We start from the raw sequence: 288,358 nt of genomic DNA, 5'->3' as shown, positions 1-288,358 counted from the left end.
ACATATTGGCAGATCTGAGAAGGAAAACCTGTGTTATGAAAATGATTTTAATCTTTTATACATGATTGCATTTGAGCTTATTAAAGAGCTGTGGCTCCTGGTCAAGTGAAGGTCAGAAACTCTTGGCGGGCGTTATGATCTGCCAATACACGGTGAGGAGGACAGGAGCTCTGAAAGGAATTGCAACACACCTGCTTACATGACATATGCCTGGAGTTATATCCTTATATCCTTATATTCTTTAGAGCTAAGAGTTAAGTTTGTATCATTTATCACTTATATCCTTTTGAGTAAGTCTTAAGTTTCATTTATGTTCAGTTTGAGTAAGTTTCCTTCATGGTTTGAGTATCATCATTTGAGTGTGACATTGAGCCTAGAAATCACACACAGTTCAGCTGTGCACGAGCACAGGCCTTATGTCTGGCTAGGACGAGGGGTGTGAGGTGAGCCGGAGTGCAGACGAGGTCATGACACATACATAGCATACACTGCAGACACACACATACACACCATAATAGATCTATTCTGGTAAGTAAGAAGTGAAGATGGGTTTTTGCTGCAATTGCAGAATTGTGCCGAAGTACTTAGAGGAAGTGCACCAGATCTCCCACAGGGAAGCGACAGCGAAGGCGAGCTGAGGGGAAGCACCGACCCGAAGACAATGTTCTTTAAAACTATGTTAAAGGTTGTTGACAGAACATTTGTGGTTTTGAGTTGACGTATGCTTTGTTTAAATCTGCCTAGCAACAGAAAAGGGGGCTGTACTATCTTAACCCTATAAAACCGTTGTCTGAATATGGTAAAGCAGTTCAATACTGATTGGGTTGTTGGACTCACACATGTGTTCATTAAAATGTCGTCTAATTGCACACCGGACCGGGTCTGTGGTTATTTATGGATTCCTCTCTCAACATTGAACCCTTAACAACTCACACAGCTCTTTTTGATGGTGTTTAGGTTTACTGATGCTAAAACCAAGCTAAGAAAGTGTTAGAGTCTGCGTGTGGAGAGAGAAGAGCGGACCAAAATGCAGACAAAATGAAGCGTGGAACATAACTAGATTTTAACGAAAAGGGAGCTGTTCATTGTGGCTGTTAAAAAGGTGCAAAACAAACCTAAAGTGGAAAAACTAAACATAAACATGAAAACCTGGCGTGGATGTGTGGATACCAGGTGTGAACACAACAGACAACCTGACAGCGGGGACATGAGAGAGCGAGGGAACGAGAGTGATACGAAGAGAGACAAAGGCTGTGTCCAAATTCAGGGGCAGCATTCTTCGGAGGCCGCATTTGTAGGCCAATTATGTCACAGCGACGCAACAAAGGCTGCCTCCTCCAAATGCGGCCGGCAAATGCGTCCTCCTTTTCCCCAGATTTGAAGGACGAGTCGAGTGTATCCTTCGTGGCCCTCTATATCCCAGGATTCTTTGCAAGTCAAAGGTTGAAGGAAATTTTTTGGGAAAAAATGGCGGACGGTCAAAGTGAAGTGGTCCAGAAATAAACTTTTAAAAGTAAGTACTGAGTTTTCATCTCAATAAATATATTGAGCGGAACAAACGTTAGCGTCTTAAAAAGTTAAATTTAGTTAACCTTCAGCTAAGTTACGTGACGTTAGTGATATCGCCACTTAAAGTGGCTCGGATGCTGTGGTTAGTTTTTGGAAGAAGCTGAGAATGGATTTTATAAGAATGTCATGTTTCTGTATCATCTCTCTCCTGTTACAGCCTCTTACCCAAACATCAGCCTGTTTAATATTCTGATATCTTCAACATCTTAAGTAACTTATACTGCACAGTTTTCTCTCCAATAAAAGAATATTTACTGCATCAGTTTGACTTCCATTTTATCTGAAACGTACAAGGATCTAATCTTTTCAGTTTATTTTTGGGATATTGCCCATAAATATAACTAAAGTTTTCAGCCAGTGGTCACTGTATATTAATATTTGTCTGCTCGACAGTCACAAGTTATAAATGATATGAAATAAAGTATATACCTTGAATTTTGACTGAAATGTAATATTTGAGACAACTGAGTTAAATTTTACCACTGAGAATTTTTTTTTTCAAAAACTGTTACACTTGTACCTTTATTTTGCTGCACTGCAGTTTTCTAAACAAAACAACCTCTTCAATGAACTTTTAACTTGGTATTCATTTCATGCCTGATTATTGAAAGACATTCCTTAAAATCCAACATAATTGGCCATTATGATTTTGCTCTCATATGTTGTAAATAGATAACGTTTTTATATCGTTCAATGTCACAGCTGTATCAAATTAAAAAAAAAATCTATTTTCTAGAAAACTATTAAAAATATCAGGTCACTAAACTGAGGCAATACTGTTATCAAAACAGAGTACACACTGAGGCAGACAACAATGCACAAACAGTTTTATAGAACTTTGCCCAGTTTTTATATCTTTCACGTTGTCATACCTGGCAGCTTGGTTTTCCTCCCTCTGTATTTCCAGCACATATTTCGTGGTCTGCAACTATATCACTGTCGCGATTACAGATTTTGTTGTCGATCACAGGGAAACCAGTTTCTTCCAGGATACGTCCACCTCCAATACCTGTCAACACACCCCTCTGCAATTATTCTCCTCATCATCTTGATAAAATGTGTTGTGATATCTTTACTGTGGGGATTGTTTGCGTAATGAATAATGCTGTTATCAGCTCTTTGTGTTTTATATTGTTGGGAACGAAGTGTTGTTTTTGTCATTTTTACTATTTCCATTTATTATTTTGTTATTACTGTCAGTACTGTTGCATCATAATCATATAGCAAGCATATGTATACAAGAAGTATTGATACAAGAGGTATTGATATTGCATTCAGATGTTCAAATATATTGGTATTATATTAGTCTTTATTACAGGAGCAGTTATAACCACTTTAAGCTGTTGAGTTGAATTTATAATCTTAAATGTTTGTATGCAGACTGCATGGTGAAAGAAAAGGCCCCACGTAGAGTAACTCCAAAATGAGACAGGAAGTTATAGGCTTTTGAAGTTGCAGGCTTTTGCAGAAGTGAAACTGAAAGCAGACTCTGAATGCAAGTACTGTGAGTAGGATATGAAACTGTATGAAGCTTTTAGTAGAGGCTTTTGATTAAAACATTTATTCAGTAGATTACATATATAGTTCCAGTTAGGTTATTATATGTAAGGATGAGCCTCTGTTCTGGTGAAAGGTCAGAAGTGCAGCGGGTGAGAGGTGAGAGCATTTAAGGGCGAGACACACATACAGACACATATAGTGAGAGAGGTCATGACACGTACGCAGTACACAGCACGCACGCGCCCCCGCACGTGCACGCACACACATATTAGATAGACTCATTTAGGTAAGAGTTTATAACTGCAAAGTTTGGGTGCGTACGTGGTAGTCTGTTCCAGGAAGTACACCAGATGTCCCAGAAGATAAGCGACAGCGAAGACAGCTGAGAGGAAGCACCTGGCTTCGACCCGAAGAAGATGTTCTGTTTTAGACTATGTTAAAAGTCATTGTGGTTTTGGAGTGACGTATGCTTTGTTTGAGTCTGCCTGGTAACAGGAAGACTGCCAACCCTATAAAGTCTTTGTTCTGACTAAAGTAGTTAGTTCGATGCTGAAATCTGCACAGCGTTCGGACTCACACATGTGTTCATTAAAATGCCATCTAATTTGCACCCGGCTGGATCTGTGGTAATTTTTGAATTCCCCCTCAATATTTTGAACCTTAACAATATCTAATGCATACTGGTCTTTTTTGATCCTCTCAAAAGTGCATTTTGTGGGGAAAAAAAGGCCTGTTTAACAAAAAATGTTCTGCAAATGATTAAACTGATTAAACTGCTGAAATGTTAAGTGTTAGCTTAACAATGGTACAGGTACAGGGTTACTATCATAAATAAATGTGCTCTAACTGGTGTATGTTCTGAATAAGAAAAAAATTGTCTCTGCTATTCTATTATTTGGCTTTTTGTGATAACTAATAGAGTACAGCCTTTTTAAAAAAAAAAAAAAAACAGGCATAGAAACATTAGTTACAACAGTCTTGTGATCAAAAATACTCTGGGACAAATTTAGTAGAGCTACATCTACAACTGGAGCTACAACTAACCAACCAATGGGACTGCACCATGAAATGATGCCATAATCAAAATGCAAAATACAAAATGAAATAGAATGGCATAGATCATAATGTAAAACAAAGAGAATGCACAGTGGAGGAATTTTAGTAGTGTATCTTGTACCGACCAAATAGTTTTTATCAATTTTACAGTCAACAAGAATTAAGATTGACATCCTACCCAACTTCATTAAACCTATGTTGCCAATTGTGGTTTGAAATTGGTTCAAATCAATGTGTAAGTGCCGTCAATCAGTACAGTACAGTCAGGGAAAAAATTATTTAAACCCTAGTTGATTTTGTGAGTTTGGCCACTAACAAAGAATCGATCAGTCTATAATTTTAATTGTAGGTAGGCTTATTTAATTAAACAATGACAGAACAATAACCAGCAAGATTTCTTCATTACCTGTATCAAAGACAGCTGTCCATAGTAGCAATCAATCTATCCACATTCCAAACTCTGCACCATGGCCAAGACCAAAGAGCTTTTCAAGGATGTCAGGGAAAAGATTGTGGACCTACACAAGGTCGCATTGAGCTACAAGACCATTGCCAAGCAGCTGAATGAGAAGGCGACAACAGTTGGTGCCATTATTCGCAAATGGAAGAACCATAAAATAACTGCCAATCTCCCCCGGTCTGGATCTCCAGGCAAGATCTCACCTCATGGAGTTTCAGTAATAATGAGAATGGTGTGGAACCAGTCCAGTCCAAATAGGCTGGGGTTCAAATAATTTTTTCCCTGACTGTATATCTAAAAAGTCAGATTTTTTTATTCTCACTCTGAAATGTAAATTATTTTCACAAAGATGCACAAGAGCACACACAAATGTACCTTGAGTCCTACCCCATCCAGTAACATAACACATTGTTCCACCAGTAACTATATAGTCCTTTTTTGGCAGACAAGCCGGCTGCACTTGGTTGTTTATCACCGCAGGTCTGAAAACACACACAAAATCAATGTTGTGTGTGTGTAATCTGATTTCACCTAGGATAATTAGGCCCATACAGACGTTGCTAGTTTGAGCAGAGCAATATTTGATCCATCTGGTCCAGTCACGATTTTCTCAAGCATCCTCACTTGTCTTGATGGCTCAGTGGCTCTAAGTGAGTGCATACCCAGCACTACCCTCACAGCTGAAGGCTGACTGGAGCTGCAGTGCATAATATGTAGAAACAAAGGGAGTAATTAATCAATTTTTGAGTAATTGCAGAATTTGATTTTCAGGTGTTAACAATGGCTTTATACTAACCTCAAGCACAAATCAGAAGTTAGGACCCACTGAGGGTGGATCAGAGTTCCTCCACAGTCTATTCTTTCACTGGTAGAAAGAGAAACAGAGATTTATACGTTTTTTGCACGAACTGGATCTGAGGAATATGTGAGTGTGAATGGTTGTCTGTCCCTGTGTGTTGGCCCTGCGACAGACTGGCGACCTGTCCAGGGTGTACCCCGCCTCTCGCCCTATGACAGCTGGGATAGGCTCCAGCGCCCCCCGCGACCCTGAAAAGGATAAGCGGAAGCGAATGGATGGATGGATGGATGGATCTGAGGTGATTCTGAGGATCATCACGAGCATGAATGGAGATTGCAAGGACATTATGAAGCTACCAAAAATGCAAAAAATTGACATGCTATCGCCCAATAATAACAAAGATCTTAACTCAATCTCAGAGAGGAGGGTTAATTAGGGGTGTGTGTGCATGTGTTTATATATTTATATTATATAGGACCTCACTGGGGTATTCTGTAATTGATACATAATTATGTTTGCATATCCTGGTATGTAGCCCACATGTATTATCACAGCAGGCATGCTGTACATCTGTCAGGTCTTGTGTGTGGAGGCGTGGAAGAGATGACCCAAACGCTGGACTCACGGTGCAGAAATGATGGGGGTTTATTGGGAGCAGGTGAACGAACAAAGCAGGAACGGTAGGAGTGACTGGCTGACTGAATAACTGAGAACTAACGGGAACAACAACATAACATCAACATCAATGACACGACAGTGAATGAGTGGAAACAGAGGACTTAAATACACAGACTGATGAGGATGATAATGAGAGACCGGTGAGTACACAGCTGAACATAATCTGGCTAATGACACGAGACAAGCTGACACAGGAAAAGAAGGAAGTGAGAACATGGAAGTGGCAAAATAAACTGAACATGAACAAAACTGAAAGCACTGGGTCAACGACCCAGGAACCCTGACAGTACCCCCCCTTCAAAGGCCGGCACCCGACGGCCAAAAGAAAGAAAAACCAGAACAGGGCGGGCGGAGGGGGCCCAGGACGGAGGGACGGAGTCCAACACAAAAACAGTTCAGGTGGGCGGCCACGCGGCCGGTGGCCGAGACGAGACAGTTCCGGTGGGCGGCCGTGAGGAAGACGGCGGCGGCCACTGAGCAGTTCCGGTGGCTGGAGACAGGCTGGGCCAGTAGGCACGGAGGCCTCTGGCTGGAGACAGGCTGGGCCAGTAGGCGCGGAAACCCCCGGCTGAGGAGCGGCCGGGCCAGCGGGTGCGGAAACCCCTGGCTGAGGAGCGGCCGGGCCAGCGGGTGCGGAAACCCCTGGCTGAGGAGCGGGAGAGCTCACAGTTGGCTCTGAATGCTGTGGCTTCGGGTCCGGGAACTGAAATGGATGGTGAATGAGTGACTGGACTACAGAAGGTGAGAGAACGGGTGACTGAACTACAGGGTGCTGGATGACAGACTGAACTGACTGGACTGGCTGGAGGACGGGCGACTGGATGACAGACTGGACTGGCTGGAGGACGGGCGACTGGATGACACACTGGACAGGCTGGAGAGGACAAGACTGGAGGACAGGAGACTGAGCTATAGGGGCCTGAGGAACAGGAGGGGACTGGACTACGGGGGCCTGGAGGACAGGAGCAGACTGGACTACAGGTGACTGGACAGGAACAGACTGGGGAGCAGGCGAGTGAACTGACTGAACTGGAAGCTGAACAGCAGGCAAGTGAACTGACTGGAGTGGAGGCTGAACAGCAGGCAAGTGAACTGACTGAAGTGGAGGCTGAACAGCAGGCAAGTGAACTGACTGAAGTGGAGGCTGAACAGCAGGCAAGTGAACTGACTGGAGTGGAGGCTGAACAGCAGGCAAGTGAACTGACTGAAGTGGAGGCTGAACAGCAGGCGAGTGAACTGACTGGAGTGGAGGCTGAACAGCAGGCGAGTGAACTGACTGGAGTGGAGGCTGAACAGCAGGCGAGTGAACTGACTGGAGTGGAGGCTGAACAGCAGGCGAGTGAACTGACTGGAGTGGAGATGCTAAGGGACGAACAGGGGGGGTGTGGCTGACGACGGAGCTGAGGCGAGTGTGGCTAATGGCTGAGCTACAGACTGAGCTAGTGACGGAGATAAAGCTACAGCCTGGGCTAGTAAAGCTGGTGCCTGAGCAGGAGAAACCTCAGCTAGCCTAACCAGGGATAGTGCAAGGGCGTGAAAGGCTGGATCAGGAGGTGGATGAAGTGGTGGACTGACGGGCGGAGAGGCTAACTCTTCTGAGCCCTTGGGGAGGTCAGGCTGAGTTCTGGCTGCCCTCAGCCTGGGCGCTGGGACAGGCACGGGAGGTGGCTGGACACCAGTCACCCCCACCCGAGAAACAGGAGCGGGTGTGGAGGTAGACTGAGTCGCAGCTGCCCTCCTCCTGGTAGCTGGCACTGGTGTGGGTGTAGGCTGGGCCCTAGTCATCTGAGGAGGTGAAACGGCTGAAGAGGAAGGCCGAATCTGGGCCACCGTGCTGGTAGGAAATGGCTGAGTGATGGGTGTGGAAATAGTGACTGGGTGTGTGATGCTGGCGGGTTTATCAGGGATTGTTCTGGTCTTTCTGCCACCACTATTTACAGTCTTTGAGGATGCAGAGCAGAAAAAATCTTCCCAGTCCACAGAATCCTCCAGGAGGGAAACATCCCATGAATCAGAGATGGGTTTATTAATGGTTTTAAGTGGAGGATCAAATGAGGAGGGTGGAAAACAGTCACTGGAGCTCACCAGCGGGAGTTGCTGAAAACAGTCCATTTTAGGGCGGCGTGTGCGCCGCTTTCTCCGTGAAGAGGAAGCGGCCGGGGTAAACAACGAAGCCTCTGGCGCGGTCGCCTCTGTTGAGCCGAGGTGGGAGGCGTAGCCGCTGTGCCATGGCGAGGTTGGAGGTTCGGCGAATGAGGCGGCGGGTGTGTGAGCGAGGAGCGGAGAGGCGAGAGAGGAAGCGGCCGCAGCGCAGCGTGAAACGTCCACTCTCCGCGGCGAATGATCCGGTGCAGGTGAGGCAGCAGGTGGACGAACGCGGCGTCTCCGAGGCCCGCCCAAAGCCAGGCGAGTTCCCTCGAAGATGTGCTCTCGCTCCGCGAAGAGCCGCTGTTTCTCCTTGAGCTTCTCCGTCCAAATGGAGAGCGCTGCCTCCTGCTGCTCAAAAAGGTCCGAGTCCGCTGGGTCAAAAGCGGGTCGTGTCATTCTGTCAGGTCTTGTGTGTGGAGGCGTGGAAGAGATGACCCAAACGCTGGACTCACGGTGCAGAAATGATGGGGGTTTATTGGGAGCAGGTGAACGAACAAAGCAGGAACGGTAGGAGTGACTGGCTGACTGAATAACTGAGAACTAACGGGAACAACAACATAACATCAACATCAATGACACGACAGTGAATGAGTGGAAACAGAGGACTTAAATACACAGACTGATGAGGATGATAATGAGAGACCGGTGAGTACACAGCTGAACATAATCTGGCTAATGACACGAGACAAGCTGACACAGGAAAAGAAGGAAGTGAGAACATGGAAGTGGCAAAATAAACTGAACATGAACAAAACTGAAAGCACTGGGTCAACGACCCAGGAACCCTGACAACATCGAATGACCAGCAGATGACATTACTTCCAAATGAGCTGTCAAACAGGGCATCGTGTGATCTGCCTTTTGGGGAAGCAATTTGCCGGAAAGATTCAACACATTCATGGAGCTTCATCACACCATCATTATTGAGGACCATATTCTGCACCTCCATTGCTGAGGGTGCTCTAAGGAGCTTTGGCTACAATATGGTTGGTGCTTGTCGTGGTGGTAGTCCCCGATTGGACATCGGAGAGGAATGGAGCCATAAAGTTGAGTCCTATCACGGTTGGTTAGTCTGTGGGCTGAGTGGAGCACAGCTCTGGGGGGAGCTTAAGCAAAATCTTGGGTGTAAGTTTGGTGAGACAATGGAAAAAGACTTTCAGTCTGTCTCGTAGTGATCCTGGCAAACGGTCAAGCAAAGCAACTCAGGCAGGGAGAGTGTCTATTTATAAGGTGTATAGTGCAGGTAAGGTGCTGGCTGACTTCATCTGAGAATATAATCAGGTCCTGGAAGGAATACTTCAAGTACCTTCGGAATCCCACTGACAAGCTTTCTCTAGAGGAAGCAGAGTCTGGAAACAAGGGTGATGACTCGCTCATCACCTGGAGCAAGATAACTGGGATAATTAACCTGTTAAAACCCCATTACATCGTTTGTCAGTCAAACTTCTAGGTCAAATTACCATAACTCTTAAACCATTGGCGCAATCAAAAAATTCTGTTCCTGAAAGCAATAACACAAATAACATAGAATAACACAGCAAATAACACAGAAAACAACAAAGTAAATAGCCAAAACAAAACAAAAAAACAGTACAAGAACCCAAATGCCTGATAAAATGTCTGTTTTCTGTAGAGCTGCTGCTTTCAGGAACTGAAACTAACCAACTACAGGGAGATCCCACTCCTGGGCCTCCCAGACCAAATCTATGCCAGGGTACTGGAAAGGGGAATTCATCCATTTGTCAAACATCAGATGCAGAAGGAACAATGCAATATTCGTCCTTTTGTGGAACAGCTATTCATTCTCTTAAGAATGTTTGATGGTGCGACTGGACTTCTTTTAAGTTTTTCTTGTAGATGTTTCACCTTTCATCTCAGTAACTTCTTTAGTTCTATCACCCCAACAGACCACTTCACTCTCAGACTGCTTACTTGTGGTTCCTAGGATATTTAAAAAGCAGAATGGGATCATGGAATCAGGGAATCATTAGTGGCTATTACTCTAAGGTTGCCTTCTAGTATGTTTTTTTGTCCTGTTTCTCTGCCCTGCCCCCCAACCAGTTGTGGCAGATGGCTACCCCTCCGTCGACAACTGTCGGCAAGTTGTCAAGTCGCCAACTGTCACCCAGTCCTGGCTCAAATGGGATTGTTTGATTGTTGGGATTTTCTCTGTATTATTGTAGAGTCTCTATCTTACAATGTAAAACACCTTGAGGCGAATGCTGTTGTGATTTGGTGCTACATAAATAAAACAGAATTGAATTGAATTGAATGAGGGCAGAGTCAGGGATCAATAAATGGACTTAGGCCGTGGCTGCTGTGATATGGACACTGTGCTGTGAAGAGAGCAGAACGTAAATGTGAAGCTGTTGATTTCCTGGCTGATCTATGCCCCTACCCTCACCTTTAGTCACGAGCTTTGGGTAGTGACTGACTACAGATATAAACAGCAGAAATCAGCTTTCTCTGAAGAGTGGCTGGCCTGTTCATTAGAGATAGAGTTCTGCCATTCGAAAGGGGCTCAGAGTACAGATGCTAGTCCCCCATATCAAAAAGAGACAACTAAGGTTGTTTGGGAAGCTGGTTGGCTGCCAGGATATGTGTGGATGAATAAAAAAAAAATAAAAATAAAAATAAAGCATGCTTAATTTTGATTTCATCACAAACAATGTTCATGTACCACAGTCAGGGATCTTGCAGTAGTCCCATTTCTTGTTGCTGTCAGTGGTGTAGCACCACGGTCCATTCGCATCACTATCTGGGTTTCTGCAGCTCTGACAATAGACAGAGGAGGAGCACTCAAAAAAACATTGTTTTACCCTCATAAACATGAAGCAAAGATGTTGACTAAAATCCAACTGAATATGCAAAGTCAAAGGTTCATTTATTCAAATAATTTATAGTGAAATTAAATTTACTTCACATGAACTAAATGTATATCAATCAACTACATTTTACTTGACTAGATTCTATTCAATGTAATCTTTTATATTGTACTTCTGTCCTTGCCCCAAAGAGTTTATATAGCAACACCTACACACTTACATTGCCTTCCAAACCTTTGTTTGGATGCGTCTCTGGGGTGAAGCTGTAATGTCTATGAGGAGTCTGAGAACTCCACGCCTGGCATGTCACACCATTCGCAGTAAGAGAAGTTGGACCTCGGTATGTTTCTCCATTTCCAATCTTGCAGTCTAAAACTGAAGCAAAGAATCAGGAAGACAGAACGAAGGATAAAAAACAAACAAAGTGATAAGTACGCAAAATGTGACGAAATCACAAATGCAAATTTATATAGTTGATTCACTTTGTGATTGAGTCTGGGTGTCAGTAGGACTGATTGCTGAAGGTCTGACAGAGCATCTCTTCAAGTTGCAGTACTCCCAACGGACACCGGGGTCTGTAGTGAAGCACCAGGGAGCTTGGTCGTCATCAGGGTTCCTGCACAGATTCCCTCTGAGGTCCCTGTTGCAAAAAAGACTTGATACTTCAGAACATCCACCTACTAAACAGGTTTTTTTATGTAATATTAATTTCTGGTATAAGAAGTTAAGATGTACATCAGTACTAGAACAGATAACTGCTGTTTTTGGTTTAAACAGTCCTAATACTTGGAGAGGAAATAAATATTTTTATTGAAATTAGTGTGAGATCAACCTCATCTGGAGATATCGTGCTCAGTCGTTCATGTTTTCATTCTGTGGAGATATCATCTGAATTTCAGGAGCGGGACCACTCCTCCTTCACGCCCCTTCCGACCTCAGACTATAAATGCCCCCTTCTCCAATACCCGCTGTTCTCATTTTCATACCCCACCCTTCCCCCCCATTTTCCCTCTCTTCTCCTCTTCTCCTCCTCCCTTCCTTCATTCACTTCTCGCTAGTACATGGGGATCTGCCCGACCCAGGAGCCGTCGCCAGTCCCCTTCGAGGCCTTCCCCAAACCGCAGCACCAGTTCATACTTCCTCATCCCTCATCACTCATCATTCTGAAGTTGTGGTCCCAGCTAGTGAAGCACAAAGTTTCTCAAAAGTGACAGCCCATCTAGTGGGTACAACCTGTCTCATCTTTAAAACTACTAAGCTCTTGTAGTTGTATATGAGCCTGCTGTATCTTAAACATGTGATGCTTACGCATTAGGATAGACCACTGGAGTTCTGCTATGTCTGTGAGGAACCATGGAGCGCCATCTTTGACATTTTTTCCCACTGATGGTCTCTGATGTTATACCCCGATAACTGGAACCGTTCCCCTCATAGCAATCTTCCTCATCTGCAGGGGTCACTGGAGGATCCACAGCTAGAGATAAGGAAAGACAAAAAATTCCTGGATGCGTTTTTGTGTGAAAAAGAAAGAGGAGATAAGCTGACTAATATTATACCTGATGTAGGTGCTTCCCCACACAGTGGCACGTTGCAGAACTCCCAATCAGTGTCAGGGTCAGTTGTGTAGCACCAGGGGAACAACTTATTGTCAGGGTTACGACAGTAATTAGCATCCAGACCTCTGAAAAAGATGAGCACGGAAAAACACAGCAATGAGGCCATGAAAACAAACTTAATGCAGGCATGTTAATGAAGTTTTAGTAATCTACAGCAACTTGATGGATTATTTAAATTGAAAATAAGTTGTACAAATTACTTCCCCAAAATGATGACTACATGGTGAAAGGGGGCTTTACAAATGTATATCAGGCTGGTAGAGGACACCACTGCTGATGAAGTCACTCCTCATAACCTTAAAGGTACTGACTCAATTTTTACATCTTCTCTTGTATAAACTGGATAGACCCTGAAATAACAACTCATGGATTATTTTAGCTCTACTATTTAACAAGAGATAACTCTTAGCAATTCTCTATATTGCTGAAGTCAAACTCTTACAGGGATTTTGCTTTGACATTGCTTTCTAATGGCTTAAACACTATAGACAGAGTTCATTATGGACAAAAAGTTTCTAAATCTTGTAGTTTATTCTCATATCTTTGTTTTTCTCCTGTGATTCCCATGTTGCAGCTGAAAACTATTAATCAAACCTACAAATTGAAAAGTCCCACTAATATTTTCTGCACAACATTAATATCACAGAGAGTGGACACTGATTTCTGGTTACGACTCTTACTTGTAAGGGCAGTTTTCTGGGATTTGGTGGTGTTTATGTGGCGTCTGAGCTGACCATCTCTGGCACGTTTTGCCAGTCACAGTTACAGCAATCGTTCCCCGGTACGCTACACCTATATCAGTGATGCAGTCCATCTCTGGGATGAGGGTGGGAGGCTCAGTAGCTGAGGACATAAGATATGATAGAAAATAGAAAAAACAAGTCAAACATATATATTATATTATGTAAAACATATAAGCATGTATATTTATGAAGCATTAAACCCTATTGCAAACATTTTGTTCAATTCAATTCAATTCAATTCACTTTTATTTATATTGCACCAAATCACAACAACAGTCGCCTCAAGGCGCTTCATATTGTAAGGTAGACCCTACAATAATACATACAGAGAAGAACCCAAATGACCCCCTATGAGCAAGCACTTCTTTGGTGACAGTGGGAAGGAAAAACTCCCTTTTAACAGGAAGAAACCTCCGGCAGAATCAGGCTCAGGGAGGGGCGACCATCTGCTGCGACCGGTTGGGGTGAGAGAAGGAAGAAAGGATAGGATTTTGTAAACTTTGTTTCAAAGCTGCTATAAAATATATTGCTTATTGTTACACTTCCTTTTACTTATGCCTTTCAAAGGTAGCAGGTGCTGGAAGATGGTGATATTCATTTAACTTGGTTCTTGTATTTTGGCTACAAGCTGCAGATTTTACCATTACCATTTTACCAGGTTTTACCATAAAAAGGAATTAAATATATATATTAACTATATTCAGTTGAATTTAATTGACCTTTAATATAATAAATATTAAAATGTTTTTAGTACAATAATTTGGCATTTGATATCTAAAATAATGTTTTGAAATTGAAATTAATATTTTTAGGAAAAAAGTCTTGTCAATTCCACAGATTGTGATGCAGGGACAGCTTTTATTGATTCTGTAGAGATAAAGGGAAGTCCCCTAAAACTGCAACTGTTAAATAGTTGAAATTTGGATTCTCAACATAAGAAACTTAACCAAAGATTTATGGGTAAAAAAACAAAAGCAAACGGATATATACTGTATAGGGTAGGCCTGTTCGACCGTTCATTAAGACAAAAAGCTAATCAGATGAGCAAATCACATGGCAGCAACTCAGCTCATTTAGGCATGTACACATGGACTAGACAACCTTGTAATGCTCATACCAAGCATCAGAATGAAGAACAAAGTGACTTACTGCAGCGTGGTATGGAGCAGTACTCCCATCGTTTGGATGGGCTGGTGGTGTAGCACCATGGTCGGGGTTCTCTATCTGAGTTTCTGCAGTAGTTCTCCTCAAGATAATTAAAACTGTAAACAACCATAAACAGAAGCGTAATAGAGTAAATTGCTGCCCCCCAGTGATAAAAATACAGAAGTGCCTGTTACAGGGCTAGTTCATGGTTGACCAGCCTATAACAAGAAAACATGTACACAAATAAGGGGAAAAGAGTTTGAGGTTTTTATGTTCTGCTGTTTACAGTTAAACACGTATCCATGTCCTTCCTTCCTGATCATTTCTAAGAGTCTAACCAAGAATATCACAAGAAGTATTTACACTTTAGCTTAACTTCTGGAAAATGTCTTGAAGATCCAGAACAGGCTCAATATATCTCATAAAGATTCTGCACTTACCTGCTGGGATGGTAGCCATGGCTGTGAGGTTCCTGGGAGTCCCAGCGTTGGCAGGTGAAGCCGTTTTCAGTAGTGGAGATGTTTCCTCTGTAGTCCTCACCATTGCAGTACATACAGTCCTCTATGAAAAGACACTGATGTCTCTGATATGTCATGACATGCATAATATCTAATGTTGTTCCAGAACCAAAACATTTTCAGAATACTGTATAGTGTCTACATTTCACTGATTAGCCACTTTAAATGTTTTAGACAGCAAATGAGGATGGTGGAAAGTGAAAGAGTTGCCAGAGGATAATTAGACATGCATTTAGGACTAAATAAAAATGAAATAAAACAAAATGAAGTAAAGGATAAAGGATTTATGTATGTTACCAGTGCAGCTGGGTATGTCACAGTACTCCCAGCGGGTGTTGGGGTCAGTGGTGTAACACCAGGGTCCATCACTTAACTCATCAGGGTTTCTGCAGAAGTTGGACTCCAGATCTTGGTTGTTTTCTGGTGCAAATCTGCAGCAGAAAAATTCAGAAAAATTTAAAAAAGATTATAAAGATATGAAGGAATGATATAAAATCAAACAAAAGCATGTGATTACATACAATACATCATGTGGGTAGTCTGAATTCCATCTCTGACAGACCTTTCCTGATCTTGTAATGGACTTTGTTCCTCTGTAATCTATTCCTTTCCCATTTACACACTCCAGAAGGTATTCTAGAAATGAAAAGAAAAAAAAGAAACAAAATATAGAGCAATGATAAGCAACTTCTTTCTAACATATTTGACCTGATCCCATTACTGTGATGTTGTATTCAACCAAACTGAACCACAGCACCAGTGTTTAACTTGCTGTCTGTCTTTACTTTGTTTGCAAAACCACTCAAGACGTCATCATTATGCATTAAAGTTGGAGTTAAAGTTGGAGTTAAAGTTAACTCCAAAGCAGAATATTCACTTTAGACAAAGAAAAGGACATTATGAAAAAAGAGGCTTTAATTTTATAATGTTTCTTCAGGGAAACTTAGGTTCATTACCATTTCTTTCATATAAAGCTGTGCTGCTTCTGCGCATGATACTCCCTGTTTTAGAGTTTGCACCTGCTGTCCAACACTCTTGGTCCTTTTGAGCATACATAAAAGACCTGTGGAAACAAACAAGTATGTGTTTCTGAGTGTGATATAAGTTCTGATGCCCAGAATGAAAATAGTTAGTGTCAGATGTGAACTTACTTGCAACTGAAGGATGTTTCATTCTTACATTTGGTGGCACATTCAGCCAAAGTGTTAACTGAATACTGTTTCCTGTTCTGTGAGGAGATCCATGCCCCGTCAGTTTTTAAGTACCCCTTCACCTCAGCACCACCAACTGCAATCGCATGCAAAAAAAACTTTCTTTTCACTCACTGTGGGAAATAGCTAAGTTAAAAAAAAGTAATGAAATGAAAACGTTATCAGAATATCAGTATCAGAGTAACCATAGCAGAGTCTCAGCATGATAAAGAACACAGTTACTAACAGGACATTCAAAATTTAAAAATACAAGTGAGGGCCCAGAAGGTCTCTCCTGAGGTTATAACATATAAAGAGCTGTCAGGGTGAACACTGAAAAGTGACCACTGCAGTCAGAATCTCTGTTTCTCATGATGTGTTTTTAATTTATCTTTGATGTTTTTCATACTTTGTGGTGAATCAAATCAATTTTATTTATACAGCACCAAATCACAACAACAGTCTCCTCAATGGGCTTTAAATTGTAAGGTAGACCCTACAATAATGCATACATGTAATAATACATACATACAGGCAGCTGTTGTTCCACTCCCCTTTCCCAGAGTACTTTTCAACAAATTATCATTGAAGACATGCATAAGGTCAACCACGTGGAGTTCAAAACCACTCTCCTTAGGCTATGCATAAGCAAACACCTGACTTTTTCTTTTTAAGTGCCCTTTCTAACGGTCCCTTTCCCCCTCTGTTTTTCTTTTCCTTCCTCTCTTTCTTTCTCTCTTTCCTATCCCCCAGCCATGTCTGTCCCGTCTGTAACAACTGAAAATAAAATAGAATAAAATAAACAAATAATAACAACAAAGGCCGATCAAATGGACCAATACGGCAAGGCCGTGATGATCCACTCGGTAAAGTAAATCCATTGGGTATCTTTGTGTTCCTTCAGACAACAATTTTGATGGCTAAAGAACCTAACAGGACAGGCAAAAAAAAAAAAAAGCAAACAAACACCCGACTCAGCCACTGTTCCATAAATTAAGCATTCAGCAGTCATTGTGCATTGATTTAGCTCTTGTATGTTTCACCTGTTTCATATATTTAACATTTAAAAATTCTGAAAAGAACAGCACAAAATATCTAAATCAAGACTAAGTTGCAATTCAGTGAGCCACAAGAAGATGGTAGTCACAGATGACCACAAATTTTCCATGTTCCATTTGTTAAAACCAGCTGAAGGTCAGTGGTTCAATCCCAGGCTGCTCCAGGCTGCATGCCAAATATCCTGGGGCAAGATACTAACCCCATGTTTGCCTACTGGTACCAGTGTCCGGCAGCCTTGCCTCTGTCAGTGCGCCCCAGGGTAGCTGTGGCTACAATGTAGCTTGCCATCACCAGTGTGTGAATGACTGAATGTAGTGTGAAGCGCTTTGGGGTCCTTAGAGACTAAGTAAAGTGCTATACAAATGCAGGTCATTTACCATATGTACTAGCCAGAACAAATAAAGAAAAACCAACAAACATTAAACCAAAACAAAAGCAGTCACAATTGCCTTGGCATGAGAGATCACATTTAAAGCTAAAACTTTAGCCTTTTTTAAAATTTTTGACCTGTTTTGACAACAGACAGTTGTTTCTCTTTGGCTGATTCCTTGTTATCTAAAAGAGAGGAACCGGTGCTGATCAGTCATTATCTTGTGCTGTAAGAGGTTTGTCAGTGTTCATCTTTTAAATACAACAAAACAAAAATAAAACCATTTATGTAGGGGAAAAAAGCATGGAAAATCAACAGATTTAAGCCTGACTTTGCTTCTGCTTTCAGTCTGTGTCTCAATAGCAAAATGAACAAAAACTGTTTTTGGTGCATGCATACTTTTCTCTTGCATGAATCAATAGCAAAATAGCTTTGAAAGAATTTGAAAGTTGGCAAGGTGCTGTCACAATGAAGCTAACCATTGCCACTTATTACCACTCAGGCAAGTACACATTTATTCATAATTATTATTTACAGATGCAAGTGTAACTTACCTGTGCCTATCAAGGCTCCCAGGATTAAAGCTGCTGAGTACAGGCCCATGGTAAGAGACTATTACGAGCAGTTCATCATCGAGATAGCTCCTAGTATGTCGTTGGGCTCCTTTTAACATGGCAGGAACACAAATAGGGCAAGGAAAGTGTTAGTTAATTATTTTCATTACAAGGACAGTAAAAGAACAACAGCTCAAAATCCATGTTTATGAAGTCAATGAAAATTGTTGCATCAGAAAAATCACAGTACATCATTCTCAGTTATGTGTTGCATATCTTAAGATATTTTTGTCTGCACAATGTGTTGTTTAATTCTGAAATATTTTCCAGCTATATAGCAATGCAAATAGGAGAGTAAGGAGAGAACCCCAGAACGACTGGCTTCTTGACCTACTTAATCGTCATGCCAATCACATTGAGTGTAGGAAAGAACTCCGAAACTCTGACCTCTTTAGACATCATGTGAGTTTTTGTATTTTCCTTTTGCTTTCCAGTACTTAGTACTTAGTAATAAACTTTTAATTAGCTAAGAGCTGAATCAGAGCAATACCAGTTTTATACTTTTAATTTTTTTTCTTTGTATTTTCTTTTCAGTTCAGTGTAGTTTCATTACTTCATAGAGTTGGTTTGCTCATATTATGTCTTTTTACTTTTAGTTTAATTATTATCAGTTTGAGTTATTTTGCATTTTTTTAGAATGTTAATTTCAATTAAATTAAACACCTTCTGAAAGCTTGTGACTCCATGTTAAACGTTAAATCCCAGTTTAAATGAAGCATCAGTACCTCCTTATTCTTAATGTGTTATCAGTTCAAAGGAACAAAACATTCATTCTAGTTTTACAAGTAAACAATATTGTTTGAGTTGTTATTTTTAATGTAAATTTTGAATTTTGAATTCAGTCAATACTTCATTTTCAAGCCTTCTTTAAGTTTCACAATTTGACTTTCTACAATAACTTTTATTAGAATAAATAAAGTCATCTATCTTCTTACTATAATGATAAATGTATGTATATATGTCTGTACCCTGTGAATGAAAAATTGTGCAACCATCATCACACATGCAGAAATTATTGGCATGTTTTTAAAAAAGATTTATTGTGAATACCAGTTCTTTTGATTTTCACATTCATCATCACCCCCTTAAAAATGTGATGTTATGCTCTCCATTTGCATTTGTTTGGATCTTATTCAGTGTAGATAACTTCATGGTCACCAAAATTTAGGTCACCATTAAATATGTAATGAAGAACTGGAAAAACGCCAAAGTACTGAAAACCCCCCAAAACAACAACACACGTAGGGCAGCAAAAACACGCCCCATAACTGAGTTTTGCCAGTAATGATAATGACTGTGTTACTGGAACACCATCATCAGTCTTCCGATAACTGCTACATGACCTAAAATTAAATCAACATCAATAGTTAATCTTCAGCTGGAAGCGGCCAGTGCCCCTCCACCGCAAACATAGGATTACCAAACAACCTGGAACAAGTAATTAGCGTTTCACTGCACCAGTCTTCCTCCAAAAATCTTCTCAGTAATGTACCTCAACCTAATATCTCATCATCTACAGTATATACAGTTGAGGAAATAATTATTCGATCCTCTGCTGAATTTGTAAATGTATTCACTTACTAGGAAATGCACAGTCTCTAATTTGTATTCATTTGTATTTTAGTGAAACACTTATTTGATCCTCCAAGTAAAACATGACTTAACCCTTTAAGACCTACCATACAGCCAAGTTCGCCAGAGCTTATCTTTATATTTTTACATGCTGTACTGCCATTTTTTGGGAGCATTTCAAGTTCCTATACATCAATACAACCGTTATATCCCAAATTTTAATAATATGTATGCATTAAGTCCATAGTAACTACATAAATTGCTACAAAGTGCAATAAACTACAAAAAAATTGAAAATCGTTTTAGTTCTTTTTTTCATATATTTCTAGTTAGAGGAGTTTAAGAGGTTTACCCCTCAAAACTGTAAATACAAAAAAGTTGCACAAACTAGTTTCCCACCACAGGAAATGTATTTTGAGTGTCTTCATAGCTTTATTTTTGAGATACACCAATTTTTATCTACTGCAGAAAAACCGAAAATAAATATTATAATCCAAATTTGCAAAAAAATCCAGCATGTGCATCAAAATAAACTGTTTCCAGCAGTGCAATTTGAGTTCTAAGCATCCCAGAAACTAAATAAAAGCATAAAGTCAAACATGACTTTTAAAAACACCAGTACAGGCTTATGAGGCCCTGAAGGTAAAAAAAACCCTACATTTTCTGCGAAAGTGACATCACTTCCTGTTTCGGGCAGGTAATGGCGGAAATGTGATAGTTTGCACTGACGTCTATTCAAACGTAGTAAGTGTTATGAACAGCTGATCAGATCGGCAAAGCGTGTTTCTGGAAAATTATGTTTTTGTTGCTGCAAATGCTTTTTGTGCAATTTTTGCATGGCCATATGTGGAAGGAAACCATGACTTAGGACAAGCTGATGGCATAAAATATAAGTACAGCTCCTCCGGTTTCATATGCAAAAAAAGTTATTGTGCTAGCTTATGTGGTTGCAGTTCTACAGGGATTTAAAAATAGTTACGGAAAACGGAGCATGCCCGCTCCGACCGGTCTTAATTAATACTTTGTGCAGAAACCCCTGTTGGCAAGCACAATGGTAAGACTTTTCTTGTAGTTGATCCCCAGGTTTGCACACAGTACAGCTTACAGAGGTGCAAATGGTGGCAGAGCTGACTGTCATGCACACGGAGCAGGCAGTGGTGAGCTGGCGACAGATGGGCCAGCTACAGGATCAAGGCGCACACCAGACTAGAATCTTGGAGAATCTGGTCATTCGGTCTGGCTCCTCCCAGGTGTCGCTGCTACTCCCCATGGCCTTAATGGTGACGTGAGACCAGATGGTGGAGGGAGAAGACCCCGAGGCATTCCTCGAGATCTTCCATGTGGAGATGTGTCAGTGCCTGCCTCCCAAAGACTGGGCCTGCTCTCAGTGCTGTCTGAGGAAGCTCAGACCATGGCCCTTAGCTAGATGCTGTTTCGCAGATGTCCGCCAGACAGTCGTGGATCGTTTGGGCACCTCAGGATCATTGCACCCACTTCCAGGAGGGCTAGATGGGGCCAGACGACTGGACTTTCGCCTTCGCTATTTTGGTGTATGATGCAGCAGCTCGGTGGCTGCAACCTGGCCTCATAAAAGAAGACGCTTAGCTGGCCGAGTTAGTCATGCCGGAACAGTTCATGGAGGGGCTTCTGGGGGTCACAGCCGAGTGGGTCCACTGCCACCAACTAGTCAGTCTAGACACAGCAATGACCCTGGCTGAGGACCATATAGCGGCGTGGCTGAAGGAGATGGTGAGGCTGCAATGACCAGCAACACACAGCCGGGCCTGTCCAGCTGTTTGTCTCCAAGTCCTGGCGGCTATGGACTTTGCATGAGCATCGGGGCAGTAGTGCTAGAGGTGTGGGCAGCTGGGACACATCCACCATGGCCAGGGTTTAATAAGCAAGGACTAAATTCTTAGAACAGATCAATAACACTGGCAAACACTTATCCTCTCTTTCAAATGACACGTATTAGAATTAACCCAGAGAGGAAACATAGAGTGACAATTCACAAACACAGAGTTCAAATTAGGTTGAAACGGGTCATGACAGACCGCATCAGCATGTTCAAAGCTAAAATTGTAGTCTAGACTTGAACAATAAATGGAATTTGATCAATGCTTGATCAACATTTATGTAACTTTGTGTCTGCTCCTCTGGTTGAATTATTTTCAGTCTGCATCTCAGTAGCAAAATGAACAAAAACAGTTTTAGGTGCATGCATGCTTTCCTTCATTGAATAGCAAAATAGCTTTGAAAGAATTTGACGAGTTCCTGTCTCAGTGAAGCTAACCACTGCCTCTTCTCTGGCAATTACGCATTTATGGTTATAACTTAAAGGTCCCACTGTATCTTACCAAGGCCCCCAGTAGGAAATTTGTTGTCTACAGGCTCATGGTGACACACTACTACCAGCAGCTGATCAGTAACTGATTTACAGAGGAGCCTGTTGCAGTTGTTTCCATCCCTGTTTTCATTTGCACAGTTCTGTTTTTAATATTTTTTAATTATTAACAATCTAATAAATGTGGAGTATTTTTTTCATCGTGTTGTAAATTGTTTTTTGAATCGGCATGCTCCATCTGCCTGTCACACTGTACAACTATTGCAGGATGTACTGTGCATTAGATGGAGGACATTTATAGGGACATATCCAAAGGCAGGAATGATTCCCTGTGTCGTTCAGTAGTGCATTTGGGTAATCTCAGTCTCTCACTGAGCGTCCGCCTGTAACTAGCCAGCATGTCATAGAGTGGGTGGGAGTTATTGTACAGCTCTTGGACAACGTCCGCCCTTCTGACATCACCTTAAGAGAGTCCAGCTTCATCCCTACAACATTACTGGCCTTGCGGATCAGTTTATTGAATCTATTGGCATCCGTGCCCTTGAACCTGTTGCCCCAGCATGCAACAGTATAGAGGAAAAAGCACTCAAATCTTGATTAAACAGTGCCTATTAGGTTAAACCACCGTATTAATTTTAGATTTATTAAATGTGTAAATCTATAGGATTACCACTTTGCTGCTTTGACTTAGCAGCCATGTTTCTTTATATTTCTGCTTTTTTGCATTTCAGCAAAATAATTTGTCTTTTCACTCCACCACTGATAAAACAATTGAAAAAACATACTGTAATCTTAATCATTAACATATTCAGTAACGTATAAGTATGGAATACTTGCCTACATTAAAAGCACTAAATGTTCTTACATTATGGGATATATTATACTAAATACATTTTGCAAAGACTTTTAAACTTTATATTTGAATTATTGTACTTTTATTTTTCCATGTGTCCCTTGGTGCTTATTTAATCACTGCCCATCATGTCTTTGTAATGCAGAGCCTGTTTCACGGCATGGATCTTATATCTGGCTGCATTAATTAGTGTTTTCTTTTGTCTGGACTTTAGTTTTCTTGAAGAAAAAACCCACCAAAACAGAGCAATTGACAATCAGTGTAGTACCTATTAATGGCCTGAAGAGAGTGGTATTGATCATCAACCTCGGGGAGCTTTACCCTTAAAACAAACTGCCTCGTCTCTCCAGTTTCACCTGAGCCGACAATGGGAGCGGATATCACAGACAAAGGACGGCGTTTGTGCTGCATGTGAAAAGAAAGTGAGGAGAAATGGATGAAAGGTTGAAGCCAATATGTTCGTGTCAAGGACGGGAACTAAAATAGAGCCCCAGATGATGACATCTACAAACATAATAAACTGCTCAGTGTTCGTGGCTGATTCACATTGAATAGCCCATAGTAATGAATGACCAACACATATCATGATACAATTTGAGTAATTCTGATAGGGCGGATGGTTCATGGGAATGAGGAGTACCTCTACAGTTTTCAATATTACTATTGAGAGAGTAAAGTCATGTTTTTACACTCATATTTGTTTTGCCTTCTTCAAAGGTCAGGTACTAACAATCTATTGAGAAGAAATTATAATTTAATTGAATACACACATGCAAGGAAAATGAAAACAATTTTTTATACATGATAGAGCTTGACATTGGCCTAAAACATTCCAAGTATTTGCATAGTTAGCCTTGATGGGTAATAAAATGATACAACTGAAAACCCCACTCAAACAAGTATAGAATTTATGAGACACTAGCAGGTACTTTGAGACACTTGTACTGCAGAATGAGCTTTTATTCCTCTCATTATGGTCAGTGGTTGCAATTCTATTCTGCACAATGAGTCAGACTGTTTCAAACATGTTTTCATGGAATTTAAATACTTTAAAATTTGAATCATAAAAACACTACATTGTATTTATTGCTGAAATTATTCTAAATTAAGCCTACAATTAAGCCGATCAAACTACATGTCAGTGAAGTATATACTCAACAATTCATTTTGAATAAATGGCCCAATGTGGCCTGCGCTGGCAGTCCAAAGAGTTTGTTGCCTGTCAGAGAAAGGCCCCAAGCTCACTACTCAAGTAGGAATTTCTGGGGTATAAAAAGGACGCACGATCTTATATCGTCGTGTTGGTGTTGTTCCCAGATCAACATAGTAAATGTTGTTCCAGGATCAAGATTGCAAGTGACCAATCAGAATGTTGTGAGGTCATACTTTTGCAACTTCGGGAAAAACCGCCGTAAAACAAAAAACTGTACTTAAGCTGCGAGAAACCGCCTCTGTCCGTCGATCAACGGACCCTGACCCTAACCCTAACCAGCCACTATCCTGGCCCTAACCCCTAGCCCCATCCATGGTGAAGCCCTGACCTTAACCCCAGTGAGAAACAAACCCAAGTAAAATTCAAAATAAAGGCCACAAAGACACAAAGGATAAACAAAAATGAAGGCCATATATGTAATTAGGAAAGGAGGGTATATAAGCCACAGAAAAGGAAGCAGGAATTAGGAGCGAAAGGAAACAGAAGGCAAAGCAAGGGTAGGAAAGGAGAAAGGAAAGGAAAAGGATAGGGTTAAGCCAAAGAAAGCAGAGTAAGAAAACTACAAAGAAAACCAAAAAGGGAAAAACACAAAGCACCATAGGGAGGAGTCAAAAAAGTCTATAAAAGGAGGGGCAGAGAGAAGTCTCCTTTATTTGAATCTGGCCACTGATGCATGAGCACAGCCCGAAGAAGGCACAACACCGCCGAAAGCTAGCGCAAGCCATGCATCATCAATAAAAATGTTTAGTTTGTTATTTTAGTTTGTTATTTTCGGGGGAGGTTTATTTGCTGTTTTTTCATTTTCTTAAAAAACTAATTTAAAACCTAAAATTTGGAATTCATGAAAAACAACACGGAGACTAAAATTCATTGGAAAAATATAAACTTTGTTAAAAGCACAATTAAAAAACAGTTGATTAAAAACTTTAAAAGCAATTTAAAAACAATTTAAAAACCTGTAAGAAAAGCAAAATTAATACAATTTGATTAAAAACAACAACAATAATAAAAACACGGTACTTACCTGGAAGCCTAAATGAGGAAGGTACTTACCTGATTCGGAACCGGAGAGTAACGGACACCGAAGACGGAGTGGCGGTAACGTAGTGGGTCTTGGGAAGGGTCACAGTATGGCCCGTGCACCGCTCCTGCCCTCCTCGTGCAGGGAGGAGCTTCATTTCCCTTACCTAACCCTTTAATAAACTCCAAGCAGAATTGATATTGTCCTTGCAACATTAGAATTTCATAAATGCACGAATGGCTTGGCGCGCCAAAGAATAGCGTCACAACAATGTGGTTGGTCACTTGCAATGTTGAACCTGGAACAACATTTTCATGATGATCTGGGAACAACACCAACACGACAATATCAGATCATCCATAAAAGCAGTGTCTCTCTTATCTATACTTTAATGTATCTGATAAAATTGTGAACTAAACAAAAGTTTGTTTCTCTTACACTTAAATGTTTTGGATCATACAAAATACAAAATGCAGTTTTAAAATTAGGATTTACTTTATTAAGGCAAAATAGCTTTCTAAACCTAACTGGCCCTATGTGAAAATGTAATTGACATCTGTCAGTCTTAAAAGGATTAAAAAACAATTTCTAAGGCTTTGGGACTCCACCAAACCACAGTGAGAGCCATTATCCACAAATGGAGTAAATTTGGAACAGTGGTGAATCTTCCCAGCAGAGGCAAACTTACCAAAATTACTCCAAAGTAATCAACAACTCATCCACTAGGTCACGAAATAACCCAGAACAACGTCCAAAGATCTGTGGGCCTCACTTGTCTCAGGGTCAGTGTTCATGATTCAGCAATAAAAATGACACTGGATAAAAATGGTTTCCATGAGAGAGTTTCAAGGTGAAAACCTCAGCTGACCAAAAAGAACAAAAAGGCTCGTCTTACATTTGGCAAAAAACATATTGTGAACTGATGAGAGTTGAAGTTTTTGAAGGTTTGAGTCCCATTACATCTGGCATACAACTAACACAGCATTTCACAAAAAGAACATAATGCAACAGTAATGATCTGGGGCTGCCTTGCTGTTTCAGGACGACTTGCTGTAGTTGATGAATTGATGAATTGATGAACCATGAATTCGGAGAATCCCAACCATACATTTCTGCTCTGCTCACCTAGGATGTGCAGCAGGACGATGATCAGAAAGACACCAGCAAGTCCAACTCTGAATGACTCAAAAGAAGAAAGTCTTTTGGAGTGGTCTAGTCAAAGTCTGGAGTGAAAGCTGATTGAAATGCTTTGGCATTGCCTTAAACAGGCTGTTCATGCTTGAAAACTCTCTAATGTGGCTGAATTAAAGTGATTCTGCAAAGAAGAGGGAGACAAAATTCCTCCACAGTGAAAGATTCATTGGCAGTTCTCACAAAAACTTCATGGTATTTCTTGCTAACAGGGATTAAGTTATTAATCCCTGTTAGCAAGTTTAGGGGGAAATTACTTATCACAGGTGGGTTTGAATAATATTTTTCCCTTAATAAACGAAATCATCATTTAAAAACTGCATTTTGCTCCCTTGGGGTTTGTGGTGGCTTAGACCTCTTTGTCACCTGATGGGGGCTCCACCAGGTGTCAGGCGGTTCTAAGGGGCCTGTGGTCTGGGGTCCCGTCCTCAGCTCACGCTGGAGTGGCTGTCTGCTGCCTCTGGTCCCCTGGCACTCCTGCCCTTGGCTGTGAGCACTCCTATCTGGCCCTCCCTCTTGCCTCGGCTAGGCTGGACACACAGCTGTGATCGGGATGTGTGACCTCGGGTCTTCAGCACTTTTGGGGCGCCATGGTTGACTGGCTTCTACTGGATCTTTACCCTTCTGCCCTTGGCTCTTGGGAGGGGGCGGGGCATTGTTATTGCAGTCTATCACCCTCATTTTCAAGTACATTTAATGACAAACGCTCATACACAGACACTCACATCCTCTCTCGTGCTTTCTCTCCTACGCACACACACAGAAAAATCGTATCTTTGCTTGTGTACCTCACACTGTTTTGTCTTTCAGGTGCTGTGCATCCTTCTAGTGTGTTTGGTTACAGATGCAGCAGTTGGAGGCCCAGCATGTCTGTTTGCTTCATCGTTGACTTTTTCCCCTCACCCCTCTTCTTTTCTCTCTTTCTTTCTGTCCCTTTTCATTTTCTATTCCTCTGCTTTCTTCTCCCATCTCCCGTTCCTGGCCTTCACCCCCCTGTCCACTCCAGCATAATATCCACACACATGATAACACGAATAATAAAAGAAAAGAAAATAAGATAAATAAATAAAAGAAAAAGATTAACAAGGAGAGCCAACAGAGAGTCTGCAATGCTCAGATTTGAGCATATTCAATGATACTAAAACTAGAATGTGTAAAATGTATCAGTTCATTGCTAACTCACTGAGAATTTCCTGTTTATTTCATGGAATGAAAATTTAGAAAACTTCCGTTAAGCTTCAAGGTTGCAATTCTAGCAAGTGTTTAATAATGATGTCACCCATTAACATACAGGAATAAGGCAATAAATCTACAAATATTAGAAAGCTTTTAAAATAATGCATAATGCAGTCCTGTGCAAACACCTTAGACTATGCCATAAATTATTAAATTTACCTCTTAAGAATTTTTTTCAGGGTCTCATGAACTTAAGAAAAGTCTTCACTTGAATGCTTGATCCTATTTGATAATGGTAGATGTAACATTACTTTTTAGCAAGGCTGATCTCAAAAAGTATTTTATTTAAAACTACAGTATTTGTGTATAAATGCACTTGCTTGCGTCAACCTGTGGCCTGACCTTGGCCACCTGTTTTGAAATGGTCTGTTGAGTTGGTTCATAATGGCTTTTAACTCAGATTAGACCATTATACTCAATGTAAAATCCATCAAATGTACTTTCAATGGACTCTTGTTCTCATTTTTGTGCACAGGAGCAAGGGATACATTCAGGGAAATAATCGGCCCATTTTTCTATGAGGTTCCTACTTTCAGCTATAATAACTCACCATATTGTTTCACTAAGTGCAGTGGTTTTGTTATATGTTTCTGCAAGTTGAAGGTCAGGTTCCTCCATAAAGTGGGATGACAACACTTCAAGCAGAAGATAGCAAGTGAGAGGTGTGGGTACTGCAGTGTCCAAGGTTTGCTGCTCAATCAATATCCAACTGTCAGACCTCAATTTAGAAATGTTCCTCTCTCCTTAAAAAGGGAAGAATGCCTTCCTTCTACAGCTGCACCAATCAGAATATAATTTGTTCTGCTTCTACTTCATTTCTCTCTCTTTTTTTTGTGTGTGTGAATGAATTCAAACTAAACTAAATCTACAAATGCTCATCTTTCTAATACATTTTCCTGTCTTTCGTTTACTCCATTTATGACTGAAAAAGCATTTTTTTCTGTGCTGGCAAAAGTTTCATCTGCATTAATATTTTCTAAAGCCGCTGTGTTTTAAATAGGGAATTCTGTCCAAAATTGTCTTGAAGTGGTTGATTTGTAAAGACAGGTACAACAGTCATAACCCATCATAGACAAAAGGTCACTACATCATTACTACTATATCATTTTCTAGCTTGGTGTGACATTAACCTTTCACCAACAAAAATCTGCTTCATTGTCAAGTCGTTGTGAACAAATCTGAACAAATTGTCTCGAGATGGTCAGCAGGTATCGTGCTCACAGAAATGGGACAAAAAACCTGAAAACATAATGGAGTGTGACCCAGCAGGTACTAAAGCTCTCAAAGTGTGCCAAGAAAATATCCCTTACACGATTATACCGCCACTACCGACCTGAACCGCTGATGCAAAGCTAGATGGAGCCATGCTTTCTTTTTGTTTATGCCAAATTCTGATCCCACCTTCTGATGCAGAAATAAAGACCAGACAAACATTTACCATTCAATTTCAGTGAACCTGTTTGAACTGTAGCTTTAGTTTCTGGTTCTTAGCTGACAAAAGTGGCACCTGGTGTGGTCGTCTGCTGCTTTAGCCGCTGTACTTCAGGGTTTTGCATTCAGATATTATTTTCTGCATACTTTTGAAGTAATAAATCATTATTTGAATTACTGTTGCCTTACTATCAGCTGGAAGCAGTATGGCCATTCTCCAACAAAAACCAGAGAACTGCCACTGTCCTCTTTTTTTGGACAGTTTCTGAAATACTCAGACCAGCACGTCTGGCACTAAAAACTGTGCTGTGTTCAAAATCACTACAAAACCTTTCTTTGCTATTGTGATGCTCAATTTGAACTACAGCAGGTGTATTTGACCAGATTTACATTTTGCAATGCATTAGGCTTCTGTTATATGATCATCTTAGTTAACGAGCAGTATACCTAATAAAGTCCCTGGTGAGTTTAGGCTTCCCATGTCCTATCAAAGTGATGATTATCATCCTCATGTGACTTTTGCTTTTTTTTCTCATGCTGCAATCTGACACCATTATGGATTATATTATGCTTGCCCAAAAACAATAGCTTGCATCTGGATTATCATAATAATCCATGTGATTGCAACGCATAATCAGTTTGAGTTTTTCCTCCTGACTGTAAACCCAATCAAACCCCAGAAACCTATCAGGGTCACTTTGTGTTATGGACATGAAAAATCTCATTCACTGCTCCTTCAAAATATCATCTCTTTGTGTGTTTTCAATTACAACCTCATCGGACAGAAGGTCCCGACAGATGGACACAGAATGATGGTACATTAAAACTGCGTATTTTTTAAAAAATAAAATAAAAACACACACATTGTTCCTTAAATTGAGTGCATTTTTCCTTTGATTAAAGCATTGCTTAAGTGACTTGTCCTTGACTGAACCATTGTAGAGCACTGTGGTTTTGAAGGATGTGGGATTAAACACTCTGCACACCTCACAGTACAGGTATCTTATGCTCTGTGTGCCCATGGATTTTACAACTGTTGTACGTGGACATAAAAAATAGAGTGAAAGCGTGCTTTGGACCCTCCACATTGCACATATGGTTCAAGACTTCACTGCTTTTGTCTGCCAGATACAAAAGTGAAATTGTTGGATAGAAATGCTAAACTGGTTAGCATCATTGTGTCAAACCCTTGTTATTATCAGATGGGAAAGGCAACCCTCTCTCCTCTTGACTGAAAAGGAAAAATATTTCCACTTTGGGTGAGTGCTTGTTATAGAAACCTCTTTGTCTGTGCTGGAGGTTGTCAGTGTTTGCTGTCATGCCAGAGAAATAAGAGATTCTGAGATTAACAGCTTTAGACAGAAACCTTATAACCTTAATTATAGCCAAACCCTATTAATTTTAGGTTTCATCTTAAAATTGCCTGAATTTTAAAAGACATCAGATCACTTTAAATTTAGCTTTTTAAGTGTCTGCACAAAAGTCTCACAGAACATTTAGTCCTGGAAGCTGGTATTTTATCCAGTCTTGGCTTTAATAGCACAGACAAACACAAAAAAACCAATCATCAGCTGCACATCTTATTTTTTACCACCTAATATACATTATTTAATTATCAATTTTATGTGTTTTCAAAGGGTACCCAAATCACTAGGGTAAAGATGCATTTCTTAATTTCATTTTACTAGTTTTCTTTTCTTTTGATTAGTGATAAATACTAGCGCATCTCACAAAAATTGTATTATTGCGAAAGCTCTTTTTTTCTGCAAACTAATTCAAAAAATGTGAAATTTCATATTCAGGGCTATATTCATAACACATAAAGCAAAATAGTTCAAGCTTTATTTCTGTTAATTTTTATTACTGTGAAAATGAGAAACCAAAGATCTATTAATAAAGATTTAAATGCATAAAATGCCCAACTTCTAAAAATGATTAGTTTTAAAGTGCTCATTTTTCTACTCAGAGCTTGGTTGGGCCTCCTGTACCACAAATTATAAATGTGTTAAAGGAGGCATTGATGCAGTAATTTGTCATAAAGTGAATCCCAGGTCGCTTCAGCTCTTCTGTATTGTTGGGTGAGAAGCACAGTAATGGTAGTAGTTGCTGGTTTGTAGTAGTTTTAATACTGTAGGCTGGTGCTAAGTCCTGCTGGAGAAGGAAACCAACGTCTCCATAATGCTTGTCAGCAGATTAAAAGTACCTGATGGTAGACGGCTGTGTTGACTTGGACTTGATGCAACACAGTGGCCCTCATTTACTAATATCTGTGTGGAAACATCCATACTTGTTTGTGCAAAAAACAAATGTGTATTCAGAATCCCTGTCAGATTCATGAAATGTGCACCAAAATTAGAATACATCCAGCAAAGATAAGTAATTTTGAGATAAGAAATATGTTTAAATGAAAGGATTAAAGCTTTTTTCCATTTGTATTCTTTGCATGCAAATTATTATTATTGTTGTTGTTGTTGTTGTTGTCATTGTTATTATTATTATTAGTTAGCATTAGATAAAATGCTTCTGACATTTTCCCTGGTTCAGGATTGGCTTGATATTAGCAATGTGACAACTGTAGCACCTTTTTTTAAGACGTCTTTGTAAAGTAGCTCTTGATGCACTGACATCATTCAGTGAACGCCTTGTGAAGCTCTCCCATCTGAGTTTTCAATGTGCCCTATGGCGAAACCTTCATTGTCAAAACACAGCAGCAATACACCAATCAAAGCAGGTACTAATATATAGAAGGTGGTACTGACATAAAATGAAAACAACTTTTAAATAAAGAATAAGATCTGCAGTGAGGTTAAACTCTCTATTTGAATTCAAGCATCAAGCAGAAAATTTCACACACAGTCCATAGAAACAGGCTAGCCATGTGAATTTAGTTGCATTTAGCTTTTTTTAAATCTTCTTCCTCTCTTTTTTTTATTTTTCACCTCATTTTCCATTATGCCTGGAGCTGTGTGTGATAGGAGAAGGTGATCGAGCTGCATTTCATGTAAGGTGGTAGAAATCTTTCCGCTCATTAGTGTTTGCTGTATTGCTGATCAAAACTACAGCAGGACAAAATGACCCTCAGGCCTCAGGAAATGTCCTTGTGCTCTGAATGGCCAGTCTGTCACTATGTGAGTCTCATAACTGGCTCAAAATTGGGAGAATTTTCCGGTGTAGTTCTAAAGAATTGCCAGTCCATGGGTGTATCAGCTCTAAAACCCTAAGATGATTATGGGACAAAGCAGTGGCCAAAAATAACAAATCTTTTGACAATACAAGGGAATAAAAGGCTATAAGAAAACTATCTTCACATGCTAAATGCTAAAGTTTTCATGTGTTTTCCTTATATATGAAAATTTTATAATGCATGAATGTGTGCCATACAACACTCTTCCAGACAAGCTGGGTTTGTTATCACCCTGATTAGTGATAATAGGACAGCTCAGGAAAAACATCAAATCAAAGGGATTCAATTGATCTGTGTAAAACATTTAAAAAGTCTAATCTTTTTTCTTCTTCTTCTACTTCATGACTACTTCAGTCATGAAAAACATAAAACATGATGGGGTCCTGGTCTTAATGTTTAATGACAGCCCAAAATGTTAACTGATAAGCAATATTTTCCTGCAGCCTCCCAAGCTCCTCGTGGCCTCATCTCTTCTGTTGTTTCAGGAACAATGCAATGCATCTCCACGAAGACAGTCATATATACAGTGCTGCAAAAATATGCACACATGCACACACAGAGCCCAATGTACTGAGGCCAGCTGTCTCCTTCTTTGCCATTACTGTAAGAGAATACCCCCGGCCAGCGCTCTAACCCACTCCATCAATCTCTCTCCATTTGACAGAAACTATGCCCACCTGTTCTCCCACAGTCCACACACAGACACTCAGAGGCTGAAGACAAACGTGTGACTTTGGGCTTCAGGTTTGGCTTGATGGAGACCAGTTTACTGTGTTCAGCCTCAACGTGTCTACTAACTGACATAATATGATGAATGATTAAAGCATCAGCTGCAAGGTTTCAGGGTCTTCTGACACTTACATGCTGGGCTCTATTGTTTTTTTCTAAAACCTCCTGCCTCGTAAAATAGAGTTTAGAAAAGTAAAACAAAATGAAAACAACAAGCTGAAAGACACTACAATGGCCTGGCTGCAGCATTTTGCCTTATTTTTCTCTGGGTCCATCACTTCAAGTGACCCTTTTCACATTACACAGATGTCAGCATGATAAAACTGTCTGAAAGCCGAATATTTTAGTGCTTCTTTCTTACACCACTCCCACACTGGCAGCAGCTGGAAAAAATACATCAAGGTGGAGTTCAGTCTTATTTTTAGGTAGGGGGTCTTTGTTACTGATGGTCTCACTCATTTTTTAACATTCCCAGGGTACTTTACTGGGGAACACATTAACCTGAATCCAACAGTCTAAATATGAGAGAAATAGTCTTTTTTGTGTGCGACAACTATCTGTAACTTATGTTACAAGTTAGGCATCAATCACGTGATGGAAAAATATGTTATTTGAATGCAGTTTACACCTCCTTATAAGATAAATGGTAGCTAAAGATCTGATGTGATAGTATTCATACACTCCTGTATTTCTGCTTGTAAGTGTAATTACAGTTTAATCTTTTAACTGTTATTTCAGCTGCTGCTCTGCCTGCTAATCATTGCAGGGTTTCAGCAGGGATGCATCCATAGATCACCTCATGTCTGTTTCAGCCACATTTTTCATGTGCGCCACATGTTCACTTCTAAACTACAGCCAATAAAAATGTGGGACATTGTTTCAATATGTGGGAAAACAAGCCATAAACAAATTTCCACATAAAGTGGGATGAAAGGTTTGATTGATTTTTGCTATTAAATGCAAATTTCTGCATTGGCATGGAAGTATTTTAAAACAGCATTTATTAAAAATCTATACAAATTAAAGTGTCTGCTATATCTATGTATTTGCTGCTGCACTTCAACTGCTGCAGCGTTTTAAGACAGAAGGTTTCAGGTTACTTCACACAGACTCTCAGTTTGTTTTGTCATGCCTAGGCGGTGCCACACAAACGTTTTTCAGCCCAGCAGCCTGAGGAATGCTAAATGGTTCCAACATTTGCAGTAGATTTACACCAGTTTAATCACTGCTATTTCTTTAATAAGAAACTGATGGACTTTTCCATCAATTTAGAGTTGTCTTCAGACTAAAATGCAAAGGCACTTATTTGTTTATGTTGCACATTTTTTCATATGTTTGATTAGGATCAAAGAAAAACAGTGAAAAGGATTTTGTGAAGTTGTCTCTAAGACTGGCTGTTTGGTGTATGGCTGTCATCACTTGTCCTCTCAGTGTAGAGCTGGAAAGGAGGACCATATTTATGTGTGATTGCGGTGGATGATGGAGATGGAGACCACTTGTGATTTTGATTAAATGTAAATAAGCATGTTGGCCTTTTATTAAACCAGACAAACATTTGCCCCACCATTAACCCCAAATGTTGTGATGGCATGAATATAACATATTGTACTACAAGAGTAGTCAGACTGGAGAAAGAAAATGTCAGAGAACATAGACTAAAGAAACATACTTGATTTAGTTAATTTCTCAGATGGTCAATAACTCGATGAGGAAATGAAAAACCTGGAATTTTCCTTCAAAAAGGAAGTTTTGTTTACTTCTAAAACACAATAGATAGTACAAATTATTTGTATTAAACTTAAAAAAATAAATTAAGACCATTTAGTCATAAGGAAAGTATTTACTGAGAGCAGAGAAGTGTCCCCCTGTTGGCCATTAGGAGCATGACCATTTAAGACAAGTATTTGCTTCACTTTTGAAAACCTGGAACTATTGTATACAGTCTATGAATTTCAGTGCACAAAAAATGTTCAGTCATGGACCACTTTTTTCAGAAATTACATATGGAATCATCCGGAGTCAGTTTATATCTGCACACTTTTAAATCTTCACCTGTCTGCAGCTGACATTTCTTAAAAGATTAAAGTTCTTTAAATCCAAACTCAAACATTCCTTGCAGGCTGTGGGATTTGAACCTGTGATCTAACCTTTAGGCTTCTGCTGCCCCGCATCTCAGTTAAAAATCCTTGACACAATAGAGACCAAATCCTTTTTAACTCCCTCTTTTATTGAACTTTTTTTCCCTTTTCACCATGGTCATAGATCACCTGTCCAACCAGAATTGCTTCTCTTCACACCTCACCAATCACTCTTCATCTCCACCCCTTTCCCACCTTTCCCTGTCCTCCTCTTCTCTACCTGTCTGGTCCCCAGCTCCATTAAACACACACACATACACAAACCCCCGAGGCCTTGTGGTGCTTGCTAATGCTTGTAAGACAGGCAGGAAATGGGGAGGTGTTGGGTTGTTAGTGGGGGTGGAGGTTTAGGGAAGAAGGGGCTCAAGGTGGGTCTCCTCTCAGGTTACCTGTCCAGGTAAGTCTGTTTGTTTAGTGGTACCTCTGTAGTATTCTGGAGGTCCGTGCTGAGACATGGAGTGCTCTCTGTTCAAGTGTGTGCTCCTGGTTTTAGTGTGCAAAGCTATGTTGACATTTGAAAGAGGTGACACCTAATACGACTATTGTGGAAGCCCCTCCTCCTCCTCTCTGACTGCCTGTCAAACACAGACCTCGGCACTTGTCTTACACATCAGCTATCTTCTTAAAAATAAAATTACAGCCACTGATGGGAACCATCTATCGTCCCAGAAAGAACTTGTCAAAGTAACGTTGGCAGAGGTTCAGGTGCAGCCAAGGCTGACCTCTCACTGCCTCAGAGAAATATACAGCCAGCTGAAGCGGGTGATGACGGCCTGGCGAGATGAACTTGGAACGATAATCTTTCTAAGTTCATCCAGCACGAAACCATATCTCTGTTGGGCTGCTTTCTGATAAGCACAGAGAAATACAAGAAGACTTTTATAGCTGTAATGATCTGTTCCCAACTTTTACAGCAGAATCCATCAGGTCTAACTTGGTATAAATTTACTCTTTGCAACAATCAGGAGATTATAGATGCCATCATAAAAATAAAAGCACTTACTGGACCTGGACTGGTTTTTGTTTAAAGACTTTCCTGAAATTCTGTGTGGACGATTAGTGGTGCTGTCAAGCTATATAAATCTCACCCAATGAAAGCCTGAGAGTCAGCTGTTGCAAATAAAATGTGTAAAAATAATTGAGTATGTGATTATTTTTGTTCACAGTAAGAGGTTGAAGTCTTTGGATTTTAGCGACATGCCATGGCATAATTCATCGAGCATGGAAACAAGATGAATTCAACAGATACATATTAAATAGCATCATGTGAAGGGCTGGCATGCTCTACGAATGACTTGATGACAGAGAATTTTTTTCAGTGAAAAAGGGGAGGATAAAAGAAATAATTCTTCTACCACTACCTTTTTTCCATGGCAGTGTTTTTTGTCCTATTGTTCTCAGAAGACAACCTTGAAAACACTGGCTGCAGGGTATTTTGGGAAATCTTGGATGCTGCCATTCATGTGGATGTTACTTTAATAGGTACCACTCATCTAAACAGTGTTGATGGAGGCAGTGACTTCCCACAGAACATGTGCTCTACCATGCTGCAAAATCTGTGCACACACTCCCCAGATCCCAATCCTTTAAGCATATGCTCTAACCCATAGCCCATGACCAGAGGACACCCCTCCATGTCCCACATCCATGCCCCAGTGGGAGAGAGCAGTTTGCCTTCCAAGATTCATTTTACTGTGTCACGCAATATGGACCATCTCCCCACTGTCATCAGAAGCCTAAAGCACGTTTTCTATTACTACCTACTTGGATCGACTCGCCACAGATCGACTGGTTTTCCATTACAATCCAGTACTACCTAACATGCGTCCTGAGACGTAATTAATATGCAACAAAAACATTACAAAAAAAGTGGACGTCAGTGCAGGAATATACCTGCTGATCGGTCTGTGGTTTTTCATCAGATTCAGATATCACGTGTTGTTTTTTGTTCTTTTTTTCCCTCATTGCTGGGTTTCAAAAATGACGGCTTTAATTTTGTTGAACGAGATGCTCTCATGACTTATCGAGTGACGCTACTGATCAGCCAATCAGTGGCATGCAGTCTGGAGCTTATCTCAGCATTGAAGAACTTGATTAACAGAGTGAAATGGCCATAAAGAAGTGTACATTTTTTCTGGCTTTTAGATGAATCAAACAGTGTATGATGTGCTTATTTAGTTTATTATCATAAACATTAAGTGGAACCCAACAGACTCAGGATGCACTATTAATCTGATGCTTCTTAGCACAGGATAATACTGTACCTCACTACTATGTAGGACTTTAATGTGTGGCAACACCGTCGTTTTGGTATAAGTTTGACTTTTGGCATTTGTGCGTCCGTCCACATGGTTACAGTTTCCACTTCTGAATCAATGGAAATCATGCATGTGGGAGGTAAACACCTCAATAAAAGTTAGTCAGCGCGTTTAGCACCAGGATTTGTTTTACCCCACAGCTGACAGCTCTGGCACTTAGACTCTGGGTAACAAGAACTGCAGCTGTGTTTCCACCCAACGTGGCCTTCCACGTTTGCTGCTCATGACAAGCAAATCGACCCTTTAATGTATTCTATAAATGTATCTTGTCACTGGGTTTGTTGATGCAAGTAGGTGTTTGCCATGTCATCTAATTTTCTATGACTAAGAAAGCCTTAATGTTACTGACATTTGGTTATTTATTTCTCCATAATGGAATTTGTACAATCAAAACATATGGATGCCAGTGTCCAACTCACATATTGGATGTGTCAGGAAACCAGTGAAATACTATTTCAAATATAGCCAAATAAAAGTTAAGACAAGAAACTCGCTTGAGGGAAAGTGTGAACATTCCTCTTAAAATAAGTTCACACTAACACAAACACTTTCTTCAAGAGAGTCATGAAAGTCACATCGTCAATAAACACTGGTGACCCTGCTCCATAAATGCCTATGCCATAACCTTGCCACATAACCATTGTATGTATTTGTTCATGTGGTGTTTTTCTTTTCTCTTTTTATTGTTCTGGCAGAAGTTGATCTTGGTTTCATCAATCAGTTGGTCACTCCACATTCTTGCCATCTATTTTACAACTAGTGATCTTTACTCTAATCTTTTGTGTTAAAGGAGAAAACAGGCTTCACTTGGCTTCACCAAAAACTTATGGTCCTAATTGTACAAGACTAGCAGATCGAAATGAATAAAAATACTATTTAGTAGTATGCTGAAAATACTTAGGTTGTTTGTTATGACTGATAAAAGCATCATGGTGTAAATAGTGCTTAGTACTCATCCATTCTCTGTGAATTGTTTGTATCAAAATGTCCATCATCCCTTCTCTCTTTTGCTTGTATCTTTCTTTTTGCACAAAACAACTGTAGCAAACCGTGGTAGAAATGTAGGGAATGCTGCGAAGCAGAGCAGGAGGATTCACTCTGCATTGTTAAAGGGCTGTTCCGCCCCATCTCTCCTGTAAACAGGAGAAGAAATCAGATAGCCTCACTTAGCTGTGCTCTGCTCCAGCTACAGAGATCATACAATGAAACATGGAAGGTTTGGGAAGGGGGCAACAAAAAGAAATATATGCACTGAAAACATGAAAATGCTTTCAATTTATCTTCAAGAAATGTGAACATCAAATGTATCACGTTAAGATGAATGCATAAAGACACATGCCATTGAAGCAGCTGCTTCAAGTATAGAGGTGCTCTGGAACTACTATTTCTAAGGGTATCATTCCTTACAGTTCTTTTCCCCCTATCTACTACCTACTGCATGTTGTTTATTAGTAAATAAGCAAAGGCATCATATCCACAATAAAAAAAATAAACAAATAACCATAACGCAATTACATGAAATGCATTTTTCCTAATTAGCATTTTGTTTATTTACTAGAAAACAATATAATCAATCAGAATCAGAATACTTTATTAATCCCAGAGGAAATTATGTGGTCACAGTTCCAAGACAGTAACTAACTAAACTAGCTATCAATACTACTATTGTTTAGATATGAGCAACGAACAACCCATTTTTGTTTATTTTCTCCCAACACTATACTTTTTTACAGGCATTTTTAATGTTCTGATATTAATTTTGATTGATTTTGAGTACATGCAGATAACTTTTTAATTTGCAACTATTTTTTTTTAAACAATCAATTTGATTTTTGCTGTATCGGCTTTCTCCACCAAAGTGACAGGGGAACACGTTTGAACTTGTCGCCTCGAGCCACTGGTTTTCTGCTGAAAACAACTGCCAGCGGCAGCAGGAAACATGGTTGATGAGAGTGTTGAAGCTGACAAGGTAAAAGAAACTAAAAAAGTAAGAGCTGTAGAGCCAGTGATTAGTCTTTGTCACTCTGTCACTACAAGTGACCGCTTTCATGTTGCTAAAAATCCAATGTTGATTAGGTATGTGGGTGTTCATCAGTAATGCGGGGCTCCTAGCGTAAATAAGATAACCTTAGCAAACAGAGAAATTCTTTTTCCTGATATAAAATCTTGATTACTAGGGCATTAAAGTCCCAGCATCCCAAGTAACATAAATTAAGTCAAACATTTTGCTCATCATCATCATGCTCAAGAAATTCTTATAAATAACTGACTCCCTGTTAAAACTTGTGACCTTTACTATCAAGGTCATCATTTGAAGCCCTAAATCTTTAACGCTGGATGAATTTCAACATTCAGCGTTGGGATTTGAGCCGTATTATAGTCTGGCTGTGTCAGCTCAACACACCCACTTTTTGATATTCCTCCAAATGTGCCACAGACACAGAGAATCCAGTCAATTTTCACAACAAAATACACAGTGCAGATTTTAGCTGTGCTTCTGAAATGCTCATGGTGACGTTTGAAGATGTGTGAAGGACAAAAACCCACTGGAAATTACAGCAAGTCTAATATATTGGCAGACCTGATATATCAGCTGATATTACCTAATTGCCAATATATCAGTATTGGCACTTAAAACAGCCAATAAATGTAATAGTACAGAAGAGATGGGATCAACACCCTTTAACCATGTTATTAGTGTCGATGTTAACTAGACTGTCTACCAAAGGGCACTCCAGAACTTTCCTGCTGACAAGCACAACAAGCAGCCGATTTGAGCAGAGTCATCCATAAATGAGTAATCTATGACTTTATGTGAGAAAATAAGACATCTCAGACATGCACCCAGTGTATTGCCAGAGTCAGAGCTGCTGTCAAAAAATGCATTATAATGAAATATTTTTAGAAGCAAGACTCAGCATTTAGTGATCATCCTGGTAACACATCTGGGGAGCTATTTAAACCAAGCCTCTACTTGAATGAATATCGAAAGCGCCATAACATACACATAAAAACTCATGTATAATCTTTTTTTTTTTTAACATGTCTGCTTCTACTTTGCACGCTCAAGTTTCACAGTGTTACGGCCAATCCAACCATCATCTGCTCATCTGACCTACAGCTTTACTACATTAATGTGGTTCCCCCCTCACCCCAGCTGCACAGGTGAAAGTTATAAATCTACAGTGTGAATGCAATAGTCCAATTGGCTCATATGTTTTCTGGTTCAGCTAATGACTGGCTCTTTGGTGACATGGCAGGGACAACAGAGTATCTACATTTTACAGTGTCCTGGTTTTTGAGTCTGTTGGATTTGTTATTCATTCATGAGATTTTTAGGGCCTTTGAGTTTTGCTTACTTATGTTACTAGTTCGTGGTTCTTGTTTGCTTCATGTCTGTTCCCTTTTTCATGTCCAGTCTGTCTTTGTCTCTTCTGTGTTCTGTCTTCAGCTTCTCCTGTTGCGATCTGCCTGATCTCTCTGTATTTTGTCCTTTTGTCTCTATGATGTTTCATTCCCATGACCCATTGTCAAGTTCAGATGTATTAGTCTGTATTTCAGTGTCTGTTACTTCCTGTTTTATTTTGATAGCCTCTTGTCCAGTGAGATTTTTTTTTTGCTTTCCCTGTCTCGTTAGTTAGATTTAGTTCATCTGCATTTCCTGGTGTGTTCCATTTCCCTAAGTACCTCATATGTATTTAAGTTTTCAGTTTCCCTTTGTTCTTTTCATGTCGTTGTGATATCCCCTCATGTTGTGTATTCTCCTGTCTGCTAGTTTGTTCCATCTCTTCTCTGCCTTATGTTTTGTTTGCCACTTACCAGGTAATAAAGCTGAGTTTTATTACATTGTGGGGCATTGTATATAAGTGTAAAAATATTGTTTACTTTTACAGTTCATTGATTAAAGCAAAAACCAGACTTAACATTCAATGTGCTAAAAAAAATATGTTTTTCACTGTAAAAGCTCATATAGCTTAGAAAGCCTTGTTGCTTTTGCTTTAGTTTCCCCCAAAGCTGAAATGAAATCATCTCCTTTAAAAAAAACATGGACTTGTGGTCGGCATTCGCTCATATTATTTGAGTGTTGGCAATAAATGTGTTGTTAATGTGTAGTAAATGTGGAATGAATGTGGTAGCAAGTGTCTCAGGAGCTCAGAGGAATAAACAGGCTTCGAATTCCTCAACGGGCCATGAAGATTTTAGTGGGGCAGACAGAAGCAGACATATGATAGGGATCTGATGAGAAGAAAACAATTCCACTGATCGCTGTGGTAGAGCTGTACCATGCAGCGGCAAGTAACAGGAAGTGAAATCAACATAAAAATTAGCAACAAATGTGCAACGAGGGCCGACTCCAACCAGTTTCAACCACCAATCATTAAATTCTTTAAATAATTTCTTCTCAATCGTGGATCCACAACTGAACATCTTAATTTTAAAATGGACATTTTGAAATAATACACAGCTGTCATTTTAACACAAGAACATGTCTAATTTAGTTTCTTTGACATCAGAAAAGTACAGTATGGGACAATCTGGCCTCCCAACAGCACTGAAAACATGAGTTCAATCAGAAAGCAACATTGAATTGACTATAAGAGTTTTTCCTATCATGAGCACATAACAAATTTGTGCTGGAGGATTAGGTCAGATTTGGTTTCATTAAATGAATGGCACATTTAAATAACCATGACCAGAGCTAGTTAACGTTTTTTTCACTGAACAAATTAAAAAGTTGTGATTCCAGGATTATGAAAAGTAGATTATCTTTAACTTTACATATAATTGTGAAACAAAAATTTAATAGATCTTGTAAAAAAGGAGGTGGTTGACAGCAGGAAGCTGCTCCATGGATTGGGGATGTTTTTGACTGTATAAGACATCTCACATGGGCTCCTGCTGAGTTTCAGCCTCCACCATCGTATATTGACTGAGGCCCTAAATGACAAAGGACTGTGCAAGTTTTACTTCTTCTTGATAGAGCTTGTTGATTGTAGCTCTGATTCACTCATTTTGACTTGAGTGGCACTAAAATTGTGAAAAACTGTAAAATTGGCTTAGTGACATAATGGTAGGAATATCCATTTTTATAGAGACTGTGGTTAAAATCTGAATATTTTTACCAACATTTGCTTTCATTTCTCGTTGATATTTCACAGATATTTCAAAATTAATATTAAAGATACAATTTAACTTCCTGGAGGCAAGTAACTTTAAAAAAAAAAAAGTGATTTCCCAAGACTTTTCTGTACAAGAAACTATTATATAGTTTTAAAAAACACCTGATGTAAAACAGCAAATTTTAGGTTGATATTAAGAAAACAATTATAGAAAATCAGTCCTTCTCTGCTGTATTTTCTTGTATTAATGCAGAAAAGACACAATTCAAATGTTTCAAATTAAATATAAATATAAATAAATAAATATACACATTTACTATATTTTAGGTATGTTTTTTTTTTTTAAACTGCCAGAAAATAGGCATTTACAAAAGTACAATTACAATCCTATGTTATATCAAAACCACAATGCAGGCAGACGGGGATCAAACTACCAACCTTTTGATTAGTATGTGGTGTGCTCTACCTCCTGAGCCACAGCCACACCATAATATGTACAAAAATGGTGCTTCAACTGACAGACAGAACAGTGTTACCAGATTACTCAAATAAAAACGATGCACTCCATCTTTCTCTGTGCTTTGATTAAAGAGCAGCTCTTGTCCTTAACCTCAGCCCTGTGTCTCATACAATTAGAAGAGCTTTACGCCGTCCCATTCTTCAGGAGGGCTGAATTAACTCTTTGTGGAAAGAAGTGATTTTTTTTTAATGAATCGTGCAAAAGTACAAAAAAATGAAAGAACATAATTTTTTTTGAAACAGGCATGTTTGCGTTAATGACAACACAAGAAACAGACCCTCTCCATCCCTTTTATTTCTGTCGTCACTCAAGTCAGACGCTGACATTAACCTACAGCTGTCTTCCTCACAGTTGAAACAAATTCACACGCATGCCATGAGAAGGAGAACATGTAGCTAAAACTGTCTCCGTCTTTGATTTGACTCTCAAATTTTCTTTACCTTTCCCAGCACCATTTAAAAAAAATTTTTTACATAGCAGTACACAATATAGGCTCTTCATTCCTGAATCACAAATTTCTCTCCATTTGTGTGACTGTTTTTGTCTGAAGCACAATACTCACATATTTTACAAGGACAGTCGTGAAAGGAGCACAGGATACAGCTGGGTATTACAGCCCTATTATTTAGCTGACAGTCCAGCCTAAATATTTTTAGAATGGTTGTTACTGTCTTAGTATTGAAACTAGCAGAATCCTCTAGATGTTATTTAACAGGGAACCATAGGACTGATGTAGCATCTGCAAGGATAAGGATGCTGTATTGAACCACACCCACAAAACCGTTGATTTATTTTCCTAATTTCACCTGTGGCCAAGAGCAACGAAGTGAAGTACTTTCAAAGGGTTTCACTTCAAGATAAGGCAAGCCCAGACTGGACCTTCTTGTTAAAGTCACCCATACACGTGACTAAAAAGCCTCCTGGTCAGTGTTTTCTGGCTATCTTTCCAGGAGGGTCTATGATGAGGCAGGCACAGCAGACATGGGAGAGATCAGGTGTCTTGGTTGGCTTGTGAAGACCTTGCTGTCCTGGAGGATTTGGTAGAAGATAAGGAGAGGTCTCTATTTAGACGGGTGTCCCTGCTCTGACCCATATAAACGGTCTTCCAGCTTTGGATCAGTCCCACTCTCCTGACATCATCTGTATGTGCACCTGTTTATTCATGAGGGGCTCAAAACAGTATGAAAAGGAACGTGGCAGCACTTTGTAATGTCACAGAACTGTAGTATCCTAAACGGGGTTGGACTTTTTGAAAGATAGGGGCAGAGCAGACAATTGGTAATTATCAAACAATCAATATACTTCACTATTTATCAAGCAGCATGATTAACCAAAAATTTAAATTCATTGATTTCACATTAATTCACTTTTTTGTGTGTTGTAGCTGTTTCCAACCTTGTCTCTTTAAAACGTTCAAATGCCTGCAAGCTTCTACTGTGTTTAGCATCCCAGCACTATAAACGTTGTGTAATTACAAAACTGCAGGAGCGACTCGATGTCTGACAGAGGGCCACTTCATCCACTTCACGATTTGACAGTGGGACGGCCTCATGCCTCATGGACTTATCAGGACTGTGCTTCCAACTCCTCGAGTGAGTGTGAACGCCGGAGATTCGATGCGCCTGTGTGCCGACTTAGAGACAAGACCCACAGCAGAAAGAGTTTCAGCCCTTATTGCACAACTTACTGCTGCTTGTTAAGTTGATCAGTTTAAAAAAAGAAACATATTAGGCTAATATATGTTATTTTAATTAACCTTCTCATCATCTGGATTATCATGTGTTATTAATATAGCTGGGACAACTAGGTAACATTTTAATTACCATATATTTTTTTTTAAAGCAGCCTCTGCCTTTCAGTGAGAGGCTTTTTTTTTTATTTGCATATGTGTTACTAAAAACAATTTACAGTCTGTAAGCATCTATTAAAAATCCCAAATGCTGTCACAGGGCAATGTGGTTAAACCAAAAATATGTTCCATGAGTATCATGGTTTCTTAATGGTATAATAATAATAATAATAATAATAATAATAATAATGATGATGATGATGATGATGATGATGATGATAATAATAATAATAATAATAATAATAATAATAATAATAATTCTGCATTATTTAATATTTATATAAATTTACAGTGGCTCATTTGTCTGTCAGCACATAAAATTATTTAATTTCTTAATAAAAAAATAAAAATAAATAAAACATTTGCACCGTTTCTTTCACTTTCTTTAGTGTAATAAATAGTTCATGTTTTGCACATTTATTACAGTGATGTTTGAACAGTGTTAGCTGTGCATTAATAATTGCTAATAGATGTGCTCATATGATAACAACCATGAGTGAGAATGTATGCAGTTAATATTGACAGCCCCCCTTCTCAATATGTTTTTTAGAGCTGTTAGTGGTCAATAATATTATACATATAAGCTGCTTGGTATGCCATAGTAAACGTATCTTTTCACTAGCGTAGTGGCATTTGAAAAATTTAAATCACGCATGAAATTAAGTGACATGCCAGATGTATTGCTGTCGAGTCCTGCAGCCAAGCATCAGCTTCCTGCTGTGTTTTTTTATGACAGCTACTATCTTTGAGGACCCCACACACTTCCTTCAATGTTAAAGTGCAAAAAATCATAAATATATCAAAATTGGCCAACACGATTTTACCCTCCCCCAAACCCTTGTGATGAGAACGTTTAAATCATACATTTGGTAGCTCCTTCCTAAATGGGTACCAACAAACAACTCATACTCATCACTAAACCTTCTGGATGATTGAAAGCTGAGTGAGTGCATTTAGGGAGCATTTTTTTTTAAAATGTGGCTCCACAAAAAGCAAAAGTTTTTTGTATGTATGTATTGTCACAGAGGAAATCATCAGAGCCAGATGGATGACCAGTCATTTAGGCTGCAAGGGCAACTGGAGTTTCAGAAAAGCAACACAAACATTGCTTACTTCACTGAATGGCTTTTATCAACTGAGCGCAATCAGGTCAGTCAGGTTAGGAGCACTGCGAGGAATTTGAATCTGATTTTTTGGTCGACATTCACCACATTAAAAGACGAGCTTTCTCTTAACCGTCCTGAAAAACCAGAAGAGTTGTTTTTTCAGATTTTCAGTTTTAATCACTTTTTAGTCATTTAATCATCCATTACATTGGAAATGGGCTTTTAAGCACTACATCTATCCAAAAGTATCCCCTCCAATTAAATTTCACTAAATTCAATTCCCACTCGGGCTACAGCAATCTAATCGCTGCATCACTGTATCCTGCTCTCAATAAATCCATGATCCCAAGTCAGAGAAAATATTCTAAACATAACAGGGTCCAAAATTAATAGATTTTCTCTTTAGTAAATAAAACTCCCAAGGTTAAATATTTGTAGTAAAATACTCATACTGATGATTTTGCCGACATTTGACACTTATTTCCGTCCTGCCACTCGTTTGTGTTTCCACAATGTTCACCCTTACTCTGACAATGAGTGGCCAACCTTAACACTAACCAGGCAGTGAATGCAAGCCATTCAGAAGCACAGCTGGGAGGGTCTTTGTGGAATATGAGAATCAAAAAAGTAGAGAATAAAAAGGATTAAGTGGATAAAACTAATAAAGCCTCCAATAGGTTTACAAACCTCTCGGTTTTAATTCTAATAGAAAATAATAGTAAAAAAGTAGAATTTTGAGGATTATATTTCTCATATTTAGTGGTGTAAATTTTACTACACTTGCCACTCGTTCACAGTGGAGAACCGTGGCCTCAGACTTGACACTGCTGCAAACCACCCCGGTGCAAGCTGGAGTTTGTCGTTCAATAACTCCAAAAGGAAAGCAAAAGATCTTGTCTCTGCTTTTTGCAACGATGAAAGCAAAGCAAAGCAGAAACCCAGGAAATTCATGTTGTCAGATATTGTCAGTGGAATAACATGAAGGTAAACACGGAGAGTGGGGGAAGTACATAGAGTGGATAGTGGGAATAAAACCCACAGCCTTGAGTACTGGCCAAGGCATTTTGGGGAGTGGGGGCAATTGAAACACAATTTCACACCAGTTTGTAATAAAAAAAGTTGCAAAATGCAATACTTTGCTTATGACACTGATATAGCTAGCTAGCTAGCTAGATAATGTGAGTGTACAGTTAACCACAGACAAGCTTTCTAACGTTGAACAGTGTTTTATTTACTCTGTTCAAACCTTTTTGGCATTTCACTGCTTGCAGAAAATAACAGAGCAGCAGTCACTGAGGAGAGAGCCAATACATCTTTGAACCTGACAGAGCTGTCACTTTACAGTTACAGGCAGAAAGCAAATACAAACAAAGACTTTACACTGGAGCAAGATTGACAGAAACAATACTTCAGGTCATATATCAATATATTCACAGAGAACACTGCTGCATGCTGTTGATTTACAGAATGTACCCGGAAAACGGTATTTTACAAAATGACAGAGTAGCATTTCACAGTTTCACATAAATGGCTGCAGAGGTGGTCACTTCAGACGTACACAGATACACACGATGCAAAATAACGCAGTGCTATCCTTGTAAGGACTTGTTTTAAATGCATTACTGGCCTGACAAATGCTTTATTTTGCTGTTGTTAATAAAAACAAGGTCAAAACAAGGTGTAAAATTGCATCCTTCTTCCAGGAAGTATGACAGCCAAAAACAGTTGGTTAAAAAAAAGCGTGGCACATTCAAGAAAAGTTGTTTTGTGTTTATTAAAAAAACAAAAATCCAAAATAATAAGTGAATTTAGACAAGACCTACAGTACCGAATGTGGCTGGACAGATGAAAAAAAGCTGTGATCTAGCTAAGTATCAGCAGGAACAAACTTTCTCCTACCTTAATAAATATTTACTTTATGTTACTAGTATGTTGTCTGTCAAATTTAACATGATTTTTTTATTTGTTGTGCCCCGTCGTTGTAGATTAGCGATAAAATTTGCAGAGCTGGAGAGAGAAGACTGGGGGAGTGTTTCTTAGCTTTTCAAGGAGGGCATCTCAGAAAAATTTGAGAACCACGCTAAGTCAACAATGCCAAGAGCACATAATGAGGAGGCCGGGGTGGTTTCAAATGGCATGGAGGAATCAGTGAATTCAAGGTGGAAAGTGTCCCGTAAAACTTTCCCAGCTGAACATCTATAACTGTGAAAGAAATTCAGCTGGAAGTCAAGAAGCTAATGAATGAGCCACTGACTGAGAAGCATAAGCGCTCTACTAGAATAGCTTTGTAGTTTAAAACAGTCCTTATTTATGTTATGCTGGCCCTGCTTAAGTCCCTCAGTTGATCCTCTGTCTAAAACAAGCCAATTTGTCCATTTTTACTCTTCGCTGCTTCTTTTAAACATTAAGGTTTAATAGCAGATGGCCACATTAGCGATATCCAATCTTTTTGACCTCATACGGAGCCAGGAGAAGAAAAAAAACTGAAACTGAAGCCTGGGATTTTGGCTAAGGCTTCTTGTTACTTGTTCGTATGCTGACCTCATTATTTCATCCACAGGCCTTGGTGAATGTGAACACTCCTAATTTAAACTGTATGTATATATAACAGAAAATAAGGAAAAACATATGAAATCTTTTTTGAACTATCAAAGAGAAGAATTTTAAAAATGCAGCCTCGCATAGCTTATTTTCAGTGTAATCCCTTTGATGTGGTTACACTGAAATGGTTTATGATTCTTTGGTCAGTTTTAATTTCGGTTAACTATACAAATTTATGCTCTCGACCAACTGCAAACTTCACCTTTTCAGGAGACTGCCACCAGTTTCTGTTAGCTTTTGTTTGAGAGAAGGCCCAAAACAAGTTTTCTGTTCCACTTTCCAGTGTAACCAGATACTTCCTGTGGACCATGCAGGACAGAAACACACTTCACTACCAAAGCCATGTTCACTACATTTAAGCAAATTGTCTCATGTGTAACTTGGACAATGAAAATCAAAGACAGGAGACAGAAGCTATATCAGGCTGTACATTCACACACAGTATTTCTGTAAGCAAATTCACTTAAACCCAGATAAAATAATGCCATTTATCCTCAACCTTTAGTATAATCCTATGCATAATCCTCATCTTACAATTAGCAGAGTGCAAACGACAAAATGATGCCTGAATTGTTGTCAGTTTTTAGGCTGGCTGGATATTGTGACCCTTGTAAGTATAGAAATAGACACACGCCTGTACATACATCCACACTCAAAAATCACTTTTGACAGTTGTGTGTTCGTCCTCTGTTCCCTCCACTTACATCCCACCAGTTGTCCCAGTAGGGCGGGACTCTGCTCACACTAAATGCTCCCTTTATCGAGTCCGTGGGCCTGGCTCGGACACTGCACAGTAGGACAGTGTGCGGCCATGTGTGTGTTCGCTGAGTTGAAGAGCAGTTGTCGATGACAGCTGCATGAGAGGAGGGAGAGAAAGAGTCAAGTGGCCTCAAATAGCCGACGTTCTCCTCATTCATCTGAAAGACCTCGCCACTCTCTCTCTCTCTCTCTCACTCAGCAGCCATTCGTGTGAAGTTCACATTTCTTTTGCTGACACAGCCATACAGGTTCATAAAATGCTCATAACAAAGAGGTAAGCACAGTCCACTCTGCAGTGAAGTTCAGAGGTCAATCTGCCGCCGTCGTAGAAATGTCCCTCCTTTAGTCTATCAGCGCTAGTTAAAAGGCTCTGGTTATGCAGTTTGACCCATCAGGTAGTTTTACATTAAATATTCACCATGGCAACATGCTTTAAACCACTTTGAGTGGTTTTTCAACCTAAAGCAAATGTCTCAGTTAACCTGTAAACGTATCACCATTTTACAGTATATTTTACTGACTGACATGAGTTATCATTGTGTAAAGGGGACCTATCATGCTTATTTACAGCTCAGATCTTTCATTCTTGGACTCTACCAGAGTAGCTTTGCATGAATCACTGTTTTCTTTGGACATTTTCCTGCTTTTTCTTTCATTTTTAGTCCAGTCCTTGTACCTGACCATTTTCAGAGGACCCTTAAATCGTTCAAGTATAAAAAGGCACCTAACTCAAAGCATTAACAACTGTTGTGTCTACAGTAACAACCTAGCAAAGAACCAGTTTTAAATTGTATACCTAACAGTAGGCACTTGCTAGTAGCAAGCTGCTGCAGAAGCACATTCCTATAGCTGCATCTATGAAAAACACCAAAGATTGAAACAGAAACAGTTTAAAAGGAATAAAATCATATTTTTGCACCAACAAGGTGATTCCCAGACCTACTAGCTCAACAATTTAAATCTCCTGCCATGATGTGCACTGTCTTAAACAAAATTGAAGAAACTTGACAAATGAAGGACAAAAGAAGAAGTGGAAGGTCTAAAAAAATATCTATATAGCCAACAGAGTATCAAAAAATCATGTCTTTAAGAAATTTAAGGAAAAAAATCCAGATGAATCTGGCCCTTCAGCTGATCCATCTGTTGTTTGCTGAAGCTTCATTAGAAACTGTCTCAGGGGAAGAGTGGATGTCAAGAAGCCACTCTTATGGAAGGGAAACAGGGAGAAAGGGTTGATGTAATGAACATAGCTGAAAATCACTGGCAACAGTTCTTATGGAGTGATGAATCAAAATGTTAAAGTTTTGGTTCAAATAGTTTTAGTGTCTCCTGCAATCTGAGGAACATGGTGGAGGCTTTGTCATGGTTTGAGGCTCCATATTAACCAGTGGTGTTGGTGATCTTATCGAAATTGATGGAATTATAATCACGGAAAAGTACTATTGGATTTTGACACACCATGCAACACCATCTGGAAAGCATTTGATTGGCAATGGCTTCTATTCAGGTGTGCCAATGCACAGAAAACACACCCGAATAGAGCATCACATCGTTGTTCATCGTGACAAAAGGCACCCAACATCCAAAGAAGAGTTCTGAATATCCTTCAAGAAGCCTGGAGAACTATCCTTAAAGACTACTTCAAGAAATAACAAGAAAACTGCCTAAAAGAGTTCAGTCTATATCGAAGAATAAAGGTGGTCATACCAAATATTGACTTTCAAGCTGTTTCATATTGGACAAACTTTACATTTGTGTCTGCACATGCTCCACTATACTGCTCCTATTTCCAATTTTCCTTGCATAACATAAAGAAACAAATTGTGTGAATTATTGTGAATGACCAAAAATAGTTAAAAAAAAAAAAAAAAGCAATAATAGGTCCCCTTTAATAGTGTATTTTGGGTTATTTGTGTTTGGGTTATGACCAAGAAGAAGCAGTTGGCAGTGTTTTCAAGCAAGCACTGATTTGATGATTTGGTGAAGTTTGAAAGTGTGATGATTATCCTAAAGTGTGATTTAATTTGGACTACAAATAAAATGTTTAGAGACCTGTTGACCTGTTGACATGTTGGTGGAAGAGGTTTTTCTGTCAGGGCCAACAATGTGCTTAATATGCCAAGAAAACAGGAACTTGGGATTTTTAAAAATCACAAGTTCCTGAACCTTGAGATTTTCAGTATAAACACAAATAAAACAGAAAGGCAGCAAAACGGTGCAGTATAATTGGTGTAATAATTTCAGCATGTAATACAACATGTACTGCTCCTGCAGTAACCTTGATGAAAACAGTTTAAATTTTAAACCAAATGCACTTGAGATGTTTTGGAATCACCAAATCTATGCTTACCGAGCTAACAGCCTGTGTATCTGCTGCACTCAAAGGCAACAAAGTCTGCATTCCTATTCCGTTAGTCATTGCCACAGTTATTAACCATAAAAAAATGTAAAGAAAAACAAAATATTTTGTAAAGACATTGATTTGTTTGCCAACATCTTTGTTGTGGTATTGTCATATATATTAAATCCTCAGTCACACAGCCCTAGACGCCAAGCGGTGACATCTGGTTAGCTACGCTGACGTGTGCATTCTGATTGAAAGCTGGTTTCTTGAGGTTGGTAATGTCAAAATGGTTGCATGGAGACATACAGTGCAGCACTAAAACTTCCTTGCGATTGCTTCAGTCAAAAGCAGATTTCCTCAGTCATGCTGACTTGTCTGTTAACACTCGCCGACTACTCAAAAAGCAAAGTGAAACTGTCAAAACTGCGATGCAAATTTGAAATGGAGACCTTTGGCCCTTAAAGTAAAAACTGTGCCATTTGAAATGCGTTGGTTTCAGCAGTAAGGCACTTTTACTTTGAAGGCAGTTCCAGCTTCACACTATTAAGTTTCACAACATCCTGGCGAGTGAATGGCAAGTCTTTGCAGATGAGTCAGCATCTCCGGGCAACCGATTTACCTGGCGGCCACCAACCACAAGCAACCATTCACCAATGGCTCAATGAATCCACATTTGTCCCTCATGACTAGAGGTTGCCGGGGGTTACTGATTGATCTTTAGGTCTGTGTTACTGAGGCCTAACTTTGCACGGTGCCATATGAGACAACAGTTTGCTTCATCTTTAAAAAGTATGAGCATGCTTAAAGGAACCTCAAATATACACATTTTCCCATATTTTCCCAGTTTTGGAGATACTAGCTGCCTTTCTCTTGAAGTCAGTGGAACTACACAGCATTCATCTTGTGGTGTTCAAAGCACCAATAATGTGGATTTTAAAAAAACTGCAATTGTGTCTCCTTCTATAAATCATGACCCAGAAGCCTGTTTTTTTTTTTTTTTTTTCATGCCAAGCTACACCTGCTGGACATAGTTTCCATGTGGCACATGGAGAAAAAAACTAAGAAAAGACAGGGCCTGAATTCAGCAGAGAGGAAATAGTTCTAGATGGTGGATTTAAAAAAAAATATGATGTGCTATTTTTTTCTGGAATGACATACTGCTGCTATGTCTGCCACTTTAAACACCACAAGTGTCACTTAGTGCAATTTTATTCTGGAGAAGGCAGCTGATGTATAAAAAACTGGGCATCTCACATCAAAACAGTTAAGATGGATATTTAGCGCTACAAGCCAGGAAAAATATGTCTCTTTAAATTTCTAAGGTTTGAAGCTGTAATCATGGCTTAAATATCTATTGATATCAGTTGAAATTCATTCATTCAGGTTACATTTAATGTGTACTGTGTTGTGCCGGATGAAACATTACTCCATGTAAACCCAAAAAGTTTGTCCTCCTCCCTTCGCTGTCTGCCAAAATCTTGCTGTGCTGCCTCCTTGACACCAGCGTGGCCTTTCCTCCAGCCATAACACACTCCTAGTGTCTGAGCCCAGTTGCCCCAGTGAGGCAAGTCCTGCCAAGTCCTTTCAGGCGCTAGTCTTTGGAGTCCGACAGCACATGTGTCTCTGTCCGTCTGTCCAAAGACTTTTTCCACTTTAGGAATGTTGTCCCTGCCTGTTACAGAAGCACAAAGAGTCTTGTCTTTGTCCATATCCATCAAGATCATATTTTCTCTCTCTCCCCTCTGCGAGTCCGCTTTTGTTTCCATGTTCGCTGTGTATCCACACTGTTGCCGTTCAGCTCAGCAGGGCTGCACTGCTGCTGCACAGTCCGCCGTAACACAGAGCTGCAAGTAAACCAGAAGCCGTTACAGCAGGAAAAAAAAAACTGCTGCCTCACTGTTTTTGTCTATCTGTCAGTTTTTCTGTCAGTCATCCCATAACAGCAGTAGAGTAGAGCAGGAGTGCAGGAAAGCGGCTACAGCCGAAGTAGTAGACAAGAAGAGGGGGGAGGGGGGTCTCAGTGGTCTCTAAAACCAATACAAATCCTTGCTCTTATCCTGTGCCGGCAGACCTGAGAGAAAAGGAGAGAAAAGCAGGAAAAGAAAAGGCAGAGAAGGAAAAGGCACGAAAAGAAGGTAGATTAGAAAACGAGGCGCAAATGCCCTGTTGATAAAAGCAGAAGGAACTGCCCGAGGCAGAGGGGGATGAAAGCACGACAGCAACAGAAAAGAAAGTTGACAGCTGGTGTTAAGGTGCTGATTGACAGCCAGTTTGTTGGTTTAAACCACTTGTGTAAGTTGATCTCAGGCAGGGAAACAGATCTTTATTTCATTCTGCTTTTCACAGTATGTTACTAAAGCTGTTTTCCCCCCAATTAGATATTGAGAGATACACAGAAAGAGAATGTTATAATGAATGCTCGAGCAGCCTCATTTATTAATTAGTTTTCTAAATGAGTGCGCTTTTTGACAAACCAAGTTCAACATCTGCGCAAACAAGCAGCAAAGGTTTAGCGTGTCAATATAGAGAGCAGAAAATCCATTTAAAAGACTGATATCACTGTGATTTAGACTTTACTGGTTTTCACGGGTGGTTTTCATCGACTCGGAGTCAAAGTGTAAGCTCACATCTTACGCTCAATTGATTGATTTTGTTTTAATTACTTCAGCCCCATAACAAGTTAACCTTGCATCTCATTACACAGTTTTCCCGAGCCTTTCATTCTTCTCAAACACAGTATTTAAAAGAAAAAAATCCAGTAACTGACACTTCACAGATACGTCTGTTCTCGGTGTCTTTCACCAATACTAATTACCAATGAGAATGAATCCAATGAGAAGAATGCGACGCAGCATTTAAATCAATCCAGTCTGCAATTTGTATTAAGACTGTTCTGTTCTAACCCCACAACAACAAATCAATGTAAAACAATTATTCTTATGTTTTTGCTTTGAATCTCTTAGTGTGGGAAAAAATTTTTATCTCAATTTCCAATTAAAGGTCGTGCTCTTTCTGAGATCTTTGATATCCGAGGAGTTCTCAGTCCTATTATTACTCAATACTAGAGTAGTTTTGGATGATTTACACAAGCAGAGTAAGCCAACTTTCTTTTAAGATTTCTTTTGGATATCCACACTCATTGAAGTGACCTAAAACTAGGAAGAACTTTCAAAAATCAAGTGTTTAGAGCAGTATTAAACCTGAACTTTTGCCTCATATACTGACAAAAATATGTATGACAGTAAATAAAGAACAACATAACAGGTCTCTCTTTATTTAAGCTAACTCTTTAAGTAAACAATGACCAGCCGACATTAAAGGAAGTCTTAGCCCTGCAATTTGAGGGCCTCATCATAACTCATCAAAATACTGGCCATCGACCCCTGAGGCAAAGCAAGCAGACTAAACCTTATCCACTGCAGGATTCTGCCATTAATTCGTTTTTCTTCTCTAACCATTCATGAAGTTTGCATTGTTTCATAACAAAAGCTAAGCTAAGAGCATTAATAGAGGAAGGGTAATACATCTTAATCTGAAAGCTAAGGCCTTAAATAGGATTGAAATAACTTTAGATATCTAAAAATGTTAAATTTTGCATGTTAAAGGATTATTTTTAACTTATGCAACGACAAGAAGATATCCAAAAATTAAATTGAGGGGTTTTTTTTATTGCAAAATGTACCTTCCAGTGCTTGGTTTGGAATCATTTTACAAAGAAAGCGGTTCTACTCAAACAAAAATATTTTCGATTTTTGATTAAACTTGGTTGTTGAATTGCTGGGCCTCTCTTCCCCAAGCACAAAGCTCATCATTGTGTTATCACTGTTTTACTAAAAATAGGCTGCTGACTAAAAAGCTGGTGTAAAAGTCATTTTGTCATAACTGTGCAGAAAACTGATGTAAAACAGTTTCTATGTGTGCTGCAGTTCAGCTTATTGTTAGTTCTATTTGTTTAGTGCATATAACAGTTGTTGCAATTCTGATGAGGAGAGATCCTTCTCCTGTTCATCGTCCAGCTGTTTCTTCTTTTTTCTGTCTATTTTAGCTCAAGTGCCCATTTGAGTTGAATTTTCTGTTGCCTGAAGGACAGATGATGCAGTTTTCGATGCAGATCCTAAAATAAATCAACTTAAAAATTGGCAGTACCTGTGTCCATGTTCAGTCCAATCTCTGTTCCTGCCCCCGTGAAGGCACCGCTCCAGGCCGACCCCGTCCCCGATTCCCCTTTACCCCCGAGGTCACAGGGAGAGCCACTGGGCCCCGGTACCGAGCTGCCGGATGTCAGGCGGTGGTGCGACCTCACTGACGGCACCAGCAGCGAGCCGTAACGCGGGTCAAACGCTGTGCCGTACATCTCGTGAACACCTGGACGTGGATAAGCTGAGCTCTGGGTGCTTATAGCACCTCCTAGCGAGTAAGGGTGATGGTGGTGATGGTGGTGGTGGTGGGATGGGTGCCAGGCATCGGGGCTGGGCTGGTGGAGGTGGCTGTGCAGGGAGGCAGAGGAGTAAGGGTCACCTGGAAAGGAGAGCTCTGTGTGGGGAGCCGACAGAGCGCTGCCCAGTGTGGACGAGACTGACGGCTGGTAGGAACTGTTCCAGAAAGACGGAGGGAAACTTCTCTGGCTCATAGGAAAGGATCCATCTGTGACGATAGAAATGCACATTAATAAAAGGAAACTCATTTCATAAATATGTCACACCTACTTATTTAGATTTTTAAAAAGTATGTAGCTTGAATAATGTTAACACATTGTGGTTGAAGGTTCATTCTTGACCTCAGAATGTTTTGAAACAAGGATCATTTTTTGGCCTCATAATTTATGGTATGCGTATTGAATTTATCGCAACTTATCGATCATCTTTTTAAGTCGCTTTTTAAGGCAAAAAAGCATAAAATACAGACTTTTCAGCTCCTTTAATGTGAATTTTACTGCTTTTCTTTCTTTAACATCACTGCAAGTGGAATTGGTTCAGTTTTTTGACAGTTTAAAAATGTAATTTGAAGCTGTGTCCTTGGCAATGTGGTATTTGTGATGGTCATTTCTCACATTTTTCTGATATTTTATGTACAAGATAATCAATTACTACAAAATAGTCAATGCAATTTTAAAGCAAGCGCTGCTGAGTAATAATAATAATAATAATAATTATAGCTGTCGAAATTAACGCGTTAATTGCGATAATTAAATTTTGGAATTAATTACGTTAGAATATTTAACTATTTAGCGCAGGGGTGCTCAATCCCAGTCCTCGAGAGCTACTATCCTGCAGCTTTTAGATGTATCCCTACTCCAACACAGCTGAATCAAATGGTTTGATTACCTCTTTAGCATGCCATCAAGTTTGGCAAAGGCCTGATAACAAGCCATTCATTTGATTCAGGTGTGTCGGAACAAGGATGCGTCTAAAAGCTGCAGGACGGTAGCTCTCGAGGACCGGGATTGGGCACCCCTGATTTAGCGCAACACGCAGAAAAGTCGCTCCCATAATTCCACTTGATTTGTTTACTGCGCCACTGAAAATGGAGAAGCAGGAACAGGATGGCCTTCTGGATGGGGAATTTAAATACAAGAAGAACATAGATGGGACAATAAACAAACGCGTTGTAATTTGCACTCACTGTAGTAAAGAGTTTCAATTTCACCGTTCAAATTCGACCTTAAAATACCACCTTAATGCCAAACACGCGTTTGTCGGGGCAGCAGCTTCACCCGGCCTGCGTCAGACCACTCTTAGTGAACGCAGGCCACTCGGTAAGTCTTCTTTGGACAAACTGACCGACAATATAGCCAAATGGATAGCAAAGGACTGTAGACCGCTAAGCATTGTGGAGGACAAGGGCTTTGCGGATGTTTTAAAGGTTGCATCTCAGGACGCGTCCTACAAGCCCCCAGCGAGAAGCACAATAACAATTCGAATCCACGAACTGTATGAAACGGAGAAAAAGAAAAAAGAAGAGGCTTTAGTTCACACAGAATGCGTGGCTCTGACAGGAGACCACTGGACATCATTGAGTAATGACAATTACCTGGGAGTTACTGCGCATTTAATCACTGAAGCCTGGGGTCTGACATCCTTTGCGCTGACTATAATGAAAACGGAAGAGCGGCACTTTGCGGAGGCTTGTGCAGAGCAGTTCCAGACTGTTGCTCGCAGGTGGAGAATTGAGGAGAAGGTGACAACAGTAGGCACGGACAGTGCGCGCAATATGATCGCCGCGGCTCGCATCATGCCATTCAATCACATGCCGTGTACCGCGCACATTCTACAGAGATGCATCACAGTGAGTCTCGCAGACAGTGGCTTTGTCACTGCGCTGGCCAAATGCCGCAAAATTGTTGGCCATTTTAAGCACAGCCCAGCAAACACAGCAGAGCTGAACGCAGAGCAGGTGTCACTGGGGCGCAAGCAGGAGCCGTTGGCCCAGGACGTGCCTACGCGCTGGAACTCCACGCTGGAGATGGTGAAGCGCTTGATCCGCAACCAAACTGCAGTAACCGCGACTCTGGATAAACAAAAGCATAAACTTGTCCTCCTGACGCCTCCAGAGTGGGACAAACTCCAGAGACTGGAGACACTTCTAGAGCCCTGCAGGTGAGCCTGTCATTGTGACCATAATTGTAGGTTTAGATTAAATGTATCAAACATACATCTTAAATCAGTTTTGTTATTATGAAAATGTCTTATTTAAAAAATAAATGAAATCAAATATTTTATTAATATTACCTAGTATTAAAAAGCTTTTTTTAATTTGCTGTCTTATCTGTGTGTGTGTGTGTGTGTGTGTGTGTGTGTGTGTGTGTATTGCACTGCAGATATGTGACTGAACTGCTGGGAGGAGAGGCCTACGTCTCCTGCTCTGTAGTTCTACCAGCCTTCTGCCACCTGCGCCGTGTCATGGAAGTAACTGATGAGGACCCTGCATATGTGGTGAGGTTTAAAGAGAAGTTTAAGGAAGACCTTGCTTCCCGCCAGGAACATACCAACTATGCATGGCTCCAGATCGCAACTGCACTGGACCCACGTTTTAAAGACCTACGCAGTGTGCCCAAGACTGACAGAGAAGCAGTGTGGACCACACTGGCAGGCATGCTGCATGAAGACTCTCCTAGAAGATCACACACTGCAGAAGAAGGTCCAGCCAAGAAGAGGCTGAGCCTGCTGCAGATGGACTCTGACTCTGAGTCAGAGGAGGAGGTACAGCAGGACAGAGCCATACAGCGCTACAGAGCAGAGCCCTGCACTGCCTTAGAGGACTGTCCCTTACAGTGGTGGGCAGCTCATGCAGGAGCCCACAGCCAGCTGGCCCGCCTTGCTCGCAGATACCTGGCCACTCCTGCCTCCACAGTGCCCTGTGAGAGGCTGTTCTCTGTAGCAGGGCACATTGTGAACAAGAAGAGGTCTGCTCTGCACTCAGAGAACGTGGACAAGTTGGTTTGTCTCAGCAACTGGCTGAAGGATGAGTAGACCAGAGGACCGTGTGTTTAGAGCTTGTTCTATGGTTGAATGTGATTTAAACAATACTTTTCACTGTTGTTCATATTTTTTTGCACTAATCTACCTTACCCAAAAGGATGATTGGAGATTTTTTCTATTTTGCCTGTTGAATTAGGCCTATGTTCTGTGAACTTGAAGATGTATATGGATAAAACAATGTGCTAGATTTAAACGGGTGGAAAACATTCAGTAAAAATCCCTCACAATTATTTGAAGCCCTGTTCTGCTTGTACTGCTTGTACTCACAATTAATAATAAATAAAACAAACAAGTGTGTTAAAAACCACTATCTGTCCCGATTTTTACACATATATACACATATACACATATATTTCGAGTTGCGATTAATCAATTTTTAGGCTGTGATTAATTCGCTTCCAGCACAACACCCAGCCTACGTCAGACCACGCTGAGTGAACGCAGGCCACTCAGCGTGGTCTTAGCATTAAATAACACTAACAAGTGTGTAAAAATCTGCTATCTGTCCGTATGTTTGCACACATTTTGGTCATATTTCGAGTTGCGATTAATCATGATTAATTAATTTTTAGGCTGTGATTAATCTGATTAAAAATTTTAATCATTTGACAGCCCTAATAATAATAATTGTGAGGCTTGACGATAGTAAGTTTTGTTACAAAATGGTACGACAATTTAAATTCCTTCTTCACTCACAATCGGTCATTTTTTTGCTAATAAAACTTACATAAAGGTGCTGGATTTAAAAAATGTTTGCTAAACTGGAAGAAATGAAAAGCAACTCAATTCACCATAGATTTAGAAAATAATAAAGGAATGAATCCTTTTATGTCGGCTTTTATCATCCCTTTATGTTTACACAGCTAAAACTGAATATTAATGGGGATACCAATTCAATTTCTTTTAATTCTTTAGCTGATGGAAAGAATCACCGGTTAACGTGACCCTAAAAAGAATTTCACTTCAGTGAAACCTGTGATAGATGTAATGTCATTAAAAGCGATATACAAAAAACTAAATGAGAAAATTCCTGGCAAATACTTTTAATTGTGCACTGAATTTATATCTTTGGATAAATATGTAGCTCTCACCATCCTTAATCTGACCCTGTAAAGGTATTCCTGTTGTTGCATAAATTTAAATCACTCCAAATTAGATAACTGGCAGCAACACATTGTGGATTTCTTAACATATTGTCATATGTTTTTGTTATCATCTCTTTTTCGTTGACATAGTTTACACGATAAAAAATACAGATTCAGACATGAGTGCTCAGGTGTAGCTGAGTTATTTCATTCTCATATTTCCTTTGGGACTCGTAAAATTCACTGAATTATTTTAGTATTTTTATCTGCATCGTCTTCTTTCTCTTACGGTGTTGGGGAGGCTGCACTTGGGCACCAATTATGGCAACCCCCCCCCAGCCTTGGATTTATTACATCCTGAGATTTCTAGCCTAAACCTGTTAGATCAGGCGTGGGTTGATCATCACAGTTTGCTTCGTGTTTTTGTGCTCTCTGGTCCAATTCCAATCCGGCCCCTTCACACTCCCGCTCCGTCAAGTGTAACTCTACGAAGAGTCACACTTGTGGCTGCTGAAGGATCGCTTAATTAATGGATATGGTAGAATCGTAGCTGCAAGCTCTGGGATGTTCTCGCCTTTCTCAGATCAAAACAGGAACTTGTAATCAGCATCTGGAGTGACTGGGTGTATTAACATCGGGTCCATTACTTATTGGAAAATGCAACTGCTCCGTTTCAATTTCATTTCCTTCACAGAGTGTGGTTAGTAAGCCTCCAATCGTGCAGCTTTGGCTTTGGTGGGTTTATAACCCACTTCCACTCAAGGCTAATTGGTTTGGAATAGCACTTAATGTGGGGGACCGTCCACGCAAAGGCGCAAAGGGACTGAAAGCATGCAGGGAGGGGGGTGTAGCTGCCAGATTGTAATTGGGCCTCTGATTTTGACGAAGTCACGGTAGTGTTGAAGCAGTATTATTCCACTGAATTTTCCTCGGAAAATGCAAAGTCAAGGCTCAATTAAACACTTTTTCCCCCCCTTAGAAGGACACAACATATAATTATGGTGAGCATGATGTTTTGTTTTGTTTTTTTATAAAAAATGATTCTATTTATGTGATTTTACTCTAATAGTCAGTAAAACTTCTGTTTTAATTTTAAGATATATGTACAATGGACCATTATCACACTTGTGGTGCATTTGAAACACTTCTCTCCCTCTAAATAATCTGAAAGCTGTTTCAGAGGCGTTTCTTTATAGACTAAATTCTTCTTTTTATTCACAAGAACAGGCTGAATTACGCCTACTTATTGAATACCTACTTATCGTACTATTTGTATTTATCATATGTATAATGTTTCCTATATTTAATAGATATTATCAGTTATTTCACTTGTGATTTTCTACCACTTAAGTTAAATAGCAGTTTTCATCATCGTTAGTGATGGTTCACAGCAAAACGTGGCATTAAAATCAGTCCTACGATTTTAAAGGCATACACGCGTTTTGGGGACATACATGACACAACACAACTTTCCATTATCCTTTCTATACACATGGACAATTCCTTAAAAAAACACTATAAAAAGTTGGAGGAGCTGACATTACACATTTAAAAATATCACACCAGTGCATGTAAATAGATGCCATAACTGATTCTACTCAATCACTTGAATATTTAAAGACACTGAAAAACAGCATGAAATTCCACAAAAAGAAATAAGTGGCAAATATGCAGGAATATTTAAGTATCATGAGCGAAAAAAGGGACACAACACTGAGTCCACCAATGTCAACATCAGAAAAAAGAACACACACCACACAACCTGAGAGTATTAAGGCATTTCATGAGTAGAAATGTGAAATGTTGAGAAATGTTGCCTATGATTCTCAAAATACTGACAACTCTAAAATAATCCAAAATAATCCACTAATACACACATATGCATATGTATATATATATATATATATATATACAGAAAGAAACACTACCCACCTCTTACGGCCTTGTGGCTGCTCGACGCGGGGTATGCACTCGTCTGGCTGAGAGCTCGGCTGAAGTGTTCATCCACCACCGCGCTGATATCGCCCTGGAAGTAAGTGAAGAGGACACAGCGGGAACTCAGGTACTCGGCACCGGGCGGCAGCTCCTTGTCCTCCTCTTTGATCGCCGGGGGCCAAGCCGGCTGCCGCTGTCCTGGTGGTCTTGCATTTTGGAATACAAGGCCAACTTCTAAAAAGGACACAGATATATTTATTTAATTGTAATAAAACAATATATTCATGCTTCTGATGCATATATAATTGTTTTGTATTGACATGATATTTGACATCAAAAATATATTTCTATAAGGACACAGCAGGTTTTAGAGGAAGATAAAGGAACCCAACTAACGTCTGCTTGTCCGAGACTGCATTGTCTGAAACTTTATAATAACTTACAAATTTGGCATTAATTTTGAAATTTCAAAAATTAAGTTTTTTGCAATGTTTGGTCATTTAAAAAAAAAAAACACCTAAAACTTCACCCAGGTATGAATGAATAAACTGGAACATGCTGATATTATCAACATGTGAAGTGAAATGGTCTTTTTAAAAATATAATAATGCATTAAAGGTGCGCATAGTAACTGATAATTACATATAAAAATATATAAATAATAGTGTTAAAACAATATGTAAATGACTTAAGTAACATCAGGGCATATATAATTACTGTGTTATATGATGAATTCAGTTTAAATGACTAAACAAAATAAAAGATTAGAATTTACTGTCTAGCAAGCACTGAAAATCTAGACTATAATCATGTGGTGTAGCTGGAACAGGCTCATCCTCAGGCTGTTTAGACGACAGACAAAGTGAGTTGTGGCACTATGCGAAATATGTGTGGATGTTGACTGAGAGTTTTTAAGAGTAACAAAAGAAGCTCTTTAACAGGTCTGGAAAGGCCTGTTTAAAACTAGTCATTCTCCAACTTATGACCCTTGCAGGCTTCAGAAGTCCCCTGACAGAAGCAAATATAATGTGAAAAGTTCTGTTAGTAGATGAAGGACATTTAAGCTGAAAACAATCTGAGATATACTTTCAAAAAGTGACAATATTACTTTAAACTTACTTATGTTACTTTAACAACTGCACTTAAAGATAAAACCCGCATAGCAAATAATGTCCGTTGCAATCTGAATAGAACACATAAAATATTTTAAAGCAAGAAAATAAATAAATATATAAATGTAAAAACATGTAAAGAGATAAAAGATTGTAAAGCAAATAAGTCTTCATTAAATCTTTTTCATTATTATTTTAGTTTAGTTGGACTTTTGACCACGTTAAATTAGAATGTTTACCTAATACTGCAGATGACTCTATACCACATATATAACCTAAGAGGTAACTTAACAGTGACATAAATGCAAACAACATAAACTGTTGACGCAAAATTGAGTTTTAAACTTCTTTACACTTTAAGTTTAGTGTAGCGAGTTTGAGCCTTGCAGCAGGTAGCGCAGTGACACAGTCATTTTTATAAGATCCTAAGTGGTGATTAACTGTCTGTTTAACAGATTTTTAAATGCGCGCTGTTCTTAAAAAGTGCTTTTAAGGGCTGTAAGTTTAGGTTGTGCGCTTTAATGGCCTTTATCTTTTGGATTTATGCGTAATAAAGTTTTAATTGACTTTAAATAAAGTTTTTGCATGTGGCTTGCAGCCTAAAGTGAAGACATAAGTCTTATAAAACACTTTATGTCTGTGTGTTCCGTACCTGGTGGTGATAGGGGCTGTAGGAGCTGAAATAAGGCTGAGGACCAAACACTTGGTACATCACATCCAGGCAGCTCATGGCGAAGAAATCACGGATAAGAACCAAGCTTCATTGATAGAGCGTGTCTGGTCGGACGGAGATGAAACAGTAATCCAGGAGGTGGTGGAAAGCGGCACACTCTCAGACTCTTTCCGCTGAGCCTCTCTGCGCTCTTTACGCACTGGACTCACACTGAAAGGAACCCCTACAGCTTCCAACCCTCCTCCTCCTCCCGCCACACACCCATTCTGACGCCTCCTTCCTACCAATCCGAACACAGAGCTCCGCCTCCGCCTTAATGGGCTTCTAATTACTGAACACCAAAGGACACCGCTGAAGCTTGGAGCTCAGGCGTCTGCTGGAAGAAATGAAAAAATCCTCACTTATAGTTTTGATAATTATACTATTAAACGGTGCTCTATGAAAACTCTGTAATTATAGTCGTGGAAATTTTTTACAAAATTGCTTCCTTCATTATTTCCAATTAAGTGGCTTTATTTAAGGACTGCGGTGATTCACATGAACATTAATACAGAACATATAAAAGTTCATTGTTGACCTTGAAAATGATGCTGCCACAAAATACTGTCAAATGTCTATTTAGTTGCTTTATTTAAAATTATTATGAAATTAATTTGGTAAATATTTCACTTGTCAGGACAAACTCATATCTGTAAGGAACTTTTTACATGGTAGTTTAAAAAATTATGACTTTATTCTAAAATTTCTGGATTTGTCTGCATTGTTGGGAGTGTTGGGTGTAAATGCCTTCAAATAATTTAACATAGAGTCAAGTATTAGCATATTGGTCCAAATTAACTACACTGGCACCTATCATTAAAGAAAGGTGACATGAACATCCTGAACCTAGATCGGTCAGAGGTCACTTCCCGTTAAAAGGTCATTCTTCCTCCCTACCATCACCAAGTGGTGCTCAAGTCTAATCTAATTGTTAAGGGAGCTCTTATTAACATTTTACCATACAAAACTGCCTTGAGACAACTGTTGTTTCAACATAGTTCTATATAAATGCCATTTATTTAAATTGATCTGTCTCATTTTACAGTGCCGCATGCCTTCTGCTGAAAACCTTGGGTCATGACATTCTTTTGTTTGTTTGTTTTTAACATATAGACATGCTGAAGTGAGACTTTAAAACACAGGATCCAGAGGACCTGCTGTAACTGTGCCATACACCACAGGATGACCTCAGAGGTCCCGTGTCCCGATGGGCTGACAATGTACGGAGGCATGTGGCTTTTAATGTTGTGTTTGAGTGGTGTATTTTTACTTGTTACCCAGTCACTGGGGGTGGGCCTGTGGGGAACCTATGTGGCACCAGGTTACCTGGTAACTTGTCTTTATTCTAATTTTCATTCTTAACAATAATAATATGCTAATCAATAATCAACGCCATCTCAAGTTGTAAGTTTTTGTTTTTTTTAGTTTTTTCCCTTAAACACGGGAAATTGGGTTTCTGCTTTTGTGTGTTGGATAGTCAATACCATGATTTTTTGAAACTGTTATTTCCCCAAATTAAAAATGAGTGTAATACCCAGTGATACTGGGTTAAACAAAGACTATGCTGACAAGTCGGTTATGTTAACTTCCATCAGTAAGACTTTATGGTGAGTATGATGGTGCAGAGCTGCTGTCATTGCTCCCAGCTGAAGTTTTTCCTTGTGGTTGAAGTCACAGTTGAGAATGTAACAACTGCTGCTTCCTGCTAATTGAATGAGCAAACAACTGAAACCAACCAATGAGTGGAATGTAAAGCTATGAACTCCCACAATCCCTCAACGGCTGCCCAAATTCTGGAGGTCAAAGGTCAGATAGTTTGTTCCCGGTTTGGTGGTAAGTCAGTGTGAGTGTGTATAAATGTGTAGACTTGTGTGTGATCTACATGAAAGAAAATACAAAAAGTCACAATTCATGGACTTACTGTAACACGCAGCTTCACCAAGTTTTAATTTAATCTGGTGTATTTAACATCTACAAAGCCAATGTCAGGACAAAATTAGTAAAGCTACTATATAACACAATAATATACAGCAATTAGCATATTTGTTTCAAGCCCTGCTAACAATATTACTGACAACTATAAAACAACAGCACAAGAATAAACTTATTACAGTGTAATAAAAACAATGTATTATGCTAATAGACATCAGCCCACTTTTAGCTTTTCTTTTGTTTTTTTCTCATTTTTATTTCTATCAGGTGATTCATGTGATTATATTCTTTAATATACTATATGGTATATTATACTGTAAATTACTTTTGTTATTATGTTCTACAGAATTTCAAAGGACGCTTGCAAAAGGTTTGAAGCTGAATCATACTAAAATAATTTAAGATCGTTTTAAGAGACCTGGAGGATAATACTTCATATTACATATTATACTTCAGATAATATTTCAGTCAGCAGATGTTATCTCTGAGCATTACTGCACCTGCTTCCTTGTGTTTGTGATGATTACTGTTCTAATGTTTTAATTTAATTTAGTCTGGATGCTTTCGTATCGCACTCTTACGTATTTGTGTGAACTTCCTTGGTGAATTTTGCAGTGTGTATTTGTGTGTGTGCTGGTGTTATTGTTACGTAACCACATCTTTCTGAACTGCTGCCAATTATATTTTTAATCTCAATAGTATTATTGTCCTAAAAAAGGCTAAAAAGGAAAAAAAAAAAGAATCAGTTTTGCTTCAGGCTATATTAAATTAGATATGTTTACTTCCCACCAGAGTTATTAAAACTTTGTTGTTTATTTATTTGTTTGCCTTTTTATCAGCATTTATTTATATTTCTTTTCTTTTTTTTTGCCAAACCAGTCTTCTTGGTTCACTTTAGTTGTTATTGTTTAAAAATTGTTATTTTGAAGCTGCAAGGTCTAATACGGTCAGAATAGATATTGCATTACACATGCGAATCCCACTGACTCACAGTCAGGAGATCCAAGGCTCAACAACCCATGTGATCCAAAAGTTTCCTCAGGCTTGTTGTGCTGACCAATTTGTCCAAAGGAAAAAAGCATTTCCTATCATTTTGCATTTAGCTTAAAGATTATTGTTTCAACATTACCATAATAACTGACTCACAAATCATGCTGCATGCTAATTAAATGTTAGAAAAGCTTTAAAAACTTGTGTAAAGAGCCAACCTGGGCTATAAATAAACATTACAGATAAAATGGGAGTGCACACTAATGTAACCATTATGTTGAATTTTCCTCCTGTGCAGTAATAATCCTTTGTACTGATTTTGTCATTCTGGCACTCGACTGTCCTTTTAGCTGACCCCCTCCAAACACCAGCACACCTGTTCCCCACCACAAGTGCCCCAGAGAAGCTATTAAAACCCAAAATATCTTCCATTGAAGTGCAGCTCAGCTCATCTCACAGGCACCATTCAATGATCAGCCTGTGTGTGTGTATTATGGAACTGGGACCGCCAAGGTTCAATGAGGAATTTTCAATCAGGAGTGTTATCTGCTGTCACTCACAGGTTTGATAGATTTGAGAGGAGGTTTTTGGAAGAATCTGGAGGTGTTCTTCGTATGAAATTATTTCACCACAGACAAACATTGAAGGAGAAAGAATGCTTTTTTTAAGCTGTTTTGGGGCAGTCCAAGTCAAGGCAGAAGTTGAGCATTAGTTTAACAGATGCTCGAAAACTTTGCCTTTTCTTGTGTCTTTTCTACAGTGACATGATTTTATATGGTCACAACTTGAGATATGAACACGTGCTCTCAAAAACAAAACCCCAGAAGGACAGCAGCAAAGCAGGAAGTCAGCTGGTGATCTTACTGGAGTGGGTTTCTTCCTTTTCATTCTTTAACTTGCCGTATGTGGACATGATGAACATTGCGCTGGTTGATAGCCCCACACATGAACCATGAATATTATGCTACTTCATTAAAATCTTTCCTTGTGGGAAGCATTTTGTAACATGGATTTAGATAAGTGCTCCGTGACCAAAGATAATGAGATGTTGTGAAGTAACTCAGTTTGCATTGGTGCAAAAGCCTCAACGAACACAAAGTAAAAGCAGATGATCTCTTTAACAGGAAGGGAAAATAGTAGATTGAGCCACACTTCATTTCACTCTGGTGACTGGTAAGCTTTCTTTTAAATCCCAACTTTGGAAATTAAGCAATTTTCACCATCTTGTCTACATTAGTATTACTTGTATAAAAGAACTTAGCAAACCATTGGTTACCATGTTTGCTTGGTAAGTGAAAGGTTCGCCTTCTGCAGGTGGTCGGGCATCTGTGGTCAAACTCTGATAACACCTGCTATAGCGATCCCTTGTGGAAGGAAATAGCCAAATCCATTTAAGCTTCAGGTCGTTGCAGTTTCAATCTGACTAACAAAAAAGCTCAATGGCTGTTTTTTCCTTTTCAGAATTCTTGACAAGTTTCCACCAAGATGAGGCAAAAAATCAGTAATCAGAAAAATACATGGGACGTCTTTTTTTTTTTCTTGACTTTAGATTTTAACAGACATTTCTGAACATGCAGGGTTAGCATAATGAAGGGACCATTGATTCCATAAATAATGATCTTTTCCCAAATCTAACAGGTGATTGGAACATTTAACAATAATTCAATTGTAATAATATTGTATATATGCTAGGTTTTCAAAGCTTAAATCATTTAGATTCTTTTGTGGGTCAAATGAGAAATGCATTTTGAACCCAAATTAACCTTTCATGCCTGTGGACTTACAGTACGTGATCCCAAGCACGCTCTATCTTTCCCGGACATGTTTTAGCATTAAAACGCACACATGCACAAAAACATCAGTGCTCTTTAGCACACAATAAACAGCTCTGGAGTTTGAGCTGAAAACTGACTCCGGTGTGCCCGCCTGGGATTGGAAGCTGTGACAAATGTGCAAACACACACACACACACACACACACAAACCTGCACACACACTCCTGGCACTGGCAACTGTGTAGCTGATCCTCATGTTATGTCTACCAAAGACAGAGTACTGTTTCATTTTCCTCTAGAGAGGTGAACACTTCAGTGAATCAATTTTTTTTGTTTTCATTTGTTTTGAAAGTCCCACCATGAGTGTGACCACGTCTCTTCCCTCTGCACAACTTTAAAGCAAATGTCAAACCTTTGATTAGAAAGAGCTTAGATAGACAGGCAGATCAAAATAGTTAGTTAGTTGTCATGATCAGTTTTGTACAATTTGGAAAACTATATTTTATTCGGGCTTAATGCACCATTAGCTGTATTAGTCGGTTACACAACAGCAGCAAAGCTGTAGACACATAAACATAAACAGGGAACAAACTTATAATAGTGAACTGATGATAGAGTTTAAACTGCAGTCGAAAGAAATTACATTTAATAACACACAACAGAATAGAAGAGAAGAGAAGAGAAGAGAAGAGAAGAGAAGAGAAGAGAAGAGAAGAGCACTTCCTTTGCATCTATAGTATTCAATAGTATTCAAGGTTGTGTCTCGCTTTATTGTGTTTATTGCAAGACAACCTTTTGCCATAGTTTCTGATCAGCAGGAGCCGTTTTCATTTGTCCCTAATTTCAGTTTGTAGGTAATTACCTTCTTTTTCATACACTCCATTTAATCAGTTTATCCATTTTTATGTGCTTTTTTCTTTTTTGTCACTAAGACGATATTTCCAAATTAAAGAATGTGTTTTGACTTTATTGGGGTTGTTTTTAAGATATATTAGCAAAGCATTATTTACAGGAGAATGTTGTCTACCCAGAATATTATGTCCTTGGGGCCTGAAGAAAACAAATGTTGTTTTCTTCTGGTTGTTCTTTAATTTGGGGCTGTAATTATTATTTTATTTTTTGTCCTGTGGTATCCATATTTGGATGGTCTTTGACATGGACATGTATGGCCTAGATGGAAGATGGGAACTTGAGACCTCTTGTTTTGTTCAGTCCAGAGCCAAACATATTCAGGTTTTTAGTCTTCACATCAAAAAGCTGGAACACAAAAATGTTGAATCATTTTACATTTTACATGATTCATGTACATGAGAATGAATGTGTGTGTGTGTGTGTGTGTGTGTGTGTGTGTGTGTGTGTGTGTGTGTGTGTGTTTATAAGTGTGGTCGTTACAGTTCATCCTGTTCAACCATCCTAGCTTTTCCTTGATGGCGGAGGAGTGTGCTGGTTTTGTTTGGCCGCAAGATGAGGAAGACCCGACCATGACCCTCCATTTACCAATGGTCTACCAGTACCCCATCAAGGACAGTGTCTGTGTGTGTGTTTCTGTGTGTACTGCTGCTTCACACGTTACTGTCTAACTATAACATATATAACATATATATATATATATATATATATATATATATATATGTGTGTGTGTGTGTGTGTGTATATATGCATGTGTGTGTGTTTTAAATTAATTAATGTATATTCTGCATGTCAGAACAAAATTAATGATATACCTACACTACAAGAGCCTTTTTAAAAACTGCAATATAAGGCAATAATATACAGCAATTATTGATGGAGAAACTGAATGAAGGTATTTTATTTTTTTTGTTGGGTTGTCAAACAAGATGAACAGATAGACGACTTTATTATAATAACGTCTAAAGTGTGTTTTGCTCTTTAATTATTTTATGCGTGGTGGTTTTGTGGTAGCCTGTAAGGAAAATTAGGTATAAAATTTGAACATATTTAATACAGGTTAATGTGAGATGACTCAATAAAGTCAGTTCAAATTAACAGAATATAATACTAATATTTAAGTTTAACCTGTGAATATATTTCATGTTTCATTAACTCCAAAGACCGGGAAGAAAAGTGTAAAATCTGTATGGTATGTTGTAATTCAAAACCCAGGTGAAATGTTTTTGTTTGGCAGAAATTGTTCCCAGGGATGTGTTCGCTGTATCTTTGTTGTTCGTGAAGGCCAGCGTCCTCTTTAAACCCAATAACTCTTTTTTTTTCTTTAAGGCTAAAGCTAATCAATATCTTCAAGACAGCCAATATATTTATACAACTTTAATTTCTTTTCCTTTTCTTTATGGATCTATATTAATGGAAAAATATTCTATCAGCTTCATAGCACCTACGGGGTCATGTGTGGTGAGGGTGATAAAGACTTACTTTGTATGATGCTTAAAATGAGGGGATGATCTGCCGCAGTTAACTGGAGCCATTAAAATATTACATGCTTGATGCAATATTTTGCTGCTTTTCATCTGCATGTCGAAGGTTAATTGTGCCAGCATAAAGGGAATGACCTAACGACCTTAAATGGAATAACTCCAACTGCTTTAAGCATGGTGTTGTAAAATTACAGTCAAAACTGCACAAACTTCAGAAAAGAAAGGAATTCCCCAGCAGCTCTGAAACACACAAAGACATGCCAACATACACACACTTGTGGCTTACATCTACACTGAAAAAAAGGCCATGTTGGATTTACTTGATTCAATAGTGGACATCGGTTGCACACAAATGTTTTGCTTTGGCAGAAACTTAAACAACTGAGTTCAATCAACACAACTTTTTCATATTCAATAAACCTGTGCATTTTGTGTTCATAAAACGTGATTGAAACATGTTTAGATGAAGTAAGTTGAGCTCTTGGAATATTTTAATCCTTCACAATTTTGTCATTTTATTTCAACACTATTCAATAACTTTTACCCCAATACTACTTGGTCACTTAAATACTACATGTTCTCTTCATATTATATAATGTTCAACAAAGTCTAGATCCTGGTTACCATAAAAATTGAATGGATCTAAACAACTACCATCCTCCTCCTATCTTTATCCTGGTTGCAGGAGGGCTGGAAAATAACCCTGAAGTGATAGGTTATAAGGCAGGGTACACCCTGGACAACTCACAAGTCTATCACAAACAACCATTTGCACTTACATTGACAGGTAATTTAGAATCACCAGTTAACCTAACTCTAACAACTGCATGACTTTTAACTGTGGGAAGAAACCAGAATACCCAGAGAGAAACCAGTGCAAACTAGCCAGATTGTGGATTTGAACCCAGGATCTTTTTACTGTGAAGCAACAGCACTAACCACCATGCCACCAATCCAGACTTAACAAAAGTAGGAAAGCTATGATTTCAAGGCTTGATGTAGAATTTTTTTGTACGTTTTTGTCCTTGACAGGTTAAACCACAATAAATAGCAATAGCATACAGGTGGTGTGTGTGTAGTTGTCTGCCTCTTATAACTCCAGTGATTTTCCTGCAGTTTGACATCTCGTGCGATCTTGTGAATTTCATGAGTTCAGCAACTAACCACTCTTACTAGATTGTATCATGTCATCTCAACAAGAACAAATTAAGTTGTTGAATTTCATACAGATCCTTCATGATTTAATTACGTTTATAGAAACATGATATTATTGTGTTTAAAGTACAAGTTAGACTTTTTTAATGTAACAACCACCCAATTTGCTCGATTTGACTGAGATGGATGCCTTCCTGAAACCACGATCCAAAGCGTACGAGACTGAAAGTTATTGACTTACTTCACTCGAACATGATATGAACAATTTAATCTAGCCTCTCTGCATATCATGTAGTTTCTACACTATATTGTTACACTTAACTTTAAAGCATGAGGCACTTATGTTAAATACACACAAGATGTTTACGTAAATCCAAGAGTTGGCCAATCCCTTTTTTTCAGTGTAGAATCAGTAAAGCTGAGTGAGTGTGTTTCTGTGTGTCTTTGTGAGAGACTGAGATAGAGGAAGGAAGACAGAGAAACAGAGCCCAGTCTCACAGCAACACATTATATTTGTCGATAAAAGCTGGTTACATTTTCATGTCAAGAGGCGGGACTTGCCACACTCTGTGGAGAATATTGCAGACAGGTTTATTTGAACCCAAACCATGATCTCTTGCACAGTAGATGCCTTTAAATGACAACAAGAGGTTGAACAATGAATCCCATCAGAAGTGCCAAAAACTGCAGTTCCTCTAATTTCCACTGGTCGCTTTACAGCAGAAATTAGTCTGGTACATTAAAAAGTTTGGTTTTGAAGCTACATTTTGCCTTTATGTCACTTGTAGAAATAGTTGAATTCTATATAATTTACCATTTTAAGTGTAGTATGACTTAAAGTAACGCATTATAAGGGGTGTGGCGATTTTGAGTGAGAAGCAAGTGCTGTATTTTCTGTAAGCTTCCTTTATAGACACTTATTTTATCCTTTGTTTGCTGAGCGCGGGAGATAAAAGAAGAGTTACCTGATAATGCATCCAGTGGTCATAAAATTTAAAATTTGATATAATAAAGTTTATATAAAAACCTATATAAGGTGTGCTTTGTTAGTACTAAAATAAAACAAAACAATGGATCAGAAAAGGCTGATACACACAGAGATTGCCACTGGGTGATTACATGGATACATATATCAGGATCTCCCTGATCCGTGTATCCGTGTAAACCATTTAATGACATGAACTGTTGGAGAAACAGTAAGATAATCTCCACAAATTGATGCCACTTATTAAAATGTCAGTGCAGTTGCAGCATTAGGCTATGATGTTACACAGTCATGACTTTTGTAACTAATTAGGCAGCAAGTCGATAACATATCTGGGAATCAAAAAGAGTATCTTACAGAGGAAGTTTCTCAGAGGTAGAGGTAACCAGAGGCTCACCAGTCGGCAAAAAACTGTGAATCTGAATCCTCATCTTCAGAGTTTCAGAGCATCTGGAGAATTCTCCGTGCAGAAGGGACAAGGTTGAAAAACATATTGGCTGCCCGTGCTCTTCTGGTCCTCGGTCAGCACTGCATTAGCAGGTATGATGAAATCACAGCGAGGGGTCAGGAACACAGTTCACCACCAAGCACAAGCAAAATCTCTGCCATGCAAAGAAGAAGCCATAAGCTCAAAAGTTCATTTTCAAAATGGAGGTAAAGTGGGAAACTGATCTGTGCGCAGATGAATCAAAATTTTGAATTCTTTTATGAAAAGAAAATGAACATCGTGCTTTCCAGACTAAAAAGGACACGGACCATCCAGCTTATTATTAATGCTCCCATCCTGAAGGTGTCTTTTTCAGTGAAGGCCTTGCATTTTCCAATGATAAATTTCATAATCCAGTTATTATGACGCCGTGACTTCATAGGAGAAAAAGCAGGATGCTGAACTGGCCTGCCAGCCATCCAGATCTTTGACCAATTAAAAACATTTGGAACATCATGATTCTTATATCAGACAAAAATGGGACAACATTCCTCTCCTACACTTTTGGCAGCTGCACAGTTTCATATGTTTTCTGTGTTCTTTTGTGAAAAAACAAATTTTACAAACCATTGCATTCTACTTTTATTTACATTTTCCACAGGATCTCAGCATTTGTGGAATTTGATTGTAGATCAAAGGAGCGAGAAGAAACACTCAAAAAGCCAGAACATGAACCAAGACAAGAACTGAAGAACTGAGCAAGAACAAGCGACACAGAATATAAAAACAAAGAAACGGTAATGCTGCATAAAGCATGAGACACGTGCACCTTTTGGAAGCCTCTTAACCTCCACTGCAGTCCCAGTGAACTCTTTCACTTTTGCAGTTTCACGTTTGAAAAAGTAATTTCACTCAATTTCAAAGGCAGTCAGCACATTGAAAAAAAAAGATTCACAAAACCACGTTTTAATCAATGCTGTCAGATAGAAAACTACAATTAAATTTCACACTGATTAAAATAGTTGATTTGCTTCATTTTGACACAAAAATAAAACTGTTGCTGCGTCTCACAAAGAGTCTGTTTTTCATTTCAGGACTACACAAAAGAGCAGACAAAATCAATGTGTAACTTTTTTCACCTTTTCACAATTTATAAGCATTTAATTTCAAATTCATTTAAATGTATTATTACACCAGGTATAGCAAGGGCAGTGTTTTGAAAGAGTGTCTGAATATCCATTTTATTTTATTTTTTAATTCATTATGTGGCGGTTTTGAAAGAATAACTTTGCTGAAGGCCTTCCAAAAGAAAACCTTGAAGGTTCAGGGACTGCTAGTTGGCAGGATCAGACTTTTGTGTGAGTTTGTCATGGGGACAAAAATCCACTGACTGAATATGTACTCAAGGCACTGCTGTGAACAGTGCCCTCACGTCCTAATGGGTTATAAAAGTTTAAAGAACATAACCTCTGGTTTTGCTAAATAAGTTGATAAAAGTAATTACGGCTCACAGGGAACGTAGTACGTCTAATTAATTAAAAGCACACTGAAGCTACAAAGTTTTAAAATGAAAGAATGTTGCCCATTCGTCATCTGTGCTTGATGTTCCTGTTGGTGTAGGACACATTAATGGTTAATGTAGGACTTACAGTTTTGGAAAAGGAGGACAAATTTGTGAAGTGAAAACCTAATACTTTCCTTTTGGACCTTAATTCCAGGGAAATTAGGAAGCTCAGAAACCCATTGCCCATAATGCTAATGTAATGATCCAAAGATGTACCAATACGAAGCAGGAAACCACAGATAGGATCAAAGTAGAGTCCTAGAGTATTGACAAGTAGAGTGGTAGGAAGTGCCTTCAGCTTTCAGGCTGTTTCAGGTGGAAACAGTTTGGATTCGGGAGACAGACACCATCTCTTCTTTTATGATTAGGCTTAAAACTTTCCTTTTAGGGTTGAATCAGGTGCCCCTGAATCCTCCCTTAGTTGTGCTGCAATAGGTTTAAACTGCTAGTTATGATTCATCTCTGGCTCTCTTCCACAGCGTGTCTTTGTCCTGTCTTCATGCACTCATTCCCAGTTGGTCACGTAGGTGGCCACCTCTCCCTGAACCTTGTTCTGCTGGAGGTTTCTTCCAGTTAAAAAGGAGTTTTTCCTTCCCACTGTCGCCACAGCGCTTGCTAATATGGGGTCAAATGGTTGTTGGGGCTTTTTCTGGGGGTTTTTTTGTAATATTGTAGGGTCTTTACCTTACAATCTAAAGCGCCTTGAGGCAATCTGTTGTTTTGAGTTGATGCTATATAAATAAAATTGTTCTGAATTGAAGTAAAGTGATCTGAGTGACTCTGAAAAAGGTCAAGAAGGGACTGTTAGGCAATATACCCAAGCATCAGATACTGGGTGTTCCTAACATAGAGTAGTCAGTGCTACAAAAATGGCCCAGGTGACAACTGGTGAACCAGTAAAGTTCTTAGAAATTCTTGAAATCTCTCATTTTCCTTTGATTTGTTTTTATATACTGCATACATGCCTTTGGTGGGTGTTCATATTAAACATGGACAAAGTGTCAGTGTGTGTGAAAGCAATCCCTGTCTAAACAGTCAGTCAGAAGCAATATATCTCTAAAACAGTTATTTTAAGCATATCACTCTGAGCATTGAGGACTCTTCCACATGCAATTGAAACCTTCTGTTTGTGAGGTGAAGCCAATCAGAAGAAAGTTGGCCTAATGATGGAGAGAGGTTCACCTTGTTTCAGACAGAAGATAAACTGAAGTCCTTCACCAAGGCTCATTATAAGATATGGAGACTATTTTAACCATGAATTATGCAAATCTACTCTATTAATTGACTAATTTTTCATACACAAGTTTAGTGTGTGTAAAACTAGAAAAAATGAAGTGAAAAAATGAGTATTAAAATATCAGGATATTTCTAAAATATGTGAACAAAACATTGGAGAAGTTTCTGATTTAACCCACACACACTCACCACTCTCAACACTATCACCTGCCCAGTGTGTTGCTTATTTCATTTCATCTCATGTTCTCTATGTAAAGCCATTATTAGCCACAACAAAGAGAGGCAATGTAAAGCAGTGAATCGCAGTGAAATTGCATTCTTTCCTCAGTTTTGCCTTTCCTTTATTATTTGTTCCAGCTCCTTTATTCATTCACATTTCCTCCACACGCTCCTGTTTATGTCTGTACATCTCAGCGAAGTTAACACTCAACAAAACTTTAAAAACACTTACGCCGCCACAAGCAGGAAAACAGCTTTTCTGTATGAATGCCTTCACAGAAATCATTACCAGCCCGTGAAAAAGAGAGCTCTCTGACACAAGGCTATGAGGATATTCACATAAAAGACACAATTGCGCATGACTGCACTTCAGAAAGAGTCAATTCAGGTATAGGATCCAGTACGGCTTTTGTCAAAGCTCGGTTTGAGGACCCAAAAGCACGACACACAGGTCAAGACAGCGAAAGCTGAAAACAAAAATCAAGCTTTACACACAAAAGTGCAAGTACAAGGTTGAACAAAACCAGGAAGGGGGAATAAATAGCAAAGAAGCGAGCAGAAATACAAGTTTGGTCCAAAAACCAAGAAATGCACAAGCTGAGCAACAGACTGCTGAAAACAAGCACAGAGACGTATGTATACTGAGGGGGGCTTGTGGACAGAGTGGAAACAGGTATGCAGAGGAGCAGGTAATAATACGTGTCTCCTCATGCTGAGGGTCTCCTCTCACACTGTTGCCTTGCACCCTTGCCTCCTTAGCAGACCCCTGGGTGCCGTTGCTCCTCTTGTGCGTGCTGACAGGCCCAGCTGTCTGCTCTTTTTTGCCCTTGGCTGCAGCTCGTTAATTTCTACCAAAGGCCCCTAAGCGACAGCTCTACTTCATAGTGACCATACTTGGAAAAGAGGAGCTCAGCAAGCAAACACACTTACTTACTTAAGTGTATGGTCACAAACACGTTTAGAGTGAGAGGACAGGTAACTCAGAGGTGAGAACCAAGTCACAAGGTTGTGTTTCAGAGCACAAAGGTAAAACCAGATGAGTAGAGATTCCTCTTCCTCACATATGGGAAACAATATTTTATGATCTGTTAAATTTTATTCTCGTAAATACAAAATGTATGTTATGACTGACCTTGGCTGGTAACTGTGCAGGCTGGGGTTTGCTTCTGTTCATTCCAGCTCTAGTGTTTTGGCTTTCTGATGATTCAGTACTATCTATTTAATCTTAACAGTTACAAACAACCCTGTGGATGTTCACTGGTGTTAATCACAGACCCTCAGCCCAGCCGTGTGCCCCCAGCGCTGTCTCACCAAGCAATGTAAATTAGATCAGTTAATGAATGTTTTCTTTCATCACATACAAGTGCAAAGTAACTATGCTATCTATGCACACCTTGCCTCTCTGTTTACCTCCTCTATGTGCCAAGCATTCAGACTAAATGAAAATATACACGGGCACAACCATGCCTGGCATCCCCTCTTAACAAGCTGCAGAAACGCTGCGAAGCGCGGCTGCTATGCTGCAGGGAATCTTGAGAATCTTCATGCTTAGACCAACGAGCTCTTCCAACTTTCACTGTTATCAGACTGATCACAGAGTTAGAGAGCTGTGTTTTTCACCCAGCAGCAATTTAAGTAAAAACATCAAAAAATCTGAAGAATATGAGGTGCATTTTAGCTTTATGAATATCAAAAGATGCTTGCGAGGTGGAAAAATGCAAAGGATATTCTAATAATTCATTCATGAGGCAAACTATTACCTAAACCGATGTTGACGATGATGGTCAAACAAAGGCAAGAATATTTCAAATACGAAAGATTAGTTGCTCATCTGCAGTCCTCACCATCATATCAACTTTAGTATTATTATTATAAATCTCCCTTTTTCCTATAAAAATTTGACTTTCTTTGAACTTTCTGCTTGGAGGAGAAAGTATTTTTTTTGATAGTTTTTTTTTTAAATGTTATATCCAAGGATTTTCTTTTCCACCACCATTTTAAAATGAGAAAAAAATGCACTGGTGCACCTAAAGCAATGACAGAAACCCAGCTGATTCAAGGTTTACAGTAAGTGAGAAAAGCCCAGCAAAGCAGGTTTTCAAAACAGTTTTTTCTTAATGAAAAATTAATACTCATGACATCAGATATTTCAATTACTTTTCTTTTTTCTACGTTTGTTTTATTTAACTTCTGTCTAATAGGACGGGGCAGATTGTTTCATCCTGGCATTTATATTTTTTGTCTTCTCACACAGAGAGAGGGGCCTGGGTTTGAAACCAGACTAGGCCCTTTTGGTGTGGAGCTTGAACGTTCTCCCTGACTGTGTGGGTTATCTCTGAGTACTCTGGCTAACTCCCACAGTCCAAAGACAAGGAGGTTATAAACTGGTCATTTTGAACTGATCATAGGTGTGAACGCAAGCAAATAGTGTGAATCTGTCTCTATCTGTTAGCCCTGTAACTCCAGCTTCCCCGCAACCCTGAATTGGATAAGCAGAAGAAAGTGGTCAGCTGGATGGATGGTTAGAAAGATTTAAAATAACAAAGCTTACAGTTTTTTGTAAAAAATAATAATAATAAAATAAAATGTAATAATAAGTGTGCTTGTGTGTAAACTTACAACAACAAAAAAACACTAGTCTGTCACGATTTGTGGAGGTAAATCGTGCGGAGAGAAAGATGTGGATCCAAACACAGACATGGATGCAGGGGAACGATTACACAGAAAAAAGCCTTTATTTTGGCTGCAAAGACACTACAAAACAAAAGCAACAAAAAACCGAGAGACGCTAACTAAACCTATACAGGGAAAACTAACCTGAACCTGGAACACTAGAGACAGGGAGGGAATGACACACAGAGGCAACACTGGAGAAAACACAGACGACCTGACGAGGAGCAAGGAGCAGCACACGCTATGAATACACACACACACACACACACACACACACACACACACACACAAGGAAATCAGAAAGAGGCAAACAAGCAGGGAACACAGCTGACACTAATCAAACATGATGAGGCAGGGAGGAAACAGAACAGAGCCAGAAACACGGACCTCCAAAGTAAAACAGGAAATGCACAGAGATGCAGACTGAAGGGGGAGAGAGAGAACATGGAGGAGCACGGGGGAGAGCACAGACATGAGGAGATGGGGAAACACGGAACAAAAGGAGGGAACACAAGGCAAAGGAATTCACATAATTGTATGAACACCACCACAGAGAGGAAGACACCCAGGGCAGCTACACAGGGGGAGACAACTAAATAACCGGGGAACTAAACAGGGAGCACAGGAAACTCAAAACTGGATAACTAGACTCTTATAGGATAAACTAAAGACGAACAAAGTGAACTTAAATTATAGTACAAAATGACCAAAAAACAGGAAAACACAAAACACTAGGTCAAATGACCCAGGACCATGACATAGTCTGACAGCAATGATTGTGTTTAGGCAGAATGTTGAATGGCTGAAAAGTGTCCAATGGCTACTGCGGACAGTTTTCCTTCTTTTTAACACTGAATTTCATTTTACAACAAAATAATCTTTCATCTATTTTGACTTCTGTCTATACAGGTTGCATAATTTTGTCTCTGCCCACTAGTTATTGTACAAAGCTCAAGATTATAGTTAGGAGTGACTTGGGTGACCAGAAAACAATTTCTTAATTATACCAATGCAATACTGGATGCAGCATAATTTTCCTTACATAAAAAAGAAAAAAAGGTTTATTTGCCTGAACCACCTGAGAGCGCTGATTTTCACAGTTTGTTATTAATAATTTTTTAATCTGTCTTGCTGGTTAGATAAACCAAAGTATTCTTATAAGACATTCTTAATTGTACATGTTGCATTAAATGCTTAAATAAAGCTTTAAAATGTACAGGCACTAAGAACTACTTAGTAAGATGAATTAATGCTCCTTCACAACATTACAGTACACCTAATGGTTGAAAATACTGCCTTAAGGTCAGGCTGCTGGCAGATTTCCCATGATACAATGAGCAGTACTATTAATACTCTCTTTTCACTCACAACATGTTTATACATCAGTATTGTATGTCATGTGTCTTCTCTTTCTGATACCAACCAGTCCTGGCAGGTGGCTTCCTTCGACGAGCCCATTTCTGCTACTTCCTGTTGTAATGAGGGAGTTCTTTCTCCCCACTGTCACCAAGAGCTTTCTCACAGGGGTTCATTCGATTTTTTACTTCTGTCCATAATGTTACAATTTTTTTCAATATAAAATGTCTTGAGATGAGGAGCTTTGTATGGGTGTATTTAGGCAGTAAATTATATATTAAACTCTTAATAAAACACAATTTGGTGAATTAGAGCCTATTGTCTGTCATTAGTACTGTATTGCATCAATTTTTCGTACAGATACACAACCCATATAGATGACAAGATAACAGCTTAACAGCAGTTGGTGTAAACTGTGTGTAGCTGTACACAGACGAGCATGGAGGGGTTCAGCCTAGAAACCCTAGCAGCAGCTCCTGGATGAGGTTACCAGTGTTAAAACTGTGCCACATTCATCAAATTGTGTCCTGCGTGACACAGATTCCTTACACAAATCCTCTGTTGGTGTCTCAATAAAAAGTCCGTAAAGGAAGAATTCTGTTCTTGTAGCGAGGGGAGGAATTCACAGCCTGTCACAGTCTATTTCTGCATGAGAATATGAGACGCCTAACCGTCTACAGTCGCTTGTTCCAGATCAGTTTAATGTGTGGAGAGAGGCAGCAACAACCCTTGTGCACATCCAGAAGTTTCCACACATACCAAAACTTAACAAGCATTAAATCTGACACATGAGAAGATTTGGCTAACATCACTATTTTGATACATCTTACTATTAAGTAGGGGGGGCATTGGGGGATGTTTACATATCTACTTTATACTTTTATTGTGCATTGCTCAGTGTTTTTATGCTGTTATAATGTGATTTATTAACTATATTTATAGAACTTGATCTTCTTCAAAATACCCATTGGTAAAAAAATACAGATGATCGCTTTGTGTCCTGTTCCAGCACTTGAGCGAAATAAGCATCTGCAGCGATTCAGCACATCAGTGGTACCGTTTGCTCTTAGTGGTTGTAGTTGCTTCAGTCGTTCACCTGAAAGTTGTGATAAATTTAATTTGTCAGCAGAATACATCCTCTGGAGATCACGAATACTCCTCAGAGATCCATCTGGTAGTTCACTAGTTTCAGTCTGTGTCACAACTGAAATTGTTTTTTTTTTAAAGAGAGAGAGAAGTGGACTTTGAGGATTTTCTTTTAGCTGGTGGTGACTCATTCTCGAACGTGATGGCTACAGGATCTCCACCGCTTCGTCTATTATTACCAACAGCCTGGTTCGTTTGTGTAACCCCACCTCCAGCTCATCAGGACCAACAGCTTATAAATAATCTCCTCAACAACATAATCCCTTTAAATAAACAGAGACATGACCTCTCTGATGATCCTGTTGCGACCACTTATAAAATTAAAGCATAACAATTAGATACTGACATATATTTTTCTCATCTTTTGTTTTTTGTTTTTCACAGTTTTTATATTTTCCAGAGTTCAATGTGATTTTTGTTAAATCTATGCACAGCAGCAAGTATATAGGTATGCTGTAAAGGTTCAATCACTACTGTTTATTCCACACAAAAAAATAGCAAAGGATAGTAAAAGCTATTTTTTTTTTTATAGTAGGCAAATGGTAAGTCATAGCACCTTTGGGTGGTAATGGACCCAGTAATTAAATCATGTTGGAATTAGAGACAAATGTGGCCAAAGAGAGAACTGGCCAACACCACAGTGGAGCCATCTATCACCAAGACAGGCCATAACTTTTAGAATGATACTAAAGCTTTGCCAGCTTGATCCGATTTCAACTCACCCTTCAAAAAAGAAAAAGCTTCCACGTCAGTGTGTATGTGAGCACAAGTCCTGTGACTGGCAACAAGACTCCTCTGCCAGCCATCCGACCACCATCTTGCAGTGTTTAGCGATGAGATCAGTCTCCCTTTTTCTGTTTGTCTGTGCTGGAGAGAGAGACAGAGAGAGACACCTGCCTCCAGTGTGACAGCTCTATGAGCGTCCTCATGAATCATGAGTCATGTGGCTACCCTCATCTCATGCACCCAAGTTAGAAATGGCCCTGAAATCTGGCCCTGTGTGAGTGTGTGTGTGTGTGTGTGTGTGTGTGTGTACATTTGTGTTGTATGTCAGTGGGTGAGGAGATGTTTGTGGTAAGGGAGGAGTGGCCTCACTTTCCCGCAGACCTTCACTCTGAGACTAGCAGTGTTGACCAAGTTATTTAAAAATAGTCAACAAATCAAATGATGCATTGCCTAATTTTTGTTACCGCCACCCATCCCCAAGTTTTGTCAGTTCCTTTCAAACAACTGCAAACCCTGCACATTTACAGTTTGGAAGGACTTTTGGGACCATGCAGCAACAGCTAGCTTACCCTAAATTACTACACTGACCTCAGCTGTGTGGTTCACACACCTCTGAACTTTAAATAAAGCAAGGCAACCCTGGATATGCACTCATCTGTGGCTTATGTTAGTAAGGCAACTAGGAAAACACGACCTTTAAGTTTGAGTTACTATGAGTCATATTGCTTCTTTTTTTGTAGGGATAAACTTCTCACATCCAAAACCCAGACTCCACCCTGCATCAAAAAGAGAGTAATTCAGCTTTATTCAAGAAAAACTTCCATTACATTTTGAATTCTAAATTATAAACTCTCATATTTAAAGACTGTTAGACTTTACAGAAGATGGACACCTAGTTATTTTAGACCTGTTATAAAGGCTCTGGCCCCATCTTTGTGTTTTAACAAGGCTTGATGAAGATACTACAGGTGTGTCATCAACAAGTCATCAGCTAATAAGCATAATCTGGATAGTCCTACTTCTCTGACTCTAATTATGACCATAATTTTAAAAATGTAGTTCATGTCTGGTTTTTAAGTGAGGACGTATGAACCCTGCTTCCGGGTCCAAACTACTATTGGGCTTTTAACATGTTTTAATGCTTTGTATGTTGTTCTATTTAATCTGAACAAGCCCCTAAAAAAAGTCAGTGATCACTGTCGGCCTCTCTCATCGGCATTCATCGGCAGCACGTTTTAAAGGCTTAGTTTTTAAAACCTTAAAATATAACTACAACCCAGCCCATGTATCAGAATATTAATGACTAACCTCGTATTGTGGATGGATTATCTCAGTTGTTCTCCTGGCTGAACGTTGGTCCGTTTACAGCATCCTGCCATGCGATTGCATTTGTCTCTAACCATCAGGAACCCTCTCGTTAACTTTTATCAAGTGGAAAAAAGTTAGCATTCATCCTCCAGCTTCACTGTGTTTATATTATACTAACCATAGCTGTGTAGCTAGCCACCACATAGCACATCGTTTTTTTACCAGCTTGCCCAACTTCAGTAACCCTACAAACATCACTACTGTTTAGTTTTCTGTCTTCATTTATGTCGGAAGTGATAGCAGAGCTGTATGTTTTAATTTTTCAGATTTTTCAGATAATTTTTCAGTCAGAACATGGTATGTCATCTTTAGATGGAAACTAGCAAGCTAACTCCCTGCTAACTTCAAACTCCATTAAACTTCATAAATTCTGTTGTGGTGGATGCCTGGATGTTAAACTTAATTGTTACACCTGTTAGAGCAGCCACCCTGATCATTTTATTACAGATGAAAGAATTTTGACAGTTCTTCAACTCTCAGTGATCCCTCAGTGATCGTTTGACTGGATAGGCCAGGGGTCGGCAACCCGCGGCTCCGGAGCCGCATGCGGCTCTTTAGTCCTTATGTTGCGGCTCCGGGTGGTTTGGGAAAATAGAAGAAGTATTTCGCTGAAGTGCATTTTATTTGTGTTTAGTTCTTTTTTTTAACTTGTAGTTCTAAATTGGAAGATTATTGTGATTTTGAAATATAAATATAAAATTATATCTTATTTTTTTCATCGCTCAAAATAAGCGTCACACTCGCGGAAGCCGGTGTGCCCGCCGAAACGCCGTGCATTTATCGAGACTTTCAACCCCAGATAGGCCAATTATGGATCTTCGGATCCACATTATGTCGGCAGCTGTTCTCCACCGTGAACTATGTTAAAAACAAACACTGCTCACGCCTCACAGATGACAGCTTACAGTCCTGCGTAAAGATGAAAGCCCCGATTTGCAGACGCTGTGCGCCGAGGTTCGGGACCAGAAGTCTCATTGTAAACATATCACGGCGGACCCGATGATGTTTGCATGGACACGCTTTTCACACACGGTTGCTGTATGCATAAAGCCGGCTGTAGCTTTTCAGCTCACAGCCCGACAACACAACAGCAGAGAGAGCACAGGCTTTAAGGCGGCGAGGCGCGATTGCGGGTGCCGCTCAGGTGCGTCAGACTCCCATGCAGCGGCACTGCAGACCACGCCCCGCCACACACATTAACAAGGTAAAAAAATAGATATTTAGGCAGAATTTTGCAAATATCTATTCTAAGGCTCCAAAAGCCTTGACCTGAAAAGGGTGGCGGCTCACAACAGTTTTTGTTTGCTACATGGATCATTTTAGTTCAGCTGGGTGTCTTTCCTTTTGTTATATTTCTTTAAGAGTTCAAAATGTGTTCATTACATAAATAAAATGTAATTTTCTCTGTAGCACTTCATGGATTACATAAGCAACACACCTTAGTTGATCTGTGGATTCTTTTAAAAAGCAGTTAAAAACCTTTCTATTCAAACAAGCCTTTTGTTGATCTACGTATTTTATATTCTTTACATTATTTACATTTGATCTTTTACATTGTGTATAATGTCTATTGATTGTATTGTTTATTTTAATATTTGTGTACAGCGCTTTGTGACTGCCTGTCTGTGAAAAGCGCTTAATAAATAAACTTTACTTACTTACTTTATATGTTCGCACAAAGCACAAAGGTAAAAAACAATATATACAGTGTTATCTTCATTTTAGATTTCAAAAAGTATTTGCGGCTCCCAGTGTTTTCTTTTGCGTGGGAACCGGGTCCAAGTGGCTCTTTGGGTGTTAAAGGTTGCACACCCCTGGGATAGGCTTTTATGAATGAAAGTCATCTAGAAACAACAGGTGTTGCCCCCTGCTGGTCAAGAAAAGAATGCAAGTTTATGGTCTTGATTTTCAGAACCAGAAGCTACATTCATCTTTTAGACCCACTTCCACTTTCTGTTTGTGTTGTTGTTAGGATCAGGGGAGTGACTCGCTGGGAATGATTGCTAACACTTAACATAACTACCACATAACATTTATTTGTACATTGAACATGTTACAACCGCGATGACAATGTGGGATCATGTAGATAGGGCCCCAGTTACACAGGCCTAGAGACCAGTCCGCAACCACCTTTCATGAAGGAAAAATGTGTATTCGCCAACGAGTATTTCAAGCTGCAGTACAGCTCAGCAAGTAGTTAGTGAGTATTTATTTATAACCAGTTTCACCCAGTTAGCCAGAAACATTGCATGTTACCTTAGCAACCAGTGGTTGTATCACGTTTGATGTGTGTATGATGTCACATGAGAAATCTTCATATAGTACATATATAGTACAGTATTTATAGTACAGTACATGTGCCTGACCAGTCAGCCATTCTTCTTAATTGCTGACAAGCTTACTGCATATGTAATTGAATGTGTTGTGAGGTTTGTTTTCAGTGACAAACATTTCATGGCTTTTCACTTCCTCTGTTTTTTCTTCCTGTTAAAAGGGAGTTTGTCCTTCCCGCTGTCAGCAGTGGTTGTTTGAATGTTGGGGATTTCTCTTTGTTATTGTCCTTATCTTACAATATAAAGTGCCTTGCGGCGAATTAAATTGAAATTGAAATTGAATTGATGTCCCTGCGTTTTTCCCCTATGCATTCAGCCTGGTTCATGACAGTTTACTCTAATAGAAACTATAACTTTGTGTTCAGTAATAGGAACTAGCAGCTAAAACCATAAACTCATTAGTTAAGTGTTTGCTGAGGTCCCAAAACAAAGAAGCCAAGGCCATTTTCCAAGAGCCTTCCTTTGTTGGCCATTAGGAAGACTGCAGGTATAAAGCACTTTACCACTGCTAAAACAACTATCGTTGACTGTTGGTAGAAAACAGCTCTCTCCTGTGTTAAAGGCCATGTTTTGTTCACTTACTCACTCTGTAACCACCTCACATAACTTCCTCCTTTGTGCCTGTCATAATTACTACACCCACTAAAGGCTAGTGTTAGCTCAGCCTAAATATATGCTGTTTTGGGCCGCGTGCTGAGAAGACTGATGCTGTCTCACACGACAGCTAGAGGTCACAGAGATGCGCTGCTGCCAAAAACAACCAGTGGAGTCATGTTTCAGTGGAGGACAGGCCTAAAGGGCTACTGGAAGATTACGATTAGGTTTATAGGTGCAGTTTGGTATTTAGTTATAATGCTTATGGTAATGGAACACGGAGGCCATTATGTAAAGGGGGTCCTGACAAAGTTACATGTATAAATTACAGTCACTAAGGCAGCCAACACTTTCTCGTCCCAGTTTAACAAATACTGTGGTTTAGGCAAATGCTACTCGCATCACAACGTTACACACAAGGCGTGTTTTTGAAGATATTTAAAGCTGACCACATTAGCTCACATTAGGAGCAACAGGAGCATGGCTGGGTTATAATGACCAGTGACCCCGGACGCAAACCTGTTATGGGTCCACCTGCTTATGTTCACACACAACACATGTCTCCTTCAAACGTAAGGGCAGAAGCTACATACATAGCACAAAATAAACACATTATGGAGAAAATACTTTAATCCAAACCAAACCACACAGACAAATGTCCTACATAAAGACATATGGTATACTTTGAACACAGTCATGGATTAGTTTGCATCTGTTTTGTGCCTTTGTTTCTCACTTGCTCCACTTTATTTCATTTTCATCCTTTTACTTTCACAAACTGCTCTTTTTTAATATTGGCTCAACAACAGCATGCTTACAAAACCTAGGAACCACACCTGTTTAAAGAGAGGCATTGCATATCTCTACAATAGAGGGGCCAATGACAGAGAGAGCATTTTTGAAAAGCCCAGCAGGTAGAATGTCATTTGCACAAGTGGTGATTTTCATTTTATCCACCAGGAGTGAAAGGTCATGTATGTTCATTGGGTTAAACGCTGACAGTAAATGAGGGGGAGGTGGCCCAGAGACACAAACAGATGATATTGGAGAACGAATGCTCATACGGACATGATCAACTTTATCCACAAAGAAATTCAGAAACTCATCACTCTCATATAGAGTGGTCACGGGTACTGGGTGGACCACGGGGGAAACAATAGAGTTTATGGAGTCAAACAGTACCTTGGAATTTCTCTTACTTGATGAGATTAACTGAGAAAAATATCCTGATCTGGCTGTTTTTATGGTTTCATGTAAGGAAACCCAAAGTTCCCTAAGGTGGAGCCTGTGAACTTCGAGTTTAGTTGATTTCCAAAGGCGTTCTACTTTTCTACAGATTCTATTGACCTTCCTGATGTCATCATTTATCCATGGATGAGCTCTTTTTGAGGCAGCAATGACAGATTTCATAGGTGCCACTAAATTTAAAATCTCCAAGCAATGATTGTTAAAACACTGTGTAGCAGCATCAGCATCAGTGCAGCCACTGATCACATGAGGGTCCAACATATTAGAAAACTTCAAAGCAACATCCTGATTTATGAACCGCTTATGGAACATGAGATTAGAAGGTGGTGTGTACAGAGGGAAGCTAAGACTAAAAGTAACACAGGAATGGTCACTCACTTGTATGTCCTTGACACAGACATTAGTTATGTCTAAGCCAAGGGAAAACACAAGGTCCAAGGTGTGGCCTTTAATATGGGTGGGTCCAGAGACATGTTGAATAAAATTAAATTAATTTTATTAATTAAAAAAATTAGGCCCATGAACTTTTCTCAGTTCATGGGCCTAATTATTAGGCAACTTAACAAAAAACAAATATATACCCATTTCAATTATTTATTTTTACCAGTGAAACCAATATAACATCTCCACATCCACAAATATACATTTCTGACATTCAAAAACAAAACAAAAACAAATCAGCGACCAATATAGCCACCTTTCTTTGCAAGGACACTCAAAAGCCTGCCATCCATGGATTCTGTCAGTGTTTTGATCTGTTCACCATCAACATTGCATGCAGCAGCAACCACAGCCTCCCAGACACTGTTCAGAGAGGTGTACTGTTTTCCCTCCTTGTAAATCTCACATTTGATGATGGACCACAGGTTCTCAATGGGGTTCAGATCAGGTGAACAAGGAGGCCATGTCATTAGTTTTTCTTCTTTTATACCCTTTCTTGCCAGCCACGCTGTGGAGTACTTGGACGCGTGTGATGGAGCATTGTCCTGCATGAAAATCATGTTTTTCTTGAAGGATACAGACTTCTTCCTGTACCACTGCTTGAAGGTGTCTTCCAGAAACTGGCAGTAGGACTGGGAGTTGAGCTTGACTCCATCCTCAACCCGAAAAGGCCCCACAAGCTCATCTTTGATGATACCAGCCCAAACCAGTACTCCACCTCCACCTTGCTGGCGTCTGAGTCGGACTGGAGCTCTCTGCCCTTTACCAATCCAGCCACGGGCCCATCCATCTGGCCCATCAAGACTCACTCTCATTTCATCAGTCCATAAAACCTTAGAAAAATCAGTCTTGAGATATTTCTTGGCCCAGTCTTGACGTTTCAGCTTGTGTGTCTTGTTCAGTGGTGGTCGTCTTTCAGCCTTTCTTACCTTGGCCATGTCTCTGAGTATTGCACACCTTGTGCTTTTGGGCACTCCAGTGATGTTGCAGCTCTGAAATATGGCCAAACTGGTGGCAAGTGGCATCTTGGCAGCTGCACGCTTGACTTTTCTCAGTTCATGGGCAGTTATTTTGCGCCTTGGTTTTTCCACACACTTCTTGCGACCCTGTTGACTATTTTGAATGAAACGCTTGATTGTTCGATGATCACGCTTCAGAAGCTTTGCAATTTTAAGACTGCTGCATCCCTCTGCAAGATATCTCACTATTTTTGACTTTTCTGAGCCTGTCAAGTCCTTCTTTTGACCCATTTTGCCAAAGGAAAGGAAGTTGCCTAATAATTATGCACACCTGATATAGGGTGTTGATGTCATTAGACCACACCCCTTCTCATTACAGAGATGCACATCACCTAATATGCTTAATTGGTAGTAGGCTTTCGAGCCTATACAGCTTGGAGTAAGACAACATGCATGAAGAGGATGATGTGGACAAAATACTCATTTGCCTAATAATTCTGCACTCCCTGTAGGTGTAAACATGAAGAAAAAAATTTGAAGTAGCAGTTTTGAAGTGTTAGGTTTCCTGCTACATCCAATGTTCAGAATTCTATTACTTTTTGGACTGTTACAGACATCTGTCTTCCTGTAACTGTTAGCAGCACTTCAAATGAGCCATTTTGCTCAAAGGAGAACAACTGTTGTTTCTAATTTTCTTTTTGTACTCAGGAAAATTGCTGCTGTGTTCAGACAAAAAATAAAGAGTTTTGCACATCATTACTTACTTGTGACTTTATAGTGGTCTATCGAAATTTAAAACGAATGTCCTAATATGTGGCCATCATTTTTCTCAGAAACTAGATCAGGTAAAAAGATCATTCTTTGTTTTTGCATTCATCAGGTCCCAATCAGCCCAAATAGCAAAAAGAAATTAAAAATGCATGTCATGAAAGAGTTCGGGTCTTAGGAGGTTAAGAAGACCATCAGATTGAAATATGGCAACATTTCAGCCAACCCAGCATGTTCAAATGTAATGCGAAGTTAGACATTTGTGGGTTATAATCTAAATTCTTTCTCTATATGTTTTTTGTTTTAATCTATGTTTGCCAAAACACTTAACTGTGTTGAAATATCTAAAACATATAACCAATTGCAACAAGAGAGAAGACAATCTACAGGGAAAAATATTCACAAAACAGGCTAATTAAGATGCTCTTTTATGGGTTTCTTATTACAGCACTGATCATTTTAATTAACCATCCAGTCTGCATCTGCTCCACCCCTGTCTTTTCTTGCTTTCATGCCTCTCTGTCTAACCTGCTGCTGATTAGCTGAATGAGCCTTGAGGATAAAGGCAGAAGGGGCAGCAGCTACATTCTTGTTACCAGGTGTCAGCCTCCGGGGCTCGGAGAGAGAAAAACGGGCTCAGCACTTGTTGGGAAAATATATTCCATCACCCAGGAGCCTGGCTCAGGAAGTCGGTGCTAAGAAGTCATCCACACTATTCAAACGGCACAAAAGCTGGTAATTATGCAAGGCAAAGCAAAGCATTTGATGAACATTTCTCAGATTTCAGCATTGCTTCTGTCTGCGTTTTTGGATGCTAAACTAAAAACGTTTTGTTTGGTATCCCTCCTCAGTCTTGCTCCGCTGCATCACCTCCTCACCTTGCAGGATCCTCTTAATTAGAACCGTCTTCTCTGCTATATCTTCTCCTTAATTAAGAAGGAGTCATCTTCACCCTCTTTTCTCTTTTGTCCTATGGCAAAGAAAAGAAGTGCTGCCTTTCTTGTCATTTGCCACTCTTTTCTTTCTAAGGAAAGGTTTTCTATGATTTATTTTTTTAGTTTTTCTGTTGAAGGTTTTCTTTGAATTGGCAGATAAATAGGCAGGGGAAAAGAGGGAGCGACTGGATAATGAAAAGACCCACGTCCACCAAGGACCTAGGAGCCACCTGATAAATTGGCTTGTTAAGAGAAGAAAGATCACTATGTGACATATTCCTCCCATTCAGTCCTGGCAACACAGGTGCAAAACAGAGACGCAACAAATGGGAATCAATCAAATTGCGCTATAGCTGGTGCTTGTGTTGGTATACAAATGATGACGGCCACTCAGCTGCGGAGGGTGATCAGTTCCACTCTTAGCCGTATAGACTCACTTTGAGCTGTTGTTATATGTGCATAAATACTTGCAGACACACAAACACTCAAGCAGATGGTAGAAATCAAATGTTTTACAGGGCAAAAAAGGTCTAACATGCATCTATCCCAAGGCCAGTGTCTCGTACCGTGTGAATGAGAGAGTGGGGACAATGAAAAGCTGTGAATAAAGGGTGCACGCGTGTGTGTGTGTGTGTGTGAGAGTCTGAGCACCCTATTACCCAGACATCACCAACATTGTATGGGAGGACGACCTGGTGCTGTGAATACTAGAACACACAGAAAGCGCATTTGATATCTTAAGGAAGCGACAGAAATGAAGGCATGAAGGGGCAAAGGAGTTGAGATATGAATGGGAAAAGGGGATTGATGATGGATAGATGGAAAGATGTGTGGAGGAGGGAAGGGAAGAAAGGATATAAGGGTTTGGACGGCACCTCTTTTCTGTTAGTCTCCAAGCAACTCACAATAGAAGGTCAGAGAAACAGCAGCATAGGGAGACAACAATAAGGAAATACAGAATACTCCTTTATTCAACCATAGACAGACAGGTAGGCCGGCAGACATGCAGGCATGTACAACAAACACACACAGGCACAAGACTCTTCAGAACGGGCAGCGTGGCATTAAACACAATATTAAATTAAATATCTCAGGATCTAAAATTGTAAAGTTTGCATCCCACAAAGTTCACCAGAGTGATTAAAATCTGAATGTGAGGTGTACAAAAGTGAGGTTAAAAAATGAATATGATCAATATAAATTAGACTTGTAGAAATACAAACAATATCCTATAGATGTTTACGAAAAATTAAAATTTCAGATTTTTTTCCTTTAAACTGAATTAAAGCAGTGGGTTTTCAGTAAGAAACAAAATTATTGCTAGTAATGAAAACATATCACATACTGAATCGTTCAAGATTAAAAAAGGCACCTAACTAAAGGGATGAAAAACTTTACACAAAAAAAAGAAGTAGAAGAAGAAGAAAAAGGCGTTTCCCGGGGAGTTGTTGGCTAAAAACTTGGCATATCTTGGATTGGTGTAAGTACGTCTTTAAGAAAATTGAAACTGTACAAGTGGAGGACAAAGGAACAGGTGACAGGCCTAAAACCTATCTGCGGGAGATGAACAGTTTCTGACAGTCATGCCCTTCATAAATAGGTAAAAAAAAATCCCGTAAAGGCCTGAAGCAGGGCCTGAGGGCTGCATCTGGACCTTCACTCACTCGATCTACTGTACTGTTTACTGAAGCCGCATTGGAAAGAGTCTCAGTGGAAGAGTCGCTGTAAAGAAAACATTCTTAAGGAAGCGAAACAGGGAGAAAAGACTGAGGTGTCACAGTCTGGCAGAGGCAGACTGTATGGATTGACGAAAAGGACCCAAAACGCAGACTCCAAGGAACAGGGAACAAAACTTGAATGTTAACAAAAAGCGTGCTGTTTAATGAGGCAGTTAAAAAAGGTACAAACAAAGGGCAAGGCAAACTGAAGTAAAACTAACATTAACCTAAACTGGGAGAACTAAACAAACAACATGAAACCTGGCGTGGAGAACATGACATGAACAACAGACGACCTGACAAAGAATGAACAGAAACACACAGACTAAACACACACAAGGGTAATTCGGGGAAGTGGACACACGTGGGGAAACAGCTGACACTAATGAGACAAAGGAAGCAAAGCTGACTACACTGACGTAGGATGTGGACCTTCAAAATAAAAGAGGAAACATGAGACACAGACGTGACAATACAAACTTGACAAAATAAGACATGCAGCATGAAACACAAAGGGCAAAGGGAGACTAAAACACAGGGGTAGAAGACACAAGGGGAATCTAATAAACAAATGAACTTAGATAACCTAATGAACTTAAACATAAACCATAAACATCGAAAATAAACTAAAACCCAAAACGCTGGGTCAAAAGACCCAGGAACATGACATGAGGTGTGAAAACTGGACTGAAAATCAATGGCAACAGGTTTTATGTACATTTCTGGCTCAAGTCATCATCAGTATACACGGAGTAGGTCAGAAGATCTCAAGAGACACAACAGTGATTGCCTACATCTGTCTGTAAATCATGGTGCTGGGGATCTTGTCAATATTGATGCAATGCCATGAGGGAAGCGGCTGATTGACAACTTTATTTCTCAGAATGGTTTATTGTATTGTTGCTGTAAAATAGTGTACTGCAGAAATAAACTGAGCCGAATAACTGTTGTTAACAAACATCCTACTAAAACTGCATTACCACATTTTTAAAAATTACAATATACAGTATCTCACAAAAGTGCGTACACCCCTCACATTTTTGCAACTATTTTATTGTATCTTTTAATGGGACAACATTGAAGATATGATGCTTTGATACAATGTAAAGTAGTCAGTGTACAGCTTGTATAACAGTGTAAATTTACTGTCACCTCAAAATAACTCAACATACAGCCATTAATGTCTAAAGCACCAGCAACAAAAGTGAGTACACCCCTAAGTGAAAATGTCCAAACTGTGCCCAAAGTGTCGTTTTTGTGTGTGGCAGCCATTATTTTCCAACACTGCTTTAACTCTTTTGGGTGTGGAGTTCACTAGAGCTTCACAGGGTGCCACTGGAATCCTCCTCCACTCCTCCATGATGACATTATGGAGCCCGTGGATGTTAGGGACCTTGTGGTCCTTCACCTTCCATTTGAGAATCCCCTACAGATGCTCAATAGGGTTCAAGTCTGGAAACATGGTTGGGTAGTCAAGTGCTTTTACCAGTACTTGACTACCCACCTACTCTTTGGAGGTGTGTTTGGGGTTGTTATATTGGATCATACTGGAATCATATTATCATATTGGAATACTGTCCTATGGCCCAGTTTCTGAAGGGAGGGGATCCTGCTCTGCTTCAGCATGTCACAGTACATGTTGGCATTCATGGTTACCTCAGTTAACTGTAGTTCCCCAGTGCCAGCAGCACTCATACAGCCCCAAACAATGACATCCCACCACCATGCTTGACTGTAGGCAAGACACACTCGTCTTTGTACTCCTCACCTGGTTGCCGCCACACATCCTTGACACCATCTGAACCAAATAAGTTTATCTTGGTCTCATCAGAACACAGGTAATCCATGTCCTTAGTCTGCTTGTCTTCAGCAAACTGTTTGCCGACTTTCTTGTGCATTATCTGTAGAAGAGGCTTCCTTCTGGGACAACAGCCATGTGATGCAGTGTGTGGTGTATGGTCTGAGCACTGATAGGCGGACCCTCCACACCTCCAACCTCAATGCTGGCAGCAATCATACATCTATTTTCAAAAGACAACCTTTGGATATGAGGCTGAGCATATGCAGGCAACTTGGTCGACCATGGCGAGGTTTGTTCTGACTGGAACCTGTCCTGTTAAACTGCTGTATGGTGGTCTTGGCCACGGTGCTGCAGCTCAGTTTCAGGGTGTTGGCAATATTCTTATACCCTAGGCCACAGGTGTCAAACTCCAGATCTCGAGGGCCGCTTTCCTGCTGGTTTTCCAACTAACCTGCCCTTGTATCTTCTTATTGGCAAAGCACACCTGATCCAGATTATCAGCAGCAGATAGGGCAGGGATATCTCAAAAACAAGCAGGATGCTGGCCCTTGAGGACTGGAGTCTGACACCCCTGCCCTAGGCCATCTTTATGTAGAGTAACAATTGTTTTTTTCAGATCCTCAGAGAATTCTTTGCCATGATGCGCCATGTTAAACCTCCAGTGATCAGTATGAGAGAGTGTGAGAGCAATAACACCAAATTCAACACACCTGTTCCACATTTGAACCTGACTACTAGCAGCAGGGTAGTCAGTATGTCACCATTTACTTTAAGCAGTTTACTACACTGTATAAAAATGCATTTTTTATGCTTTTCAGTGGTATGTAAAGATGATTTCTTGAATACAGAGTTTTCCTGTAGTTTTTGTTAGAAACTCAGGTTTTCAAACAGGAAAACAACACTCCCACTGAATTCACTTCACTTCACTTTTTTTTACTAGATTGCCCTGTAAAAAATCAGCTTTGACTAAAGTTTAAAACATTTTTCCTTCACTCTTGTTAAATCATCAGTAACTACACACTGATCCAGACAATCACAGGAAACATTCAGGCTCCAACAAGATTCAAATAATTCCCCAAACCTAACAATAAATCCAATAAAGAGATTTTTCACAAACAACACCATCTTAGAGAGAAAGCAGCAAATCAATTAAAAGTACTATTGAGGACCCTAACATAATTCATAGTGCTCATAATGCTGTGGTCAAGAGTATGACAGTTTCACAGAAATTAAGATCAGACCGTCCAGCGTGTTTGCAGCAATCAGGAGGTCATTAGTCACCTTGAGTGAAGTGGCCTCAGTGCTGCAGGGAGCCTTGAATTTTCTTCCAAAAGAAGGTGAAATTTATAAATGACAGTCATTAAAAGAAAAAAAAAATCTTCTCAAGGACCTCAGCCAAGAAGTGTACTTTTTAAAAAAAATTTAAAAAGTGCAATTATAAGCATGAAGGAAAATTCAGCTGTAGTAGAAGAGACTGACTAATGTTCTGTATCTGTATGTATTGTGGGTGTATTGTGTAGTTTCTTTAACCCTCAGTTAAAATGACCAATGACATCATTATGTTTCATACAGGAATACTAATTTCAATTATGTTACGTGTATAGTTTCTGAAGTTTCAGAAATTCTAAAATTTATTTAATTGTGTAAATAAAATTAAATAATGACTATCATTGTGTGAAGATTCTTTCTTCATGTCTGTGAAGGTTCTCAGTCATCCACGTCATTGTAGTCTGAGGAGCTTGGAAAGAAAAGCGTCTGGACTTCTTTAAGTTGCTTGAAGATGTTTCACCTCTTATCTGAGAAGCTTCTTCAGTTCTAGGGTCAAATGGTGGAGAGTCCCAGATTTAAGCTCTGTGGGAGTAACCCACCGAGAGGGACAATAGACCCCCTAATGATCCTCTACCTAATCACACGAGCCAAGGTGTGAACATGGGTGTAGGTCACAATCAGCCAAGGTTTCGGGTGAGCTCATTGTGAAACCTGGCCCCACCCTATCATGTGATTTCCTGAGGTCAGATGGCCCAGGATGTGAGTGGGCGTTAAGGCGTCTGGGAAGGGATCTCAGAACTGGATTATAGATGGCAGACAGTTGGTGTCGCAAGCCACCGCCTCTGTTCAAAGATGGTCGCTCACAGTGGACATAGATGACTTGTTTCACTCCTGATTCGAACCATATGTCTGCTCTTTCCAAAATGTGAACATTGGGATCCTCGAAAGAGTGACCTTTGTGACCCTCGGTGGGTTAGATGCAGATGGAGGCTGAGTCTTGTCCCGTGGAGGTGGCTCTTCTATGTTGTGCCATGCGTTTATGAAGTGGCTGTTTGGTCTCTCCGATGTAGAGGTCTAAGCATTCCTCGCTGCACTGTACAGCATACACCACATTGTTAAGTTTGTGTTTAGGAGTTTTGTCTTTGGGATGAACCAGTTTGTGTCTGACTGTGTTGCTACAGCAAGTCCATACTCCTCTGGTTGCCCCTGTTTTATTGACTGTTTTATTTCAATCTGAGTCATGAGTGGGGAAAATAAGTGAACTGAATAGAATTGATACATTTAATGATTTATCCCTTTCCATATTAGGATCTATGCATGACTTCCCTTTCTTTATATTTCAGATTCTTTTTTCTCTTTATCTAATATTCCTTTTTTTGTTCCTGCTATTTTAGTCTGTTCAGGAAAATCATCACTGATCATATCATAACATACCATCACCATCCATCACTGCAGGGAGTGGAGGTAGTGAAAAATTAGTGTGGTATATGTCACTGTGTAGTGGAATGATAAAACAATATCAACTATTATTAATCACCCAAACTCGTATGCTCATAAAGGAAGCAAAACTATAGTGAGAGCACACACACAGCAATGAAATGATAAATCTGTCAAGTATGGTACGTATGCACTTGCATTTATTTCACACTAACAGTTTAAAAGCTGCCACAGTGGGAAAAAAAGACAGGACAACTATAAATACAAGTGTCAAGATTGTTTTAAAAAGGAATTTTTAAATTGAGTGAACAGAAACCAGAATGTAAGTGACGGAGTAGGTCATCCAAATCATGAGCCGTTAGAGCTGTGATGAAGGAGAATGATGTCAGGGAGTCATTAGCCGCTGCTCGTCACTTTTTATCTAATTTCCTAGATGCATTAAATTAATATGATCATTATCCTGAGATTCATAATAAATTGGCCACAATTTAGCCACATATAACCAAAACTTACAACAGGAATGTGTCTGGGCATGCACACAAGTTCATGCCCAACCTTTTGCGTTTTGAAGTTAATTTGTGTGTGTGGAGCTGCTAAACTGATTCATCAAATTATCATCTAATGAGAGAAAGTAAGAAGATTTTTCAGACTGTTGGTTTGATTTTTAATTCGGAGCATAATGGGACTCCATTTGTGGAGATTACATTGTGTTTGGGGAAGGGAAAATGAGGAGTGCAGGGGAGATGGAGAGACAAGTTATTGTTAAAAATTCATCTGTGCATTTTGATTGAAGGCAGAGGTGTCTTTGGGGGGGTTTGTGCAAGTTTAGGCCATACATTGTATGTTACAGAGGATGCAGCACATTGTCATAATCGTAGGCTCCTCTGTAGCAATGCTAACCATCATTGACAAAGTCACAAGAAGGCGATAGCATGACTATGAAACAAATCGCCCAACCCTGTAATCCGTCACAGTTCACATCTTACTATAATACACAAAACATCTATCTGTCTGTGTCTGTCCATAATCAGGTGCTGAGTAACCTAACTTGGCACAAACAAAAACAAACTTGGTTCTTATCTATATCAGATAAAAAGGGCGAGAAAGTCAATTTGACAGGCTTTAAAGAAAGAAAGTAAATTTTGACAGCACTTCTTACACATGTTCAAACTTTCAACACTAAAATTGTTGCAAAACGGAGATAATCGAGCAGAAAATGTTCTAAAAATTGGCTGATTTGAGTTGGAATCAGTTGTTTCTGGGAATGCTGAATAAATAAAATGTCGGTATTTTTACTTTGCTTATTTCATGTTTCTTCACCAGTAGCTGTTGATAAAGCTCTCAGATTAAAATAGAGCAGAATTTAGTTCATCTTATTGGTGCTACCCTCCAAAGCAGTCCCAGTGTGGCCCACCCTGCTCTAGGACCAGTGAACTGTGAATTGTGTGAAACTCATGAATTTACTGTATTTATTTTTCAAAAGACTGAATTTAAATTACAATTTTATTTAAACTAAAGTGCCATCAGTGGAGAGCATCACTTGTAAGCAAGCTGGTGGTTTTAAAATGTTTATTGACTGCAACTAAAAGATGTGGCTTCTTCATCGTAAGTGCTCGCAAAGAGCGTCTTCATCTCAGAGCCTGGAGGGAATCGTGGCTGTTGTTTACTCAAGGGCAAATATTACAAAATAATTTACTTTTTTTCTCCTTGGTGATTGCCTTGTATTAAAAGGGAATCTTTTTTCTTTCTTCTTTGTCTCATTGTTGGTTTTGAAAAAAGTTGCAATTGTTTTGGTATTACCAGTCCACCGGTTCAATGTCCATTAGCAGGGCAGGCAGAAAATTTATTTCTGGTGTATTAAGTGGCATTAAGAAGTAGAAACAGCTTTGCTCCGGGTTCAAGGCAGAAGGTTTCACAAAGCGTTTTGTTGGCCATTCATTTGAAAGCCCAGCAAACAACAGAGCCTGGTGCCCTTGAGCTTAATATTCACTTAACTGAATTTTCTTCAGTTTTTCATTCTTATATTCATATGATCATTTTGTTGTGTAGAAGAAATGTGACATCAGCTCTTGGGTTACTTTTAGCTTTTGAGAGGCTCTAGATTCAAAGAAAAAATTGGAAGTTTCAGAGGTTGACCATGTTATATTTACCTGTTTGGTGTGAACCAGAAAACCCCTACAATGATCCATTCTTCACTGAGGGACTGTTGGATGTTCAGTTTTGCACTAACATTTTTTTTTTTTTTTTTGGAACACCGTCCTTCATAATTTTTCTGCCCTTGAGACTCAGACGCAGTCAGACGCTTGCTGAAAGTCACTTTGTCACAATTTTATATTCTTTTACAGGAGCCAGGAGGATAAATTCAGGTGGATTTTGAAGAGGCCTCAGATTTATTCACTTTGATTTAAATCACAAAAATATTAAGCAGACCTCAAACCCCAGTGTGTCATTCTTGCAAATCACCTGGGACTGCATCACTTTATAAAGAATCTGAAATCCCAGATACAAATACAAGTTCAAAATAATATTCAGTTGTGTAAATGTTCAAACTGTATAGGGTCTACCCTGCCTTTCACCCTGTGTCTGCTGTCAATGGCATAAGCCCATCTGCAACTGTTGGATTAGTAAATGGATGGAAACACAGAAAAATGACTGACTACACATGAAGGCACGTGGAACCCAGGGCAGACATGGTAACAGAAACCTAAAAACTAAGTAACAACACTAAGACTTCCATCCATCCATCCATCCATCCATCCATCCATCCATCCATCTTCATCCGCTTTATCCGAGGCCGGGTCGCGGGGGCAGCAGCCTAAGCAGAGAAGCCCAGACCTCCCTCTCCCCAGCCACCTCCTCCAGCTTATCCGGGGGAATACCAAGGCGTTCCCAGGCCAGCCGAGAGATAAGACTTGAGAATACAAATTTTAAGCACAGAGGGATGACAACTATAATAAGACCCCAAACCTGGAACATAATCTTAACCTTAGAATATTAAATACACAATAATCAAAAGTCCAAACACATAAACACATAGAATCACAGACCCATGACCATGACAAGAAAAGGTCTAGATAAGGCCTAGATGAGTGGCATCAGCTGACCCTCCCATTTGTTGTCCAACAAAGGCATGAACTGGCTTCAGGACAATGAGAAAGGGTGTCACATTACAAAGATTTATACAAGTTTCGTCTTTCACTTTCTGGCTTTAGAGATAGTTCTGTGTTGTTTACAAAAGAAAGTATAGCGTAATGAATGCTACTGCTGAAAATGGCTGATCTACCTAACAGCTTAAAAGAGCCAAAGTAGTACAATTATGCACATGTATCAGTACTTAAATAGTCCAGTAATGTAAGATATGACACTGACACTTTGGCTTTCCTTGCTAGGAGAGACCTAATTTTTAAGTGTTATGATGGTCTGTCTCTCTTCCATTCCATCCTTTTTCTCACCATTTTTGTTACAACACAATACTTTCTGCAGTACAACACTATTCAACTGATGCTCACAAGGGTATGGTAACACAGTGTGTTCCAACACTGCTTTTATGCAGACAGAGGGGGGTTGTAAGTAATCCAGAAAAGTTGAAACGCCTGTAAGAATTACTAGCAACCAGCTTTCAAGACTTGATCAACCTGCATTGCTGCAGAACAGCTTTAAATTGTTCCCTGAAAAGGGGCTTTTTTTATAATTCTGAAATGTACATTATTTTTCAGTTTTAGGTAACCTTACCTTTTTTTTTTTAATCTCTGGCATTTCACCACTTACCTTTGTAACATTGCAAGCTATTCATTGGACTTGAACAACTTGAATTGCAATAAATAAGTGGAAAAAATTGGAGTGTTTTAAAATTTTTGACCAGTAGTGTATTGATGCAGATTCTTTTGGGAAGGATACTGTGGCATGGTACGGTTTGGTTGGTGCGGGTAGAGTAACGGGTTCAGGGTGTGATGCAATGGGAGGCTGGTCGCCACAACTGGCAAACATCTCTGATCATGCCTTCCCTCTTTTAGTAGCTGCCATGGCCAGAGAGGAGAGAGAAGCAGTAACAGGAGCAGCAAGAGGAAGGATATTGCTGAAAAAGCACATGTAAATAAAGACTTCACGATTACACTGCCGAGCCCGGGTCATTCCTGCTACAGATACGTCTTCCTTCACTTTGAGATATTATTACAATAAAAACATTTTAGAGTTTGAAATTCATAGGCATTCGCTGCTTTATATCAATATCACACTCCAGTCATTTCAGAAGTCTTAAAGCAGGTTGGAGCTTTGTGTGTGTAAAAACCATTTCTTATCACCCAACAGTCATTAGCCTTCTGCATGTCCACCGTTTCTCTTCCCATTCAAGGAGAGGCCTAAGCACTCTGACTTCAGCTACATGAATGGCATCAGCTTATAAAAGCTCATTAAAGGACAGACAGTCTTCTTGATGGAGGGCTGAAAGCCAGTTTTACTTTGGAGGAGGTTGAAAATGTGGAGAAAAAAACCTGAAAAGAATGTTTGAACTTGAAAGTTTCGTCTCTCCATCAAGGCTGTTATATACACATTGTGAATGGTTATTTTGATTTGACAGATCTGAAATTCCACTCGCTCTGACTAACCGATGGAGTGCTACTGCAAATTAAAGGACAAACTACATAGAAGTATTAGTGAGAAAGGAGATGAAAAACTCTTTTATTGCTGCAAATCATCGTGTAAGTTGCAAAGGTTCAATGCGCCGTCTACCAAGAGGTAAGACCAAAGACACATTTGCTTTCTCCTGAAAATTCTGTACTAAAGACCCAAAAAACAGAATTTACTGTCTTTTAACTGTAAATTATCTGGGTACAGCTATCTCTGTCACAGAGGCATACAAATAATTGTAACTGTTTGTTGTGGATCCAGCCACCAACCACAATCCATATGCTTTTCTCCCTAAGGCTGGTTGTGCATTTAGCTTTTTTTTTAGCTTTATAACCATGACATTACCACTGGATCTGCAAGAGTCCTCTTTATGCTGAGCAACTCTCAGTCACAAACAATCTTTTCATCATCAAATAACTAATCACTAACTAACCAACCTATAAAAGCGAGTATTTAAGCAAACATCAAGATGGGGTGTGCAAACTGAAGACTTGCCCTTTCAGCCCACTAGATGAGATCAAGGATCCAACCCACAATGATGAGTAATGAGAACAGGACTTCCAGGAAAGCACTACCCAAAGAGACTCTGTTACAGGAGAGATAAGCCTAAAAGAAATCTTTTTTTTTATGACTGAACCTCACACATCAACTCTGGGATATCGTATTTGCCCACTTCCTGGTTTCTTAGTTTGGGGGTCGGGGGTTGCCTTTTATTGGCAAAGACAGTGAAGAGATGACAGGAAAGCAGAGGGAGAGAGAGAGGGGAAGGCATGCAGCAAAGGGCCACAGGTCAGACTCAAACTCAAGCCGGCCACTCTCAGCCATACTACATGTGTTTGCCTGCTCAACACACTGAGCTAAACCAGTGCCCGATTTCTTAGTGTTGTGTTGTTGTTGTGGGGTTTTTTGCATATTTTTCACACCTAAATGTGTCAAATTATAAGACAAATTTTAATACTGGACAAGAATAACCTGAATAATTACAAAATGCACTTTTCAAATGATGATTTAATTTATTAAGGGGGAAAAAGCTATCCAAACCTTCATTGCCCTGTGTGAAAAAATAATTGATCTCCTTGTTAAATTATGAATTAATTGTGAATAATCACAGTTTTTGGAAATCTGAGTTCAATTTTATTAGACACACTTAGGGCTGATTACTGCCAGACCCACTGAATCAAAAAATATAGCACCTGTCTGACAAAGTGAAGTAGCTGAGAAACAAAGTAATTGACATCTATCAGTTTGTGAAGGGTTACAAAGCAATTTCTAAGGCTTGAAGCAGTGCTGAACTTCTGAATGTTTGTCCATCAGTTCAGGACCTGATGCTCACGCTCATTCAGGTTATGCAACAGGACAGTGATCAGAAATCTACCATCGAGTCCACCTCTGAATGGATTTTTTTTTTTTTTAAATGACAATAAAATAATCAAGCTTTTGAGTGGCCTACTCAAAGGTCACTGCACAACTCAAATCAGAATTTGTTGCTTTGGGGTTTCCTTAAACAGGCTGTTCATGCTTTTGGCTAATTTTTAAAAATTCTTTAAAGAAAACTGGGCCAAAATTCCTCCCTTGCAATTCCTGTAACTGCTGGATATCAGTGCTTGCTGCCAAGGGGGGCACAACCAGTTATTAGGTTTAGGGGGTAATTACATTTTCTCATAGGTCCAGGTAGGTTTGGATAACATTTTGAATGAAATAATAATTTAAAGAGTCCATTTTTTATTTACTTGGGTTATCTTTCTTAAATGTTAGAATTTGTTTGATGATCTGAAATTGTAAGTGTGAAAAATGTAAAAAACAAAACAAAACTAAGAAATCAAGATGGTAGCAGGTACTTTTTCACAGCACTGTATGCAGCTGAACTTCCATATATTGGTAACCAGTTCATGCTGTATAGGTGACCTCGAGAAGAACATGAAGCATTCCTGACCAAGCAAACATTACACTGGAAAAAAAAGAAATATATGACTTTCATGCACCAGATAAAAAACATTTTTTTACTTAAATGAAGTAACTTTTATAATAAAAGTTGAGTTTCAGCCTGTCAGTTTTGTTTTGAGTTGTGTTTACAACGCTGGACGCCTTCCATCCAATAACTATACTGATAGAACAAAGTTACGGCACATAAAGCAAAGTCTTTGTGCTTTCATTCAGACGACCAAATAAAGCATGCGGTTAAGTCCACAAAGAACATCCACACTTTTACCTTGGATGCTTTAAGGGCGAAACACACTGGGTGTAAATAGCACATTGCGGTGAAGGAATACTTTTGTCTCATTGTGTAACTTATTTCTCCCTGTCTCAGATGGTGTTGTTTACTTCAAGGTGGTGCTCACGTCCTTACTGTTTTGTGCCATGGAAAAGAATGAAGGCATGAGTCACAAAAGAAACCGTGTTAAACTGCAGCATTAATGTGCTCTTTCTTCTTTCCTGTGCTGCGTGTCTGAATGAGATGTTGTCCACACTGTTTTAAGCCTACAAGACTTTAAAAATCCAAAAGATTAAAAAAAAAATCCACTTGTATTCAGCATTGAGTGATTATGTACGCAGATTATTTTCCTTGCGGTTTAAAAAAGGTATACTTGCACTAAATGCACACTTCAAGGGGCGAAATATGCTTGTAAAAATTAACAAATCCCAAGGCCACAAACGGCGAGACAACAGAGAAATCGGAGATGGCCAATGAAGAGCAGAGTGGAAATTAAATTCAGCTCTGCTGCTGCAGCTACTGAGGTACAGCTAAGAACGTAATTAGAAGTCTTATTAATGTCTGTTGGTGCTGCCAAGGTGACTCAAGTCAGGAAGAGTTTTATAAGAGCAGAAGCCACCAAAGTCTTTTATGTAGTCTTTTCTATGTTCTTTCAATGCAGGACGGGCTTGACTGTATTGAATAGTTTGTCTCTTTTATAGTGGAGGAATGTATTTCTGTGTACGTATGAGAGACATTAATGAAAAAATGTACCTGAACTTGCACTTATACTGAAGTATACTTTCTCCCTCTCAGATGCACTCAAGCGATAATTTCTTCAAATCCACACTATGGAAAAATGTTTGTTTCATGGCACTTTATTAAAATGAGCTCTTTTTAAAAAATAAGGCATTTTTTTCTATACAAATAAAGAAGCAACCTGAAGGTTCATACTTGTAATTTATTGTCCTTCCAGACTATGTGTGTGGCAATATCTAACGAGGCCACTATAATAAGTGAGTCGTAGTATAGTATGAGACATATATCTCTTTTAAGACTGTTTGTATTAAACGTAACATTTAGCATTGGAGGAATTCTTTTCGAATGCAGCAACACAGAACATTACTCTTTCATTTTTTATTTTTTTTTGTTTGTTTGCTTGAAACAGTTGGGTACCAATCCAATCAAAATCACAAGGTTATGCTTCCAGTACAAGTGCATTGTGCAAAAATAAGAACACGTAGACCCAGATATCTGTAAACACATATACTCAAGCGGTATTCACCGTGCCACATTTGAGTCCGTTTACCTTGATCTGTGGCAAACAGAGTGAAGAATTTTGGGTATGCAACCAGTGCTAAAATAAAGACAAAAAACCAGCAGCACATAGTGTAGCACGAAGGCGATGACCCTGTGTAGGTAGATTGCTAATTATCTGAAAAGTTTGTTGAACAGGAAATGGTGTGAGAACTGGAAGATGAGAAGCCCAAATAACACTGCAGTCATGGCTGACAACACTCCCATAATTTACGATCATCTCCTGGGAAATTCCTCCAATTTTGTCCATGCATGAGCAAGCTCTACGTTTTCATAGTGTAAAGGGTAAGTGGACTGGTACTACTGCAAGTCTCATTCACCTAATCACACACACAATGATACGGCATTTCTATTGGTGTCTAAGCACTTTCTCACTCACCTGTACACCAGAGGATGAGTCGGGGAAACGAGGGGTTCGGCATCTTACTGAAGGATACTTTGGCACATACCTGGAGGAACTTCTAATTGGTAGACCACACCGCTTCACAACCTTAATCTTCCTTTACAATCCATACCATAAATACAATTTAACCGACAACCTGATGATTTATATATTGCCTTTCTATTCAGTTGAGCACCCAAAGTACTTTATGCTAAACTCAGGATTCAGTATGAATTTGCTGATATGTTAGTGGTTGTTCGACCATTAGTGTCATCTTATCTACAGAATTTGAGCTATATCTGCAACTCCAGGTCCGTACAACAGACACTGCAGACTTTGATCTGGTTGGAAAAAGATTAATAGTTTAGAGTGAATCATGCATTGTTGAAATGTTGTCAAAACACAAACAATGCCTCTTTCCAACCTAGACAACTATTATTATTTTCGTCTGTTTATCCAAATTAAGTGTTGCAGGGGGCTGGAGTCACTCCTAGCTCCCACTGAGCCAGGGTACACCCTGGACAGGTCATAGTCTCACACAGGTCTAACAGCTACAACCAATGCTTGAATCATCAATTAACCTAACCCCACTAACTACATGCTTTTTGACTGTGGGAGGAAGGTGGAGAGAGGTCGTAGGGAGATGGTGGATTCAAATCCAGCTGTGAGCAACAGTGCTAACTGTGAAGTTGCTGTCTGGTGTCATGGTCAGAGGAGTGTGCAGGCACTGGAAAAATGAAATACTACAACAACAATAAACAAAATATGCAGCAGTGTAGTGTCACTAAGATGAAACATAGCTGTACTCTGATGAATGTGCAGTTAATTAATCAATCAATTAAACTGGAAAATAAAATAAAATCACTGGTTTTAAAACTAAATGACTTCTGTGTTCACAAACAGTGATATGAACAAGAGTCGCACACATTTGTGGTTGTTTAACATGTTTTGGGTTTGTTCCCTGGTGACAGCACCCAACATGTAGACAAAGGCCTGTAAAGCTCTACGTAGGACTGCAACACAAACCTGCCGGCCACCTCACACACATATAGCTGCACTTGACACAGTAGCTTAAGTTGTTTATTAAGTGTTTGCACGGTAACTCTCTGAGATATTCATCACAAGGGAGAGAAATACCTCCAACTCCTGCCAGTGTGGGGTGAACACACACTGCAGCAAACCAGAAATCAGAGGTCAGATTAAAGGTTAAAGATCAAATGACATCATTCCTTCAATGTACTGGAGCACACAGCAGGAAGTTTTATAATAAAGGGTGGCACCTTTGTATACTGTGCAGGAGGTAGGACACATAACTCCCACGTGATCACTGCCAACTCGGAGGAGAATAAGGTGGACTCAATCAGATATTACAGACTTAAAGAGGAATCAGGAGCTGGAAGATTGAAGGGATGAAAGTGCAAGAATTATACACACTCACTTGCCACTTTATGATGAAAAAGAGGAAATATCCAGCATACGGTCAGATTGCCTCAAGCTAATAGTTACTCTGTCGGCTAAAAACAGGAAAACAGGGTTACAGCTCACACAGGCTCATCGTCACAAGACACCGTTTCTGCTGCAACATTCAAAAATTGATGTAAACAAATGAAAGCATAGATAAATCCTACTTTGTATCTGTCTACTACTCAGGCTGCTGATGGTGGTGTAATGGTGTGGGGGATAGTTTCACAGCACACTGTGGGCCCCTTAGTATCAAATGAGCATCATTTAAGCATCACAACACTCACCCTACCAGATTATTGATGCTAATCATGTCCATCCCTTTATGACCACAGTGTACCCATGTGGCTGCTTCCAGCAGATAATCACACAAAGACCAAACTGGTTTATTGAACATGACACCAGAGCTCAATCCAATAGAGCACCTTTGGGATGTTGTGGAACGGGAGATTCGCATCATGGATGTGCAGCAATTGTGTGCTGCTATCATGTCAGTATGGACCAACATCTCACCATGAAGAGTTAAGTCAGTTCTAAAGTCAAAAGAGAGTCCAACACGGTACTAGTAAAGCATATTTAATGAAATATCCAGTGACCAGTCTACATCCGTTAATGTGACACTGGAAGTGTCATTCTTTGGCATTTGGGTGAATCACAATGTCCCCTTAGAAAATGGGCCACTGTTGTGTAACTCTGTTTTTCTTATTACCAGTAAATGCCCTAAAAAGCGAAGGAGAAAAGCCCGTCTGGCCACCTTTAGGCATTTTGCTAACTTTCTACTCTATTTGGGGTACAGAAGTCAAATCCAAAACCTCATAGTTCCTGCAAATGGTCCAATGAGATCATTTAAATATACACGTCAGTCAGCAGAATCACAACCAGAACGTGTATAACCTTTGAAAATTTCATTAAGTATAATAGTAATTATGAATAATATAAACACCATCTTTCAAGTGCCTCTTAATCACCTTTCATGTTTTTTTTAGCGCTGACCTGTTACAAAACATTTACAAGAACAAGTGCTACATGTGACAAAAAAAAATATGAAGCACGGTTTATCTAACAATTCTCGATCGATGCTCAGTTTTAGAAGATTATTATATGAAACCAAACTGCTGCGACTGCATTTCAACACGGGAACACTCACTCCAGGAATCCAAAAACCTTTATCAAATAAGACATTGATCTTTGGCTTAAAATTCCACTTGTAGCTTTTGCCTGATTGTAGAAACAGCAACCTAATGAATGGACTAAAAATAATGCCAACCTCCCTGGTTTTGCTGAAATATCTTCTATGAATATGCAGGTATTCCTCAGGCTATTTATTTTCAACAATGCATCAGTGTCAGAATGTCAAATATGCTTGAATAAACTGAAATTCTAACATTTTTTCTACCAATTCAAGGTATGTAATTAATGAAGGTATGCATTTTTTATTAAATATCCGGGATGAACATTAAACAGTGTAGCCTTGTAAGCTTCCCCACTTTATCCTCATGGTGGCAGAGTTGTTTCACTGTTACTATGCATAAGAACTCAAACACAGTGAGTGGAGTCTGTTGAGTCTGTTGAGATGTTAAACAGAGGTCTAAGTGTAAAAAATAAGGTAGTATATATATATTTTTAAATTACATTATAATTATCATTTATGTGAAAAAAATTATTTTATTGTTTATTAAAATAAATACATACAAATTTGCTTAATAGATTTATAGGAATATTCTGTTGTCATTTTTGGAAAAAAAAAATATCACTATTAAAGTCAGGTTATCTTTGACTAATATTAAAATTTGTTTTGTGATCTGAAACATAAATATGCAAAACACTAGGAAATCAGGAAGGGGTCAAAAACATTTTCACTCCAGCACATAGACACGTTCAAATACACAGTAGGCTCAGGTCAGTGCTCTCCTGCAGCGGGTGGAGCAGGAGGACTTCACCCTGTCTTTGATTTTACAACTTTATAGCAAAAATGTATATAATAATATTCTAAAAACAGAAATCACCTCCTACAACACTTTTAGATAACTCAAATTCAAAAAGAGAATTTGAGTTTTCTAATTGAGTTAGTTTGCCCTCCTTCCATTTTTCTCTCACTGTGATTGATATTTAAATCACTTCTTTTACAATTTTCTTCACCGGAAAAGTCACATAAGAAATTAAAGTTACCTCCTTATTTTTGTTAATGTTCTTTCTGTTACATATGTGTTAACTTTCACATGTAAATACATTATTCAAACTATATCTAAAGATATTAAAGTCTAGAGAGAGTTTGGGGACAATAAGCTAACACAATTAGACATTTTACATGTCACATTATTGATGAGGTTAAATATTTATTCAGAATTTAATAGGTTGAGTTTTAGGGTCTAAATTGAGTGCATTCTGGATCATGGGAATACTTTTAGAGACACATAAACCAATCAGAGCTGTGGTGACACCCTGTGGGAAATGCCTGGTAGCAGTACACACTGTGCACAAACTGGGTTTACAGTTAGTTTGTCCCTCTGCAGACACACGCGAGTGAAATGCGTATTAGTATGACTGGCTTACGATTCTGGACGGGTGTGTGTCATTGCTTTATATATTGCTCGATAAAATAGTTGTAACTGAGGCCGACATGATTAATGTCTACAGTTTATGGTAATTAAACAATCAGGCAAATGAACAGGAATTTAGATTAATTAAAAAAAAACTTTCAGAAATGATGAGAAAAGACAGGGGTTTAAACAAAACCATCCTGCTATAAGAGATTAAAATATTATATACTTAAATATGAATATTGACAATTTTCATTCAGTTTTAGTTTTTTAATTTTTTTCATTTGTTGTTTTGTTTTCAAGTTGGAGACACCTTTGGTTTTTGTTATATATATAAAGAATGTATCAGAATAATCTTCAAAGTATTTGTCTCTCATTTTTAACATGTGGACTTGATGATTTTTTATGTTTGATCTCAGAACGGAGTCAATAGTCTAACATCAGTTTAACAGTCTTTATTGAAAAGGCAGAGTGAGTTAAGCGATTCAGGAAGAGATCTCACAACCAGAACTTTACCTGGAGCTCTGCCAGTTACGAGATGTTAGGAATGACCAAGACAGGTCACATGAGGTTCTGAGACCTTATTTGCTGGTTTCTAAATTAAAACATCTGGAGGGGTTATTTGTTGGCAGGCAGAGTTCCACCGGTGGGGCTAAATCTAAAGGTGACCATCAGGTCGCCTCAGATTTGAAACAACCTGTCTAAGAATCAGTCACTGCCTTTAACTCATTTCTTAAAATGTCTTCGTGTAGTTATGCTATAGTGGTTTCATTTATTATAATTTCATCATTGTTTGTTGTTTGCCTTGTCTGTTGCTTTTATGCACATTTTCCCCCATCATTGTTTTAACTCTTCCTTAAACTCAGCTTCATTTGATCTCATCTTGTTACACTTTAGTGTTTGAATAACAAAAGTTGTTATTTTTAATGCTATTATCATATAATTGTTGCACAAACCAAGTCCAGAGGCTGATACGTTTGGCTGATTGGACCACAGAAATCCATTATTATACCAAACAAGAGCCATAATGTTGCATTAAAGTGACATATGCATTATTTCACTACACTGGCATGTTAAGTTAAATAAGACTATTTTAATTTCTTGCTACAGAGTAACATGAACAAAAGTGCTCCAATCTCAAGTAAAGAGCTTTAAGCACACAGGTCAGAGAGTCATCCTGTTACACCTACCACTACCTTTAAAAACCAGGCGATCCTTCAATATGAACAAATAATAATAGAAAAAAACCCTGAGAGCTTTAAAAAAAAAAAAAGTCAATTGTGCAGATTACTGATTTTAAAGCAGCAAGGTTAGTTTATTTTCATACTTATAACAACTTCAAAAGGTTTTTTAAAAGTCATTTATTGTGCCTAAATATGTAAAATGGAAAGCTTTATATTTCCCGTTATGACCTGGAATACCTGACGCAATCTTTCAGCAGTACAGTATGAGACTGATTCATTAATGATTATAGATTTGGGTGGGGTGATGAAGAGGTCACATACCTTCAGTATTTAATTGATATGTCTCACAAATGAAGGACTTATGAAGGCATTCCTAAGCGAGGTCTTCTTCCTTCAGCCGTGGATCTTTTATCCAACAGTTCATACCAACACTGAATCCTTTATAGGAAATTTGATTATCCCTGTCACACACATGCACTAAAGTCACATAGACAGTGTTGTCATATCAGGGAGGCAGGTCAGAGAAAGCACAAGAATAAAATGAAGAGGAGCCCCAACATTAGGTAATTTAAAAAAAACTAAGTCCAAACACCAAGTAAAGAGGGAATGTTTTTAAAGTTTGTGAACTAATCTTAAGATAATGTCCTTCTTGCTTTCAGTGAGAAGTCATTAAAGGCTTGGAGTTAAGCTTTTAAAGCCCCCTTGTTTGTAGATGAATTCATGAATATGTGTGTTGACTCATATAAATTTAAAAAACATTTAAAAAAAAACATAATTATTTGAAAGTGCACAGTGTCTCATCATTATCAGTCATATTCCTGTAATCTGGTGCTTGCTTTCTGTTTTTGTTTTTGTTTCTCTACACAAAGACATTTCCACCTTAAATTGATGCACAAATCGGTGCACAAATGCATGTAATACTCAGACTTTCCTGTAGGAGGCCCCCCAACTTGCCTTCAACTTAGAGCTCGAGCAAAGCCTACACCAGTTAATGCTTTTCTAACAGCAATTTTGGTCACTCAGTCAATGACACACACACGTCATAACAGAAATAAACATATTAACTTGTCGTGTAGGAAAGGAAGCTACAGTAAGAGTCACGTAAAGTCACAGTGACTTTATTCACACCTGGATTCTCTGCATTTTTTGTTTTATATTTATATTTATATCCTTTTATAAGTACAATAAACTAAACCTGGTTTAAGGCAAGGCAGGCGGTGGTTACAACCAAGAAAACCTGAGGACAGTCTTACCTGCTGCAGTGTGACAGACTACACACACACATGTACACACAAACACACACACGGAGACTGTCTCAATCAGCACTAATGCAAAGTTCTGGTTAAACATTGGCCCAGAGTTTGCCTTCTGCCTTCTGTTGTTTTTACACTAAAGCTCCGGCAATTGTTGCAGGCATTATTGACTTAGTAATTAAAGTATTTTAACGTGGGGATTCTGTAATCATTACATATGCCGCCATCTGTTCCTGCGCCGCTGCGTGAGCACCTGAAATGGATTTTTCCCCCTGAGTAGATAACGTATAAAAACCAATCAAGAAGGAAGGTGGGAGGAAGGCCACATCTCCGCCATTCATCTAAATAAGAGTGAGTCATGACAGTGTGTGTTCAGTTTTTATTAAATTTTCATGTAAACTGTCAGTTTCTTTTAGTTTCGGATAATGTTTCTTTTTTTAAATTGCTATTCTTTCAGTTACATGTCACTGTTACAGTTTAAGAGCTTTAAGTGCTCTTTCTGTATGATGTGTTTCTATGTTTCAACCTCTGCATCTTCTCTGTATGATACACAGTTATGGAAAATAGGAACGTAGGTCTTAAAAGTGTCCAATTACACAAGATTCTATATTACATAAAATAAAAACATCTGCACTGAATTATTTTTTTAAATTATTAATTTTGAAATAAATCTCAGTTCCCCTCTAGTTCTAACAGTTGGGACTTTTAAAAAACCAAAATAGTGTCCTTAACAGTTGTGAGACTTACTTGTGTTCTGATATAATCTGGGCACGGGAAAAATCTGGAGGTGTAGACATTGTCAGATTTCCAGCACATCTCAGAACAGAAAAGAAAGATTTACACCTACAGAGAATAAAATCATCCATCTATCCTCTTCTGCTTATCCAATTCAGGGTCGAGGGGGGTTAGAGCCTATCAGAGCTGCCACGGGGGGGGAGTCGTCAGTCTGTCGCAGGGGTAACACAGAGAGGCAGACAAACATTTACACTCACCTTTATGGCCAATTTAGACTCCCCAATTAACCTAACCCTGCTAAATGCATGTCTGCACTGTAGGAAGAAGCCAGAGTACCTGGAGAAAACTCACGCAGACATGTGGAGAGCATGCAAAAAACCAGGCCTTCCTGCTGTGAAGCAATAGTGCTACTATGCTGCCCATAATAAATACACAGGACAAAAATCACAATAAAAAAAAAATCACTTTAATTATGCTATCTTAGTATTTTATGTTATTATTTCATTTATTGTCACGTCTCATTTAATTTAATTTCATTATCATCCATGCATAGATATTAATAAATTATTTTCACATTTTTAAATAAATTTTATTTTTTTTAAACTTTCTCATGATAACATCTGTTCTGCTAGGTCTCCTCCTTTTACCTTGGCGTTCTTCTTCTCCACTGTCACCACATCTTCGAGAATTACCTGACTGTTAGGGTTTTTCTTTCTAATGCTAATGGGGTCTATTTGGGTCTTTTCCTTACAATATAAAATATAATAATGTGAACTGGCACTAAATGAAATGAAATTAAGCTTCTGACTGGTGACATAGTGGATGCAGCTAGTTATATTATTTTTATTCTAAATTTTTCTTTTCAGAAATTTTTCATATTGGTTGTATGAATTCATAAAAAGCACTGCACCCAGGAAATGTCAGAAGCATTTAATCTTAGTTTTCCAGTTTTTCTCTAAGCAATCAGATTTTTTTCAAGACCCTGATCTCCAGTCTGATCATGCAAATGAGCATCTTTAAGCGTTCAAGTAAATCAGCCGATCAGATAAATTACAAAAGAATCCATAAATATTGCTGTTTAAGACTTAATATGATAAACTGCATGCAAAGCTGGTGACACAGTCTACCCTTAGTCCATCTCTTTTGAGCTTATGATTTTATTACATCCCATCTGGACCACAGCGTGCAACCTGAAGAGCAGGCAGTAGACCCTGTTTTACTGAGTTCGCCATTAGCGGTATACTTACAAAATCCTCCACCACCTTCCCTCTTCACTTGTTTCTGTCGGTGTCTTTGTGTGTCTTATAACCTTTCGGTAAATACTTTTATCTGAGTTGTATCTGCCTGCATTGTCCCTCGGAGTAAGCAAATAATTACAAATAGAAAGCTCCCATCGTCGAGCCGCAGTCTTCAATTGTGCTTCCGTCCTTTAATCTCTGAGTTCCTCTGTTAAAGAGTCATGCGTTAAATGGTCTGACACAGGGTCTTTGAATAAGAGCAGATAAGGACTCTATTGGGGTCTATTGTTGAGTGGGTGTCAATCTGCTGCAGAGGCAAACAAGAGCACAAACTGTTCCCTGATCTGTTCTGTTCAGTGTTCCCATTATTACCATTATTACATAAATAAACGTTCAAACATGCAGTTAAAGAGGTAACATTTAAGTGAAGAATACAATGACAGCTGTGCATTCAGTCCACCAGACTGAAACATCACAGCAATTATTACAGACGTGTCCTGGACTTTTGCAAAAGTATTCAGGGTCCCAAGCCGATCAATTCTCCGGACACCGAGAAGGACTTTTCATAACATTTTGACTGAAATTGGATGCACACTTTTTCTTGACCCCCTGAGGATTAATCCATCCATCCATTCGCTTCCGCTTATCCTTTTCAGGGTCGCGGGGGTTGCTGGAGCCTATCCCAGCTGTCATAGGGCGAGAGGCGGGGTACACCCTGGACAGGTCGCCAGTCTGTCGCAGGGCCAATTAATCAACACTCAAATGTTGTTGTTTTTTAAACATGGATACATATCCGTGTTAACACAGGAACACTGGTTAGATCACATTTAAATATATAAGACTTTGCAATCCTTTGTTAAGCTTTCAGTAAAAGTGGATAGATAGCTTTGAGGTATATTTCCTCTCATCAGATGGACTAATTAATGATAAATGAACTAGTACTTATGTATATAGCATTTCTACTCTGAACACTCAAAGCACTTTTTACTAAATGCCTCATTGACCAAATCACACTCACTCATATAAGCGCTTTTTTTTCTATGCCATTTCCTTGTCTAACACTGGCACACACTCACATGGCTCTAACCCGATCACCTTCTAATTTTAACTTCATGTCCCATGAATGTGATCATGTTTATATGTGAGTTTCTGCCAAGTGATAGGCCGATTAGATCTTTATGTTTACATTGCTCAGGTGTACCTAATAAAGTGGCTTATGACGGTATTTACTTTGCCTGTCAGCACCCTTTGTTCATCTTTAATCAGATATAAGCTCAGACTATATTTTAAGTTTATTTGGGGGTCGAATAAAAGAAATAAATATTAATATTTATGTTTCATGAGATTGAACTTTCACCTTAAGAGCTATTATTATTTCTATTCTTTGAAAGGGGGCTTACAGACATAATTAGAAGAATCTGACCTTTCCAAACCTTGCTCTCACAGTATGATTTTAATTCTTCTTGAAAATATAACCACTGATTTGTTTGGATGCAGAGTTTACTGAGGAGCAGTTTAAAAGAACAATAAGGCAATGAGGAAACTTGGGGCATAAAAAAATTTCATTACCAAGGCAACAGCCTTTGGCTCTAAATGACTGGTAGGAGTATTGTTTAAAAAAAAAAAAAAGCAGTGATAACAGCAGAAATGTTTCACATTTTTAAGTCTAGACTGATGAATTAAAAGTCAGGGCAGACCAGGTGTTTTTCACTTGCTGTGCAGTCAGTGGAAAGTACACTGTTCCATTTTCAAAGCTTTATTTACAACCTCTTGCACACAGAAAAAACACTGAAGGAACAAAAGCAGTGTTTGCTGTTATTTCCAATCTGGAAAAATTACCGATTAAAAAACACAGTTGTGGTTGAAGAAGAAACAACTGTTTCCAGGTGGATAGCGCAGTCTGCGTGTATTTAAATATATTTAAATAAGATTTTTGTTAAATATAAATATCTTTATATTAGCATAGGTATGAAAGTCTGGCTTCCTGATAAAACTGTTATCAGAGGTCAACTGTTTTTCATCAGCACTGCATGCTGGAGCGTCCTGGTGGCTGAGTGAAGATTCATACTGTACCCTTGCAGCTTGGGTGTTTGCTGTAGTGAATTTAGTAGAATCTTACATGTCGTTACCCTTTGTCAGCCCACTGGGCTTGTTGCTTTTTTAAACCAAACCATCCTACACAGCAGTACTGGCACATACGTCGCTCCGTGGACGATGGATCCATCATTGCACTCCTCCTGTCCCCATGAACACAGTGTTGATGGGGGGCAGCGAGGACACCAGGTCCTGGACCTCTGAGGATGCCGTCAGACGCTGCTGAGAAAGCAAAGATTCCTGCGAGGTGAACTGAGAGGGAAGTCCAAACATGCAGGGGGCAGATCCCGATGAGGAGAGGGAGTGATCTGAGGAAAAGACAGCATGTTTCAGTTTCTTACAAAGGATATGAAGATGAATCCTTCTTTCTTTGTGTCTTCATGGATTGTTTTTGCTCTTATGACAAATTTCTTTTGCGCTTCAGAGCTTTTCTTTCAATGTCTGATGGCCATTTAAATGCTTTCCTCTGGATCAAAAATAGGTCTATAAATTAAGAACACATGATTTAAATCCCTTGCAGTACCTTTACGACCACCGGTGGGGTCATGAGAAGAATCCAGCCTGCTCTCATTAACAGGAAGTCAATTACTGCTGTTTTGTTAAAGCTGCTAGTATCTCACAGTTTGTCTTTGTCTGTTGGTGTTGGTACTATGATGTAGAAAATTTATGGCAACACTAAGAAGAGTCACATTAACAACTTTGTCACGTATGGAGATCAGGAGTGAAAAAACAAACCAAAGCTTTCTTTATCCAAGAAATAAACTCCTGATATTAATCATACACAGCGCTAACTTAGCTTGTTTTTCAGTGTCAGGAGAAACTGGAGCTATAAACTCCACACAGCAGGACTCTAACTAGTGTCCTCTTGTTGTGAGTTAACAATCCTAACCACTAAGCTATCATGTTGCTAACAAATAGCACAGTTTCCTTGCTGATATACTAACATTGTGTCAGCCAGTGACGTGTAACCAAGCTTCCATATCTATGAGATGGTGAATGGGGAGAATCCATAGAGAATTACTGCTATACCAGTCTCACAGAGTTTTATGTTTATACCAAACTGCTGTCAAACACTGATGTGCACACCTTCCAACAAACCCACCTTGACGTGGAAGTGGACTTGAAGTATATTCATGAAGTACAACGGTGCAGCTGAACTGTGCACGACATGCATATTTTACTTTTCGGTGCACTTTATTTGTGTTTATCTAGCGAATTATGAGTTACGTTAATCCTACCAAGTCGTTTCAAGTTAAAGTGGACCTCTGCACATTTTTAGCTTGATATTATTTTAGCTTTGTGTATCTGACAGCTAAAAATAATCCTTATTTAGCTTATCCTGGGTCTTAGTGTATTCCTTTGGTTTATCCTCTGTCTGAGCTGCTTCAGCTTCCTTCCCAGCAGAGGCTTTGAACAGCAGGTGGGTGGCTGTTGTGAGCCTGAGGTGACCATATGAGGGAGATTCACCGTCACTAAAATCGTGATGTTCCAATGGTACAAAAAAACCCATCAGAGCATTCACAGCAGGCTGAAGTCTGAGCTTGTGGTTCACAGAGATGATTTGAACATACACCAACTTTGTTATATGAAATTTTGACCATGTTTAGCACGAACATCCAACACTGTAACAGCCTGTAGTTTACTAGCACAATAGTTTCTCTCCAAGCTTCTTATTTAGAAAGCAGAGCTCTTCTAGCAGCTCACAGTAACAAAAGAAACCCCTGAGATGTCTCCATGGTTGTATCCCTACGATTCTACTCCTCATCCTGCAAAACTGCTCCCATTACTCCTCTGTGCTCACCTGCTCCGTTTTCTGCCTCACTGTAAAAGGCTCCTGCTGTTTTCCTTCCTGGCTCGTCCAAGATGTTGAGTGGATCGTGGACTTCGGAGTACGTCGAAGGGAAAGGACGCAAACTGCCAACACTGCTGATGACAGACACGTGCTGGTCAACCAGTGATGTCATGCGCTGGCTCTCCAGGTAATTGCTGTTCCCATAATAGCCTGCTGAAAGAGAAAAGTGTTTTCCAAGAACTTACAGTTTGGTAAGAAACTTTTGTTACTTTTTTAGTGTGCAAAAAATTGGGTGTGCTTCCCTTGATGGTGCATTTAAAAAGATCCACTATAACTGTAGTCACCATCATCCCCCACACATCTGGTGTTATTGTGCACAACAGTTATTACAGTTCATTTAAACACATTAAAATCATTGTACATAAAACACTGGTTCCAAACTTAGGCATCAGGGATGCTCAAGAGGCCAGAAAGATCTGAGTGGAAGAAATCAAATTTACAGTTGAGTCACAAAATATCTAAACCCTTTCACTCTGTGCAGACTGTATTGTGGTTACAAGACTGAATTTATAACAAGTATGCTTAGTCAGAGTTTAGGCCGATATCCATAAATAGAAATTTTATACTGGATTCTTTCATCTCTGGTTTCTGAAGATCAAATCAATCGCAGATTTTCTATTAAACTCTCTGAGGCATAAAATGTAATTTCCAGTCCTGCAAATGTGTCCATCTGCATATGCTTTTCTATGTGGACAGCAAACAGAGAGGGGCTTTCACCCACCACAAATGTGCAGCCCTTTAAAATCTCATCTGCAAATAGCTGGACAGGGATGACGTATGCATCCATCAAATGCTGGTTGGTTGACAAGTGGGCTGGCATAGGACAGTTCACCAGCAGTGGGAGAGGAGTCAAAAAACATCAAAGATTTTTTTAAATATAGTATGGAAAGTGCAAACTGTGGCAGCAGTGGACACTTTTCACAGTTTTAACACTGAGTTTCACCTCAGCTCTTTGTATGTTATAATGTGGCTCTTCTCCACAGCTGACCGAAGGACCAAGAACAGCACAATCAAGAGTAGCCCACAGACTGCTTGTACCACACATTGTGCGCACTGCCTTCATCTACAAACACTCTCTGCAGGTAGACAGGCAGTCGGTGCTTCGCACTCAAGCATAAAACAAGCATCTGTCATCGTAGGTAGCTTTTGATGTCAGTTAGTATGATTATTTTCTTTGAACACTAATTGCCAATATACACACATATTCTAAGCCTGTATTGTTAGAGATAGGGTTAGGATCATAGTAGTCACCAATGATGACTTTGACCTCAGACGCTTAAGATGCCCAAACCTTATATTCAAGGTTTATGAGGACCTTAAGTCAGGTACCAGCATCAGCGATCTGCAAAATTGCTATTTTCAACACTGGTATCATGCCAGCACTGTATAGAACTTAAATGAGCATCATAGGGCTGACTATAAAAGCATGAGCAAGCAGGAGACAAGAAAAACCAATGATAAGAAAATGAGTGGCTTAAGGTTGTTACACACCAAACATTTTGCTAAAAAAAACAGCACGAAAATTTCAAATTTTTCAGATTGAAACTTGGCGTATAACTTATATACACACCGAGCGTGCTGCATTTTGCAGAAAATCTGCCCTAAAAAAAAATCACATATAAAACATTTGCAGGGATTTTATGCAACCGGTGTTTAAAGACCTTTAGACTGAGGCCACAGTTTGGGAATCCTTACCGCTTGGTCCTGTGACAGAATACGTCTGTGCCTGACATCCACCACCAGAAAGGTTCAGGCCAGTCTCCACAAAGCCAAACCCCTCAGCTGAATCCAGAATCTGGGCTGCAACCTGAGGGTCAAGTCCGTGTTCACTGTGAGCTGGATCTGAACCTGAAGTGTAGGCAGATGTGGACCGGACTGCAGAAGCATAGGATGCCAGGGAGCAGTTAGTGCTGCCGGATGAGTGATGGACAGGAGCAGGTTGATGATTGTAGAACACGTCTTTATTCAGGTGCTGGTCGTTAAAGGAGGGGTACCGAGACAGGTGACAGGCAAGAGATGAAGCTTGAGACTGAACCGAAGCCAGACACTGATTCTGAGGCCTGGAACACAAATTAAAATTATTTTTGCACAAAGTTTGAACAGGACTGTCAATAAAGGTTTGTTGTAGCTCATGACTCAATGCTAATTATCAGATTTGTTCCAATGCAGATAAAAAAAAAATATGATGCAAAATACCAAATAAAATGAATGAAATTGACCTGAGAGCAGATTGGTAGTTTGGGGTTGAGGAGCTGCTGGCTGGAGGAAAATAACTGGAGGTGGTTTGAGGTAAACAGTGGTACAGGGTGTCTGTGTATGAAGAGCAGGGGCTGGGCTGGGTCATGGCACTGAGAGATGAAAGGCAGGAGGAAGAAGAGGAGGAGCAGGTGGTGGAAGAAGAAGAAGAGGACATCAGTGGCCTTCCTGCCATGGGCCCCTGATTGATGACAGAACCTCTGTGAACTAATCCCGCTGGAGAGATCGGGGGGGTCATGAGGGGGCCGCTGACCTGAGAGAAGTCCATCTGAGGACCTGATTGTGGATGAAGAGGGATACAACGGTTAGAGGCCTAAAGAAACCAACATCAGACATATGCTTACAGGAGTTTTAAAAGTTTTTGGTAACAAAACAAAGAACTCAGAGTTAAGACAGAGAGGCTTTGTTATGTAACCTTTACAGTAACATCACAAGCTTCTAACACATTAAAGTGACAACAACCCTGAACCTTGGTTGGAACTTTGGGAACCTTGGTTATCTATCATAACCCCATGTGTCTGAGGGCTGGATGTTGCATTAGCTCATCTGGTGGAAAAGAGTGCTATAGAGAAAAACGCTAACCTTATGATAGATTTCACTTTTGTTCAGCATCACCATCAAGACTTTTCAGCGTTTCTATGATGAGTGCATGCTTCCCTAAAACATACCTCAAGTTCTTGTACTATGAGCTTGTTTGCACGGACCTGTTAAAACATGGTTTTATTCAACTGTGCAGGATACACTAGTACATCAATGGGCTGATATTTTTGTGGGACAGCTGATATGACATCTGCTTTGTTTTCACTATATTAATAATTTTGTATTTGTAATCATTATTTATCCATGAAAATGTACCCAAAAAGCCTAAACTTTGGCTCATTTGAGGATTTACAGAAGACCTAATGATAGCAGATGTCCCTGAAGGGAATAGCAGCCAAATTTAAATTACGTATGATTTCTGTTTTTCAAACATGAAGCTGTCAAACCATTTGATTACAGTTTGTATTGTATAGCCGAATATTGTTTTTTGATTAACCTAAAAGACCACAGATTAAAACATATTTTATATGATAGTAGAAAACGTTTTTTAATGTGACAGAAACTCCTAAATGTCTTTTGTTTTACCAGAAACTGTGAAACCAGAGGTTTCAGTCCCTTGATAGATGACAGTTTTTCCCTCCAGGCTTTGCTGATTGGTGGACAGAGACATGTAGGCGTGTTCTCCCAGAGACTCGTTCTTTACCGGCTGGTCCGTGGCAGCAGTGGCCTTGCTGCGATTTGCCAGGAAGCAGGAACTGGGCGAGGCCATGAACGCCGCTTTACTGGCATCTGAAAGTGATGTGAATAACATGAGGAACCTCTGATAATAATCTGGGTGTTTAAATGTATTACACTACATATGGGTCATGTAAAGGAAACTAAAACTTACACGAACATGAGTCTCATGTTCATATAAGATAAGATATCTGAGGTTAGAAACTTCCTTATTACTCTAATTTTATTTTATCACACATTAATACATGTAAATTCATTATTAATGTACTAAAACATATATTAATTCTATTTTTACAGCACTGTAGGGCGTCCTGCATAAAAATCTGGTAACCCCAGGTTGTTTTTTTTATCTACATCAGGGTTTCGATTGATCTATTTACTACATCCATAATAATTACGCTCTTTAAACAGTAGTGGACCTGCAGTCGATTTGAGTTAATTATGGATGTCTGAGCAGCTGAAATGATGCTTGATACCTGCATTTTTCATGTATTTGTCCAACAGGTTCTGAAGGTCCTGCTCTTTGTCGTTGTTGAACTGAGTCTCCAGAGCCAACAGGATGTACTCGTCCAACAGCATCCTGATCAGATGGAAGGAACCTGTCGCAACGCAAACACTTTATGTATCTACAGATATACCACAGCCCAAAAGCTCTGCGACTTCAGCTGAGTGCTTGCGTCATGCTTTCTCACTATCTGCTGTGTGATCTTTAAGATCAATCTGCTCTCTGTTTGACCTGCAGAGTCACAGATTCAGCTGGACTTTAAAAACAGAGAGGGAGAACGAACTACCAAATGGTCAGTGTTTATTCACACACACACACACACACGCACACACACACCCCTGCACAGTGTTTAAACAGAGAGCACACGACCTACAGATAAGACTGTGTGTAATCAAGGCAAGTCTGGCCATTACAATTTATGATGCTATTGTAGCAATCTGCTCAGAGCTAGCTTGTATTAGACCTATGTGTGTGTGTGTGTGTGTGTGTGTGTGTGTGTGTGTGTGTGTGTGTGTGTGTGTGTGTGTGTGTGTGTAGATTCACTAATGGACAAGAAAGCAGTGGCAAATTCATATCTGAGCAGCTACTGCAAATATTACAAATATTACAAATATCATGAGCGATATGCAAACAACATCTGGACCTATTAAAGCTTTTCCTTATTTCCTCTCATAAATAGAACTGTGCAAAACTCTTGAGTCATTTCTCATTTCTTTATATTTTGCTTCCAAGGACGTAGACTGTTTTCTAGGGGAATTTTGAAGCAACAGTTAAGCTTGAGCAACAGTTCTCCAGACTTTCTGAAGATGCCTCAAAGTTTTTCTTTGGACATTGGCTGCTTTTTCACTCATTTTCAGCCCATTCCTCTTACCTGAACATTTTTCCTAGCAAAACATAAAAACATAAAGAAATGGCTCAAAATGTTTGCACAGTCCTGTATATACTAATAAAAAATGGTGGCTACTCATATTAAACATGGCAAAAAGCTTCTAATAATGAGATCAGTGTATGTACAAATAACCCTGGTGGTTAAAAGCTCAGACTTCAGGCAGTTTTTTGTACACCCTGGTGCGTGTCTGCAGAGGAGAGCATCTGTAAAGCTTCCTCATCCCCTTGCTGTGAAATTTACACTCACTGACATTTTAAATGAACCATCAGGTGTGAGAGAACTTCTTGGATGTTCTTACCAAAGCTAGAAGCATTGTTGAGTGTGAGCGTGTGCATCACCCTGGCACCAAAGAAACTCCACCTGAGGAGGAAATCCTGAGCGCGCTTCTTCACTGACCGGCCGCTCTGTTTACCAGGCTGATCAAAACACAAAAAGAGAAAAAAAATCCTCTTGTTTCATGGCAGGACCACAAGGCAGTATATAAAAGATGGACATGGCTTCCTGGTTTGAGTTAGTTCATTTTGAAGCGCCTTAAACACTTCCCTGGTGGTCTTTGTGCCAGCAGGGGGCGCATCCTGTGGTTTCAAAAATTGTTTCAAAGTTTATGGCCTTCTGGTATCATTATCTAAGACTGCAGTAAAGACTATCTAGAGGAATTCATGATCTAAACAGTTGGTTTGGAGTCTTAACAAACAAATCGGGATGTTCATTTTTTTAAATTCTGATGTCTATTCATGTCCAGGAGGAGGATAAAACAGGGTTTACTGTGGGCCTAACTGCTGTATGACAGTACAGTAGCAACAACTGCTCGCTTGTCATGACTGTTTTCAAAACACAAAAATGTAAAAATGCTCAAGGCTTCACAACTTGACCTCACTAACCAAAAAGTGATGTCACGATGGTTATATTCTTCTTTGAAATGTAGTCTTTGGTATCCACACAAATACAGGGACACTCAGGTGAACAGCTTTTACCTTGATGACTTTATGCTCCACCACAGAGTCCAACCACTCGATGAAGGACTCCACTGTGGCGTTTTTTCTCAGCAGCTCCTTCAGCTCCTGAAAGACTGTAATGGAGTCATCTAGGCAAACAAAGGAAATAAAGAAAGGAGAGAACAGGAAAAGTTATTCCTAACAGGAGGTTCTCATTTTCACTAGAATAGAAACTCTACAAAAGTACAGATCATTTTAAATATGAGGCTGATGCTGTGCTTGAATCTTACACTCAGAGTAGATATCCGGGTCCTGATCTCCATTAACGGTTACGCTGAGAAGAGGCTGCGAGCTAATGCTGCTAAGATCCACATTGTCGATATCCAGCACCATACTGGTCACTACAGCCTGATCGAAAAGCGCCGGGCGTGCTATCTGGATTAACGGAGAGAGGGGGAAAAAAAAAATCACTCCAGAAGTTTTTAGCATGCTTATTTTAAGACGCTGGTGTACACTGTCTTCTGTTGTATAATGTTATACCTGTGCCAGGTGTAGGAATGAGGTCTGTCTCTTCAGGGATGAAACAAAGCGGCGTGCTATGGGAAGCTTCTTGGCTGCGAGGCATTCGGGGAGGTTTTCCAGCGAGGAGGCCAGCCAGTGCTCCCAGTATTTGGCAAAGTTGCGGATATCTGCCAACAGACTGGAAACAGAAACATCCTCAATGTGTAGATTCGCTGATTTTTAAAAATCTCTGTCTGTCTCTGACTATTTTAAAATGTAACAGCTACATCCCGTGTCTCTACAGTTTAAAAAAGGATATTTTTCGGATCCAGGCTGTCTTGAGGAAAGTTTAAGATAAGATAAGATAAGACCTCATTGATCCCACAGCGGAGAAATTTGTGCTTTACCACAGCTCAGGTGCAGCTAGCAGAAGAATACAAAGAGTAAACCAAGAATATAAAGTCAAGAAATACAAAATAAATAAGATAATATAATATACAATACAATACAATACAATATATACAACAGTAGCTGAGGTTCTGTGTACACGCATACATACACAGTATATGGTGTATATAAGGGTTATGGAAATATGCAAGTAATAAATTTCAACTAATATACTTCTACTATTACCATGTAAGTAATAAAGTATCTGTAAGTATAGACATGTACATGCACACACACATACAAATACACATACATCCATACCCACTAAATATACATATATACACACATATACATGTCCATACTTATATATGATGCAATTTGCATGAAGTGGTGACCGTGGATGACCAATAAATGCATTTTGCATTATTTTGCATCATTTTACATTATTTTGCATTTTATAAAAATATTACAAGTCCTTGTTTGTTTGCTTGTTTTTCAAAAGTACATCAGATGAACATTATAAGCAAAGCTGAAGTAACAAACCTTTCAGGCATTTCCTGCATTGTGGCAGGAATCAGAACATCTGTTAAAACCTGAGAAAATAAAGGACAAATTACAAGAGAACAACAAGGAGACGATTTAAATGTTTATAGAAGACTCCTCTCCTTCTTCCTCAGGGATGTTAATGAGACTTTTTTCCCACTTCATTGTTATTAATTTGCCAAACTGATATTGAATTTCAAAATGTGCGCAGGTCAATTTCTACATCTTATACTGGAACAGACACAATAAGCTTAAAGTGGACATATTACGCTGTTTGTTTGTGCAGACATATAAATATCGTTACAACAAAGGGCTCCCATGTTAAACATGGCCAAAATTCTAGTAATTAGGTTTGCATCAAAATCCATGATCAAGACAAAAGAACTAAACCAGCTTGTTTTAGACACAAAGAACTGGGGGGCTGCATTAAAGTTCAGTAAAAAATGTTCAAAAAGTATGATTTTAACTCATGCTAAGCTACTCTAATAGAGTCCAAGAATAAAGAACTATGTTACAGTAAATAAGCAAAATCAATACTTTCAAAATGCTTGAGAAACGTTCCGGCTTTCACAAATAATAAAATGTCAAAATAAAAAAGAGATTTTTATTACAACCTTATAGAGAATGGAGTCGCAGACACAGAAGATGTCGACTATAACGGGGTTTTCCAGCAGCGGCAGCAGATGGTCCGGCATTCCCTGCCAGAAATGGAGCAGAAAATTCTGGATCTGAAAGAAAGATTATTCGAAGGGCTTACTCAGCTTGAAGTCATGTTTAAATTTATATATTTAAAATCATTTAAACAAACCTCCTCAAAGTTGACATTTATGGCATTATCCAGGATGCACTGGCAGTGTGTTTTATACATCATGATCAGAGTGTCCACCTGAAGAATAAAAAATTAAGTTACCAGACTTGAAACAGTAACCAAATCAACTACTTTAACTGGAATACTCCATATTGTGGGGGGTAATGACATAATTACATGTGCTTAACCATTTTATAGAAAGCGATTCATCAGCAAACCTTTTCTCTGGAAATGTTTCCATGCAGGAGAAGATGCTGGGCGCTGGGGAAGTCTGGGAGCAGCGTTCCAGTTTTAGAGCTCAAAGAGTATTTCCTGGTGAAGCCACCCTGCAAAACATATTACAGAAGATATTACATTTCCTGAAGAGTTTTTATTGTGATTTAAAACTATAAATTTACAAATATGTCAGAGATGTTGCTTTATAAAACTAATTTAACGAGTTCAGTGAACTCACAGCAGTTCTGTCACAGAGCTTAATACGTTTAATGAAGCTTAAATTAATAAAACTTATATTTCTGATTCATTTCTGTTTAGTTTATCTTAATAAAAAAGACAAATTCCTCTAAATTCCTGTGTGATATGTTGGAATGCATTTTCAGTAATTGAAATTAAAAGTGAATATTACCTCATTTTTGAGCTTGCTCCCTGAAAACCTGTCATCAAAACAGAATTATTTGGATTTTACATTCAGATGGAAGTTTTTTCAAAATTCAGAAAAGTGTAAATTTGATCAAATAAAATAAGAACAAAACAATAAATGCAAACATAACAAAGGTATTATTTGACAGAGATTATCTTATTTATACATTATTCATCTATTAATCTCCTAATAGAATACTAATGGACACAGTAAACTGGTAGAAAAATCAGGTAATGTAAAGAAATGCAAGCTTCTGTAGATGTAAGGAAAACAGTACGTGATTATTGGAATAAGGGAATTGGTGAGAAGCTTTTAAAGGTACCTGGTCAAACCTTTTCCAGAATAAACAGAGTGATAGTAAGCGCTGCTCTCTTTGATGCCGATTCCATAGTAATGATATCTTTAAAAAATAAAATAGTCCAGGTAATAATGTCAAACACTGACCAAACCTTTATTGAAGGAAATGCTGTTATGTTGTGTTGTATTATTTATTCATTGTGTGTCGTATTAGAAGGTAAATGTTGCATTACTTGGAGTGTCCTCTGGTGCCGAGTCTTCTTGTTGTCAGGAGAGGAAACTTCTGTCGGATTGTCTGAGAAGGTGAAATGTTTTGGTAAAATCAATCACGAGTTCATTTTCACAAAACTACTGTTTTTATGTCAGATTTTAATGTTGTAATTCATTAAATCAATCAACAGTCTACAGTGACTTTATAATACATGTAATGTATATAAACCTGATGTGTAAAGTTTGTAATAAGGTGCCTTTAAGGTTTAGTAAGCAAAAGCTGGGGCGTCTAAGTTTTTTGAAAGACACATAAAATAAGTGAAAGAACCGTATCTTTACCTAGACAGTGCATAAAACACATGAAGAGAATAAATGAGAATACACCTCACACCTTTCCAAATGTAGCAGCACAGGCCGGCTCCAGCTTCTCTTTCCTGCAGAAGTCCAGATAGTGGGCATAGAGGATGCATCGAGGCAGACACACTCCTTCACACACTATGTAATTCTCCTCCAGCCTGGTAACACACAAAATCTCTCTTATAGAGTTTTCAGAACAACGCTTGAAACATTCTCTGATCGCAGCATATTCAAATAAAGCTCTGGCTCAATAACAAAGAGGAAAAAACAGTAATCTAAAATGTTAGATCCAGATACACTGAACAAAAAGTACAGCTTTATTGGGACCTATAAGATAATAGTGCATGAAAAAAAGTCAAAAGAGCAGGAAGAATTTAATATAATGCACGTAGAATGGAAAAAGTAAGACTCCTAATACCACTCCTGATGGCTGTTTGGAGGGTATTCATTTACATTTTTTTAGTGCGTTGCAAATAATAGTAAATCTTTTCATGAGGAATTTATTTTCGGACTTGTTAATTTCTTCTGATGTCTTACTTAACTTTTTTCTTACGTAACTGATTGTTTGGTTTGGGGAAAAAAAATCACCACAAAGGAAAATTATTTGAATTAAACAAGAATTTTGTACATGTGGGAAACTGGGAATATGTAAGATTATGTTTATATCAAGTATCATGTTTTATAATGTTATTTTTATAAAGCGCTGTAGAATAGCGAAGAAGAAGTATAGCGGAGTCCCACAGGGATCAGCTTTAGGCCCTGCCCTGTTTACTCCATATACATGAGATATTTCTATCATCCAAATCAGTGCTGTTTATTATTATGCATCTTATATTCTGCTGCTCAGACCCATAGGGATAGCTCAGTAGGTAAAAGTGGTCGCCCCATGATCAGAAGGTCGGGGGTTTGAATCCACTGAATGGCTACCCTGAGGTACCCCTGAGCACGGTACCGCCCCTACACACTGCTCCCCGGGCGCTGGATTGGTGGCTGCCCACTGCTTCACTGAGTGAATGGGTTAAATGCAGAGAGTAATTTCCCTACAGGGGATAATTAAAGTATATACACTATAATTATTATAAGCAGGTGTCTTCAGATTACAGGCCGGTGATGATCATCTGCAGACTAAAACATGCTCTAAACTCCAAAAAGACTTTTTTTTTTTTCATAATACATCATGTCACTGATTCTCACAATTACATTGTTTTACCTGTCCAAATTTAGTGGTATAAAAGTATAAAGGACAATAGTAACTACAAGTTATTTATTAAACATCCCCACTACAAAAAAAGCCCATGTCTGTGTGTAAATCTGTTAACAAGTGTAACAAAGTCTAAGCAACATCTTGGAGGATGGAGGGATAAACATGGCCACAACCAACACTAGCAGGTAGTTAGTGTTCAGACTGTGTGTCACTAATGCTCTTACCACTGCAGTGTGAGCTGTGTCTGTTTCTTCTTGTCCTTGATGATCTGACTGATGGTCTTCCTGGAGGAAGGAATAGTCTGTTTGATGCTCAGGTCTGAGTTCAAGTCCACCAGATCTTGATCTTCCTCTGACGACGGCGTCTCATTACTTTCCTCTGCTTCTGATACAAACAAATACAGGGCAGAGTGGCATAAGGTGAAAAATTTATACCATAATTTACATATACTGTATACTATATTCATAATACATAAGAGATCTACTGAAAGATACCAGCACTCAAATTATCACTGAACATAAAAAAAGTGGTTTTAATTTTCATTAATTGCAAATATACAGAATCTCTTTTACTTTAAGGTTTTAGTTGTTTGATAAGAAGAACTGAGTTAGTCTTGCATTTAGTCTTTTAATAACACATCGACTCTGTTCCCCTTTGTAAGACCTTCATTTGTTATTACTGTAGGTATTGTTGCAGAACAAGATGGGTCAGCAAATTGTCTGATGTTCTCCTATAACGTTTAACAAATCTAAATATGCCCCAAACAAAACAATAAATAAATAAAAGGTAAAGAAGAGTTGTGTGCACTTCTTAAATTTAATCTCAGTCTGCAGACAATGAAGTTTAAGTTAAAATTCATAATGAGCCCAACACCACCTCCTCGTCCACCCTAACAGCGAGCTTAAAGGATGAAAACACCGTAAAAATATCCTGTGACTATTAACTGTCAGGACCTTGAATCAGTTGATTTTCTGTATATCTGAGGTGCTGTCTGAACATAGTTATTACTTTTCTTCACTAATGAAATATCGTTCATGCAATTCTATGATTTATTTCAGTTCCAGTATTTCATCTTATCCTTGCTTCAAGGCTTTCCTTGTAAAATCTCTCTTTTTTTTAATCCACACTGGTTCTGATGGGAATGAGGACAGTTTTCTTATTTCCAGCCTTAAGAAGGTGATTTTCTGTCATCATTTCTCGGAACGATTGTTCGCTGATGTGTACACAGTAAACCGTAAATTACATGAGGAATTTTAAAGCGAATCAAATAATAAACTGTTACTTTCTGAAGCGCAGCATAGCAGCCTTTCAAAGACATTTACTGTAACTCCATCTTGACTTGTTATTGTGCTCAGTGGGGACGTTTTAATTGCTTTTTGAAGGATTTTTTTCTAAAGAATGTTTTTCCCAACAAGCTAGAACAAAGGACACTCCAGAGGAAGAAAAGAAACAAACCTGAATACTTTTAATGCCATACTGTAACTGTAAAGACGGAAAAAAGAAAGAATGAAAGAAGATGATCTCTATAGCTAATCATAACAAGGCAAACTGTTTAAGAAGCCAAAACAAATGTACGACTACTCAGTCAAAACAACACAGTGCAGGTTATGTTAGATATGATGACACTGTTTATGTTTAGAACGATGCTTTAGGAGTTCATACAACAACATCTCCAAACTGGATAGCAGAGTTTTATGAGAGAAAGCAGGTAGACGTTAAAGAAAAGTGAAAAACAATAGTTCACTATATAGTAAGTGAAACGACTAGTACTGGTTAAAAAATTAAAGTAATAAAGCGTAATAAAAATATATTTTAATCTTCACACTTATTCTAAATAGTGCTTAAAACATACAGAACTATTTTTTGGAGGCACAGAGGATTCATTCACTTTTTTTGGAGGGATTTTACATCACACAGTTTTTTGGTTAAATAATGCCTGTAATTGAATCTCACATAGCTTGTGGTGTACCGCAAGGTTCACTTGTAGGTCCTGTTGTATTCTCTATTTATATTATTCAATTCAACCAAATTATGTATCACAACCTCTCTTTTCATTGATGCAAAGGCAACACAGAGCCTAGGTTACCCATAAATCCTAAGTGTTTTCAATCCCACCAAGCGTGTTAGTTCCCTTGGCCCTTTGTGAATGAATATGAAGCCTGCTGACAGAAATTTTAGAGGTTTGGTTTGACTCATCTTAGCCTTGAACACACATGAAAACAGTTGTTCAGGTTTGATTCCTCCAAAATTAATCTCTAGAATAAAATCAGTTAATTTCTTTCTTTTCTTTCTTCTATCTCAAGGCTTGACAGCCACCTCTTCTCTCACACCTCCAACCTCAGAATGTTTTAGTTCATCTTCGTGGTGGCTATAGAAGACACTATTGCATCGTTCATATCCTTTGCTTTTAATATTCTACTATTTAAAGCACACAGGTCCGAACTCAAGGTGGATATCAGAAACCAAATACTGTATAAACCGTAGATTCTCAGGTAAAAACCTTCCAGCTGCCCCACAGTCAAGATTTCCATGTTCATTTTCATGAAGAACTCTATATTCTGAAATAACCAGCTTAACAAGGTTTGGAAAAATAAAAATCGAAATAAAAAAATCACTTTTAAAAACAAATTTTTATTATAAACTTTCTCGCTCTTTTATAGTGTGATGTTGCCTTTCAGATGCTTTTATTTAGGTCTTTTTTGTTTTCTGGTTATCATCTCTCCATTACGTTGGGTATTATTTCCATTTCTTGCTGTTTGTCTTCTGTTGGTTTGTTTTCCTGCTGTTTAATTGGATCTCTACTTTAACTTTAACGTGTCTGTTTTGTTTTATCTTAACATCTGAGGCTTTCTGCTTGAGTTAACCAGATTTTTCACATCTGCTAAACCCTAAATCTCCTAAGTAAATAAAGGTGACTTGTTTTTTGACTCAGGATATTCATCTTGGTCAAAATATTCTGTTGAACTCTGTAAAACCAGAAGAAAAGTTCATATCTAGTCAGTGCAAAATGAAAATAATGGGAAAAGACTGCTGCAGATGATTGTTGTTGAGCTTAATTCCTTATCTACAGGTATAAAATTACATTCCCTCGGTTTTACTATATCCTCTTTTCCTTTTGTTGTTATCGTCATTATTACATGTGAACACATATTATAATGTGTGGGCCTGAGAAGTTTGTAAAGTAACCAAACATAAGAAAGTGTGTTTTACCAGAGCTGAAGTGAAAATGAGTCAAAAGGAACATGCATAAAGATTCTGATTGAAGCATATAAACAAAACAAAAAAACCTGAGAAATTTTACATAAAATCAAGGATATACAGTTTGAAACTCCAGCATTAACTGAAGGTGGCTGCTTTGTTACCTGATTTAATCCCACAGTCGTCCTCCTGATGAAAGTGTGTCTGCCCGTTAAAGTCTGAGCATGTTTCCTTTGGCGAGTTGCACAATGTTCTGGTTAAAGAGTGAATAAGAAACACGCCGTCTCTGGTTGAACTTTCACTGCTGCGTTTCATCGGCATTGTGTAAGAAAAAGAAAAGAAGTAAAAGAAAAAAGTGAAGTTAGTCTGCTGTGTGAAAAAATCCTCAGACACCAAATAAATCCTTAAGCGCTGTGTGCTATTCCCTCCATCACACAAGTCCAGAAAGAGATGAGATCGATCAGAGACACCATGTCCAGAGTTTCTCTATCAGGTAAAAAAGTGGTGAAAAACTCCCAGGCTTTCTCTGTGCGATCTCAGTGTAATAAAGCAGCGCTGTGAGAAGGCAGAGCTAATGAAGCCGTGGATGCATTCATCATATTTACAGAAGACTGGGGCTAATCCACTTTATTAATGATTAACAGAAAAACCCTCATCCATCTGTCCATCCATCTACCTTACCTCCCACAGTCAGCTGGCCCTTTATACAGGGTTAAATACACATAAAACATGTGGGTTTAAGTCACACTCATTCAGGTTGCTTCAATTCATCTGATCTTCATTTGTCTGAAAGCTGAATCTTGAAATGAATGTAACTGTGTGGCACTAGCGAGTTTATTTAAAGCTTCTATTCTCAAATAAAAAACAAATCTGCATAAACTTCTAGAGCTGCAGAATATTATTTTTGTTGCTGTATCAGTTGAAGTGTATTTAAGTTTTTTTTATGACCCATTTGTAGGTAAATACAGGTTTTTCCATTAATTAATGCCCTGTACCTAAATACAACAGAACTACCACATGACCATCATTAGTAACATCTGTGTTTACATTTTATTTCATGCTGAAATGGTTGTGGCAGAATAGGTATATTAGTTGCTTTTACATTCCTTTATTTATTTCTGCGTCAATTACAGAACCACAGGCAATAACCCAGACTCAGGAAACACTTAAAGACCGTCAAATTAAAAGCATACATTAGCAAATTTACTGTGAAAACTGAATAGTCGCTTCTTTCTGAAAAACACAACCTCTACAACAACCATGTATCACATGTATATAATCTATATTTACTGGCCACCAAATGTATTGTGCAAAGGTATACCAGATTTTAAGGCAGTATTGCAAACTTAAACTGTGCACGTGATCCAATCTGAGACTTCTAATATTTCAAAACAACTACATTTTCTTTTACAAATTTGTATTTATAAATTGCTGATTATTTTGGGAGATGCAGTTGTACCATATAGAGCAGTTCTTAGTTTGTATGTAAAGTGTAGAGGGTAGCTTAGAAACGCAGCTGAGAACTAAACTGTGAGAATATAGTGGGGAAAAAAAGTGTAAATTACAATCTACTAACAATACAATCACGAATCAATCATATTTTAAAATATCAAAGCCGATAAAAATAACCAAACAACAAAAACAGCTGCAACTATGTAAAATTTGGTAATTTGCTAGATCGTTGCCAAATAATCTTGCTTCATCCTAATCCGTTAATTTATACCACAACACTGACAATAATACAACAAAGGTTAAAAAAACCCATCATGATTAAACACGTCATATTTATTAAATTTATAGTTTTGCTTGTTTTTGTAAGTGTTACTCTAGAAAAATGAAGATATCCTTTAAACTGTTAAGCTTTCAGTCTAAAAGGTATTTTCTTCTTACTTTTTATTGATCTCACTTTTTAAGATGACTTTATTCTTTAGTTACATTGTTTAGTGATGTTCCCACATAGGTAACAATATATATTATATATGTACAGTATATATACTGGTCTACACTGCTTGAGCACTGGAGTAGACACAGTAAGTATGGAACTCGGAGGTCCTCCACCAGCACATATTGACCCTCAGCTATTTCCATAGTTTCTAGTGAATTTTATACCTTTATTCATTTATGATGACAATGCTTGAAATGCTTAGCATGCAGAAGTCATCCAAATAACTGTGGCTATGGATAATGCAAAAATAAACTTGGAGACAACATCATTAGTTACTTCTGTTTATCTGCTCATTGAGACGAATATCTAATCAGCCAGTCACATTGCAGCAACTCAACTCATTTAGGTACAGTATGCAAGAAAGAAAGAAAGTTGATTTCAGTGATTTTGAGTGTGACACGGTTGACGGTTGGTGCCTGACAGGCTGGTCTGAGTATATCAGAAACTGCTGATCTACTGGAATTTGCTCAAACAGACATATCTAGGGTTTACAGAGAATGAATTAAAAGAAAATATTCAGTGAGCGGCAGTTCTCTGGGAGAAAATGACTTGTACATGTAGGAGGTGAGAGGAGATGGATCAGATTGCTGTCAATTGTAACACAGATATCCACTCATTACAGCCAAGGAAGAAGAGCATTCAAAAAACAACTAAAAAACATTCCAAAAAACACACTTATTAAACACACTTATTATGATTTTTGCCCATCTTACTCCTTATTGTAATTATGTTTAGATTTTTATTTACGGAACTCTTTTATTTTATTTGTTGTGTCCTGTTCTTTGTATCCTTCTTTTTTTTTCTAACTCACTGAGTCATTTTATTGAGATTGTCTACTTTATTTAAAATAAGGCCTTTTTAAATCATAGGCTGACCTTCCACATTTTAGGATAAATAAAGTTTTTCTTGTATTATTCATGTAAAAAAGAAGTAGTAGAAGAGCAAAACAAACAAAATAAAACATTACAACATAAATAGTCTCCTCCTGGATTTATTAGGATGGTCACATGTATGCGTTTTAAATACTCGTCGAGATATGTCCCCTCTATTGTTTATATGAGCAAGGAGTTAATGGTACCTGTTGCTTAAAGCATCTCGTACTTCAGGCCGCCATGTTTTTACAGATTTTACCTGGAGCATGAGACAGGCGGCAGCAGCAGGAAATGAGGTCAGCCACGCCACGTGCTCTCGGCTTGGACCGTCCTTACACATCTGAGGCAAGACAGAAGGTAGAAAAACGACTTCAAGGTGAGCCAGGGAACTACAATCACACAGGTGTCACCTGCTGACCAGTAATCTCAGTCATGGAGGGCTCATTAGGGATCACAAACACCACAAAGAAGGCGTTAGACCCAGCTGTGAGGGTAGCTTAGCATAGTTAGCTCTGTGCTACTTCTACTGAAGCTAACTCCTTTTCATGAAACGCTCTGCAGGGTCACTTTCCGTTTACCGAAACGCTTACCCATCCTGCAGGTGTAGGCAAATAACAGTTTGTCAGATTCTGTATTCAATAATTACATTTTTATTAAAGGTTTATTTGCACTACATCGCGAAAATCTAAGCTACCTCGGTATATATGATATTAACCCTCTACAGCAGGGGTGTCGAACTCCAGGCCTCGAGGGCCGGTGTCCTGCAGGTTTTAGATTTCACCCTGTTTCAACACACCTGAATCAAATGATTAGTTCATTACCAGGCCTCTGGAGAACTTTAAGACATGTTGAAGAGGTAATTTAGCCATTTAAATCAGCTGCGTTGGATCAAGGACACATCTAAAACCTGCAGGACACCGGCCCTCGAGGCCTGGAGTTCGACACTTGTGCTCTACAGCATAGCGTTGCCCTGAGGCAACAAACCACATTTTCATGCCTTACACTCGGCCTTCAAAAAAAAAAAACACTTTTTTTTTTTTTTTTCAAATAATGCTACCAGACACATCTCTTTCCAATAAAATGATGAGTTGAAGGTGGTGTGACTTTCATTTGGGGGGGGGAACCACCCTTTCTGCAAGCTGCACTACATGGGAGACATCTCCATTAGGAGGCAAGATAAAGATCACTATTTTACATGTTTATAGTGAAATAAATGTATAATAAAAAATACTTGTATGTGCACGAATATGTTAAGAAGCATATTTGATTGTTCTACTTTTTAAAATTTATTTATACAGTAAAACTGTTATTTTCATTCGTTGCCTCAAGGCAACACTGCGCAGTTAGCCCAATTTTTTTCAGGCAATATAATGCATTTGCATATGTGTGTACAGATGTGTTTGTGTGATGTGTTATATGATCATAGTATAGGTTTTTTACTTTACAATCTACTCATAATTACAGGACATGGATGTAAATACCTTTTATGGAAGGAAACCAAGGGAATGTGCACTTTCTGTCCTCAGAAAGTGAGGACAGTGAGCTTTCAGGGAGTGATAGTGAAGTAGAGGAGTGGATCCCTAAATGAGGTTTGAGGGACATTTAGGAGCGCAGGGGTCAGTTGGTAAAGTAACTGTGCCTGTGTGTGTGTTAGTGCCCACATAGCAAGCAGGTCTGGCCAGGATCTGGTATCAAGTCGGCACTGCTGGCTGACTTCTGGCATGATAAGACGTATGTCATCCAGATGTGGGCCAGGCCTGGCATAGATGGCACTGTCTATGTGATGGCATGCCATATCTGGCTTGATTGTGGCTTGGTTTTTGTGGCCCAAGCCTACAGAAAACAGGTCTGGCCCAGATCTGGCATCAAGCTGGCACTTCTGACTGACTGGTGTTTTGGCAGAGTGTATGTCAACCGGATGTGTGCCATGTCTGGCAATGACGCCACTGTTTATGCGATGGCATGCCATATCTCAGGTTGTAGAGCAGGTTACAAACTCATCAGAAGGTTAGTGATTCGATGGTTCGACTGGTTCCTCCAGTCTGCATGTCAAGAGTGTGAATGTGTATGAATGTAGTTAGGAAGCATACATATATAGGAAGCATGCATATATATACATATATATACATATGTATATATACATATATATATATATATATATGTGTATATATATACACATATATACATATGTATATATATATACACATATATACATATACATAAATCAGCTGTGTTGGTTCGAGGACACATCTAAAACCTGCAGGGACACCGGCCCTCGTGGACTGAGATTGCCCACCCCTGGTCTAGAGGCTACAGTGGCAAAAGCTCTATCACCCTTAGTTCTCATCTTAGGCTGTTTTATAGCAAGTAAGCCCTGATCAGATGACCTCAGGGACCTCCTGGGGACATAGGGCTGTAGCAGATCAGAGATGTAGGCTGGTAAATGATTTACTTTGCTCTGAGATCAGACTTGACTTTAAAAAAACATTAGTTTCATGTACACTGCTCAAAAAACTCAAAGGAATACTTTTGAATCAGAGTCAGTGTCACTGATCGTAGCATGAGTTGATACTTGGACCCTACAGAGGTTGCACAGGTAGTCAAGCTCCTGCATTATGGCACATCATGCTACTGCCAGGTTTGCTGTGTCTCCCAACACAGTCTCAAGAGCATGAAGGAACTTGTAGGAGACGGGCAGTTACTGTGGGAGTGCTGGAGAGGGCTGTAGAGGGTTCTTAACCCAGCAGTAGGACCCGTATCTGCTCCTCTGTAAGGAGGAACAGGATGAGCACTGCCGGAGCCTTACAGAATGAACTCACCGGAGTCACCAATCTTTGATCAAACATTAAGAAACAGATTTCATAAGGATGTCTTGAGGGCCTGACGTCCTCTAGTGGGCCCTGTGCTTGTTGCCTGAAGCTTAAATATAAAATAACATCATTCACCATGACCAGTGTGGTGGGTCAGTGATGACCTGGGGAGGCCTATCCATAGAGGGACGCACAAACCTCTACAGGCTATGTAAAAGCACTCTAAATGTCAAATCAGACACATTTTCAGACCCTACGGTGGTGCAGTGGGTCCTGGATTCCTCCTGCTGTATGACAATGCCCAGCCTCATGTGGCAAGAGTATGCTGGCAGTTCCAGGAGGATGAAGGAATTGACTGAATTTCTTGTGTGTAATTGGTTAATGCTGGCATTACCAGCAAAGGAAATGGTGTGCGTTTCCTAAAAAACAAAACAAAACAGAGGAATAAATGATTCAAGTGCACACTTTGCAGAGCCATTCATTAGGATAAACTGGACCCTTTAGAGGCTGCATGTTTGAGACATATCTCAATTTACACCTCCATCAGAATTCCTAGTTAGAATCACAGCAAAATACTGAAAAATATGTCACTGTATCTGGAAATATTGTAAATCACTTTATCAGACAGCAGGGGGGGCTCTTGCATTGATGTTGGTTTGTGAAATTTGCTCAGCTCTTTTAAACAGGTGCGAGGGGTTAACAGTATTAATATTTAAACCCAGGTTTCACTGACTTCAAAGGTCTCACTTGTGACAGCGTGCATCAGATATCTCATGTTTACCTTTTTCCTGTTCTGCTTCTGATATATATATATGTATATGTATATAGGGAGAGAGAGATCAAATATGTAGTGAGAAGGTGAGAGAAATACCGAGTACCTGATAATAACCTCAGAAGCCTGCCTTTAAATTGTATATTATTTGTCAAATTAAGACCGTTTTTTTTCCCCTCCCTACAGGTTTATTTTGGCATGCAATTGTTCCTGATTCTGCTGCCATGCAGTCCACACTGGGATCTGATCTTGAAAGGTAAGAATGTGCTTTTCTGTTTCTTTTTCTATTTATTTTGATCATATAGACAATATGCAGAAAATCATTAAGAGGGAAAAAAAGAAAAAAATATATTATTATATTGTATTGTATATATATTATATACAATATAAAAATACTGTACAAAATAAAGCAAAATGCACTACAATATCATGTAGTGAAGCCGCAGCTAACCAAATCACTTAAATTCAACATCTTCCTTTTCTTTATATCTCGTGAAAACCAGATCTTTATACCTCTTTCTAAAGTGCATCACAAATGTGTAAAACCATTAGTATTTTATCCTACTTCATGCTCTTATGCAGGGGATACAAAGTTTGGGAAATTCTGGGTATTTAAAAGAACATTTTATTTGATGTTTTATGATGTTTTCTTCTTTGTTAATTAGCTTCAGGAAAATGGCAAAGCTAAATTGTTCAGCCCTTCAACTGCACAAATTAAGATACAGATTTTCAGATATAAGGAGCATTGTGCTACACTGAGAAGAAAAAAAGAAGCTGATAGAGAAGGGATTGTCATTGGTAGGGCTTTTAAGTCGTATAAGCCATGCAAAACTTTATGAGGCATGCCATAACGATGCACTGGTACTAATGCATGGTGTAATAAAAACAGAAAGTCAAATCCAGGCTTTTGAGTCAGAATTTCAGTGATATTAGTCCCAGATATTGGATCTCAAATAAAAACATTTGTCATTTTTCAAGTTATGCTCTGTTGTTTATGGCAATATTGTTTTCATCATTTGGATGATTGGAAGCAATCAGGAACGTGAATATAAGCATGGTGAGTAAAGGTGAGACAGAGCCAGGACAAAGACCATCTGAGAAAAATCGAAGAGCTTGTTCGTAAATGAGGGGTTCTCTTTGTAGCACACATGTGGTTTGGTTAGGAGAAGTCTGACGTGGACCAGAGAACATTGCCCAGAAGAAGAGAAAAGTAATCACATATGGATGAGCACCATTCATCTTTGAGCTTATAATTTAAAAAAAAAAAAAAATCTTTAATGTGGTTTTTATATAAACTAGCACTATTAATAAACTAGTCATTTATAGAGTTTCCATAAAATGTAATATACTTTGATACATTTCATTGTTAGATATTGGGAAATGAGATTTTGGTATGGAATATCAGAGTTATTTTGACTCCTCTCATTTTAACATTTCAATGAATTGGCATATATATAAATAATACATAAAACATGAATAAAAATGCTATACAAAGTAACCATTTAATCTGTGCTTGTATGAACCATTGTTGATAATGTAAGCCATTTTACTTTGCAGGTCTCAAGATTCATCCCCGTCGGCCCTTTGGCCAGTGGACCTCAAGTTAACTCACTTGGACTGGAGCCCTGAAGCAATCCTGATACACTTCCAGGGACAGTACCGTACCATATGTGAACTTGACTACAGTATCTTGCAGGGAGAAATACAGAATGTACCAAAGACTAAAGCTGAAGTGGATATCGGAGAGTTTTGCCTCGTGGAAGATTTTACTTCAGCTCGCTGGTACAGAGGAAGAGTTCAGAAACGACGGGACGACTTCTTTGATGTTTTCCTCATTGATCACGGTAACGTGTTGACTGTCAGTGCCACAAACGTTTCATCCTGTTCAAATGACCTGTTCATCCTGCCTCCGAAAATAGTTTGCGGTTTTCTTGCTAATGTGCTGCTTCTTCAGAGTTGTTCTCACTCTGTGGTCGAGGAGTATTTCTCAAGCCTGATCGGCAGAAATATCAACGGTTACGTTCAAGCACTGCTTCCCCACAAAGTCCTCCTACTAGAAGCCCCTGACATCAACACCGGCTTAGTTACACATGGCTTTGGGAGATATGTGGACACTGATACATTTCTCTTCTTGGTAGAGATGCTTACAGAGCTGCCTCTCAAACAGAACATAGAGCCGGTTCCTGACTTGCTCATTGAAAAGCCAAGGGGACAAGAAGTTTGTTTTAAACCATCAGGTTTGCAGGGATATGAAGACATTCTTTCACTCTATGGACCAGCGTTGCGTTGCGGGACACGAGCTAAAGTGAGAGTAACTGCTGCTGTCAGCCCTGGGCTGTTTTACTGTCAGATGGCCAATGTGGAATCAGAGCTCTGGGAAATGTCAAAAAAATTAGCTGCATCGTGTGAATGCAGACCTAAAGAAAGTTATCAGATGACTCCAGAGAACCTGGGTTTATTGTCCTCAGCTAAAAGCAAAGATGGGAGATGGTACAGAGGCTTGGTGCAGTTTCTCCCAGGCAGTTCTTGGGTTAGAGTCTTCTTTGTTGACTACGGATTCTTTGAATCAGTCACAGTTGAAAACATCCACAGGTTGGCACCTGAATTGTATTCAACACCCATTATGACATTCCCATGCTCTCTGGCATGCCTGACTGATGAGGATAAGGCCATCAAAACTCAGCAGTTGTGTCTCCTGAAATCAGGCTTACTTGGAGGACTATTACACGTGGAGATCACGACATACGATGAGGAACACCGAGTGTACTGTGTCACTATAATTAGTGCTGAAGATGAAGGTGTGGAAGAACCGGAGCCTGTCAGAACGTGTCCAGTCATGAAGGTTGAGTCAGTTTCTGAGGCTGAAGAGCAGGGTGGCTCCTTGTACCATGAAACAATCATGGGTGAAACACTGGGGCAAACGCTGAAGGTAGAAGAGGTGCAGGTAGACTCTGTGTTTGTGGGCTATGTTGAACATGTCCAAAATCCAAACCATTTCTGGATTAGAACACAAAAACGCAATGAGGAGTTTGAAGAAATGATGTCAAAGATGGCAGAACACTTCCAACATGTGAAGCTGGATGAAGACGTACTGTTAAATCCTAAGCTTGGAACACTGTGCTGTGCAGTTTATGAGGGAGACATGCATTTTTACAGAGGTGTAGTGACAGACACCCTTAAGCACGGAGCTGAAGTTTTGTTCATCGATTTTGGGAACATTGAGAAAGTGCCACACATGTTGATCAAGAATATTCCCGAGTCATTTGCTTGCAAGGCGGCATTTGCCATTTGTTGTACTCTTTCTAATGTTTTTCCTGTTGAGGACATCTGGACAAGTTCAGCCTCTGATTCCTTCAGAAGAGCTGTGTCAAACAAAGCCTTGCTGGTCCATGTCGTACAAATGAGAAAAAACAAATTTGTTGTTGACCTCTTTGAGATGGGAAGTGGGAACAATCAGAGTATTACTGAGCTCCTGGTCTCTTCCAACCAGGCTGAATACATTCCGAAAGGGCACTTGGCCCAAAAAACGACAGAAAAGACAAGGTGCCCCCAAAGTAATGTGAAAACAAACATCACTGAGGATAAGGGGCAATGGAAGGATTGTAAGGAAGAAGAGAAGGCATTGAAAAATGAACCTGAGAAAGGTCAACCTCTTTCTAGCATCAAGCCGTTAAATATCAAGCCTGGGTGTGAGTTGACTGTGCACTGCTCTTATATCAGCTCTCCATCGGATTTGTGGTGCCAGCCTCAAGACATGGTTCCAGCTTTGGATGAACTGATGGATAAAATTCAGCAGTATTATTCAACTCATTGGGTTCCCCTAGAGTCAGGAGATTCATGCTGCATTGCCAAGTCACCTCAAGATGGACGATGGTACAGGGCCTTAATCACTGCAAAACAGAGAGGCAATGCCACAGTAACGTTGGTTGATTATGGGAATACTGTCCAAGTCAGTGAACACATTCTTCAAGCAATAATGCCAGAATTTATTTATTTGGAAGGACAAGCTTTCAGGTGCAGCCTTTACAACTTAATTGAACCTGCTGACCCTAAGAACTCTGGGAATTGGAGTCCAGAAGGGTGTAGGTTGCTGAAAGATTTTGTCTTCAGCAGCATTGGAGCTCTAAAGTGTAAAGTTGTCTCCCAGTTATATGTGAAAAACAAGGGGCTGTGCAATGTTGTTGATCTCTACAACAGCCAAACCCAGCAGAGTGTGGCGGATACGTTCACAGAACAAGGCCTGGCAACACAAGTGACGGCGTCAACAAGGCAACAGCAAGAAGTGTTTCCGGAATCCTTTATCTACTCTTCACATGATCTACACCCAGGAAATGAGGAACAAATGTATGTCACCTACGTTAACAGTCAGTGGGAGGTCTACTGCCATCTTGAAAGAAACACCGACATTATTGTTGAGCTTGAGAAGAAAATCTCAGAGGAGAGTAAACACATGATGCAAGTTGATACAAGAGCTGTTGTAAGCAAACTGTGTCTGGCAAAATACTTTGATGGCAAATGGTACCGCGGTGTAGTACATCCTGTTCATTCACCTCTGCATTTCAGTGTGTTTTTTGTGGACTATGGAAACACAAACATATCAGAGAAGACCAAAGTCATGTTCATCCCCAGAGACTCATCAGATTTGTTGTACACACCCATGCAGGCCGTGAGATGTTGTCTCCATTCAGTGTCCAAGAAAGAGGTCTATGCAGATGTTAAGGAGTGGCTCAGTAGTGCAGTTCTCAACAAGCAAGTGAAAGCTGTCATACTTGGAAAGAATGAAGATGGTTCATTTGATGTCGAATTATTTGACGGAGATATGAACATCAATGAGAAGGTGAAGGAGCTCATTCTCAGTTTGTCATGTAAGCCCAAGACTGCTGTTGGATTTGAGATGATCGAAAGAAAACGTAAAACCTCCTGCAAAAGAGACACAAAGTCTTCGTTCAAAAGCAAGAGTCATCCTAAAGTGTATTCAAATCTTTCGACACTGTCCACTGTCCACAGAGGTACTAAAAAGAGAGAAAACACAAAAAGCCTTGTTGGTGGGAGAACTCAAAACAATAACACAATAGTAAGAACACAGAATGAGGGCACATTGAACACCCGTGCCTCTGTGAAATCGCAGAACAATCAAGTGAAACAACAAAGACAGGAACAGAAGCAAGCCCGACAGAAAGAGGCAAAAGAAATGCCCCAACTCCTGCCTGACAAGAAGATATGTGCAGGCTTCAGGGCAAAGTGTTTCGTTTCCCACGCAGACTCCATTTACAGCTTTTTTCTTCAGCTGTCAGAGGATGAACCTGCCATCTTGGAAATGGGTGAAGCTCTCAACTCAGGTACCCTCAGAGAATCCTTGAAGATGCCCACAACCATAAGAATCAATGACATTGTTTTGGCTGAGTTTGAGGAGGACGGTGCCCTTTATCGTTCAGTTGTGAAGAACTTTGTAGGCAATTCATGTTTCAAAGTTGAGTTTGTGGACTATGGAAACTCGGCAGTCGTTGAGAAGAAAAAGATCTACTCTATACCAAAGGAGCATCTGTCACATCCGAGATTCAGTATACCATGCTCGCTGCTGGATCCAAGTACATTCAGAAATGATGCGTCATTCACTGATGCAGTAATGGAGAAGCCACTGATGGTTGAGTTCATAAAGCAATATGGAACCAAGTGGGACATTAAGATTAAGGTTCTTGATGGAGAAGTGGGCCTTAATGCAGGACCTGTAACTGAAAGGGAGGGTGAGTCTCCTAATTCTGAAGCTAATGAGAAATTGAGGTCCCACAAACAGAATAACCAAAGAGATGAAGCATGCAAGAATGAAATAAGATCTGAAAGAACGACGACTACAGTCAAAGGTGAAACATTCACACCTAAACCACCATCTGTTAAGATGTTAGTGATGATGAGGATGAAAACTCGCAGGCGTCGTAGGGTAAGAGTCAAGAGCAGCAAGAGTAAGTCTACAAAGAGATTTGGAGATGCATCCTTTACCCCATCTATTCAAGCCAGAGACTCAGAGAATGGAATGCTTTTGTCGGTCCAGAGTAATGGCTGCTTTTACGTAAGAGTTGTTAGGACCAGTGACTGTCTCACTGCATTGGAAAGTCACATTGCGGATAGCCTGGTCAAGTGCAAGATGGTAGCAAGAGAGGATATCAAACAAGGCCTCAAGTGCTTAGTTCAAGTCCAGAAGGACAACAAGTGGCACAGGGCCATAGTTCAGCACCTGAATGATGAAAATGTCAATGTTTTCCTGGTGGATCACGGAATAACAGTGGAAATCCCAATTGGTTCCATTCGACAGCAGTGTAGTGACCTGTTGAAATTCCCAAACCTCGCAGTGCTGTGCAAGATGAACAATCTTGGGTTCAGTGAGAAGGACGATGATTACAGACACTGGTGTGAAACTCTGAAACCCATGATAGGCAAGGAAGTCAAGCTGATTTTTGTGCGTTATTCTGAAGCGGATAGCCTCTGGATGGTTGAAATAATCATAAACAAACTGTTTCTCGGTTTGCATCAAGTTGTGTCACTGCAGCAAAATGAAGAAAAGATCCCACCACCTGGTGTGAGTCAAAATGGAGGCACTGAAAAAGCACCAACCTTGGACACCAGCCCTCCTCAGCAGCTTGCCTTTGCTCCTGTTGAAATTGACATATCATATTCTGGCTTTGCTGCTGCAATTAAGACTCCTTCTGATTTCTGTGTGTCTCTAGAGGATTTGCTTCGAGTTACAAACAAAGTGTCAGCTGAGCTGGATGACCTGCCCAGCCAACTGATACCTCTTCCTGAAGACCACATTGCCCCTGGCACCTGCTGCCTACTGAAATCAGATTCCAGGAAGAAGTGGTGCAGGGCTGAAATCGTCCACGTCAACACCACGGTGGTCCTAAATCTAGTGGATTATGGCCATTATGAATACATGCCATATGACAACTGCTCCAATCTGAAGAAACTTCCAGCCAAGATAACAACCCTCCCAAAGGTCACTTACTCCTGCATCCTGAGAGGTGTGAAGCCAGCTGGATTGGATGATCAGTGGTCTGATGAGGCGGTGATATTCTTCCAGGAATCTTTGTATAAGAAGAACCTCCAGATCTACTTCAGGGAGTTGGTGTCAAACAGACAGTGGAAGGTAGAAATTCTTGTAGATGGCGTCCATGTTGCCAAGGAGCTGGTGGATGCTGGACATGCCAGCTATGTCGATGTCATGCTAGGACTCAGGTATGCTTTATAATTTAAAATCTGACTTAAAGTGTATTAGAAGTGATCAAAATAAGCACATATTTAGTACTTTTATATATTTTTTAATGACTTCAAATCCACGATTCAGTATTCTTAGTGTAATATATATCAGTTGTGCTTTTGTCAGTGAATAAATGAATGAAAGAACAATGAAATGTGTGTGGATTTGTGAGATAAATATCACATTTTTTGTGCTTAACCTCTGGCACTTTCAGGTTCCTGATCCTTGACAGTGAGGAGCAGTGTGGGCCGGAAGAGCTTCCTGTTGTGAAGCTTGAGCTTCTAAACAAACAAAATGTTTAGATTTCATTTAAGGTGAAAGTAAAATTGTGTTTTGCAGATTTTTTTTATGTCAAAAAATGTACAAGAAATTAGAGTCATGAGACCAGCTTTCTGATAATTTTGAGTAAACATATAATGCCAAAAGGTTTTTTGTGTTAAATTTCATGTACTTTTTGTTTTAAGTTTAGATATTAAAAAGTCTGATTAAGACAAAATATTGAAGTCACTACCTTATCAGCGCTTCTGACACTTTTCTTTTTGTATTTTACGTTGTGAAAAATAAAATCTTTTCTGATTGTGCTTTTAGTCTCACGTTGTTTGTTGTCTTAGTCAGCAATCAGTAACTTGTGTGTTTAAGGAACTGAGTTTTATTTTTTAATGACCTGCACACATGTTCCACTTGATGGTGCTGTCAAGCCAAGATTTCTTATTTATAAGATCCTCGATGAGGCAGTGCTGCTAGGAACTAATTTTTTTTTCTGTCCAAAAAGAGCCAAAGAAATAAATGCAGCTGAAAGAGATGTACATTTATCTTTAAATAGTGGCATTATACCACAAAGTACAGTACACCCCCATTAGTATTTTCATGAGTATTTGTAAGCCCACAACTGCAGCCAATAATAAATGTAATTAGTCTGGAGTGATCACGTTGTGAAAACTGATGATAAGAACAGTAATGAAAACAGTTTGTGGTGATGATGGGAAGGGAGAAAGAAAAGAAAAGATGCTGTCAGAAGTGGGATTCGAACCCACGCCTCCAGGGGAGACTGCGACCTGAACGCAGCGCCTTAGACCGCTCGGCCATCCTGACATCTACACCTCCCAGACAAAAGGCTTAGACATAAAGGCTTTGTATCCCAAAATCAGTCATCGTTTTACTGATAATACTCTGTCTGTGTCCTCTGTGTCATATTTCTAAGTAAATCTCCAGAGAGAGGACACTGGCGCGGGTTAACTTTACAAAAATAAACCGTCGCCATGTTTGTTTTCTGTTTCAAACGCGGTAAAAAAAAAAAAAAAAGTTACATGTTTTCATGATACATTTCAATATTACAACAAAGTTAAAGATGATTATATTAAATGTATTTATTCCTGTGACTCATAATCTGTACATAAAGACCGGATAAATACGTCTCTAAGTCTGACGTCATTAGCCGCTTCCGGGTCAGAACTCCGCATCAAGTTCAAGTCACAGGATCATTGCGGCATCACTGCGAGTTAGTGTCTACATTATTTCGTCTTTAATAAAATGATCAGTGTGGCTGCTCTACCAGGTGTAAAAATTAAGTTTAAAATCCAGGCATCCATCTAAACGGAATTTTTGAAATTTAACTGAGTTAGAAGTCAGCAGGGAGTTAGCTCGCTAGTTTCCATCTAAAGATGACAGGAAACAGGAAGTGTAACGTTGATTAGTTTGGCTTTTGGTGGTGATATGATGGTATTCTTATTCTTATCACCACAGAATTCCCGAATGTAATGATGGTGGGTTTAGATTTATATTTGTTCATGTATTGGAAAATAAAGAACGCCGATTCAGCTGCTAAGAGTTTTTATAGATTGTGTACCAATCCTTACACTGATATCCAAAAGCAAAACGCATAAACAGCAAAGTAATTTTAAAAACGTGTTGATTCCCGGGCGAGTTCTGAAGAGCTCTCCCAGAGTTACCCTATCATCTCCGAAGTTGAACTTCAATTTTTATGGTATATTTGATTAAATAAGCAGGCCGATTTACATATTATCGTTTTTGTTCACGTGCGCCAGTAGGTGTACGTGCATTATTAGCAAAATAGTTTAAAACCGAATTTTATTTTATTTTTTTAAATGTCAGGATTCTGCAGTGAGTTCCGAAGAGTGACGATCTGCCACAATATTAAACTTTAAACCTTGTTTACCTTAACACATTTTGAAATAAAATACGCCGAATTTAATATCGACAGATCATACTTTAAAGTACATCGTTAGATGTGCTGGAAACTGTTAGCAAATTATGTTATAACTGAAGAAATCTTAAAAACGCCATTGTTTTCATGCGAGTTCGGAAGCTCTTTAATTTTTAACCATCAAGTATATTGCACCGACTTTATCTGGTGGAATATTTTACGAATACAGTTACCTTTTGTATCATCAATGTTAACTTAAAACTTAAAATTGTAACAAATAATAATAATAATTGTTTATCAAACAAAATTTGCGAAATCAGAGCATACAGGTGAAAATCCTGCACTTGTCCCAGATTAAACACACCAGAAATGCCTCAGCACCGTTTCACCGCCAGTTCATATTGCATTTGAATGTAGCACCACTGGCTTTTTACAAGTATAAATAGCTTGTCTTTAATCCTTTTTATTTATACAAAGTGCTGACGTACCCATAAAGTGACCATATAAAAATATATAAATAGGCTGTGAAGGTTACATAACACCCTAACTAGTTGAGATATAGTCCAACTGAATTGTTTCAGATTGTTTCTAACCATATATTGATTTTAAACGCAGTGACAAAAGACGACGCTTCCAGTCTGCACTGTTGAAAAATCTGTATTTATTAATGATTTACAAAAGGCTAAACATGAAACCATTTAAATGATTCAGTTCATTTTGAAACCTAAAAAGGAGAAGTTGGTGTTGTTGCTGTGTTTGTTTGTGTGTGTGAGGGGGGGGAGGGGGGGGGGGCATCTTGTAGTGTTTTTACAGGTCAGTTATTATAACAGCGTCTTTATCTCGTCATGTCTTATCAGAGGCTCCTGTTGAGAAAAAATATAAGTCCACACACAGGATGGAGTCAATCAAACAAACTGCAGGAGAGGGAGAGAGAGAGAGACATCTGAAACATCACAAGTTTGGGGGAGGGGGTTTGAAGTGCGCTTCTTTTCTACATCAGCAGTGGCGGTGAGTGATTTTTGGAGACTGCACTTGTGTGTTGTGTTGCATTGTGTATATTTGTACAGTTGGGTCATGTTGTGAAACACCTGGCTCCCTCCGACTACAGCTGGTGTAAAAACAGAACACTTCTCTTTCTCTAAAGCAGAAAAAACCCACAGATTAATAATATTATTATTATTCTTATCACCACAGAGTTCCCAAATGTAATCTCAGAACAGTTTGCAGATACATATTTAATAATAAAAACAAGTCGTTGTGCAAGTTTTTCCACAAGGTTTGAAATAAATATCTGTAAAGCAAACAAGCACTTAAAGAGTAGCTGTATTTTTTTTTCCTTTTTGTTATATTATTGTCAATATTAACATTACTGTGAAAACCAACATTAATCACATTGTGGGTGAACAAAACAAGTTCCTTTTTCTGACTTGAATTTAGGGTGAAAAATTCATCTCACACGACTATTCTGGTTAAAAGGAAATAAAAGTAGAAGTCAGGAGGGGGAGAAACACGTAAAAATGTGACTCCGGTGGCAGCGAAGAGGAGGGGTGGGGGTCGGGGGTGGGGGCTGTTAAATCACATTAGTTTTGCAGATTTTTATTTTTATTTTTTTAAGTTTCCTGGCAGATTTCTACAGTAGTAAAAGAGTGAGTGGACCCGAGTATTTACAGTAATGTTGTGCACTTGAAAGATCCTTCCTGAAGAACCTTATCAGAGTTTATCTAAAATAAAATTACAGAAGAAAAAAAAAAAAAAAGTTGATGTCCCACACTTTCTCGCTACAGAATGAAATAACAGTGTTTCCACTCACTGAGAATTTAATTAAAAAACAAAATAAAGAAATAAAAAGGTGTGGAGCTCAACGTCGGGCGTTCCTGCTGGCAAGGAGGGATTAAAAGATTGAAAAACAACATGATACAGAAAATAGAGCATAAAATAAAACTGTAAAACTGTTCAAATTTCACTTAGCTATAAAAGAAATAAAATAAAATGAGAATAAACCTCTCTCTAACCCCCCCCCCAAAAAAAAAAATTTTACAAACAAAAATATATCCCCTCTCTGTTGTGTGATTCTTGGACTCTCACTAGATATAATTAAAACTTTTTTACAGTGCTTTATCATTATATATCTTTAACAGGTTTTAACACAAAGGGGAAGAAGATTTTCAAACTGTAAAAATCTCTCCTGCTGATATCGCTACGTCAAAAAAAAGGAAAAAAAAAAAAGAGTGGTCCAGTTATTCGATGATTTAAGTAAAAACAAAAAGAGAGAGAGGGGAAAACCAACGGGAGGCGACGGTCAGTGTCAGGGGGAGCAAGCGCCGGCTCTCTCTCTCTCGATGTTTTTGTCCCCCAGGAGCACCTTATCACGGTGGCATCGGCGTTAAGGTGGCGCTGGGAGGTGGAAGGCTCGGGTCTACTACTTGGTGTTGAGCTCGTTCTCCAGCTCCATGAGTTTGCGAGAAGCCTTGACCTTGTTGGAAACCTCCTTCCCCTGAGAGAAGAGGCGCTGGCGCTCCTTGAAGGTCAGACTCTCCGGAGCATCGCTGGGGATCGAGTTCTCCTGCTCTTGACTGCTAAACACACACGACCAGCATCATGTCATTGCACTGTCTTCTTAATGTACAGGTTCAGACTACATACTGAGAGCTTCACTTAAGATTTCTGTGGTAAATAAGTATCAATATAAAACATATGTTTTTGTTATTTTCAGTAGATCTGACAAAGCACACCCTGCTACATCGTCTATTTTCTAATTAAAAAAAACAAAACAATTGAAGGCTAACTAATTAACTAATGATTAAAACCAGAAACTTACTAGTAAACTGTTTACTGGAGGATTACATCAGGTGAAAAGTAAACTTTCTATTTTCTAGATTTCTATGCAATCTGATTTTAGGGTGTATCCACCCCCCCTGGTGGTCACTGGAAATAATGCAGGTTTATTATAGTTGAGCACCAACTTGCATTTTCCCTCTAAAACAATGACGATAATTTACAAAATAAACACCTTGTTTTATTTAACGACTCAAAAATAGTAACCGAGACCATAAACTCACCAGAAGAGCATCTACTGAGACATTAAGTCAAGTGAGAAGTAGGCGTCTTTTCTTTTTAGAGCGAGAGGAGTTGCCCCCTGCTGGCCATTAGGAATAATTCATTTTTAGAGCAGTTAAACCTAAATTATTTGTAGTTTAAGGCAAAATGGATGTAGACTGCTACAACAGAGGCAACTGCCCATGACTAAAAGTGGCAAAGAAAAACACAAAAAAACAAAACTAAAACAGAGCTCACCTCCTCGTCCATTTGTCTCTCGGGTCCTTGTAGACTTCTCCTGTTCCTACAACTCCTGATGAGTTTCCAGTGTACGAGTTAAATCCTGCTGGATGTTCATGAGCCACACAGCAGAAAGACAAGAGCAGCAAAACACGAGTTAGCATCGCTTATGTGCAGCTTGTGATTAATCCAAAATCATCTGCGACAGAAGCTGCTGGGAGACGGCTCGGAAGATCTCTGATGTCAATCATCAGTGACGACAATTCCACAAAGTAACTGCACTTGGAAATGCTTCAAGTCAAACTGTATCGACAGCAGACCGGAGACCCCGGTGACCATTACCCAGCAGCTTCTCCAGTCATTATCACTTCATTTCCCACAGACCAGCCTAAGCAGAAAGGAGGAAGGAAAAGAGCGAGTTGTGGAGAAGCATTAGACAAAAACCTCAGATCTCATTAAACTAGAGCAGCGAGCAGAGAGAGAAACACGGCACTAAAGTAAAAAGCAGTTAAAGGGCCATTCCCAAGCAGCAACAATGGTCTGTGGAAGTGTCAGGTGGGCTCTGAGGTTGAGGTCACCGCTAAACATGTCCGAACCAATACTGTTTATATAAATCCAGCAGTGCTTAAACTCGGTGTATCTTCAGAAAAATGAAGAAGGGCTCCCAAAGAAGCCAGGTGAACAAACATGAAGAGGGTGACCGCGACCTTTAACCCCAAGTGAGACGTTAGTCAGTTGTTTTACGCATTCCTGTGTCTTTCCAAACTGTAGCAACATCCACAGCTTAACGAAGGTGAAAGCTTCGTAAAACCATCAGAGGATCCTATGAGCCAGGAGTCTGCAGACTTGTTTCCAGCACACAAAAAATACAAGTTCCTTCCTGCTGGCTAAAGAAGTGTTACTTTCAATAAAGACCAAAACCGACAGTGCTGATATTAAAGCTTCAGAAGTATTTGAAATTTCTCTTTTATTTGCTTGTTTACTTCCCTTTGGTTGTTAAAAATGACCATTGCTCACTTCAGCTCCAAAACACAAAGACTCCGGGCACAGTTTGATCACTGACACCCAATTACGTCTTCTCTGGCCAACACGACTGCATTGGAGCCGGGCAGGAAGAAAAACAGACTTCTAATTCTGACTAAGGTTCTTTTTTTAAACACATCGGCCCAGATGTGTCGGAGCTTGCTGGCCACTTTCAGACTGGATGCTGGTGCAGATTCCTGCTTCCTTCCTGAAGCTGTTTGCAGATCTACTGCCTACAACTGGTGACCAACCTGGGGTTTGGTTTGTTTCTTTTTATAGATTTAGTCAAGTTTGCTACCACATAGAGGGCAAAAGATGGAATTTTTAACCATTTATCTATTAATTTTACCAAATCATAATTAACCAAACCATAATTGACCAAAAGAGATACATCCACCACTGAAAATAGTCCCTAGCTACCTTTGTTCGAGTAACTATTTGCTGTTTCGAGAAATACTTGCAAAGTGCTCTATGGTTGGAACCCAGTGGTCCAAACACGTATTAATCCACTGCTGAAAATAGTCCCCAACGGATGAACCATTTACAGCTTTTCCTGTAACATGTGCTGAAATAACTAAAGAGCCCAGATACTTACAAAAGTATCCCATATGACAGTGCCTGGCTGTTTTGTTTCCCCTTTTATAAATTGAGTCTAAATTAGGAATCGTCTCAAACCAATTGCCTGTTCAAAATAGCCGAGATGGTTTTGGTCTTTTCTTTTTTTAAAGACGTTTACAAGAATACAGAATCATTTAAAACATGTCCAGAAAGGCTGTTCTTTTCTGTTTTTAGCTGATAAAATGTTTCATTTCACTTGCTAAAACCAGCAAGCAGGAACTTGGAGAAATGTGGGATGATAAAACCTGGCAGACTCTCTTCGTGGCTCAGTATTTGGCACGTCACGCTAAGAGGAAACACTGGATCCACATGGTAAAGCGGATTTCTTCTCTCGTGTTCTGTGTACTGGTGAGGATAGTGGTTGAATCTCACTCAGGAAAAACCCACGAGTTAGACATTAAACTTCCAGTCCCAACTCTACTTGGCTGCCTTTTCAAAGAGCACAACTGCAGTCTAGATGGATGTAAGGTTTCGTGTTTCAGGATGCAAATCAAAGGTTGGTACAGTTCAGACGCAGACACAGTGACGGGGTGTGAACCCCGATAGATTCATCCAGCTGGCAGCTCCCAGGCTTTTTACTTTGGGTTTTATGGAGCCAAAAGCAAGAGGGCGTGGGGGATCTGAAGTATAGTCTGGGACGGGATCAAACCGGGTCCCACTTCAGCCCACATAAACACAAACTGGCAGAGAACAAAGCAACCACAGAGAAACAAGCCTTGTTCAAGGCCAGAAACATTCCTCTGTGCAGCCAAAAGAGATGAAAATTATACTTCTGGCATTACAATAGAAAATTCTTCACATTCACATAAAAAAAGTCATCCACTGGTCTGTGATTGATTCTCAAAGGTTATGAATGTTTTTCTTTTACTCTGGCTCGGTTATCTTGGAGGCCAAAGGACGCCCGTTTAAATCGCCGTTTTGTTTCCCTGCTCTGGTACACATCTTTCTGTCTGAGTATCGCTCTCTGCGGATAACTGAACTCGTCCTTCCTCTGCAGCTTTCTCCAGTTCGTGCACCTTTGAGGCAAACCGGCATCTGTATTGTTTTTCCTGTGGTTTCAATCTTGATTACACAAAAATACCTCTAACCCAAGAAGAGGCCACACTTTATTAAAGTCAGACTCAAACCTCTGGGAGCTGCCAGCTGATCAAATAACACACATCAAATACAATTTCATATTGGCAGGGAAGCTGGAGACTCAGGTGCTGTTCGGTCACCTGAACCTGCCGCAAAGCCCTGTGGGAGTTGTAATAAGGTTTTAGTAAATAAAGCCGCAGCGTTAGACAGCACTGAAGCTACAGCAGAGACACAGACTGACAGGCGAGATGACAGAAATTAAACACAAGCTGATACAAGGAGGGAAAATTAGACACTTCTGGGACAGCAAATTAAGAGAGAGTCCAAAACAGAGACACGCAAAGTGGGGAAGAGCAGCAAAGAATAAATAAGGAAATAAATACAGACTGCAGCCTGGTGGAAGCTATGCACAGGCAGTAAAAAGCAATAGAAATCAAGCCGGTTACTGGGGTGAGCTGCTGGCAGCCAAAGTGCACTGTTTGCTGTGTGTTTATGCACAATGTATTTGACTGTGAGGTGAAACGTGCAGATTTTACTCCCGAGGGAGGGGGGAGGGGGTGTTTGGGTGAGGTAGGTTGGTGGGGGTGAGGGGTGTTAGTGGGATGATTTTGTTTAATTTAAGTGAGATTGCAGCACAGAATTCCCATGAGGTCCTGGATGTGTTTTGATCTTTAATAAGCAGCAGCAGCGGCGATGGAGGTGGTTTCGTGTTAAAGGTGCAGGCGGCCTTCTCCTGGACCTCAGGTGCTGCTGAAACTCAGACTGTGCTGCAGTCAAAGCTCTGTTTGTCTATGGATGTTCAAACTGCTCAAATTTACAGCATCACAAAGTCCTGATGGGGGATCGTTATGTCTACTCATCACAGAGCCATCTGACTTTTCTTCAGGCCAACACAACACAATGCCTAGTTTCAGTACTTACTAGATTTTTGGGTACTTTACTTTATGAAAAAGGAAAAATACTAACAGAAGATGGTAAAAACTGATGCATCTGTGATACCAATACTATGGAAATAACCCACTTACTACCACATATGTACTGGGGTCAAAACCTCAATTTATCAGTTGTAGGTTATTTTGACTGAGCTGCTTTTTACAAGTGACAAGAAAAAAAAAAATCCACTTTAGTCCCCAATTTGTTTTTTTTGTTTTTTTAATTTGGGGTCTTTTTTGTTCTTTTAAACTAAAAGAGGATCAAAAACCTCATGGGTTCCTGTTCCATCAGGAGCAGAGAAGCTCTCCCTAAATCTTACCTTGCTCTGTTTTTTTCTCCACTACTCTAAACTGGATCATCATTTACAAAACAATCATCTTATATTAAGTAAATCTAATAACTGACCATAAAGTCATTAGGGAATTGCTTAGCGAGGTCATCTTCTCAGGCTTGCTTCCAAGCTGGCTTGTTTACTCGCCGCCTGCTGGTCATTAGAAAGAATGCGTGTTTAAGGCTCAGCAGGTTTCACATTTCCATCCCGGAGCCCTGCGTTTATTTTTTATATGAGCTCTATCGAAGGGATACGGAATAAATAAAATTCTGGGTGAAATTTTTGTGGGAACACAAAACTTCCAAACAGCAGCCAGCTGGCTGCAGCTCGATCTCTTTCAAACAATGAAGAGATGCCTATCTTGAAATAATATTTGACATGGATAAGCCCACATTTGGACTGTGTTAAAGACTATTTTAACCTCTCGATAAAAAAGCGGCGGCCTGATCACGACCTCTAGAATTTATGATGCTCCGTGGAATAACTGCCAGGAGATGTCAGTGTGGTCTGAGTAGACTGAGCTATAGAGAAGGAAAACGAGCCGTTTAAACAGACACAGACAAAGAGGAGCTCCTTCACTCAACACACTGCTGCTGTGTGCAGTTCTTGCATGTTTATGAAATGATTCTGCTCAGTCGAGTGATTGATGGGTGTGAGAAGCCAATGGTGTGTCTCCTTCCCTTTAAAGCCAACACCGCTAAGCAGAGCCACGGGGCAGGACAGGGGGGGGCGGGGGGTGGGGAGGACGGGCAGGCAGGCAGGCAGACTGACGGCTGGCCTTTACCCCCGCCCCCCAACCCAAATTCCCAAGCAGCAACCAACCAGACACAAAGGAGGCGGCGAGCGACAACACCAACAGTACTATGATTGGCTCTGATGGGTCTCAATCTGCAGCAAAAAGTGGTGGCGTGATTATCGATTGCTTTTTTCTGTTCGCTAGTGCTGATCGAAGGGGGAGGGGAGGGTGATTGGAGGAAGATGAGGACGGAGGGCGGGGGAAAAAAAAATTACTGGGGGACAAGAGGTGTTCAAATAAACCTACAATGAAAAATACAAAACAAACAGAGCCTGATTTGCTTGAGGAGGAAGAGAGAGAGAGGGGGGCAAATTTCCACATATAAAAACTAACACAGTGATGAATCGACGACAAAAAAAAGGAAAAAACAAATAAATTTGGACAAACATGTAAAAGAGGAAAAAAGTAGACGGTGGAAGTGAAAGGGCACGACACCTCTCTACTGAAAAACCAAGAAGAAAGTAGCACTAAACCATAAAGGAGTGGGTAGAAAATGAAGATGAGTGAGTGAGAGGGAGGGACGGGCGCTTTAGAGGGCGCTGTGGCGAGCCTGACTCCTCTCTCCTCTCTCTGGTTCTACCTTTATAGCCTCCTGGGGGCATGGAGCTCGGTTTGGCAGGAAGGGGGGGGCTGTACTGTTGGAGTTGTTGACTGGCGGCTGGAACGAGCCAGACAGGAAGATGCCGTCAGAAAGAGGGCGGGGCTTGCGCGCAGTGGGCGGCGGCTGAGGCCTGCTGTGATTAGGCGAGGCGGTGGCCGGGAGGTCGCCGTACGACTTCCGGGTCGCCGACAGCTTCACCTGACCTGATTGGCCGCCGCCACTCCCTGCTTTGGTGGCTTCCTCCTCGTCTTCGTCATCGCCCGTGTAGGTGACAAACTTGGCGGTGTAGAGCGTGTCGGGGGAGGTGACCTGGGTTTTGAGGTAGGAGGTGTTTCTCTGTGGTGGGGGCGGGGGTTGTTAGTAGGGTTTTGGGGGCGGGGGGTTGGTAATCCCGTGGAAGCGGGGGCCGATACAGACCGGCCGGCTCATCAGGCGTCAGCAGCTTTCTCTCCGCCTCCTCGTGCTGCCGGCGCCGCTCGGCCTCCAGGCGAGCGTAGTACTCCTCCTCCTGTCTCCTCTAGGGGAGGGACAACCTGTTAGTAAGCTCTGCTCTCAATGGCTCACACCTGACACTAAACAGCTACGTGGGAAACTACTCAAGCTGCACTACTCTGCTTCTGCACAAACAGCCCTCCACCAGTCTGATGAGACTCCCACCCAAACTCCAACTGAACCTGAACTACGCCCGCATGTAAGAACTGCAAAGAGCGCCAAAACTAAACCGTACCAGCAGACCAGGTGAGGGGCATCGTTTCATAAGGTGCTCCAGCTGCATCTTAACAAACGACTTAGAAATGCTGACAACATGTTTGAGGTGTAACAATTCTGAATCCGAGAACAAAAAGTAAGCATCCGTGTTTTAAGATCATCCACGGGACGAAAGAACTGGAAAATCTATAGGAAAAAAAAAAATGTGGCTCAAAAGTGTAAGTATGAGCTAAACTGATTTAACATCAGTATTAAGAAGTGGGGGTAGAGCTCAGTTGGATAAAGGTACCATCTCACACTTCAGCGCGTCCTCTGGGATTTAAGAAATTTTATTAATAAACAACTATAACATTTATTTTCTCCCATGTTTCTTATTAAAACAAATATACAAAAAACTACCTTAAATTTAAAGTTATACAAACCTGCTTTGTCGTACAAAGCAGACAAAACCTGACCAGCTGAGACCGTTTGAAGATTTACACTAATACAAGTTTCAAATGGAAAAAGGTTTTTTTTTCCTCCATTTGTTTTATATAATTTATAAATCAGAGTAAGCAGCTCTCGAAGTTATTTACATGTGAACTTTTTAGGCTGCAAATGGAAGCTGTAATTAATAATCAAGTACGATTTCCCTTCAAGCATAAACAGGATAATGTGAGGTATGTAAAAAAAAAAAAAAAAAAAAAAAATTGCTTGCAAGCTGTGAAAACAGTCCAGACGCGGCCGCTCTGGAAAGAAGCATCTGATTACTGCTTTCATGAATGATTCATGTGTTTATTATTCATTTAAAATCTATTTAACTTGATTGAAATAACTCAGTTTATGAAATGATACATAATTTCAGTTATTCAAATGTGAGGAGAGCGTTTACTCAGAGGCAAAAGTGGAATATGTTAAATTCCTGCTTTTTCTGAAAAAATTGCAAACCTACACATTTGTGAAGCTGGGTAACTCAAATTTTTTTTTAAAAAAGCATTAATTAACTAATAAGCTACTTTTTCAGTACTGACGTCAACAATCCATCCAAAAGGGAACGATTAACTTCATCTTTAAAATGTTATGATTAATGTGCTCTCAGTTTTAGGAACATAACCACATCTGCTTTCTCTTCCTACAGCTATTTCACAAAGCCAGCTTTTCTTTAAAAAAAATAAAAATAAAATCGTCTTATTAGGTTTCAGAAAGATAAATAAGTTTAAACAAAAAAAAATAAAAATAAAAATCAGGGACCAACTTCAAGACTGATGCCCCTGAGCTGGTCTCAATTCTGCTGGTTTCCTGTGTCTATGAATGTACACTGATACAGCATGGCTGTCCTGAACGTCACGCCTGATCCGCATGTTGCTTCACATCACTGCGAAAATCTAATATTGTGTTTTTTTAAAATGCTGTCCATCAACCAAACCTGGGAAATCTCCTCCGACTGGTCTATGAAATCCGCTAAGTTGACACAACGCTAAAAGAATCCAGCCTACCGCCATCTCCTCTTCCCTCATCACTCTGTGTATGTGTGCTCGGTTTTCTGTGTGGCCCGGGTTTGTATTTTATGGTTTGTGGGTAGGTTTTTAAGTTTCCAGCCCACCCTGTCTCCAGTGGCTGAACTCCAATATCTACACTAGGGGGTGGGAGGCCTGTGATGAAGCTTCACTGGTGAATGTGTTTAGATTTCGAGGTTTGGCGCGCGACCAGCCACTCCGGGGTCACTCAATCTCGATGCTTCTTGTATCAGATTATCTTCACATTTTTTGGTCCGTTTCATGTGTTGAAGGCCTGCCGGGAGGAGGCGGAGGGGAGGGCTGAGTGTAGTTGTGATTGTGCATGTCTTCAAACAGACCATGCGCTGCTGTGGGTGTATCCGAGCAGCTATGGCCGGGTTCAGCCAACCCAGTGGGAATCTGAAGAAACTGGGAGGGATTAGTGGATGTGTGGGGTTTGAATGAGTGAGTGGCTGGGTTTCTGAATATGTACAGTATGGATGGCTGAGGGCGAGTATGAGGCAGGTGGGCCGACAGACCTCTGCGGTGCGCGCGCGCGCGCGTGTGTGTGTGTGCATGATGTGGGTATAAAGCATGTGGTTTTTGGGAAAAGTTGGAGGAGGGTGGGCGGCATTCCCCTAAACATAGTTTCCAAAGCAATGCTGGATGAAATGACAACAAAAAATAAAATTAAAAACCTCACAAAAAATAAATAAATCAAAACTGCTTCCCCAAAATAACTGAAACTTCCTGACGCACACTGACGACAACAACAACATGATGGGAGTCCCATGCTTCAGGTGGGTGGAGGCACGTAACATGACACAGCAACACATCACATAGGGTGGGTGGGTGGGGGGGGGGGGGGGGGGGGGGGGGGTGCACAGGATGAGGACATGCAACTGGACAACTTCATAATAAAACATCAGAACAATCATAACAGCCTGAAAACAGTTTATCTTAGAAACACCTAAATATTCTCCTAATTAACATGTAATCAAATCCCTGAGATTTCTGAGATGCTTAAAGTTGAAATTGAAAGGTAAAAATCTGAATAAATATGCGTGATATTTTTAAACAACCAGTGGTCTTATGGGTGGTTTGCAGCTCACAGGACAAATGGAGCACGCTAACGGTATCACAGTGAAATCAGCGGGCACGACACAAAGATAAAAAACACTGAACATGTTTGATTTAACACGCATGACACATGTGGGTGGGTGAATGCTGCACCAAACCACTGGTCATTTAAAAATACAGTCAGTCAATTCTAACACTTTATAGCACATGTATTACATTTAATCTCTCATATTAACCTGGAAACTGTTCACTAAGTGACCTTGAAGGCTAAGCCAACAAAGGCATGAAAATAAAAGCTTTGGAAAGTTTTCTGACTCATTCATCTGCTGCACATTTTACTGTTACAGGGAAGATTTAGTTTAAAAAGGAGCAAAGGTGCTTTTTTGGCAATTAATCCCACATTAAGTGTCCCATCTTGTCATCCATTCATTCATTCATTGCTTTTTTCCCCCAGCATGTTCACGTAGTACAGGAACTCTGAGCTCACCTCACACTCTCGCTAACCCTGACCACCATTGTGAGGAAGATCTTGTCCGCCGCTTGAATCCACGGTCTCATTCTTTCAATCACTACCCGGAGCTCGTGGCGGCAGGTGAGGGTTGCAAAATGACAGCTGCATTTCTCGCTCTGCTCTCTATTTCCCACAACAGCTCAAGTAACTGAAAATCTCTCTCTTACAGAGGGAAACGGTTTGCTAGAGGCCCACCAAACTGAGGCGAGATACAAAGGGTTAATATATAAATAACTATAGTGTAACTTTATAGCAGGACTGATAAAATCCTATTATCTGCAAGTTTAATTGCATTTATTAGACAGTTAAGTGTGCACCAGATAAAAGGGTCTGAATTCTTCCAAAGCAGCTTCACATTCAGGGGTTAGACCGATATGATGGGCTGGTATAGTTTAAAATTTCTCTGAAATCAAGGTGTGAATGTACAAAGAATATAAAACAAAGTTTATTTTTACCAAAGTGCAGGCTAAATATGCAAACAAACTGAATTGTAAACACAGTGGCCACATTTTAAGCTTACATCGACAACCTAGAGGAAAACGACATGCAACACTTTCAAATTAAAAGCCTTTTTCAGTAGGACTAAAAATGTTGTCCTTTGCATCATCTATGTTGTAAACACTGTTATCTGGTAACAGGGGAAACAGTTTGCCAGTATGTCTAAAACTTTAGCACCTTTAAGTATTAACCAACAGTCTGAATTAAAATTACATTAAATCTTATCAAATGCCAATATTTTGGTTCTTAACAGGAATTTTTTATGTTTAGTGAGGATTTTAAGGACCTTCTCTCTCCTATCATGCTAATAGCTCCTTGTTAGCACCACGTACATTGGTTTTATTGTGTAATAGCAGCTGGCTGTTGCATCCTAACGGGGGAAAAAAAGATTAAGAGAAAGCTGCATAATTTTGTAGATTTGGATATAATTTAATTACTGTTCAAATATCGGTCCAACCCCTGTGTGTGTGTGTGTGTGTGTGTGTGTGTGTGTGTGTGTGTGTGTGTAAACCTAATCTGTGCTACACCTGAAGCTCTGACTCAGTAATACTTTAATAAAGGCACAAAGCATTAATTTTAATCAGGTCAGAACTCCAGCGGTTTCAAGGACAGACACACCGACCTTCTCCTCGGCCTCTCGCTTGGCTCTCTCCTCCTCCCTCCACCTCCTCTCCTCCTCCTGCTTCGCCCGCTCCTCTGCCTCCCGCTTACGAATCTCCTCCAGCTGCTGCTTACGCCGCCGCTCCTCGTCCTGCAACTGGTCACACACACCCGCAGGGAAACATGCCGCAAGGCACGCATGCAAACGAGGAAAGAAATTAGTATGTATGTCATTCACAGACACATAATCTGAGCACATTTTCTTTTGGCTTTGTTCAACTGCACTAATATGTTTGTGTACAAATGTGAGGTAGGACTGTATTTGTCTCACAGGACTGCTCCTGGGGGGAGGAGCTGTGTGCACTGCAAACACAGCACAGGCAGAAAGAAACAGACACACGCACGCACACACACACTGCTAAACATGCACACACCGACATGCAGCGACAACGACAACAGCAGCAGCAGCAACAACCGGAAAAGGGCAGAGCGAAAAGCAAAGACAGCCCCTCCTTTGGCTACTTAAGGTGTACTTGATTTCGTTTACAGATCATTAAATGTCCCACTGAGCAGGAGAGGAATAATAAATCAAGCGTACCTGAAGTAACTGCAAGCTTAATGGGCTGCAGCAGAAATATTCTGAAAACCATCCCGACATAAACCAAGTGCAGAATGGCGACAAACGAAACAAACAAACCCATTCTAGGGCTGGATGGTGGTTAAAGGGTCAGTTCAACCAAACGTTCCCGACCTCGTGGTGGTATCTGTACACAAAGAAGCTCCTATAAGGCTCCCCGTTTTCTCCTTTTCTAATTCTTATGCAGGATATATTGTTTTGCTTGAGTCATTTCAATTTGTTTATTGAGTGAATTTTATATATTTTTAATTTCTTACAATTACTATTTTGGCTACACTTTTCTTTGTCTTTATATTTACATAAAAAAAGAATCATTTGACAAAGAAAAAAAAAGTATGAAAAATTTGTATTTACACTGTAAAAGTTGTAATGAGGTCTTCCTTCTTTATTTTTGTTATTTGTTAATATTTGCCACTATTGCATTAGGGTAAATATGGTAACTACATCATTCTCATTCATGAATGCTATGACCCTGGTTAAATAAAACTAAACCTGTCTATCAATCATTTAACCACAAAGTGATGTTCTGAAGCTGTAGTGTCTAAAAATGTCTGGAACCTGCAATATTGACAATTGCCAGTAGGGGGCAAGGCTTTTCCTGCAAAAACAATTACAATTGAATAGAAGTCTACGAGAAATTGACCCTACTTTTGTTTCAATATTTGACCCAATTAAACACTTTCCTGATGAGTTTATGGTCACAATCATTAGTCAACGTTTGATCAGAAATGTGTTTATTTTGTAAACTAGGATCTAGTTTTAGAGTAAAAACTCTTGTTGTTAGCTTATTAGTTCTAACTCCATGTCCAAATATGAGTTGGACATGGAGTGTTTTTAAGCAAAACTGATGATCTAAAGCACAGGTGTCAAACTCCAGGCTTAAGGGCCGGTGTCCTGCAGGTTTTAGATGCATCCTTGATCCAGCACAGCTGATTTAAATGGCTAAATTACCTCCTCAACATGTCTTGAAGTTCTCCAGAGGCCCTCAAGGCCTGGAGTTCGACACTCCTAAAGACTTTAAAATTGTACTTCACAAACTAATGGATCTGAGTCTCTGGGTGGCCAAGTCCATCTCTTATGTACATTTAATCAAGTAATGCAAGAATTAGCTAATCTAATAACCTGGTTGAACAGACCCAATACAGAGAAGACAAAGAGGCTCAGCAGGTCACACACAAATGGATGGATGAGTAGACAGACGGATGGATTCATGACCACCACGACAACATGATGTGGCCCTTCGCAGGCAGCGCAGGGGGCTCGCAGGACTGTCATGCATTGGTCTCGACCCGGATGCCCCCCATGATGCATTCAGCCATGCAGGCGCCACCTCAATATGTACTCAAAACATCACTGCTGAAAAGAATCACACCAATCGCAGCTCTGCTAATCTGAAAGCATGGACAGGTTTGGTTTGCAGTTATCAAACACCAATATTTAAGCAGCAGCTTCGTTCGCCGTCCCCCAGCAGGTGTTTTGAGTTGACAAAGAGATGGACAGCTTCCCCAGCCAAACAACATCAAGCATCCCAGGACCAACTGCTCTTTAGCTAATCATGGCCCAGTCCCGTCTACCACCACGACCCCCAATGAAACGACAACAGCAAGCCCAGATGGGTAGGGAGAGACACGGGCAGGTGGGAAGCCCAGACAGGAGACAGGAAGTGATGTAAGGGCAGGGAGAAGATACTCGTCATTAACAGGATGAACATACCAAGTCTAGAACAGAGATAGCTGGGACAGCAGTCTGCTGCTGAAGAGGAGGAAGAAGAAGAGAATAGAGAGTGAGAGAGGGAGGGGAGATAGTTGGAGGAGGAAATACCCAAATACTGAAAAGGAAGGTGTGGAGGAGTTAAGACTAGATTAGAAAATTGAGGGAGGAACTAAAGAGTAAAACAGAGATAAGAGAAAAGCAGGGGAGGACATAGAATAAAGTGAAAACATTGTTTGGTCTTCATACTATTGATGAGAGGCTTTTACATCTAAAAACTACAGAGCTACATCTTTAACGTTGAGCTCATCGTCCCATATTTTTCTCTTCAACTTTATCATTGAAGCTTTGGTAAAGTAAAATAGTCCAAGAAGTTTTTACTTCTTAGAGAAAGTGTAATTTTGTGGTATTATCCATTTACTGTAAGCTGACTACATGTCCACTTTTAGTCATGAAGACCTAAATAAACTAGACCCTGTTTACACTTAGCTTAAAAATACATTATGAACAATCTAACACAGGTGTAAATGACCACCGAGGAGCACTATCAAAGCTTACTAGTGGTCTGGGACCCATTTCAGAACATACCTGTGGTAGTGTACATACTAATGCACACGTGGGGAAAAAAGTCAAACCTCACTCAAAACAACCACAAAGAGGCACAATTATCCTAAAAGAATCAGCAATAACTCCTTACTGCTGCTGCAGTGATGCATATTAGATGACTGAACGGCATTTAAATGGATTATTTTATGTTAGTAATACTGTCACAATAACCTCTAACCACGTTATCCAACGTCGGCCCTTGGGAACAGTACTCATGCACAGTAAAAAGATGGACTTTATCTGTGCCCCCATTATAAATTACTTTGACCAACCACTGTCAACAGCTGGAAAATCCTGCACATTTCTATTAGAGTCTGAAATATTTTTCTGGTGTGTATGAGCCTAAATTCCCTTCCTAAGCAGCCACATGTCCCCGATTTTAAAACCAAGTGTAAACCAGTCTTCAAGATGAATAAAGTAGTTCAACAAAGATAAAGAAAACAGCAAACCACAAACATTAACTCATAAAAGAATAAAATAATTCGCACAGTCAACCAAACTCTCAGATTCATCCACAGCTACTAAAGACACCCACGTTCCGCATCCTGAAATATCCAGTCAAAGTCTGGCAAAAGTCAGCTACAAAACAGTTACCTTCACTACAGAGCTACTGGGAGGAACACATAACAGATCTACACACGACCCGGATGAATGCACAACTGAACTGTCTGAAAGGAAACCTAGAAAAGCACTTTCCTCCTGAGGTTTCAACACACACTCAGGCTTGTGCTGGATGACTCGGTGAATTCAAACACCCAGCATCATCTTCACCTTAAATATACTGGATATTTGATATCCATTGTAGTGCAAGACCTGTGCTTAAATAACCAAAACGCTGCAATTATTATACAAATAGACAGCAATTATTTTGACCCAGCTTCTAACTATGCATCTTAATCAATGAGAGACAGAATGAACGTTATTTTATTAAAAAAAATTTAAAAGGGACAAATTGTTTGTGGTCAACACGTCGATGTCACACGTGTAGGAAAATAATGATCAATAGAAACCTGGAGAAAACTGCACATGTGCAGCGTTTGTCCAAATAAAAGTCACATCCACGAGATGTGAAAGCAGCTTTAACGACGCTGCTGCCCCCTGCCCTCCAATCCACCCCTCCAGCCAATCAGATTTAAGCAGCTCAGCATGGCAAAGCGATGACAGAAGCATGTTGCAGATGCACATTGCAGGACATTCATAGTGGGAGCCATTTCCCCTTCTAGTATTTGAAAGGCGGTTCTGTTTTCCCCCCATCAGCCCGATTTCCTGCGGCTCGGCCTGAACTCTGAGCTGATGGGTAGTAACGCTCGAAAAACAGAAGTCAGAAAGTTTGATTTCTGCCAAAGCAGCCTTTGCACACGATACGATTTCAACTCCCTCCTTTTCTTTTTGTTAAGAAAAAAAAAAAAAAAAAAAAAAAAGCTCCTTCCCTACTTCCTTCAAATGAAAAACTCATTTTTCCTCCTCAGTCATTTCCTTCCATTTCTTACCCTGGCTCTTTTCTCGGCCTCCAGCCTCTGCATGATCATCACGGTGTCCACATCTTCATCATCCTCCTCGTCCTCCTCGTCGTCGCTCTGCTTGGACTCCTGCAGTCGTTTCTGGAACTGCCACTCCAGCATCAACTTCCTGAGGCGGTCGTTTTCTTCCGCTGTTCGCTCCGGCTTTGCCTGCAAAACAAAATGATGTTTAGAAACCGAAGTCGTCTCGGAATAAGCCACAAGGTCATCTAAATATACCTCGCAGTTTGTGATATCGAACAGTACAGTATTCATCAGTCTTTGGAGCATTCGCCAATCTGAAAGGCGTTACAGTATACTGTAGGATGGGCATCACAAAGATTTCAGATGCACAATCAGAACGGGCCCAGTAGCTTTTACAGAAATCCAGCTTTATGGATTTGGTTAAACCCTGCTCTATCCATGCATCCATGCAGGAGTGGAAAGAGTGTGAGATATATTACCTCTCTAATAATCATATGTTTTACACTTTTGTGCGATACAACATTTACACCCTGCACCTACCACCTGATATCGATATCTGGGAAACCATTTCCAACAATATCTGACCTAATTACTTTCTTTTGACTGATCTTAAGATAAAATAACAGCAGTTTTGGTCATACTCTTCCACAATATCCTTTTAATGTCAAGTCGATCACATTAATTCTGCTTCCTTCTAAAACATGATCTCTGATTTCAAATCGCTCCTCCCACTGTTGTGAACAAAAGTACCTGCAGCTCCTGGATTTCCTTGTCCAGCAGATCCACGATGTGAAGCTGCTGCTGTTTCTCGGCTTTCTCTCGGGCATCTCTCTTCCAAGGATCTGGAGACAGACTGTCGCTGGACGTCAGCTCCTCCTTGCTGATGGTGATGTACTGCAGGTCTCGCCTCTCGATGGTTCGCGGCTGCTGCTGTGGAAGCAGCTCCCTGATCACTGTGTCCATGCCTGCAGGTATGTTGAATACTAGTTATTACAGAGACAAGACTGGATTATTTGTTTAAACAAGAAGTAACTAATAAATGTCTTGTTACCAGCAGGGTTGGAGGCACTAGCAGGAGGAGGTACAGCAGACCGCGGCAGACTGGCCAGCTTCTCTGGTCTGGGTGGAGGAGGCTGAGGCTGTGGGGGGTGGTAAGGCTGGGGTGGAGCCATGGAGGCCACAGGGGGCTGGTGGTGAGGAGGAGGCATGGCTCCTCCGTTGTGAGGCTGGACGGGCATGACAGGGTTGGCCCGGATCTGACCCAACTTTCTCTCCTGCTCCCTCCTCTTCCTCTCCCTGGAAATGCATCAATATCATCATCATCATCATTAATACTCAAAATCAGATGCATAGATGTAGCAGTAGGACATCACCTTGTTTTTTTAAATTGAAAAATGGGCATCCTGTACTGATACTCTTTTGCCTTAAGAGAAAGTCCCATTTAAAAGGGTGACTTGGCCAAGATCTTATAATGCAACAAGCATAAAACAAAAGGCAGAATATACATTATTATATACAAACAAACACTAATGCATTCCACTTTTAAGATCATATTTAGTTTAGATCTTTCTGCAAAGTATTCCACATTCAAGGTTACGTACAACGAGGGCACATTAAGACATACCGCCTACTGAAGCATCGCTTAACTAGACAGAAGGGTGCAGAGGTTTACTCCAAATGTAAAGAAGTAGAGCGTATGCTGATGATATAGCAATCTCTGTATCAGCAAAGACTAAACAACAGGTTGAAGAGTTAAATACATTACTTTATATGCATTTTATTTTTAAAGCATAAATGCTTGTCTATATCTTGCCTCACAAATAATAAATAGCAAGCTGGATGGAACATAGTAAATAATAAAGATGCTTTTTTTGCTCACATTTCTGGTGATGCAACACAATAAACAAAACAAGGCAAGCCCACCTCTCTTCCTCAAGCCGAGCCTTCTCCTTCTCATACCAGCGCTGCTGCTCCTCTCTCTTCTTGCGGTCAGCAGCTTGCTGAGCCGTTACTGGGTTGATAGCAGCTGGAGGTGGCGGAAGCGGTAGGTCCGACTGTGGGTCGTAGGGTTCGGGGTAAGCTGCTGGAGGTGGAGGAGGAGGAGGGGCAGGTCAGACCGAGATGGCGGCTGTGCCGAATGCGGCGGCACGGCGTGAGGGGCGTTGGGTGTCTTCCATCGGCCCGGGCCGGTCTTCTGGTTCTGGGTCTTGTTCGAAGAAGAGGAGGACGCGGAGAAGTTGAGATGCTCCTGGCTTGATGTTGATGACTCCAGAGAGGAGGACACCTGTGGCTGTGGAGCCCAGTGGTCGGGCCCTGCAACACCGGCAGACACAAAGAAAAACATGGTCACCTGCTTGACCAGGGACACCAACCGCACAGTTTCCCAGCCTTTAAACTTGCATTCATTATTCCATGAAAAACCAGTACACCTCTGCCCCAAAACACAGAGCTTAGCCTAGTAAGGAATTTTATCACTAATGTTGGCACATTAATACTAATACTACTACTAATACTAATCAGCTTTCTGAAGAAAGATGGAGGCTTGTTGATGGTAAAACTATGTAGTTTTTTCCCTGGGTTGGCATCTGCAGTTCAAAACGTCAGATTTTTCCTTTATTTCATTTAAATTGAAATAATATTAAATATAATTTGTTGTTTTCATCTGATGAATGTCATAAATGACAGCATGTCTGATTTGCTACGCTTTTGCAAATTATCTTTGCTCTGGTCTTTGAATTTAATATCATGATTTGTGTGTTTTTATGTAATCATGAAGGATAATCAAATTTGAGGGACATTTGGATGCTGACAGCCTTTAAGCTGCTCTATAATCTAGTAGTGAACACACTAACAGGTGCAGCGGTGCTTTTTCTGTCATCCTCTCTGATCCGATCTGAAGTCAGGTTTTCCTTCTTACCTCCAGGTGGACCTCTCTGGTATTCGAGATCTCTGTGTGGGTAGTCCAGGTCGCGGTGCTGGTAGTGTGGCTGCATTCGCTCATCTGGCCTCATGCTTCCTGGTGGCGGATACAAGTCCTCCTGAGAGTGATTAATCCGCTGCAAAGCGATCAAAACATTAAATATGAGATGAGGAAAAGTATGCGTTATAAAAGGAGACAGGAGGAGGAAACACAAATAATCAATATCACCTCAATCACCTACTTATTATATTCCCAAGTTTATCTTAGAGGTTATTATGTAGGCTTTAGTTTGTCTGTTTTATTATGTTATCTTAAATTGCTTTGTATTTCTTTGTATTTCTAACGTTTAAATATGTTTTTCATGCCTGTGAAGCCTTTTGAGCCTTTACATACGCAGCTATAACCACGGTGACTCATAAGAGATGGAACAAACGATGCTCAAAACTGGGAGGACAAAGGTGAGAGGAGCTCACAGCCAGAAAAGGATGGAGAGGAAGATGATGATTGGCTCGTCAACACCATCAAGCTGATGGCTTCAAACATTTCCGTGTCACCAAAATGTGATTTGGAAAAACACAGTGATGAAAAATAAAACTTTTCCTAATCTTTTTGGGTCTCATAGAGCATTGTAACGCCCAGAAAAACAAGCTTAAGCTTCTGTACCTGCATGCTGTTGTTGTGGATGTTATCACCCATGGGGAGGCGATCTCTGTCCTCCATACCCTGCCAGTGTGGTGGGGGCCCCTGCTGCCCTGGTCCCACCACCCGATCCTGGCTCTTGGAGGCTGGGATGGTGAAGTACTCCCTGGGATATGTCTGAGTTGGGATGGGGTAGGCCTCTGGACGGGGAGGGGAGGGCTCATCCTGAGGAACAAAAGACAAGCGTGTGAAAAGAAAAAAAATATTTTGAGATGGTTTTCCAGGAATAAACAAGACTAAGCCATAAACCTGATAAATGATTTCTCATCTCTGCTCAAGATACTGAGTGTCCTCGAGTGTTGTGTCACTCTGCTGTTACATTTCCCATAAGGGTAAGGATTCAGTCTGACGGCTACTTACGTCTGCACACAGGTTCCCGGTGGAGACAGAGGTGATCTTGGTGCCAGGTCCTCCGGGGTACACTGATTTGTTTGCAGGACTCTGGCCCTGATCTGAAGCAGAGGAAGGAGAAACCGTTGCTTTAGTGCAGTAACAAAAAAACAAAAAAAGTCTCAGCAATACACAATTACTGAGGAACAGAAGAATGAAAATGGTTGCTGAAAATATTTTCTTATCTTCTGAAAATAAATATTTTTGCAGCAGCAGGAAAACTGGCTGCCACTGTGTTTCTAAATCAGGGTGGAGCAGCTACAGAATAACATGAGGGTGGTTTTATTTTTTTTCCTATTTCCTTTACTGCCCATGCCAAACGTTGTTGACCAGAGATGGATCAGATGGATCAATTGTTTTATTTTTTTTTCATTATAATTGAACTATGAATGATTTCCAGAAAGATTTTATGCCCTCCTCTTAATTAATTGAGCCATTTGGTTTCTGTTTCATATTCTAATTTATGGTACTGACCTTTTGCCTTTTAGACTACTTTGTTACAGGTCATGTTAGATATTTTACATGCTGTAACAGGAAATTCCCAGCTTGTAGCATAAATAAATTACATTTAATTTGTTGGGATGTGAAATACCATGAAAAGAAGATTTCAAACATAGTAAAGGCAGTGATAATTTTTTAATCTACTTCATCTGTTTAAACTGTATTAAAGCTTAGTTATGTATTATTAGTGATGTGGCTGCTTTGAGTGTCAGGTGGGTGCCGAAATCGTGCACTCGGCTTTACCTGCAACAATTCAAGCTAGGTTTTTTGGAGACTTTAGCAAGTTTTAAATGTGCTATATAAATAAAACTAACTTTATTAGGTATCCATGTGCACATGAAAAGCTTGCTATCGTTGGTAGCAGCCCAACTTCTTAACCAAATATGACCACGTCCGATTCCAAAACAGACAACACTGTGACAGCAAACATGGCCAACTAAAGGCTTTAAAACAATGCGTGACATCACAGTGAGTACATCCTTCTTAAATATACAGTCTGTAAACCAAATAAGTAGGAATGGTTTCATTATTCTGCACAGAACGAAAGTGAAAGTTCACCTTATATTTGTGGCGGAACAATAGGAATAATTAAAATGACACTGTAATAAATAATTAATAAGCAGCGGGTCTTACTGGCTACGTTGGGGCTGGAGCGATGGTCGGCTCGGTTCTTGAGGAGCCGGTCTTCTCCGCTCATCTTCTTTGGTTCGGGGTAAGAGTCCCAGCCGGGCTGCGGGCTCTCCGGAGAGCCGTTCTGCACTGAGCTGTTGTACAGCTCGAAGCCTTCACTCTTTGGTCGCATTTTCCCGTTCTTCTCACGGCCTCGGTCTGACGCTGGAGGTGAAAGAAGAAACAGGAGCAGAGGAAAACAGTTTAAAAAAAAAAGTGATTCTTTGTGTTGCTGCAGATTGTCAGCATTTGTTCTAGTCGAGCTTCTGTTTGGGCCCAACTGATTTCACCTCTTTGGAGTCGTTTGTCGTCTCAGACAGTTTTAAACACACATCAAAGTGCTGATCTCCTGCCGGGGCGTCTGTAATTGTGACTGAAGCTAATTTAAACGCATTTAAGTGTGTTTTAAATATAGGTTCATATAAAATCCATACAGCACAGCTACCAATTTGTTTCTTCTTCTGGCTTCATGTCATCGTTCTGTGAGAATCTACACTCCTGCTCAGCTTGTCCAGTTTCCTGTAACTAAAGACCGTCCTTCGACGTCTGCTTGTTAAACGTCTCTGTCAGCGGTGCAAGACTCTGCGGTCGAGGGAATTTGGGAGAAACACCCCTTTATCGTCATCGTGGACCACAGACTGGCCCGGCCAGAACGCTTCCTTAATGAATCTGGGGTCAACGCTCCAGCAGACAAAGACCAGCGCAGAGCCAGACAACTCTGCCATGCATGTGTGTCTGCACACACACACAGCTGGCTCTGGCCACAAGCTCTCATTATATCCTCCAGTCTGCTAGCAGGATTTTTACTGTGCTGCAGAGACAACAAGGACACACTGTCTGGACAAGCCTGCTTCTCTTCCATCATCCACAACACCAAAATTACTGGCACACCCCTTCAGTGGGACTAACAATAGTTCATTCATTACCACTTTTAAATACTTTAGAGAGCCATGTTTATGGCTGTTTTTAAATGCCTCTGAGCGTTGTTGATTGAGTTAATGAACTGTAACAAAGGTAGAAAAATGGCTTCATTATTTTTAAAACTCCTAACCATTTTATTGCTGTTCATTTGTGTCTTACTATCAATCCTAAAAAAAGAAAAAACAATTTTTGTATTTATTCAGAAAAAAGTATTTTCCCCAAAAATCCCCAAAATCAAAAATATTACATTTATACCGAAATTAGAGAAATATCAGCATGCATGTGGAAAAGGTTGAACCCAAGACAAGTTTTTACATCTGTCTGTACGAATAATGACTGAAATTGTCTTCAACTAAGCAGAATTCAAAATGAATTCTCAGTTGACTTAAAATGTGATTAATAAGCCATCAAAGTTATCAATAAGTCACAAAGATTTCCACAAATCATCAGGGCTTCCAAAATTACATCGAGAACCTTACACCAGAACTTTAGTCATGAATAAAATCCTGCTTCTCGTGTGTGCGCTCACCTCTTGGCATCATTGGGCTCGGCTGGTTGAGGAGCGTGGCCAGTCCGTGGTAAATGGCTCCCTGCTTGGCGACCTCCAGAGTGACGACTGAGCCCGTCCTCGTCATCAGCTCTGCCGCCCTGAACGAGAGGGGGGAGGGGGGAGCACACATTAGAGAGGGACACACTGAGCCCAGTTTCTTTGCAGCCCCTCCACAGCCCCACTCTCTGGGACAAACTTAGCCCAGTGTGGAGTCGCAGTTGTGGCTGTCTAAGAGTTTCCTAATTAAACAATAGGGTAGAAATACAACACTACAACATTTTAGGAGGCAAACGGGAATTCATAATCTGCATCTGTGGTGATTCATACCGCCATCAGATGAATTAAGATGTATACATGAATTTAAATTTAACTGACTGTTTTTTCTTAGACAAACTTCAACTGTGTGACTTGAGATTATGTTTTTTTTGGCTTATTTAGTGGCAGTTTAGCAGGTGGTCACATGTTTACTAATATTAGGTACCTGTTCACATGGAAAGCGCAGCTGTAGTTTTGCTTTATGATCACCTTTTATCCTGATCGCTGTGTGTTTTTTGGATTACTTTAAACAGTTGAGGGATTTAAAGCATGTCAGACAAGAAGGCCTGACCTGTGTCTCTTTTTAGTTTGTTACTGACGTTGCTATGGTGCAGTTTCCTTGTATGTCATAAATATAATCTGAATGTATTGTACTAACTTAAGGCATGGTGGTTTTTTTAGCTTCAAAAGTAAGAAATAAACATGTCTAAGGCATTTTGGTTATGTAAGGCAACACGGTGAAGATATGACACATAAAGAAAAGAATGTGATTGTATAAGACTGAGACCACAGAGCGATGAGGTACTAACACGGGATGAGGACACGACTGGAAAAAATAAAAAAAAATCAAAGTACCTTTTTTGGTAAAAGAACGTGTCGACAGACAAGCTTGTGTCTAACACCCAGGTGGAGCTATAGAGGTTTATTCTAAATTATTCTAAAATAAAAGATAATTTTAATTTGGTACCAATTTCTTTCAGCTTCATTGTCAATATTGTTTCAAATATTATTAAAGTTTGTTAAAAAGGAGCAAATTCTCACAAGGTGTTTCATGTTTTGCCTGAAAAGTTCCTGAAATGTTGATGTTTTTGTTTAAAAACGCCTAGTTTTAATTAGTTTTAGTGTTATTTGGGGGGTTTTTATTAATAAATTATGGAGGGTTATTGTCAGGGACAGATTTAAGAACTTCACTAAAACACAAATTTCATATCATGTAGACATAATGGTTTTAATAAGCTTATGCACCAGGGCCTCCTGATGCTTGTTGGTCGAGCACATTGTTTTTGTTGTTCAAATAAATAAATTTTTAATGGGAAGTCTGGACAGCTCTGCAGCCCCTGAAAGCACAGCTGGGAACGGGAAGAACGGGTAAAACGTCTGTCCGTATGCCAAACTGCCTTTATTATGAACCAGAGGAGGCAGGGATTATATTTGTCACTACCAGAGACACACTTCATTCCAACTTTGGCTCCAATGCTGATGTGTCACTCAGGATGCCTGCTATTATCTGTTACATGTCCCTGTGTATGGAGCTTTAACCTAATCCTATAAATAGTTGTAGGGCAGAAGTTAATGAGCCATGAGTGTATGACTGGAAGTGATTCTGGGAATGTAACATCAGCTCCGTGACGCTGAGGAGAAAACAGGCTCCAAATCCATATTTGGAAACATCACAGCTTTACATACACATCTATGTCTGACAGAAAGGGTAAAAATCACTTAATCTCTACTTGCTGGGAGTTAAGATTACCACGCTATGATACCATGGCAAAAACTCGAAATTTAGAAAAATAAGTTGATTGCTTTAGCTGCTACCTGCATGCTAAAGCAATTAATTTAATTATCTGTAAATCCAGTTTGACTCTGGATTGTCACACTCCAGGTAATAACACTAAAAATCAAGCCTGTGCATGTCAAGCAAGAAGAATAACAGGATTAATCTGAGTGGGGCGTTAGCCACCGCGTGCTCTGGTGCTGTTTCCAAAACACACACACAGACACACACATGGCCTTTTTCTGCTCGAGCTGCATGTTCCAGACGTGCTGGAAAATCAGTGTGTTTACAAGGACCAACGGGATGCAACGACCTCAGGATGTCTTAACCCCTGAGGTCTCCGAGATGCGGTCTTCTGAAAAGTAAATTATCATGCTGACCTGTCACTGAATGTTTTCTGCTCTTAAAATAGCATTAAATGTCAGTTTCATCATCTCGTGACCATAAATGCGTCACTACAGCGCGGTAGGTGGTTAAATATATCAAAAGAAAAACACTATTTACACCCTGCTGCTTCTTTGGGGTGAATCATCATCGGATGTCATAAAATTGTAATTATAATTTGCTCGTGTGTGCTCAGGATTTCCCAAATTATTTCTGTGGATTAAAAGATGTTGTTGTATCAGTTTCTCACCTTTCTTGCGAAAGGCCGACTAGACTCCGCCCATCAACACTCAACAACTGGTCACCTGCCGCCAAACGACCATCCTGTATAAACACAAACAGACGCACACTCACACATAATGATCACATCCTGATTCTTTCACGTCTTCCGTCGTAGTTTTTGTACTGACCATATCAGCTGCTCCGCCTTTGACAACAGACTTGATGTAGATGCCCAGCTTCTCCTGACCAGCACCCTGCAGAGAAAAAGCGACACAGAAAGTAAGTATAATGTTCATAAACCTACGGGTGAAAAAGCTAATGGTTTTCATAAGTGCTCAAACTGAGTAGAAAGGCCCTATACGAGTACCGGTCCATTTATAATTTTCATTTCATCTGATAATGCTTATAAGTTACGACTGGATCGGGTGATCCTGAACTCATTTGAGCTGCTACAGGCTCAGGCTGCTGGGAGGAGATGCATTTAAATGCCACCACAACATGTCATTAACCCCCACGGGGTCACAGCACATGGCTGCATCTCTCCGAGTCTGATTCTGCTGGTGGTTTCTTCCTGTTAAAATAGAGTTTTTCCTTCCCACTGTTACCAAGTGTTTGCTTACTTGTTGGGATTTTCTGTCTAATACTCTGGAGTCCATGCACTGCAATAAAAAATACCTTAAGGTGATTGTTGTTGTAAACTGGAGCTACATAAACTAAATAAAACTGAAGAAGACGACTCTGGCTGTAAGCGTGGGCTCATTCTCATGATGAATTCTAGACGATCAGATGCTCCCTTGATGTTGTAGCATGAGGGATAAGAATGCAAACATCTCAAGTGGTTAAAACATTTGCACAGAGCTGTACTTAATCTCATAAGTGTGTCTCCGTCCTGCCTTTTTTCAACCTGCCTATCTTAGCCAAGAAAGTCAGGGAATTAAAGCATCCATCTCGAGAAGGAACTGTTCTAATGTGTTGAGACAGAAACGGTGACTGAAGGTCTGCACCTGGTAGGAGTCCAGGATCAGCGGGTTTTTAAACACACGTTTAGATCTACAAGTTGATGCTGAACAGAACCAGGCTGGATTGCAAAGCTGTCATTTCCTGAACAATAGCAAGTTCACACACATGTCAAACTGAAACTCTTCAAGACATTTACTGCAGTCGAACACACTCAAAGGTGTTTCTCTCCCACACCCCACTTTCCCCTGCTTTGCTGTACGCCTGTAATATTTACAGCAAAAACAATCACATCTCTCCACAGGATTCAGCGCAGATTTATTTTGTATCAAAACATTTTCTTTAAGTCAAATCTTTTCTTTACAAAACATAGCAACAAAGATTTTTTTTTCCAAAACGAAAGAAGGAGGGAGGACAAACACGTGCTAGTGTCAGTGTCAATGTGTCCACAAAGCCCAGAGCTTCTGTCGATGTGTTCTGACTGTATGTGTGGTTTTCCTGTGAAGTGGAGAGCGTTGGCTTGCTATCAGATGTATCGCTATCACACGCTTTCTTTACCATCATGGCATGTTTATCCTTGGAGTTTGTGCAACTGTTGAACCAGAAACCATAGAGTTCGTGCTGTGCCAAGTATGAAACTATTTTCCACCGCCAGCACTTCAGGATTTTCTTAAGTGAGGATAAATTAAGAAATGTTCTCTTTTTCTTTTAAGAAGCAAAGAAAACATATCTGACAATCTTGCTGATAAAAGACTGAAGACAAGTCTTCACACTTTAAAATACAGCTTAAAAACGACCCAAAAAAATCACAAGAAAGGTTCAAACGCACAACCTCCACATTAAGAATCACAGCATGACTACAAAGTCACTCATAAAACTGTGAGGTGGATTAAAAAGACTTCTAATTGCTGCCATTTGTCAGACCTGGCAACGTGGCACAGTGTGTGTCTGTGTGAAGCCACATCTTATGGGGGGGGGGGACCAAAAGAAAAAGAAAAAAAAAAAAAAAAACAGGGGTTGCACTCAGGTTAACAGCTTTTATGAACTGATTCATCAGCTGTGGTTAAGAAGACAAAGACCTCAGAACAAACCACAAACACCTGGAGGAATGGAGACATTTCAACGTTAAAGTTTACCCTAAAATCAAAGGTAAATGTTTTTTTCCCTCTGGCCTGTAGTGCTATTCACCCATTTAGGGCTGCTCATCACCAGCCCATCTTGGCCTTCGATGAATTAGTACTCAGGTTTGTTGCAGGCTATGGTGACATTATCCTCTGTTGCATGCACAGACACACAAGACAGACAAGTACTGATTTTGCTATACTGCACTTAAGTTGTGGACTGGAGAACTGCACCATTAATCTCAACACAACTCTGCTCGGTCTTTTCAATTTTAGCTCTTCATAAGCTCAATGGTGCGGCTCTCCACAACAGTCCCGGTTTCTCATGTAGAAACTTGGGATTTTAATGGCCCATCAATGTCGCAATGCATTACTGCACTCACAAGTTTATGAACTACAGTGGACGTCTAAACTAAAATGCCAACTTAAGGAGACTTAAATCAAGCCCTCTCATCTCTACGGTTGCAGTCAGAGAGAAACCAAAGCAGCCACAATGACTGCAAAACTCACAAGTCAGACAATGAATTTGAAAAATAAAGCAAAGACAAAGTGTTATTTTGGATGCCCCTTTATCTGGTTTTTCTGAGGTCAGGGCTTTGCACACTGGATAAACAAGCCAGAAAAAAAGGAAATTTAATTAACTCTTTAAGCAGCAATTTGAAAATTTTTTACTTTACCATTGCCTCAATGATTCCCATAAGTAGCTCATATTTCCTCGAAATTTAGCAGGTCAACCAGAGTGCCTGTTACTGAGAAGTTTGTTGACTATAAATGATTTCCTGCAGAAGGAAACAACTTCTGAATATGTGGAGACATAAAAAAAAATGTAGCTGCTTTTAAGTAACAAAGGGCTTTGTGTTGCCCCGTCTTCTAAATGACAGGAATGTATGCCAGAGCTTTCACATATTTTGCCCAAATGTGTGTGGACTGTGGATGAAAGCCTGTTACTGAAGTCTAGAGTTTATGCATGATAATTACTAGTATATTTTAAAAGTGCATAATTTTCCCTATTTTTACTCCAATGACTAGCTCATTTAAATATGCACTTAACATTGAGTGAACAGATCTGTGTTCTTGTTTCTCCAGCACAGACCCTCGGGCCTTGAAACCATTTGAGCCATAAAGTTTCAGCTTTCAGTGTGCGTGCGTGCATGTGTGTGCGTGTGTGTGTGTGTGTGTGTCGTGGTGCGCGCATATGCAATAATCAGGCTGCATTCATGCAGGCACGAATTTCCTGTGACTGACATTAAGATGAGGAGAAGAACAGTGAATCATTCTGACTGTCTCATGTCTGTTATACATTACAGGCGACATTAAAAGAGTGTCTGTTTCAGACGGAGCCAGGCCTTCATGCACTGATCCAGAATGAGGCCCAGAGACATTTGCGGGAATTCCCTGGATCCCTAGAGAATATCTGGGGATTTTTTTCAAGGAAAGATAAGAGGGTCCTACAGCGGGGTTCAGAAGGGCTGCATCGGCTTCAGCTCGTGTCTGATGACTCCAACTGACTACAGCAGCACGCACAGGACGCAGCACACAGACTGAGGAAGTAGTTAAGGTACAGCAGCTGAGATGTGCTACTGTGGAAGTCGATGTGTAAAGGTCAGCGTTGCAATGAGTGGAGGTGCAGACATTCAGAAGAATGGCAGAGGCAGAAACATTATTCACTACAAGTGTTATATTCACACTTTTATTGATGTTTATTTATAAAGTACTTTTAAAAGCAGAGCAGTTATGGACATGGGTCGCTCCACTTGGAACTGTTTGCAATGCCCGCCTGCGGCCATACTTAATCGGTCTGGTCCCAGAATACAACCAGTTGGCAACCAGTTAGGTTGAGTCTCCCATTGGAAAGAGGTACTTTATAATTATTATTATTATTGTTGGCACTTATCTGCAAACCTGTGCGAAGGGGGATTACAGAGGGATTACACTCCGACTCAGACCCTGTTTGTTTGGAGACAGGTGTCCTGTGCAATTGCCTTGTGACTGAAAGTTGCAGCCCAGGGTTGAGTGCGCAACACCCGCAAGCTCTAAGTAACCTCTTGGTCACCACAAATACCTGCAATCAGTCTCTGAATGTAAAAGACTTCAATGAGGATGCCATCCTTTTTTCACTGTAGTGTGACAAACACAAAGTGCTGTCTGTTAGGAAGGCTACTTCCTATGTCATTTTTGTTTTAGTAGGTGGGCCAGTGGATTTCCTTTTTTAAAATTATTATTCTTAATGACAACAGCACACGTTAGCTAAGACTCTTCCATTAGTAATCACCTTTTGTTTTACTTATCTGGTGCTTGGCTTGAGCAGCAGACTCCTGCTCCACGCTTCTGGTTCCCTTTTACGTGACTACTAATAAAATCCATTAAATAAACGACTCAGTCTAAACCTCTTTCCTTGTGGTTGGTTAACTTTTTGCTTCTGAACCTAGTGAGCTGGGGTTGTAACAGAGTTTTATCGTGCTGTGAAGGCCTCAGACTGGAGAGGCAGGTAAAGGGCGCATACTTTGCATTTTTGGGTGGAAACCAACTCGAGTGAGTCAATAGAAATGCAAACAGCAGCTAATTAACTGAGATTTTTTTTTTTCCTTTTATGCTTCAGTGTACTGGAAGACCTGGGAGGAGTTGGAAGTGTTGAAACCTGAAACCTCATCTCTAACCGTTTCAGCCTGGCCTCTAGTGTAGCTATGGAGTGCTAGACCTCAGATAATATGACACATTAGAAAAGAAATTGCACCGCAGCCACAAACTAGGAAAGAGATTGATGTTATCCAGGTGGATTCTTTTGTATAAATAAATGAGCACTAGCTGATAAGCTTAAATCCTAATAAGAAGCTAAAAGGCAAACAAAACTCCGTTAAACGTACTGATTACAAATACGAGTCACGGTCTCTCTGTTGTGTAAACAAAAAAAACGAGCAGGCCAACTGCAAATTCACAGGCAGGTTGAAACATGTGCACAAGCAGGTGCAAACAGCAGGTTTGTCGCAACAATTAAGCTATAAAATGTTAATTTTGTGGTACGTTGTTTGTCACAAGCATTGGCAACAAATCAACACAAATTTAGATGTACAAGAATAACTCAGATATCTAAAGACCCTTTATTTATTTAGTCCTGTAACGAACCCTCGCACAACAAATAAAGCGCACCTTTAAGACACCACACCTCTACTAGAGTGGAACAACCCGAAGAAGTCTGCTCTTTTATATATACTTCCAAATTCAACCTTTATGGAAAACCCAGCCTTTAATATTCAGCCAATTCCAAATCCTGTTGCTATGCATCACACTTCTCAGTGTAACCTACAATGAATCAATGTAATCCTGTCAGGTGCTCTTGTCTTACAAGTTCTAGCCACACAGCAAACATGAGCTTGAACATCAGTGCCCCGAGGGTGGCCTTGCTGGCTCCACACTCAAAATCTCTCTGAACTCACACCTGTTAAAGAAGAAAAGCCCGTCCTTGACTCGTACAAAGAACGCCAAGTATCAAAAGGAAAAGCTCTCATCTGCCCACAATTTCATTCTTCCTGGGCGTCTAACGTGAGCTGATAACCCACTAAAAACAAAGCTTTGTCTGTTATAGAGGTAGGACTGCTGTGATATATAACAATTTCTGCAGCTCAGGGACATTACATTAAATATGCATAAATGAGGTGTATTGTGCATCTGGTAAATGCAATGCAATTCGAATTTAATAGAGAAAATATTAAAATTAGAGATCTTTCTTTAATTATTTCTGCTATGAAAGTAACGTCTTTGCCCAAAAATAAGGTTTTAAAAAGCTTTTGCTTCTTTATTTGAAAGTTATCCTTCTACCACCAACTTTCCTGCTGCTGAGTTCTCCAATAGATTTCTAGTCTACTCTTTAGGCGTCATGTTTCTTGCTTATAGTGTCTCTGGTAATAATCACTCCTCTTGAAGAGAGGAAAATAAATACGACTCAAAGTGATGCGACATTTTTCTCCTCAGCCATTCTGTGGCTGACTCACACTGAGAAACACACGAGTCACGTACGTCTGATACACATCTGACACAAACTGCTGCTAATGCAGGCTGGCGGCATACCAAAATTACAGCTTACAGTTTGAAAGCATGTCAACCTTTCCGCAGCTTGACTGAGGTTATAAACCACTTATCCACGAGAGGAATTTATGCTCAGCTCACCCTCGCAGGTATGCTTTATCATTTTTAGGTGATTAAGTCTCTTCTCTTGCCTTCCCTGAGCAAGTACAGACTGTTCACTTGTTTGTTCCCAATTCTCTGATTTTAATTTTGTTGCGCCTGTCGGTACAGAGACATTTTTAAACCTTCGTGATTGTTAAATAAATACAAAATGCTTACTTCAACAGGTTTATAGTAGGTGAACCCACAAGCCAAGATGATGGCTGATCTCAAAAACCCATAACACCTGCGGTTACATTTCTTTTTGCTTGCTTACCCCTGTATTAAACAGAGACCGTGATGGCAGATGGGAAAGTAATGAAATAGAAGGTCAAATCTGCAGGTCAGAGCACCCTGGTAACTCAAAAACTGTTCTAGAACTCCTCAAGGACTTTGTTCTGTCCATCTCAGATTATCCTATGTATATCTACGAAGTTCAGGCTCTCAAATAATGGTGAGATGCATATATTTCAGCTCCAGAAAAGTATTGTATTGCTGCCGGAAGTAGGGTGTGTTTTTTGTTGCAGTTTGGTGCGGAATGGACCAAATCAGCCAAAGACTGCAAATTGTACTAACTAGAGCCTGTACCTAGCATTGTAAACTGCAAAACTCAGGAAAAAAAAAAAAAAAAAGAACTCCTCAAGGAACACAAAGCCAGCCACAGCCAACACTAAATGATATTATAGTACTTTGAAGTAATTTAATGTTCTCTAATAACTTCAGAAAACCCTCAGTTTAGCAGACGTGACAACCAGCGATTAAGAGGAAAGATGGATGGCCTGATGGATGGATGGATGGATGGATGGATGGATGGCCGGATGGATGAACTGAACATGACTCATTCGCTGACAGACGAATGGAATGACAGGCAGACTGGCTGACAGACTGATGGATGGACGAATGGACTGATCAGCTGACAGATAGAAAGATGGGTGGATTGACTGACTGATTCACTGACGGATGCATGGATGGAGGGATCAGCTAGCAGACGGGTGGATGGACGAACGGACTGGCTGACAGACGGCTGGATCGAAAGATAAATGGATGGATCGGCTGACGGATAGAAAGATGATTGAATTGATTGATTGACTGACTGATTGACTGACAGGAGGATGCATGGATGGATGGATGGCTGGGCTGTTAGACCGATGGATGGAAAGACCAATAAATGGATGGATCAGCTGAAGGATGGATGAACTATTTTCCAGTGATTTTGCAGAAGGATAAAAATGGAGTTTGGGGTCTGAATACATCACGTGGTAAATGCAGAAGCTGTAGTAACCAAACTCTAAAGATTTCCCCCCAAAAAATTTTATTTTATTTATTTATTTATTTTTTGTTTTTAATCCAACAGACCACATATGGCACTAGAAATAAATGCAATTCAAATTTAAAAAAAGCAAAATCCTGAAATAAGACCAAAACTACAAAAATGTAAACAAAGTAAGTAAAAAACAAACAATGAAAAAGCCCTAGCCTTTTACAAGCATGCCTCAGTTTTTCCCCACACAGATGTGCCAAAATGTGACTACACAGACTTCATAACGAGCGCCAAGGTGAACAAACGCTCTCCTTCCACACCTCGTAAACACCTCCTGCCCAACAGGAAAGCGAATGCATGTGTGTGTGCGTGCGGTACATCCTTTCATTGTTCCAGCCCTTAGAGGGGGGACGCTCTCATGCCATTGTTCCACTTCCAATACGCTTCTATCGGCTAACAAACAAACACACACAACTAAAGCTTCAAACACTCCAGAAACAGACTCAATTCTCCTTCTTTTCAGTTTATAGCTCATTTCTCAAGCCGCGTAACTCTGGTTCAAGTGCCAAACTTAACTGTTTAAACTTCTATTCCCTGTCTGGCTGCAAGTGTACACAAAAGGCAAAACATTTGAAAGAAAAAAAATATTTATAAATTAGTTTCCTAGTAATGTAGGGATAACAACGTATCATCGGCATGAGCTTAAATGTTAGTTTTTAATGTTAGTCTCACACGTCTCCAGAATGTATATTTCAAGTTTCCATCCAAATTACCACACATTTTTTGAATCACGCCTCGGGTTTTGAGCCCCAATATTAACTGTCTGAGTGTCTGAACTTTTAGACTGAAGTGGAACAGCTGCAGGCTCCGCCCCTTTCAGAAGAAGGTATGAGTGACGGCCAAAAGTTGCCAATGAGAGCACACTAGCTCTCCTGTATCAAACACTGTCCTGTCTCTGGAAATCCTCAATTACGACACAACACAAACATTATTTGGTGTTTTTAAATCTGTACAGAGAGGATGTTCTGTTCCTTTCTTTCGATGATAAAGGAGTAAACACACCAACGGACAACGAGAGGAGGGCGAAGAGGCGGAGGGGAGCGAGTGTTTCCTCAACGCCAGCTGGGAGCTGCCCGGAGGGAAGACAAACACAATACAATAAAACACACGTGTGTGGGTTTGACTGATGTAGTATTTTTAAGGATGCTAATCTGCTCTCCACACGTTTGTTCCACAGAGACAAAGGGCTCCAACAACATGACCAACATGTAAAGGTTGAGAGTTCAAATACAGCAATTACTGATTCGACATACGGATTTTATGAGCTAATATTCCCATTTTACACCAGAATTCTTATCTAACATTTAAACTGAGCTGAATTGTCAAAGCCCCCAAAATTCTTCAAGTGTAATAAAATATTTTAAATTTATGGAAATTTCTGATTAAGGAGTCTTCTTTTAGAATTTATATTTTAAATCAGGCCACAAATTTAAATCTGGCTGAAGAGCACTTTACCCTTTTCTTTTCCCCTTCTATTAAAAACACCAGGGTTTTTTGTTTAACCACTGACAGAACGGCACTGACAGCAAACGGTCAAGAGTGATGGACCAACAGGCCATTGCACTCGATAAATCCAGGAATATTCAACCAGCTGCTTCACAAGCACACTGCTTCTAAATAAACACTAAATGTCCATCTAAAAGATTGTTACCAGCACAAAAGGAAAACTTCCTCCCTCACGTACATAATATGGTATTTAATTTACTTAAGTACACCTATAATTTGTTTTTTTTTGTATATCAAACAGTGAGATTTGAGCCAGGAAAAACCCCAATAAGGTCAGCATTTTAGCAGAGCGAGTCTATCGTACATGAAACGCGACACAGTCTTAATCAGGTTTACATGGATGCAAACCTACAGACCACATTTCAAACCTTTGGTTTTTTTTAAATTTATAATAACATCAAAGAGAGCAGATGGAAACAGTCTCTTTGCCTTTAAAGGACACAAATGATATAAAAAGAGCAGTTACCTGGTCTTTCCTGCCCACCACAGAAAACCACATGTTGCAGCTGCTTGTTAGCCAGACCAGTTCACACTGGGGACATCCACAGCGGAGGACACACACACCCGCACCAACTGCACACACCTGTTTTTTCCTTTTCTTTCTTCTTTTTTTTTTCTTTTTTTTAAATCCCAGAGAACGATTCAACCTGCTAACATGAACCGACAAGTCTAAAACCTCCCAGCAATTACACAGACTGAGCGTAATCCATTGAGCTGAACTTCTAAAATCACTGTTTACGGACAGAAATGCGGGGTAAAAAAGTTCCTGTAAGGTAAGCAAAGACGTGCAGGAATCTTTCTGCTCTTCATTCTCAAAGGTTTGACTGGGAAAAAGAAAAAAATCTTAATATAGAAAAAGTGTTATAATAAAAAAAGCAATATAATTTTTAAAAGTTGCCCAACAGTCCAGTGTGTGTTGCAGTAAATTCCTCAAATGTTCCCAAGAGCTCCAAAATTCCTCCACGGCGTCCTAATTGCAGAGTGTTTGTTAAGAAACAGCAAATTCAGAGAGCGGTCCAGAGGTGAAGTGTCGGCTGGGACGCCAGCTGGTCGGACTGAGGTGGAGCGCTGCTGCAGCTCCACCAGGCAAATACCACACACGCACACACACAGTTATATAATAGGACAGAGCTCAGCCCAGTTTACTGAGAATTTAGGCATCTGTTTGACAAAATTCACTCTACCTGCCTTTCCCATCCCACACACACACTTCTCTGCCACTTTCTCAAACATCCACACAGCTCTGAAAATAAACAGAGCAAGGAGGTTTCCTCAGTACATCCTTCCTTCCCACTCTTCCCATCCACACAGACATGCAGCGTCAGACTGCACACACACAGGAAAGCTCTCGCCTTAAGCAGGAAACTTGCTCCAATCAAAAGAAAGAAAGAAAGAAAGAAAGAAAGAAAATCATTATGTTTTGTACAGAGAGCAAAATGTAGTAATCTTATCTACTCATATCCTCTTGCATGGATGTATACTGGTTTGATACTGCTGTTCTGTATAAGATAAGCTACAGTACACCAAGGAACCAAGTTAAAGGGAAATCTTGGTGATGGAACGGCCTTAATGTAGAATTATGTAACTGTCTGGCCTGAAAGCTAAGGGTGGCCCCTGAAGGAAATTTGTTAGTCAAACTGGACACCCAACTGTGTCTCACTTCTCTTTGCCATTTTAAATTATAATCAAAGCCATGTCGGGCACTGTGGGGGGCTCTGAGGTACATGCTGTGTACCCCTTCATGTTTGGCTTGCAGCTCAAAAAAAGCCAAAAAACTTTTTACATTCGAGAAAGAGAGCCGGTGAGTTGGTTTCTTACTAACATTAGGAAAGATACAGGGTAGCGAAGCTCTTTCTTGTTGCTATGAAACACTCAGGATGAGTCGCCTGATGATCACTGTGACATGTAAAATTAGAGGGAACCAGTGGAGACATGACTAGACTGGAAGATGATGTCAGTTGAATATACTCCACGTTACACGTTGATGTGCGGTGAGTTTATATAAACTATTTTGAAAGCAGACATAACATTTTAATTGTTTTTATTCTGGCAGAAAAGCCAAACCTTCGCTGGTTTCAACTTCTAAGTTGTGCAACAGTGTTTTTCCTTGACTTGAATGAAATGTTTTGCATTTAGAAGCTTTTTTGTTTGATTTTCAGTTCATCTGAAGTAGCTCGGTGTCACATTCATGACATTTTACTAAACAGCAGCCTCTGCGGCTGCAGTTCCTCCAGTGTTAATGTAAATGTGTCATGTTAAAATACTACGCCTCAGAGCTGAAACGAACATGTTTACAACAATCAAATAATGAATTGTGACAAATTTGAAAGTCTGTCAAATTTTGTGGCCCACTGTGTGGATCAACAGTCCACAAAAGTTTAGTATTTTCTGTTAATTGGCACTAACAAGCAAGAATCTACAGAATCAGTATCTGGGCATTAGCAATAAGGTGGCAGTGGCCAAAATGAGTAACTCAAAACTTGGAGACAAAGCATGTTTATTACATCCATACTGAGCTGGTATCCAAGCCACATTCATTTTCTCTACCAAAATGGACCTCCACATTTCTTGGAGGGCGTCCCAGGTACAGTTAGGTCCATAATTTGTTAGACAACAACATATTTTTTGTAGTTTTTGCCTCTTTGCAAAACTAGAAATCAAAACAATCAATATGTGATAAAATAAATATAAGGATAGTTTTTAAACAGTTGGATGAAAACCCTTTGCGGTCAGTGACTGTGTCTAGAGCCCATGAACATCACCAAAAGCTGTGTTTCACCTCTTGATATCTTCTGCCAGTGAAATAGATGTACTGTTGGGTTAAAATCAGGTATCTGCCTTTGCTTTAAAATTGGCTTGTGTTGGTTTAACAGTGTGCTTTGGGCCATTATCATTTTGAATTGTGAAGCTCAATCTGATCATTTTGGGAAAGTAGTACTATACACTTCAATTCATCTTGCTGCTTCTATCAGTAGTTACGTTATCAATAAACACCAATGACACTGTAGTTTTTCAGGTCTTTTGGTGTTGCTGAGCTGGTCGCTGCAATCCTTCTTCAAACAATAAACCAGTTTGCTGATTGTTTGGCCACTCCTGACGTTTTTGCCAACTCTCTGAAAGGTTTATTTTGGTTTTTAAGTCTTGTGACACACCAGCATCTCATTGGTCCTTATCTAAAAAATTACAAGGCTGTACAATACAAATTCAACACTTGGATTCAACTTCAGATTTTATGCCTGCGCCATTTGTTGTAAAATAATGAGGGAACAAGCCTCACCTGCACATGAAACTGCTTATCAGTCTGCAGCAGCAACCTTCGGACCTTCTTTTACACTTCGGAAGTTTCTGATTCGTGCTTTCCCAAAAGTAGTTTGCATGCAATCCGACGACAAAAATGAAATGACTTAACAGCTACAAAACAAAACCTCTCCATATGAAGTCCTGGTTATCTAATCCTATCACTGTCTCGTGTAAAACAACTACACAATGCAATGTCAAAACTCCTGCCTCACACTCTGTTTACCTGACTGACTTGAGCATGTCAGGTGATTTACACACACTGATTTACAACAATTGCTCGCACTTTATGACTGCACGAGAGATTTACAGCAGGGCAAACTCACAAAGCACAAAATTAACACAGATTAATGTTACAAAACACTTTAAAATAAAGTAAATATACCAAAAAAAACTAGCTTGGAAATTGGAATTTCTTTATGGCTGCGACATGGTCAATTGTCCAATCGTCCAATCACTTTTGGTCTTGTGAAAATGGGGGACAAGGTATGAAAATGGCTTTAATTCCTAAACAGTTGATGCAAAATTTTTGTCAGGCCACTTGAATTAAAGCTGAACATCTAAAACTTCAAACTACATATCGACTGTTTCATTTCAAATCCACTGAGGTGGTGTTCGGATGCAACAAATTAAGTGTATAAACCTCCTGTTCATGTAACTTTTGTTGGATTATTAGGTTAATACTATTGTATGTATGTAAGCCAAAATTGCATCTTACACAGACATCTGCAGACTTTCGTACTTTCGTCCACACATCAGAGGTGCGGTAACACAAACACACGGACAGACAATGATCTACAGTTAAATTAGCCCCCACCGCACAGCCCCACATCCCCTCCCTTAAATCAGCAAACTGCACACAGCACGTTTTTGTCCCGGGCTCATCCAGAAGTTTCTTTGTAGTGTTGCTGTTTAGTCTCTGCGCTGCGTCAGACTCAACAGTGAAAGGAGTCTATTTTAAACAGCAGCCTGTTCTGTCAGCAGTGTGTCGCTCAGCCTCTCACTCACACACACACACACACACACACACACACACACACACACGATAAAAACATCCAAGTTATTTTGGGGTTTCCTGTCAAATGCATGCCAGTCGTTTACTTTTTAGTGTTAGATTTCATTTTTTAGGAAAAGTTTCCTGCAAAATTTTAAATAATAAATAAATCTCGACAAACTGAAAACATCTCAGAGCTGCCAAAGTTTGACTTTCACTCTTTAACACACTTCCAGGTGACATTTCCTACCTTGGCGGCCACGATGCTGAGGCCCATGCCGTTGTGCTTCTTCAGGGTTACTGTGACAACCTCCGGCTCTTTCCTCATTGGCTGAAAAGAGAGATGGACAGGAAGGACAAACTGTAAGCAAGGATGTCACCTCTCACTGTGAGCGAACGTGAGGAAAAAGGCCTGAGGAAAGCTCAACTCTCCTTTAGCGTGTTCCCTTCGTCTGAAACATGTAGGAGAATAGTGAGAGAATGCAGAGTTAAAAAAAAAAGAAGAAAAAAGAGGGAGGGATGAGAAAAGGGAGGGAAGGCATGAAGGAGGGATAAAGGGGAAAAGGGGAAGACCGCAGAGGAACCTGTGGTCGCTGGAACCAAGTCAAGAATGAAAACCACTTCATGGCTACCCACACACACACACACACACACACACACACACACACACACACAGCAGGGCTCATTTGAGCAGGGCTGGGTGACTGGGTGGGGAAAGAGGGAGAAACAAAGAAAGAGAGAGCTATCGAGGTTTCCCACATGATGAAAAAATATTCTGACAAAGGATACTCCAAAAGCTCATGTCACACTCATACAAAAATATGCCTGCATCATATTGTCTATTTTTGTTTGGTGGTGTTGTCCTGCATGTCGCTGACTGGCGCTTCAAACTGCAGGAACACCCAGAAACAAACAAAACAACAACCACAAGTCAAGAGAACAACTCGTACACTAAAATTACAGCTACATACCACTCAATCAGGCTTCTATTAGAAAACCAATTCAACTTTCTGCTTTGAGTTTATAAAGAGAAACAGTTCAGATCTGAGGTACAACCTGACAAAGAACACCCTGAAACAAACAAACAAACAAAAAATAAAAAACCCTCTTCGACTTCACTGATGCAGACGTGGCCCTACATCAATGATCAGTGTGTGGAGAAGGTTCCAGATTCCTGGGTACTTTCTGAACACCTGGGCTGTCAATGGTTATTACAAAGGTACAGAGACAACCTCACTTCCTGAGAGTGCTGAGGAGGAAGAAACAGAGCCACGGCTCAGGAGATCGCTGGCTGCGCTCTGTCCTCCATACAGGACCTGTAAACCTCCCTCCTCCTGCTTCAGCAGGGTCAGACATATTTGAAGGACCCTCACATCCTGGCCTTCATCTGTTTGACTTGTTGCCCTCTGGCAAATCAAGGACACACAGACTCAGGAAGAGCTTCTTTCCAAACCTCAACACCTCTTCTCTGGATGTGCAATAATTAAGGCCGAGTACAAAATTTACTCACCTGACTTATTAGGTTATTAGATTATTGGTAAATCACTGTGTAATACTTGGGATACTCTCACCATTTGTTACCCGACTACCTAACCTTATTAACCATTAGTACTTTTTATATACTTTAGTATATGTAGCAATTTTTATACCTAGTACTTTTTGTATTTACTGTATAAATGATCAAATGTTTATTCTTCATTGTGTCTTAAGTTGTTGCTGCGCTCCAATTTCATTGTACATTATATAATATCAATAAAAGCTTCCAATTCTAATCTTTCTAATACAACCCAAGTCAGTTTGTGAAGTCACTAATTTCTTCTTTCCATAAACGGAAAAGTATGTCTGTAAATGAAAATGAATGAATCAATTACAGATTATATTTTATGGGTTTTTAATTGATTTTTTTTTAGAAAAAGACACATTGTTTTTATCATAATCATGAAATACTGCTGCTGTTTACTTCCAAAAACTTTACTTGTGAAGATTTCTTGCCTTTATAGAGCTACCCCGATCTGTAAAGTGAAAGAACAGACTCATTAAATGTGTTTTCAGGAGGAACCTTTACTTCCTAATCAGGATGCTTCAGAGAGGTGTTTAGCAAAGTTTGAACTTCATGTTTTTTTTTATTAAATTAAATGCTTCTCTGAGAAGCACTTAAGGGGATATAATATTTGTTAGCTTAGCTAAAGGTTTTCTGTTGTCCTATTCTAATCTCACCTTCCGTCACTGCTGTAATTTATGTCTCCTGTCCCTGTTCTTTGTCATATCTATGTATGTGTATTACAAAAGCCAAGGTCTCATCATTATAAATTAGCTAGTTAGTCTGAATCTCTGAACTGCTGCTCCACCCTAATAATGTTATTGTTACACATCTGGATCCTGAAGACTAACGCTGTTAACGATAAGTTCACTGGGAATGCCGCCGTGTTTGGTGTTCAGCTTTCTCCTCATCAGTTGAAGTGGATTTAAATTTTTTTTAGCCAGCAGTCATTGTCTCACGACTTCAAGTTCACACCTTTGTAGCCACTCTGTGTATGCTAGCAAAACGTCCTGTAGCGTTGCAGAGAGCGACTGCAGCTGGCCAGCTGTTCCACACTAATGCAACAGTGGCCCAAACATTATTAGATTGCTGTAATTCCGTGCGGATATTTCCACAGGAATTAATCCTGGAAGATGCTTTGATTTGGGTCCAGAGGAATTCAAGCCCTGTACAGGTTATTATCAGGCCCACAATTAGGCTGTGTGTGACACGCCGCTGTACTGAATACAAGTAAATTAATTAAACTTAATTGATACCCATGTTTATCCATCAGACAAACAAACGAGGTTAATGACTTTAAGCTCTTAGGAAAAACTTTAGAGCCGCACCTCAAATCCGATAAACACATAAAGCCGACTTCAAAGCTGGTCGCAACGATTTAAACCTAATTAGACATTACATACTCAGGCGGCACAGCTCATTACATATCTTTGGAGTCTTCCATCCTTTTCTCTTTCTCTTCACTTCCTAACCAGTCACGGTAAACTGCCACCTCTCCCTGAGGCCTGGTTCTGACGTAAGTCTCTTCCTGTTAAAAGGGAGTTTTTCTTCCCACAGTTACCAAGTGCTGCACACAGGTGAGACTTCTTAATGACATTTCAGTCTTTACATAACGGCATAAAGCACCCCGAGGCAACTGTTACTGAACGTTAACTGAATAAAGCTCAATATTCTGTCATTTTTCATACTGGGGCTCAAACATCACTGCAGGGTCTCCTTATTCCACTTGTAATTTAGTATCAGACTATTCCACAGCACCCAGTTTATACATTTATACATATAAAAGCAAACAATATCACATCTTTCACACTAAAGTGGTTGCAGAGCAGAGCTGCTCTTGTAATGATCGCTTAAGAACTGTAGACAAGGCAGAGCTCGACCCACCAGTCTGCCTGAACACACACCATTAATCACTGTGTGTGTGTGTCCGCGCGCGCGTGTTGTGTGAGACGCCTGTCGAGACTACAGTCATGAAATAGTAGAGTAGGGATAAACAGACCAATTACAGAGGAAGTGGCTGTGTGTGTGTGTGTGTGTGTGTGTGTGTGTGTGTGTGTGTGTGTGTGTGTGTGTGTGTGTGTAAGTAAAAGAAGTCTCTCATTTACTGCTCTGGGCTCCCCAACTTCAGCAGCGTGATTAGTGTTGATTAAATTGTGTGTGCGTTTGTCTTGGTGTGTGTCTTATGAAAAGTAAATAGATCCTTCTGAAGTCACTGTAATCTCTGCATTCAGATTGAGAGACCACACACAGACACAGTCTCACACACACACACACACACACACACACACACACACACACCTCTGGACTCAAATCAAAGCAGCCTCCAGGTTTAAACGTGTCTAAAAATAGTCAAACTATGTCAGTCGTGCCGTCAAATTGTCTACAGCTCAGTTTCTGCACAGGAATTTTACCTTTTTTTGGCTGCTAGTCTCAGCTACCCTGAATCTCTTGTACAAACTCTGTGAAACCCTCTACTTATTGTCATTTTTGTCTTTAAAAAGAAACATACAGATGAAGTTTATTAATACAGCTGAAATATTAAAATGTATACACGAGCCACATTAGTATTTTTGCCTTACAGGAACCACTTTTGTCTTTAGAACTGGCATATTGGAAACATTCTCAGAGATTTGGGTCCATAATGACACAAGAGCAACAACACAGTTGCTGCAGATTTGTTGGAAAACATCCATGCTACAAATCTCATGTTCCATCACATCCCAAAGGTGCTCTACTGGATTGAGATCTGGTGATTTCGGAGGCCAAATGAGTACAGACAACTTACTGTCATGTTCAAGGAATCAGCAGAAGATGGGTACCACTGAGGCCATGGTCAGCGGTGGTGTTTAAACGATGCTCAATTAGTACTAATTGGTGCGAAGAGTCCTAAGAAAACCTCTCTGACACCACGACACCACCAGTCTGAAATGCTGATTCAAAGCAGGATGGATCCATGCTTTCATGTTGCTTAGGCCAAATTCTGACCCCATCATCTGAATGTCAGAGTAGAAATTGAGACTTATCAGACCAGCAATGATTTTTCAATCTCTTACTGTCCATTTTTTATGAACTATAGAATCAGTTCCCTGCTCTTACCTGACAGGAGGGGCACCCAGTGTGATCTTCTCCTTCAAGGTTTAATGTCTTGTGCATTCAAAGTCGATTTTATCCAGAGAAGTGTTGCTCACTGGATATTTCTGCTTTTTTACATCATTCTCTGTAAACCCCAGAGATGGTCATGTGGGAAAATCCCAGCAGAGTCTGAAATACTCTGACCAGGCTGTCTGGCACCAACAACCAGGTCACGCTCAAATCTGCTTAAATCACCTTTCTTCCCCACTCTGAGGCTCAGTCTGAGCTTCAGCAAGTCATCCTGACCATGTTGACATGCTTAAATGCACTGAGTTGCTGCCATGTGATCGGCCGATTAGATATTTGTATCAAAGAGCAGCTCATCGTTATTGCCAATATGAATACGTGTCTGTGCAGCATACAGAGCAAACTGGATGTGATCTAAGTGAAGATCATCCACTCAAAGCAACAGCGCAGCATGAAAATGTAAATGCTGAAAAAAGAACAGTGTCCCAAAGTTACTCTGCAGCCATCAAAGACCCTGCGGCCACTTTGTGGCTCCAAGAGTTTTAGTCTTGTTTTCTGCTGTCTTAGCTGTCAGACTTACTTTAGACTTCAGTCTCTGTGAGTCAGCATTACTAAACCTGCGAAGTCTCCTCTGTGGCACCGACTTTACCCAGGATGCCCCACTGCACTGACACACAACTCTATAAATAAACGCACGCACAGTGTGGCGAGAGAGTGACTGAACGTCGTACCATTTCAGAGTTGTCGGCAGCAGAGAAGTGACTGTCGCAGTCAGCTCCTTCGAAGTGGACGGTCCAGGTGCCAGGCGAACGTGGATGTGGCGTTAACCTACAAAAACCTACCAGAGGAAACAGACACACACAGAAATAATGTCACTGATAGTAGAGCGATCATAACCTTTGTTTCAGAGCAGCTTTTCTGAAATCATGACAATAAAAAAACATTAATTGTCAAGTGTAGCAATACAGCATATAAAGCAACCAAACTTATTTTTAAGCAGCAGCTACTGATGCTTTTTGTTTGGTCTGCTTTATTTTATGAATTAACTGGTTATTCTAAGATGCTTAAATCCCAACATAACATCTTTAAACTCGCTGTACGTCTCGTAGCTTTAAAAACAGAGGGCATAAAACTCAGAATAGCAGGACTAACACACAGTTATGAAACATAATTCAATTAATGTTTGTTTTCCTTTAAGTACACAGGGTTTTATTTAAAACAATGACAATAAAAACAAATTAAAAACCCTGGGAAAAATCATCTTCTCATACTCAACCAAAGTCATTTACATTCTCATAAAACATAAACCTATTTGAAAGCTTTCATTCATATATTTCCAATATGACTTCATTCCTTATTCACATATAGTTTGACTTTTTACCTCTTTGCAGGAGAGGCTCCAGGAAGTCCTGCAGGCCATTGGGGAGGCTGCGCACCACGTCGCAGGAGTAGCCGTCCTCAGGAAGGAGAAAGGGCAGCTGGAGGTCTGGATCCTCCTCGAGCTGAACCTCTCTGCCGTCACTCCTCGCCAGCTCATCTGCTGTGTTTTCCGCCACTGCCACCACGTGGTCTATCAGCTCCTAAACACACACAAACCAGCAGAGCACACGCATCAGGCAACCTAACCTCTGGTTTGGAGCTTAAATAGTTTCTACAAATCAGTTTGACTTTAATAACTCCCGTTTCATCCAATTTAATCTAATAAAAACGCTGCACAGGTTTAAAGACGTCATTTGTCTTACAGGCGGGATATACGGCTCATCGGGGGCACAGTGGTAGTTGGTCATCAGGGCGTGAAGCTGCAGGGAGTTGAGCTTGAAGCAAGTGTTATTGATGGTCTGCACATCCTGCATGGAGTATTTATCCATGGTCAGCAGGGTGGTGGCCTGGAAGGGGACACAAACACATGTGTTGTAAATCAAAGACATTCTTATTGTTTTGAATGTAAACAGAGTGGCCACACATGGTCGCAACGTTATCTGCAAGCACGCAAAATGAGAGACTTCCGCGGTTGTGTTGACTGGTTGGCTGTAGGCGAGGCGAGTATTGTGAGACAGTAATAAGAATCTGATGACAGCTGTTGGGTTGTTTGCTTGTTTTGCCAGAGTCAGTCGGAGCTGATGAAGCTGAGTCCCAGAGAAGCACCTGAGCAGGGGTTTGGAGTTTTTGCCTCTTTACGATTTTTCTTTTCTGGTTTACTATAACAGAGGCTTATACAAGTTTCTTTCTGGGCAAGAAGAGATCCTCCAGAAACTGCAAACCTTCAAAGCATTTTTTCATGGTTGCATTCATGCTGCTAAAAGGGATTGTAGTGATGTAATAGCCAGTCAGCGGTTGGTAGTCCAACTCCACGTCTTGTTGTGGTCTCTTAATTTCTTGTTTCAGCTTCTTCATTTTCTCTCTGCATTGCTGCAGTGTAGTCAACATCTACTCCACAACTTCAGACTGCCGCAGCCAATTTAGAGATCCTGAAAACCTTCTGCAGCCCACCCAAACCTTCAATCCCAACTCTGCCCACCGCACAAAAGGAAACGATTCCTTCTATGTGGATTCACTGACTCATTTTAATCTTAATTTTGTTCACATTGGTTCTCCATTAACAGCTTTAGCTGATGGCCACATCTGTGCTCTGACTAAATAGAGCACAGTTCAGGGTCAAGAATAGGTCAGAAACTGAAGGAAAACCTGTTATTTTTAAAATCACATTGAGATTTTTTTCAGTTCAGTTTCTTCTTCTTTTTTTATTACAAATGGCTTCTTTCTGACTTCTTGCTGCAGTAACATCACAACCCACTTTCTGGGAATCCCTGGTGTCGTAGCAAAAAATGGCCCATTCTTAGTCAGTTGTGCTGGTTTCAATCATTATGCAAATGTACCATTTATTAGACTGGGGAAACCTGCAGTCACCTGAGACAGTAGTCGTCACTTGGATGAGCAACAAAACATTTCTGTGACCGAAAAAGCAAAGTTCAGATAAACAGAATCAACTTTCTGGGAGTTGTCACTTCAAGATCCTCTTATTCTCCCAAAGGAGCTACTCTGTAATAGTAGGTACTTTGAGAGGTCTGCGTAATTCCCTAAAAACAGAAAATGGGTACTACAAAACAGTTATCAAAATATAGAATAAATATAAATATATATATATATATATATATATATATAGAAAAAATCTAAAAGCATATGTTCATATAAATATTTCAGGCACATTTCAAAGTAAAATTGTGATTCTCTGTGAAAAATACACTTTCATTTATCTGTAATTTTGGACAACTTCAGACACAACCAACAAATCAGTCGAACATATCATTATATTTTTTTTTTTTTATCTTTTCAAAACCCTGTGTGAAAAGTCTGAAATGGAGATGTTTTAAAAAGATGCAACAAACCAATTAGTGTGACTGACACAACTGAGGAAAATGTCTCTAAAATCAGTTTTAGCGACCATGTGCACACATCCCTGTACATATTCTCCTACTGTTTACGGTCTTACCTGCACGATTCGGCTGAGGTGGCAGTCAGCAGCGAGCTCCAGACCCTGCTTCTCAGCCCAGGCCTCGATGTGGCTCAGCTGCTGCCGGAGGATGGCGCCCCAGTAGTGACAGCACAGCCCTGAGCCGGTATCTGTCACCAGCTTGTTGAACAGCCACATGTTGATGAAGTGGAAGAGCTGCGAGAAAAGCTGGATGGTGAGAGCGGCGTTGACCCGACACCGCCGCAGTAATGACATCGCCCCCGTCAGTGTGTGCAGGACGTCCTCTGAAAAGAGAAACCAGGATGTGAGAGAAAATCTTCCCCTCTGTGTCTTATATCCTGTTCAAGGTTCTCTGAAGGGTGTGAGGCATGTTTTTTAAAATCACTCAGTAGAAATCCAGTTACATGTACTTTTGCCTCTGTGATAGGCGCACTTCTTCCAGTGTTAAAATAAAAGAAATACAATCTTCCAGCTTGATTATAATCGTCTTAATGAACTTACAGGAAGCCAAATCTGACAAGTGGAGGAGTTTGTGATTGAAGGTTGTGTTATTTTGTATGGAACACCAGGACTGCCATAATGAATTAATTAAATACACCATTAAATAATTAAATAATAATAAATAAATAATAATTTAATTAAATTAAAATGTGAAATAAATAAATAATTAGTTAAATGTGTCAATAATTAATTATTTAAATGTGTAAAAATAAAATTAATTAATTAATTATTTCCCATTTTAATTAATTATTTCCAATTTTAATTAATTATTGCCACATTTAATTAATTATTTAATGGTGTATTTAATTAATTCATTATGGCAGTCCTGGCGTTCCATAATTTTGGGAAGAAAACTTTCAGTACATATGTACAACATTGTACAGAAAAAAAGACAAGCGCCTCCCGGTTTCACTCCTCACCTGATGCAACACCGTCTGACTTGAAAACTGTGGAATTTTCAACCCGCAATGATCCTCCACATGAAATGTGAGTTAAGTATATGGACAGTTTCCAGGAGCTATATGATCAGGTTATTAAAACCAGGCCTGTAAGCAAACAAATACTGTGTGCAGCAATAGCTACAGAGTTCAACTTAGGCTTTCCTCCCAGTTTCTGAAATCTGCTGAACAATCTTGGGTTCCATGTTTGTATAAATTCTTGACTTCAGAGAGTTTTGATAAAAAATAAAATTCTTGGAGTTTAAGGTGGCACTGCAGCTACCGACTCTGCAGAAAAGTAGATCTCAAATAAGAGAGACAGGTCCAAAGCATGTTTAAAAAAACAAAACAAGACACCTGACAGACCATTAGGAAGTAAAATAATGGGGTTTTTTCAGATTTTCTAATATAATCTTCCCAGTCTCAAAAAGTCCAAAGGAACCTGAGAAAATTAATGCAAACAATTTCTAGATGTCAAGTGGGAAATCATTTTAACATAAAATGGTGAAAACTCCAGCAAAACCTATAATGACATACGATTAACATGTGGACGTGTCTTCATTTTAACGGGCTATACACCAAAATTAATTCAGAGTTGATGCTGTTAGTCATGAGCAGTCTTGGTTGCTTCTTGTGGTTGTGTGTTTGCACATTACCGATCTTTGGTCTCTGTGGATTATGCTCCTCGGGGTCATCGAGGAAGGCAGGCATGTAGTTGTTCAGATCGGCCTGGAGACAGTGGACCAGGTACCTGCAGCAACACAATACAGTTTGTTGCAACATCATTCAACAGTGTTCACATCAAAGGTCACCATCTGAACTTATTTTACACTTTCAGAGGCTTTCAGAAATTTAAATGTGGATTGTCATTGTGTTCATATATTTTCCATAATGCTTCTACAGCAAGTGAGAAGTTTACATTACTGCCAACTGGCAGTGAATATAATTTACACAGAAATAAAATTGCAAGCCTATCTTTTTTAACAGCCATTTTATATTAACAAGTTACTTTAATAAGGGTTTCATTACATTATTGGATGGACACTTTGAACTGCATATAAAAGACAGTGCATGCTCACAGGGGGTTGTATGATCGTTGGGGTTTCTCTCTATGATCGTGGGTCTTGTCTTTATAATATAAAGCACCTTGAGGTGACTGTTGTTGTCTTTTGGCGCTATATTAATAAAACTGAACTTAAATTTGAGGTAGATTCTAGCTCTGTTTATTTTGCATGTACACATTTAAGTCTATCATCATCATCCTGGCCTCACTTTGACAGGGGCAACGTCATTAACTGGATGCAGTCATTTGTTTTTTAGGACAAAGTTAGTAATGCACTGCTCACTTGGATCAACCCCGTTAACCTGCATTCCTTCTAATGGCAAGCACTGGGCGACTCCTGCAGCTACAAAAAGATAACAGCTTCCTCCCTCTGTGACCCTAGGAAACACTTTTGTGGTATTTGTGGTATAACACTTTCAGGGGTATTTATTTCATCTCTTAGTGAATTAATCATGAACATTTTGTAAATTGCAGTTTCTGTTAAGAGTCACAAAGTAGAATGAACCAGGGTGTAGTCATGATTTGTCATGACATGCCAATAGAAACACTGTTTGATGCTTCACAGTGGCTATATCTTTTGTACACTGTTTATTATCTACACCTACGGTCCCCACATCCACAAACACAAACTGACTTGAAGGCCATCTGGACCAGATGGGCGAGGATGTCCTGGGCGTCCAGCGTGATGCGACTCAGGTCTCGGTCCTGTTTGATGAAATTGAGTAGCTCGGAGGCATTGGCCATCCAGAAAGCCAGTGCTCCCGCAATGTTCTTCTGCTTCTGTAATCCACCAATCACAACCACACACAAAGAAGAAAAACATATGGTAGAAGTTGTTAGAGCAGCAACGTCCAGGGGAGACTCAAGGGTTAAAAACAAAACAAAAAAAGTTAAAAATTAAAAAAAGAAGGGAGGAGGACAGAGGGGTTTCTGTTTGAGTGGCAGCCAGAAGGAGCAGCTGTTACTTTAAGGGATAGACTCATGCCTCGCCCACCCCTCCCTCTAAGCCAACCGGGTGTCGAGAAGAAGAGCGGTCATCGCTTTCAGATCGGTAAACACAAACAAAGTGTCGTGAGCTCTCGATAGTTTCGTTTTACACAAGAGTGACCTCTCCTTTTCTCTCCCATTCATCAGGTCGGCAGACACCGGCCGTCTCAGTTCACAGTTTAAACCACGACGAAGCTCGATGTCTGAGGAGCTGATTGGTTAAAATCCCCACCGCTCAGAGAGAGAGAGAGAGGGAGGGAGGATTGTGCAAAGCTTGGTCCGTTGCACTCATCTATCCCCGCCTTTGAAAAACAAATGAAAACAGAACAAAATAAGGAATAATAATAATAATAATAATAATAATGATAAAAACCCTTCATTCAGAACAGCCAGACAATGAGAGATGGAGCCAAGTGCATCCACAATGAAACACAGATGGATGCCTGAACACGTTAAATGAACATCCAAACAGACAAATGAAGCAGACGAGGTGGAGCAGGTCAGAGGGACGCGACTTGTCTCTCATCCACACCGTCGAGTAAAAGAAGCAAGACGTGAGGTCACAACAAAAAAACAAAACAAAAAAATGGATGCCAGAGTTAAAGACTGAGCAATGATGGAGAGAAGTGGATGCTTTGGTTTTTGTTCTGTTTTTGTTTTGTTTTTTTCTTTGGTTTGTTTGTTTTTTAGTACCAGGCAGGTCCAGGAAGCTGAATGGAATTAGTCAAGTTGATGTTGCTGTTGTTGCTTAGTTTTCCAGCTGTGGGTAGGATGCATTATTATGGCGGTATTTTACATCATCTCTGTTAGAATGGAGAAAAAGAAGCAGCAGCAACAATGAAGGGCTGGTCAAAAAGAAAAAAAAAAAGCATAGAGAGAGAAGAAGAAAGTAGGACAGGGAGAGAGAGAAGTAGGGGGCAGAGATTAATAGAGGAAAGCCGAGGGGTTGATGAGGTTGGCGATGTGATTTTACGTCATCAGTGCTTAAATGTTATCTGATTCGCCTTGATTAAAATGAGTGTTTTTTTACCCAGTTGGTCTGGAGTCGAGGTTTCAGGTAAAGAAATAATTTAACATACGAGCTTCGATCAAAAAGATCTTCAAATCCATGCGCACTGTTATCCTGATCATCACTCTGTGGAGGTCTCGCTTCGACCGCGAACACCAAACAACTTTCAAGCTAAGGATCATCACCGAGCTAAGCATTTAACCACTGTGTCCATGGCCTTTCATGCAATAACGTTAAAGTAATGTTCACATTTCCCGTCCCTGCACACAGACTGAAATCAGCTGGCAGTAGCACAGCAAAAAAAAAAAAAAGACCCATCATGCATATAGAGGAAGCTTTGCAATGCAATAACAACTTATTTGTTTCCTTAGTACATAGAATGAGATTACTGAACCACCTACAGTGATGCATTACAGAAAAATGTATGTTGACTGCAGCACACTGTCTCCAGCTTTGTGATACGAACAACAATCTGAAAAACAGAAGCTGTCCTAAAGCAGTCCAGAGGTTCACAACGAGACAACCTCTGTCGCAAAATTAACAGATAATGTTAGTGATATGGTGTAGGTAACCATAAACCTCACTAGAAATACAACTACGCATCACGTTGATGCAGCTCGCAACGACTGTGACTCTCCTCCATGGTTATTAAGTTAATTAAAACTAAAAATAGGTGTGAACAAAATGTAATTAACTAAAATAAAAATTATAAATAGATCTGGGGAAAAACAAACTAGGAAAAAATAATAGCAGGAAATATGCTTAGTTTTTTCTATTGTTTGTCTATAAGACTGAGTCAACCGCTTTCCAAAAGTTCAGCATTTTTATTGAAATACCTGAAATACCTGTATCTTACCGCTGATATACATTTCATACAATGATAACTAAAAGGCCAAAAACTAACTCTTAAATTAATAAAATTAAACTAAAACAAAATATTTTTAAATAAAAATGACACTGAAACAAGAAAACCTCACTACGGAAACTGCCTGAAACTAACAAATTAACAGCAAAAAGTCAAAACTAATTTGACTTTTTGGCTACTTCCCTTTTCAAATCCAGTGAATAGATTTGAAAAACATCAAAACACCCATAACTAGTGTTTTGGTAGTGACTGCACAACAACGGAGACACACCATGCACACATATAAACGCTGACCACGAGTCGGTCACTTAAATAGGCTTTACGTCGATTCAACACAGAAGTATTTATCTGTTTATTTATCTTTCTTTCCTTAATAGTTACAATATAATACTAACACTAATAATAATAACAACAACCACTTTTTCTACTGCGATTGGGAGTAATAAATCAACCTACAGTGAGAACGATACTATAATCCAGTAGTATTTTGTCACCATGGCAAACGTGATCGACTCGGTTTTATTTCCTCTGCAATATGTTCCTTAAAAACAGCTCTGAAAACTGGATAATACAGTGAAAGTATTTAGTTGCAAAGCTCTTGGCATTGTTAACCTGTGCAGCTCACATGAACAGTAGCGAGTACAGAAAATAAGGTGCACTGCACAATTCATTTTACCCACATCACCCACCCCAAGAAAATGAGACACAGAGAGAGCGTCAGAGCCAGGGAGAGAGAGGTAGACGAGTCTTTAGCAGCCGTATCATGGTGTGCTATCCTACCTGATCCCCTTCAGCAATCTCCTGGATGGAAGGAAGAGGAAGAGGAGGAGGAGGAGGAAGAGGAGGAGGACACGTTCACAGGACAGAGAGAAAACACGTCAACGGCTACAGTATGGACAGCTATGTGACACACAGATACACTTTGGCACACACGATGATTATGGTTTACAATGTAAAGCCATCCTCAATAAAAATGAAGTGATGGAGGTCAGCTGGAAAAGAAAAAATGTTAAAGAAAACACTACAATATTGAACGAGGTATACAACAGAATGTTTTATATTTTACAAAAAAAAAGCTGCATAAAAATGTTTGAAGCACACTGTTGTAACCGCACACTAACGAGGATTAAATATTAGAGAGTGCAAGCACTGTTATTGGCGAGAAACATCCCAAAGATGCTCCAAAAATATCCTGATCTGCTGGATTAGTGTCTCGTATGCAGTGATTAGTGTTCAGATGATAACTGAAAACACGCCCATGCACGTACACATGCGTACACACACACACACACACACACACACACACACGCAGTTTATAAGCAAGCTTCCCACATCTCTCAGTCAGTAGCTAAAGATAGTTTTCCTGAAACTCTATAAAGCTGAACTCCTACTACACACAGACTGAAATAGTCTTACAGCCTTGTGTGTGCGTTTGTGAGTCTGTGCTTGTGTTTTAGAACTTTTCTGCATGCCAAAGACAATGAATAGCTTGCTGCAGGCTAAACAAATAAAAGCAGTAATGGCTTTACTGGATACTGGAGGCTTTAAAAGAAACATGTAGGTGTTTATGTGTTTACTTTTCCCCTCCTAAGATCCTGTGCTCCATATGTGGCATCGTGCTCCCACCTAGCCCAACAAGGATCACTTTTATCTTTGACTTTGTACAGTAACTTAAGATTTTGCATTGCTTAACTAAACTTCATGCTATAAATATTTTATAGAGTATACAGAGCTGGATCGAAAAAGTTTTTTCACTCTTATTCTTCCTTTTAGGACAGGGATGGGGAACTCCAGGTCTCAAGGGCCGGTGGCCTGCAGGTTTTAGATCTCACCCTGGGTCAGCACCCATGAATCAATCATTACCAGGCCTCTGGAGAACTTCAAGACATGTTGAGGAGGTAATTTAGCCATTTAAATCAGCTGTGTTGGCTCAAGGATGCATCTAAAACCTGCAGGACACCGGCCCTAGAGGCCTGAAGTTCCCCACCCCTGTTTAGGACATGAAACTGATTGATGTGATCAATTTACAGAACATTTGAACACACTAGAAGATCAGCTTGCCATCAAACTGTAGGTAAAACGATTTCATAATCTACAACTTGTTGTGCCCAGCTATCTGTCCCACATTGCGATATGACGCTTGGTTTAAAACCCGCTTAAATATGAAAATCTCATGTGTCTAACTCTTGTACGGAAAAAATTGAGGGACTGAAGTTGCTGGGAAAACGAGGAAGAATTTCCACCATTTTTCAAATTTGGCTGTTTTTAACGTGGCATGGCCCGGAGTTAACAAAAAGTTTTAACAGATGGTGAAAGTCTTAATCCTCTTTCATACAGACTGTTTCAATTAAAACCAGGCATTTTTAGCATGTTTATTAAAACTTCTTGCAGATGTTTGTCTTAACGCAATATTAAACACAGATACCTCTATGCAGTTTTATTTAGAGGAGGAGATCTCGAAAAAGTCTTTAAAAATTACTGTTTTGGCACCGCCTCCCTCCCCTACAAAAAACAGCTACAAGACCGGCATCAAACTTGACATTTTAAGTAACAGTAGCTCCATGTCAAGTCATAACAGGCTTCACATCTCCAGCACGTAACACTGAGTGATGGACAAACAGAATCGAAAGCACAACTGTGGAGAAAAACTGCTCGACACAAACACACACACACACACACAGCTTACAACAACTACAAATGTAGTTTTGTAAGAACACCGCTGAGCGTCACCTAATATTCGAAAAAAGCAGGAGGAGCATGAGAACGAGATAACGTGCAAATTAATCGATGATTTGATTCGACTGCTTCTAAAAATACAGTGAAAAGACTTTTAAAAGACGCATTACTGACCTGGATGACTCCTTCCATCATGCTCACCATCTTGTTGACGATGGCGATGACCTTGTGCGTCCTCTCTGACGGCGACATGTCGAGCCGGTACGTGGGCGACAGGACGTAGCGGCAGGCCATGTACAGGACGTACGTGGGCGAGAGTTTGAAGTGAACTGTGGAGCTGTTGGTGTAGTTGATGATGGCAGAGAGGAAGGTGTCTTCAGCTGGATGAACACAGAGAGATTACATTCGATAAAATCTTTGTGGCAGCCGCCGTTTGTCAGAGGATGTAACAGATTTCACGTGATTAATTAATAATTAATTAATAAACCTGCAGCTTAAGTAATCACCCACAAACCAAACTCATGGTCATGGTCGCATGTATGGGTGAGACAACAAAGTCTGACGCAGGAAGGGTGAGTTGGGTTATGAAAACATGAATTAAAGGCTTCTTAGACACCAAAACAATGGAGAACTGAACTGATGACTACAGAGCATTTTCACTTCCAGTCACTTTATCGCAGTCCTACAGTAGAAAACACCGGAAATGTGTTAAAGAGGCGAGCAGGAGTTTTATTTATTTCCTTGTTTCCTGTGTTTTCATTCATCATTTCATTCAGATATTCCTTGTTTTGTCAGTTAATTCAGCAACTGGTTCCTGGCTTTATTCATTCAAGCTGTTATTTATTCTGATTCCATCCATTCAGGTTTTTTTTTGTTTGTTTTTTTTAACCCACTCAGCCATTCATTGATGAATGCATTCATGTTAGATTCATTCATGGATTCTCATTTTATTCTTTTTTATCTCGTTTCTTTTTGCATTAATCAGTCATTTTTCTTTTCCCCACTGTATTCACTGATAAATAAAACTTAACTTTTCTTAACTGTCTATTTTTATAATAATAATAATAATAATAATAATAATAATAATAATAATAATAATAATAATAATAATATTTTATAATATTTATTTATTTATTTATTATACTTCTAGTTTATTATTCAATTCATTCGTGTTTTTATTCATCTATTCATTTATTTTGGCTTTCATTCATTCATTCCTGCCCCTTCTGACTACAATCTCCACCTGTTTAACTCTTTCACTATTGCTGATTTTTTAAATTATTATTTCATGGAATACCAGTTCATCATTACAGCTGATAATAGTAATTAATGAATGCAAAGGTTTTATATATTATCTCTCATTAAAATCTGTGTATGTGAAGGCACAAATGAATGCACACAATAAATCAAACTGCACGTTCAAAGTGTCGGCCCACACCGCCTCTGAGCTGTGGGAAGCAGTTTGCATCAGTCGCTTTGGCGGTGCAGATATTGGCTGCACATGCGTGTCATGTTGAAAACACCAATAAAACCAGCTGCCTCACTTTAGAGTCATTCAGTTTCAACTCGATGCCAAACTGGTGGCAGCTGCACTTTAGCAGCTACAACACTCCATATGAAAACCTGAAGATGAGACAACTGCACCTTTTCTGCCTCTTACAGCACATGGTTGGGCTCCCTGAGGACTGTGGGTAGGAGACTCTACACCACTTTATGACCAAAAACCATCTTTTGCCTGGAAAACAGATGATCTCACACACACACGGTGCCAAATATATTGTAGCACTCTCAGAGCGTGCACGCTGATAGACTCGGGCCCGGAGCAGAAGAAGAGTCAATAAACAGAAGACAAAGGCTTGAAGCGTTCGTGGCTACAAAAAGCGTGGGAAACGAAACGTTGCACTGCCGTCTGGAACTCAATTATCATGAATTTAACATCCAACAGCAACAAAGAGTTCTGAAATCATCTAATAAAGGATTCACTAGAGACATTAGAAAATTAAATGCCGGGGATTAGGAAAACTCAGTCCAGCTCTGAGGTTCCCTCCACACTGGCAGACAAAAGGAGAACTTTCACTTTATTGCTTTATTAAAACAGGAATGCACAGTTCGAACACGGCTCAGAAAAATGCAGAGATGGAAATCATGAAGCTCAATATATCTCTGTGATGTACTCAGACACGTAAAGGCAGAAACACCCAGATTTAGCAGTTTTCATACAGGTACATGCACCACAGCCCCAAACTTCTCCACCGTTCAAAGTGCACGAGAGAACAAAAAAAACCCTTTGAGGCCAGTCAGGCATGAAATGGTCTTCAACCTGCCAGCTTCACAGGAATAAGTTCCACAGGAATGTTCCTGGGTTTGAATCCAGTCTGGGGCCGTTCTGTATGGAGCCTGCATGTTCTCCCTGTGTCTGCATGGGTTCTCTCTGGGAACTCCAGCTTCCACCAACAGTTCAAAAACATGCATTGGGTAAGGGTTAAGTGGTGATTATAAATTGATTGTAGTTCCCAAGGGTCTCCTCCCAGATAAACATGCCCCCAAAACCTCCTGAGGCATTGTTACAAGACTCTAAGATCCTTCCAGATGAAGCTCTGCAACCTTCCTCTAAGGCTGAGCTCACTCACCTTGCAGAGCAAACTCATTGTGGCTGCTTGTATTTTTAACTTTGTACTATTGTTCATTAACTTGCTCTCATGACCAAATATGAGAGCTAGAACATACATAGACGTCTCTTTTACAACAGTCTGATACAATGCCCGTATTACTGCTGATAAGTGAAGGTGAAGGCTGAGGTCTATGGACCCATAAATCCACCTTTCCGCGTCATGTCTCGAGAAAAACATCCTGAGATATCTGCCTTTCAACCCAGAGAGGGCACTTCACAGTCTCACATTTGGAGGTGTCGACCTCCAATGCTGAAGGTCACACTCTGATAAATCAAATAAAACCAATTGGCTTCAAAAAGCAGCAATGACAGTCCCATTCACCCCGGCTGCACCCGCAGATCTTGTTCAAGCATATCACAAACAGGCTCAGAAACGAGGAGCAACAACCACTGTGAACGTGCTTGACTTTGTGCCACAATGTCAAATAGGATTTTAATGATTATAATGGCTTTCAGACTTTCATCGCTGCAGGTCGGCGAGGTGAGAGAAAACGTGAAAAGCCTCTGAACTGCCTGCATTAACCATGACACCGTTATTGAGCAGCACTACTTCCAGCGCGGTCAGGTCAGGTTTGTCGGTCCAGGACGTTACGACAGGAACTGAAAGGGTTCAATAGTTTCCAGCTATCGACTGTGTCACTGACACAGTGAGGTGAATGAAGAGGCAGAAAGTGATGCGTGAACACTCACAGTTGTCTCTGAACTCTATGCTGGCTGGAAGAGTCAGCTCTGTTCTGTCGGCTGAAACATCCTGAGACCTGATGAGACAGATTCAAACCATGAGGAGAGGAGACGCATACAGAGGGGAGAAGAAGGATAAGCATGAGGATCAAGAGAATCCAGGGTATTGGAGGAAACCATGTCTGACCTGCTGTCCTGCTGCTCTCCTCTGATCATGGGTTTGACCATTCCTCTCTCCATGTCCAGCTTTCCTGAGCTCTGAAAACACAGAGAAAAAAAAGAAGCTTCAATTAAACTTAACATACGAAAATTAGTCCCTTATTATATTTTAAAGATACTGACTACAGTCCTACAAGGCTTAAATGCAGCGTGGGGAAACAAATCAAAGTTATGTAGGATTTAAAGTAAGATTTCTTGGCAGAACTACTAACAAGCAGCAAAAGCAACATGACAACACTTTTTCCACTTTTCATCAAGTTTTTGTTTCTTTGTATTGAGTTTCAAACATTTAAAAAAAACTTTTTACTGCTTCTCTAGAGCTTTTGCAGTTAATCAAGCCAATAATCAAATGACGAAATTAATCTGTGGCTTTAATCAGATTTTTAAATAATCTGAGTTAAACTTCTTTGGAGTTAAATGTTGGATGAAATGCACTCAAGCAGATCAGCAAATCAACACCGATAATCAACAAAAGACTTAATTATTTTTGGAAAACCCATGAGAGTCATTTTTCTCCTTTTTGTCATCAGCTGCTCTCTCACGGACGATTGTGGAATCATTGTGTTTTTATAATATTTATAATATGTGCATAGTCTTTCCCTTTGAAAATAAAACACCTTAAGATGTGTCATGATTTGTCACTCTATAAATGACATTTAACAGAAATTTGAAAGATACAAATAAATACCACCGATGTGCATAATTATCATAATAATAATGGCTCCATATTTTTAAATCTATGAATTCTTCTACCACTACTAGAAACTATAGTAGTTTTGTTCCCCCTTGCAAAAAGAAGGCTTAAATAGTAGGTGGGTGGAGCTTCTGTGCTCGCTGTGACAGCTGTGCACCTGTGTTGACAATAGCTGAGATAAGGCATCATGCAGAGCAGGGGGAAAAGAAACTGTCAAAATTGGCATGTTTAGAGCAGCCTGAACAGCGATTAATGAACATAAACTAACGTCACTATTTGAAACTAACTTTAAAAGGAGAATCCACCACAGAAGCAGTGCAGTAAACAAAAATATGATGATGACTTTCAGCCAGTCTGCTTAATAAAAGATCAGACAAAATGGTGCAAACATAAAAATATTAATAGCATAGTGTTTAAGAGCAGAAAGCAGAGCAGAGAGAATTTTGAATGGAATAAAGTGTATACACGAAAATGAGTGGGTGTATCTTTTTCTGTCTGTGTGCATGTGTGTGTTACCTTGCTGGTAGGCAGGGCTCCTCCACTGTGGACGTCTCCGTGAAGGTCGAAGGTGGTTTCTGGTACGCTGCTTCAGAGGGGAGACACAGACATTCAGAGGTTCAGATGAGGAACTGCGCTCTCCACAGCTGACTTTTCATTACTGACGTCGACAAGAGCTCAGACTTAAACCCAGACACACACACGCGCTCACTTATCTAACTTACCGTCACAGAGGAGAGCGATGGGCGTGAGAGGCAGTAAAATAGACTCGCTGATATTTGCACACAGATAGCTCGCTTTATGCATGCACACCCTTACATAACAGTCTAATTAGTTATAGAGAAGCCACGCCACGAGTCCTTACTCACAGCAACGCCAGGATGTCGCGCGTGTGTGTGTGTGTGTGTGTGTGTGTGTATGACAGCAGTCGTTTAAAAAGACAGGCTTCTGCTTTCACAGCCCACGTGACAGCAAGGCATCAGTCGAATAAAGAGCACAGCACAAACACAAAGCATCAGTGCTTCATGTCATCGACACGGAGATCTCCATCGCGCACACAATAAACAAAAGCAGCCAAACAAGGTTAAACCATTACCAGCACCACTACATCAACATAGACAGAGAAAGTGGACTGATTGTTTTTTTTCCTTTCTTAAACTCAATTTCTAGTCAAATTAAGTACATTAAGTACATTACATTATAAACAAACTCATAACTCCAGTAAAAACAAATAAAATATTAAAATCTTTCTGATGCTGCCATTTTCAGCTTTTGAAAACAGATTCTAACATCTTTAACAAGATGGTCCCAAATCCCAGCGTGGGAATCAATGACAGGTGTCATGTGATCTCAGAAACTAGACAGTCATGTGAATCAGGCTCAAAGCCACACAACCTCCGCAGCTGGAAAATAAATACTATGTAGATGTGCCAAAGACTGCAGTTCCTCTAACAGCCACCTGGGACTGGCTTCAAAAGTGAGTCGAACCCCACAGGCTCCCACGTCACCGCATTAAAAAGCATGTTTTAGCCTCCACAGATAGCTTTCCCTTTCACAAACTCTGTTTTAAAGTGCAGACCATTTAATAAGCTTGTGCTTCAGTTCTGGTCTGTTAATTAGCACCAAAGATGGCTTTCTGTGTGTTTTAGCTGTACTGTACACTGTACTGCACTGTGATGCCGCCTGTTTGTTAGTTTTATGAAGCCTCAAAATGAGGGTTTTCACTATCGCAGTCTTGGTTTTTTGAAACCAGATGCGATGAACGAGATGTGGATCTGACTGTGAAACCACACACATACCCTGGATAACCCTGGAAAAGCCTCAGGATGACTAGAATTTACAAAATGCACTCAGTGTTTGACAAAAATAAGGCCTGAAATCAGTGACTCATGCATTAAAGTAATGAAAAATGTTTACAGAGATGGAGATAGGACGATGAGAGTCAACTTAGACTTCTATACCACCAGAAACCCTCTGCAATCAGAGGAGCTGAGTCCTGTTGGCCATTAAAAAGAATGAAGGTGTAATTTTTCAGTCTTTGTCCATCTTTATACCATCTGTGGATGCAGCTTTCTAACCAATAAGGCTGCCATTATTTGATAACTCAGCTGGTCCCTTTAGGGGCCCACCATCTCACCCTGCCATCCTTGCATGTCTTCCAAGACGCCATCATTTTAAATGGTCACTTTCAATTCAATTTTATTTATATAGTAGCCTCAAGGCACTTTATGTTGCAAGATAAAGACCCTACAATAGTACAGAAAACCCCCAACAATCAAATGACCCTTTTTAAACAAGCAGTTGGTGACAGTGGGAAGAAAAAAAACGCTCTTTTAAGAGGAAGAAACCTTCAGGAGAACCAAGACTGCATCATAGCAGTATGAGCACACAGCAATACCATCTGCCTTTTCTCGCAGTCTCTACTCTGACAGAAAATTCAAAACAAACACACCACAGTGCTGCTTAACCTCGCGTCTTCTCACTAACAGTCTTCTTGCAACTCGCCTCATTTCTTTGTTTAGAAAGCATACTATTGTAGTCCTGCATCTGTGCCGCACTTCTGTCAGCTGCTAACGGGTCAAACATGCAGACCACAAAAGGCTGTTATCCTGATAAAAAACATGAAAAACAGTGTTTAAAATGTGAATCTGCCGTGTCATGCGTACTGAGATTACTTCATAAGGATCTGATAATGATTTATTTAAAATGATCTCAAATTAAACATGATACAGATTCAAGTTCCTTTTTAGGCTTCTGGCCGGTTTCATTCATTTTTTTCTCTTACTCACTGACAGTGAATACAGATGAAGTTAAGAGGGAGCAGATTATCAAAGGAACAAACACTCATTCCCTTACAAGATCATCTGAACCACGCCAAAAAAAAAAAAATCCTCGCCAAACTACTGCAGTAATCGGCCTAAACATTATGACGAGTCCTCAGCTTGACTGTGGGCTAGGTATCCTGGTATGTTTGTGCAGCAGGACACTGGAAAGCAGCCCAGAAAACCACAGGGATCCACATCCACAACTTCAGACTCCGTTTTTGAGCTGCACAAAATGATCCCTGGTCTTAATATAACTCCTCAGTGTTCTCATTTCTGGTAACATCATTTCACAATGCCTCCAACTGAGCTGACAACTGAAAAAGTTCCCAAAGGAGCTGATCAATAACAAAAAATCTAATAAAATGACCAAAGTACTATTTGAACCATTGAGAAATTGGATTATACAGGTGCACTTCTTGCTTATATAGAAAAATAAAAATGGGTTTTCTGCCATTTTGGGGCAATGAGGAAAATTTTCCCTTTCGCCATCGTGATACGAAAAAAGCTTAATGTAAATTTAAGCTCAATATTCACACATTTTCTGTAACTCCTGGGGGAAATATGGAGCTCTTTAACTTACAAAAAATCCACATATCCATGACCCGGAAGCTAACTTCATCTTCCTCATGTTTGTATCTGGACAGGCAGAACTGGCTAAATACAGCCTTTTTTGGCTTCTATTGATACATTCTCCCTTCATAACACCTCTACACTGGGTAAAACTCATCCAATGAGACTCTGCCAAGTCTTAAACTTAAGGGCAGCATTTGAATCAACAGACACAGACAGCTGTAGTTGACCTGCGCTGATCTGAACCATGCCTGTGCTCCTGGAGCCTTTTACAGCATTTTTAATGGAAATGTCTGACAAATATAATGTGTTGCTGTTTGGGACAGCCCAAGCAAGAGATTTATGACTCTTGAGCAGCATAAGTACCAACATTAAGACTGTATATAAAAGACCAAGTGGCTACTTTGATCTTTTATATACAGTCTGTGGACTTCATTCATCCTGAGTCTTTTTTTTTAAGCTGAATTATTTTATTGTCACATTTTGCTGCTGACATGTGGAGCACTGAGAGCTGTATTTTCATATTAAACATGAATTTTGAGGTCTTCCTCTATAGCCGAGGTTACTAATCAAAATCACCTGATGGGAGTTTCTAACTGGAATGCAAACCTGTGTCAAAGCCTCTGAGGAACATGTTGTGAAAGCAGTCACAGCCCACAGCTAAATACAGGATTAGCTCTCTTTTAAAACGCTGCACTGATGTATAATTTTGTGTTTGCTCAGCAAGCGCTCAACCCTAACAAACCAGCTCTTAAACACATAAAAAAAAAAAAAAAAAAAAAAAAAAAACCACTCCCAGGCTGGTGGATTAATTTCAACCAAGCAAAAATGTTGTGCTCATTTTACTCCAAAATAATTTTAAGGTTTATTTCGTCTGAAGGCAAAGCTTACAGAGGCAAACTTTACACTCTAGATTGTTAAAAAACAAATTTAAATGTGTTCATGACCTTGTGAGCTTTAGAAAATACTGAGCACATGCTTATGAAAGAGTGCTACAAAAGATAGAGGACAATTTCTTGAATCATTTGTAGAAACTAATTCATGCAGAAATACACCCACAGTTGTGAGTTAGCGTTTTGGGTACTTACAGACTTCTCTCTTTCTCTCTTCCTTGCAGTGTTAGTCATCCATTAAAGACTTTTAAGTTGTTTCTCTTTTCCTTCACTCATCCCTAACTTTCTCACACTCTCCTTTCTCTTCTTATCTTGTATGCTCTCCGTCTTTCTCCCGTTAGTGTGTGAAACTCCAGCGACGAAGAGGCCACACCCAACACCATGTTGATCAGATTAGAGGGCAGCCTGCCTGCCGTAACCCCAGACCTCCGCTCTTCCTCTCATTTCCCTGCTCTCTCCATCCCAGACTCCCTCCTCCCACTTTTCCTTCCCTTCATCTCTGCTTCCGCCTGCCAACTCCAAACCTCATCCTCCCTTCATTTACAATAACACCCTATTCTTTCTTTACTGTTGATAGACTTCGAGAAACTGTGTGTATAGAGGTTGAAGAAGGAGGGATAGTAAGAAAAATTGATGTCCATGAGTTGGAGGTGAAAACTTTGCATTCAGACACCCACAAACCCTTTTCCCAGTCCTCACCCAGACTTGTGTCTGCTCCTCGGTATGGCCGGTTCTCTCTTCCCTCCCTGGTCAAACATCGGGTCCACGAATTTGAAGACGTGAGCAGAACCGAACTGGATGGTGGAGCCAGAACGCAACATCGTCGTCTCGATAATGCGCTGCCCGTCTACAAACGTGTCTGCGTCAGGGCCGTGCGGCGTCACTGTCACCATGCCTTCGCTGTGCATGAGGTTGCAGTGGTGGGGCAGAATCCCCGGACCGAGCAGCTGAAGGCAAACACAGCAAGTATATCAGCTACATAAGCAGAATCAGGCTAAAACTCCACTTTTAACCTGTAAGTCGGGCTGGCTTCTGGCAAATAAATAAATAAATGATTACCCTTCTGCAGTCAGTTTCACTTGACTTCAAGCTCCCATTAGAGCTGTGCACTGTCTCCCCTCTCTACAAGCTTAAACACCCTTGCTGTTTAGTTTAACTCGAGCCAGGACGGCCAAGTAAAAGTATCATAAATTAACCTTGGAATGATCATCAGCTGCCTGATGCTGACTTTGTCTCTGGATTTTCACCTGATCGACTTTCAAACAACAGTCAGCTGCAGCTGCTCAAGTGTGATGGCCCTTATGGCCAAAAACCCCCCCACTGGTCAGCATCTCACTCCACCAGCTACACCTCTTTGCTTTTCATTTGAATCATATTTAAAGACAGCTTTTTAAACTGCAGTAACGTCATGATGTTTGCATAATTCTACACCGTGTGTGTGTAAGAGAACACTGAGTGTGAGGGAATTCCACAGGGTTTGCATCAGTGCTTGGATGCACTGGCATCAAAACTTGGCAGCCAAATACTGAGAGCTTTAGAAAGACAGAAATCTTAATTTAAAATTGCAATGTAGTATTTTTGAAAAAAAGAGAGAAATTCTTGCATTAATATGTGCAGTTTATATAGTGCAGTATTCTACAGTCTGTAATGCACCACATGTTCACAGAAAATAAAATATATTCTGTTCAATACAGTTTCATAAAGTTTAGTTTGAATAATTTCCAGTTTGAATTTTTTGTATTTTAATGGGGTGTTTACCTGGATGGCTCCGTCGTCTGTGCAGTCTGAGCCGACCTCAGTGATGCTGTGCTGAAGCCGGTACAGCTTGGGTTTGTCCCGAGAGTCTGAGCCGTCTGAACACACACACACACACACACACACACACGTTCAGATTTAGCAAACAGGTAAGGCTGCACTCACATCACATTTTAAAGAAACGGCATACAGGTTCACTACACAAACTCACACATACACCGATTCACTGAAATCCCAGTAAATATTCAGCATTACTACAGTACAGAGTCAATACACAGTGACATATGGAGAGCTGTGCATTATGCACTGCTAATGTGGCACAGAGTGTGGGTTTTTGGTGGGGCTGCAGTGCAGTTATTGATATTAGTAAGCAGGGGTTTAGTAAAAGCAAAGCAGGGCATTAGTTCAGTGAAGGGAAAGGGATAAAATGTGTGTGTGTGTGGGGGGGGGGGGGGGGGATATCAGGGGAAAAAAAAAACCCCACATATGACCATCTTCTAAAAATAATACTGTAGTCAAAAGGCAGCTAATATAACAGATCTCCATAGATTAGAAGGTTCTGCTATACTGACTCTCAGTTTTTGTTTTTTCCATCAATTCTGTGCCGGTTAAATGTTTAAGGATGCTAATCGCGAAGAGCCGAGTGCGTACTTTCACTATCTTTAGACCCTCAGTCATAGGAGCCACCCTTGCATATTAGTATTTTTAGAATATTTGGACGACCGAATTTATTTTTCATTCTAATGGCTCAGTGACATGAGTAGAAATATGACGGCTAACTCTCTGCAACTAGAAGGATGGAAAAAACAAACAAAAACATGGTGGTTGATAAATATTTAATTTCTTTCTCTTTTGGCAGCTGAATGAACGCGCTGCAGAAACCAGATCCCCTTGCAAAGGCAACCTGATTATAAGCAGGTTTGCATCTAATTTAATAACACAGAGACTGCCAACATGTTGCAATCAATCAGAGTTGGTCCACAACGATGAACACAACGTCTCTGCATCATACCGCTTTAACATCGACCAAATATTATAATCCTACATAATATCAAGGTTCCTCCATCATTTAACAGTGAAATCACCATCCTGCTGTAACTATGTCACTATTTGTGAAGAATTCCTAAATTCATGTTTCACATCTATGAGGTTTTGGTTGAAACTAACTGTATATAACTGCCTAATGACCATTAAATTTGCAGTAACAGTGACAGCAGACCGACTCCATCTTATTGCCATTTTATCAAAGCTACTTTGAAGACACAGCTGATGGTCATCTTTGAGTGTTGCGAGATCATGAGGTCACACGGTTGCAACTGCAGTCTCCAGACACCATTTTCACAGTGTAGCATTATGCTCGATTTAGACTTCTGCTGTGAAATAAAGAAGCCAGTGATGGTTGCAGCTTCTAGCATTTTTTTTACCTGTGCAGGCTGCACTGACAGTGGCATGTGGTTACATTTCTATGCAGGTGGACTTCAGGTAACATCAAAGTTTATGATGCAGGATTTCAGAAAGATTTGCAGTTACGACTATTTTACAGGTAGATTTAACACAGAAGTATTATTCCCCTGTTTTGAGTTCTTCAGTCTTTCGGTCAGGTATGAGGTAACTCACTAGAAACGTCACTCCGATTATTATGCATTTGCGAGCTTCCAGCAATTGGTTAAATAAATTGATTTAGTAGTTTTGTGTACCCTTCAAATAAAATGAATGTCAATCTGCAAAAATGCTCCCAGAAAGGTCTTAGTTTTCCTTCTGATTGGCTGGATATAATGTTAAATCCTATTTCTTACTAAAACTTTATATCCTAAAATGTATTTAAGCTGTTACTGACTGTTTTAATGCCAACACAGAAAGTATTAAATAACTCTCGTGTAAAATGTAAATAAATTGTTTAAATCACTTTTTCGTAACCTCTGTACTAGTGCCTAAATCAAATCTACAACATGTAGCAGAGCTGTTTGACCACTATTGGCCAAATGAGGAGTTTGACCCCACCAACAGACACACAGGGAGGTGCGGTAGATTTTTACCTTCGTGGTGCCGATAGGCGTAGTAGGCATAGTGATTCCCTCGCCCTAGGCAGGCAGGCAGGCACGGAGGTAGGAGGAGACATGCACAGGCCCCACACGCACACACACACACACACACACACACGCACGCATACGCACCATGCCATAAAGAAGGTGGGAAAGAAAACAGACAAATAGCAGAGGGTGAAAATGCAGCAAGGAAGGGAAAAAAAATACCTTGTTAACCCGTTAATTGCATGGAAAGCAGGCAAACACACACACACACACACACACACACACACACACACACACAAGATATTTTAAAAGGGCTCTCACTGTGTACATTTGTCCTAGTGTCCAAATTTTAAATGAATTAAACAAAGCAGTCCTGTAGATGAATTTACAATTTACTTGCAGTGTGCACTGTCTAGTTTACAGAGTATATATCTTAAACCAAGTCATAACAAAAAAGATCTTCCCAACAGTTTAACCACTGATCCAAACAAGTATGCATTTTGGTGGCATTACGTTGCCTGCCCTGACTTTGAGGTTAATGCATCTTTATCTGTTTAAACTTGTTATTTTTGGTGACTTTGTGGTTTATTTCTCACCTCAAGTGTTTTCAGAATCAAACTTGAGGTTAATGGTCTGCTTTTTTAAAGTGTAAAATTTTGGTTTTAGTTTAAAATCCAAGAGCAGACAGAGTGGTGCTCATTCAATCAGGTGGTACTGTAAAGGCTGTAAAATGGGGAGAGCACCAACCAGTCATCTATTGTGATGCTTTATAGTGGCTCGCCTATGCCCCACAGTCAGCTTTGCCCTCTGTTCGTCATATCTGGCTTCATAAAGCTTAGATGGTGATAGAATTCTCAGCTTGAGGCTGAGACATCCCTTATGCCCATCTTTTAAATACAATCTATGAAGAAAACACACTGAGGGGTATACTTGTGGTTACAGGACTTCCCTCAGTAGCCCTGACATCACTTAAATACTGGAAAGTCATTTAAAAGTAAAAAGGACACAGATTACGAAGTTTCTTTTTATCTTAAGCCTTCTACAGGGTAACCTCAGTGTTTTGTTTTGTTTTTAATAGAAGTGGATAAAAGTCCAGTTAATTAACACACACTCGCTCCCTCTCTCTCTCTCTCTCTCTCTCAACTCACACAGACACACACACTTTGCCAAGCAGCTGTTATTTAGAAGAGCCACCAAATCAATTTCCCATCCTGGCAGTCTTCCACAGTCAGTGACCCGTCAACCTTACAGTAGATGAAGTAGACGTGTTAGTACATTCCTGGATAGGGCCCACTGGTGAGCCAATATCATTCCAGCACCACAGTTCAAACCAGTTCAAGTGCCGATAAGAATTGGGTTCACCAACAGGTCTGATAGGTTAATGGCATGAGAGGAAGAATGACAAAAAGCCCAATAAAGAAAGAGAGGGATCAGTAGCATGAAACAAGCTGTTAGGGTTGTGTCATATTGAACAAGACATGGGTAGGTTTCTCCAAAATGCCCTTCGAAAGGCTTTCACAACAAATAATCTGGGGTTTTATGTACTGCATTCCAGCTGTTATTACACCACTGTAACTTACCTCTTACAGTATGAGTGGTCCCTATCCCGTATACTCTTACATCAGTAAGCAATTTCACCAAACGAATTATCTGATGTTAGAAACCCTTCAGGCAGGTATAACCTCAGTGCAACAAGCATAAAGGCTGAAGATCTATTGTCCAAGTCTTTTTTATTCTGTGACTTCTCATAGCGCACTCGTGTGTTTTGGAACCTTTAAGAATCCATATTAAAAGCTACAGCTCTTTCTGATGGGGGGATAAAAGGAAGTCAGGCAGCTGTAGCACGCGCCAACATCTCCAGCTATTTTTAAGAGCTGTCTGCAGCTTTCAGTGATCGTTAACCGCCCGCAGTGGTTTTTACACACTGACAAAATGCTGCAGTGGCAGGAACAGAAACCACAACACAGCTGAAAGTGGTGAGAAGATGTGGGAGCAATAATGTAGCCGCATTATAATGTGCTTCACTCACCTCAGCAGGGAACACGAAGACAGACTCACCTTTGACCAAACCTGAGTGTTTTTTAATGCAGCTACACTGCAGCCTGTTGGTCATTGTTTGCCATTACAACAACAAATCAAAAAAAAAAAAAAAAAAAAAAAAAAAAAAAAAAAGCTGCTTCCGCTGGTCCTGTTAGTCACCTGTAATGCCTACCAACACTGACAGCAAAGAGGAAGGGTCACATATGATAGTGTTGTGGTCCTACCTGGGCTCAGCTCCACTAGATAAGGCAGTTTCTCAGGAGGCAGCGAGCTGTCCTTCCCTCTGAGGCCCTTGTCATCCCCTTTCCTTCCCTTCCTCCCCTGGTAGTCCGGAGGTCTCTTCTTCAACTGGAACACTAATGCCCCTGAAAATGAGGAAGACTAAATTTTACCACCTGTACTCTCAGCAGAGATTTCACATGTTAATATACAGTAAGAAGATCAATGGTCAAAGAAAAATTACATTTTAAAAAAAAATCTGTAATTTCAGTAAACCAGCAGCAGGGGGCGATAGTGACCAAGAAGAGAGGGGACAAGTGCCTGAGTGTGTCTTTTACCTCTATCAGCAGGCCAGTCCCTGAAGATCTGCAGTGGACACTCATAATCGTCCAGAATCACCTCCTTGCCCGACTTATCATCTTGCTGCAAATAAAAGGAGACGAACAGCAAATCAATTCATAGTTTATTCACATTTCATGCAGCTGTGCTTATTTTTGACTTATTAAACAACATGTTATAACATCTCCAGATGTTGCAGTTTAAAAATTGGTTGTTTTCCCATGTCCACACGGTCCATAATCCCCATTAACTAGTTTTCCAAGACACAATATAAAGAAAAGACGTCAGCCACTAATCCTGTTTTTCCACATCACACCGTCTAAAAATGTGCGCTGACCTGCAGCTTGTACTGGTTCAGTTTGCAGCTGAGTGCAGAGCAGAGTTTGGGGTGGGGGGGGATTAGCACCTCAAGTCTGAGGCCCTGGTATTCAGTAAGAGATGGATTGTTTTGAGGAAGCGCTACTGTCTCAAGTGGAGCATCTCAAGTACCTTAGGGTGACGTTCACAAGTGGAGGAACAATGGAAAGTGGGAGAGCGACAAGTGGGCTTCTACAGCATCTTCAGTACTGCTAAGTTCTGGTGAGCTAAGGGGCATAGGTTTTAATTAACTGGCAGGGCTATGCTCTTACCATCACCTGTGGCTATGGGTAGTACCAGAAGAAAAAGATCATAAATACAGGCTGTAAAACTTTGTTTCCACCGAATGCTGTCTGGATTCATACTACACAATATCAGCTGATTGAAACACAGAACAAATGTGCAATGTGTTCGACAGTTCATCCTTCTAACTTTGTGAAAAAGACAGAAAAGACACACTGACTGTGTTAGTGGTTACAGGTTACACATGTCGTCGCCTCCAAAATGTCCAATTTAAACCTGCAAAAGCCTTGTAGGTTGATAATTGCACAAAGGTTAAAGGGGGAAAAAAAAAGTTTTCCTCAACTTCAGTGACCTTGACTAATATGAGCTGATGGAGGAAATGTGAAAAACTATGAATAAGAAGATCACCAGGATCATACACGTCACCACTGTGTGTATTTTTCTTTCTGGAAATCCCTAGCCAGCATTTCCTTCCTGATGATATCACTTCAATTTTGAAAGCCAATAGGGGAGCAACGAGCAGCTCATCATGTCTCCAACTCTATAATCTCTTAACCTGACACATTAACCATTACAACAAACAACAATATTGTGTAATCTCAGTCCCGCCCTACACACAAATGACTGATGTAATGTGGTTCAGGCTCCTTTAAGCCTCACAGATGAGGTCATTTAACTACATCTGACAAGACGACATCTCCAGAGAAGTCACAGGATGCAATACAGAGCTTAAAAAGAAGGTGACTGGACTTCTTTAAGTTCTTTGAAGATGTTTCACCTCCAAGAGACTTCTTGATTGTTTCACAGGATGAAAGATTAAAAACAAAAACAAAAAAAACTTAACCCAGTCGCCTTCTTTTTCAGCGCCTTAAACTATCATGACCTGGACAACTGAGAACCTACACAGACATGACGCAATACCTAGTTTTCAGCTCTCCAGAAGAGCTGGAGGCAGTGGTGGTTGTTAGTTTTTGATAGCTGTGCTTAGATTAATGCTCCCGTGATGCAGATAAGGAAAAAAAAGGACGAGTGGGTGGATAGTGTTTACCAGTTTCTGGTATTTCTCATTGTTGCCGACCTCCTGAACCCTGCACTTTAGGGTGAACTCGCACTAGGCACAGTCAGTGAATGTCCCAAACTCCCACACTGGCCTGTGCTCGAACAACACTTAACGATGCAGACCCAAGGATGAGTCAGTCTGCCTCCGCCTCTAAACACATCACTCCATTTTGCACACTGTCCTGTCAAAAATGTGTTAATTACTTAAGGCAATTTTTACACAGCCAGCTGTCACTGAGGAAGTATTGGAGATCTGTGCAGGGAGTTTAGCTGAACTGTGCTGGACACACCTTTTCAACAGGCCAGACCTCACAGCAGTAACACTAGTCAAAGGAAAAGCTCCAAACACACAACAGCTAACAAGTTAGCTCAGCTGAAAAGGGAAACTAGTGAGCTTGTTACTAGTTACGATGTGCTATCAATGTCAATTATGAGATCACATGGCCTCTGTACAATGTAACCATATGAGGGCTGTGCAGTTTTGGTAAAGCAAAGCACGCTGATGAGTTACTTTTCTAAGTAGACAACCCTGTAATGTAACAGATCACTTTAAAATAGTAACAACACTGTAAAGTGAAAAGGTACCTTTAAAAGTAACCCTACCTGTGTGTGTGTGTGTGTGTGTGTGTGTGTGTGTGTGTGTGTGTGTTACTGTCTCTGGAGGATCTTCCAGTGTATTGGCAGTTGTTTTATACGACTGGCAAAAGCTGAGAGGACAGATAGGAGACAGGCTGTGAGCCAAGTTCACGTCACAGTCTCTCACACACACACACACACACACACACACACACACACACACACACACACACACACACACACACACACACACACACACACACACACACACACACACACACACACCTTAGAGCATCTGCTGCTACTGTGGCACTCAGTCTGAAAGTAACTGAGTTGCATTCCTTAAGCTTTCCTTTTCAATCTGCCGTTCCTGTGAAGTGGGCATGGATTTTTTTTTCTAACTTTTATTAGTCATCTTTATTTAAAAAGGGACCAAAAATCTTTATGGCAAAATGTGCCTTAAAGGTGGGATATATAGCAGGCTCCTCTACTGGAAGCTGTTACAGTGTTTACTGACAGCAGTGGTGACCCTTGTGGCACTGACAGTGAACTTAACTTTCCACAGCCTCTCAGGAGGATGATAAAGGTGTTTATTACTGAATTCGGAGCGTGGAGGTTGTATAGTGCAGAGAAATAGGATTAACGGTGTAACAATTCTCAGACGACAACAGAAATGGCGATACAAATGTCCAATCTCACGATGAGTTCCATGTGGAACTGTTAAAGTATGCTAGTCTGGCAAAACGGAAACATGGTTTTGGAAACATTACACCTCTAACCATGAAGATCAAATATGAGCTGTGAACATCACGCAGTGTACTCAAAAATAAAATCACATATTAAACTGTGACAAAGAGCTCAAACTCTGTTACTGTTAACGTGGGTTTGATGGAATTTGCTGCAGCTGGAGGAACTAAACCTAATTTAACTCGATTTTAATTTTAGCGAGAACAAAGCAGATTTTATGGTGTTGATGGATGTGTTTACTGGGAGCGTGAGAAGGTGGCAAGATGGGTTTAGTGATTTTTAAAGACAGAAGGATTTGTGTGTGTGTGTGTGTGTGTGTGTGTGTGTGTGTGTGTGTGTGTGTGTGTGTGTGTGTGTGTGTGTGTGTGTGTGTGTGTTGTGGTGAGAGAAAGCAAACTTACCCGAGCAATGCAGTACTCTTTGGGGTTCTCCTTCTCTAGTCCATACTTCTCCAGAGCCTCCACCACAGCAAAGTCAGCTGTGTCCCTCGTGGAGAGGAGGATGGTTTTATACGGGATATTGGGCTTCAGACTGTCAGCGTATATCCTCAAAGTGCCTCCTGCAGAGACAGAGTGTGTTAGTTCTGAATGCAAAAGCACTAAATACTGTTTCACACCTAGTTCTAGTTTTTTATTTCAGTGAACTTAGGTGTATTTTTCCACATTTACTGCATTTTTACTGCATTTAATATAGCCAATGTAATGGTGCTAGCAGACTCCCACTTTTCAAACTTCTGTCAGTTCTCGGGCTCTCATTTCTGTCTGCTTTACCTGGACTTTAAACTTTCTTGCGTACACTTTTAGATGAGTTTGGGGAAAAGCAATAAATGTAATGCTTATAACAACTTTCATCTGGTGGAACATGTAGCCATGTAATGGGGACGTGTCAACTGAAAATGATCACCTTTGTAAATCCCACAAAAGAAGGCTTCAGCAGAACAAAAAGGATTTTCATTACATAAAATAAGGGTTTTGTTGTGTTTTTTTTAAAATAGCGCTTTCTGCTGGGAGAACGTCACTGTCTAACCACCGGCCGTCCTGCCTCACCGGCTGCATGTGCATGCGGACAGCGGTTTGAGCCGTTTTTAGAGCCGTTTCACTCGTCCATCTGTCTGTCTGGCAGAGTGATTAGGTAATGCCTGAGTCACACGCTGAACCAGTCAGCATGTTTGTTTCATTCATTCGGCACGTCCCCGACGTATGTCTGTGTGCGTAAACATGTCAGCGTGAGACGCTCCAACGGCATATGGCACTTCTGGGAAGCAGCTGATGTGGGTGTGAGTGATTAGCGATGAGCAGTGAAAACAATTCACTAATAACAAAAAGTGGGCCGCTAATCCGCATGTTATATAAACACCACTCAAGCAGATGTGCACACCTGGATTCACAGAATTTAACTTGCTTTCTCATGCCCTGCCACACCAGATAAGGAGCCGCAGTGAACTGCAACGTTCAGGTCACGCTGCAGATTATCTCCAGGGTTCACGTCAGGTTTCCTTTAAGCCACACAAGGACATTCAGACTTGTTTTGGAGCCAATCCGGGTCCCTCTCTGGCTGTGCCATTTGGGTTTGTGACATAAAAAGTCAGTATTCACAGCTGATTTTCATATTTAGGTCAATTTACTGTTTACTCCAACAAATATCATCATGAATTTTAACATTTAAGATTCTGGGGTTTTTGCAGTTACTCTGACCTTGGATTGAATTTGTTGGAACATTAACTCCTGGGAAGATGGTGGCAACACACACCTGAACACTCCAAACCAGAGGTGCTCATACTTGTTGATGATCAGTGAATTTGTCCATTTGATTAGCAGCACTTGGCTGCTACTTGCCCTCTTAAGTCCTATGGAAGCTGTGACTGTGGACTCTAGAGTCCTGTGCTCTCTTTTCCGCATGACTGTAACAATATATCACATTAGCCTTTGATGTTGACGGTCTCATTATTTTAAAGTAATGCCACCTGTAAAATGGCCACGTGAGCCAATGTGTTCTGACTTCAGCAAAAACTTAAATACACAAGGGATCATTAAACATACTGTCCTCTGAGCTCCGTCTCTTGTCTCATCATTAAAAAGTGAAACAAAACACTTTAACACTTCTACATTTTGGATCTAATGGCACTATATGCTTTTTAATTTTAACATAAATGAGGTGCAGGCTTTCTAATTGGGAATGAATGTGTTTGTTATACATCTATTGGTTTTTCCTCTACCCACCCCTGAACTAATACACCTACGAGACTAGGCACAGTTGGTAATCCGAGCTCATGTTGGGATTAGGAGAAAAGGGTCTGAATAAACTCGTAAACAAGGTATTTGCAAATTCTAAGAAGTACCTGAGTCTGGCCTCCCATCGCTGCTCATGAACTCCTGCATGCGTTTCTCCAGTTTCTGCTGGCGTCTCCTCTTCATCACCACCTCTGGGTTGGAGATCGTCCTGGTAAAGCTGGTCTCCGGCATGTCTTTATAAACCTCTGCTGCCAGGTTATCTCTAAACCAAAGAATAAATGGGACAGAAAAAGAAATGCAGGAAAAAAAGGAGTCAGATGAAGGAACAGAAAGGTCAAAAGTTTAAATCACTATTCTGTCATTTTCTGGAGTGTTCTGTGCTTTTCCTCGCATTAAGGAAAAGAAAAAGAATCTCTGAGGACTGTCAGGATGTAAGATGAATGAGTGTGTTACCCGTCCTCGCGACTCAGTGTCTGATCGTCTCCATCAGGGATTCTGGCGAATTCCTTCTCCCTCTTCTTTTCCTTCTTCTTCTCCTTCTTGGACAGAGTCCTCTTGAAGTTCTGTATCACACCGTCCTTCTCCTTCTCGGGCCCATTACTCTGACTCTTCTAGAAAAACAAGAGAGTGAGGCTGAGTGAGAAACTGCTATAGATGCACTCATTTGTGGGTGAATAAGTGGCACATGAGCAAAGTGAGCAAGGAAAAGAAGAAAATCTTCAGCATCTTTGTGACATTCGAGAACACCAAAATGTCCAAATTTGACTGAGGGCCAACAAGGACTTTTAAAACCCACTAAAACCTGAGCAAAACGCCTCTTACAAGTTCAAATAGAGACACTGCAGTGCTCACCACAGGCTGTTAAATTAAGACAAATGAATTATCAAGAAGCATAATCAGCTGTCTGCCCAGTAGGCCTCTCATCCAGAGGTTGGACGTCAGTTCCCCATTCTAAGACTGGTAATTGCTATCATGCTCTGCATCGTCAGTGAGCAGGAAGACGTAAACTACACCTCCACCTGCTCCAGGTTCAGATCAGAGTGGTCAGTGAAAATCTCACCACCTCTTATCACAAATAGTACTGATTAGTGTCCGTGTAAACAATAATACATTCCACTTTTAAAGCACAAAAACTTTTGGGAGGCTGGATGAGGCTGTTGGTAGAGCGATTTTTTTATGCACATTGAGTCGCCGAAAATTGAGTCGTACACTTCACAGATTTTTACGCTTCATCATTTTCTAATTTTTTTTTATTACATTACAAATTAAAAATGCATCATTTATTATCATTAAAATCGGTTAGGGTTAGTGGGATAAAGATATGAAAACTATAGAAAAGATCACAGTTTGAAAAGACAACCTGAAGAAGCAGCTGAAAGATATTAAGGACCATAAGTGTAACCTGGGAGCAAGCCAGCTGGTACAAAACATGAGAGCAAATGAAAAATACCAAGAAAATAAAAAAGGAGGGTTGCTAAATATACCTGAGCAGCTTGCTGAAGTAAAGTCTGTGTAGGAAACACTATGTTGCATTTAAAGGCAGCATCACATATAGAAGTAGCTTCCCTATTGGAAAATGAAGCTGATTACAAGTCCTTAGCCAGTGAGCATACCTTTTCAGTTTTTAAAGCCAAATCAGACACTCACTTGTCACATTTGGTTTCAAAATACCTGGATGGCAACTTTGAAAGCCCTTCATTAACCAAGCGGCATCCATCCTTTATATACAGTCTGATTATATTCTAGTGGCAACTGGTGGCTTTCCAATGCGCATTTGTATCTTTGGGATCTTGAAGAGCTAAACAAAGTGATTTAAAATGATTTGTTTTTCCTTGACAGGCTACGGATGAATGGAAGAATAATTCATCTCGCTAGTAAGCTTAATGATTAACAGTGAACACTTGGACCAAACAGTCAGAGCAGCTGACCTTGGGCAGGATGTCGTTCTCATTCTTCAGGACAAAGCGTCCTTCTCTGTCGTCTTTGTTCCAGTTCAGCTGCACAACAAGAGGCTTCTCGTCCAGATCCAGCTGACGCTCTTCTAACACAGACACAGAAAGACCGTTTCACCTGAGAGCCATCCATTTCCTACTCTACATTTTTACGATTAATTTGATTCTGTAAAGTCTGTCGCGCTTTTCCTTGCAACAGAAATCTGTGGGACTCACCGCCACTGACATGGACCTCGTACAAGGAGTATTTTGGTGAGGACAGCATCCTCATGTCTGGTCTGAACTTCTCTGCTAACGTTTCAATGACGTCCTGCGTTGTCGCTGTGCTGGATACTCTGATGCACTTGGTAGCAAAGTTACCGGCGACCCGGTCCTGGAAGTAGAACCTCATCACGCCATGGAACTCCAGGTCCTTTTAGAAAAAACACAGGAAGAGAGTCACTAATTCTGTTTATACAAGCCGCAAATTACAAAAATAAACCAAACATCTACATTCAACACAACTGCATTTACATGCAGAGCATAAACAAATACTTGGATGTTAACATTGAAGACTGAAAAAAAATAGGGCATAAACAGTAGCTCAGACTTATTATTAATGCAGGACGGCGCTCTTAAGGTGGCTGCTCAGCAGCCTCGACTGTGGCGGGAGAGCAAAAAAGCAAGGCTGGCTGAGATCCAGAGAGCAGAGTGTGTCAGCAGGTTGTGCGACGACAGGAAAAGAAGGCTGATCAGTTATTCACCGATATGGACTGTCAGCCCACATGCATCAAGTTTTGAGCACAACAATTTACTTCAGTGACACCAGTTCTTAAATAGACAAGATGAATGTTCCCATCCAAATATCACATTAAATACTGAAGATGTCACAACCATGAGGCATGTCATTTCAGAAAAACTTTCAAGTATACGTGTGAAGTATATTTGAGGTCACAAGTGAGCGTAATAGGTCCCTTTAAAGCAATTCAACACAGATTAGTTCCAGTTTACTTTGAATTAAATCTTTACTTAAAGTCATTTGTATATAACTGGTACCAAATGTTATTTCCAGGAACCTTCCTGATCTGCACACTGATTTAATGTGTTCCAACTTACTTATCTACTCTACCTCAGCACACTGCAGATCTAAGGAAACCTCTCCAGAACACACACACAGTCTGTGTTACACAGCTACCCAGGGCTATTTTCTCTACATGTGTACAAATTCACTGCCTACATGTAAACATTTCCTTTCCATCTGCTACAGAGTGTACTACAGAACAAGAATGTGTTAAACCTGATGTATGTATGCAACGCTGTGCTGACGCAGCAACTGTAGCTCGCAGCCTGTGCGCACACATGCATATGTTATGGCTCAGCAGTAAATCTGGCCTCATATTTCATCATAACCGCCACCAGAGAAAGATCTTAGGTATTCAGGAGCTTGCCAACATTGCATAGCTAGTAGCCGCTATTACTCTGAAAAAGTAGGTGATTGTATCTCACTCTAGGGGACAAAAACAAATTGAAAGCGAGAGACAAACCTGTAGAAAGATATTTAAGTAATATGAAGGCAGCTATGAACACACAAAGCCATATGTAGTTTCTCACAGACACTGATTGGTTTGTGGCATCATGGGAGGATGCATGCCTTCTTAAGTTCAGCATTAAATATTGCCACTTTAAGGTGAATGCCATGACAAGTGGATGAACCTGTGGAACAAAACTGCTCATAACTGGTGGTTTTCAGTGAAACAGAACGCAGATACTACTCGAGCACCATGGTCCAAGTAACGTTTCATGAATAGTGATGTCATTTTTAGAGAACCAATTGGTCAGGAGGTTACAGTTATATATATTCTCAGAGGACAGAGTAAGCACTGAGAGAGTGTGTCTTTAAGGTTTACTTCATAAGAAATTGTTACATTTTATTATGGCAGGAAAGATGTTGTGTCTTCACTGTGGATCTCCTAGACCGCAGATATCTTTTCTGTCAGCATGCCAACAAAACAACTCACATGCCAGCTTCTAATAGGGGATGCAAACAAACAAATTCGAGCATTTAATCTGAGGCTGAGGAGCGTGTGCAGAAAGACTTAAAACAAAAGATTCAACTACACTGATTCTGCACAGTTTGTGGACTTTGTTCCATATAGAAAAAACAGGAAAATAGAAAAGTGGCCGACAGAAGTGAAAATGTTCCCGCCTCTTTCTAACTCGTCACCTCTACTTCCCCGTCGAGTGGAAACACTGAGAACAGTTTCGATAGGCAAGGGTGGAGTCGGGAATGTGTGCGCGTTGTGATTTACTGCTGGAATGTGGGTCATCGAGGGCTGCCGTTGTCAAGCTTGCGTAACTGTTGGTTACAGTTACCGTGGAGACACTGAGGTTCAAACAAGGCCCAGCTTAGAGCGAGCGGTGGATAATTAACACACTGGTCGGTACAACCGCAGACACCTTCTAGGGCCACTGGGAACGGTTAAGGGCAGCCACGTGTAGTTCAAGTTCAATGCACCTCCAGATGATGGTGCATTCCTGCAAAGTCTCATCTCAGCCATCTACACCCCCACGTTTGCTAAAATAATCCAGCCCTAAACTCCTGAAACTCATAATCTTAAAGTTGTGGACCAGTACTGACATTGCGTCCACTCATTTCCACAAGTTTCCAAGAGGGAGGGGATTTAATTAACTCCAACCAATCACAAGAGACCACAGCAGCAGAACCTAACATCAGCTCAATTTGCACCACGGACACATTATCAGAACACATTATTGTACAGAGAGTACACAGTTCATGTGTACCTCCTAAACACAATGTTTGGTTGCACAATAACTACACCATGTATTACAATGAATTCATATTCAGTATTATAGTTATGTTTTTTTTGTTCATTTTTATACCTGCAATGTAAAACACAAAAAACATCTTACTAAGTCAGAAGAACTACTTTAATCAATTACTTTTTAATTAATTGAGATAAACTCTTGAAGTCAAGCTGTCGAACATTTTAGATACAGAGCCACAAGTGAGCAGGCGCCTTCATGTTGTCCCTCGCTTGACTTTTGTTGCCATGATGCCAGGTCTCTTGGAAATTAGATTTTTAATCTCAATGAGATTTTTTTTACCTGGATAAATAAAGGACTAATAAAAAAAAAAAACATCCTGAATACTTGCAATAAGGACTGCTCGCAAGCTCGATCCGGTAGCGCCATGGCTGTGAATTTGGGCTAGCAGCACTCGCACAATGGCACAGCTGCAGACAGTTTACAACTAAGTTTATGCACCTTTCTCCCCCCAACCGTCAATGGTTTGATCTACAAACTGCACACAACTACACATTTAAATAATTTGTAAATCACACTCAGCTTTCAGAATCCCTTTACTTTAATAGTTTAAAAACCAACAGCGTATACAGTAAAACAACTAGTAAGGCTAAAAGCTCCGTCTCTAGTGTGCTGGGTGATAATCTGTATATAGTCAACACTCATACTTCCATGCCAACACACTTGTTCTGCAGGAAACCTAAAACTGGACTGAAGTGAACACAGTTCAGCACGTTCTTCCATTTTTTTTTCCAATGCCATCCTGTCTACGTGCCACAAAAAGGCACGAGGTGGCTGTGTGAATATCAGTTCCCAGCTTCATAGACCTGACATGAGTGCAGATTTAATCCGGTGTGTAAGCACGTCTTCTTTAAGATCAACTCTAAACTTAATTTTGTGACCCATTTCAAGCACTTACTTCGCTAAAATAATATAATGTGCAATTATTTTTATCTTTTCAGTTACTACAACCTGGCGACCCTGACTTTGAGGCTGAGGAATGTTTCAAAAACCGATATAGTGAATTTATGGAGGAAAAATTATCTTTGATATTATTTTTGGAAAGAAAAGGGAAGAAGGCCAGGCAAAGGAGACAATTCTTAGACACAGGACTACTGTTACTTTATTGTCCTCCACAGTTGACAATTGTCTTGGATCAAACCAGATTAGAGGAAACATTACAATAAAAAAAATAAAATTTAGGCAAAAATTCAAACATTTCAAATAAAAGAGCAGAACGGGAACAAATGGCTCCATTTATGCCTCTGCAGCTTTCACTCCAATAATCCCCAACAGCTTTTTCCTATTTTCTTCCATATTTCAGAGACAGCACATGGTTTGAGTGGAAATGCTAATGCAGCAGTATACCAACAAACAACAGCCCGGATAAGAGCTGCTGCGCTCCGCCTGTCAAACGCACGCAGTCCCACATTTCCAGTCGAGTGATGGCAGAGAGGTATCAGCTGAGGTTTAGGGGAGTCTTTGATGTTGCACTAGTTCTGTCAGCGTGTTTATATATGCTGGGTCGACATATGCTCTATGTACACAAATTAACTAATGCCATGTAATTACTGCATGTTAGACCATATGTGGCACTACAGAAGTTTGTGCATCTGTGTAAAATTCCCTTTCTTCACTGTGTCAAGCATCAGGGAATGCTCGCGTACACAGAGTGAGTGTAATGCAGGCCAATACCATAGATAGCTGTCAAGTTTTCAATTTATTAAGCCCCTTCAATTCTCACACAAATAGCAGATGAGCTATATCAGACTTTAGTTGTCTCTAGTTTTGATCTTTGGTAGTGTCCTTGTCATTACTGATAGCATTCAGGTTGCACGGGTAGTCTGGCTCCTCCAGGGTGGCATGAGAAAGTTTGTGTCCAACAAAGACTCAAGAATGTGGACGCAATACTGTCTTATATGAGAGCTGGACAGGGTTATTGATAGGCAACAACACAGCACCAGGACTATATCTACTTTTTCCCTCCTTTATTACCATCTTGCTACAAAACCCAAACAAACCCTTTGTTTGCAGGAGTGCAATATTCCTAATATGTTGTGCAAAAACACTGATACATATTTAGAATATGTACGGAGGCTCGTCTCTATAAAATAGGCTGTTTTTATCATCACTTTGTTATTTTAGTATATGTGGCAGTAAATCCTCCTCCTCCCTTTGTGTTAGCATTGGATAAAATCACAATGTCCTTATTAGAAGTGAAAACTCAAAGTAATTTAGTCACTGCAAGCTGTAGTATTTCTCTACTAAACAATCTCTCACACGCTCATACTGCGTGAGAGATAACCTGGATTTTCAAATCCAACTGACTAGCAGCTCAGGGTCAAAGGTCTCTAAGGGAAGAGTTCGAAGGTCACGTCTTTGTTTGCATGTGTAAGTGAGTTTACTTCACACTGTGGCAGTTTTATAAAAAAAAAAAAAAAGCTCCCGCTTGGTGCTTGTCTCACGTGTGGGAGAAGTGGATTAAACTTTAAGCCAAATGTAGTGTCATTACCGTACAATACTATAAATAAATAAATGATAGAGGAAATACTTCACCCTTTTAAAATAAACAACGTTTTCACAGGGTATTAGCCAAGTAATTTTGTACCTTTGAATATCAGTATGTAAGCACTTTGAATAAAACCAAAAATATGTTCATAACCCTAAAGTAATATTCAGAAACAGTCACATTAGAACTACAGACCTAAAGCAAAAAGCTGATGTCTTGTAACTACTTCTTTTGGCTGCTCCCTGATTTAACTCCACCCACCCTCTCTCTTGCACCCTCTTCGGACACACCAACCCTCAGCATGCCCTCTCAGTAAATCCATGAATCTTCTCTTTGGCTTTGCTCTTTTTTTAAATGCCTCATTCCTAATTCTGCTTGGATAAGTACAAGTTAACCCCCTGCAGTGACGGTATTCTAAGAGGGACAACAGGGCGATCTGGACTATTAGGAAGACGGTCCAGACCTACCATATTGGTCTGTTGGCAAATAAGATGACAGGAAGGAATTTAAAACTTTATTAAAACATTTCATTATTTTAATGGCACAACAGTAGGAAATAAAATCAATAAAAAAAAAAAAACATGTTCAAAACAATCCTGTAAATCTTCCTGCTTGCAAAAGATTTTTGATGAGCACACGTTTGTCCAGTGCTGCCTGAGGTCAAACAGTAAACTGGAAGCATGTTGTACAGGATGTTACAGCCTCTCTAATACTCATCATTAACTCAGTGTGCACCCTCAGCAGAAGTTATGAAACAGTACTTCCACTTTCTGTACACAAGGGTCAATGGTACACAATCCAAGAAAAGAAAAACAAAACAAGTCAGTGTCAGGAGAGCTTCTGAGGTCATTAACCTGAAGGTTGCTTAAAAAATACAAAAAAACAGCAAAAAGATCATTTGTCTAAAAATCATCTCTATTGATGTGGAATACAGTGGAAACTCTTGGCTCCGGAGTGGCAGGTGATGTTGTCCATCACATCATAAACCATTTATAATTTTTACAGCATGATAAGAAACAGCAGAAATTAATGCAAAATGAAAATAAAAATTTAAAGGACTATTTCCCCCCACTTATTAATTTATTTTCATAAAGTTTGGAAGAAAATTGTTTTTGTAATTACATTTATTTATCGCTCAGTCCTGACTGAATACATGCATCCTTAACTATCAGCTTGCTAATAGTTACTCTTAATGATTAACCCACGTTCACATTACACATATGAAAACCAATTATTTATATAATTTGTGTGCACGCTTTCAGGCTGCTAGTATAACACAACATGGAGTGACTATGAGTTAGCCAGTCAAAAACTTTGCTTTTCTCCACCTAATGGTAATGGACTTTCATCAAACGTTTCAACAGACTGCTCGTGCTTTCATCAGGTTTGCTTGTAAACAGCAGTGTCAGCATCGACTCCAGTAAAGTGCAACCACACTTTTTAGCACTCAATTCTCTCCACCTTCCTCACAAAGACTGGGGTTAGGCAAAGTTGCCCCTCCCTGACAAACAAAGGGAAAAACTCTCTACTGAGAAGTAAATAGGGAGCATGCATCATAGATTCAAGTCTTAAACAGTAACAGAGGTGGTCAGATCAAATGCGAGAGATAACTTATGTACCGGGACCCATTTAACACCGGGTTTGGGTACCCATTCCTACTGACACCATCATGTCTCACTTTCTTATCATCTTTCACATCTATTTCTCACCATTCTCCCAAGTAAAAGCAGCACGGCCTCCGGAGCCTTCTTAAATCTGCCCTAAATAAATGCAGCTACAGTGTGTGTGTGTGTCTGTGTGTGTGTGTGTGTGTGTGTTTGTGTTAGTGTGAGAGATAAACTTGTGGGGGAGTGGTGGGTAGGAGGTTATCAAGTGCTAAGGAAACTAACCAGACCTCCACGTAAACCACTCCTGGGCTCTGATGTGACTCTGCTGTGCTGAGACTGAGCAGAGCTGCTGTCTAAAGATAACAGAGATACCACACAGTACTCGGGATAAGATGGACACCATTCACAACCGTGCAAGTAAACGATTCCATACTCCTGGTTCCCATCTTTAAATTCTCTGATGAATCCATTGGCTGCAGGCAAACACCAAGATCTAAATGAGATCTCAAACTCGTTATTCCCAATGATTTACAGGAAGAACTCGATATAAATGCTGTTGCTAAAAATACAAATCATCCATGGCTCATTGGTTTAAATGCTTGGGTTGTCTTGAAACGAACATTATTCCAAAATATCATTTAGAAAAGGTGTGATGCCACAGTGCTGACATAACAAAAAATATAAAGCACTCCAAAAAAATCCACAGTTGAAATCTAGAGGAGAAACCACAAAGTTATTAAATGAAAAGCCAAGTTTAAGGCCAACATGCACAGCTCAAACCAGTACATGAGTTGCTCGGCGTCAACTTAGATCCCAGAGAATGCCATGAAGAAACTTTTGAAAAGTTTATTTCCAAGCACCACTTTTTTCCAAGCTTTTTACTTAAAGGTATAAAACTGTTAATGGGAACAGTAGGTTTAGTATGGTAAGTCAACACCGCAGTAGGTCAACTACGAAACTGGTGTCCTGCTGAGCCTAATCCACTGCTGGAAACTCTTTGTAGACTCAAAATAACTACCTGGAGTTGTTATGAACATGACTGCCGGGAATGAAACTTGTTTCTAAAAGGACTTTAATAATATATGTTGTCATGTATGATTTTGATGTCTGGATAATTTTCTGTGTGTAGCAGTTTTAATTAAAATGCTTTTGTTGCACGTCTCTGTGGCGTGGAAACCAATCCAGAGAGACGTGCAACAAAGACCCCCAGCTGGCATCCAATCTCTGTTATAGAGCAGCAGTCCCCAACCTTTTTTTGCGCCACGGACCGGTTTATGCCCGACAATATTTTCACGGACCTTTAAGGTGTCACGGATAAATACAACAAAATAAAACTAGTGCCGGTACCGAAAAAAAGAAGATTTATTCATAACACACGTGAAAAGACCCAGGAAAACCGAGTTAACGATAAAAACGATAACAAAATAACGCTGAAACCCGATAAAAACCCTGAAAACCATACATTTCACACCTGAGCCTCAACTCTCGCGGCCCGGTACCAAACGACTCACGGACCGGTACCGGTCCGAGGCCCGGGGGTTGGGGACCGCTGTTATAGAGCGTGTATCTTTGACACTAGGACACCTCAGAAAACACTTTTGACACCAAATGTAACCCGAGGACACCAGCATTTCATATTTGTTACCCTTTTTATCTGAATGGAAAACATGCAGGTGTGCACTTGAACACACCTGTCATATAAACATCTTGCAGACAGTAAGAGCAGGGCACCATTTCCTGAGCTTGGCTTTATTATACATCTGCTGCACAAGTAAGCAGTCATTTCAGCTGGCTCTGTCTGATCTCAATTTGGGGAGGCTCATGCTCACAGGGATGGGATAGAACTGCAATATGAAAACAATTACAGGCAATAAAATGTTTCCCATTACCTGGTCATGGCCAATTTAAGGTCTCAGATAAATTCTAAGGAGTCTAAGGACAAGATCTCACCCTCTATTGTCTTTCTGAATTTGGCATTGAGGAACTTTTTGGGATAAAACTGCACACTTATCACTAGATTTGCAGGCTTAAAAAAAAAAAAAAAAAAAAAAAAAAAAAAACCTCATTCTAGGCAGCATGTGTCCCTGGTTTGGACGGCTTACAGCTAAGCTGCTATGCTGCTGGACTTCAAAACCACAGCTCTGATCCCCACCCTAAAATACAAATAAACAAAAACAAAAGTGCTTAACACTGTGATTTCACCCTCTCTCATACTGCAGTCGTGTTTATAATTAAATACCAATACTAGCAAACCAGAAAAAGGTTAAACCCCTAGTTTCCATGGAGACACTGAAACTTAAATTTGGATTTTTTTAGTTTTTGGCACTGAAACGATGAATTTGAAGTAGGGAGGAGAGGAGCTTTCTGGGTGATGGCTGTTTGAAAATGAGAACAGATTCCAGCTGCTGTGCATCATACACACACACGAACATGAGCCTAATAAAATGAACTGAATTCCTGAGTCAATATTGTTGCAGCCCCACCTGCAGAAACATGGGGGGATTTCTCCCTAAGCCCGTGTCTAAGGTCAGCTGGACCGAGGTTTTTAAGGCAGACGTGGGGAGGGGAAAGTCATCCGAGCGGAGACATTTCAAAGACTTCACAGCATACCAAAGAAGAATAAAAGACATGAGGAGAGGGAGAGAGGTGAAGACGAGAAACCCTGAAGCAGGAGAATTACTTTCCCATTCCTTTAAATAGCCATGGGATGTGAGGCTTACACCGCATTATCCTTGATATCAAATATCTCACTGATACTTGCGGTTGCAGATGTAATATCAGAAATCCCATCCTCTCCTACTTTTCTTCCCCCACTTGAACACAAGTTAAGGGCACACCCTCAAGCAAGCTCTCGATAAGTGTAAGAATAAAGCTCAGTAATAAATGTTTAAGACCTGTTTTGATGGTGCACTTAAATTTAAGAACATTTTAACAACTTGTTTTCAGGGATAAACGCGACATGCTGTATATTGGGCCGTTTTGTAGGTCCATCAAAGGAGGAGAACAAGATGTCCAAAAAGCAAAGCCGTGGGTCACATGAAGAGATAAATCCTCATTTAACTGCTGAGCTGGAGGGCAGAGCAAAAGATTAAGCAAAAGTGCCAGAAATGCACCACTTGTCATTCCAAATGTGTGGAAAGAAACAGAGTAACTCAGAATAACAACGCTGTAAATATGAGTGTTTCCACACACTTGCATCTCACTTAGGTGGGCTGCCCAGGTATATTTTGCAATTTGTATTTATTGTATACATTTAGATTTAGTTTTCTCTATTAAAATGCAGGGAAATATTTGTCAGGGGTAGTTATTACAATATAAACAGCTAATCAGTAGCCACAAACGTTTAAGTCTCCCTAAGCTTAATGTGCAAGGATTCGAACTGAAGACATTTCCAAAATGTTTTTATTTTTATTTTCACATCCTTGAAAACAATCAGCTGGTTCTGCTTTGGAAATCCAATGCAAGCTACACAGCTACTCTGGCAAGAACCTGTGTTAGGCAGGTTGGAAATCTATTGGAAACATTTGCTGTACAGTGACTCTGGAATAACTTCTCTACAAAACAAAAACATTCATTTTTGTCAAACATCAAATGCAACTGGGTAGTTTAGAAGTTTGTTAGGAGGCAGGATTTAAGAAATTTGGAATAAAGTATAAAGAGACATGAATGACATGCTGACTCAGTTATGTAGACATCACAGGTCTCAAGAAACACTCCACCAATGTCTACACAAACGCCTTCCTCCAATCCAAAAGCAGCAGTGAAATGCCTTATTTCAAGGCAGGAATTCGGCACATAGAGCACCACCATTTGATTATGTAATGCAGAACTGTTGCTGATTTACTGCTGACCTCTAACTTTAGAGAGAAACACACAAAACCCTAAATGACCCCTGTTGGGATTAAACTTTCTGACCAATCAGGTGATGGGCGCTTAAAAAAAGTTACATTTTCAAACTACTAATAAATCAAAGCTGACAGCATTAAACTGGAATGACTGTACGGTTGTAGAATTTCCTGCAGAGCAAAAACAAACTGAACCACCAGGAAAAACAAAGCCGTGCAGCTGAGGTCTGTTGTCCTGAATGAATGACTAAAAGCACACATTTCCTCTGTGGCTGCAAAGAAAGGCCTCTTTGTTTCAGGTGAGTTTCTGCTTCGGTATCGGGCCGTCCAGCCTCCACCCCCCATCCATCCTGCCCACCCAGTCATTCTGACTGAGTAAAGCATTGTGGGAAGGTATGGCATAAATTTTCTGGACTTGTGCAGTAATGCCTGGCCAGAAATCAGACCTGCTCAGCGCCTCAACGCCTCCATCAGCAGCCCACAAGGATCAAGGCTGGCAGAAAACGGCACAGCCACCAAAGGGAAATGACAGTGTGCAAGGTAACAACCCACCTCAAGGCTGCTAAGGCTGACGAGTTTGTGTCCAGTGTCATTTTTATGGACGTGGGTACAAAAGTGAACTCCACAGGTTAAGGGGGCAAAACAAAAAAACAAAAACAAAAACAAAAAACAACCTCACAAGATAATCATGATAAAAATGGATTTTCCTTTGCTTTTGGCATTATTACTGCAAAGTTCTCATTTGACTTTGCTGTAAATGTGAGAGGTGTGCTTGATTTACTATGTACAGGGCTTTCACTCTTCCCTAAGAAAAAAAACAACTCATTTACTTCAAATGACAGAAAGAGTTTGGTCAACAAAGCTATCTAGAGCAAGGTCTACATAGCTGAGCCCTTCAAAGTGTCATTGTTACCGGTGTCCTTGTGAGGTGGGCTTTATGGCTAAAAACATTTGCTAATCAGGATCTAGCTCTTGCTAGATCCTGGTAATCAAACAATATTGGAAATGTTGCTGAACTCTGTGACACTTTGCACAACATGCCAAACAAACAGGTTATATCATTAGATCACCGAGCTTGGCTAACTTAGGAGCAGAAACTTGCCTTCTATGCACGTTAAATTCCACACACCTTTGCAGATTGACAGTCCAACCTGTCAATCTGCCTACCTACTGTATAATACTGCTAAAGTGATGCCAATCCACCAGCATACATCTGGCATTCATCACCTGGTCAGACACTTTCAAACAGTCCTGTGACAGTCTGCCTGCTACCCGTTCAGATGCAGCACTCATTTAAAGTTTCTCTCAGAGGCGATGTTTGTTTTGCTTGGCATTGTGTTATTATCCAATGTCTTCCAACAGCTGACACATTTGGCACTTAAACTGCAACAACAATATATGGTTGTCACCAAAATCTCACAGCGTACCTGGACTTGCTTCAACACACTATTTGTGAACCAACTTGAACTATGGAAACTGACTTGTCTATGTTTAAGGAATGGGCACTATTCTATATTCCATATAAGACGTGTGGCCTGCTAGCGTTACCTGCCATAGTTTGAACTAGACTTTTCTTTTTAAGTTCCAACACAAGACTTTCTGATGGTTGCTGTCGGCTTCTGTTTTTGTGCAGCAACATCTAATCTCACCAGCAGGAGAAAGAAGGAGCGGGCATCAGTTGTACCGTTCATCAGACAGAAGCCGTAAAAACAGGCATAACCTTAAGATGCACAACTTTAAGATTGTTCAAACATGACCTTAGTGGGATTTAATGCAAGATTAAAATCATCTTAACACATCAGAAATTAGTAAATACAAAAATGACTTCTGTTAAAACAAATTAAAAGCAACAGCATGACGAGTGCAGTGCAATTATGTTGGTGTGCAGTTGGAAAAACTGCTGAGGCAAAGCGTAAAAAGCATGAACGAAGCTTAATTTGCTATAAAAGACTTTTCACAATAGACTAAAAAAGAGAGAGGATGGAAAAACTGAGCCACTTTCGTCATAAAGAAGGTGAAAATTGGGCATAAATGCTTTCTGCTAATATGACCCTGCATAAAATCAAAGTGGAGTCTTTCTGCATTTGTAAACAGAACCCATGGTTAAGAGAATTTACTGCATTTTCATATTCCTTTGGCACTAAATTACTCAAACCTCAACACAATGAAAGCTGGCCTGCATGTGTGCTATAAAAACAGCAACATGGGTTTTTGTCCTATCACTCTAAACTCTGGTGGAAACATTTAAAGCAAGACTCAAAAACTAACTGGATAATGAGAGGAAGCATTCACTTCTGCTCCATTTACTGATATTTTTGCTCTCATTCACAGTAACTACAAAGGAGGAGAGAGAAAGAGGAGGGGAGGTAGAACAGAGACTCCAGAAACAGCCAGAAAGGTCACACATGCTCTTCGCTGTGTTTGTGTGCTGTGTGTGTATATATAAGAAAGATCAATAAGAGTCTGCAGCAGTTTACAGGGGGGCTGGTTAAACACTGTACCTTGTGATCAGGGCTATGAAGTTACACGCAAATACACATACATGTGCACACACAAACGTGAGTGTGTGACCTTAACAGGAATATCTGAAGGTCCCAGCATGCAGAGAATAGAGAAGCACTCTTAAGAAACCAGCGTGCACACACACAGAGCACACGACACGCTGACAAGCACACTCGGGATGAGCCGCTGAATTATGCAGGTCCGCCCACATCTTGCTCTCACAGCCTTGGAGTGACTTTGGTGCAGAGCAGGAGGGAGGAAGTGGCGACAAACTATCAGAGTGACCAACAGACCAAAACAGTCTGTCCATGCAGATCGAGCTGATCAGTAAACAACCTGATAAACCAACAGAGACTGCCTGAGAATCCCATGAACTATGTTTCAGCCAATCCAGGATGTATTCGTCCAGCCAAAATTACACCCAAAGTGCCCACATCTTTTAGCACAGGAAGTTATTTTTGTCCATTTTCCACCGTATCTAAAATCATGGAAAGATTAGGGGAAATTAGGCCAAACAAGAAAAACTTTATTGCACATTTCACACACACAAAGCATGAGCTACCACAGTGCGCAGCCTCAACTTTACAGATAGATTTTACAGAAAGCAAGAAAATTAGAATTAGTTTTAACACTATTGCTAGAGACCCAGGAAAAAACCAGTCTGATCCAAGTAACCTGAGGGGGTTGAGAGCTTTAATAGTGTATGATCATGTCAGAGGTCAGAAACCATGGTGTGGAGGTATGTGCTGGAACTTTATGTCGGCCTGGGTCCTTTAGGTGCAAACTAGATGTGTTCCTGGTGACCAATTTTACAGTCAATTAAATAGGAGGGGGAAAAAATTATGAGAAATTTTGACTGTTTTTCCCAATCTAATAGAAAAGGTTAAGATTTTCCCACTCATTTAGGAGTCAGTTAAAACTGAAAACCATATTCTTCAGATGATGCTGAATGTATTTTGCAACATCTATAACCTATCACACTCTCTCACACAAACACATACACACACTATATCTGTAATGTCAGTAGTGCTAACACAGCAGCCCTTTTTCCCCCCCTTGCAGGCCTGTGCAGAATGTGGTTACACACTGATCCAGCTGAGTGAGTGGTTGCCAATTTACTCTGAGACAACCAATCATTTTCTACACCATAATAGTGTATAGGAGTACTGGTAGCCAAGGCTTTCATATTTCTTTCTACCTTGCTTGTTTACGACTACAGCTGCAGTCCCGACTAGTGGGAGGTGGCTGCTTAGCACCTTAGACCGTGCATTGGTAAAAAGTCAGTACTGCTATTTCACTCGATCTCAACAGACTGCAACCCCATTCAACACATTTCTTTAATTTGATTGTTTTGTGTCCTCAGTTTTTCAAACAAAAAGTTTGCATTCAGTGTTGCTCAATTTATAAAAGTTAGTTCATCTATGCCAGTAAGAGGAAGTATTAGCCTCCTTGCCTTAGATGCAACAGTTAAGTGGAATTGTGCATTAATAAAGGAAAACTAATTAGTACAACTGAGTGTTTTTGATGCTGACTGGCAAGATAACACTCCGTTTACTAAAAGGTTCGTACTCCTTGAGTTACATTACCTTGTCGGAAACTGATATTTTATTTCTTTTTTAAATTATCTACTGTATATCCAGGCCCTCAAAAACAATTAAAAGCAGTGTAATTTGGCCCTCATAGCCCTATTGCACTGGGACCAGTAATATCTGGTTTAAGATTTTTAATAACCACAGAGGTCGTCCTAATTGCTTAATACTGGGGGAATCTCCCATGCCAATTATATCCATAGTGGAAAAAAATTTAACAAAAATTAACTCGAGGTCATTTAAGTATTCATGGTTTTCATGTGAATCTGCAATTTAACGAAAAATGGGACATACCACATACAAGTATTTGTGCTTTTGCTTTCCCTGTGGGTTGTTTTTAGGATTTATAATGGCTTCATAGAAAATTTGACAGCATACCGTGTTCAAATTCCAGACATTCATTTAGAAAGGCAGCATGAAGACATATTTCGAGAGGAAGCAAACTTGCAGCCAGGCTAAATGAAATACAGACTTTGTTATCGACAAAACAACTTAAAGTCTAGCGGAGCTTTCAGCAGGCTGCTCAGTTGTCATGTCGGTTGAAGATGTTTTCAGAGCCTCAGCTCAAAACAGCAGGTTGTCAGACTTCAAAGTAAAAAATGGAAAACTTTAAGGAGAAAGTCATCCATCAGGTGGAGACTGGAGACAGTTTAAACTTCTGGGAGAAGGCAGCAAATGGACTTGAGCTAAAGATGTATTCCAGTAAAGAGTAAACTGTCAAGATTTTTTTGTTTAAACTAAAAGCTATTTTTATTTATCAGTTAATATGCTCTTAGTTTTCAACTGTGCAAATGTGACTTGATAAAATGTTAGAGTTAGTCACAGAATTTAAGAAATTCGAGGTGACAGCGGTCCAACTATGAAGCCGTAAATGCGCACACACTTTTGAATTGTTGATTCATTTTCTGACAATCAGCTATTTGTAGAACGAACTGGAAGATTTCACTCATCCAAATAAATCCTTAAGGCTATTAAGGTATTTTTGTAGATATGCTGGTCATGTTGCTTTTCAGTAACCTTTCTCTGAGTAGTTTCAATAGCATACCAGTTCATTTGTGAAACCAGTGAGAGCTGCCTCCGAAACAAACTTCCCTGAACAGTAGCCGGCTGCCGAAGGAACCCAACACCAACAAGCTACTGAACGCCTCTTTGGTAACCTCCTAGGCGGGGTGTCGTGTTCCCGCAGACCTGGTAGGTAGGCTGTGCCTACTTCTCAGGTGTCATGTGGACAAACAAAAGAGGGTGACAAAATATGCTACTGTGTATTATTACATTTATAAGGTCATCAGAAATACGTCTGCTTTTCAGTCCAAGTAGAAGTAATTCAGTAAATCCAAAGGAAGCTCCCTGCTAACAGCAGCTTAAATTTTAGTTCTGGAAAGCCTTTCAAAGAGCAAGTCTGGCAAAGTAAAAAGGTCACTTCTTTTCTTCCTCCTCATCCTCCACTTGTGAGCTGCCCCCCATCCAGCAGCAACGCCCAGCGGTGAGAAATGAAGCCAACTTGGACGTCTCAAAAAACTGCAGTTCCTCTAATGGCCACTTGAAGCTGGGAAGTTCATCAGTCCCACAGAGTCACATTAAACGGCCCCACTCATATCTATGTAATTAACTTGTTTACACCCAGATTTCTTTTTTTCCCCAGTAACCAATTTCTTACATTATAAAACCTATTTTATGTCTTTTTTCATTTTTGTTTTAATAATTCTCCCTAGTGGATTTTTTTAGGGCTCAAAGTCGGGGGTGCACCAGCTTTGACTGGCAAGTCTACTGATACAGGCAGCTGTAACTGTCAGCTGTCTGTTAGGGCTCAATATGAGGACAGTGAATTTCTCTCTCATAGTGGGCCATTCTGAGGCAACTATGCAAGTAAGCATGTTTAATCTGTGCACAGCACAGGCACAGAGTCTGTGTAACCTTATTTGACAAGATCTCTGCATTTTCTGATATTTATGAATATTAAATATCTATTATGCTTGAGTACATTAACCAGCCAAAACCTATTAGGGCTTTTCAAAAGTTTCTCTAGACAGGAAAAACAGGAGACACAACACAGACTTTGTACCAGGGAGCCTGCAAGAGTTTAATATTTAATGCTAATCTAACCGAACAGGGAATTTGCTGTGTGTCATATCAGCTGACTATTTGAAAGATGTCAACTAAATCCAGAAGATCAGCATCAGAGAAAACTTCAAATATCTTGTTTTGTTAGACCATAACTCAAGCTCAAAATGTCTGAAAATATATCAATTTTACAAGTTATCAGCAAACACTTGTCATTCTATGTGATAATTTAAAGCAATATATAGGAGATTTTGAAATAATAGTTTTTTCAGACAATTTTGTAGGCTTGGCTAAAATATCTTAGTGTTGTAGCACAACATATAAAATCTAGTTAAAAGTTGTAAAATTTGTAATGCACCCTGAAGCTTTTCAAATCAAATCCAGGGTGTGTGTGTCTGATTTTAATTTGTTGGCACTTCAAACCCAACTATTATCATAAATTACTGTGCAGAAGCCTTACATTTTATTCCAGCTGGCATTTAAAAAAAAAAAAAAGTCTTGATGAAAGTTGCAGATATCCTGAAACTGGTGCAACTGATGCCACAAGTATCCAAATTAGCACATGACATCATCTGGCCTTCACCAAAAATACAGTCCAACGAAGAGACACCGCTTGTCTGAGCTTCGTTTCCCACATGTGCAGGATTAACGGCCGGAGGACACTCCACATATTTTCCTCTGCTTGTATAAAGTGGCTGGTACCGACAGTGTTATGTGGCAATCTCTGACTCTGTGCATTCGCAGCAGGCACTGCCTCCTTAGACAAACAACTGACCAGGAACAGAAGCCTCTCCCCGTCTACACACACATACAAACACGCTCTCAGGCCACACATAAAAACATCTGGGAGAAAATACGCTCTTCTCCAAGAATCCACCCTAACCCTGAACTTCCAGGTACACACAAACACAATCTGGGCTTACGTCACCTGTGTGAGGCCAAGTCACACATTACCACTGTGTTTATATCTGTCAAAGCCATTCTTATGAAGCAGGGTGGATAGCTAACATCCACAAATATGACCGGGTGGAGCAGCGTGTAGGGAAGTCCCCAACATACTGAGGACACCCACACAGTAATATTGTATTTCTGTTTAAATTCTCCATGAGGTTCTTCCAGGAAGAAGGTGGGGCTGAACTAAAACAGGGCGAGGACAGGGTGCAGCTCCACTGGGGGGTCCAATAACAACCTGCAGATGAGAGGAGTGGACGTAGGACACTCACAGGGCCTCTGCAGCAAAGTCAGTATGTTAACTTAAAGCTACAGCACATACGGCAAAGCACAATTAAAGCTATGCTGAACCTAGAGTCACTGTTTTTAGTGATTCAAAGGTAGCTGGATATACACATTTAAGAACAGCGACTAATGAAACAAGCGTTCTCCGGGATGCATTAATATGGTTTTACTTATTGCAGAAGCTACAGCAGTTTGTGTCTGCTTCTCATTGCCTCATATTTTTCTCTGTAGTTATAAAGAACAAATTAAAAAGTAAATAAATATGCTGAGTAAGATTGCAGGAAAATAAAACTGTTTAATACAGCTTTTTAAGTCTCAAGTGGTAAGAAAAGGGTGAGCAATCGTCTGTTATGCACCACAGTTACTACTATCGGGTAGGAGGTACCGGGAATAATCTTTGCAAACTTATTTCATGCCAAGAATGCTTTAATGCCTTCGAGTACAACTCTGTTGAACAAATCCAGACCATAGGAGGAGGTGTGTTGCTTGTATTTTGTGTTGCTTTGGTTTTTGGTGGTGATGTTACCACTTCGGAGCACTTTGTTAGTAATGCATGTAATTGTAGCTGCGGTGTCCTTTTGTTTTGGCTGTAGCAGAATGGAGACTTTATCCTTTAACTAACTAGACGATATTAACTTATTCTCAACACATAACAGAGTGTTGAGCAGGTTATGTGCTCAGAGTTTCAGTTTAAAACTGACTGAGAGCAGCATGTTTTTCCCCTGACAGCACTCTCAAAAACTCTCTCCTGAAGGGATACACGCAAACTGTTGAGCCGTGCATTAGTAATAGTGCCAGAAGAAGCCCTGCTGTGAAGTTATAGCCACAATCATTTGGCACCTTGCATAAGTTCAATTGATGATGCAAGACATGCCAGGTAAGCTTTAATTCTAGTTCATAACCAGTAACATTATTCAAATCCTTTCACCAAAAACCCATGTGGATAGATGTGTTAGCTGCTCTCGTAGACCAGTGGTTTGTTTCAAACAGAAACAGAATTGAATTAAGAAGCTGAAATGAAAGCTCTCTGCAGGGGATAAGGAGTTAGATCTTCAGCTACCCTCACTTTCTAGTGATAACACCTGCACCATCCAGGGTTGGTCTGAAGGGGTTGAAGTTTTAAGCTTATGTGCAGCTTTGATGTTAGAGATAAACAGCAGCACTGAGAGCAGAGTGTCCTAAAATATGCTAACATATTTTCTGCTAGCATTGTTTTCTTGCCTCATTTGCAAGATCTCTATCACCTGTTCTTCTTATAACATCTCTGACCAAAGTTGGATTGCTTTAAATCAGTCCAGTTCATGGACATCAAAGCCCGGGTTTATTTGACCACAAACAGATCATAAAGCAGAAAGCTCAGGCTAACAAAGAAAGTTGATAGCAATCATCATGATACTCATTTTGGGATGATGTCCTACAAAAACTGATTTTTTACACAAGTATTTTACAAATTATTCCTGTCATGTCTTCTTTAACCTCAGCAATTTGTAACTCAACTTCCTTAAAAATCATACCCTGCTAGTTAAGGTCAACGCGAGTTAAACATTAATGGACTTTTTTTTTTTTTTTTTTTTTTTTTATCTCGCTGCAGTGGACCCACGTAGTAAACACAACAGTGACACATTAACACCTTGTAAAATTGATACGGTGATGGTTGGCTAACAAAAATTAGATACACATGCAGCAGAGTGTAAAATTAGCACTTACTCAGAGTCATGCTTCTGGACAGATGAGTGTAAAGGTAAGTACTCACTGCTTTAGTGTTTGTTTGGGTTTTTTTCCCCCCCAGCAGCTAAGGTAGTTTGGCTCTTTAACTTCAACTTTCAATTACAATTTTGCTTTCCGACTAGTACAAAAGTAAGATAACTGAGACAAAACAGCTATTGTGGTGCATTCATAGCCATCTAGAGCAGTGATGTCAAATTCATTATACATCCACCATACTTTGATCTTAAGTGAGTCAGACCAAAGGAACTGCCCTTTGTTTCAGCATAAAAAAAGTTTAACTACACATTTGTTTCCTGAGGTATTGTAATATAAGGAAAAAAGTGCTAGTTTCTATATTAGACAGTGAAAAAACAGGAACCTTTCTGTCATTTGTCATTGTTTATTTATTACTTAATTACCTCGGTGTAGTATGAATGACCATGAAGGACGTCTTTATAGTAGGAAAGGTTGCAAAATGTAGGAAAGTTCAGTCCAGTCCGAAATTTATGTCCCTCTTCAAATTTCTTCAAAGCCATCCAGTGGGCCAGATTGGATTCTTTGCTAGGCCGAATTTGGCCACCTGACCTTATATGCTACTTGTATCAGTCGCTACCCACAGGTCATGACCACAGATGAGGGTGAAAATGTAAAATCGACAACTCTTTTACTTTTTCTTATTTGCTCAGTACACTCAGGATTTAAGAAAACATGATGATGATGATGCTTGCCATAACTAAACGTCCATTCTTTTAAGTGGTCCGCTATACTCACTGGGTAACTGTCACCCATTAATTACAGCTGGATTATGAAAACCATGGCAACTGAAACTGATGAGAGTAATGAGACTGAACCAGAATGGTAAATCTGCAAGTCATTAAATGAGGTGACACTGTGCAGAGTAATGGAAAAACTGCAGAGTCTGACTTGATAATAAGACAGCTTTAACAGTGTATTTCTCCCCCTAATAAAACGTTGACAGAACACACCCCAGTCACTGACACTCAGCTTCTTAAATCTTCACAGAAAGAGTTCATGCAGACCGAAGTAAAACCATCATCACCAGCGATGTCCCGTCGAGCCACCAGCAGATCTGCTGTCGTGAGTTTGTTATATAGACACTTTTCACAGACCGGCGACGCCAAACCAGCAAACATTTCAACACAATGAGAAAAAGCATCAAATATTTTGTGGTTCCGCTTTTACGAGTTGTGGAATTTCACTTGTGTGCTCTTGTTTGTCACAGATGTGTGCATGTTTGTGTGTCCGTTCTAGTAATTAAGTTCAACTAATCCAAAAGAATCACACCCTAATGCAGCCATTATCCCACGCCTGTTTTGACCATCAGACCCATTAAGATGAGTGTTTTTAATCATGTTATTTTCCAGAAGGTCTTGTTTTTCCCATAAGAATTTTTTGTATTTTCTGTCACATACGTATATTTTGTGAATTTTTCTGTCTCAGATTGTGCTTTTGGGGGACAACAACTCATATGATTTGACACAAATGTATTCATCTTATTTCGCCAAATCTGTTAAACAAAAATGCCATTTGTAAAAATGCCTTTGAGTAGATAGAAACCAAAAGTCTTACCTTAGGTTTTATTACAGGACTAATCATTTTCTTTTGACTTTGGCCAAGATCCACCTTACGGATGGGGCAGGAAAACCCCTGTGTTACCACAGTAAATTACATTTCATTTAAAGAACTACGAGCAGGTAAAGTGCACTTTAAAAGCTTTTTCCTTATTTTCTTTCATTGCTATAATGTTGGAATTGTGGGTGTTCATTTTAAACATGGCCAAAATTTCAAGGAGTCTTCATAACCACTAAACACTCTTTTCTGAAACTTGTATGAGAAAATGTAAACAGCAAAGTGTACTGCAGCTTCTTTCCAATATTTTTATGACTTACTGAAAGAACATAAATAAAATTATTGGGATTGCACTCCCTTTAAGTCTACTAAATCTTCTGTCTGTGTAGCAGTCTGTCCCTGGGTCTTGTGTTAAATTCTTCCACATGCTGTAAAGAAGTCTGCTGATATTTTAGATTTCAGAAGCACAAAACTCCTGCTCTAATGTAGCAGTAAGGAAAAATGGGAAACGGCACAAGACTGATTAATTTCTGCTTTAAGTAAGCAGGTTTTATTTGCAGCGCTATAACTGCTACCATCTGACCACAAGTAAACTGCCAACACGTGGCAAACAATGGGTTTTACTCCTGATTACTCCCAGTGATTACACACACTGCTCCTCCTTGTTTTCCCTCCTTGTGGGCCACGAATTAGACATCGATCTGCTGCAAAGCACCATGGGAAGCTGGTCGCAAGCGGTTCTAAACAGTGAGTGACTGCATTGGTGATTGCCGTCTGATCCTGCGAGGTCAATGGGGAGTTGCCTCCTGTGCGACTGGCCCACATGGATGTGCACGAGGGGGTGACTGACAGGTGGGAGAGCATATCCGGAGGCTGGGGGAGGCAACACAAACCAATGGAGATCGGAGGAGAGAGGGAAGAAGAAAAACAGCATGGGAGGAGGTGAGCCAGGCCTCTGAGGGGATTAACATGGTCTGACAGGCTGACTGGGACAAACACACACACACAGAGCTTTGAGGGCGGGCTGCTCTGCTGAGCACACACAATATACTGCTTGTTTTAGAACAAGAGGAAAGAGAGAAAAGATAGATAAGAAAGAGGCCAAATCACCGCGAAGGAATGTGAGAGAGCAAAGAGAGAGTGAGATTATGAACCACAGGTGTTTCCCAACAAATGTCCTGCTGCTGTCCTAATGCATATTCCATAACTCTTCCACAACTCTCCCCCTTTACTTGAAGAATGAGCTGTCTGGATTGTATTGCAGTTTTTCTGGAAACTACACATGAAATACACTCGCTTGCTATTAACAGGAATCTCTAACATTCCCCCACTTTTCCACTGAGAATCCATCAAGTTACCTGACCTTCTCTGTATGGAATTCTCCACTTGAAACTCCATTTGCATTCCAGGAATTCCATGACCACTAGGAGCCCTGAAACCCGTGGCATATCACCCAGTTGGACGCTCGCGCACAGAGAGAGAGAGAAAGAGACCATGCTGATGTGTTATTCTGGGGTGCTTAGGGAGCAGTTTAACATATTGATCAGATTCCGACGGCCCATTACAGAAAATTAACTGCCTCCAAAGTGGAGCCGGGGTTTCCACAAGACTGAGTTTAATCCAAGGCTTAAAGAACTTAAACTAACAATCAATTATTAACGTGTAAAGAGAAGACAGTGGGTCTGCAGAAGCATCTTTAAGATTCAAGTGATCAAGTGGGGTCCATAAATGCTCCCTGATATGAAGCTGTCACTTTACTTCTACAACTTTTCATAGTTTTTACAGGAATAGGAGTTTGAAAAGTTGTGCTAGTTCATTAATGACTGTGTTAGTGTGTTTTTTAACACTGTGGGCTTTGATTTCAGTGTAATTTTCCACTTCTTATCACTACAACACACTACACTACACTGCATTTCTTTTCCAGAACTATCGCAGCAAGATTTACTTCCACAGCAGACTTGACGCCGATTAGGATTTTAAAAAAAAATAAATAAAAAAAATAAAAAAAAATAAAAAAATAAAAATAAAATTAATTAGATTTGAACATTTCAGAATATCTGCCATAGATAAACTAAAGACTATAGGTGTGATAAACCCAAATATAGCTTTTAACAAAAGAATTCCTGTATAATTTAATTGTCATTTCAAGTAATTTTCAACCTAAAACTGCTTGGTTGCTTTAGGGTTAAAGTGTTTTCAGGAGCAACAGAAGATACATAAATTTGTATCTACAGTTTTTTTCATTTCGCTGTCATACACATCTTACTTTTTTTTTCTCTAAATACAAGTCTGTGTATAATACTGAGGCTTGATGGCACATGTTGAAAAATGAAAACTACCTGTAATTAGCCGTGCTTGTTTTTGTTAGGTACAGTTTACAGACGTGCTTTAAATGCATCACATGCAGGCATGCAGTTACTGTTCTAAAAGGACAGCTGAAAGATGTGCGTGATTGTTTCTGCTAGGAAAAAAAAAAGTCCTTTCTCGGGTTTCAGACCATCAAAGTGATTAAATCTTGTAAAAGTTTCAACTTTTTGCCCAGCCCTCATTTCTTCATGCCTCTTCAAAATTCCATTTAAGGGGGCAGACTGTGGGCAGCACTTTAAAAAAAATTCAAAAATAAAAACAGCTCATCCAAAAAACATGAGGCTGAAGTCATCTGTCACAGGAAACCAAAGGCAAAAAAACCCAAGTCTGTCTGTCCGTCTGTCTTTGAACCAGTTTGAATTTAGTGGTGGAATTGTGTTTAAAGTTAGAAGTTTAAATCCAATTTTCCTTCTTTTTGTACCCTTTCAAATGCCTGTTTGAGGGTTATGACTTTGCTTTACTGTTAAAAGTTGTAGTCATGATCATTTCTGGTAAACAATCATTTATAAACTTGCCAAACATGCATTGAATAAACTTCAAACATCTTTTTATGGGAAACTCCATCTTTCCATGGGTGGAGATGGGCATGTTGTTGTGAGTTACACTTATACTAGTCACTGATGCCCTCTTGAATGGCAGCGTAAACCAAAAATAACGTGACAACTGTCGGCGTTTGCCACACGGCTTGTCATGCCTTTGGATTTATTTATTTTATTTTTTTAAATAACATGGCACACAAGAGTTGGTCGTTCTTTATCACCATTTAATGATAAATGTGCCTCTAGGAGCACAGAGACTGTCAGATAACAGGGAAATGCTTCAACAGCTAGAAAAGAAGACTTTATGTAGCAAACTCCGAAATTACCTCTGTTCTCTTTATTTCCTGTTTTGACTTCTTGTCCTCCTGCAGCAGCACTGATAAGACGTTGAGGGGGTTTTAAAGTTGTGACACCTATCGTTTAACGCCAGTATAAATGGTTACAGGCCTGCACTAACGTCACTGTTCACACAAGCAATGACCAACAAAATAACCATAATCACAACTTTAGGTCAAGTGGGTGTTTCTGATAGTAAAGCCCATTTTGCTGTTGGTCCCTGCCAGCCCACAGCCTCCACTTTGGGGTTGTCTGTGGTGGCAGATGGGGACGAAGCGATAACCTTATAAACCTGAGTCCTTATGATCTACAAGGCAAAAGGCAACAGCTGACCAGTTTGACCCAAGTCACTGACACCAAAGCCTCACCTGAAAACATTCAAACTTCAAACTCTTCTAAATCTCGTGAGTCATCTTTCATGGCTACCTAAACTTTAAACTTTATTAAAACACCTAGGAGAATCTGGACCATTCTTAAACCTCAGAGGCCCCTCATTCTGTTTGCTAATTGAAAAAGAAATGCCTAATGACATTAAGATGTAACAAGCAGGTATTCGCCTATTGATTTGTATGCTTTAGTAAAAATACCTTTAAAAAGAATAGGTGCTTTCATTAATTATTCAGCATTTCCCTGAGCTATGAACACATTTTGCCTGGTAACAGTGTATTAAGTAATATCCAATCCATTTAATTTATCAGCTATACATTCATACATTTCTCCCATGACCCCAATACGACCTTTAAACAATGTACAGGAGGCTAAAGTGGACTTCCTAACAAGCTGGGAATAAACAGTGGTGATGAATATCCTGGCTGCCCAGCATGACCCCCATTCTTCTATTTAATAGACAGCAGCCAATACACTGAGAGCAGATGCATTAATTAAAGATGATGTAGTGAGCTTTGCAGCTGGGAGACAATAAGATGCTGAAATCCTGCAGAAATGCTCTTGTAATTATTTGGTGTTTTTTTTTCTTTTTCTTTTTTTCCATTGTAATTTCTGGAATTGCTAAGTTTATTATTATTTATTCAAAAACAATGTGCATTTTTGAGGTCCTGAATATGCTTGAATACCAGTTAACATCTAAGACATTTGGTACACATACATAACAGCCTCTGACGCATACTCTAAACCACAATAACACCACCATTTTGAATGCAAGAAGCAATTTGGATGCAATTTTTTGCCATTTCTAAGCATTAGAATTCAAAAAACATCCTCCTAGAGACTGAATCAATCCGCTTCAATGTTTGTCGTACATGGTCAGTTTTTATTCAAGGGAATGTCCAAAGCACTGTGAAATTTAAAGTTCTTGTAATTCACACTTACATTGCCCAAACTGGCCCAGACTTGTCATGTTTGATAAGGATCCCACCATGAACTATGAATGCCATGGCGCCACCAAGTAGCAACAGGAAATCAGTATTTAGTAGAGCTGGGCGATAGAACGATAACGATATGTATTGCGAAATAACTTTTTCTCGATAGAAAAATTAAACTATTGCGATAGGCCTCGTCTCTCTTGTCCTCTTACAAAAAAAACAAAAAAAAAAAAAAAAAAAAAACAGCCAATCCAAATTAAGTAGCGCAGAGCCGAACCAATCACAGCCACAGCGTCACGTCACGTGACTTGTTACGTACAGCACAAGTGCCAAGGCGCACATGTGTATTTGTTTGGGAAGCAGCCAGCCGGGCTGCCCAGGTAATGGAGGAAATAAGTGTGCCGACTAGAGAAAAATCAACCGAGAGCGTGAGCGAAGGTTACCGAAGAAAAAACAGATGATGGTTCCAATGCCGGAGAGCTTGTCGAACGGAAGGGCCACAGAAGTTCCGCAGTGTGAAGGTATTTCGGCTATTTCAAGTCTGACAAAAAAACAGAGTAGCGCGCACTGTAAATTGTGCCGAAAGCAAGTCTGGAAATACAATAAAGCGGTGCATGCTCAATCTCTGACTGAAAGCGCTAATTCGTCATTCGGCTTTTGTCAGACTAAAGTAACTGTTAAAACTGTTTGAAAAGCTAAGCTATACAACAAGGAGAGATTGAGAATTTCCTTTTAGTTCTCAGTTTATTTGATATTGACAAAAGTTAGTCAATTTTGTCTGTTCTTCTGTAAAACGACCTAAGATTTATTTTTAGAATTAATATTTTGTTTCTAAGTGGAATTGACAATTTAGTCTGTTTTGTTTGTTTTATTTTGAAACTTAAACGCTTTAGCGGCTGCCTTTTGTGTAGTTTGCAATATTTGCCTTTATTTATCTGAAACTGAAGTCTCATGTTCAAGTACATCTACCCTGTTGAACTTATTATGGGAAATAAATATTTAAATCAAAACAAGCTGCTGATTATTTCACATTTTACTTGTGAGCAACGGCACATTTAAACCTTACAAATATAGTTATTTGGCTTATATCGTGATATATATCGTTATCGCCTGAAATGAAAAAAAACATATCGTGATATGAAAAAATCTTATATCGCCCAGCTCTAGTATTTATTGACACAGTTCATCTGATAAACCTAACATTTGCATTCTGAGTTCTACACATGACGCATGGCAACATGACACATGGACACAGGAATTTGGTTTGTCCAACATCCACCTGCCTGCAGGAAACGCCTCAACCCGTACAAATTTGTGAGGGCCCGACTATTGTTTTAATTCATAATTGTGATTCACTGGCTTTCTGAATAAGTGACACACAACTGGAGTATAATTGTGAGTTCACACTCAGTAGGGAAAAAAACAAAACAAAAAACAACTGTGACATCCAAATAAAGAAGGAACAGCATCACTCTGTTGCATCCTGTCAGACTGGAAGAATAAAGCGCACCACAGCATTTCTCCAGACTGAGTGAAGGTGACAACGTTACTTACTCAGGTTTAAACGGCACAAGCATCCAGCCTGAGAGTTACACAGGATGTGCATTCAGTATATAAGGAAGAAAAGGCTGGTTGGTGTAAACGAGCTGCAACAAGGTTACTCATGCAGTCATGTCTATCTGTGTATTTATGTCTGGGTCATAACTCTGCGGGGCAGGCTTTAAGGCCTATGGTCACGATCTTTTGCCCCACTTTGTAATGAACCTGTGCTGAGGTGCGATTACTCTCAGGCAGACCCACCTATAGAATGACCATGAAATGTGACATACTACACATTTACAGCTTCATCTGGTCAGCCAGATAAAAACAAGCTCAGCAGACATTTACAGCAACACAGACAACACAGCTGTAGAGCTAGAATCATCTCAGGCCTGCTAAGAAGGTGCAGGTGCCTGTAGCTGATGGGGAAAAGGGTCAAAGGTTATAGAAGGTCCTTGACTTCCTTTTTTAAAGTGGGGTTTAACACATTTTGCCTATAAAAATGCAAACAATTATTAAAATGTGGACCAATTGCAGTTAAATACATATTCATGCCAGAAGAAACTTTGGTAGTGTTATGACCAGTAGGTTTGCAAGTTGACAGATTTAAAAATATCCAGGACAGTAGAGTGTGTTAATTACTGAATGCAAAAGCAACTTAATGATGAGTTTAGAATATCTATATTTAGTGAGGTGGCTGTTAAAAAAAAATCCAGCTTTGGGGTGGCCAATAATGACTGATTTTTTTCTTTTTTGTTAGCTGGACGCATTTCTAAAGCTTAAGGAAGGCGTCAGATTGGATTGTTTCTTTAGTACTTTTAAATTATGTAATTACATTTTGGAGTCTTGTAAGTCTATGTGGGCTGGGCTCATTTTTTTATGGATGAAACCAAATTTAAATCAATCAGCGAGCAGGCCTTTTACAAAAGTTTGCAGTGTTTCATTTTTCTGTCAGGAGTAAACAGAATGCGCTTTATAACTATACATTTATATTTCAATGTCTTTGATTAGGAAAAGAAAATACAAACCATACAGTCAAACCACTACTTGCCACTCTTCCACTCTTATCAAAAGTTAAATATTTGGTCCAGGGATATAAACATGTAACAGAGCAATAAATCATTCCAGCTACATCGTCTTGCACTGCAGCTGAGAGTCCTTGTTCAGCTCTGCAGCTTCAGTGAGCATGGTGTAGCGGCACGTGAACCAGTTCAGAATGACCCTACAGCTCACAGATGACCTCCAAAGCAAAGGAAGAACTACCGTGACTAGCTGCAGTCCGAGAATGTGGAATGTGAGTACATCTGACTGCAGGATGAGATGTTCTGGAGAAGCAGGAGCTGAATGGTTTTGAGGACCACCACAAAAGCAACATGGCCAACAAGCTTGTAGGAAAAACACAAGACAGGAAGCACCAGGGCTAGCAGATTAGCAGTGACCGATCTTTCAAATTAAGAGCAAAGGGATTGTCCACAAATGAATAATTTATTCATTTATTTCTTTTTTAAAAGCTAAAAAAAAGGAAACACTGGAGCCTGTCGAAAACCGTGTGTGTGTGTGGCCTCCTTTTTTTTCTTTTTTTTTTTAGCTGCTGTAGTGTGCAGCTCATCACAGCTACAGCGTTGCCATGGGGACGCAGCCAGCTAATGTCTGCATGACGTGAGGGGTGAGACAGAAAGAGAAAAAAGGGAGGGCACGGGCAATGAACACACAGAGGAACAATGCAAACAGAGATAAATGCACGCCGTGGTCAGCGCCTCTGCATGAGTGACCTCATGCTGCTGTCATTGTGGCTAAGGCCAGCATGTCTGTTACACACAAGTGTTTCTACTATCTCCAGCTGCCACTTTAGCAGGTACACACACGGTCAGCACTGACCTTTAGTCAAAGTCAGACACCAGCCAGCTAAACTCTTAAGTCCTTTCTGTCTTTATAAGCTGTAGCATTTTAATTTCCCAGGATACCCTATGCCATCTCACAGAAGATCAAAATACTTATTCCAGCGAATTTATTTAAAAAAATAAAATAAAAAATTTCCATTATCATAAACAAAGGGCTAGACCTCAAAGTCCAAAGGCATTTAATTATCTAACGCAATGAGGAACTTATCAATGCAACAGTAACGTGTTTCCAACAAAGAAAGGAAAAGAAACTGTTGCTGGTGTACACATTGTACATACAAAAGCACTGTACGTACAATGTGTACACCAGCTTTTATCATGGCTGTGCTAGGAAGGACCTAGCATGGAAAAGAAGCAGCCATGCGTCCTTGCCTGTCAATCAAGGTTATTAAATCCACATTGCCTACAGGTCTCTCAGATTAGTAATGTGCTACTACAATTTCAATTAGAGCTAAGACAGTTAGGGTTAGAGTTAGTATATCATATATCTGCAAAGATTTTCATAACTATTTAAGACACTTTTAGGGCAAAAGTGAAAAATTATTTCATAGTTCCAGGTTATTGACCTGGAACTATGAATTGAGTTGTATATAGCATTTGTATTCTATTTATCTTATTGTATATTTTATTCTATTTTATTCTACTGTATATAGTATTTTATTTTATTCTATTCTGTACAGTTGTGTACTGTATTTATTCTTATCTTATTTTATTCTAATTTTTCCTTCACAACTTTTGCACTGTCCACTTCCTGCTGTGACAAAACAAATTTCCCACGTGTGGGACTAATAAAGGTTATCTTATCTTATCTTGACCTTGTTTTGTTTGGGGGTTTTTTAACATGTAATTTTTTATCATTTATGTGCATACTTCATTGTTTCTTCAAGCCTCTTCATGCACTCAGCTTTTCACAGTGCACAGCCTTTTCTTGATGACTATGGTATCTTAAATTTAAAAACAAAAAAGGAAGAGATAGTCGCTGTTACATAACACAAGAAAGGGGCATTGTTTATTTACAAGGCTCAGCTGCAAAAACCACCTGGTTACCTCCGCACTTTGCTTAAATTTAAATACTGTATTTACAATGTCAGGTCACGGGACTTTCTAGGATTAGCTAGAGGTAATCTTATTCTCAATAAAAACTAAGTATAAATGTTTTGCCACCTACAAACATATGAAGCAACAGTTTCTTGCTTCATTAGAAAATTCTATTTTCTGATATACTGTAAATTATCTATACTCTAACTTTTTTATCTGAATAGCTTGAACTTCAAGAAACTGCAATTCAGTTTCAATCCAATTCAGTTTAATTTTAATCACATAGGAGTCACCTCAAGGAGCTGTGTCTGCCTAATGATGAAAACATCTGTTAAATCTGACAACTGTAAAAGATTTCCTATGCAATACAGATATATATATAGATATATACAGAGGTATTCATGCTCTTGCACTCAGGAGCAATGTTGCAAATCACTGGGCTGATCCATTTTCTATCAAAATGTGATTGTCCCGTCAATGTGATGGATTATTTCAATTTGTCAGATTTGCCGTATGGAATCAAACATAGCTTTCTGGAATTCTTTTCATATAAACACAGAGAACGTCAATATGTTTCCTTAAAAAAAAGTAAATACTTAGATAGAAAAAAAATCTGTAATAAGGCAAGTGACAGCCAGCGTCTGCATACATATGTCAGGTCTGAAAGTATAGAAATTATTTAAAAGCACTAAAAGCACTAAACTGATGAGTTTAACAGCCAGCAACTTCAATAAACCACAACGACAACAAAATATCACCAATAATATAGAATAGCTAACTACACTGAAATCTTTCTTCACAACTAAATTGGCACCACTGGTGGAAATGACTCCTCTAGAGGATTGAGAATCTGGGAATAGTTAGGAAAAAATAAAGAAACCTGACCGTTCTGAAAACAAATCATTCCACCTCATAGGCCAGGAAACACACTATCTCCACAAAACACTCACTTCCTTTCTGCCGAGTTTCCTGCTTCCCGTCCACCAGCAGGGAAAAGTTGGGAGGGAGGGAGTGGCCGCTGATGTCACAGCGAGTCTGCCATGCAGCATATCCCGTGTCACAGGAAACAAGGTGGCTACAAGTGCGACTTCCTGCTAGTAAATACCTTCCACCTCAAATTATGATGATGAGTACAGGGAGGAAAATAATGCTTAAGGTGATCAGAAAAGTCATTTGGTGTGAACAGTAACCATTGATTTTGGAGTTCAGCATATGACAGGAGAAAAAAGGAGCTGCAGGAGCACACAGGAAGTCTCTTGTGCTGTATAGAGGCTTCAGATAAGTACTTTTATTTCTATATTTTCTCCAGAAAAATGTTGTGACAAAGTAAGAGTTTTCACCTCGCTAGGCCATGTGTATTAATATGCTGTGACATACCATCATCCCATTCAGCTGTGCATTACATAACTGAGATACAGTAATAATTAAAACCCATTTATATTCATGCCAATTTCCAATTTACCCTGCTGTGGTGCTCAAACTGACACCCTTTCTCTCTAATTTTCCTTAAATTCAGCCTTAGTAGTCACTTCACCAGTCCACCAGGCCTATGCACCAGGTATTTTTATTCATTTTCTATTTCTTTAGACAAAAGCTACAACCACTAAGTTCGGGAATTTATATTATAAGCCTGGTGTTCTCTAATGACACAGGTCCCTGGGTCAGACATCATCCTGGCTCAAAAAGCTAAAAACAGGACAATCAAGTCAATGCAGTTCTGTGTTGTTCTGTGTTTACTTTGCCATGCAACAGCAGCAGCTAACACATTTACATCACGCAGCTTTCACAAAGACAAACTAGGAACACTTTTTGGGATTCAAGAGATTCATTTCAGCAGTTAGTAAACCGAAAACAAACAAAAACCAAAGAAGCACATATCTGACAAGCAGAAGCTCCTATAGTGCATGTGAGCTGCGCAAGGTAAAGAAAAGTGTCGTACTGTATTAACTATGCTCTCTTCTGTGAGGACACAGTGCCTGTGGGTTAAATTAAATGCTTAAACTGAAAGTAAAAGTATGCATTGTGATGTAACATTTGCTTTAATTTCATCTCTGCCTCAACTTTAGAAGCCCTAAAGTCTATTTAAGGCATTTATCCAATCATTGAGATCTAATAATAAATTTGTCTTTTAAGCTGCTATACTATGGGAAAAAACAACTGTACAACTTTGACTCTAATACTTAACAACTTTCTGAGGCTTTTAGGGTCACTGTTCAGCATAATTGATGTTTGGGGCAGAACATCTTGTTCCACGCAGGATCAGTGGAGAACTGAGTGGACAAAAAAATGCTGCCGTTCCCATTTTTAAACCATAAGCTTCTCTTGAGTTGCACAGGGGGAAGGAAAAAAAAAAAAAAAAAAAAAAAAAAAAGGTCTTGGGCAAGAGGAGGAACTGTAAAACCTTATCACCATCCCACAGATAAAAAGGTACTGTTTAATGTAGCCAACTCTGCCTTGCATAAATAAGAGTTTCCTGATAATCTGATTTACATGATTGAGGAAAATCACACTTATACAGGAAGCAGAAGGAAATGTCAACATAATAAAGATCACTCCTGTCTGAATGATGGCAATGTTACATATAATTACAGGCTTAAAGAGTACTACCTGCTAATTACTGCACTGTCACTACCCTCATGATACCCACTGCCGGAGAGTGCATTTGTAAAGGCGATATGCATCATCTACTCTCTATTATTTATCCTACATGGTCTGCTTGTCCTGTAAAATGTTTGTCAGTCTGCTTTTATTTATGGCATGTAGCAGAATTTTTACATTCATATAAAGGGGGGGGGGAAACTGGATCCAAATTGATCAACAACCTGCATTCAGTTTCTAGCACATCATGTTGGACAGGGTCTGACATAACCGGTGGCCTGATGTCAGTAAAACAGTAGTGGCAGCTGGCCAGTAAGGGCCATTCACAGTTATGAGTTCACCTCAGGCAAACCTTGCTAAATTAATATTTTTTTGCTGTCTGCTCTGGGTTGTGTAAACTGGTCCCAAACTTACTTTTTAGTTCTGCCCATTTATTTCATGCACATCACACTTGCTGTACCGTCTTTGTTTTCACTCCAGAAGTGATATTCAGGACAATCTTGTCAGCAGCTTTTTTCCCTGATGAGCAGCATTTCCAAGCACAAGAAGCTGCAGAGTTGTCAACATCCAAACTATTAGAGGAGTCTTCCTGATGCTGCATACTCAAAAAAAAGGCACTTCTTTTCAAAGATGACAGATACCATAATTTTTAGCTTGCATGTAGCAAGTTATTGAATGCCACCTTTCTGAATAGACACCATTTGATCTGACTGAAGAAATTACAGTAGACAGTAACAAATTGTAGGAAATTAGTGAAGCCTTGACCTCCCCAAGTCTGTAATGCTCTGGGGGGCATTACAGACTTAATATAATTGTTATATAAATATAACAATAATCACTACTCATCCTCTGTTTGTGTCACTGTCCACAACCAAGTGTAAACCTCACTTAATCCTATGGTCTGCATGCTCACTAGATCACGACTACACATGGAGTATCCTGTTTTGGATCTGCTTGTTGCCACATAGGGAAGATGTTTATCCTACGATAAAACATTTCTATCTCATCAATAAAAAGATGTGAATCACGTGTTATGGTTGGCTGGCTTTGTCCCATTTAAATTGATCCACTCCATCAAGCTGACTGATTGATCTGGCATTGAGATGTGAAACAGCAGTTCCTCGATTAAAACTTACATCGGTTCACTGAGCACGGTGTGAGGACTAACGATTAGCCAACCAGCACCGTGGCGTGGGATTTAATGTGGTGTCAATCTGTGGATTCCTTTTTTTTTTTTTTTTTTTTTTTTTTTTTAAATGGTCAGTGCTTGCTAATTTACTGAACAACAAATATCAACTAAATGTAAGTAAAACTGTACAAATTTGTAACATTCTTTGGTTCTTTAAGAGCCTTTTCAACTTCTTTTTAGTTTCTTAAGATGGTATTTTATATGCATGCAAAAAAAAAAAAAAAAAAAAAAAAAAAAAAACAGACAACGGGAACAGCAGGGTAATATGATACTTAAACACAGTCACTTTTGTCAACAGATAAAATAAATTAAAAAAAAAAAAATACTGAGCTGAGGCTTAGACCCTTAGGCTACAACTATACAACTGAAATCGAAGAAAGTACTCTTAAAGCTCTGGCAAAACCAGTTTGTTTCCATGGATATTAGACACAGATTAATATGTAGGGCTCCAGGAATTTGTTAGAGGAAATGAAATGCCGTCCCTCACGGAAAAGGCTACATTCATCTTTTATACTGTTTTTGTGCCCAAGTGATGGAAATGTCGTCACCAGGCTGTTAGCACGAGACTCTGTGCGGACTTCAAGCAGACCTTGACTGGACTTTAAAGAAATATAACAAGAATCACTACTCATCATGTTTCTGTCACTGTACACAACCAAGTGTAAACCTTACTTAATCCTTTGGTCTGCATGGTCACTAGATCACAACTACATATGGAGTATCCTCAGCCACATATTTGCTTTGAGCTGTACTACAGCAGCTAAAATTATCTGATAAATGTGATATGCTCTAACTATGATATGAGACATGGGAACACCAATGTTTATTCTCCACTTTACATCCATAATCTACATTCAGGAGTATTAAATAAGACAAAATAGAAAACACAGGTAGAAGATGAGACTGGTATCAAAACAATGGTTGAAAGGAGACCTTCCATTTGCTATAACTTTCCTTGTCCACCCAGATTTATATTACCCTTCACAATCTATCAAAAACAATGGACTTTTTGAAGTTCTCTCATTGAATTATCAGAAAAGGGAAAAAACACATCAAGGGTACCAATGTTTATTTTTATTTTCTCCATTAAATTCTTTACGTTGGTGCAGGTTTCAGTTTTTAAACTAGGTGAAGTGTGCTTTTTCAACCCACAAAAGTTCATGCACTTATGAAGAATCATAAAAATAAGGCAAATTAAAAAGTACCAAATTCTGGCCCATGTCTATGTACTTGATAGCCTGTTACTTGGACAATTTTAGAGTATGAAGGTAAAATTATCAATGGCTTCATTAAATATTGCACAAAAACAATAAGCTGATTCTGAGATGGGAACTTTTGATAGGTTTGGGTGCTTTTCTATGGAATAACTCTAGTGCAGAGTTTCAGAGAATCATGAAAGCTAAACACTTTAGGAAGACTCATGTGCCACACATCCACATAATTTAAAATGCACATGTCCCACCAAAACCTAGAAGGATTAGAAGTCACCAAACCTCCACCAACCTGTAACACCCTTCTTATTATATGCTTATGTTCACGTATGTAATGGCCGTGTGAGTAAACCATCCCACCATCTTTTTTTTTTTTTTTTTTTTTTAAATCAAACAAACAGTTGGTGTGCCTGCATCTCAACACTACATAACTATTGTGCCACAACATCCAAGCCCAGTGTTTATTCAGTCTGCAGAAATAGGTCCCTACATCTCTTCCCACTGCGAGTCCCCCACATGACACGGGTACCTGTTATGTTATAATGAGTCTCACCATAAGTCCCGCATTTTGGGTTTGAAAGATTAAAAAGTTTGAGAACCTTTGCTCCAGACTAATCAGCCATCCGTGCCTAATCTAATCACACGAATGATCTCACTGCTCTCAGTGGCAGCTTGCTCTGAAATTTAACTTTTGTAATAATTACCAGATATTCCGTTTTTCTACTTGGGGGGGGCTTTATTTAAGGATAACAGTGTCAAGTTTTATCTATAGCATAGCTCATTTCATGCACAGCTTCACTCTGGAGTGGTCTAGCCAATTTGAAGGACACTTGTGCAGCTTGGGCGTTCCACCAGCTGACATATGGGTGGGGTGTGGCGTGGTGAAGGAAGGCCATGCATCTCCTTACACTGAGTTATGCTCTGCTGGACTACACTGTGACGCTTGTGAGCTGAAACCCCAGTATAGTGAGAGAATTACAGTCTGGGAAACTTCTGGACATGCAGAGTTAATCATTCCTCACACAGACGAGAGGCTGTGTATTTGTCTGCGCGTGTGTGCTGTGTAGTATGCAACACTGGCCAACGGCTGGCCAGCTTCAATCCTGGTAATCGGCTCAAGAAGAGGAGAGGGGACCCTGTGGCCCCCCTACACCCTTATCCAAGAAAGAGGTGGGGGGTGGGCAGCCCGCCTAAAAACACAGCAGCTGACACAATCACAGTCAGATTTAAATTAAAACTACTTAACCACGAGATGCACCAGTCACGGGCAGGGCTGGATGCAGGGACGTGTACTGGGGGGGGCACAGGGTGGCACCAGGCATCCCTCTACCAATGCTATTTTGTTAGAGCACTATTAGGCCACCTAGTAGTATATAAGTAATGAAAATCATCTCCAGTAGCAGCATTAAAAGTGATATGCACACACTCATTAATCAACAATTATGATCCAATAATGTGTTTATGACTGAAAGTTCTTTCACATTAGGCAGCTGTAGTAGAACTATTTGTATATTTTGATGGTAAATATGCAAGAAAATGGCCTAGATTAGATTTGGGCAAAATACGAGGGCCAGAATTTTAGTCCAGCCCTCCAATGCTAAAAAAAAAAAAAAAAAAATCAGAAATAGTATTAAGCTAAGTGCGCTAAGTGTGGAGTCTGTAATGCATTTTTCCTCTATTCTAACACAGTGCATTTCATCAGGTCCAGTCACTCAAACCTACCTTGAGTGCCAGCACCTGCAGAATGAAATTCATACTAAATTATAACTATTTTATTTGTTTTATCTTCTCATCCAGTGTATTTTATGTTAACATCTTGGTTTGGTCTCAGTGGTGCAGACAGAAAATGCAGGAATCTTGTTTAATTGCACATTTGTCTGGGCTTTAGCCAGTGTAGATGTTATGTTATGTTGTTAGCTTCTAGGCTAAACAGTATCACCAGTTTTCTTGGTGGTGTTGAATTGGCAATGTTAGTTCAACTCTTGTAAAGTCTGGTAACACAGACTTTACAAGCCATAACTATATACAGACTGACTGTGGTTGCCCACATGCACAGTCACTTCCCAATCCCCAACCACTTTTCTATACTATTTATTTCTGATCAATCATGCTGACTTCCTGTGAGCCACCACATTTCAAAAATCCTGGAAACGCCCCTGGTTTGCTGGACACTGAACTTAGTAAGGACTAGAGACATCGCCAAGCCCTTGCTACTGTTCGGCAAGGAGGCGTTTCTTATCCCGTCATGTCATTAGTAAACAGCCACAACCCGAGTCCAGACGGGCGGTTTAATTACAGCACTGCTCCTCCGCCGTGTTGTAGGGTCAAATTATTGCTGGTCAAACAAGCAGCTCATACCAAACTAGCTCGTGTGTGAGGACAATGCAGGACGACATGACATGGTCAGTGTGTTGCACAGACAGATCGACAGACATACAGAAGGGGGGCTGTCCTGTGGGTGGTGGGCTAGCAGCATCTGAGTGCCCAGCTAAGCATCCACACCCTGCTTGTAGCTAATACTTTAAGCTTTTATCTATATGCCTAACGTATCAAACAACCTGACCGTGTTACTGGGTTTGTCAGCCATTGCAGGCAGTGCTGCGAGTGCGCTGCGTGCACTGTACACGCCGGCTATATTACAACTTTGCCCCCTCATTTAAAAAGCGCTCATATGTAATGCATAAATCACCAATATGGGGGGTTATTTATTCTGTTTAATAGTAGCACAGCTTATGTTTGCTCTACAGGTAAAGTGCTTGCTAACTAACTAGCTAGCTAGCCCAGTTAACGTGCTGTTCGTAAGATAACACACCAAATCCCATTCAGAAATCTGGAAATTACATCTTCACCTCCTTATCGCACGCATCCACAGAAGCAAGAATAAACCTCAAGGTAGATAATATTCTACTCACATTCGCGCCAAATTCGGCATATTTATCGCACACATAATGTTAAGAGCTTCTGTGATTTGTCAACTTTAAAAATTATTCCTGCTACTTCCCAAATACACAGCTGTGGGCGGTAATAGCTACGCAAGTGTGAACAGTTTCTTTTAAAAGAAAGCGAGAGAAGCAGATTTACCTACACACGACGCTCAACCACGGACTATTAAATAGTTTGCCTGGGTCGCCGTGAGGGCTCTAAGATTTAATTAAATTTATAGGCACCATCTTGAACAATGTGTTTACCCTACGATCTGGCAAATCCTGACAATTTTCAATGGAGTTTGGCATTCATTCTCTCGCAGCACGTACGGGGACTTGCCACCGAGTAAACCAAGAAAACCACGCTGCCCAATACTGCTTGGCTTTCAACATTTTCAACCCAAGGGTCAGCCGGGGGTAGGTTTACAGGGCCCCCTCCCCCAGGAGAGGGCCCGCGTGTCCGCGGCCTCTCCTGCCACTCCTGGCTGAGCTCCTACCTCTGTGGGCCGGCTGATCTCGAACAGGTCGAGCCGGTTGGCGTTCCAGTGGTTGATGATGTCGGCCAGTTTCCTCCTCTCCTCCTCCCTGCTCCCCGACATGGTGGACAGCCTTTCCGTAGGTCCGCACTGTTGAATAAAACTTCCCGTAACGTTAGTCCACAGGAGAAGAAAAAGCCGCCTCACAAACCAAAGGTTCAGGTCTGCTGTTTTATCGCCAGGACTTCGTGCGTCTCTCCGCTCACCGACCGACCTGCTGTCTGATCTGCTCCTGCTTCGCGTTCCCGGTGAGCTTCTGCGCGGCCCCGGTCTATGTGTATGTGTATGTTTGCGTTCGTGAACGCGCCAACTATTAACTGTTTCAGAACCGACACAAGTGATCGATGACGCTGCTTTTCTCAAATGTGCAGTCTCAAAAGAAATAGTCCGCTTATGGTGGTCAGCAGGATTAACTCATTATGTTTTCATTAAGACCCCAACACACACACACACGCCCTTAAACCCCCTGAGCGATTTTTTCACACTGTAAATATACAATATCTACAAATCAGACAGTGAAATCTCACTACTTATCTTGTTGTTTGTTTGCACTTTGAAAAAAGTAAACAAACACTTGTGCAGAAGAGGAATAAAACTAAAAAAGATTTGAATACAGTAGAAAAAACAGAATTAATCTTTTTTTAATAATTGTAATAATCCAATACATTACACAATACATTACAAGTAGCACACAGAATTTTTTTTATTTCTTTCAGGAGGCAGAGCTTGCTCATCTCGAGGTCAGCTCCTCCAGTCCAAATGAAAAAACTGAAAATTGCTGTGTGAATATAGACTGTAGTATTAAAATTGCTCGGTTAAAGTACAAACCAGTCCATTTAGCATTTGGTTGTAATTTTTAGTTACTTCTTGAAAGCACTGTAAAAGTGCACCAGAATTTTTCTTTATTAATAAAAGAATTGAAAATATTTTCTAATTATTAACTATTAATATTTTAAATTATTACCTTACCATCCAAAAGGTCGCTGCTAATCTAATTAGCTTTACATCTACCCTTGAATATAAAATTTTCACGTAATTTGCATGCTCAAATGGAAGCCAAAGAGTAAAGTGCATGCAAGAAACTTGATTTTAGAGGTATCATCTTCTTAGCATGTTACCCACCAGTGACTTGGTTTATGTTAAGAGGTTAAAATTCCAGTTTTACACACACAATCAGAGAAAGCATCTTATCTATGTATGCGATGGATGAGCCATTGTGTGCAGTTCTACCTTTGTGATAACCTGTTTCACTGCAGTAGCTTTTTCCTTCCTGTGGACCCACTCTTCATAATCACACTCATTTCCTGTGTGTGTGTGTTTCTCTTCTGTTTGCTGGGGGTAATGATATGGCGCTGCGCTCCATCTATGTAAACACCATCTCTTTATTAACACATGGCTGTGAGTGACTCTGAAAGGTCAGCAGATACATGTGAAATGTAATGATCTCATCTATAAAAATAGCTGTGATACAGCAGGGCGGTTAATCATGTGGGCCGCCCACCTCTTCTTCCAGACAGGGTGCAGAACAGTAGCCCGGGCTTCTTATAAACACATTAGTCACCGTGCCAGAATTTCTGGGTGTTACTGTATAATGGATGAGTGAAGCGTTGAGATCATATGTAAGTAAGGATTTTATCAGAACAGCTGATCTAACTTTAGCTACATGAGCAATTGCATAAAAATGTAAACATCAACAAATAAACTAAATACTTAATACTACACTTTTACATTATAGTTCATATAAAAGTAATCAAATTAAACAATAGAACATTAAAATGACTATTTTCCAACCCAGTTTTTTGGCCTGACTGTTTACAAAAAGCCACACTTACTTTAGACTTCTTCCTATATTCCTATACTGTAGTCTGAAAATCAGTCTGATCAAGGTCTGATGTTATGTGATGAACCCTTGCATCTGTTCATTGCCATCCATTTCATTTTGTACTGATCCAGCCAACTCTTCCAAGTTTGTGTGTTTTTTCCTTTTCAGCGTCCTTACACCTACCATGAAACTGTGTTTATTTACTAAAAGAGAAATAATTTCCCTTTAACTAAAACTGATTCTGAAGTACGATTTCAGTAACTCATCTACATAAAGTATTTTGTAGCAGGTATAGGAGCCGTGGCAGTTGTTTGGCTTGAAATGACAACTGTAATCTCCATATTTAGACTTTTTTCTCGAAATAGTATTTCAACTTTATTCTTGAAATTCTGTTTGTGACAGGTAGCCAAAGGTTGGCTTGAAGAGAGAGGAGGCAAAACAGCTTGTTTTGAACTGTGCCCAGTATAAAATAAATACGGATTATTTTGAGGTGTAACTCATGGAAAGCTACTCCAAGAGCAATAGGTAGGCATCTTAAGTACACCTCTCTAATACGCATATGCTAAAGTGGGTGTGTATGCAGGTATTTGACTTGCTATTGAGCCCTTTTTCTTCTTCTTTATGTGATGTGACAAGATGTGAATTCTTTGGGAACTCATTTGACATCAGCAGCAGAAGTGAGAAACCACAACAGGAAACCAACTTTACCAGATAGCCTTGCTACTTCCTGTATCTGTGATGTTATCAAAGCGTCAGTCACCACACACACACACACACACACACACACACACACACACACACACACACACACACACACACACAAGGTAACAGACAGAAGTCGCACTGATTTTAAAAAGCTGACCTACATGGCTTCTGCTGCTTCCAGTTCACTTGTTACCATAATTTCGTTGTAAACGCACAATGACAATAAAGGGCTATTCTATTCTATTCTATTCTATTCTATTCTATTCTATTCTATTCTATTCTATTCACAGGTCTACACCAGTAACTGGAAGAGTCAGTTCTTCTAATAAACAGCAAATGAGATCATTTGTTTTGTCCCGGCTCTGCTTTGCATTTCTCACACTCGCAGACGAGAATCACACGATGCAGGTTCACTGCCCTCGCTCACCTCTAATTCTTATCAATTATTTTGTCTCCTGCTGTGACAACCCTCTGTTATCTGTTATTTATTTGAATCAAGTTTAATAACCTAATGCTTATCTTACTTACAGAAACATTTAAATGCAGATTATCTCTCAGTTCAAGAAAAGTTAACATAACAAAGACTTAAGACAAAACAGAGCTAACAAAGCGAGCAAACATTTGAGAGAGGATGCCTCGAGGAACAGCTCAGCACACACAAATGATGTACAATACGTAACAAGGAAGTCTACATGAAAGAAAGCAACGAGGAAGCTCCCGAACAGCAAGCAGCGAGGTGAGCCAGGGCGGTTTGTTTGATTGGAAATTTGTAGAACGAAAAACTGTTTATTCCAAAGAACTTAACAACATGTCGACATGTCTTTATGCTGCAGTTGCAGTCCAGCTGTATGCTGGTCTACTTATGTGGCCCACACTGACATATCTCAACAGCTACTGAATTAATTGCGATAAAAATTTTCTGCAAGCATTCATTGTCCTAAGAGGTTGCAGTCCCTACTCGACCAGGAAGTTCAAACTAGGACCTTCTTGTTGTGACAGGAAAATACTAATCGCTGCACCATATTTCAAAAATGGTTGCAGTGCCACTTTAGCTCACCTAGTTGATCAGGTGACTGTGTGTCACCTGTGTTCAGTTCTGATCCAGGACCCTTCGCTGTGTCTTTCCTGTCTGAAAAATATTTACTATCATATCAGGCACTGTACAGCCTTAGAGATCTGTTGGTATGGCTGCAAGAATTTCATGAGGACATAGACAGTATATAAAAGATTAACTTGACACTTTCTAATAGTTAGCATGAGTTTTTAAAATATTAGAATATATTATGATATATAATGCAGCATCATGCTATTAGGAATAATCTCAATGATGAAGGGTATGGTTTAGGGTGCGTCTGCTTTGTGAGTGACCACTCCTCGTTTGTGGTGTTTGATTTAAAAAGAAACAAGAGGGCAATGGTTAAATGATGCTGATGCTTCAAAACTGAACTTCACAAACTCACAAGCTTTCCATCTGTGATCCATGTCTTTCCCTTCGATCCCTCCAAAAACAGATACTGCAGAACTACAGAGTAGCTTGTCCCACAGTTGGAGACATCATCCAGGAGAGGCTATTGCAAAATAGATGATTCACAGATGCAGCAATGATTTTATTCCCAGTGAAATCGCCCCAACTTGCAGTTTGTAATGACTCATAACAATGTGAGCTGATTCTCAAAGGGACCCAGGCAGAACTGGCTCTGCATAAGCACCACATCTGTGGAAAAGAGGTAGAAGAGACTTGTCAATGAAACTTTATTTATGTCAGACAGCTGATGGAGTCAAGTGAGACCTGACCTCTTGTATTTTATTGTTCATGACCGAGAGCGCCTCTCAGTCTCATACCACTCCTTTCAATTTATTGTTGTGTGTGTCACCTGAAGGGTATTGATCCACTGTGATGAATTACCATCACAGTGGATGGAGGCATTTTTAATCACCATATCTATACTTTTATTAAAACTACTGTTGGGTTAAGTGAGGTCATTACAGAAAGACAGATACACAGATTTGAGGTGGGGTTAATGAATAATGTGAATTATAATCAGTGGGTGTACCAGATAATAAATACAGATTGATAAAGATGGAACAGCGACACTGAAAGCTTTTTTCCAGAAAACCCCAAAAAGACAAAGCAGGTGGAGGAGATAGAGGAATGGAGAAATCTTTTCCAAAACTTTTCAGACAGTCGAGTAAGCGTTTGACCTGCAGTTTGAGATCAAACACCTGCTCACTGTCCTGACTCACCAGCTCTTAATCTCTAAAACAATGTGAGAAATGTGACTTTATCAGACCTTTCAGTAACATCCAACAACTTTGACATAATCTTTATCCCACTGATTTGTAAAGGAAGTGAGAGTACTTTAGAGCAGAGAGAGCTTAAGTTAAGCAAAAATAGATATTAATCAGCAGACACGTCGTTAAAGGATAAGAAAGGAAAACTTCGTCATAAGTGCTCAAACAGAAGCAGACACGAGGAGAAAGAAGGTTCACAATTAATTGTAATAACAGCTTTCCTTCTTGAAAACACCTCTGAAATCTAAACTAGCCCTGAAAATAAACTAAAGCAGGGGCTGTTATTGAGGGTTAAAGATTTGCACAAATAGCTGTTTGACTATGTTAGTAGATAGTCATAGTTATTCTCCCTCATGCCTGAAATTGATTTATGTTACATATTAAGAAGCTGGTAAGGTATAAAGAATAAAAACTCAGATTTGTTTAATTTTTTTTTGTTTTTTTAATTTATCATAGGTGCACTGTGATACAAGATGCTAACAATTAACATGACAGCCTCCCTAAAACTCATCTCACTTAAGAGAGTGTTATCCTTTTTTTATCCAAGTAACAAAGACTCATGATCAGGCAAGCGGCTCAAAAATGCGCCTCTCTCTGCACGGTGGCATGATTCAGTGTGTTATCTACCAAACGCACCTTTCTTTCTTTCCTGTTCTTTTCTCACCATCTGTTGCTCAGATTCCAAGAGAAACATGAATTTCTCTCACACAGCGCAACAGGAAACATCTGCTGCGGTGAGAAATGTGGCCGCGCAGGATACATGGAGAGGCAGGAGGAGCATTGTATGATTTTAAATTTTAAAGGTGTGAACAAATGACCGCAATGAAATGAAAGCATGGAAATCTGTGCCACTGTATTAATCCATGTCTTTGTATTCCAGTGTGTACAAAGTGTCCACGTCATGAAAATGCCATCCTTCAAACTTCCATTTACATAACAGCGATGGGGTGCTTTATTTAGCACCTAGCCTCAATGAGACAAGAAACCTGTGTGTCTAGTTGATGATGCCTCTGTGATGGTTAATAGTAAAATAATCATCACAAAGGCATATAATAACTACAACATGCTGAGACCGTGCATCCAAGGTAATGGAGGAATTTATTTTGGAACATTCAGCGTTTCTTTGGTATATGGCAGGAAAGCCATCGGACTAGAAAACATCCAAAAACAGAAAGAGCTAAATAAATACAAAGATCCCGTTGGGGAACAAACCAATGAGGGAAGAAACACCTGAGACGTGTATGAAGTGGGAATTTCAGATTTAATCCTGGGTTTTCGGTCTTATCGGGGTATATTACAGTAGAGTGTTTAAAATTAATCACACCACATGATTCAGGAGCTTGTAGAGCCACCTTTGGCAGCAATAACTTGAAGCAATCATTTCATCGTCTCTATAATTTTATCAGTCTTGCACATCATTTTGAATGAATCTTCTTTATATCATTCCTTCAGTTCATTGAAGTTTGTGGCATTTCAATCAGGTTAAGAGCTGGACTTTAAATGGCTCATTGTAACATCTTAATTTTTTTCTTTAATGAGGCCTGCAGAGTCTGTGTGTCCAGTCCGCTTCAAGGTAGATTATGACATTGTATTAACACATGACTAAATGCTACAGACCTGCATACTACCCATTTTTAGCTTTTATACTGGTGCTCACACTAGCTGATGGTTAATTAAGCAAGTGCATTTGATCCTTCCTGCTGCTAACACTCTTTATGTAGAAGGAGTAAGGTGTACTATCACTGCATAAAGTCTGCTTCGGTGCAGATTATGTACCGAAGCAGAAACCACCTCTTAAAGACCAATCAATTTTCTGGAAAATCATATCACCATTCCTGGAAGGTGCACAGATATTACAAATTTTGTTATCTTTTTCTGACACGCATGAATAAATAATACACATTCAAGTTAATATTTTTCACATAAAAGTGTAACATTGAATAAATACAACACTAAAAAGATTAAACTGAGGCAGGAAAATAAATTATAATCTGGGTACATAAAACAGGCACAAGACAAGCTATCTTGCTTCTGTTATTGTTGTTTTTTTAATTCTGTTATTACTACAGTTTTATTAGATGCTCAAAAATAGCTGCACAGGACAGAGAATTATTAGATAGGCTCCTGTTAACTCCACTGAAACATGTTTTACAGTTTCTTACAGTAAAAACTGAGACTTGACCAATTGACCAATGTCAGCCTGTTGGGGATGACAGTAACTGAGATCAGCCTCTTAGTAAAAAACTATTTTTAGTTATAGGAGGTTCCATTTTCAGAATATACTGTGTATAATTTTTGCCCCATTAACAGCCAAGCTAGGCAGCTTAATGCTGCAAATGACAGTTTGCGAGGCAGCTATGGTTGGCTCTCCAGCTCATGGCAGGATCATGAATAATGAACAAACCAGTAAGTGTTGTTCCACAAATGATTCATTTTGATTCCTTTATGTAATGCATATTATTTATTATATAATGTGATGCCCTTAAGCCCTGATCTTCTGAACACACTAATGTTTAAACAGTGATCAGCTGTATCTGGTGACTCCATCAGTCATCTCTTCACTCTGATCCAGCACTGCTGCTGCTTCTACGGCAAAACAAATCAGTACAATTTTTACCAACATATTGCACCAACACAAACATAGAATAAGGTATGTTGGCTTCTACATAATAATGCTTAACAGCAGACAGACATGGCTTTGATAAAGTCAAGTTTAGAAGCTGCATCCGCCCTTTACATACTGTCTTTGGTACAGTGCTGTGACTCTTGGTTTCATGCTTTGTCCTCTGGTATCCCTCAGTGACAAATATCCTGCCCTGTTAACTGTAACACATTAGACTCTTTTGTTCATCACACAAGCCGTCCTTTGTTGGTCGAACCCAGAAGCTTAATCATCTGTCGTTAAGCTGTGTTTATGGTTTTAATGAATTGCTATGAAGAAAGAAAGCTTCCAGTTTGGAACATGGTAAGCAAGTATGACTGGATTACTTCATGTGGATCTGGACTTTTCTTTTCAATTCTTTTCTTCTCTTTGTTCCTTCCTTCCTTCCAGCCTTTCCTTTTCCTTCCTTCCTTCCTTCCTTCCCTTTTCCTTCCTTTCACAGTATTTGATTTATGTCTTCCTATATTTCCAAGCCAGGCCTCTAATCCATTCAAATTGCATTTTGACTCTGTTTTGTCGATAAAACTTACTATTAATACAGGGTTATAAATATCCGATCAAAAGTTAAAGAAGCCCCAGAAAATAAGTTTCAAGATGAAGCTGTCTTTATGACACCGTCAAATAGTTTGTTTGCTTGATGTATTTTATGTTGTAGAACAAAAGCTTCTGTTAAGCGGACAAATTTTCACTCGTCTAATCAAAAACCATTCAGAAAAACCTGATGAATTTAAGATAAGGTAACCAGAAGTGCTAAATGCAAACTGATCTTCAGCTTTTAGGATGCATTGTTGCAGTACTTAGATATACATTTCTGTTTTTTATATGAAGTTTTAGAATAACTAGTAAATAAAAGATACAGTGAATGGACAAGACAAAGAAAGGAAATAAAAAATAGAAACTGGAAGACCACAAAATGCAAAGAAAACTCTCTATAGACCTTCTATTTCACATACTATCACTGTAAGAAGCAGAGAAAATCAGATGCACAAAATAAAGAAGTGTAGAAAGTGCCTTTATACTAATTGCACATTGCAAGTGTAGTGCATACTGTACCTTTTTATCCACTCATATTTTATGCATTATGCATGGATAGTGGAGCTCAGTCTATGACGATGTGCTACAGGGGCTTTGCAGCATCTGTTAATCTGTGCTATTGACTGAACATCTATTAGTCATGAGGAATCTGCTCCACCCACACACAGCTGACATGGATTCCCTTGGTTGTTGCTATTTTTCTTCACAACATAATTTTAATATTATTCATGCAATAAATTAATATTGTAAAACCTATGAATCCCAGCACTTTCCCCTCAAATTCCCATTCATAAACACACCTCACTGGTACTGATTGTTCAGCGGGGTCCACAAATGCTGACAAAGGAATTTTTTGCAAATCAAAAAAAGAGCTTGATTTAAAAAAAAAAAAAAAGCAGCCAAATAACCAAGAGGAACACTAAAAACATCAACAAATCACAAACCAGGAGGACTGAATGGTACAGGACACAAAAGACATGAAGCTCAGGAACACATAGGAGTAAAAATCATCATCTGACAAAGACAAAGGGGAAGAAAGACCACATGCTTGTAACAAGTGGGAACACTAAGTGGAGAGGGCAGGCCCAAAAGGCGGGAAATGAAAAAAATGCAGGAAACAAAAACCACTTCAAGGCACAAGAGGACAATAACCTCCAAAATAAAACAGGAAGTAAGCAAAACACAAATACCTACCACTGAGAAACATCAAAACAGAGACAGGGGAACAAACAGGAGCTTTATTGTGTATAAATAGTATCGTGGCATGCACATACACCAGTCAGCCACAACATAAACTTTGCTGACAGCAGGAATGAAGAAATTTCATCACCTCATTACAGCTAAATATTTGTAATGAGGTGTCCTGGTATTCATGCATCTGTTACAGACTCAAGCCGTCAAGGTAATGTCGCTCCCTGATGGCAGTGGCCTTCTCCAGCAGAACAATGGTTCCTCATACTTTCTACACAGCAGAAAGTATGAAACACAACAAAGAGTCAGATGCATTTGCCCAGCTTCTAGACTCCCCACATACCAATCTGATACCGCTTCCTTGAGATGCGTTGGAACAAGTAAGATCAAGCCCCACCCGACAAACCACAGGATCCAAAAGTCCTGCTGCTGATCTGCTGGTGCCAGACACCACAGGACACCTGGGAGGTCGCACGTCAGTGCTCCGGTGTGTCAGAGCTGTTTTGGCAGCCATTATTAGACAGGTGGTTGGTTATAGAGTATGTTGTACCTTAAAACACATCTTTTACTAATCTTTATTTTTATTTTCTGCATCCTTTGGTACATAAACGACTGAGTTTCTAAAGGCACTTCAAATCTTTTATCCTTTGTGTCATAATCTAATAAGAGTTTTAATCTGATGGTTTTTGGTTGGTTAAAACTAAAGCAATGCAGTTTATTGAGTTCACTGGGTTTCCCCCCTCTTTTTACATCTACACCTGTGCTGTCAGTCTGTGCATGCAGAACAATTCATGTGAGATTGTAGAGATTAGTTTTTAACCTAACCTTTACCTATTTGCTTTTATGCTGATGGCTGGATAAGAAATTTGTAGCCAGCGTGCGTTAAATTAGAAGTTATTGCCAGGAGACATGTTGTGTAGCTCAGCAATAAATACTGGAAACATGGAAATAGGTAGCGTGCCCAGACACGGATACTTCAGGCATAAACATCTGGTAAAACCACAGCTTTTGTACACCTCCCACAATAAAAAATGTGTTTATTAGGGGGTTTTACACAGGTGGACAAAAAAATGAATAAAATGAAGAGAACAGAGAGAAGTGTCAAAAGCTGCTAATATCAGTCCCTACACAACCAAATGTTAAGGTGTTATGGACAGTTTCCTTATTTATATCAACTCTAATGGGGTAAATTATTTTAAAACTCATTCATTTAGACTTTTTAAAGGCAGCTATGCCAATACAGTGAGCCGTAGCCATCACCTGTCTGCCAGGCATCACCTCATCTGATTGGAGTCTTGACTTTGCTTGTGCCTTTTAACTGGACTTTCTGAGAAATGTCATGCTATGCTGCGAGACTGTATAAGTAGTTTGTTCTTTGAGTTTTGCGAGGAAAATTTTAGTAATTGATTTGTATATGACACTTTATCACACTAATCATCAGATATGTGAGTCTTTGGACTGCACCTGTACAGTTTCTGGATGCAGCGTGCTGAGCAAATGTGCTGGTAAATTTGCACCTCATCCCCTCATCCAAATACAGTCATTTCTGGCTCAATAAAGCTGGACCATACTGGCTAAACACTAATGTTTAGGTAATTCAACACACAGACTACCTCCATCCTTCACATTGTGTCTCTGGTTTTCCAGATTTTTTACATTTCAAGCTTTTATGCTAAGCAGCCTCCATCGTTTTTCTAATTTAACTCTCACTTAGATTAGAAAACTGATCAAGGCTGGAAGTATCTTTCTTAGTAGTTTCCTAAATGTGTAAGGTCTACGTCATCAGTGATTAGATCAGTGATTCAGATCTTAGATTTGTCTTTTAAAGGCTAATAAAAAGTATGGTTTTGGACAAATGTAAATAAAATTTAAATTTGAAGTTAAACTTTAAGTCAGTTGGAATTATCTTTCATTCCCCAGATTGCCAACATTTTCCAGAACAATAAAATCAAATACAAACCAAACAAACATATTCTAATAGGTCATTAATGATGACCTAGACAGAGGATTAAAAATGAGACAAATTTGGCAAATTAGATTTCTCTTTGCAAAATGCTGTGAAACTATTTAACTTACTCTTTTTTTTAGGTGGTCAGCTTTTCCATTGGGGTTTCTGATGCATGCAAACTTTCATCATGAGCTCTTTAGTTTATAGCTTGTTTCCTTTTTTCCCTCCCTTGTATCCACTTTGCGTGATTTATAATTTATTCTCTGGCTTTGTCTTCTATCTTTTCTGTATCCCTGTGTCTTGATGTAGGAGTCGAATCGGAGCAAACAGAAGCATTAGCTTCACACTGCTGAACAACCAATTAAACAGCGAACAGCAGAGTGAAAGTGGAACATCTTTGTTTTGTATCACTGCGCTGACCATCTGCAATCCACCGAGACTTCTTAAGTTTATGTTGACTCCCTTCATTGACTCAAAGCAGCGGGAGCCAGCAAGAAATGAAGGATTATGGAGGTTAGGTTAAAAAAGAGAGAGAGAGCGAGAGAGAAAGGAAGGAGTGAAGGAGAGGAGGTGACAAAACCCACAGAGGGTAGCTCAGTTTTGCAGATGTTAAGGGAGCTCAAACTGGGCTCAATGGCCGTGGACAAGCATCTGGAAAAGGCATCAGTGGCTGTGGTTACAAGAGTAGAGAAATCTCGTCGTGGCTTCTTAAAACAGCTGCAGGGCTGTTTAGGGTTGACGCATGTTAAAATTATAACTGGGCTGGAATAATCTGTCCATCCATCCATTTTCTGGTTCCTATCCCAGCTGTCAAAGGCCAAAAGACAGGATAGAACATGAACAGGTCACCAGTGTGTTACAGGGTTAACACAGAGAGACAGACAAATCTTCACGCTCATGTTCACAAACCACAACCAATTCAGAATCACCCACTAACCTAACACGCATGTCTTTGGACTGTGGGTGGAAGCCTGAGTATCCAGAGAAAACCCACATAGACATGTGAACAACATGTAAACTACACAGAAAGACCTCAGCCAGTTGATTTAACCTGAAGTTCAGATGTCATCAGATAAAATACCAATTTTGGCTGGTTACCTCCATGATGTGTAACGACACAGAGAAACACAAATGCAGGACATCGTAGTGAGAATCCAAATCTTTAATCCAGGGTGAGGTTATGCACTAGGAAGGCAAAGTCCAAATATATAAAGGAGACCAACAGAACAAAGACGACAAACAATTGAGACATGAGTAATACTAACTGTAGAACATTGTAGCACTCAAGTGCAATGAAAAGAAAAGAAAACAAAGGGAAACAGGGACTATATACACACAGACAGGTGAGTCACTGGCTAATTGAGATCTAAACAGAACAAATGACCGAACGGTAAACAACTAAAGTGTGAAACAAACAGGGAATTGCAAAAAAGGAATAATAATGAACAGGTGAACCAATGCAGCATTCCATGTGAGGTGGAAAGTTGGAGGCCCGAGTTCCCAGCAGCTGTTCCAGCTCCAGCTCCACAAGTAGGTCTTCCCACTTCGGAGTCCTGACACTAGACTCCAGCAAGGACAGTAAAAAAACATAAAAGAAGGAAGTAAATGCACAGATCTAACCTAAAAATAAAACCATAAGTGAACTAAAAAAGGGAGTAGTCCCAAATTTACCATGACAATAACACAGATGTGGTAGAGCTGGAAAATGAAAAATCCACTCAGTATTTACAAAGACCTTTATTACTGTAATAAAAGAAAAAGTAATATTAATACTATACTATACTGTACTTTACTACTATAAACTGTACTTCTATCAGGTACTTTGTGTAACTAACCAGGGTTTGCTTTGTGAGTGATTCCCTTTATATCTGCCTGAATGAACCTTTTCTGTAGCAGCTTCTAATTTCAGGTCCTCTTTCACTTCTCTTGCTAACGGTGTGCCTCAAGGTCGTGTTTTGGAACCTATATTGTTTCTGCTTATCTGCTTCCTCTTCTTGTAAGTCCTAAGATGTTTCTAAGCTACGGCTCTTGCATGGGTACTTAAACTCTATTAAATGTTGGGAGGCTGACAATTTGTTTCCAACCTAAGTCCCATTGTGTCATGCACTGAGCGGGAAATTGTTATTCATGCCTTTATTCATCATATTTAGATTACTATAATTCACTCGTTCACTTGTCTTGATAAAGCCTCCTTAGAAAGCATACAGATTGTGAGGCTTCTGACTAAGTATTCTAAGTATTCATATCACACTGTTGCTAATTCAGTTGTACTGGCTCCGCATCACCTTTATGGTCGTGGGGTGGTGAGGGATTTTTTTTGTGTTCTTCACTCATGCTGCTCTTCAGGTAAAGGTGGGCTGGGTTTGCTGTTAGAGTCTTCTGGTTCCCGTTCTTCCACTGATGCACCACCATGAGATTGCCGTCCTTGGTTAACCAGTAAGCAGGTTCTTCTTATGACACTCTGTCCTTTCTCCTAGAAACTATTCTCTGTCACTGAAGAGTCTCAAAGTGACCAGTCACTTCCTTTGCTGCTTTGTCCCTGGACATTCTGAGTAAGAACTTGCACCATTTACAATAATGACTCACCTGCTCGTCATTGCTGCCTGGATTAACCTCCCCTTGTTCTCTGACAGAGTTAGCTACCTGAGCAGCAAGCACAGACTCCCTATTATACTCCATACTCCTTGTTTTCTTGCTAATAAATCGTTCAGAATTACCCCAAAAGTGACACAGAATGACACAGAATATGCTTTAAGATTCTGGTTTTAACTGGTTTTAACACACCAACATACATCAGTGAACTTTTACATACATACATCTGGCCGGAACACTCTTTCTTTGAGCCTGGGATCTGTGGACTCACTGGTTTCTTTTAAAAAAACAGCCAAAAACTCACCTTTTGGAGCTAGCTGCTGGAGTACGACTGATTTTGAAAGTTCTTTTTAACAGTGTAGCAAAACTTCACCAGCTTATTTCCATATATTAGTCAAAGGGGGAAGATAACATGCTGATTTGTACCTCAGGAGCTGACAGGGCTCTCTTTATGGCTCTGTGGCAGCTGAGTGCATTTACAGGATGAAAATGGATTGCGGAAGATGTGGAGGGAAATTACTGTCAGAGTTGTTAACAGCCAAAAATAACTCTGAAATATAAATCGTGTAGAGGACATCTAAACATTTTATAACATGTCAGTAACAATAAGAGGCAAAGAGTCGGGCTAAGACCGTAGCTGACTGACAAAGAAGGAGCCTCGCTGTGGAGGATTTGTCTCATCTGTTCTCCCTCACAAGTACAGAAGCAAAAGCACATATGCAAACACTGCACTCCCTCTGCCAGACAGATGGAGAGACAGTCAGGCTTCTCAGCCAGTTCCTGCATTTTTCTCCAGAGCAGCATCCTTCCCTGTCCAGCAGCAGTGTAGAAAGTCCTCATTTGAACCAGGTGCAGCCGTCGTTCAGCAGTACAAGCCAGCAGCAAACTGCAGCCCCTCCTTGGCTCTCTGCCGGCATGTTGTGTAGCTGGCCTGATGCCACATAGAGGCCAAAATAGAGTTTCTAAATAGATCTTGGAGGTGTTCTCTGCTCTGTCACCCTGTTAGCTGCATAAAGACTAACATATTCTGACTAAAACCAGAAAAGAAATTCTTAATATATATATTTATCTCTTTTAAAAACTAAAAACTGAAATTTCTTTGTTAAGAAGACCACCCAGAGCACAGAGCTCATTAACATTTAAGCTGGAAACAGGGATTAGACAGGTCACATCATTCAAAGGCCTTGTTCAGTTGTAAAGGTCGTTTTATTGAATGAACAGTGACAGTTCTCACAGTCATTAAAGTACCTCTATATATGTTCTGACTCATGTACTTTAACACAGAAAGGTTATATGATAGAGTGTGTCATCTCTGGCTGACACACCTTTGTCCCCAAAGCCACCCTGCTTTTTAACTCCAGCCGATAAGACCATTTCCCACACCCATAAACATAAACTACTCTACACTCTTTATACTGCCGACACTTTACTCAGTTTTAGTCACTTACAGTTATTTTTTCACCTTTCAGTCACTTTAATTTTAAAACTGTGTATATTCTGTATATTCTGTGTATTTATTATCTCACTCTTATTGCCTGTTTATGCCCTGTCCTTATCTTCACTGTCATGCTGCTCTGTTGTATCTTAATTGCCCCTTGGGGATAAATAAAGTCTTTCTGATTCTGATTCTGAAATATCACAAATACTGTTTGTATTTGCTGATTTTAACACATTTTGACCAAATCATCAATAATTAGTCCCAAAGAAAGGCCCCCCTAAACAGTATTTTTCATATTTGTTAAGATCTCCCATATATGGGAACAATTGTTCCGTAAAAAGTATCGCAAATTACAGAAAAATGGGTTCCTGCGACAGTTATTGTGGAACCAAACTGTGCTGAATGGCAGATGCTACGCTTGTGCTCATGTATTTTATAATACTGTACAAGCTGCGATTTATTCCGAACTGGGTGTGATGTTGGGCAGGGTCTTCCTCTATATGTGTGAAAGAACAGAACATTGTAATCTTAATGTATTAAGGAAATAAAGCCCTACAAACACAAATGAACTATAAGCAAAAATAGGAAACATATAAGAATCCATAATGAATGTATCAATTTATTTTTATGAAGTTTTGGTTGGGAACATCTCCAGAAACACAAGCTAGACTTTACTTGTGATACTGTTTATGAGGGTAAAGGACCCACTATTGATCATTTGAGTTGTGACATCAGCCTTGATTTATTCAACTATTCTAGCTACAGTACATGCATTTTCTATTGAGTACACAGACAGTTTTCTTCATACACACACAAATGGTGACAGTGGAGGATGCTCAAGTTAAACACATTAAATGTGACTGCTCTAAACACCTGTTTTTGTCTCTTTGTGATGTCAAAGGGAGCCCATGTGCTGAATCTGGTCATCTCTGACACAGTCTAGTTGTGAAGCTCCCACCACATGTTGTTCAAACTTTGTGAGAGGTCAGAGTAAAGATGGGTTAAAAGGAGGGGGAAGGGAGCTTATTTCAGACAGTGAATGTCTGATGGGCTGTACTGAGGTAGCATAAGACAAATAAGGATTATTTTGAACTGTTAATGATGTAAAGTGACTTTCATAAATTCCAAGAACAAAAAAATATGGAGCTGTATAGCCAAAACATTTGAGGAGGCAGAAGATTGAGATGGGAATAAGGAGGCCTCACATCCACTGTGAGTACCCATTGTTGAACAGAGGTGGCGGCTCATCAGTTTTCAGCTGCTTTGAGGTGTTTCAATCCCCACTCACACGCTGCCTCATGTGACCTCAGTAGCTCACATGATGGTAGAGTCCCAGTGACTGATCCTTTTTTTCACACCTTGGCTCATGTGTTGACCCACACGATTAATCCTCGACCCCCAGGACCACCTCCAAAGGAACAGCCCCTACTACCTAAATACCTGGGACTCTTCACCAGCTGCTTACTAACTGAAGAAACCTCTCGGATGAGAGGCGTAACATCATTATGAAAGTAACAGCTGTCTTCTTTTTAAACTCTCAATACTACAGGTGTAACGTAATTCTGCAGATAAACACATGGTCATTCCCAGTGATGAGCTTCATGTGGGAATATGCTAACACGTGAATCATTTCTGCTTCTCCCACAGCTCCACTTATTTACAGGGAAGTCTAGTGCAGCAGCAAAGAAGAGGACTTTGAAGAGATTTCCACCCACATCCATGCTCATTTGTGCTAATTAGGATGTACAGCATTATTTTTGCCCCACCCTTGTGCACTCTAAACCTTTAGTTTCTTAAACATCTGTTTCACTGTCATCCCCAAAATGCATCTGAGATGTGAAAGAAAAATGTCAGTAACCCCTGAAATAGCAGCTTTAAGAAAACGGTCTGTGCATTCATTAATTCGTGTCAGATTAATAAAAAGTAGAAATTCACATTAACACAGAATGAAACTGGCAAAAAATTTAAAAAGAGTCCTAAAAAGGTTATCAGAGAGTGTTAATTTATGTTACAAATTTGTGTACCGCATATTATTATTATTATTATTTTTCTAACCTTTAATTTTCAGCACCGTATTAGAGCCTTTTCATTGTTTTGTGTCCGTGTAGAGTGGCCTACATTAGTCAGAAAGTCTGTTTGTTTGAAAACAGAATTGAAAAGTGCTGTCATGTTGTTTAAACACTTAAAATGGAATAAAATGTCAAACATCTGCTGTGTCTGTTCTCTCATGTTACACTAATTATTTTAAGTGTACATTTTTCATTTTCTTTTGTTTTACATTTCCAATTAAAAGCATGCAAACATCTCAAATAAAGGAACTACAGGGTTAGCAGTTGTCCTGTACATTTATTATCATTACTGACAGTAATTCCAAGTGTTAAGCCCCTCTGCAACCTAGAGTCACCTTCCAGTGGCAGTGCGAGACTCTCTGGGTACTGCCAAGGCTTAATTGCCAGTTATCTACACTTCAGAGAGAGAGATACTACATCCTGCCTCATCCTCTCTTTTTAACAGAGGTTTTTTTTTTTTTTTTTAAGTATTATAAACAAAAAAACACAGTTAAAACTCTGGCTTCAGTCTGGACTTTACATTGTAGCTTGTGAGCCATGTCGTAACACAGGTCTTTATCATTAATCCTCATGTTCACAGATATACACCTATACAGTATAGCAACATTAACATTAACACGCCATTTTCTGTAAAATTATGGATGAAGACACCATTTAAAAGCAGAATTCCCCATAAAATTTTAATATTTCACACTCTGGACATGAGGGTGTTGGTTATTTGCATACATGAAACATGTCTCAATGTCTAACCAAATCTTGCATCCTGTTTTCATTTGCAGTTGTTTCCATCTCATCCTGAATAGCTGAGTTGCCAACACCTGAGTTTTGTTCGTCTCTCTCTCGCACCAACTTTTGATGTGTTTTCATCTGTCTCATCCACCATAAACGTTCTTCCATTAAACCTTATTGTTATCGTATTCCTTTGTTGGACCAGGCTGTAACACAAACAGCAGCTAAAAAAATGAAACTGATATTTAGAGAAGAAATGCAGCTGAGAAAATATGCAAATATTTGCCACATTATTTTACTTTTACCAGCAGAGTCACATAATTCCTTCAGAAAGTAATGATGGCCTACTCAGTAATTGCACATTCAAGATAAGGCAAGATAGGTCACGAGAAAATTAGTGTAAGTCATTGTGTGTGTGTGTGTGCGTGTGTGTGTGTGCGTGTGTGTGTGTGTGCGTGTGTGTGTCAGCCTCCACCACTCAGCACCACTCCATTAAGTCAGCTTTTGTCACCAGCAGACTGTGACACAAAGGCCTCTGATAGAGCCGACTCAGAGTAAAACACACACACACACACACACACACACGCACGCACGCACGCACGCACGCACGCACGCACACAAAGAGAGTGTCATGTCGCCATCACTTCAGAGGACATTACACTGATTTACATTCATTTCCCAAACACTCACCCAACCATAGCTGCTACTTATCTAACATGAACCTAAACCACGTTTATACTCATTGTAAATTTTAATGGTTCACATCAGTGCTTTTCTCTTCAGAAGACAAACAGGCATTTTTTTTAAATCACAAACACTGACAAAAGAGCCAGACTGAATTTTAGTGAAATAAAAGCTAAAATCAGAGAATCAGTAAACTATGGCTTGTTTATTTTACCTATAAATATGATATTCATTCAACTTTGCTGTATCTACACTAGACAAACCCTATCATGCTGTCCGCTTGAAGAGCCAGGTCCGGATCAAATACGGCTGTAGTGTAAACAATAACAATAAATCTATAAGACATACATGAGGACAATGTATCATCTCTTCCAATAATTGCTCCAGTTATACTACGAATTACATAAAATCTGCAGGAGAGCTTTTAAAAGCGTGAATGTAAGAGAGCGAGAAGAAGTGAAAGAGAGAAGAGTAACTGCTTTAGTATGAGTGCGGGCCAATCAAGGACAGTCAAGTCGGGCTGAGAAGCCAACATGTTAGTGCCACAAACTGCAGTTCCTCTTGTGGCCACTTATGGTTATCTCCAAAACTGAGTCAATCCTCAAAGACTTTTATGTTACAACGACCAACTTCACAGCATTAAAAAAACAAAGCTAAAAATCGGGAGTCCAGAACCACATGTTGCAAGCTGCATCCATCTTTTATATACAGTCAAGTTTCACTCCATATTTTAAACCTGTAGTGGCTCCATCCCCACAGTTAGAGAACAGTTGGTTCAGCCTGTTGGAGCTTGCTTTTTGTCCCTGCAGTCATAGCAGATCCAAACAGTGTGACTGTGCACACAAATTTACGTCCCACCATCAGGTGTAATACAAGGACAAACATCCAGAGTAAAAAGGCTTTGATTGGACTGAAACATTCATAGTTGTGAGGTGACTAACCGCCACTGATATCAGTCTTGGTATCATGAGTGTTTGCTTTATGTTGTGATCGTTTGCACTTGTTTTGTTGAAACTGCAGTTCACTGTGATACCATTCTGCAGAATTACCAACGAAACACTTCTTGAAACAACAACTGCCACTTGAAATGTTTGTTTACGAAAACATTTCTCTGGCAGATTTTTGCTTTAAATTGCTTTAAATACTACTACTACTTTAAATACTATAAAGCTACCAACATGTTATGTACATATCTTCTGCATACATCTGTCAATCACTGCCAGAACAACAGGTTTTTTCTGTTTTTACTATTCTGCCAGTATAGCCTTAATTCAGCTGCATGCACATGGCTAACATGTGCAGAGGATCATGCTTACAGGCCGACAGATCCTGGTCGCCAATTTTGAAAAAGACATTGATCTGCCAGGTTACCAGTGACCTGCTTAGTGTCAGGGTTAGGTTCAACCAACCAACTGAAGCTGTAAGGACCGAAATGACTGATTTGAACACCTTGTAGTTTCTAAATCTTTGCTTGTAGGCTGAAAAGCAACAGTAGTCCTCCACCTAAGTGGTTTACTGGTGATTTTCTGGAGGTTAAAAGGTCAGTAAGAGTGGAAAGGATTCTTTACATGTTCTCAGCTCTACTGAGACCAAAGGAAAACACCTGCAGTGTTACTGTTGGGTCAGCCAACTGAGTCAAACACTCCGTGTTTATGTATTTAAGGTGAGATAAGGGAAAGACGGAGCTGCGCTGCCAGTTAAACTGGTTTTAAATATTCAGAACAACAGACAAGTCACACACACTCTGAATGCTGCTGTACCTGTCTGCATGGTGACTACATTTACAAGTGTGTGCATGTGAGTGTGTGAGTAAGCAGCAGTGTACTCGCACACTGTGTGTAATCAACTTCTGAGAACAATGCGCCTCTTCTTCTTGAGGACTCTGAGGAAGAACCACCTGTCCTCAGACATCCTGGTGAACTTCTACCGCTGCACCATCGAGAGCATCCTGACCAACTGTATAACAGTCTGGTACGGGAACTACTCTGACCGGAAGGCGTTGCAGAGGGTCGTGAAAACTGCTCAGCGCATCACCGGAGCACCACTTCCTGCCATAAAGGACATCTACAGGAAGCGGTGTCTGAAAAGGGCTGGGAAAATCATCAAAGACCCCAGTCACCCATCACATGGACTCTTCACCCTCCTGCCCTCTGGGAGGCGCTACAGGAGCCTCCGGACTAAGACCACCAGGTACCGGAACAGCTTCTTCCCCACAGCTGTCAGACTCCTGAACTCTGCCTCCTGACATCTGACCCACGTTAAACTCATGGACTGAACATACACACACCCACAACCACCTACACACACACACACACACACACACACAATGGACAACCGTACCCTCAAACACACAATAATAACATGGACTGAACCACCACTCACAACCACTAGCACTTTATACAGCCTCTGTAGAAATTATCCACATATCTCACTTCTCTTAACTGCACTACTGTATAGTTCTGTGTAAATAATCATTCTGTACATACAATAATTTTTAATCCTACAACTGTTTATAACTTGCATAGTTCACATTTTTTATTTCATATTCTGTATAGTTTTTTCATATTTATATCCTGTTCATAGCCTGTACATAGCTTGTACTCACTACAGCCTGTACATACTTATAGTTATAGAATATTCATAACATACTTCATACCGTGTACATTATAACAAACCATAATAGACCCATTTCTGTAATATACTTACATATCTATATTATTGCTAATATATATTGTAATATATCTATATCATGGCTAAAGCACTTCTGGATGGATGCAAACTGCATTTTGTTGCCCTGTACCTGTGCATGTGCAATGACAATAAAGTTGAATTCTATTCTATTCTATTCTATTCTATTCTATTCTATTTAGAATGATTTGGGAGCCCATTCACCGAGGTAGTAAATACTGACTAACCTGAAATACAGCAAGCAGAAAACTTGCAGCAGAAAAAAGTAATCTGTTACCTGTTGACACGGGGCATCTGACTACTTGGAAACAGCACAACATAAATTTTACCTTCCTTATTATAACCTCAGGGTTATGGTTAGAATACAGCTAACTGGTAAAGATGTAGCATTAGCTCGTCTGTCAGGAAAGATCTGTTTTTGCCAAGTTTGAAGTCCAGATAGGTCAATAAATAAGTCCCAACTAGGAGATGAGATTTTACTAGCAATCTACTGTAATATGAAGTGTCTGTCAGTGTTAATGTCTGCTATTTCATCCTTAAAAACAAACAAACAAACAAACAAAAAAAACATACCTGATGTAAGTTTGGCTGACCTAAATTACTTTGTCATTTATTACAAAGTAGTTACTTTGTATTTACTTTTATTACTTTTATAGCGATTATAATTATTAATTATAATTTATTATAAAGTAATTATAATCACTTTACACTGAAGTGAAGAAATGCATTACTGTACTAAAGTCAGACAGCTTGCTAACAGAAAGCTAACCAAGAAACCAGAGTGATGCTAAAGCTGCGTGAATGCTGACCTCAGCCCAGCAGTCAGAGTAACAAGTAGTTTAACAAACTGCTAAGTACTGCATTACCTTTAAGAAAAATAATGAGTAATGTGTCACTTTTCCATGGTGAGTGGTCACAGAGGTCATCAGTCAAATTTAATTTAAACTGTGTGAGGCTTTAATTTTTTATAGACCCTTTCCTGAACCTAGCGATCCCTCCAGGAGGAAAACATGCTTGGTTCTTGATCATTCCTGTTCTTACTTTCCTTTAAAGTTTATGCTAGAGCTCTTCCCAGTAATCCAGTCAGTCTTCCTGATATACATGTACACTTCCTGCATAGCGCTCCTCAGATAATGTCTTTATATAGCTTAGCTTTCAAGCTTTCAAGCTATTTTCTCCTGTTTTTCCACGTTTCCTGGTGAATCCGTTTTGATTCCTGTTGGATTTTCCTGGCCTGTTTATGGACTTTCTGCCCTTTTACCCGACCTCAGCCTAGATTAAAGTTTTGAATTTTAAATTTCTGCTCTTCCTCCTGTGTGCAAATTCGGTGTCCTGTTTCCTTTTAAAGGGTTACAGATCATCCGTCACTCTTTAAACAGACTCAGATGTGAGAGTTTGCAGCTTTCTGCTTTACCATTTAATCACTGGCATTTATTCAAGGTTTCTTTTTTAATTTTCTTAAGTCAAATTCTACCGTCTTTCTCTTCCCTGCTGCTCCTGGAAGTGTTTTGTTTTTTGAGCACATCGTTATCATATTAATAAGCATCGAATCTGCATGCATTTCCTACAGTCCTCTGCACATTCTGAACAAAAACATGATAAACCTCCACCCTGATAACCACACCAACCCTGTCTTCCCT

At 39.8% G+C, this 288,358-nt stretch overlaps 6 protein-coding genes, 2 long non-coding RNA genes and 1 other non-coding gene across 12 annotated transcripts in view; 2 read left to right on the top strand and 7 right to left on the bottom strand.

The window, feature by feature from the left end:
- LOC102076100 (plasminogen) overlaps positions 1-18,312 on the bottom strand; it is a 53,440-nt gene extending 35,128 nt beyond the window's left edge. The window contains exons 1-3 of the mRNA XM_025899223.1: positions 18,232-18,312; positions 16,210-16,345; positions 16,015-16,121 (exon numbers count right to left, since the gene is read on the bottom strand). Coding sequence (XP_025755008.1) covers positions 16,015-16,121; positions 16,210-16,345; positions 18,232-18,280 — 292 coding nt within the window. The 5' untranslated portion in view covers positions 18,281-18,312. The remainder of the gene's footprint in view (positions 1-16,014; positions 16,122-16,209; positions 16,346-18,231) is intronic.
- Positions 2,440-5,477, bottom strand: LOC112842516 (uncharacterized). The gene is made up of 4 exons (XR_003214320.1): positions 5,382-5,477; positions 5,142-5,282; positions 4,961-5,067; positions 2,440-2,578 (listed from the first exon to the last, which is right to left on the bottom strand). It is a non-coding gene; the product is annotated as an uncharacterized LOC112842516 (long non-coding RNA).
- On the bottom strand, positions 15,013-15,483 carry LOC112842517 (uncharacterized). The gene is made up of 2 exons (XR_003214321.1): positions 15,356-15,483; positions 15,013-15,101 (listed from the first exon to the last, which is right to left on the bottom strand). It is a non-coding gene; the product is annotated as an uncharacterized LOC112842517 (long non-coding RNA).
- Positions 18,313-47,326: 29,014 nt separating the features above from the next.
- Positions 47,327-64,407, bottom strand: vgll2a (vestigial-like family member 2a). Its single transcript, XM_003456706.5, is given in 5 exon segments — positions 47,327-53,891; positions 55,967-56,464; positions 62,316-62,495; positions 62,498-62,552; positions 64,083-64,407. Coding segments are annotated over 5 exon segments (855 nt in total). The 5' UTR covers positions 64,161-64,407; the 3' UTR covers positions 47,327-53,847.
- LOC109194917 (zinc finger BED domain-containing protein 1) lies at positions 57,208-59,605 on the top strand. Its single transcript, XM_019346345.2, has 2 exons — positions 57,208-58,416; positions 58,638-59,605. Exons 1-2 carry the CDS (start codon positions 57,344-57,346, stop codon positions 59,287-59,289), a joined length of 1,725 nt encoding a protein of 574 aa, XP_019201890.1. The 5' UTR covers positions 57,208-57,343; the 3' UTR covers positions 59,290-59,605.
- A 51,745-nt stretch (positions 64,408-116,152) lies between the features above and the next one.
- On the bottom strand, positions 116,153-135,656 carry rfx6 (regulatory factor X, 6). Of its 3 annotated transcripts, none has more exons than XM_025899203.1 (21): positions 135,491-135,656; positions 132,632-132,771; positions 129,494-129,650; positions 128,100-128,223; positions 127,732-127,793; positions 127,524-127,601; positions 127,187-127,214; positions 126,780-126,887; positions 126,562-126,639; positions 126,368-126,481; positions 125,754-125,803; positions 124,863-125,022; positions 124,613-124,757; positions 124,362-124,471; positions 123,686-123,803; positions 122,470-122,592; positions 121,844-122,047; positions 120,682-120,994; positions 120,158-120,522; positions 118,412-118,615; positions 116,153-116,918 (listed from the first exon to the last, which is right to left on the bottom strand). In XM_025899203.1, the coding sequence occupies exons 1-21, from the start codon at positions 135,622-135,624 to the stop codon at positions 116,740-116,742; spliced, it is 2,994 nt and encodes a 997-aa protein (XP_025754988.1). In that variant the 5' UTR covers positions 135,625-135,656; the 3' UTR covers positions 116,153-116,739. The 3 variants fall into 3 exon arrangements, with proteins under 3 accessions (XP_025754988.1, XP_019201859.1, XP_005461551.1); XM_019346314.2 differs by having other exon boundaries at positions 116,154-116,918; positions 129,494-129,653; XM_005461494.4 differs by having other exon boundaries at positions 116,154-116,918; positions 118,412-118,612; positions 129,494-129,653.
- tdrd15 (tudor domain containing 15) lies at positions 135,526-146,701 on the top strand. Of its 2 annotated transcripts, none has more exons than XM_003456704.5 (4): positions 135,526-135,660; positions 139,053-139,122; positions 140,424-146,096; positions 146,333-146,701. In XM_003456704.5, the coding sequence occupies exons 1-4, from the start codon at positions 135,576-135,578 to the stop codon at positions 146,418-146,420; spliced, it is 5,916 nt and encodes a 1,971-aa protein (XP_003456752.1). In that variant the 5' UTR covers positions 135,526-135,575; the 3' UTR covers positions 146,421-146,701. The 2 variants fall into 2 exon arrangements, with proteins under 2 accessions (XP_003456752.1, XP_025754987.1); XM_025899202.1 differs by lacking the exon at positions 135,526-135,660 and adding an exon at positions 138,857-138,952.
- Positions 146,702-147,127: 426 nt separating this feature from the next.
- On the bottom strand, positions 147,128-147,210 carry trnal-cag (transfer RNA leucine (anticodon CAG)). Its single transcript has one exon. It is a non-coding gene; the product is annotated as a tRNA-Leu (tRNA).
- Positions 147,211-150,737: 3,527 nt separating this feature from the next.
- On the bottom strand, positions 150,738-265,643 carry afdna (afadin, adherens junction formation factor a). Its single transcript, XM_025899205.1, is given in 40 exon segments — positions 150,738-150,858; positions 151,577-151,664; positions 156,917-157,295; positions 157,297-157,454; positions 161,832-161,966; positions 164,160-164,198; positions 166,253-166,432; positions 166,997-167,211; positions 167,298-167,542; positions 168,170-168,353; positions 168,356-168,559; positions 169,164-169,302; positions 169,830-170,030; positions 170,226-170,317; positions 171,390-171,590; positions 172,876-172,994; positions 175,341-175,414; positions 175,501-175,566; positions 188,920-189,000; positions 194,040-194,146; positions 194,690-194,888; positions 195,051-195,194; positions 196,799-197,064; positions 198,375-198,469; positions 199,416-199,561; positions 204,493-204,698; positions 207,680-207,747; positions 207,858-207,928; positions 209,100-209,169; positions 213,568-213,815; positions 214,627-214,721; positions 216,660-216,704; positions 218,918-219,058; positions 219,251-219,335; positions 222,635-222,792; positions 224,572-224,726; positions 224,918-225,075; positions 226,393-226,505; positions 226,633-226,828; positions 265,326-265,643. Coding segments are annotated over 39 exon segments (5,622 nt in total). The 5' UTR covers positions 265,428-265,643; the 3' UTR covers positions 150,738-150,858; positions 151,577-151,622.
- Positions 265,644-288,358: the final 22,715 nt, after the last annotated feature.

This window comes from Oreochromis niloticus, linkage group LG15 (assembly GCF_001858045.2).
Source record: "Oreochromis niloticus isolate F11D_XX linkage group LG15, O_niloticus_UMD_NMBU, whole genome shotgun sequence".
Taxonomy (NCBI): Eukaryota; Metazoa; Chordata; class Actinopteri; order Cichliformes; family Cichlidae; genus Oreochromis; species Oreochromis niloticus.
The sequence above is the reverse complement of the archived record's forward strand: the minus strand, read 5'-3'. Positions and strand labels throughout refer to the sequence as shown.

Excerpts from the sequence above, each read along its gene's own strand:
- LOC109194917 (XM_019346345.2), top strand. The coding sequence starts at position 57,344 with ATGGAGAAGCAGGAACAGGATGGCCTTCTGGATGGGGAATTTAAATAC. Across the intron at positions 58,417-58,637 it reads ACACTTCTAGAGCCCTGCAG|ATATGTGACTGAACTGCTGG; the intron begins GTGAGCCTGTCA and ends ATTGCACTGCAG.
- tdrd15 (XM_003456704.5), top strand. The coding sequence starts at position 135,576 with ATGAGGTCAGCCACGCCACGTGCTCTCGGCTTGGACCGTCCTTACACA. Across the intron at positions 139,123-140,423 it reads CTGGGATCTGATCTTGAAAG|GTCTCAAGATTCATCCCCGT; the intron begins GTAAGAATGTGC and ends TTTACTTTGCAG. Across the intron at positions 146,097-146,332 it reads GATGTCATGCTAGGACTCAG|GTTCCTGATCCTTGACAGTG; the intron begins GTATGCTTTATA and ends TGGCACTTTCAG.
- rfx6 (XM_019346314.2), bottom strand. The coding sequence starts at position 135,624 with ATGTGTAAGGACGGTCCAAGCCGAGAGCACGTGGCGTGGCTGACCTCA. Across the intron at positions 127,794-128,099 it reads GTGCTGCTACATTTGGAAAG|ACAATCCGACAGAAGTTTCC; the intron begins GTGTGAGGTGTA and ends TCACCTTCTCAG. Across the intron at positions 122,048-122,469 it reads CAAATACATGAAAAATGCAG|ATGCCAGTAAAGCGGCGTTC; the intron begins GTATCAAGCATC and ends CATCACTTTCAG.